The sequence below is a fragment of the Phyllostomus hastatus genome, unplaced genomic scaffold (assembly GCF_019186645.2).
Source record: "Phyllostomus hastatus isolate PE091 unplaced genomic scaffold, TTU_PhHast_1.1 phas_scaffold_255, whole genome shotgun sequence".
Lineage (NCBI taxonomy): Eukaryota > Metazoa > Chordata > Mammalia > Chiroptera > Phyllostomidae > Phyllostomus > Phyllostomus hastatus.
The window spans coordinates 705,256-927,524 of record NW_025334019.1 but is presented as its reverse complement, the minus strand read 5'-3'; the positions used below and the strand labels follow the sequence as shown (position 1 = coordinate 927,524).

At 38.4% G+C, this 222,269-nt stretch overlaps 4 protein-coding genes across 4 annotated transcripts; 2 read left to right on the top strand and 2 right to left on the bottom strand.

Annotated features, from left to right (window-relative positions):
- Window positions 1-20,784: 20,784 nt before the first annotated feature.
- Window positions 20,785-22,126, bottom strand: SMIM9 (small integral membrane protein 9). The gene is made up of 2 exons (XM_045817373.1): window positions 21,985-22,126; window positions 20,785-20,918 (listed from the first exon to the last, which is right to left on the bottom strand). The coding sequence occupies exons 1-2, from the start codon at window positions 22,124-22,126 to the stop codon at window positions 20,785-20,787; spliced, it is 276 nt and encodes a 91-aa protein (XP_045673329.1).
- Window positions 22,127-29,025: 6,899 nt separating this feature from the next.
- Window positions 29,026-220,264, bottom strand: F8 (coagulation factor VIII). Its single transcript, XM_045817369.1, has 26 exons — window positions 219,967-220,264; window positions 194,697-194,818; window positions 192,008-192,130; window positions 186,187-186,399; window positions 179,174-179,242; window positions 168,637-168,753; window positions 165,717-165,938; window positions 154,058-154,319; window positions 153,595-153,766; window positions 140,457-140,550; window positions 128,786-129,000; window positions 127,145-127,295; window positions 121,418-121,627; window positions 103,408-106,528; window positions 78,308-78,461; window positions 76,337-76,549; window positions 75,820-76,048; window positions 75,427-75,609; window positions 73,836-73,952; window positions 73,018-73,089; window positions 71,842-71,927; window positions 66,538-66,693; window positions 40,442-40,586; window positions 39,886-40,034; window positions 38,853-39,029; window positions 29,026-29,677 (listed from the first exon to the last, which is right to left on the bottom strand). The coding sequence occupies exons 1-26, from the start codon at window positions 220,110-220,112 to the stop codon at window positions 29,522-29,524; spliced, it is 7,074 nt and encodes a 2,357-aa protein (XP_045673325.1). The 5' UTR covers window positions 220,113-220,264; the 3' UTR covers window positions 29,026-29,521.
- On the top strand, window positions 47,825-48,178 carry LOC123804933 (histone H2A-Bbd type 2/3-like). The gene has a single exon (XM_045817371.1). The coding sequence runs from the start codon at window positions 47,825-47,827 to the stop codon at window positions 48,176-48,178; it is 354 nt and encodes a 117-aa protein (XP_045673327.1).
- F8A1 (coagulation factor VIII associated 1) lies at window positions 49,023-51,111 on the top strand. Its single transcript, XM_045817370.1, is given in 3 exon segments — window positions 49,023-49,395; window positions 49,397-49,930; window positions 49,932-51,111. Coding segments are annotated over 3 exon segments (1,143 nt in total). The 5' UTR covers window positions 49,023-49,059; the 3' UTR covers window positions 50,205-51,111.
- Window positions 220,265-222,269: the final 2,005 nt, after the last annotated feature.

The window sequence follows — 222,269 nt, the reverse complement described above, 5'->3', positions numbered from 1 at the left end:
CAGAGCAGGATTCCTTAGAGTCCTAATGCTTAGAGGCATTAAAAAAACTTTTTACTAGACTTAGCAGGGCTCAGGGCTGTTCACGATTAGTAGACACCTTTACCTGAAAAAAACCTGGTCCCCTTTACACCAACATAGTAACCTCACAGTATTTTTTAACCCCAAAGTATTTTATGCAGTTCATTACTCTATGTAATCTTATTTGAACGTTCCAGTAACTCAACCAAGAGGAGAAAATCCAAGGGCAAGGATTTGAAGCCAAATGACCCACTTTTGTCTGTTTAAGGGGCTGAGCTCACATGATTGACAGCTCCCTTCCCCAAGATTACCCTACAGGAACTATAGAAGGCAAGCAGAGGGAGAGGGACAGGGAGAGGTCAAAATTAAGAGTGTGATATTGGTGGAGGTATAGACTGAACAAAGGGATAGATGAGAGACCACAGAAACATACCTTTGCATGTATAGAACTGTGGTGTATAATAGAGGTGGCATTTTAGATAATTGAAGAAGCACTTTTCATTAAACAAAACTGGAAAAATTGTTTATACTGAAGGAGATGAAATTGTAACCATCCTCCATGCTGTTATACACAGACACACACACACACAAAATCTTTTCCAGGTAGATGAAGGACTTGATGTCATAAACACAACTTTAAAGTTCTTGACAAAAAACATTAGCAAACAACTTCTAGACTTTGGGATAGAAGATTTATTAAACACTGCAGACAAACTATTGACAAGAGAGAATATTGATAACTTTGACTTTGTTAACATTAAGAAATTTTACTCATCAAAAGACAAATCAAAGCCCTGACCATTGTGGTTCAGTGGGTTGGGCATCATCCCGCAAAGTGAAAGGTCTCCTGGTTCCATTCCCAGTGAGGACACATGCCAGGGTAGCAGGCCAGGTCCTTGGTTGGGGCATGTATGAAAGACAACTGATTGATGTTTCTCTTTCACATTGATGTTTCTCTCCCTCTTTCCCTTCCCTTCCTCTCTCTAATAATAAATAAATAAAATCTTTTAAAAAAGTAAAAAACAAAAAGCAAAAAAGACCTGGTATTCATTGGGAGAAAATATTTTCAGTACACATGAGTGACAAAAGATTTCTATTGTGAATATATGTGTATGAGGTGGAATATCTGTTCATATACTCATTGGACATATGTGTGAATCAAATAGTCCAATAGAGAAATGGGTAAAAAAACATTTTATAGATGGAGAAACACATATGACCAATGAGTATAAGAACAGGTATTCTACCTCTTTAGTGGTAAGGGAAATGTAAATCAAGGCTACAATAAAATACTACAGTACACCCATTCAATTATCAACAATTGAAAGGTCTAACAACATCAACTGTTGGAGAGGATGTGAATCCATATGAGTTATTGAACATTGTTGGTGGGAATAAACATTGGTACTTAACAGAAAAACAGTTCTCCATTATCTCTTAAAATTGAACATGCATCTACCTTCCAAGAAATTCTTAAATATGTACAACAGGGGACATGTATACTAAAGTTCATAAATATACTTCTGTTAATAGCAAAATCGTGTGAACAACTTAAATGACCATCAACTTTGGTGTATTAACACAATGAAATATTATTGAAAGCCCTGGCTGGCATAGCTCAGTGGATTGAGCGCGGGCTGCGAACCAAAGTGTCGCAGGTTCAATTCCTAGTCAGGGCACATGTCTGGGTTGCAGGCCATGGCTCCCAACAACCGCACATTGATGTTTCTCTCTCTCTCTCTTTCTCCCTCCTTTCCCTCTCTAAAAATAAATAAATAAAATATTAAAAAAATAAATATTATTGAAACAAGAAGAAAACAAATCAAAGATACATAGATATATAAAATTGAGAAAAATTCCTTCTTTCTTGTTTACAACTCCACATTCAATGCAACTTCATTCCTTCCCACTCTGCAGAGGAAACAACCTTCTCCAGTTTGGTTGGTAACCTCTGCAGCCTTTATGCACACACAAAATTTTAGGACCAGAGTTGCCTTGTTTGTCAAGGAAGAAAATTGGTAGTATACATGGCCTTGTTCCTCCTGAGCCAAATCATTCATCATTTCCCCCACCTCTCCATGAAGCAGACCTCCTTTGAGGACTGGTCCAAGTCAAGATTTTATAGCTGGAAGATTGGTTTCTGGGTTCATAGGGGGAAAAAGCCTAAAGCATAATGTTCATGGAAGGGAAAAGAATTGCTCTGCCAGCAGGTTTTGACCTCATCTCTCTCACTGGTCAAAGTTTACTCAAATTGGTATAAATTTCTCCAAACCCATAAGTTGTGTTACCTTGGTCCTGGCTGTCACTAGAGACAGATCCCACATGCCACAGTTCAGTGCTGAGTCCAGAAGTGGTAGGAGTCAGAGACCCCATGAATCTGTTCAGACTAAGTTTGAGGGGTATAAATTGGGTCCAATTTTCCCATTGTTATATGTTAAGTAACTATAGTAATTGACATCAATACTTAAATAGTTTCTGTCTTCTCTCTTTCCATAAAATCTATCCATTTAAAGCAAACAATTCAAGTGGTTTTTAGTATAATCACAGAGTTGTACAACCATCACCACTATCTATTTTCAGAACATTTTCAACACCCCCTAAAGGAAACCCTATACCCTTCATCAGTCATTCCCCAGTCCCCCGTCCCCAGCCCCTGGCAACCATTAACTTATTTTCTGTAGGCCTACTAATGTAATCAACCACAAAGGGCTAAAAAACTTCTCCCTTGAGATTTTATAAGGATAGATTGGCCCTTGCACTGCTTGGTAGCCAAAGTCACACTACTGTGGTGGCCTGGACAAACCTTAAGGGGATAATTTAACTTTAAGTGATTTCTTGATTGGCAGAGCCCCAAGACACCTAACAGAAACACAAGAACTTTCTGAAGAAGGCTTCATTAATATCAAGCCTTCATTTCTACACGTATTTGCCAATAAAATGTGCAATTTACATTAAAAAGTCACTACACACAAACAAGGAAACAAGGCCTCATGGGTGAGATCCAGTAGACAGAACAGATAACCAAATAGAAGCAAAAACTTCAGATATTGGAATTCAAGATTAGCTTAACATTAGAAAATGTATTAACCCAATTTACCATGTTAACATATTAATGAGAAAAATCATATCAGTATGTAAAAAATATTCAATGTAATTCAGTATCTATTCATGACAGTAAAAAAATAATTTTAACAAATGGGTCATAGAAGGAAGCATCCTTAATCTGATTTTTAAAAGCCATTTGCAAAAAATCTACAACAAATATCTTAGTAGTAACAGTCAAAGGCATTTCCTTTAAGATTTTGAACAAGACAAGAATGCCTCTATAACCACCTTTTTTTTTAAAACATGTATTGTAAGTTCTATCCAGCAAAATAAGGTAAAATAGACATATAAAGGTATAAAGATAGGGAAAAAAGAAACAAAATTTTTATTATCTGCAGATACTTATTTTCTTTGTGAATATTAAAAAACTTACAGATAAATTATTAAAATTATAAACACTATTAGTAAGGTTGCTGGCTATAGTCATTACACAGAAGTCAATTACCTTTCTGTACACCAGCAACACACAGAAAATATAATAAAAAAACCCATTCATTACATCTAAAATGATTAAATAAATGATTAAATACCTAGGAATAAATCTGTCTGAATAGATTGTATGAAAATAGTTATAGAATTCTATTAGAATCCATTAAAGGAAAGCTAAACAAATGGAGAGATAAGTCGTGTTTGTGTTTTGGAAGACTCAGTTTTATGAAGATGTCAGTTACCCCCAAATTGACCTGTATATTCAATACAACTCCAATAAAAATCTCAATAACTATGTTTTGTGAAACTTGACCACCTAATTTTAAAACATATGTGGACATGTAAACAACAAAGATAGTCAAAACCTTCCAGAAGAAGAAGGTAGGAAGACCTGCCTTCCAGATAGCAAGACTTGTAATAAAGCTATGGTAAGGAAGAGACTGTGGTATAGACACAGGAATAGATAAATAGACCAGTGGAAGAGAAGAGACACTAGAAGCAGATTTATGCACATTTAGACCCTTCGTAACATGACAGGTGGCACTGCAGAACAGTAGGGAAAAGACAGACTTTCACTAAGTGATACTGGACATATTGGGGAGCCACATTAGCAAAATGGAAACTGAGGCTGGCTAAAGGTGAAGGCAAACACTTTCTGCAAACGACTGCAGTAGGAAGAAGTTCAGAGAGGGTGACTCCTTGAGCAAAATTTAGTGAAATTTTTTATTGAGGCACAGCTCAAGGTGGAATAGTACTGGAAAGGCAAGTTGTCTGACTCAGAGGATAGTCTTTTTTCAACATTCCCATGCTTTTTTTCTGGTCATTCAGTTCTAGTTTAAGGCACTCATTGCTCAGAATCTGGTTTTGCTTTTTGGAATTTATTGCTTCTTGGAATTTATTGCAAGTATCTGCTTTTCTCAATTCCTAGAACTTCCTTTAGGCACAGAAGTTCAGTTCAAAGTTCATAAGTGAAAAGATAGCTTCTCAGAATATTATTGGGTTGGCCAAAAAGTTCATTTGTTTTTTTCCTGTACAATAGCTCTAGTAGTGCTTAGTTTCTTCAACTTCACTAAAAAACGATTTTGTTAGATTGTATTGTGACAGTTGTTATATCAGCATGCCTTAAAAAACTTATCAAAAGTGTTGAATTTTTGCATAGCCACTTTAATATTGAAGATGGGAGAAAATAAACAAAATTTTTGGCATATTATGCTTTATTATTTAAAGCAAGGTAAAAACACAACTGAAATGCAAAAAAATGATTTGTGCAGTTTATGGAGAAGGTGCTGTGACTGATCAGATGTGTCAAAACTGGTTTGCAAAGTTTCGAAGTTTTGGGCTGGAGATTTCTTGCTGGATGATGCTCCATGGTTGGGTAGACCAGTTGAAGTTGATAGCAATCAAATTGAGACAGTGACTGAGAACCATCAATATTATACCATGTGGGAGACAGCCAACATACTCAAAATATCCAGATCAATAATGTTATTGGTGAAAATGAAAAATAAGTCTTTTATTTTATGGAAAAAAACTGAACAAACTTCTTAGCCAACCCAATAAAAAAATAAAGCTGGACTCTACCTCACACCATACAAAAATTAATTCAGAGTAGCTTAAGGACCTAAATATGAAAGGCAAAACTACAAAGCTGTTAGAAGACAATACAGGAGAGGAGGTGGGAGGTGGGAACTGTTTGAAAGAAGGTGAAGGGATTAGTCAAGGAATACATATGAAGGACCCACGGACATGGAGAACGGGGTGGGGATTGACTGTGGGAGTGCAGGTGGGCTGGGCAGAGGGGGTGGAGGGGGAAATAATTGGAACAACTGTAACAGCATAAACAATAAAACATATAAACAAAGAAGACAATATAGGAGACTTCCTTTTGGACTTTGGGGTAGAAAAGGTTTTCTTAAATGGACAGCAAAAACACTAACGGAAAAATGATCGCCAAATTTGACTACATTAAATTAAGTACTACCACTAATCAAAATATATCATATCAAGAGTGAAAATATAATCCTCAAACTGGGAGAAGATATTTTCCATAGCTATAGGCCGCAAAACATTAGTATACAGAATATGTAAAGAATTCTTACTGATTAATAAGGAATAAATAAAACTATAATTCAGAAAAAGGGACAAAATTCATTAACAGGAATTCTATAAAAGAGAAAGACAAATGATCCATAAATAAAAGAAAAAAGATCTCCAATCTCATCAGTTATCAGGGAAATACAAAGTAAGAAAACAGCAAGATACAATTTCTTATCCATTAGATTGGCAAAAAATTAAAAGGCTTATGGTACTGCATTTTCTGAAGGATATGGGGTAATGGGAACATTATACTCCAAATGGTAGTAGGAATATGAATTGGTACAATCACTTTGGGAATCTCTGGCATTGTATAATGAAGTAAAACATGCACTTACTCTTGGATTCAGCAAGTTAATCACAGGGTGTATTCTTTAGAAAAATTCTTGCATATGGTATATTATAAGACCTGTAATAATATTTACAGAAGCTTTATTTAGTATAGAAAAAACCCCAGAAACAATCCAAATGTCCTTCTACAGCTGATGGTCTGATAGCTAGAGCTCTTTTCACACAATAAGATGTTACACAGAATGGCCCTGGCTGGTGTGACTCAGTGGACTGAGTGCCAGCCTGCAAACCAAAGGGTCGCTGGTTTGATTCCCAGTCAGGGCACATGCCTAGCTTGAGGCCAGGTCCCCAGTAGGGGGCACATGAGAGGCATCCACGCATTGATGTTTCCCTCCCTTTCTTTCTCATTCCCTTCCCCTCTCTCTAAAAATAAATAAATACAATAAAAAAAAGATGTTACACAGAATGGATGAAAACGGGCTAACTACTACTGCAAGCATCATCATGGATGCATCTGAAAACATAAAGCAAGTAAAAGGAGAAAATCTCAGAAGAATACATATACGTGACAGTTTTCATGAAGTTTTTTAAAAACAGTCAAGGTGCCCTGGCTGGTGTGGCTCAGTGGACTGAGTGCCAGCCTGTGAACCAAAGTGTCACCGTTTCGATTCCTAGTCAGGGCACATGCCTGGATTGTGGGCCTGGTCCCTAGTTGGGGGCACATGAGAGTAACCACACACTGATGTTCCTCTATCTCTCTTTCTCCTTCCCTTCCCCTCTCTCTAAAAAGAAATAAATAAAATCTTAAAAAAACCCCGACAAGGCTATTGTGTTGGAACACAGGTCAGAGGTTACATTAAGGGTGAGGAGGACGATGAATTTGTTTATTTTATGGTAATGCTTAGAGCTGAAGGCTAATTATAAAAAGTACAGGAAAAATTAAATATATATTGCCAAATATAATAGGCAAAAATATAAAGAAAACCAAGGAAATAACACAACATTCAGGAAAGTAGGAGGAGGGAGGGCTGTGAGCTTAAAGTTTAAACTGACACAACCATTATGTGGAACAACATAAAAAAACATAAAGTGGTCATAGCCTATAACACAACAATTCCACATTCAGCACATTAAGGAACTTGGACAAGATATAAACCTATAAAGAGGTGTGTAAGGGTGCTCATCAAATTGTTGTTTGTGTAGCAGAGTCACAAATGCTACTAACACTGAAACTTGGATGTTCAGAAAAAATGCCACTCTTCTGTTTATTGTAATTTATGACTTCCCAAGCTCCTGCCTGCTGGTTCATGGGGAAAAACTTAAGTTTGTGTCCAATCCCATTTAAAGCTCAGTGTAAGGTGATACATTAAACAGTCATTTCAGGTTTGATAAGAATGATGGTCTCCTGATATGTGGGGGTGTGGGACAAAGGATGCGTGGCTTTTATTATTCTTTGGAGTGAAATTAGTCCCCTTGTCTCAGCTTGCAAGTGTTAACTGACACCCACTGGTGTCCACAGGGATGTTGCTTATCCTCCTGTCCCTCCCATCCCTCTTGGCCTCTAGGGCAGCCTATGGTCTTTTGGTTTGAGCAATGCTCTTGCTAGCCTCTGTCAGGCCCCCTGCCTAGCTTTGGTGTAGTCTTTTTTTTTTTTAAGATTTTATTTATTTATTTTTAGAGTGAGAAGTAGGGAGGGAGAAAGATGGGGAGGGAAACAGCAATGTGAGGTTGCCTCTTGCACGCCCCCTAGTGGGAACCTGGCCTGCAACCCAGGCATGTGCCCCGACCGGGAACCGAACTGACGACTCCTTGGTTCACAGGCTGACATTCAATTCACTGAGCCACACCAGCCAGGGCTGGTGTAGTCTTAACCAAGTTCACTTTGCCACAGAACAAGCCATGTGACTGGCAGCTGGCTGGATCTGACCTCAGTATCAATTATAATATAACCTCAGTCTTTCTTTCTCTTTACATTTTCCATGTAGTAAATTCCTAATCTCCTGTAGTTTATCAGCTCAATAAATGACTACTCCACCCTGTCACTTGCTCAGGTCAAAAGCTTGAGAGGCATGCCTGGAGCCTCACTCTTCCCTATACCTCATGCATCCCATAAGCAAATTCTGCTGGCTTTCTTCACAGTATCTCCAGAATCTGACACTTCCTGTAACTCTGTTACTCCCCACCTGACACCAAACAAAATCATCTCTCACCTGGATTTTGGTAAAGCATCCCCACTGGTCTCCCTGCTTCTTTCCTCACTCCTCTACATTCTCAATGTGGCAGCTGAGATGACCCTTTAAAAACAGCTGTCAAATTATGTCCCTTCTCTGCTCTAAACCTTCTATTGGTTCTGTTATTGTCCCCAAGAAGAGCCCAGATTCTTTCAATGGCCCACAAGGCCCTATACTGCTCCTTGCTAACTCTGGTTTCTTTGCTGCTACTTGAACATACCAGGAGTGCTCTTGTCCCAGCACCTGTTCCCTGCTGCATATTCTGCCTGGAACACCTATTGTTGCTGTTCGAATAATCTGAATCCTTCCACTAGCACAGGTGCTCCACAAGAGCCAGGATTAACCTATTTCCTTACCTGTCCAGAATAGTGCCTGGCTCATGGTAGGTGTTCAATAAGTGTCCGCTGAGTGAATGACTTCAAATGCAGAACAGCAAAGGGGAAATACAAATTAACAATTTATAAAAGTATCACCTGCATTATATTTATAATAGTGAAAAAGTAGAACCACCTTGAATACAGTCACACACTGCTGAAGGATATTTTTGAGAAACATGTCTTTAGGTGGGTGCATTGTTATGCAAATGTCATACAGTACATGTACACAAACCTAGGTGGTACAGCCTATGGTACACCCAGGCTATATGGTATAGCCTATTGCCCCTAGGGTTCAAGCCAATACAGCACATTACTGTACAAAACAACACAAGATTAAATCGAGCACAAGAGAAAATGATGCAATCAAGAGACAAGGTGTATAAGGCTCCTGCTGATATAGTACAACATACTGTTTTACAGAAAACTTTTTAAAAAATATATTTTATTGATTGTGCTATTACAGTTGTCCCTTTTTTTCTCCCCTTTATTTCCCTTGGTGCTGCACCTGCCCTATCACCAGCGTCCCCCCCGCCCCCACGCTAAGTTCATGTCCATGGGTTGTACATATAAGATCTTTGGCTTCTCCATTTTCCATACATTTTTAACCTCTCCCTGTCTATTTTGTACCTACCATTTATGCTCCTTATTCCCTGTACCTTTCTCTTGATTCTCCCCTCTCCGCCTCCCTGTTGATAACTCTCCATGTGATCTCCATTTCTGTGATTCTGTTCCTGTTCTAGTTGTTTGCTTAGTTTGTTTTTGTTTTAGGTTCAGTTGTCGATAGTTGTGAGTTTATTGTCACTTTATGTTTATATTTTTGATCATCTTTTTTTCTTAGATAAGTCTTTTTAACATTTCATTTAATAAGGGCTTGGTGATGATGAACTCCTTGAACTTGACCTTGTCTGAGAAGCACTTTATCTGCCCTCCCATTCTAAATGAAAGCTTTGCCAGATAGAGCAATCTTGGATGTAGGTCCTTGCCTTTCATGACTTGGAATACTTCTTTCCAGCCCCTTCTTGCCTGTAAGATTTCTTTTGAGAAATCAGCTGATAGTCTTATGGGAACTCCTTCGTAGGTAACTGTCTCCTTTTCTCTTGCTGCTTTTACGGTTCTCTCCTTATCTTTAATCTTGGATAACTTAATTATGATGTGCCTTGGTGTGTACTTCCCTGGGTCCAACTTGTTTGGGACTCTCTGAGCTTCCTGTACTTCCTGGAAGTCTATTTCCTTTGCCAGATTGGGAAGGTTCTCCTTCATTATTTGTTCAAATAAGTTTTCCATTTCTTGCTCTTCATCTTCTCCTGGCACCGCTATGCTTTGGATGTCGGAACGTTTAAAGTTGTCGTGGAGGTTCCTAAGCCTCTCCTCATTTTTTTGTATTCTTGTTTCTTCATTCTGTTCTGGTTGAACATTTATGTCTTCCTTCTGGTCCAAATCGTTGATTTGAGACCCTGTTCCCTTCCTGTCACTGCTGGTTCCCTGTACATTTTCCTTTATTTCACTTTGCATAGCCTTCACTTCTTCCTCTATTTTGTGATCATACTCAACCATTCCTGTGAGCATCCTGATTACCAGTGTTTTGAATTCTGCATCTGATAGGTTAGCTATCTTTTCATCACTTAGTTCTATTTTTGGAGCTTTGATTTGTTCCTGCATTTGGGCCATATTTTCATGCCTCTTATGTGGTAAGGGGTGGAGCCTTAGGTATTTGCCAGGGTGGGGCAACCCAGGTTGCTGAGTTGTGGCGCTGTATGTGGGGGAGGGGTTTGACAGGGAACAATGCTGGTAGCTTGGCTCTCATCTGGCTTCAGTCACTTCCTTCACTACCCACAATCAAACTGGGCCGTTCTGGTGCTGATTCCCCTGGGTGGGTGGGTTTATGTATGTTCTAGGATCCTGTGGTTTCTCCAACGAACTCTTCTGTGAGTCTGGGACCTTCTCTGGCTACCACAACACCCACAGATTTTTTCAGTCAGAGGTTTTGAGGCTTTGTTTCCCCTTGCTAGAACATTGGGTTGTGTGGCCTATCTCACTCCCCATTTGTTTCTCCCAGTTTATCTGCATGCAAGCATGGGACTGCCTGGTCCACCACCCACCACCTCATCCACCCTGGTGCTCCAGCTGCTGCCTTGTGGTGAGTCCTCTCCACCCTGCCTGCCTATCTCTGCTCCTCCTGCCAGTATGGGTGAATGTCTCTTCTTTAACTCCTTGGCTGTCAAGACTTCCATAGAGTTTGACTTTCTTGGAATTCTTGTTATTTTTTGTTTTTTAAATTTGTTGTCCTTCTTTTGGTTGTGCGAGGAGGCAAAGTGTATCTACCTATGCCTGAATGTTGGTTGGAAGTCCCCAAAAATTTTTTATAAGTAGAAAGAGTACACTCAAAAGTAATGATATAAAGACACCTCATCCATTCAGACTGAGCTGATAAGATGGTGCCATATCTGAGACTCCATCAAACTGGCTAACACTGTTTGACTGCCTTGGAGATCCCCAGAGACTCTGCCCTACCTAAACTATGGGCCCAACCAAGCTGCTTTTCCACATGAATGGCTGGTCTTGGGTCCTGCTGCACAACTTCCTAAATCCTCTCAAACAAGTAGCAGCTGACCTCAGTGAGCCCCAGGCTCAGAACTGGCAGCCTAGATTCACAGCTTGGCTTCACCTGGGAATCTTCAAGCCCAGCCCAAGTAGAAGCCATCTCAGACGGCTTTATACCTCAATCAGGGTGGCCCTGACGAAACACAAGTGGGGGCTGACCTTGGCCTGCACCACCCAGGAAACCCCAGGGCCAGAGCACCCACTGGACAGCTATAGACCCCATTGGAGCACCACCACCCTGCCCCTGCACAGGTGATCCTCCACAGAGTGCAGAGGTGAGTAGTCAGTGGTCACAGCCAATCCTTGCAGCTGACTGGCCTGGGTAAATCCCTCCCATTGATCTGCCAACAGCAACCAAGGCTCAACTACAAGAGGAGGGTGTTCTCAGCCTACACAGAGGGCACACTTTGAGTACCCAGCTTGGGTGATAGGGGAGGCTGTGCCACTGGACCCTATAGAACACCTACTGCATTAAGCCACACTACCAAGACACGGAGCCAAAGTAGCTCTTCCTAATACATAGCAACAAACACAAGGAGGCTGCCAAAATGAGGAGACAAAGAAACATGGCCCAAATGAAAGAACAGATCAAAACTCCAGAAAAACAACTAAACAAAAGGGAGATAAACAATCTATCAGATGCAGAATTCAAAACACTGGTTATGAGGATGTTCCAGGATCTTAGTGAGGACCTCAGTAGCAAAAGATCCAGTCAGAAATGAAGGATACACTAATTGAAATAAAGAACATTTTACAGGGATACAACAATAGAGTGTATGAAGCTGAGAATCAGTAAATGATTTGGTACATAAGGAAGCAAAAAACAACCAATGAGAACAAAAAGAAGGGAAATGACTCCAAAAAAATGAGGATAGTATAAGCAGCCTCTGGAACAACTTGAAGAGGTCCAATATTCACATCACATGGGTGCCAGAAGGACAAAAGAAAAAGCAAGAAATTGAAACTATATTTGAAAAAATAATAAAAGAAAACTTCTCTAATTTGGTGAAGGAAATAGACATGCAAGTCCAGGAAGCACAGAGAGGCCCACTCCAAGACACATCGTAATTAAAATGCCAAAAGTTAAAGATAAAGAGAGAATCTTAAGCAGCAAGAGAAAAGAAGTTAGTCACCTACAGGGGAGTTCCCATAAGGCTGTCAGCTGATTTCCCCAAAGAAACTTTGCAGGCTAGAAGGGATTGGCAAGAAATATTCAAAGTCATGAAAAACAGAGACCTATGGCCAAGATTACTCTACCCAGCAAAGCTATCATTTAGAATGGAAGGGCAGATAAAAAGCTTCCCAGACAAGAAATATAACGAAAAGACTTCATCATTGCCAAATCATTATTATGTGAAATATTAAATGAATTTATTTAAGAAAAAAAAGGACAGCTCTGGCTGGTGTGGCTTAGTGGATTGAGTGCCAGCCTGTGAACCAAAGGGTCACCAGTTTGATTCCCAGACAGGGTACATGCCTGGGTTGTGGGTCAGGTCCCCAGTTGGGGGCATGTGAGAGGCAACCACACATTGATGTTTATCTCCTTCTCTTTCTCCCTCCACTCCCCTCTCCCTTAAAGAATAAATAAAATATTTTTTAAAAATAAAAAGCAGACCAAAACTATGAACAATAACATGGCAAAAATACATATCCATCAAAAATTGAATATAAAAAACAAACTAAGCAAACAAGAAGAACAGAGACAGAATCATGGATACAGAGAGTGTTTTGATGGTTGCCAGATGGGAGTGAGGTGTGGGGAAATGGGTGAGGAGGTGAGGTGATTAAGAAGTACAAATTGGTCATTACAGAATAGCCATGGGGATGCAAAGTACAGTACAGGAAATGGAGTAACCAAAGAACCTATACACATGACCCATAGATATGAACAATGGTGGGGGGTTGCCTGTGGGAGTATGAGGCAGTGGTTGAAGGGGCAAAGGGAAAAATTGGCACAACAGTAATAGCATAATCAATAAAATGTAATTTAAAAATATAATGATAAAATTTATAGTGTAGTAAATACATAATCCAGCAACATGGCTGTTTATTATTATTATCAATTATTATGTACTGTACATAATGGTATGTACTATACTTTTATACAACTGGCAGCATAGTAAGTTAATTTACACCAGCATCACCACAAACACATGAGTAATGCATTGTGCTAGGATGTTAGGACCACTACCATGTCACTAGGTGATAGGAACTTTTCAGGTCCATTATAATCTTATGGGCCCAATGTCATATATGCTGTCTGTCATTGACAGAAACATTATTATGTGGCACATTGCTGTAATTAGTATTATATGAGGAGTGGTTAAGTGACTTATGTCATGCCCACTGCAAAGAATACTATGCAACATTAAGATTATGTCGGCATATATTTACTGACATGGGAATTTGTCTATGATGTCATAGTGAAGAAAAAAGTAAGCTACAAAAGAGCATGCATTGTATGTTATTTGGTAAAAGAAGAAGCATCTGTGTGAACAAGTTTCTGCAACTGTGTGTGCTTCAGCATTTCTCAAACCCATGTTCGAATTTATTTTGGAAATTCTGCACATTATGTCCTCTCCTGGAGATTCATACTAGTTTTTAAAGGCTCTTAGAGGTCCTAGAACAAAGAAACAAACAAAATAGAAACAGACCCATAGATACAGAGAACAGACTGACAGCTGTCAGACGGGAGGGGGGTTGGAGGCTGGGTGAAAAAGATGAAGGGATTAAGGCAAAAAAAAAAAACCCCAAACAAACCTTATAGACACAGACAACAGTATGGTGATTACCAGAGGGAAAGGGGGTGGGGGAGGTAGAAGAGGATAAGAGGGATAAATGGTGATGGAAGGAGATTTGGCTTGGGGTAGTGAACCCAGACTATAATATGCAGACAATGTATTATAGAATTGTACACCTGAAACCCATATAATTTTGTTAACCAGTCACCCCAATAAATTCAATAAAAAAACCCATGCTTAAATTTGTTTAATCCAGCATTTCTCAAAACTCAATTGACCACAGAACACCTATTGTCTCATAACATTTATTAAAACAGAAGTGTTGTTTCATAGAACAGATTTTGGAAAACTGGTAATATAAGCATAGGAAAGTTTGAAAGGAGATACACCACAATGTTAACAATGTTTATTTCTGGGCTCTATGGTTATGGGTACTCTTTTTTCTTTCTGTATTTTATGAAAAAATTTTGCAACAGGTATGTATTACTTTTATAATCAACACAGTAATAAGACTATTCCCATTTTTCAATTGCATGTTTTAAAAGAGAAAATAAGGCAACAATAGTTTCAGATAAAGACAATTCAATTTTAACTAATAGATACTTTTTTATTGTAAGCACATTCTCCACTCTCTTGGAATCCATCAAACTAAACTCCATGTTAGCTCAGCTGAATATTCTAGTACTTCATTACGCTGGTTCACCTACAAGAATACTTGAAAAGAAGAGAAAATAATGAGTGCTGAACAAAATTTAAATTCCTATACACTCTCCTGGTTTACAGAGTTACTTTGTCATTACATCACCTTTTCCAAGATAGAATCTTAGACAGCTTCTTGTCTATAAACCACATGATTTTATATGAACAAAATGCTCTGATGGCTTGAGAAAACGAATAAGAATGTGTTTCTGGTACAGTTGGGATTTGCAGTAGAGGTAGAAGTATGGTCAGATAGTTTCTCTTCTTTTTTTTTTTAAACCCTCACCCTAGGACATGTTTATTGATTTTAGAGAGAAAGGAAGGGAGAAAGAGAAAGAGGAAGAGAAACATGATGTAAGAGAGAAACATCTAATGGTTGCTTCTTGGAGGCGCCCTGACCAGGGACAGAACCCACAACCCAGGCATGTGCCCTGACTGGGAATCAAACCTGCAACCTTTTGGTTTATGGTACGATGCTCCAAGCAACTGAGCCACACAGGGCAGGGCTTTGCTTTTGCTTTTAAAGAATCTTTTAAAATGTACTAATCAAACAATACAGTTTGTTGCGGGAAGATTAGAAAGTGCAGATAGACAGAAATAAACATGAAACTAAATAACAATAATAGTAATAATTAAAACCACCTATTCACTAACACAAGGAGATAACCAATGTCTAATATTTTGGTAAAGTCCTTAAAGGCTTTTCTCCCATATTAATAGTTTTTAATAACAAATTGGATTAAATTGTATATCCTCTGTTATAATCTGATTTTTTTCTACTCAACAAGGTTTCATGAGTATGATTCCATGTAATTGTCCTTCTACAACAATGTTTTGGTTACTATATAGTACTCATTGTATGAAGAATGTTCAGTGCTTTCTTTAACCAACCAATGGACATTTATTTTTTCACTATTATAAACTGTACTAAAAATTCCTTATACATATATCTTTGCATACTTGGTGGTGCCACTTAGTCCCCCTGATTGCCACTCAAATGCCAAGAAGCTTCCATGTTGATTTCCTCAGGTAATCAGCAGCTGGATTAAGCCTTCATTACAGCTATAGCTAATAGTGTATTGGTGAGTACAGAGGATGAATAAAGAGGCACAGAGCAACTATTTGCAATCCTTGCTGTAAAATGCAGTAATAAAATATCAGCAAGTATTATTGAGAGTCTATTATGTGCCCAGGGCCAAGTGCCAATTTTCGCTGTGACTTGATGAATCCGTTGTGACTATAGACTCAAATCGTCCTTTATTTCTGAAACATTTAAAATTATACCTTGAAGTATTTTTTTCTGTTATATTATTTTGCTTTTCTTCTACAAAGAAATTGTCTCCTGCATCCATCATTTTTTAAATCTTACTTTCATTAAAATCACCTCTATTTAATAGTGCTGGCTTTTTTGATCCTGTATTTCAAATCTCCTTTTATATTTTTTCATCAAGTCTTATTTTGTTTTGCTATCTCTGGTCTGCCTTCTTGCCCCCAGTGCCCTCATGTTTCTTTCACTGGGCAGTTTGTTTCCGGCTAGGACTTATTGAATTTTCTCCTCAGGTTAAGCCATCAACTTCAAAGAAGGAAGTATTTCTCTTGGCATGTTGCCTACTTTATCTTCACAGTAGCCTTTCTGGATGTCCATTTTAACCAATACTTCCAATATTTCTATTGCAGCTAGCCTGCTGGTCATAGTTTGAGTAACAATGACTTAAAAGATGCAGAATCAGATATATCTTGAGTCCTGGCTTCTTTAGTTAGGAAATGCACTCTTCCTCTGTATTTGTTAAGAAGGAACAAGATTGGTAAACATATACCCAGTCTGTCTGTTTTTCTTACTGATCCCCTGATATCTGTTCCACTCTTCCTTCCACACATGGAACACAGCCATGCTGTAGTGCACATAGAAACATGACACTTGGATGGAAGAAACATGACACCAAGATCCACCCCCACCCTGGAACTGGTCTTGCTGCTGAGACTGCTGTCAACACATAGCCTCTAGCTGTTAGCAATTTTAGGGTTTGCCTCAGCTGTCAAGAGCTGCCTGTAGTTCCCACATCCATTAATGAATCAAGGCATGGTTATAAAAGTCCAGCTATTTCAGCTGGACCTTTGTAATGTGGGGAAAGCTCTGATGGGGTCAACCAAGGCTTTGTTGAACTTGCAAGGCAGTTTAATTTCTCCCTTCCTACTCCTACCCTCCACAAGCATTGATTACTGATAATACCATGCATACCAAACTCCTATCTCACTATCTGCTTCCAGAACACCTGGCTTGTGGCAAAACATTTCCCCAAGACTCAAATCCATTCCTTACTCTGTCCAGCTCAAAATCCAGAGCATCTGGGTGATGTTTGTCTCTCAAACCTGGGTCTAGCTTTTCTTGGTTAAGTGACCTATGAACTGAAACATGCTATCTGCTCCTGATCTCCACACCCCATACATGATGGTTGGCATAGGAAGAGGATAACCACCATAAACATTCTCATATGGAAAGAGGAAGAATGGAAGACACACAGCAGTCACTGCTCTGTAATTATCCTGGAATCCTGTTGGGCAGACATTGATTAGGCCAGGATCTTGCTTTACAAGAGGAGTTCCCTGGCCCATTGTCCATCCTCTGGAAGGCCCTTTCTGTCCATTATTCTTTATGACTGCATCTGAAGCCAGTGTTGGGAGCATGCCCTCTTAGGAGCCTTCAAACCTGTGTCCAAATACTGTTTTAAGCCTGAAACAATGAATTGTTCATTTCGTTTTGGTTTATGGTTTCTTTAGCAGTAAGCTTCTCTCAGAAACTTCTGACTTCTATTTGGCTCCAGTCAGTTCTATGTACCATTAACTATACCTAAGGTTGTTTCCTAGACACAGTTGTTGATCCTGTGACCATTTTGAGGTTCTTAGGAGTCATAGGTGGAGACACCACTCCCTTCATCTAATCTTTGCTCTCAGTTTATTACATTGCAAAGTTTGAACAGTCCTTTACTACACAAAACCTTCTTTTATCCCAACACCCACTTTTATAGGTTCCCCCACTTGAACTGTCCCCCACCATAGGACTGATCACCACTGTGTAATTATTTCTCTGTCTCTCTAGCAACCAGGACAGAGACAGTCAGGTAGTTATCTCTTGGTAAGTACTGACTGAATTAATGAAATTTATGCTTTTCTAGCTATACTTAAATATATTGTCAACTATTTGAGGAATCTCTTTGACTTCATGTGATTTATGTAGATCAGCGATTTTCAACCTTTACTATCTCATTGCACACATAAACTAATTGCTAAAATTCTGCGGCACACCAAAAATATATTTTTGCCTATTTGACCAAAATTTAAGTATAATTTTGATTCATTCACACCAGATGGCTGTTGTGTTAGCTGTTGTCATATTTTATTTGACAATCTAAAGGAAAGAAGGTCAGTGCCATGACTAAATAGTCAGGTATTGCATGTTTAAAAATTTGGTTCGAGGAGTCCCAGCTCCACACCAGGACCCACAGCCCAAGGTTCCAGTGTCAGGAAGATAAGTCCCCACAACTTCTGGCTTCAAACACCAGTCAGGGTTGAGTCAGTGTAAGAAACTTGTGGAGTCCCAAGAAGATCCTCTTAAAGAAGCCACACATGGACTTACTCAGACTCAGTCCTTCTGAGCTCCAGCACCAGCATAGCAGTTTGAAAGGCACCAGTGGCATATAGGGAAAAACTGAAGTGTCTGGCATCAAGGCGAGCAGAAGCCACTGTCCCTTTTCTGAACATTTTCCACAGAGCCACAGAGCTCTGGTGCCATATCTGAGATTCCATCAACCTGGCTAACACTGTATGCCCTGCCTACCCTGAAGATCCCAGGGACTCTGTCCCACCCAACCTACTGGCTCACCCAAGCTTTTAACAGTGGATTTTCCACATGAATGGCTGGTCTTAGCTCATGCTTCACAACTTCCTAAATCCTCTCAAACAAGCAACAGCCAGCTTCAGTGAGCCCCTAGACCCTGTACTTTTTGCTAAGTGGCCCCAGGCCTGGCACTAGCAGCAGCCAGCCTAGATTCACAGCTTGACTTCACCTGGGAATCTCCAAGCCCTGCACAAGTAGCAGCCATCTCAGATTGCTTTATACCTCAGTCAGGGTGGTCCTGGGAAAAACACAGGTGGGGGCTGACCTTGGCCCGCACCACCTAGAAAACCCCAGAGCCTGCATGCCCAGTGGACAGCTACAGGCCATATCAGAGCACCACCACACTGCCCCTGCACGGATGATTCTCTCCAGAGGGCAGAGGTGAGTGGTCAGTGGTCACAGCCAGTCCTTATAGCTGAATGGCTCAGATAAATCCCTCCCATTGATGTGCCAACAGCAATCAAGGCTCAACTACAAAAGGAGAGTATACTCAGCCCACATGAAGGGTGTACCTGAAGTACCCAGCTTGGGTGATAGGGGAGGCTGTGCCACTGGACTCTATAGAACACCTACTACATTAGGCCACATTACCAAGACACAGAGCCATAGCAACTCTACCTAATACATAGAAACAAGCACAGGGAGGCTGCTAAAACAAGGGGACAAAGAACCATGGGCCAAATGAAAGAACAGATCAAAACTCCAGAAAAAAAACTAAACAAAATGAAGATAAGCAGTCTACCAGATGCAAAGTTCAAAATGCCAGTTATAAGGGTGCTCAAGGAACTTAGTGAGGACCTCAACAGCATAAAAAGTCTCAGTCAGAAATGAAGGGTACACTAATTGAAATAAAGAACAATTTATAAGGATACAACAGTAGAGTGGATGAAGTTGAGAATCAAATCATTGATTTGGAACATAAGGAAGTGAAAAACAACCAATGAGAACAGCAAGAAGAAAAAGAATCCAAAAATTGAGGATAGTGTAAGAAGCCTCTGGGAAACTTTAAGTGTTCCAACATTCACACCATAGGGGTGTCAGAAGGAGAAGAGAAATAAGAAGAAATTGAAAATCTATTTGAAAAAATAATGAAAGAAAACTTCCCTCATTTGGTGAAGGAAATAGACATGCAAGTCCAGGAAGCACAGAGACCCAAAGAAGATGGATCCAAAGAGGCCCACTCTTTGGACACACCATAATTAAAATGCCAAAGGTTAAAGATAAAGAGAGAATCTTACAAGCAGAAAAAGAAAAGAAGTTAATTACCTACAGGGGAGTTCCCATAAGACTGTCAGCTGATTTCTCCAAAGAAACTTTGCAGGCTAGAAGGGATTGGCAAGAAATATTCAAAGTCATGAAAAGCAAAGACCTACAGCCAAAATTGTTCTATGCAGCAAAGCTATCATTTAGAATTGAAAGGCAGATAAAGAGCTTCCCAGACAAGAAAAAACAAACAAACCCTGAAGCGACTTATTATATGAAATGTTAAAGGGACTTATTTAAGAAAAAGAAGACCAAAACCATGGGCAATAAAATGTTAAAAAAATTCATATCCATCAAAAATTGAATCTAAAAAACAAACTAATCAAACAAGAACAGAGACAGAATCATGAATAAGGAGAGCATTTTGATGGTTGCCAGATGGGCAGCGGAGAAAGGGAGGAAGAGGTGAGGGGGATTAAGAAGTACAAAGAGGCAGTTACATAATAGCCATGGGGATATAAAGTACAGTATAGGAATGGAGTAGCCAAAGAACCGATACACATGACCCGTGGACATGAACAGACTGAGGGGATTGCCTGAAGGGGAGAGGGGTGCTGGATGGAGGGGGGCAAAGAGGTAAAAATTGGGACAACTATAACAGCATAATCAATAAAATATAATTAAAAAATAAAAATAAAAATTCTTCTGGCACACCAGTTGAAAACAGTTGATGCAGATAAACAGTTTGATAAATTTTCAGGCAATTGATAAGACAGTTAATTATGCATTTTTTGGTTCCTAAACAAAAGAGAAGTTCGGAGTTAATGAAGTTAGTAAAAAAAAATGAGCAGTTGCAAATACTAGTTATTAAATGTCACCTGTAAGTCACTGGTAATGGACAGAGCAAGTTGGAGGAAAGAAAAAAAAAGTAGAGGAGATGTTTTAAAAGATGGTTGCATGGCTTTTCAGAGTTTTGGTCCCAGAATCACTTTCTTTAAAATTTTCCCTAATTGCTGTTGTGCAGGTTGGTGTGGAACCTGATTTTTCCTGTCTGTTCCTCAGGTTCCCTCTCTCCTCCCCTTTACCTAACCCACCACAGCTTACGTGAGGCAGCAGAGGATCCCCATTAGTGCTGTGCTGACAACAAAAGCAAAAATGGCTGCTGGAGGTATGAAACTTTTGATGAGATCCCACAAGTAATCTCTGAAGTTAGTCTGCCAGGTCCTGTGGTTTTCTGTAGAGAGAGCATAGAGTTTCATTAAGGAGAGATCGAGTAAATGGTGAGGCTGGGATTTCAATCCTGGTTCAAGTTCAAATAGTTGTCCTAGATATAATGCTCTTACAGTTGCCCAGAACCTGTATACTTATGTACTCTGCCGTGCTTCCTCTAAAATGTTCAAGGGGTACATATTAAAAAAAAAGGTATCCCCAGAAGGATATAATCTTTGCCTTGTCATGAGTCAAATAGGAACAATAAGCCCTGCCTTAGATAATTTAAGAGCTTATTTGAGGTCTTGGTGGATGAATGGGGTACTTTGTGAAAGAGGAGCATAAATTAATAATGAATGTGTTATTGCCTGGAGTATGTTTGGGAGTTCTGCAGGAGACTGAAGGTAGTGAGTGTTTCATTAAGAGAAAGGAGAAGGCCACCAGCCCCAGGAGCATCCTGAGTAGGAAGGTGCTAGGGCAACTGTCTGAAGGAACTTTAGAGGGAGTCTGCCAATTAAGGTAAGGTTCGAGATATTGGTTGTTTTCTTTAGGAAGTGGAGAAGGAAGGAGGGGGTACTGTGATTTAACCCTAAGGAAAGAGGCAGGGAAAACAAAAGTGTCTCTGGTGTGGTGTCAAGAGGGTTCACTACTCACCAGCAAGGCAGTTTCCAGAGCTGGACCTCTGGAAAGGAAATGTGCATGTTGGAAGCTAGGCTTTGGGAGCACTTAAGCCGGATCAGTGGGTCATCAGGTTTCCCTTAAATTCACTTTCTTTATCAAATGTTCCCTGACTGCTCCACCAAAACAACTTTAATTACCCTTTTGTCTTGGGGGAGTATTTGTTATATTCCATGGGAAGTTGGCATCTATGACTTCGGTTGTCCACCTGTGAACTTGTAATTCATGTCATTTAGCAAAGGGCTCAGTGCATAGTGGATGGGTTCATGCCTATTGAACTAAACTGAACCAAACCCTGATCATTTGCTCTCCTGTGAACATTATTTTTAAATACAAAATCAGTTTTTCCTGACCCAAGACATGCATGTTATCTCTTTGGAAGGTAGCAACATTTATTCTAACAGTGAACACACCCCTTGAGCGTGGTTTAAATCCTGCTTTGTCTTGTATTCCAAAGGCAGATGAAGGTAACACAGAGGAAACTACAGTTTCCAATAAGAGGCAAGTCAGAGAGCATAGCAGAAATCCAATGCTCAACAGCTTCTGGGGTTCCATGGGTTCCCCTGAGGGCCACTCAGCTGTACTGCCTCAGCCAAAGGGAGATGGATTTTTTCTTGGCTCTTTCCAAGGCAGCTTTGTCTAAAAAGTTAGAAAATGGTGAGTTAGTTTTTATAGCAAGAAGCTTCTTACCTGTCATGAACACAAGAATAATTCACTAGGTGACAATATTGAACCCTGAATACAGTCATTTTCTGAAGTAAAATGCAGCCACCCTCCCCAAAACAAAACAACACAAAACAAAAATTTACTACGCTCTATCAGTCAGACAGCTGACATTCCTTTCTAAACTATAATCCCACTTCAGACTTCCCTATCTCAGTTAATGGAAATCATTTCAGTTGTTCAATTGTCCAAAACATGTGGTGTCATTTTTGACTCTTTTTTTTTTACTCCCACATCTTACCTATCAAAAAGCCTGGCCTACTTTACCTACAACGTGTGCTCATAATGCACCATCATTTCTGTCTCTCTGCTTCCATTCTCACTTCCCTTCAGCCTTCTCCACCGAGCAGCCAAAGAGATTTTGCTTTGTTGTAAATCAGATTATGTTCTCTAAACTTCCCTGACCTCACATCTTATTACCTCTTCTTGATCACTGTAACTGAGCCTCATTTGCTCTTGAACAAGCCAGATGTGTTTCCACCTTGGGGCTTACTCATTTGCTATTCTCTCTCCAAGGAATGCTTCCCCCACCAGGTATTCTCATGACTGATTTCTCACCTCCTTGAGGTACTCAAATACCACCTTCTCAATGAATATTTTCCTGAGAACCCTTTATTAAAGTTGTGTCACTCACAAAACTTCCTAATTGCCTTTCCTGCTTTATCTTTCTCCATATGCTTAATCTCAGTTATACATAAATATATATAAAAATAAAAGTTATACATATATAACTTTTTTGTTTTATTTTATTATATGTCTTTCCTGACTAGAATGTCAGACACTTGAGGGCAGGGATTTTTGTCTGTTTTGTTCACTGCTGAACAGTACCTACCACACAGAGTGTTCAGGTGCTCAATAATGTTTTTTAAATAAATGAACTGATGGTGAATTTTGGCAGATATTATTCACTGCCTGAACCAACAGTTATCCCCACCCTTTTTTTATTTACTACATATAACTAGAAAAAAGAAAAGCTGGACCCTCCCTTTCCCAGCCATCCTCGTAGCCAGCAATGGCTATGTTGACATAGTTCTGGATGAGAGAGCATAACAGAAATCTGATGGGTAGCTTCTGGGAAGACTTTTAGCTGTATTAATCAAACAGATGGTGCTACCATTTTTCCTTTATGCTGCCTTGAACATTGTTTAAGTGTTAGCCAAAGTTGGAGCAGTCATCTTGTGACCATGAGGCAATGTTCATGAGAGAAAAGCCAAGAAAATGACATCTATTTTGGTTCTGACAATTTCAAGCCACCAAACTAACACATCTATCTGCCTACCTCCTGACTGCTTGGTATGAGAAAAATAAATTCCTATTTCAGTCATTATAATTTGGCTCAAGTCACTTAAGACATTTATAACAGATATACTCATTCACTGTTTGACAGGGTTTAAAGTGAGTTGAGTTGGCTGGGAAGCCACTTACCTGAAAATTAACTTAGCACCAGGGGTCCAAAGAAGTCAGTGAATTAGGCTGCAGTCTTCAAAGCACAGCAGGAGAAGCTGGCCAGAATCTTCGCCTCAAGTCTCTGAAGTTCTAAATAGAATTCTACCACCCCTTATGATATCATTTACTGCATTTGATCCTCCCCCAGTCTCTATCTGACAGCTAAGCATACAGACATTTTTCTTTCTTTCTTTTCTTAAAAAATATTTTATCAATTATGTATTACAGTTGTCCCATTTTTATTTTCCTCCCCTTTCTTCCCCTCTGCCCTGCACCCCCCTTCCACCCACATTCCCCCACCTTAGTTCATGTCCATGGGTCATACATATAAGTTCTTTGGCTTCTCCATTTCCCATACTATTCTTAACCTCCCCCTGTCTATTTTGTATCTACAGTAACCTTTATCTGTGAGATTAGAAAGGAAAGAGTGCTGAGTAAGCGTTTCTTTCTTGATCATGTATGGCATCTCCCAGTTCTTAGATTTTCTCTCCTACTTTCTTGAGAGAATAAGCTTCTAGGCTTCTGCTAGTGTTGCTGTGTAGAAGTGAATAGAACATCATAGTTGTAGGATTAAACCAGTTTTCAAATTGTCTAATTGAACAGTTTCTCAAGTAATTTTCCTTAGTTCAGCATGCCACTTGTACCTCCATTCCCAGAATTACTCAAAGCCACCAATTCCTGGCTGTTTTGGAAGATTCTGTAGTGTAAATCCAGTTTCTTCTTGGATTTCCCAGTTGACAGCCCAAGGTTCTGCTTAGGGTTTTCTAAGTTAGTTTTCAATTATGTTTATTTTTTCTACTTCCTAAAATTTTATTACCCTGGCTTCCTCTTCCTTAAGAATTTATGAAGCTCTCCCCCAATTTTAAACAATTTTATGATTATTTTATTGGACAGTGAAGGTTAAGGCTTTCATTCAATTTACCATCTTTAGTTGGAAGTCCTCAAGCAATTTTAAAACTATAACAGGCTGCTGGGGGAGCATTGGGAGGAGTGTCATGCAACCAATATGAGCAGGATTCATGGGACAAAAAACCTCCTTAGAGGAAATTATATTTAAGTGATATTTAAGTTGAGACCTAAAAGATGAATAGGTATTAGCTAGATTGGTGAAAAGGCAGGAAGACACTATTACAGAGGGAACAGTGTTATACAGTAAAAGATGAGGCCAAGAGGGAGCAATTGCAAAGTGGGACATGGAAGAATGGTGTGTGATGAAGCTGGATATGAATTAAGAAATATTAGAGGGAAAATGGACAGTACCTATTGAATTATAAGAAATGGTGCACTGAGGGAGAGGGAGATGTTGAGGATAAAACTTGAGTTTCTGGTTTGGTGAATAGTCATGTCAAATACTGAGTGGAGATCTGGTAGAGAGGACAATTAATATAATATATGGGACATTTGAGGCAAAGTATACAGTAGGCACTGGGATATTTAGATGTGCATAGGAGAAAGGTTGGCATGAAAATAGAAGTATGTGAATATACATACTTAGGCAGGAAAATCTTGGATTGCATTGAGGAAATGTTTTCTTCATATATCTGTAAATGTTTTCTCACTGTCTTGTTGAATTGAAGATTGCAGTTGAGAATTATGAAGTTTAGAAAGTATTGTTTGGGTTGCAATGTACAGAAACCCAACTTTTTGTTTAGGAACAAAAAGGAATCTTGGTTCACAAAACAAGTAGGACCAAGTAGGAATGTGAGAAGGGCAGTTTCTGAAATACAAGAATGCTACCTAGACAAAGAACAGGAGACCACCAATGATATCCCTCTAATTCTTTCTGTTTGTAGGTGATCAATCCTGATAGGATGTTTTGAACATATTATTCTTATAAAATATAAAAGCATGTGACTGAAAGTCTCAGTCTTGGTTAAGCAATATGGATTAAATCATACCCACAAGTTTCTGGGAGTGCTATGTCAGTCAATACTCTTGAATAGATAGCCAAAAAAGGAGGTTAAGAATAATTACAATCAGTTCATAAACATTAAAGTTAACTCTCTGCTTAATCTGTCATCATAAAGCTGGGTTTCTATATACTTTGTTTACGAAAAAGGATACAGAGCTTTTTCTATAACATTGAGAGATAGACTTGTTTTAATATGTATCTTCCAAAGAATGTTGACTTGTAATCTTGAGATTGTTTGATAAATGTTTGTGACAGAAAATTATATTGGTTCACTTAAAGTTGCAAACTATATTTGTCATAAGAGATTGCATTTGCTCACCAATCTGATAATTAACTCACTATGTTCTCAGTGATCTTATCAATAACTCAACCAGCATGATAAAAGTGGATTTTTTTGGTGTTAACAAGTGTCTGTTTTCCTACTTGGCTGGGTTGATGCCACTAAACAATACACAGTCTCCTTCTTCCTTATTATCCTTGGATCTTTAACATTGGTCCTAGGCTGTGTTCTGTTGTGGCCTTTCTTTAATTCTGCCTTGTACTGAGAGACTCTGTTTGATCTGAAGATTCAAATTTTTTAAGTTATTATCATTTTATGTCAAAGAAATGTTTTCTATTGTTTTATTTGACCACATCCCCTCTGATCTTTCCTTCAGGACTTTCAATTTTTATTGTGATAAGAACACTTAACATCAGTCTATCCTCTTAACAAATTTTGAAGTGCTCAATACCTTCTTAACTATAGAAACTATGTTTTACAGTAGCTCTCTAGTACTTATTCATCTAGCATAACTGAAACTATACCTGCTGAACAGAAACTCCTCATTGCTCTCTCAGTCTGCATCTATATAAGCTCTTCTCCTAGATCATGGTTTCATTTCTAATTTAAATTTTTATTTTGCATCTCATAAATCATATCACTTTTTACTGAGTTCAATTTACTCTAACTCAGTAATTTGTTTTTTGAAAGTGTCCATTGTGCTATTCAGTGCCTCTGTATTCTAAATATCATTGCCCACATTTTTATTTCAAGCGGAACAACACAACTCTCAAAGTCCATTTGTTTGTACGTGTCGATGTCTTATTTAACTGCTTACTGAGGAAAGTGGCAGGAAGACAAAAGAGCTGGTTCTGAGAACATTTGGGAAATAGAGATGTATATAGTCAATGGGAAAAGAATGCCAAAACAAGATTATTAAATTATACTATTTCAGATTTAATCAAAGATAATTTGTGTAGCAATTGCCTTTTATAAGTGTACTTTGTGGCAAAAGCTCCTTGAATATTCTCTAACAAAACTTACTGTGAATCAATGAAATAGTCAGCAGTGTTACCCTTTGGAACCTATAAAAAAGATTATTAAATTAGACATAAGAGTTCATAACCTTTTACAGAAAATAAAACCATATCACCTTTAGGGTTAACTTCTCTTATCAGGCTATAAAGCAAAACAACATATTGATTTCTGTAAATTAACCTCTGACCTTAAAAGAATCTCACAGGACTATAAACCATTTGCACCTTGATCAGTTGTGCTATGGGATTATATGCACTGTGATAGCTATGGTATAGTCCCCCCAAAAGATGAGATTAGGGTCAAGCAGGATTATTAGAAAATGCTCTAGCATAAAAAAACCCCCACAACTATTCTGTTGCCTTTTCTGAGATTGCAATACAATTTTCTCTTATCCTATTAACTCCTGTTTTCAAATTGCCCTGGATTGCAAACTTTGGATGTTTCTTCCACCTGCTCTAGGGCATATCCTTGCCTCTCACCCTCTTTACCATCCAAGAGATGTTTGTGTGTCATAGTGAAGGGAGCAGGCAGATATAAGAAGCAGTAAGCCCTTTAAAACTTTATGTGTTGGCTACGGAGCAAGTGGGGGCAGGTTCCTCTTGTGTGGTGGATGTGACAGACTGGAGTGTTTTCTCTCTGTTTTCATCAGCTCGGTTTTCTTCTGACTTGATATTTCAACTATCTAAATGGGTCTCTAGTTTTTAGTCCTGGTATAAAATTTCCTCCTTGTGACATTCTTGTTGTCAGTTCAGGAGTAAGTTAGCTGAGGGAAGGACTAAAATGAGTGCATTATTAAAATTACAGTGGTGTATCTCCTCTCCCAGATAGCTATGGATTTCCCTCATTTTTCTCTAGAAATACAAAAAAATATGTACTTTAGAAGCCTATTATGATTGTTATCTTTCTTGGTCACCACCATTTCAAGGGGACATAGTCATTTTATTTCAAGGTTCCCAATACCCCTGTGATTCTAACATTATATTTTTTGTTGATTAGAATTAATACCAAATGGCTTTTTAAAAAAGATTTTGTTTATTTATTTCTACAGAGAGAGGAAGGAATGGAGAAAGAGAGGGAGAGAAACGTCAAATGATTGCCTCTCACATGCCCCCAACTGGGTATCTGGCCTGCAACCCAGGCATGTGCCCTGACTGGGAATCAAACCTTTGACCTTTTGGTTTGCAAGCTGATGCTCAATCCATTGGGCCATACCAGCCAGGGCCAAATGGCTTTATTTCTACTTCTTTCTGAGATTTTTTTTAAAGCTATGCACCCCTTAAAATCTTATTAAATCTTTGCACATTCCTTTCTGAAAAAGGCACATAAGCATTCATAGATAATGTTGTATCTGATCCAGAGGATTTGGGGGAGGCTCCTGAATCCCATCTATGAGATTCAGTTTAATAACACTAGTTTTTGAGGTAAGACTATGCTACTAACAGTGCCCCAGGATGGCTAAATAAGATAATTATTTCTAAGGAGGCAAAAATAAACTTTTAGAAACCCTCACCTGAGGATATATTTATTAATTTAAGAGAGAGAGGGAGGGGGGAGAGAGAGAGAGAGAGAGAGATAAAGAAACATCAATCAGCTGGATTGAACCCGCAACCTAGGTGTGTGCCCTGACCAGGAATTGAACCTGCAACTTTTTGGTGTACAGGATGATGCTCCAACCAACTGAGCACCCAGCCAGGGCCAAAAATAGATTTTAATATAGTACTTCTTACATTAGCTCCATTTTGCAGACTGTTAAAATGTTTTGCCTTTTGGTTTCAAGGCTGTGGTGCTATAATCTCCAAATATGTTTTGTTCCATGCTTGACTAGGATAATAAAAAAGTGAGAGTTTTATTTTAAATATTCAAAGCCTAATCTGAAATGCTTACATCATGAATATCTCTGCCAAGTTTAAATACATTGTTTTTCTACAGAGGAGGAAGTGGTGGCTATGTGAGAGACCTAATTTGTCAGCAGGAGAATGCTTTCCAGATGGGTTTCCATGTATATATATATATATATATATATATATATATATATAGTCAGTGTTCAAGCAGCTGTAGAAAAGCTTAGGAGTTAAATAGGATGCAACACTCCCATAAAATGCTGGATTAATGACAACTCCTTTGGGAAGCTTCAGGGCAGTGTGTGCTTGGACTGCATACTTGAAATACGTAGAAAAATGATAGCACCAAGGCAATGTAGGGCAGGAAGTAACCCAGAGGCCAGGCTCAGGGGTAGAAGGCAAGTCTGAGAGGCATGCTGGACTGGAGTTAGGGAATGGTCTGGGCCTAGAAAAGAGGGGCAAGGGGACTGGCAAGGGCTTTGCTTAAACTGGGACAGTCCAGGCCAAACTGGGATGGTTGGTTATCCTAGTGCTACCAGGTTAATAGGGGTGGGAGGGGGCACTTAAGAAAATCCTATGATTATAATAAAATATAAACAATTATATTTTACTACATTTTATGGAGGAAATTCTACATTATAGTTGTTTTATTGGATCAGGAGAATTTATGAAGGTCTCAGAACTATTCCGTTGAAAATGCCAAAGGTCTTGTACTTTATTTCTTGTTATGCTCAGTACAGCTGCTGTGCCTCACAGCCCAGAACCTCCAGCCTCAGGGCAATCTGGTGCATCCAGCTCTTGGGGTGAATTCTAAGGTAGCGAGTCAGCAGTGGTGGGTCTAGAGAGTTCACCACAGGTCTGAAGGAGTCTTGATTTCCCTGAAAAACCTGAAAGAGTAATGATAGCATTTATTAGTTGTCCAACAAGAAAAAAAATAGCTTCCCCGACATGGAAGCTTCCCCGGCCAGGGAAAGTGGGTGTGACATCTAGAATTAAGAGCACCCTGCTTGCCTGCTGTGGAGGCCTTTGTCTTTAATTCTTGGATGATGCTAACTCTTTTTATCATGAGAGCCTTTGTATATGTGGTTCCCTGTGCTCAGAATGCTCTTATGCCTTCTGCTGCTCCATTTTCATCTTTTGGGTTTCAGTTTAAATGCCATCTCTTTAGAGAGATCCATGCCACGTAAAACAGGACTTTCATTGACTCTAAACCTCAACTTCACTTTCTTCACAGCATTCAATATTTTCTAGTTTATTCATTTACACGGTTATTGACTGTTCCCTGTTTTCATTACCAATTGTCAGTTCCATGAGAGTAGAGACCTTACTCACTGTAGAATATAAAGCATAATGTATATACATGGCAAATACACTGTAAACATTTGTTGAAGTTTGAGAAACATTAAGGTTCCTGTTCTGAGATTGTTTAAGAAATGTTTATGCTATATTTGGAGGCTTGCACATATGTTAGACTTATTTCCGGTTATTTCCCCTCAGGTTTTTATTTTGAAATATTATCAACTTCAAGAAATTGAAAGAACAATAAAATGAACACTTAAACATTCAACTAGGAACATCAATTGTTAACATATTGATATGTTTACTTTCTTTACACACACACACACACACACACACACACACACACACACATTTTCTGAACTACCTGAGAAGAAGTTGTAAAAATCATGGCATTTTACTCTCAAATACTTCAACAAACCAAACATAAAAATGTCATTTTTATACATAACCACAGGATAACGTTACTATACCTAACAAATGTGATATTGATATCACAATAATATATTTATATAGTTTTTCCAATCCAGAACTTGATGAAAGATCACACATTGCTTTACTGTATATCTCTTTGAATCCCCTTTAATCTATTGTAGAAGAGCCTCCACTCTGATCTTTTATTGTCCTTCATGATATTGGTATTTCAATCTATCTATCTATCTATCTATCTATTTATTTATTTATTTATTTGGATTTGGAAAACTTACTTTGGAAATTTTTGACACTTTTTTTTCTCTTGTAGTGTTTTTTTTTTAATTTTATTATTATATATTTTTTTTAGAGAGGGAAGGGAGAGAGAAAGAGAGATAGAGAGAAACATCAATGTGGGGTTGCTGGGGGTCATGGCCTACAACCCAGGCATGTGCCCTGACTGGGAATCAAACCTGCGACACTTTGGCTCGCAGCCCATGCTTAATCCACTGAGCTACACCAGCCAGGGCTGACACTTACTTTAAAAAAAATATTTTATTTATTTATTTTTAAAGAGAGGGGAAGGGAGGGAGAAAGAGAGGGTGAGACACATCAATGTGTGGTTGCCTCTCGGAGGTCCCCAACTGGGGACCTGGCCTGCAACCCAGGTATGTGCCCTGGCTGGGAATCGAACTGGCAACCCTTTGGTTTGCAGGCTGTCACTCAATCCACTGAGCCACACCAGCCAGGGATGGGCACTGACATTTTTAAAAGTCTAGGAATATTGTGCTGTAGAATGTCCCACATTCTAAATTTCTGTGACTGTGTTCTAATTATTACATTTTGGTTAAACATTTTTAGAGAATACTGTAGTAGGTGATGTGTCCTTCCTACCACATCACATCAGGGGACACATGATAGCAGTTTGTCCCACTATTGATACAAAGTTTGATCACTTGGTTAAGGTGGTGTCCACCAGATCTCTCTGTTACAAAGGTGGCTATTTCCCTTTCCAAACAAACAATCTGTGACACCATGTAAATAATCTGTTCCCCATTAAGCTTTTATCCAAAGGTTTTAGTATCCATTAAAGTTCCTTACAAAAATTACATAGTATATTGATAGTTTCAAACTGATTTTCTAATCTTGTCATTTCTTCCACATTTTTATCTCATAGCGGAAGGCAAAGAACAGACTGAACCAAACACACAATCACATTTAGAAATTCTTTATTTTTCCTTGTTCCAGCAATACAAGGTGCTTTTGTAAAAGGTTTGGGAGATGTATTAGATTTCTTAGTACAGGAGTACCCCCTACTGTTGATAAAATGAAACACAATTTATTTCTTTAATGGGGCAGTAAGAGGTTTGTTTCTTGTGATTTTGTGATTTGTTTTTGGTTTTACACGACACTTAATTTCCACCACTTGACTTTTTTTTGGTTCATCACCAAGCCTCCAAGATATGTATCTTCCTTCAACAGAAAAAACTGCTTTTGCAAATCCGCCACCTCCAGTTCCACACACTTTCAATCTCTTTCCTTTCAGCTCTCCACAAGCCAATGCTATGATCCAGCAGGTCTCAAATATTGGTGCTTCATCACTTGGGGTGTGACTTTCTCTTTTTAGAAGTGATTTCATCTGTGTTTTACCATTACTAGGTCTTACATTGACCTTTCCTCTTTTTTTTTTTGCAGTTTCTTCTGAACTCTCTTCAGAGTGAGTTCTGGAGCTAGGTCAGCTAGCTTTGCAGGTTTATTTCCTACTTACTTGCAAATTGAAACTTATAGTATTTTCTGTCTTCCAGTTATTCTGTAGGTGAGTTACCAATGGTTTTATTTTATCTATCTATCTATCTATCTATCTATCTATCTATCTATCTATCTATCTATCATCTATCTGAAAACTGTATGGAAAGACTTAGGCCTTGAAGAGATACCGTGTGGATAGAAACATCAAGACTTGTGAGCGAGGAAGCCATCTAGGAAGTGGATCCATCTCTCTATTCCCACTGATGTCACATGGCTCACAGACAAACCAGCCAGCCAGATTGACCTAAATCCCTGATCCATAAATTCTAAGTTTTTGGGTAGTTTCTTATGCAGCAATACATAATTTGTTCAGTGGGCATCCTTATCTTATTCTCAATCTCAAAGGGAAAGTTCTCTGTGTTTTCACCTAAAATGTATTTGTTGTAAGAGTTTTGTGAATGCCCTTTATCAGACTAAGAAACTTCCCTTCTAGCCCTGACTGGTGTGGCTCACTAGATTGAGTGCTGGCTTGCCAACTGAAAGGTGCCACACCCTCTTCTAACCATGTTTTTTGACAAGGTCTGAACATGGAAAGAGGGCATTCAAGGAATCCATCTTCCTGGAAGAGAGCGTGACATACAAAGGGGGGCAGTAACTTTTCTGGGGATTGCTTTTAATAATTTCCTTGCTAATATTAATCATGGTCTTACTTTGTACCCTGATTCCCATAAGAACAGGCCATGAGAAGAAAGAGGCTTGAAAAGAGTCAATGATTGATTTTGAGGGAAATTCTGAAGGGACAACTAGTTCTCCCTAGACTATTGAATCATGCCCAGATTGTTTTAAATAAGGTGTTTATAAACCTGAGTAAGAAATTATCCCTGATTGTTCCCATAAAAGAATTCATAAATCAGTTACAATAGGTTGAATTATTGGTGGACTTTCCCATGCCTGTTCCTTACCCATAGATACAAAGAGTCTTTCAAGAAAACGAGAAAAAACTATATAGACCCTTACCCACAGCCCAGGGATACCCCTGGGTAGCATATTAGATTATTGGCAAATTATGGTATCCCCCAAAAGGAGCTAATAGTCTCCAGAGGGTTCCAGATCTCCCATTGCCTTATACAGGAGCATATAATGAGGGTGGCATTAGAATGGTCCATTAGGATGACGTTCAAGTGTTTTATAATAGTCTAAATTTCATGGAAAGGCTAGCTCAAAGCAGACCTCCCTGGTGTTTATTAACTAAGGAACAGAAAGGGTTTACTATAGCTGAATTTCCTGTTTATCTCTCCTTACATGTTTGTTTTGGAGATTAAAAGGTGGTGGGATTGTTAGATACCTGTATCTCAGGTTTATTGATTCGCATAATTCCTATGAAGTTGTATAAAATAATTTCTTGACCAAAGAATAAAATCCCCTCTAATGAAATAGCCCCTGAATGTCTAAAAGTTGTTGGAGTAACAGCCCTGCTTTTACCTTGAATAGGAGTATATATCAAATAGAATTAGACAGGCAAAGAAATAAGAAAAGCTGGTTAACTATTATAAATTAAGCACATAGAAACAGTTACCAGGGAGTTAGAGTCCATGGTACATAGAGAAATATTTTAGACAGAAAAGGTAAATAGGTAAGTTAGACATCACAAAGGCCTTATAATAAATTTCCTATAACCTCTATTCAATTTAGCGTATCCTTTTGCCCCACGATAAATTCTGAGAACTTTAATAAACAATAAGACATTCACATTCTGTACGTACAGCTATTTCTAATTGTCTGATTTATGGCTCTCCTGGTTAAAATAATCTTTGCTTAATATAACTGAATCTATGGGAATTTTTGTACTTTTCCTGGTTACCTTTGTATCAATTTTTTTCTGCTTTACCTAATTGCAAATGTCAATCACTGCTAAAAATGAAAGTATAAAAACCTGCTTGTACTTGCAATAAACGGAACAGAGCATCACTGTCCTCTGAGGCGTGTTGTCGTCTGTCTCCCATGGCCGACGCCTTACCCACCTTTCAGGAACCCCTGGACCTAGCTGCGGCTGGACCACGGCAGAAAGGTCACTGGTTCTATTCCCAGTGTGGGGCACATGCCTGGGCTGCAGGCCAGATCCCTGGTTGGGGACTTGTGAGAGACAACTGATCAATGTTTTTCTCCCTTTCTTTCTCCCTCCTTTCCCCTCTCTCTAAAAATAAATAAATAAAATATTTTAAAAAATTTCCCTTCTGGTCTCATTTTGTTAACTTTTTCATTAAGAATAGATGTTGAATTTTATAAAATGCTTTTTTTCAGCATTTATTGCTTATGTAATCCTTCAGCCCAGTAATGTGATGGACTATATTAATTTTCTAATGTTAAAGCCAACACTGCATTCCTAGGATAAATCTAACTTGGATACATATTGCTCATATTTTATTTTGGATGTATATTCATGAATAGAATTAGCCTATTATTTTCCTTTCTAATAGAATTGTCCTTGTTGGGTTTTGTCCTCATCATAAGAAGTTGGATAATGTGCACTTTTTTCATTTTTCTAAAAGAATATTGGTATTATTTTTCCCTTCAAAATTTGATAGAGTATTGCATGTAGCCATCTGGATCTGGAGTTTTCTTTGTAAAAAGATTTTGAACACCAATGCAATTTCTTAAAGGGTTTAGGAGTTCCAAGTTTTCCTTTTCCTTTAGTAAGTTACATTTACTATCAATTAATTAATTTAATCTAATTTTCAAATTTACCGATAAATAGTAAATATCCTATTAATTTTTATGTTGGGAGGATTTTACTAGATTGTAAAATCACTCATGTATGTAGGAAAATTTCTTAGCTTTTGCTGTAATGCATTAGAGAAATTTTCACTTGACTTTTTTGTTTTGGCAGGGAGGTTTCAGATTTTTCCTTAATGTAAATATTATTAACTATCTTCTGATTTCCATTCTTGTTTAGAAATCAGCTGTCAACTCATCACCCTCATTATGGTAATGTATGTGTCCTCGTTTCTTTTTGTTGTGGTAAAATGTATATAAAATAAAATTTACCATCTTGCCCATTTTAAAGTATGTTTTCTGCCTCTAGATATATGTTTATTCTGGGTATTTCATATAAATGGAATTATACAATATGTGGCTTTTTATGTCTGGCATCTTTCACTTAGCATGTTTGAAAGTTTCATCCACGTTGTAGCATGTATCAGTACTTTTGTCTTGTTGAAGCTGCTAAATGCATTCATCTCCAAGTTTTTGTCAATTGCATATTTTCAATTCTTTTGGATATGTACCCAGTAGTGGAATTGCTGGCTCATATGGAAATGCTATGTTTACCTTATTGAGGGACCACCAAAATGTTCTCTATGGTGGCTGCCCCATCTTCCATTCCCATCAGGAATGTGGGTTCCAGTTTTTCTACATCCTTGCTAATACTTTTTATTTTCTGTATTTAAAAAAATATATAGCCATACTAATGGGTGTGAAGTGATATCTTATTTTGCTTTTGATTTGCTTTTTCCTAATGATGAGTGATGTTGATGCTCGTTCATGTGTTTGTTGGACATTTGTATATCTTCCTTGGAGAAATGCCTGTTGAAGTCTTTTGTCTATTTTTAAATTCAATTGTTGCTTTGTTATTGAAGTTAAGAGTTCTTTTATATCCTGGATACTAGATCCTTTACCAAACAGGATTGGCAAATATTTTTTTTTCCCAATGAGTGGGTTGTCTTTTCGATTTGTTGAGAGTAGCCTTCAATGCATGAAAAAATTTTAAAGAAGTCTACTATATCTATTTTTTTTGTGATCATGGTGTCACACCTAAGAAACCATTGTCAAATTCAAGGTCATCAATACTTACCCCTATAATTTTTGCTAACAGTCTCAGAGTTTTAGCTCTTATATTTAAGTATTTGATCAATTAACTATTTTTTATATGGTGTGTGGTAACAATTCTTTTGCATGTGGATATCCAGTTTTCCCAGCACTATTTGTTGAAGAGACTATTCTTTTTCTATTGAGTGGTCTTGGCATGCTTACTGAAAATTAATTTATTACCCTGGCTGGTGTGGCTCAGTGGATTGAGCAGTGGCCTGAGAACCACAGAGTCGCTGGTTTGATTCCCAGTTGGGGCACATGCTTGGGTTGTGGGCCAGGTCCTCAGTAGGGGGTGCAGGAGAGGCAACCACACACTGATGTTTTTCTCCCTCTCTTTCTCCCACCCTTCCAGTCTGCCTAAAAATAAAATAAACAAAATCTAAAAAAAGAAACCAATTTTTTAAAAAAGAAAATCAACTTATAGATGTATAGGCTGATTTCTGGACTTCAATTCTACTCCACTGATCTATCTTTATGTCAACACCACACTGTTTTGATAACTGCAGCTTTGTAGTAAGTTTTGAAATTGGGAATTGTGAGTCATCCAACTTTGTTCTTTTCAAGATTGCTTTGGCTAGTCTGGGTCCCTTGAAATTCTATATGAATTACTAGAACAGCTTGTCCATTTCTGCAAAAATGTCCACTGGGATTTTAATAGGGATTGCACTGGGATTTTGATAGGGATTGCACTGAATCTGTAGATAGCTTTGGATAGTATTGTCATCTTAACACTATTAAGCCTTCCAAGCCATGAACCTGGGATATCTTTCTATTTATTTAGATTATCTTTAATTTTTCAGCACTGTTCTGTAGTTTTCAGTGTACAAGCTTTGCAGCTCCTTGGTTAAGTTTATTCCTAAATATTTTATTCTTTTTTATGCTATTGTAAATAAAATTATTTTTCTAATTTCCTTTTTGGATTTTTCATTGCTTATGCAACTATTTTGTGTGTGGATCATGTATTCTGCAACTTTGCTGAATTCATTCATTAGCTCTAAAAGTTTTATTTTTGTAGATTCCTTAGGATTTTCTACATATAATATCATATCATTGGCAAAGGGAAATAGTTTTACTTGATTATTTCCAATTTGGATGGCTTTTATTTCTTTTTCTCACCTAATTTCTCTGGCTATAACGTCCAGTACAATGTTGAATAGAAATGACAAAAGTGGTCATCCTTGTTTGTTTGCTACTTCTCCACTATTTCTTTCCTTTCATTCTGAAATTCCAATTATGTATGTTAGGCTTTCTCTCCATGACATATTTGTCTTAATTTATTTTTTATATGCTTCATCTCCTGTGCTGTTCTGGGTAATTTCTTCAGATATATCTTCCATATATCTTCCGATTGACTCAATTCTCTTTGTGCCTAATTTGCTATTGTTTTTTTTTATTTTAAAACTTCAACAATTATGTTTTTATTTCTAAAAGTACTGTTTTCCCCCAGAAACTACCTTATAATTTTAGATAATTTATCATTTATTTTTATGATTCTATAGTTCATTGCTTTAAATATTTTATGCATAATTATTTCATAATATATATCTGATAATGTCAATTGGATGTTGTTCAGGTTCTAAATCTGTATTGATTATTTCTGCTCACAGTCTAGTAGTTTTGTTGTGTTTTATGATTGCTGATCTATGTTTATGATCTTATTGCTTTAATATGTGGGAATCCTGGAGGCCTAAACTAGGAGTGCTTTCTTCTAGAGTGGATTTGAAAATGGGTCTTCCAGATGTCAGGAGGTGTTACTTATTTGCAACTACTTTATTTTTTTTTCTTTGAAAAATTTTTTATTGTTATTCTATTACAGTTGTCCCCATTTTTTCCCCTTTGCCCTCCTCCGCCTAGCCTACCACTCCCCCCACCCCAGTCAATTCCCACACTTTTGTCCATGTCCGTGGGGTCATTCATATGTGTTCTTTGACTAGGCCCTTACCCTTCTTTTCACCATTATCTATTTTAGCTCCTTCTGGGTTCATTACCTACTCAAAGCAGAAGTCTCACATTCAGTTTTCCTTGCATTTTGCTCAAAACTTTGTGTCCTGACAACAACACTAATATAAACATTTCCCTTAGGAAAGTTTCTTTATTTTACATTGTCTCATTTTCACCTCTCTTTGCTCTGATTTAAGATCATTATTTTACAATAAAAGTTCTTAGAAAGCATTATACTAAGCGAAATAAGCTAGGCAGTGAAAGACAAATGCCATATGATCTCACCTTTAACAGGAACCTAATCAACAAAGCAAATGAACAAGCAAAATATAACCAAAGACACTGAAATTGAGAACAGGCTGACAGTGACCAGAGGGGAGAGGGGAGGGAATTTCAGGGGAAAAGGGTGAAGGGTTTGCAGGAACAATTATAAAGGACACATGGACAATAACGGGGGCAGGGAGTGGTGTGGAAACAGGAGAGTGGTGGGGAGGGCTTGGGGGTTGGGCTGGGGTGGGGAGGAAAGGCAGAAAACTGTACTTGAACAACAATAAAAAAAAGAAAAGAAAAAAGAGGTGGTTTTTTTGTTTGTTTGTTTTTTTGCTGTTGTTGGTAGGGACTATATACCCTTGCTTGGAGTCACTGTGTCCTCTCAAAATGCTTTTCATGGTGTCGCTCTATTACTATAGATACTCAGTAAAGTTTACCCTGAAAGTCTGATCATGTATCAACCCTAGCTATATCTTTAAATATCAAGCTTTAGGACAGATCTGTGCCTTTCCTATGATAGCAACATACCTTAACTTTGCCATTCTGAAGAAACGGAGTCCAGTTATGGCCATCTTGACTACTGGAGATGAGGAACTCCTTCACATACATGTTGGTAAGGAGAGATTTCGCCCCCTGGGTGGTTATTCCTGTAACTTTCATTGTCTTCCGGAAGTCCACTTGTAGCCACTCTTCTGGATTATTCACCTGAGGAAGTTAGTTAGACTAGTATCCTGTTGGTCACTAGTTGCTCCCAGAGATACCCAAAACCCTTCTTATTAACCATGTCACAGCACTTACACTCTGCATAATGATTTTAATCATTTGCTTGTCAACCTCCCTTTTTAGACTCTAAGTAACTTAAGGGCTAAAATTTTCATTATTTATTTCAGTATCCCCAGGGTCAGCTATTTAAAAGGTGCTTAGTAAATGCTTGCTGAATGAATATATGAGCCATATAGAGACTGACTACAGTATTGCAAGTTTAGCAATGTGTTCTATAACCTGTTTTGTTTAAAATAAGCCCCTGGAGGAAATACAATACAATACAATACAATACAATACAATGCAATACAATACGCAGAGACCATTAACTTCATTCATCCAAAAAAACACACACAAAACTATTCAGTGATTGAGAAATCACATACTGAGTGGTTCTGGGAAAGAACTGTGCCCAATGAAATCTACACGACTGTGACCCTTTTCTTTGAGGCACTGAGAAACCTGCAAAGAGAGCTAATTATTGATATTTCTCTCTATAAAACTAGACTTTAGCTACTACAGTTCTTTGACAGATAATAGCCTATTACCACATATAGAGATTCTGTTTACAGATGGTTGAATTAGGGATCATTTCCCCCAATAAATGCTGTGTGAAATCACATGGCGCCACTAAATATCTCTGGGTTTTTCTGTTCACAGTCAACCTTCCTTGACACTCTTCTGGAACAACTAGGTGACAGAAATACTTCTGAAGAAACAATCAAGGGCTTTCCTTATTGTTTCCCGACCACTACTTCCCATTCTGCATCAGTTAAATAGAAAATTTGTTGCCTCTTACCTGGGGTCTCCAGGCATTAGTCCTCCCCTGGAGGTGAAGTCGGGCTTGTGAAGGAGACCAGGTAGCAAACATATTGTTTAAGTAGGATGAGGCAGTAATCTGTGCATCTGATATTGCTTTACTCTCCATTCCTAGTGGAATGTTGCAACCTCAAAGAAATGAAAGCACAATGTAATCACAAGGACAAGAGGTAGCCTTGGTCCCACTAACCTGTCTCTACTGGCATTCTAGTACTACTGTCACCATGATGTCATTTATCAGGTATTAACTTTGCATTGATTCTGTCATTGTTAACATCCCCTTGTGTTTTGGTCAGCTCTGTTCAGCTTTGTTTGACTTCGATTTGCCATATTAATAGTAAAGTAGGAGGCGGCTGCCCATGAGGAATCTCATGGTTAGAATGACCAAGTCCTGGATTTGCCCAGGACTGTGCTGGTTTTAGCATTAAAGTTCTGTGTGCTGAGAAAACTCCCAGTCTCTGGAAAACTAGGACCATTAATTAATTATCCTACTCATGGTTGGGAGGTGGCAGGAGATGAGATGACTTGGTACTTACTGTTTAAATCACAGCCCATCAACTCCATGCGAAGAGTACTACGGAGGCTGTAGTGTGTTGGGTGCAAACGTATGTACCGAGCAATAATTGGAGGGTTAAAAATATTGTGTTTTATTCCAGATGAATCCACATTCCCAAAGAAAACCTGTAGAGGATTAGCACAGATACGTGTAAAGTGAAGACAGAGCAAAAAGCAATTCCTCCCAATTATATCTCCCTTCTAATTTTGCTTTGTTCATTTCTCAAAAGCAACCAACACTCAAAACCATTCTGGCTAGACAGGTGTTAGGATAGAGTTCATGAAGGAGAAAAACACGGAAGAGGAATGGAAAAAGGAAGATTAGGTATGTGCAGGTGAAGTAGTGTATTTTGGGGCCCTGTAAAATGTTCACCAACAGCTGAGGAAGCCATTTAGGGCTTTGCTAATCCAGTGTGGGCTACAGACCAGCAATATCAGCATCACTTCAGAGCAATTAGAAATATAATATCTTGGGCCCTATTCCAGATTTACTGAATCAGAACATGAAATTTGAGAAGCACTAGTTTAGGGCAGAGTCAGCTGTGAAATAAGACTGGGACTCAGTAGCTTATCATACTAGTTTCAACAATCTTCTAAGAATTTGGGCTCTGCAGTCAAGTGTTCTAACCAATGTCACCTCAATTTAAAAAAATGTGGGCTCTGTGTGTGTATGTGTGAACTGTGCAGCATTAATTAATTAATAATTCCTTATGTATGAATTCATGAAAAAATTGTTAATATCCAACATATGGAATTTAGGGCCTTGACATGTCTACATTCTAGAGAAAAGTACATAACATATTTAAGGGAAAAGGAACACAGTTTGAGAAATATGGTAGTAATGCCAATTGAAAAGACCTAGAATTAAAACATGCCTTATAGTATAAGAAAAGTTGAAAATTATATCTCATAAAATACTTGGTCCTCTGTATCTGCTTGAATACACTAATACATGAAATCAATGTAAGTTTGTTATACAGGGTGGGGAAAAGTGGGTTTATAGTTGTTCATATGGAAAATAATGCAATCATTAATAAATAATAATACAAGAATAAACTCTGTTTCATGTACTCACAACTGTAAGTCTATTTTCTGCCCCACCCTGAACCACATATCAGAGTTATAGTATTATGAGGAATTTAGAAAATTTTAAAAAATATTTCTCCTATGGGAGAAAAAATATTAATAAGTGTATAGCATTTCCCCATAAATTACAGCATTATTTTATAAGGGTATCTGCAACTGTACTTGAACAATGATTAAAATAAAAAAGAAAAAAAGAAAAAAATAAGTATGTGCTTCATTTTTTACTGAGTCCTTGTGTCTTGATTAGAAACCTTCTTAGAGAGACAATGCATTAATTCAACAAATAGTTAATGATTACACAAATTCTAAATTGTTTATATTATGTGCCAGGAATTGTCCTAGATGGTTTCACTGGTTAATTCTACTAAATGTATTTTTTTAGTATTAATTGGATCATTTATTTTCTTTTTAGTTTGTTTTCAACTTACTGATGTTAAAAAACCTTTCACAGTGATTGGGTTTCTGTTTTTTTCCCTCCTTCCCTAGATTACCTGCTAACTGAAGAAAAACTAGTGGCACATAACAGAAATGCTTACAGAAGCATCAAAAGTAACCACACAAATAAACAAGTAGAAATATTATAATCAAAGTAAGAGGTCAAGACAAATAAATCATTAATGATACAAAAATACCCTTTTACATTAAACCAGGTGGATCCCATTACTAAGATACAGTACTCACGAAACCTTATGATTTTCTAATTTGGCACTTATTTTATTTCATTTTTTTGTATTTTCAAACTATGTCTTTATGTCACTTAAAAGAAGAGGGGAATGGATAAGCTTATCTTTTGACCAAAGTAATAAAGTTTTCAGCTTTCCAGTTCCTCAACAATTGATAACATTTTTTTCATATGGGTTGCATTATTTTTCTAAAATTTTTTCTCTATTATACTTACATTCAATATTATTTTGTACTAGTTTCAGGTGTACAGCAGTGTGGTTAGACAATCATATACTTTACAAATGTTCCCCCTGATATTTTCAGTACCAAGCTGGCACCATACACAATTATTGCAATGTTACTGATTATATTTCCTATGCTGTACTTTACATCCCTGTGACTATTTTGAAACTACCAATGTGTAATTCTCTTTTTTTTTTATTGTTGTTCAAGTACAGCTGTCTCCATCCCCCCACTACTCCCTTTGGCTTTGTCCATGTGTCCTTTATACATATTCCTTGATAACTCTACTCCTTTTTCCTCCCATTATCCCCTCCCCCATCCCCAGTAGTTACTGTCAGTTTGTTCTTTATTTCAATGTTTCTGGTTATATTTTGCTTGCTTGTTTGTTTCATTTATTAGATTCCACCTATAGGTGAGATCATATGGTATTTGTCTTTCACCACCTGGCTTATTTCGCTTAGCATAATGCTCTCCAGTTCCATCCATGCTGTTGCAAAGGGCAGGAGTTCCTTCTTTCTTTCTGCTGTGTAGTACTCCACTGTATAAATGTATCATAGTTTTTTGATCCACTTATTTACTGATGGCCACCTAGGTTGCTTCCAACAGTTGGTGATTTTAAATTGTGCTTCTATGAACATTGGGGTAGCTAGTTTCTTTTGAACTGGTGTTTCAGGATTCTTAGGGTATGATCCCAGCAGTGGAATTGCTGGGTCAAAAGGTACTTTGATTTTTAGTTTTCTGAGAAAATTCCATACTACTTTCCACAGTGGCTGTACCAGTCTGCATTCCTGCCAACAGCGCACCAGGGTTTGCTTTTCTTCACAACCTAACACTTGTTTGTTGATTTGTTTTTGATGGCCATTCTGACTGGTACAATGTGTAATTCTCAATCCTTTCCACCTTTTTCATCACATGTCCCACCTTCTCATGTTTGGCAACCATCAGTATGTTCTCTGTATATGTGGATGTGTTTGTTTTTTACTGTTTTTTAGAATCCACCTATATGTGAAATCATATGGTATTTGTCTTTCTCTGACTGACTTTTCTCAGCATGATACCCTCTAAGAGCATGCATGCTTCTGGAAATGGTAAGATTTTGTTCTTTTTTTCTGGCTGAGTAATATTCCGTTGCATACCTGTACCGCAGGTTTTTATCCACTCATTTATTGATGGGAACATGGGTTTATTCCATAGCTTGGCTACTATACATAATGCTGCAATGAACATAGGGGTGTATATATTTTTTCAAATTAATATGTTGGGCTTCTTTAGATATATATCCAGATGTAGAATTGCTGAGTCATAAGGCAGTTTCATTTTTAATTTTTTGAGAAACCTCCATACTGTTTTCCATAGTGTCTGCACCAGTCTGCATTCTCACCAATAGTGCATGAGGGTGCCCTTTTGTCTAAATCTTGCCAACACTTGTTGTTTGTTATTTTATTGATGGTAGCCATGCTGACAGATGTGAGGTAATATCTCATTGTGGTTTTAATTTTCATTTCTCTGATGATTAGTGATATAGAGCATCTTTTCATATATCTATTGCCCATCTGTATGTCCTCTCTGCAGAAGTGTCTATTCAGGTCCTTTGCCCATTTTTTAATTGTATTGTTTGGGGTTTGTGTGTGTGTGTGTTTTTTTTTTAGTGTTGAGTTGTATGAGTTCTTTATAAATTTCAGATATAAGCCCCTTATCAGATGTATCATTAGCAAATATGTTCTCCCATTCAGTTGTCTTTCATTTTGTTGATGGTTTCTTTTTAGTTAAATGTAGTCCAGTTTGTCTTTTGTTTCCCTTGCCTGATGAGATATATCAGAAAAAAATATTACTATGAGAAATGTCTAAGATTTTGCTGCCTGTGCTTCTTCTAGGAATTTTATTATTTTGAGTCTTAAGTTTAAGTCTTTAATAGACTTTGAGTTTATGTGGTATAAAAAGCTGTCCTAGTTTCATTTTGTGCATGTATCTGTGCAATTTTCCCATTACCATTTCTTGAATGGACTGTCTTTACCCCATTGTATGTTCTTGCTTCCTTTGTCAAATATTAATTGACCATACAGGCATGGGTTTATTTCTGGGCTTTCTATTCTGTTCAATTTATCTATATATCTGTATTTATGCCAATACCACACTCATTTGGTTACTATGGCCTTATAGTATAGTTTGATATACATAACATGATTCCTCCAACTTTGTTCTTTCTCAGGATTGCTGAGGCTATTCAGGGTCTTTTGTGGTTCCATATAAAATTTTGGCTTGTTTGTTCTACTTCTGTGAAATAAATCATTGCTATTTTGATAGGAACTACATTGAATTTATAGGTTTCTTTGGGTAATATGGACAGTTTAAGAATGTTAATTCTTCCTATCCATGAACACAGCATGTATTTCCACTTATTGTATCTTCTTTAATTTCTTTCTTCAGTGTCTTATAATTTTCTGAGTACAAATTTTACTTCCTTGGTTAAATTTATTCCTAGGTATGTTTTTTAATCCAATTTTAAATGATACTGTTTTCTTAGTTTCCCTTTTTGATAGTTCATTATTGGTGTATTAAATGCAACCAATTTCTGGATATTTATTTTATATCCTGCTACTTTACTAAATTTATTTATCAGTTCTAGTAGTTTTTTGGTTCACTCTTTAGGGTTCTCTATATGCAGTATCATGTTATCTGCAAATAATGACAGTTTTACTCCTTTCTTTCCAGTTTGGATGCCTTTTATTTCTTTCTCTTGTCTGATTACTGTAGCTAGGACTTTCGGTACTATGTTGAATAAGGGTGTTGAAAGTGGGCATCCCTGTCTTGTTCTTGATCTGCAGGGAAATGCTTTCAGTTTTTCACCATTGGATATGATATTAGCTGTGGATTTGTCATTATGTTCAGATGTGTTCCAACTATTCCCACTTTGATGAGAGTTTTTCAGATTATAAATGGATGCTGCATTTTGTCAAAAGCTTTTTCTGCATCTATTGATATAATCATATCATTTTATCATTTGTTTATGTGATGCATCACATTTATTGATTTGTGCATATTGGACCAACCTTGCATCCTAGGAATAAAACCCAGTTGATCATGATGTATGACCCTTTGTTCAGTTATTTATTTGTTTGTTTGTTTGTTTGTTTTTCCATTGCCATTTAGTCCCCTTATATCTCCCTCCCTGCTGCAATCACCACACTTTTGTCCATGTCCACAAGTCCTTCCTATATATCACAGAACTAGAACAAGTATTTTTACAATGTATATGGAACCACACAAGGCCCTGCATAGCAACAGCAATCCCTAGAAAAAAAGAACAAAGTTGGAGGAATCACACTACCTAATATCAAACTACACTATAAGGACATGGTAGTCAAAACAGCCTGGTACGGGCATGAAATCAGACACATAGATCAATGGAACAGAATAGAGAGCCCAGAAATAAACCCACATTTTTGTAGTCAATTAATATTCAACAGAGGAAGCAAGCACATACAAAGATAGTTTATTCAATTAATGGTGTTGGGAAAATTGGACAGATAAGTGCAGAAAAATGAGACTAGACCATATTCTTACACCACATACAAGAATAAATTCAAAATGGATTAAAGACTTAAATGTTAGACCTGAAACCATAAAAATCCTAGAGGAAAAAACAGGCAGTAAAATCCAGGACATTGCTTGTAGCAATATGTATTTACTGATATATCTCCTAAGGCAAGGAAAACAACAACAACAAAAAACCCAAATGGGACTTCCTCAAACTAAAAAGATCTTGCACAACAAAGGAAACCATCAACAAAATAAAAAGACAACCCACAGAATGAGAGAACATATTTAGTGATACATCTGAAAGGAGTTAATATCCAAAATTTGTAAAGAATTTACAAAAATCACTCTGGCTGGTGTAGCTCGGTGGATTGAGTGCGGCCTGCGAACCAAAGTATCCCAGGTTCGCTTCCCAGTCAGGGTACATGCCTGGGTTGCAGGCCACGGCCCCCCGCAACCGCACATTGATGTTTCTCTCTCTCTCTCTTTCTCCCTCCCTTCCCTCTCTAAAAATAAATAAATAAATCTTACAAAAAAGAATTTACAAAAGTCAACACCAAAAAAACTCAAACTAACAAAAACCCAAACAATCTGATTTAAAAAATAGTTAAAGGACCTGAATAGACACTTCTTCAAAGAGGACATACAAATGGCCAATAGACATATGAAAAGATGCTTAATGTTACCACTCATCAGAGGGATGCAAATTAAAACCATAAAAAGTTATCACCTCACACCTGTCAAAATGGGTATCATCAATAAATCAATAAACAACAAGTACTGGTGAGGATGTGGAGAAAGTGAGACCTTCATACACTGTTGTTGGGAGTGCAAAATGGCACTGCCACTGTGGAAATCAGCTGGCCGGTTCCTCAGTACGTTAAACATAGAATTACCTTTTGGCCTGGCAATTCCACTGCTAGATATATACCCAGAAGAACTGAAAACAGGTGTTCAAACAGGAGCCTGTACAGGAATGTTCACCACAGCGCTAGTCACAACAGCCAGAAGGTGAAAATCACCCAAATGCCCGTCAACTGATGAGCGGGTGCACAGCGCGTCGTCCACCCACGCAATGGAAGACTCAGGTGCTGATGCGTGCTGGCATGTGAGTGAACCATGGCGAGAACGTTATGCTAAGTGAAAGCAGCCAGACACAAAAGGCCACCTACTCATTGTATGATGGCATCTCTGGAAGTCTCTGGAGTAGCCACACCTCTATGTACAGGAAGAAGGCTCCTATTAGCCTGGGTTCTGGGGGAGAGGAGAGGTTGTTGGCCTGGGGAGCGGGGCAGGGGGCGGGCAGCGGGGAGCGACTGCCTGATGGGTACAGGGGTTTCTTTTTGGGTGGCCCCAGTGTTGTGGAAGTAGACAGTTGTGATGGCCGTCCGACACCACGAGTGTTTACCCGGTGCCACGGGACCATACGCGTCTGTTGCTTTTTCCATACAACGTTCCTGTCCAGTGGAAAGAGAGAGCTCCGTCGAAGGGAGGGCCCGGTGGGCCGCGTGCCCGGGGCGCCGCCAGCGCCCTCTCTTGGCAGGCCCAGGCCCTCCGGGGCCAATGGGAAAGCGGTGACCTCATGGAACGCCTGTGTCACACACCGTGCGCCTCCACCAACCAGGGGGCCGGTCTGTGGTTGCTAGGATACGCAGTAGGAACCTGTGTACCAGCCATCTAGGGAGGTTGGGACCAACTGCCCAATCTCACCTTGCCGCACCTTGCCGCACCTTGCCGCACCTTGCCGCACCTTGCCGCACCTTGCCGTGCCCCGCAGCACCCCGCAGCGCACTGCAGAGCTACGCCGGTGGGACCAAGAGCGCCCAACGCCCAGCATGCCTGGTCGAAGGAGCCGTAGGGGGGTCGTCCGGTACGGTCACCGTCGCCAGAGGCGGACCCGCACCCGCACCGCCAGAGCTGAGCTGCTTTTCTCGGTCAGCCACCTGGAGCGCCTCCTGCGCGAAGGCCACTACGCCCAGCATCTGACCCCATCTGCACCCGTGTTCCTTGCGGCCATCGTGCAGTACCTGACCGCCACGGTCCTGCAGCTGGCAGGGAGCGAGGCCCAGAGAAGCGGCTGCAGGCGCATCACCCCACAGCTCGTGGACATGGCCATCCACAACAACGCTCTGCTCAGTGTCTTCTTTGGGAACACCACTATTTCCCAAGTGGCCCCGGGCTGGCACTAGCTGCCCAACAGGACATGGCTTCTCCGGGCCTCAGCCCCAGGGCGTCAGGCCTGTTCGCAGCCCAAGTAGCCCGTGCCTGCCTGGTGCCTTGGGCAAAGTCATTGAAAATAAACTGCTTACACTTGAAAGAAACCCATGTGCCTGCTTCGGTCACTGTGTCTGCGTGGTGGTTGAGGGCCTGAACTCCTTGGAGGGATGGGGGGGGGGTGGTGTCTGCTGGTGGGTGAGGGTGGAATCAGGGATGGCGAGAGGAGCGGCCTCTGGGGCTGACGGTGCAGGCCGTGGCCCTGGGTGGGAGAGGCTGCCTGAGATGGCTGTGAGGATGGGGCGAGGAAGACTCCCCCACGGCCTCTGAGCAAGTCAAAGCCCATCAAAGCCCCCCGAAGGATGGTATTCATTGGGGTGGAGTACCCAGACCGTGACTAAGGCATCGGGATAAGGTGACTGTGTCATGCCAACTCGGGTGCTGGATGGAGGAGGGGACAAAGGGGTTGGCATGGACTCCAGTGGGGGCAGTGGATGGAAGGGAAGATTGAGGAGTGGGGGGTGGAAGGCAATCAAGACAGATGCAAAATCGGAATGACGGTGACGTGGGATCACAAGTTTAGTTTGATTCTCGATCCCTTACAGAGGCTAGGAAACACCCTTAGCAACCCCCGGTAAACAAGCTGTTACCTAGCAACAGAGGTGCAGGGCCAGGCCCCGCCTCAAGAACCCGATATTTTGCATATCACTAGGGCAACGAGGGGGGCTCCGGGCTTCGGTGCCAGCGAGGTAGCAAGGCTGGCCTAAGCCAGACGCAGGGCACGTCAGGGCCAACCGCCAGCACTCGCACGTCCACGAGCTGCGTAGGCGCGCCCGGAAGCGCCGGGGCTGGGAACATGGCGGCGTCCGCGAGCGGCTTGGGCGGCGCGGCCCCGGGACCGGATGCCGGGGACTTCCTGGCCAGGTATCGCCAGGTGTCGAACAAGCTAAAAAAGCGGTTCCTGCGGAAGCCTAACGTGGCGGAGGCCGGCGAGCAGTTCGGACAACTGGGCCGAGAGCTGCGCGCCCAGGAGTGCCTGCCTTATGCGGCCTGGTGCCAGCTGGCGGTTGCGCGCTGCCATCAGGCGCTCTTCCACGGGCCCGGGGAAGCTCTGGCCCTCACCGAGGCCGCCCGCCTCTTCTTGCGGCAGGAACGCGACGCGCGCCAGCGCCTCGTCTGCCCCGCCGCCTACGAGGGAGCCACTGCAGGCAGCTGCCAGCGCCCTGGGTGCCGCTGTGCGCCTGCACCTTGAGTTGGGCCAGCCGGCCGCCGCCGCCGCCCTCTGCCTGGAGCTGGCCGCCGCCCTGCGCGACCTGGGTCAGCCGGCCGCTGCCGCTGTCCACTTCCAGCGAGCCGCCCACCTGCAGCTGCCCCAGCTGCCCTTGGCTGCGCTGCACGCGCTCGGCGACGCCGCCTCCTGCCAGCTGTTGGCGCGCGACTACAATGGCGCCTTGGCGCTCTTCACGCGCTTGCAACGCCTGGCGCAGGAGCACGGCAGCCACCCGGTGCAACCGCTGCCGCCGGTCCCGCCGCAGCCACAGCCTCAGGTACAGTCGCAGCCATTAGGCCTCCAGCAAGGACTCGGCGCATCCCCAGCCCTGCAGGCCGCGCTGCTCCCTCCGAATGCGGGCTCTGCAGCCGCGCCCTCTCCCGCAGTACTGGGAGCCTTTTCAGACATCCTGGTACGCTGCGAGGTGTCCCGCGTGTTACTGTTGCTGCTCCTGCAACCCCCCGCCCGCCAAACTCCTCCCAGAGCATGCCCACACCTTGGAGAAGTACTCCTGGGAGGCTTTCGACAGCCACGGGCAGGAGACCAGTGGCCAGCTTCCAGAGGAGCTCTTTCTGCTGCTCCAGTCCTTGGTCATGGCTACCCACGAAAAGGACACAGAAGCTATCAAATCGCTGCAGGTGGAGATGTGGCCACTGTTGAGTGCCGAGCAGAACCACCTCCTTCACCTCGTTCTGCAAGAAACCATCTCCCCCTCAGGACAGGGGATCTGATGACTCACATTAACCAGGTGACTTTTTGCCTGTTACCAGACCTCACGCATCTGCCTTTGCATTTGGGGGAAAATAAAAGACATTGATCACAGCAGTTCTACCTTGGTTTAGCTTATTCCTCTTGCCACCATAAAGACTTATTCCCACAGCAGTGGGAGAAAAAGACAATATGATAAGATCAGAATAGAACACACGCCTCGCTTCCCAAAAACTGCAATATAAATATGAGAATCCTTTTATCTATTTCCTCTTCCACTCGTTGCCCTGCCCCATTTCCCCACCCCTCAATCTTCGTTTCATTGTCAGGATTTCATTTTGCACAGTTGTCGACATATTTAAGCTATGTGATTTTTTAAAATTATGACTAATTTCTCGGTGTATTTCTATATCTGGCTATGTGATCACCCATGTCTTTGTTTTATCTGCCCCATATGTATTCCTGGGAATCATTTGATTCATACAACCATTGCTATAGCCCTAAGGCCATGATAAAGCCATTACAATACTAATTTGTGGTTTAGATGTCCTTAATCTATAAAATGGGTATAACATCTACCTGTTAAGAGTCAGAAAGCAGAAACAGTTCTTTTTTAGTTTCGAGATGTATTTACTTATTTGAAATTGACAGTGTGCCTAGTGTGTGGGCTATGCCAGACAAGGAATCTACAGAGATAATTTGTGATGTGGTCCTTATTGAGACAACACCAGTATAAATGTATCTAGGTTAAGGTCAGGTTGGGGGGTGGAATGAGGGGGTGTGGGGCCCAACCCAATTGTGTGAGGTGTGCACTGAAATTCACATTTATGTTCTATTCTGAGAGGTACCTCTAATCCACATGACCATTTTAATTGTAGTAGGGATCTTTCTGCAACTCTTGTTTATCTCAAATATGTAAAATCAGCATGGTTCTTTGGTGTTGTGTGATTATTTATATGTAAGCCAGTGTCATTCCTCAAAACCACAATGGCGTCCATTTTAAGACACCAAATTTTTAAGGCTTTTTGGTCCAAATATTACATGCAAACCCACTTAGCTGCTTTTTTAAAATTCAGTTTTCTTTACAGTTTCAAAAGTGAAAGAACTCTTCAGAGTATAATCTGGTTCTCAATCATTCAGCTTTGGGAAAATGCATTTTTTAACCTGAAGTTGTATACAGTACTAATCTTTTAGGATAAGATCCAAGGATACAGTTTGGGAGTAGGTTTTTGTTTTGCAGTTTTTTGGGGGAGTAGATATGTGGACAGTTGTCACTATGAGTTAAGTGCCCTAAAATGGGTGGGACTTTTTGGGGTATTCTTTTCTACTTCTGTTTCAACAGTGTGGATGCAATAGGTAAGGATCTACAGGACACACCTATTTGAGACAGGTTGAGCTATGCTTCCTGTGTTCTCATTTGGCTTCCACGAAAGGTCTATTGGGACCCAAAGAACCTAGTCCAGTTTACTGAAAAAGTGGTAAGGGTGCATGCTCCTTTGTGCTTTTGCTTTTTCTGGTATACTCCTCTCACCCTGGGCTGCAAGCCTGGCCTGCTGCCTTACTGTATTATGACAGGAATGCTTAAGAATTATGTAATGTGACTGGTGATAGTATTTGATTTTGGGCTTAAGAAAAGTCCTTCTTAGGCCTCCGATCTAAACTTGCATTGAGGAGGTGGATGGAGGGGATTACCAGAGAGGCAAGTATTTGGATATAATTTTAGGAAGTATAATTTTAGGAAGCACTAAAGATTGTTTTCCATTTGCCATTGCCTCATTTATTTATGTCCCTCAGAAATTTTATAGTAGGGATAGCTGGACCAAGGTTGGATTTCAGTGGTTTTGACAGAGTTCTCTTGCTACATATCATCTTAATATCAAAATTAACACTGATTTCTAACATGACCAAAAATATTTTAAAGGACATAGTCTTTTTTTTAACTTGAAAACCAGAGGGAAAGATCCGCATCATTGAAATATTCATTGACAATTCAAAATTAACATTTAAAATATAAACTTGAAAATGGTGGCAGTAGCCCTGGCTGGTGTGGCTCAGTGGACTAAGTACAGGCCTGCGAACCAAAGGGTCTCTGTTTTGATTCCCAGTCAGCACATGCCTGGGTTGTGGTCCACGTCCCCAATAGGGGGCATGTGGAGAGGCAACCAACCACACGCTGATGTTTCTCCCTCTTCTCTCTTCCCGTCCTTCTAAAAATAAATAAAATCTTTAAAAAATGGAGGCAGTAAATCACTGACCTTTAAAGGGTGTTGGGGGTTCCCCTTTCACTCCTTTATGAGGAACTTCTATGATAAAAATATTTCTTATGAAAAATATTTTGTATGTGAGTGGTGTAAAGATATAAAAACATTTGAGAAATACTACACTGGAGGAAGATTACTACGATGGAAATTTATAAATTAGGCAAGCTCTGGGTTGGAAGGGTTCTGGATAATGTTAACTGTCTGGTATCTCTACTGCTATTAGTCTAGATCACCAGTCCACAGACTTTCTGTAAAGGACCAGATGGAAATATTTTAACCTTTTCAGGCCAAAAATGGTCTCTGTCACATAGTTTTCTTTGTTTTTGCAACTTTAAACATGCAAAAAACCATTCTTAACTCGCAGTCCATACAAAAGCAGGTTGCACACAAGTCCAAATCCATGGATTCTAGTTTTCTCACCCCTTTGCTTGAACCTAGAACATACTACAGTTGGCTCTCAAATTGCACTGGTCCACTTATAGTCAGATATTTTCAATTAACCCATGCAGTTCAAACCCACATCGTTCAAAGGTCAACTGGCAATTGGGATTCCATGTATGTGGAAGGCCATCTTTAAGTTATAAGTGGATTTTCAACTGCATGGGTCATGGGCACCCCAACCCTCTGAGTTGTTCAAGTGTCAACCATACTCAATACCTTAAACTAATGACCTTTATGAGAGTAGTTAATAACTTTTATCCTTATCATTGAACAGGAAAGATTGGCAATAGAATGGCCATCATAAACAAAGCAATAAAGAACAAGTGTTGGAGAGGTTGTGAAAAAAAAAAAAGGGAACCTTAGTGCACTGTTGGTGGGATTGCAGACTGGTGCAGCCACTGTGGAAAACAGTATGGAATTTCCTCAGAAAACTAAAAATGGTACTGCCTTTTGACCCAACAATTCCATTGCTGGGATTATATCCTGAGAACCCTGAAACACCAATCCAAAAGAACCTAGGCACCCCAGTGTTCATAGCAGCACAATTTACAATAGCCAAGTGCTGGAAGCAACCTACATGCAGCAGAAAGAAAGAAGGAGCTCCTACCCTTTGCAACAGCATGGATGAAACTGGAGAGCATTGTGCTGAGTGAAATAAGCCAGGTAGTGAAAGACAAATACCATACGATCTCACCTTTAACAGGAACCTAATCAACAAAATAAATGAACAAGCAAAGACACTGAAATAGAGAACAGGCTGATAGTAACCAGAGGGGAGAGGGGAGGGAATTTCAGGGGGAAAGGGTGAAGGGTTTGCAGGAACAAGTATAAAGGACACATGGACAATAATGGGGGGAGGGTGGAAACAGGAGAGTGGTGGGGAGGGCTGGGGTGTTGGGTTGGGGTGGGGGGAAAAGGCAGAAAACTACTTGAACAATTAAAAAGATTGATAATAAATGAACTAGTCATTCAACTGCAGATTCTAGGAAACAAAAATACACCAATAGAAAGTGAAAGACAGTTTTTAAAGTTTTGAATGGAAATTAATGAATTGTAAAACAACACCTTAAAAGTCTATGTTCAATTTTTAGACCAAGAGTTGATTCTTTGAATTTCCAAAAGAATAGACAGCACTCACTAACTCTGATAAAGGGGAGAAAAGAGATATATATGTGTGTATGTAGCTAAAGCTACATAGCGTGGTAAGGGAGATAGGACTCCAATGTACACATTTATAGCAATTAATTACAGGTAACAAAATGAGAATGCCAATAATGACGTATCTACCACTAAATAAGGCACAAAACTCAAGCAGCTTTTCCATCTGACTTTCATTAAACCCATGATTACTATATTGTTTAAACTATTTTGAAGTAATAGTTTAATGGAAAAGAAAACAAGCTTTTCTACTTTATTTTCAAGTTCAGTATAACTTTCATGCCAAAACCTGATAAATAGAGCCTCTGAAAAAGGTAAACCAATTTTATTGATTCGTATAGATAGAAAAATTCTAAATAGGATGCTCACAAATTAGGCAAATTAGATCCAGATAAGTTTTAAATGATTAATACACTGTGACAGAGGGCAGTTTTCCCAGGAATGTAGCACAGTACTGTGCTGGAGCTTGCTAGTACTGGCTTGTGAGAGCCAGTTATGCTCATGTGTTCCAAATCTACATTCAGTGACATATACCAGCAGCTTGGGACCTGGTATGATGGGAATATTTACATCATAGATCAGCAAATGCTACAGATAAGGGCTTTACCCCTAATAGCCGCTCCCCTGCTTTTTGCCCCAGTCAGTTGTTAAACATTTGCCAGCACACCATTGAGTATAAGTATAATTTGAAATGTGATCATATGTATCAAAGATGCTCAAAAAGCATTTGATGAAATTCTGCAGTCATTCCAAACAAAGTAAGAATAGAAGGGAACTTTTTAAACATGATAAAAGGTATTTGTTTGAAACTAACAGTGAACATTATATTAAGCAGTGAAATATGGGATCCATCCCCATTAAAGTCAAGAACAAGATAGTCTTATTATATACATACATTATATATAGGGTCCGGCACAAATAATGCCCCTTTTTGTTACAAAATCTTTTATTACAAAATCATAAGCATGTAATTCTGTAACATAACAGTATCACACTTAAGCACACCATGTGACATGTAGGTGAAATGTTGAAATTAAAACTATAAATTACTACACCCATATTATTACTTTACCAACCACAGTCAAGCAGGCCTTACTTCTGCGGGACCCTGTATATCTGTATATGTGACTTGTGTCTGTGTGTATGTATATTAATATATTAATCATAGATACATTTAGGTTGCTTGCTATTTCCTGCTTAGCAGGTCCTATCAGCATATTGTCATTAATGTTATGGACCAGTATGGTGTTTTGTGTGGTATCAAGATGTTTGGACTAATTTCGGTCTATATTAAGAACAAGGAAGTTGACATCAACCTGAGGCATGAACAGTAAAGTTAATATTACTCTTGTTGCTGCTGTATAAATGCAAATAGTTTGGAAGGAAAAAAAAATTCCCAGTCAAAAGTTCCATATCAGTTGCCTAGTTCTGTGTTAATTTGTTCCAGAGAAAATATTACATCTGGAGTTGCAATTTTTTTTCATCACCACCTGATTAAATTTGTGATGATGTGTCATTTTCCCATGATTCTTCTGGGTTTTATAATAACCAAACAGGGTCGCTAGTCAACTCTTCCAGGTGTAGTCACTGAGACACTTTTATGCAGAGAAAGGAGGACTGCTTCAGAGACTGGGGAAAGGTTGCCTTCTTAGGTAGGGGAGGTTCAGGGAAGTATGGAGGTTTGTAATTCTCAGCCTTATCCATGCCTACCTAAGTGTACTCATACCAGGTCTCAGAGTTCTTCTCCTTTCCAGCAGTGCCCTTACCCTAGCATAATAGACCTTGTGGGGTTGAGCATTTAATTGTCTCCACAACTCTGCAATTCATATGCTCAGCCCCTAGACTTGGTCTTAAGTCCAAGTATCTGCTTATAACCACAGGATATGGAAGACTCCTCCACAGCTCCATGGATGTATCCTGATTCTCCATGTATGTTCATGGGTGTTCTTTTTTATGTATATTCACACCATTTAATTTCATTTTCCCTATGTATGCCATAAAAAGAAAAGTCATTCTACAATCAGGTGGTGCTACACTTGTTGCCACAGCGACTAAACGTCACTGTCAATTTAATCTCCCAATGTCTTCTTCACCATCTGTAACTCATCCCATAATATAACTAGTGATGCAATGGGAAATTGTGATGCCACCATATGTCATGGATTACCCAACACCCAGCTTTCTCTCTAAGCAAGGAAATTATGCCTACATTCCTTGAATATATTAGCAACATAATCCTAGAATTCCATTTTGAAAGTTTGTTTCCTAGGGCTACATCTGGCACCATTTACTGTATGAGACAGGGTTCCAACAAGAAACAGGTAACACTCAAGTTAGGATAATTTGAGGAAAGTTCAATAAAGGTCCTAGGTAGGAAGGTGGGGGCATGGTTTTACCATTTCTAGGCTTGGAGGGATGAGAGAAGGAGCAGAATCCTAAAGGAGAGAAGTAGGTAGATTCTTGTAGTGTTTTACAAAAATGACCACAAATTCTTTACATTACTCCTATTGAGAAATGGGGGTCTATGTCTTTTCCCCTTGAATCTGGGTGAATGTGTGACTTGCTTATCCAATAGAATGTCTTGGCAGTGATACCATGTGACTTAGAAGAATAGATCAGAAAAGGTAATGTATTCTCCATCTTGTTAGCTGAAACACTCACAGAGTGCCTAAGATGCCCCGTAAGAAGTCTAACTACCTTGACGATGAACATGTATAAAGAACTGATGGTAATGCACAACAGGGTGGGGACTGACTGAGGGAGAAGGCGTTGGTGGGGTAGGAGAGAACAATGGGGGAAATATTGGTACAGCTGTAACTGAACAACAATTCAAAAAAAGTCTAACTACCTTGAGACTGTCATGCTATGAGAAGCCCAGGCCTCAAGGAGAGGCCATTTAAAGTTACTTCAGTCAACAGCCTCAGATGCTATCCTAGTTAGGTTAGTCAGCGTCAACCACCAGTCATGCAAGTGAAGATACTGCCAGATGATCCAGCCTCTAGCTGTCTAATTGTCCCAGCTGAGGCCCCAAATATTGTGGAACAGAGACGGGTTATCCCTGTTGTGCCCTGTTCAAAGTCCTGACCCACAGAATCCATGAATAAAACAAGATCGTTGTTTTTATTGCACTAAGTTTTGAGGTGGTTTAGTTATTAGCAATAATAACTGAAACAAGTACAGAAAGACACTTTGAGGGGAACCGTGACCTTCAGTATAGAGATACAGCCAAGTCCTTTGCAAGGAGGGAGCCCCCGTAGAATAAATATTAGGAATGTTTTCTCAATCCATTGAGGTTTTGCTTCCTAGTCATTCTTGTCAGTTTGGCTCAAATAAGCTCAAAAATTCTCTGTGGGTTTGAATGTTTCTTACATTGACATTTACTGGCCGTAGTCAGCAGGATTCCAAAGAAGCCCATCCAGGACCACCCTGTAGACCCAGACTCATGTTATGTACCAGGAGGGGCCCATTGTGCCTCACCAGCTCCTTGTTTGCAAAGGGTGAACTTGGGTGAGTTTCAATTGGAATTCCAGACTTCCCTGTTTTAAAGGATGAGGCTCTGATCTTATTTGAGCTGTCTTTTTAAACCCTCGAGGTGAGACTAAGATTAAGCCTTGACAGAACCCAGCCTCAGGCAGGACTAGAGGAAAAAGTGAGTGGCTGGTTTTTAACTTTGGCTTTTCAATTGGAATTGCTTTCTGAGAGTCTGAAGTACAGGCTCTACAGATCCCAACATAAAACTAAAATTAACTTGAGAAATTGTGCCTCCAAGGCCAGAACTTCCAGACCCTAGCCCTCACTAATACTCCTGGTAGGAAGCCTTGACTTGCAAGTACTTTACAGAAATGGGAAGATTTAACTAGGAGTGATATCAACCTGAAATGGCCCAAATGCAGTTTTCTTTTGGTGCCTAAATTAATTTTTTTGCATGCAAAATTAGAAAATGCCAGCTCTAAAACTAAATAATGAATGAGAAGTGTATATTGATTTGGTAATTAAAAGCTTCTAGAGGACAGATATGTTTTTAAAAAGTTAATAAGAAATTGTACAGACTGTCTCTGAACCGAAGGCTTCTGAAGCTAATAAATGCCAATACCTCATTTCTCCTCTTTACAACTCTGAAACCAAAATCTGTGAGTCTGTGTTTGAAATGCAAATATACCCAGCTGGTGTGGCTCAGTGGACTGAGCACCAGTCTGTAAACCAAAGGGTCACCGGTTCAATTCCCAGTTGGGGCACATGCCTGGGTTGCAGGCCAGGTCCCCAGTAGGGAGTGCATGAGAGGCAACCACAAATGGATGTTTTTCTCCCTCTCTTTCTCCCTCCTTTCCCTCTGTCTAAAAAGAAAACAAATAAAATCTTAAAAAAAAGAAATGCAAATATAGTGTACCTGGCCTCCAAAAACACTTTCTTTAAAAAAAAATTATTGTATTTTTCCATTACCATTTAGCCTCCTTATACGCCCTCTTCAATTAACCACACTGTTGTCCATGTCCATGAGTCTTTCTTCCTTATTGCTGTATCTCTCCACCTCCTAAACTCCACCTGCCTCAGCTGTCATCCTGCTCTTCATATATAAGTCTGTGTCTATTTTGTTTGTTAGTTCAGTTTGTTTATTAGATTCCACATGTGAGTGTAATCATATGGTATTTGTCTTTCTCTGGCTGACTTATTTCACTAAGCATAATGTTCTCCAGTCCATCTGTGTTGCAAAATATCTTATCTGGACCATCTCTTAAAATGCAAATTTTTGGAAGGTTAATTCTTGTCGAAAAAAGTTGAAAAAAACCTTAACCATATCTGATCACATCAATTTTAATTTATTTAAGCTATTCCTTTCTAAATTAGTGAATTTTGATTAAAGTTATTGGATATCTATGCCCTGGCTGGTGTGGCTCAGTGGATTGAGTGCCAGCCTGAGAACTGAAAGGTTGCCTGTTCAATTCCCAGCCAGGGCACATGCCTGGGTAGCAGGCAGAGTCCCCATTTGGGGGCATGTGAGAGGCAACCAATCAATGTATCTCTCACACATTGATGTTTCTCTACCTCTCTCCCTCCCTTCCCCTCTCTCTAAAAACAAATAAATAAAATCTTTAATAAAAAATAAAATTATTGGATATCTGGATATTTTGAAATGCTAAAACATTGATTGCTAGACAAGTCTTGGGTTCCCCTGCTTTTGGCTTTTGTTGAAGAGAGACTGTGGTGTGAATTTGTAGCTGTTAATGAGTGTCTTGTTAGTAAATGTCTTTGTCAGAGGTCTGTTTCTTGAAAGTGAGTGCATTTGCCAATAGAAGAATCTATGTTTCTATTGGTTATGAAATGTATTCATAAAAGTCAATCTAGGGAATACTGGCTACTTATTTTTGGTTATCATGGGAAATTGAGGTTTCTAAAAGTTAAAATTTTAAATTAAGTCAGAAAGAAAAAAAACAAGTTAGGTTGGAAAGAAATTGCATGGTTTTGGTGATAGAAGGCATGGTATGGAAATACTTTTGAGGGAAAAAGAAGAAAGTGAATTGTTCTAAAGATGGTTATTTCTGAATGGGTGAGAAGTTTGTGAAAATATGAAAGTTATAAAAAGGTTTATAGAAAGTTGTGAAGGTTATAGAAGTTTATGGAAGTTTCAAGTTTGTAAAGAATGCCCCCCCAAGCAATCTCTCTCCTGTTGCTTAATTCCTTAGATTGAGGTTTCCTTTATTTCCACCACATAGTCACAGCCCTTGAAGCTTTTATTGAAAGTCTCAACAGGTCTTCCTGCTTGCTGTTTAGAAACTTCCCTCCCTTTTGCAATTTTCTCAAAAGTTATCAAGTAAATGAGAAAAATCTTGGGTCTTCTCTACAGAAATTAGTAATTCAGATTATGTATATGGTTTTGATGTGTTCATTTGTATATTATGTGTAGTGTGTTTCTTTTTCCTGTCTCCAAATGTCATTACTAGGGTGCAATATTTTATTGGCCTAAAGAGATTAAGCAGGATTCTGTGGTCCAGACAAAATATTTGAGCTGGTTTAAATTTGATTGATGTCCTTTCAAGTTATTACTATAAAATATGTGCTTATTTTACCCAGATTTACAAAAATGGTTTATGTTATGGTCTTTTGGTTAAGTTTGTTTGATAAATCTTCACAAAGTTTAAATTTTAAGAGAAGTTTTAAACTGAGAAATTATTTTGAGTTATTCCAAGGGGCCCTGGAATACCTCAAGGATTTATTCTCTCTCCTTATAGAGGAAAAATTTAAAACTAATTAGGCTTATTTGAGATGCTTGAACTTACATGGGAAGCTTTGCCAAATTAATAATAATAATAATAATAATAATAATAATAATAATAATGTTCTATTTGTATACTTCTTTGCTCTCACATGGGAAGATTACAAGTTTACTTGGACAGTAATGCCCCAAGTATATATGGGAGAGTCCCAACTATTGTCTTAGATACTAAAAGCTAATTTAGATGATGTTAAATATCTTAGAGATTCTACTCTAATCCAATATGTGCATAATTTAGTTTATACCATAGGAAATTACTAGATTCCCCAAAGAATACAATAGAATATCAAAGAACATGCTCTGATTCTATTTACCCCAGATAAGATATTTTGGTTATCTGATATGTAATGATGGACTACTAATTAACCCTGAGATACTCAGAGGAATCCTGTCTTTTCCTCTTCCAAAAATAAGAAAGCAGCTTAGAGGATTCCTGGGTTTGACTGGACATTGTCACAGTTGGATTACAAATTTTTATTAATGACCCAGCTTCTATATGTCTGGCTAAAATCAAATTGACCTGAACATCTTCTTGTTCCTAGGAATGGTTTTTGGGAAACTCCTTGATAATGCTGATGTAATTTGGTTACAGATAGATCTATGAAAAATAAACATGAATGTTACTGAACAGGATATGCAATAACTTCCATGGTGGACATAACAAAGTTCTTATTTACCTGAGTAAGGTCTGCTGAACAAGGCTAATTAATTTTTTAACTCAGATTTGTCAACTGGCCCAAGATCAAATAGCCAATATTTACACTGATAATAGCTATGCCTTTGGTGTTGCTCACAACTTTAGAATATTGTTGAAGCAGTGAGGTTTCTTAATTTTCTCATGGTAGCCCATAAAGAGTGGAAAGTAAATTGCAAAATTATTAAATTTCCTACAGAAATTGAAATAGTTGGCAATTATCAAAATTCCAGGGCTTTCTAAAGCTGCCACCATGGAAACAAAAGGACAGTATTTAGCCAATGCTACAGCTAGATAGGCTGCATTAAACAGCCAAATTACCTGAGAATGCCCCTTGCTTTCTATTAAATCTATAAAAAACACTCTTTTATAGTTCCAATGGGCAGCTGCAGAGGAAAAGAGAACATGGCAACAAAAGGGGGAAACTTTGTCCCAGACAAAGAGATGTGGCTTGGACCCAATCAGAAGCCAATCTTACTTCTAGGAGCTTAGTTACCTACACTGTACTTTAACATATAGATGATTTAAAATTAGAGCCCTAAAAGATAATTTCATGGAGCGAACAATATTATTGCTACTGTAGCTCATAAAGTATATAGCAGATATTCTATCTGTCCAAATATAACCCTGGACAATCATTCTATTGGTCCCAAGGACATTTCCTACTTCCTTTAGGTCCAGTTGAGGTATGGTAATTGGATTTTACCCAAATGCCACCATCTGAAGAATACAAAAAGTTATTAGTTATGATTTTGTATGGGTTGAGGCATTCCCTTGCAGGAGAGCAACACCTTCAATGGTAGGTAAATTATTTTTATTTATTATTTTTAAAAATATTTTATTTATTTATTTTTAGAGAGAGGGGAATGGAAGGAGAAAGAGAGGGAGAGAAACATCAATGTGTGGTTGCATCTCACGCACCTTCATCTGGGGCCCTGGCCTGCAACCTAGGCACGTGCCCTGACTAGGAATCGAACCAGAGACCCTTAGCCTTATAGGCCAGCACTCAATCCACTGAGCCACACAAGCCACAACAGTAAAAGTTTTTAAAATGATTTTTTCATTTATTTTTAGACAAAAGAGAAGGGAGGGAGAAAGAGAAGGAGAGAAACATCAATGTGTGATTGCCTCTCACATGTCCTCTACTGGGGGCCTGGCCTGAAACCCAGGCATGTGCCCTGACTGGGAATCAAACCAGCAACCCTTTGGTTTCCAGGCAAGTGCTCAATCCACTGAGCCACACCAGCTAGGACAGTACATAGTTTTTAAAAAAATTAATTCCCAATTGAGGAGTTCCTTCTGAATTGGTGACTGAGGGGCTCCTTTACTAGACAAATAATACAATCTATTTGCAATATTTGTCCTATTCTACAGTATTTTCATTGTGCCTATCACCCCTGGTTGTCTGGATTGGTAGAACATACAAATGGTACAATTAAAACTCAACTGGGTAAATTTTCAGAAGCTTTTAATCTCCTTTGACCAGAAGCTCTCCTTATGGTACTCCTCAACCTGAAATCTATGGTAAACATAGCCTTTCTCTTCATGAGATCATCACCAGCCACCCTATGAATCTAGATAAAGGGACATAAGAATCAACTTAGCTAAAAGGAGGCATTTTGTATTATTATCAAGGACTCATTAACCAGCTTATATGGACTAATAAATTACTCATATTTCACACTGTGCTTCCAGGAGTCAAAAACTTCAAAGACCATGACTTATAGCCAGGAGATTTTTTTCCATTGGAAAAGACATGAAAGACTCTCCAACATTGTTGGAAGGCATTTTATCAGGGGCTTAGCTGGCCCTGTTTTTGACACAAAAGGCCTACAAATTAATGTTAAACTATGTTTATTTTTACCTGCCTGCTAATCTTAATAATTATACTTGTTCTAGCCCTGGCTGGTGTGGTTCAGTGGATTGAGTGCCAGCCTGTGAACCGAAAGGTGACCAGTTTGATTCCCAGTCATGGTACTTGCCTGGGTTGTGGGTCAGGTCCCCAGATGGGGGAGTGTGAGAGGCAATGAATCAATGTATGTCCCCCTCTTTCCCCTCCCTTCCACTCCCTCCAAAAACAAATAAATAAAATCTTAAAAAATAATTATACTTGTTCTTTAGACTTTTCCCAAACCTTTTACATACAGCCCAACTGTTAATTACTGAAGGTATATAAGATAATTTTTGTATTATCAATAATACTGTTTTTATGGCTCCTGTTTTGAAATTTAGAAAAAATGCTATTGCAAAAGGAAGAAAAGAGATGTATATATTTTAGGAGAAGTTAAAAGGAGATAGTTTGTCCTGAAAGTGCTTATACCCTAACCTAACAAAGACTACTAACTATATTATTTGAGATAGAAGCTGAAGTGACTATAAAAACATGGCCGTCTATAACTGCTACTGAGCCACACAGAAACATTTATTTACAAAACTCTTTTGTTCTCCTGGCCTCTGGAATTTTTTAGATGGTAATTGTAAACTGAAGCATTGTGTTTTTACAGCTGTGGTCCTGATTAAAACTTTAGGTTACATCTTCTGATTGTACAACTATTGGAAATCAAATTAATAACAGCATCTGAGTGCTTCCAATGGGAAGTAAATGGGCCATAGTAAATAGAATCCTATCTCATGGTCAAATTATGAAAACTGAAAAGATGTATGGTGTGCACTCAAACTATACAAGATGTAAAATATAGAAAAGTGAGAAAAGCATCAAAGCCAGGATTGTGATAGCTCCTAGGCTAGAAATGATTCAGAACAAACAAGTGCTGGTGAGGATGTGGAGAAAAGGGAACACTTTTGCACTGTTGGCGGGAATGCAAACTGGTGCAGCCACTATGGAAAGCAGTATGGGGATACCTCAAAAAGTTAAAAATGGATCTGCCTTTTGACCCAGTGATCCCACTTCTGGGAATATATCTGAAGGAACTCAAAATACTAATTCGAAAGAATATAAGCACTCCTGTGTTCATTGCAGTTATTCAAGATCACCAAGATATGGAAGCAGCCCAAGTGTCTATCAGTAGATGAGTGTATAAAACAACTATTGGACATCTATACAATGGAATACTGCCTGGCTATTAAAAAAAACAAAAACAAAAACAAAAAAAAACACACATTTTTACCCTTTGCAACAGTATGGATGGACCTGGAGAACATTATGCTAATAAGCTAGTCAGAGAAAGACAAATACCATATGATTTCACTCATATGTGGAATCTAATGAACAAACTGAACTAACAAGGAAAATGAGGACAGACTCATAGATGGAAAACAGGATGACAGCTAGGGTAGAGGAGGTTAGTGGGTGGAGGGATTGAACAAAAAGAAAAAGGACTCATGGACATGGACAACAGTGTGGTGATTGCTGGGGGGAATGGCATATAAGGGGACTAAAAGGTAACGTAAAAGGTACAATAAAGATTAAATTAAAAAAGAAATGATCCAGAATGTTTTTCTTAATAAAGCCCATAAGACCTGACTACCTGCCATTTACCTATCTTTCACTTTGGAGAAAAAATTCAGCCTAGAATTCCAGCCAAGGTTAAAATCTTGCCCCACCCCCAATGGTCCATCATTCAGCAAAACAAATGCTGACTCTGAGGCTTCCTAGCACAGTGGGACCTCACTATCCAACCAAGAAGTTGGTCATCAATGCATCCTTCGGATTGATTTATGACCAAAAGGGGGAAGTGTGGATGAAAAAGAGGCCACATACTAAACCTGACAAATTCAGGGGAGGCCTGCATGACCTCTTACGAACTCAGAGACCTAAAGTAACCATAAAGGATGGTCTGAAATTAAAACTTATTAACTAAATGCAGGTCATGGTGGGCAGTCATTGTCCTAGGCGCAAATCTCCTGGGACAAAAAGTCAATCTTTACTTTAATTGAACCTGTCTGTAATCTCTTTTCATCTAGGATAACATATCTTTGGAATGTCAGGTAACTTCCTTTTCTTTCTTTTTTAAAATGATTTTATTTATTTTTAGAGAGAGGAAGGGAAGGAGAAAGAGAGGGAGAGAAACATCAATGTGTGGTTGTGTCTTGTTTGCCCCCCACTGGGACCTGCCTGAAACCCAGGCATGTGCCCTGACAGGGAATTGAACCTGTGGCCTTTTAGTCCACTGGCCAGCACTCAATCCATTCAATCGCACCAACCAAGGCAACTTAACTTCCCTTTTCTTCCAAACCCCTGAGGTACAAGCACCCCTGAGGCACAAGCATCATGCCAGAGTGGGAGACCACAAATCTCCTCACTGTTATTGTTATCATATTTATTGTTGACTGTTAACTATCCTCTACCCACCTGTGTAAAAACACTTGTCTATCATTTTACCTTTTTATCCAGTTCCAAAGGTTTCCCTGCTTTGCTTTCTCCTACCTCCCTCATATATCAGCAATGGATTTCACATAACCCCCTTCCTCTTTTGATTGTACTGTATAAAATAAGGTGGAAAATTGCCATTTTGTGAAGCATTTTCTCAATGCATTGAGGTTTTGCTTCCCAGAAACTCTTGTCAATTTGACTCAAATAAACTCACCAAAATTCTCAAAATAAAAAAAGAATAAATATCCTGATCTTAGTTTCTTTGCTTCCTATGATTTCTTTCCAGTGAAACCCAATCAAAAGTCAGAGCATAAGGTAGCCTGTTAATGTATTCACACAGATAAGGCTCACAGAACAAGGAGCAAGGTAGGGAAACAGGAAAATGGATCTAGACAGCCAAATAGAAGTTATCTTGCACAGGGCCATTTGAGGACTTTGAACTTTATTCTGAAGACAAGAGAGAGACATTGAAATGTTTTAGATAGGAGAATAAGATGATTATCCCTAAAATGACATGCAGCTTTATTAGAGAAGAGACAAGAGGAGAAGATTAGTTAGGAATGTAATGTAATAGGTCACTTGTGAGGTGGTGGGGTTCCAGGCTATGGTAACAGCAGCATAAATGAAACAGAAGAGACAAAAGAGGTATTACAAAGAAAGAATTTTCTGGATTTATGGATCAATTCATTAGGGGACATGAAAATGAAGGAGGAGTAGATGATAATGATAAGGTTTTAAGCCCTGTTTAATTAAGCGTCTTGAGCTGGGCCCTAGAGAATTCACCATTTCCCAAGATTTCACCCATCCTTTTGTGTGGAAGATGTAAATGTTCACCTTCATTCATGCTTTTGTCCTTTAAAGCCAATCCTCTCATCTACTGCTTGCTTGACATTTAACTTGATTGCCATATTGTCACCTCAGACTTAGAATATCTATAAGCAACTCACAATCTTATCAATCCACCCATTCCTGAATCACATATTTCCATCAATAGAGCATCTTTTCATTTCTATTATCTATGAGATCCTTGGTACTATCATTTTTGTCCATATATCCATAATCACTTGTAGTATGCGTATGTGGAAAACTGTTTTGGAATTAAGTTTGTAGATACTATGAGTGTTTATCCCATATATGAAATCTATCAAAAGCTCTTTAAAAGATTCATGCATTCTCTAAGAAAGGACTAATTACATACCATTAAGGTCCCAGTGGAATTCCCACGATAACTCTGCCATGTAGTCCCATCAAGACTATACATGATGATAAACTGAGAGATGTAGAGGCTGGAGAACTTCTGTCGGGCACCCTGGGTCATGATGCTGTGAATAATCATTGGTGCCAACAAATCCACCTGCCAATTAAAACAACAATTTATTTTAAGTGTATATCCCACCTTCTGAAATTAATCATTGGCTTAAGAAGAATCTGTATTGACACAGATCTGCTCAGTATTACCTTGGGTATGCAGTTGAAGCAGATACCAATGTTGAAATGAGGGTGTGTGTGAAGCCGTGGGGTATATGACAGGAAGGAGTAAGGAAGGTGCTTATTGTGTTCCCAGCCTACTTCCTATAAAATCAGAACACTTTGAAATAATTCAGTCCCCATTTCCTCTACTTACATCCTTTGTGCTGCACATATGAACTCACATAACCTAGTGCTTTGTTTGTACCTCAGCCTAGTCAAAGCCAATTTTCTCTCTTCTGTCCACACCAGCTTCCATCCTAACATTTCTATCAGTGATAAACTGCTACCTCTCCTTCAAATGTTAGTTCAGAAACCATTTCTCCTTGTTAGCCTTTCCTGACTTACCGAGACAAATTTAGTTCTGCTGCTCTACTCGTATTTTTCCACTTCATTTTGTATAATAACTTCATTACATCAAATTATTGCACCATATTATAAAAGTTTCCTTGCTTATCTGCCTTCCTTGTTAGACTGAGATCCTGAAGGCATTGAACCTGTTTGAGTCGCCTAACCTCTTTGTGTCTCAACTTCTTTATCTGTAAAGTGGAGATAATAATGATGTTTATCTCAAAGGGTTACCAGAAGGATTAAAGAGTTAATAAATGTAATATACTGAGTTCAGTGCCTGATACATACTAAGCAATAAACGTTAGCTTTTATATTCTCTCTAGTACCATCACCTAACATAGCACTTGTTATAATACTGATGCTTACTTAGCAAATATTTGAAATTAATGAGAAATGGCAGAGTAGTAGGGAATGATTGTTTTTTGTTTTAAGATTTTATTTATTTATTTTTTAGAGAAAGGGGAAGGGAGGGGAGAGAGAGGGAGAGAAATATCAATGTGTGGTTGCCCGTCATGCGCCCCCAAGTGGGGACTGGCCCGCAACCCATGCATGTGCCCTGACTGGGAATCGAACCAGCAACCCTTTGGTTTGTAGGCCAGTGCTCAATCCACTGAGCTACACCAGCCAGGGTGGAATGATTGGTTTTTAAAGAAGAGGGCATGGACCATGCAGGCATTAAAAGGGGGTATCTACTACAGGAATTTTGGCTCCAGTTACTGCCTTAACAAGCAAGTGAAACTTCTTACAGATGCCTGGCACACTCAAATTGGATTGTACATGACTGTGTTGCTTAATGACTGTGTACTTCAGTTGATTGTAAGTTCCATCCATCCATCCATCCATCCAAAGAATATATTTTTTGTACTTGTTATTTGTCAAGTACTGTTCTAGGTACTGGGAATATAGCAATGAACAAGAAAAAAGTTCTATCTTCATGGAACTTACATTTGAATTAGAGAAAAAGACTATCATATATATGTTTTTAAAAAAGATTTTATTTATTTTATTTATTTTTAGACAGAGGAGAAGGGAGGGAAAAAGAGAGAGAGAAAAACATCAATGTATGGTTGCTTTTCACATGGTCCCTACTGGGGACCTGGCCCACAACTCAGGCATGTGTCTTGACTGGGAATTGAACCAGTGATCCTTTGGTTCACAGGCTGGTGCTCAATCCATTGAGCCACACCAGCCAGGGCCATATATATGTTTTTATTTACAGCACTGTGTAGTGATAAGTGCCAGAGAAAAATGAGGCAGGGTAGCAAGACAGAGAGTAGCAAATCTTCAGAAGTTATAGTGCTGTTTTTTTCCAAATTAGGTAGTATTTCCAACTGAAGACACTTCATTTTTCCTCTTGGTCTTGTGGCATAAACAACTGAAAATGCCAGGGACAAAAATCATGGCTTTTGTTGAATTGGCTTTACTTTTTCTTCATGTAGCATATGAGAGGTCTTTTTTGGACCACTGACTATTGTACCTTCTAGTAGTTTCAATAAAGACTTGTCAGCCCTAGCTGGTCTGGCTCAGTGGATTGAGTGCCAGCCTGCCAATCAAAAAAGGTCATTGGTTTGATCCTAGTCAGGGTACATGCCTAGGTTGTGGACCAGGTCCCCAGTTGTGGACGTGTAAGAGGTAACTGATCAATGTACCTCTTGCATGTTTCTCTCCCTCTCTTTCTCACTCCCTTCTCTTCTCTCTAAAAGTAAATAAATAAAATCTTTAAAGAAATACGTGTTGAATAAAGCCTCGCCAGTCCCCTTTTCCACTTATATTCTGTAACTGATGAATTCTTGGCCAATTGCCAATCTTATCTACTTCATCTTCTTGTTGTGCCTCTTCTGCATTATAATCAGAATGTTGGAGCAATTTGGCAATTACAGATTCAATATTTTTACCTATGTATCCAGCCAAGTATTTGAATATGACAGTAAGAGACATCTCTATGAAGAAGTAAGCAAGGTGGTAATGAGTCACATAGCATACAAATACAAATATTTCAGTGGGATATCTCCATGGAGCTTGCCAACTGCCTGCTGCTGATTGCCTGGTCTTGGTCACCTGACACCCCTCAAGCCAGTCCAGTGTTCTTATGCCTGGTGGCCTGGCTTTTGTGCACCTGCCAGGCTTTCTCACTAGTATAGATGTCTACCCCAACTCCTCTTCCTGTCAGCACCCTCTTCAACACCAACTTCTTATCTGCTGGCTCTCTGGTACCATTTTTTTCTTTCTTATTTATTTATTTATTTTTTTGCTTTAAATTTTTTTATTTTTCAGTTACAGTTGACATTCAATATTATTTTATATTAGTTTCAGGTGTAAAGCATAATGGTTAGACATTTATATAATTTATTAAGTAGTCCCCTTGATAATTCTAGTACCCACCTGGCACCACACATACTAATTATATTTCTTCTTTTTTTAAGATTTCATTTTTTCTCTCCCTCAAACAGAGGGAGAGAAACATGGATGTGTGAAAGATTCAGATTGGTTGCCTCTCACATGCTCTCAGCTAGGGACTTGGCCCACAACCCAAGCATGTACCCTGACCGTGAATTGAACACGTGACTTTTCAGTTCACAGGCCAGCGCTCATGCCAGGGCTAGTTATTACATTTCTTTATTCTATAAAGTTACCAGATCAAGGAAATATGTATGTGAACTTCAGTAGGACAGGTGGCAAAAAACACCTTAAGGATCAGGTGATTTAATACAGGTTGGATGATAATGCAATAAAGTAAATTTATAACTGGTTCAATTTCCATAAGCAAACAGTGGTAGTTAATAGATGGTTATCAACCTAAATGGAGCATTCTGGAAATGGGATAGTACAATTATTATGAATTAAGTCTCTGGCTTCTCTGTGGCTGTGAAGCTGGGGAGATGCCAGCCGGGCCAAGCACATTGGATCTTGTCCTCCCAGCCCTTCAACCCTCAATAAAATGGTTTGCACCCCCCAAAAAATATATAAGGCTCTGGAGCCCAACTATCAGGGTTTGAATTTGACTCAGCCACTTGTTGGCTGTGTGACTTGGGGCAAGTTATTTAACTTTTTTGCTTCAACTTCCTTATCTGAAATGAGGATGATAATAAAATCTACCTCATAAGGTTGTGGTGAGGATTTAATAGCTTGCTTTGTTTTAAGAACATAGTAAGGAAGCCCTGGCCACTTCAATATTTTGATCATGACTGCTAAAATATAAAAGAGTTTAGTGATCAAGTCAATAAATTATTTGAAACGGGGAAGATTAGGAAGTACTTTGGGAAACAGAATCTTGAAAAGCTGGAACAATGGATCAAATCTAGTAAGCAGAATCTTAACAGAGTGTATCACTCAGGGTTCTTTGATGTGGAAAAGACAATTTACTAGTCTCATCAGATTATATTCAGTGAGGGAAATATAATTCCCCAAATGGAAATGAGGATGCTGTTACAAAAAATAAATTCATAGAATAGATGCAGGGCAGCCAAATAGATTGAAATGTCCACTACACAGGGGTGTATGCAAGGCTGAATGAGTGATAAACACAGAAATACAAGGTGAGAACATGTGTTTTGGCAGCCTCATGAACAAACAAAACTTCTTGTTTGTTAGGATTAGTGAACAGTTTTCTCAAATTGAATCATAATTAGCAGTGCCTACAAAGCAAACAAAAAAGAATGAGCTGATGTGCCTCTCCGGAAGTTGATGTGGCATTAAAAGATGTGTTCTTTGTGTCTGCTTAGTGGTAAGCCAGTTTATTTTTCCTGATTCCTATTTATTATTTTGACCTCAGGAGAAATAGAAGAGCAGGTGCCATCTCACAAAGGAAAAAAAATATGTAGGGGAATGTCCTCAGGCAACTAAGAAAAGAAGAAAGTTGCTACATTATGAGAAGTGGATAGAGCTATGGGAAGTAGGTGGTAAAATGTGTGTACATTATTCCTTCTCCAGGCTGTAAGTAGCAGAGGTGGGAGTCATGTTAGACAGATTGAGAGAAAAGCTGTAAGCAGAAAAGTTTATTCCTTTCCCTGTTTGGGCTCTAGAAGGAATCTACCCTCGTGGTTAGGCAGAGAGGTTGAGTTGGTGATTCCAAGCTGTCCTCAGCTCTCATGTGGCATGGAAGGGATCCAGAAATTCCCATATGTATGCCCTTGAAGAGACCACTTCCTGACTGATCACGTGTTGACATGATAATATTTTTGCATATGTTATATTAAATAAAACATATTATTAAAATGATTTCACATGTTTCTTTTATAATGTGTCTACTGGTAAATGTAAAATTACACATGTGGTTTGCATTTATTTCTATTGCACAGTGCTGCTCTAGAAGAAATGTTAGTTTACAAGATTGGACTAACTTTGGTAAGTGTCTTCTATTACTCGGTGGTATAGAATTTGTGAAGAAGATGAATTCAGTTCTCTAAAATAATGAAGAGATAGGAGGACCATAGGACACCTAGGCAGTTGGAGACATTGAATAATCAAATGCATGATCTTGGGAGGTGGTGAGTTCAGTGTTGTAGAAGTATTCAGATGTTCTAATCCCGGTAAAAGATTAAAAGCACATAAATAAAACACATCAACATGATCAATTCTATTCTTGAGCTCTTCCTCATTTGTTACCTGGAGTTTGATTAAAATATATAAACGAGATATAGAGTGCTATGAGCTTGCAAGAGGAATATGTGATGTATTTTCTGACCTTGATCCAGGAAAACGGATCCTTGGTGCTCCAGGCATTGATTGATCCAGAATAATGAAGTCTGGCCAGCTTTGGAGCCCACTGTCCTTTGCCCAAGAAAGAGGAGAGATTAGATTCAGTTGGGTAGGTTCTAGACAGGAATAAAATTAGTCTCTTGAGAAAGGTTAATCCTAGCTGTGAAGAAGATAAAGGCATAAAGCACAGTAGTATCAATTACTAACTACCTAAGTGTTTTGCTTGTCTTTGTCCTTTTTATTTTCTAAAATTTAATAATTTTATTGATCATTAGCATCTCTAATTAGCTGATACTGGAATGTGTTACCAGCACTACCAAATATTGTATCTTTACTACACAATGTACCTTCATTGTGGAAAAATTAGAAAATAAAAATAAAATATAAGTAAATATAAAAATAGAAAAAATATCCTTACACTCAGAGAAAAATAATGCTATTTTGGTGTATAACACTCAAGCCTCTTTTGCAAAGGAGTTTTTTTCCCTGTAAAACAGGGGTTGGCAAAATTTTTCCTATAAAGGGGTTAACTTTACAGATCATCTGGTGTCTGGTCTCTGTTATAATTTCGTAACTGCTAGTGTACAGTGAGAGCAGTCATATGATTGTAAATGAATGGGTGTGGTTGGATGCCAATATAAGACTTTATTTATAGATACTGACATTTGAATTTTATATAATTTCCACGTCATAAGGTATTAGTTTTCTTTTGTATTTTCCCAATCATTTAAAAATAGAAAAATTGTTCTTATCTTGAAGGCCATGCAAAAACCAGTGATTGGCTAGATTTGGCCTGCAGGCTGCAGTTTGCTGATCCCTGCTCTAAAACAGTGTCTGAGAACTCTCTATAGATCCTATTGAAGTTTAACTATCACTATTCATAGAAAAGAGTAGCTTCCTGTTATAGTGAAGAGAATGGACTCAAAGGGTACAACACTGAAGGCAGGCAGGACATTTAAGGATGCAGTGGTTTTACCCAGGTAAGAAGTGATAGTGGCATAAATTAGGACAGCTCACAGTGGGAAATGAAAAGAAAACAGATTTGAGAAGCACCTATAGAGTAAAATTAATAGATGGAGATGGATTGGTTATTAAATTTCTCTAACAAAAGTAAGAAAGGTATTATTAGTCCAGTTCTTAGAGAGAAAATAATAATATTTACCATATTGTCCTGAAGCTGTAATCTGAAAATCTCTAATGCGTCCAGAAGCCATTCCCAGTGGAGCCTGACACTCTGTAATCAAATGAGGGAAACACAATAGCTAGAAGTGCAGAAAACTGAGCTTCACAAGTGCAAGTCAATGAAAATGGAAGACTACCTACAAATGCTCATATTTTTTTAGTGTTTACTATGTGCCAAAAATTATATAAAATATTTTATTATATAATCTCATTTAAGTCATCCCAACAAGAAAGTGCTAGAACTATTCACACTTTTTAGCTGAGGATACTAGGGTCTGTACATAAGTAGACCAGTGGTTCTCTTACTTGTTTAGGGTTAAATCTCAAGCTCTTCCAAGCAATATTTGTAAGTTATCTTAAATAATTGAACCAAAATTAAGTTCTAAAATTTGCTCTTGGAGATCTTGGAGCTTCACAAAGTTGTGAAAAGGAAGAGATATTTTTTAGTACCCATTTGTTAAATAGAGGGTTGGGGCAAAAGTCAGTTTATAGTTGTTTGTATGGAAAATAATACAATAATCAATAAATAATAATGTAAGAATAAACTCTGTTTTATGTACTTACAACTATAAACCTACTTTTGCCCCACAGTGTATTTAGAGCATCAGGTTCAAAGTGTTCAAAGCTTCAAGCCCTCCTCTGAAGACTCTTATTATTTCTACCAGCAATATTCATTACAAATTTGATGACTTTGAACTTGTACTTATGTCTTGACAAAGGCAACCATTCTAGGAGGAAGAAAAGCTGTGTAGATGTAGGCTGGGTAGGCAGGGAGCTTCTGCCCACATTGCTACTCACGCTTGCTATACACCAGAAAAAGAGTGCTCATCCCAGCTTGTAGGTGTTCGCCAATAAGGCATTCTATTCTCCAAATTCCAACTTTGGATGGTAGCATTTCCACTGTCTCAAAAACACCTAACAAAAACAAAAGGAACAAAAAAATTTCTTTTCACTAAAGAAATGAGAACGAGACACTTAGCTTATGTAGAATATCGATGGAAATCTAAGTCATTTCCATCACTATTGGACCCTTGAAACCCAAAGTGCTTGCTGTCTGACCCACATAGTTGGAGACACTAGAGACAGTTCTGACAGCCCCCCACCCTGGGAAATAGGAGAGATGGCAATAGAATGCTTTGGTGATAGGGATAGGTGGAAGCTACTTCATTAGGCCTGTTCCCTTAGGGTTTTTCAGAGCCACAGGTTTATTTCTCATTGACCAGATTCAGGCTCCTTGGGAAAGAAAAATCAGAGAGGTCCTCCCAGATCTAGTTTACTAAGGCTGACTTGAGGGCTAAAGTAACCCTAGCAGCAGAAAGTTGGAAGTAAATGCTGAGGGTCTGAGAAATGAATGGCCAACCACTTGGAATAAAGGTGGAAACAGCCAGGTCAAAGGGATTTCATGAGAGAGGGTCCCAAAAGGGAGTCTCTGAAGAGCCCCTGAAAGTTGTCTGCAAGAAGATGAGACAGTACTTGAACAACAACAAAAATTAAAAATTAAAAAAAAGAAAAGAAAAAAATAAAAAGTAAAAAAAAAAATCTGCCAGGTGTGCAAAGCGTGAAGCTTGCTTACAACAATGGTGCTAGTTATAAGTAAATAGCATCTATCCTATCCTTTACCTTGACCCTTTGCATGCTGTAGGTCAAAGCAGCAGCCAGCAAGGAGTTGGGGGAAGCACAATAAGCACAGGTAAGAGAAACAGAGGACTCAACTGTGCCTCCCTTCTCCAATGCAGGCTTCTAGCTTTGTGCAGGCTCAAATTAGGTGAGGAGAGACTCAAGTTAAATCAAGTTCAGAAATTTTATAAATATCTTAGAGTGAACATTGTAATTTCTGATGAACTATATTTGTGATGTAAAGTGACCACAGGACTGCTTATTACTTAAGATAAGAGTGGGCAGAAAAGTCACTGGTATTAACAGAAGTTTTACACAGAAATAGGTCAAGTTTGTTCCCACTACTAAATTTGTTTTAAAGGGACAGTGGAGAACTAAAATGAAGTTGTGTTTTGATCAACATTGTAAGTAGTGCTTTAATCAATGTATTGGTAATAGTCATAAACAAATCACTCCTTGGATAATTACTGGTGCTCTGTGAGATTTGAGATGGAAAAAAAATCCCCTTTTTCCTAGGAAGTGCTATGACATTATTCATTTATTGTGTTCTATTTACTTTATAGCACATTATCTGTATCTGAAGTTTTCATGTTCATTTGCTAACTTATTTATTATTTCTCTGTAGGGTAAAGTTAGTTGAAAAAGTAAGTTGCCCAAGAACAGGACATTTGTCTGGTTTGTTCACTGATCATATCCTGGGTGCCCTAGACCATTTCAAGTAAATACTCAACAAGTAGAGTAGGTAGAAGAAAGAGCACAAAGTAGCTCATACCCGGATAGAGGTTGTAGACTGCCATTTTATACTCCTCTTTTTTCCGTACAGTGAATACATGTCCACTGAAATGAATAGAATGGATGTTTTCACTGCTGCCCATACTGAGCAGATACCATCGAATCCTTTGATCCTGAGCCATTACTAACCCAGGTAGAGTATCCATCACATAGCCATTGATTGCTGAAGAAGGAAAACATAGAAGGCTGTTAAAATCTGTTGTAGAAGTTTCTTTTCCTCCACTCCACTCAAAAATATTGATTTCTAGGAGGATTCCACTCCCATACACATACTCTCAATTCATGCAATGTCCAAGCCTCAGACTCGAGGCTCATTTGTCATAGTGCATGCTGCATTTCACAGTCAGTAATATTTGGGTGTGGGATATAGTACCATGGAAACGATAATTTTCTTTAAAAGTGGGGTCCTCCATCTGGATATTGCAGGGAGCCCTGCAGTTCCTTTCCATGTTTTCAGTGAAGTACCAGCTTTTGGTCTCATCAAAAATAGTGAAAAACAGAACAAATTCTTGCACTGTCACTTGTCTCCCATGAGCAGGGTTCAGCGTGTTAGTGCGGCAGATCAGAAGAGGTCCAATCAAGCCTGAGTGCATATCTTTTTCCTGAGAGGGAAGACATCAACCACATGAGTAGAAGCTCTCTCACCTATGAACCAGAGCAGATTTGCATCATCTTTTATGCTCCTCCAACCTACTCTTCAGTTTCTCATAGAATAATTCATCCTCCTCGGTATATTCCAGAATAGTATTTCTAAAATACAAATTTGATGCGACCTCCCCTATTCAAAGCTTCCCATTATGCTTAGGATAAATACCAAAATTCTTAGCAAATATTGCAAAAACTGTTTCTTCTAAACCAGAAAGTGGCCAGCACAATGCAGATCTGCTTACCAGATCAACATCAGAAAAATAAGCCCAAGCTTTGCAGTCAAACTCATTTTTAGTGGGTGCCATATGATGTTGCACTTTCCAAAAGTAACTTTGGGTTTCATTAGGCTTGACAAACTTTTTTCTAGGTTCTTCTCCTCGCCTCTGATCTTCCTCATAAGAAATAAGGCTAGAATAAAAGGAGTAGGGACGAGAGGCCTGGTTTTTGAAAGTTACCTGCAGAACAAAAAATATAAAAAAAAGAATGCAAGCATTTTAGTGTTTATATCCCTAATAGTAATATCTATTTTGTGCTTTATCCATATTTTAATATCCAGAGGAAGTGGTACATAGGATGGATGTTGTTAGAACCCAAACTTAAAGCTCTATAAAGGAAACTATGAAGAATTTTTGGATTAAAAAAATTTTAAGACATGCACTCAATGTTACAAAGGAGAAAATCCTAAATACTAAAATGCAATCCCAAAGTAAAAGAGAAAATATCACTTTAGGGGGTTTAAGAGACCATAATCTCAGGACTTGATATTAGGTTAAGGTTCTTCATGACAAACTCCAGAATGACCCCTGGCTGGTATGGCTCAGTGGATTGAGCACTAGAGAGACATCTCTCACACATCAATGTTTCTCCCCCTCTCTTTCTCCCTTCCTTCCCCTCTCTCTATAAGTAAATAAAATCTTTTTAAAAATTCCAAAATGAATGCATAAAATCTTTTAAAAGACTAGTTTTCAGATTTGAAAAAATGACATGTTTCATAGGCCATATGAAATGTAAAATAAAAATCAAAGCAGAAAAAATTCACTCACAATCCCATAATTTTAGATCCTTCTATATCCTTAATGTAAATCAACTGGGACAATGAATGACTATTTTTTGGGGAAAAATAAAACTACTTTGACCTTTGGCTCTTACAATGCACCAAAATAACTTCTAAGTCTACAGAAATTACTAACGGATTTAAAAGTTAAATGTTAAGAAATTAAACCATAAAAGAAAGTACAAGAATGTACAGGTGATTTTAAGAAATCAAATTTCTGTGTAGGGAAGGATTTTTATAAACATACAAGCTATGAAAGTGTCATAAAGGAAAGATTTATAGGTTACTTCCTAAAATATAAAAACCTATTTTAATTTAAAAACCATTACATATACCTGGCTGGTGTGGCTCAGTGGATTGAGCATCAGACTATGAAGAAAGGGGTCACTAGTTTGATTCCCAGTCAGGGCACATGCCTGGGTTGTGGGCCAGGTCCCCAGTAGGGGGCACGTGAGAGGCAACCACATATTGATGTTTCTCTCCCCCCCTCCCTTCCCCTCCCTCTAAAAATAAATAAATAAATCCTTTAAAAAACCCCACTACATATAAAGTTAAGAGAAACAAACATGGAAAATTACTATTCATTAAAATGATCAATGATCATTAATAAATCAATGATCTATATATGAGGTAATATAAATTAATAAGGAAAGCACTCCCTCCAAAAATGTCAAATGTGAAAAGGACATTAACAGATAATTCAGTACAAGAGTCTTAAAATGTTCATGTATTGAGTACATTGTATTTTTAGAATTTTATCCTGGGGAAAGAGTTGTGATCGCAGCATTATTTAAATAGTGAAAAAAAGTATCTATTCAAAGTAAATAGTTAAGTAGATCATCAATTCATGTAGTAAACTATTATGTCTTCACTTGAAAAGATACTTAGGCAGTGTTTTTAAATGACATAAGAAATGTTTATGACATACATTTAGTAAAAATGTAGTAGAATTATACATTGTATAATTCTGAATACACAAATAGAAGAATACTTTGGAAAAAAGATATGAACATATAGCAAAACGGTAATTGTGAGATTATTTTTCAATTTATTTATTTCTATATTAAAGATTTTCAAAAGTGAGAATACATTATTTTTATAATCAGAGACAAAAATGTACAGGGTTAATTTTTTTGTGATTCCATTGTCCTCAGCTCACCATGATATTGTCTTGTACTTCTGCTCTTATACATGGACCCAGGAGTCCCAAGTGTTGATTTAGTTCTCCACGATATAAGGGCTGAGTGAAAGAGCCATCAGTAAATTCCTGGAAAACCACCTTCTTGAACTGAGGGATATTTCCATTCTGAGCCCTGAAGAAAAACAAAAACAAAAACAGAGGAAAAGTAATATCCTCGTGGGTTAGGTATGTAGAAACACTTCACATTCTTGCTTTCTCTATATGTGAGATACAGTTAGAAGCACTGATTATAAATTGGAAGTGTAAAGAGGAAGGGAGGGGAAAAAGAGGGATTAAAGATAACTTTTAATTTTCTGATTTGGGCAAATGGGTGGATGGTGATGCGATTCGCTGAGATGAAGAACCCTAGTTGAGGACTAGGTTGGGGTTTACAGTTTTGGACAAACAGGACATCTATGTGTATTAAACTGGCAAATATACAGAGAGTGGGAATTCACAAAAGAGGTCTAGATGAAGCTCATCCATATTTAGGTGGTATCCAAATCATGTGAGTGACTTATCAAAGTGAATAGCCAATTTTGTTATGTCCTCATCTTATCTCCATCTAAGAAACATTTGAGTAGTTATTCACTTCATCCTCCTTGACACATTCTTTCTAGGCTTCACTAGTATGTAAGTTCCATCAAATCAGGGGTTTTTCTCTGTTCTGCCCACTGCCATATTCCAAGTACCTGAACCAAGTGCGTGGTATAAGGTAGGTGCTCAAAAAGTCTTGAGTATTGAATGGATGTAGCGTTTATAAACACACTCTAAATATAAGAGAGCTCTAGGGTTCTGTCTTTGGATCTACTTTCTTTACTTAAAAAATTCTGTTAAAATTGTGAACTAAAACTGCAAAAGAAGCTGCATAAAACAAATACTTTTGGTACAAAAATGCAACCATCATCTAGATTAAGAATATTGCCAGCAACCCAGAAGACTCACTCTGTGTACCTTTCCAATCACATTCTTTCCCTTCCCACTAAAGGTAACCACCATTTTAATGTTTATGATAATTATTTCTTTGCTTTTCTTCAAAATTGTACTATTTATGTATACATCCCTAAGAATATAGTTTAGTTTTGCCTGTTTTTGAAGTAAGTGAAACTATATTGTATACATCCTTTGGTTCTGGATTTTTTCATTCAGCATTGTGGTTGTGAGATTCATGTACATTGTGTGTAGCTATAGTTTGTTCATTCCCATTGTGGTATAGTATTCCATTGTGTGAATATACCACAGTCATGGACATTGGAGTTGTTTCTAATTTTTGGTGTTTACTCAAAGTCCTGCCATGAACCTTCTTATAAGTGTATTTTGCTGAACATATATATGCATTTCCACTGGGCACATATCTTGGAGTGAAATAGCTGAGTATGCTATGTTCAGCTTTTTTATAATACCACAGTTTTCCAAAGCTTTTGCACCATTTTCCATTTTTATCAGCAATGTATGAGTTCAATTTGACTCAAATCTTCACAAACACTTGGTATTAACTGTGTTTTTACATTTTGGCCATTCTGGTGGCTGCATAGCATTGTATCTGCTGTTTTATTTTGCATTTCCATGATTAATAATAAAGTTGAGCATCTTTCCTTATGAGTAGTAGCCACAGGATTTCCTCTTTTGTGGAATGTCTATCCAAGCTTGTTTGCAGGGTTTTTGTTTTTTTTTTTTTGCCAATTTTTCTATGGGATAATCTGCTTTTTTTCTTATTGATTTGAAGGAGTACTGCATGTAGTCTTTATTTTATTTTAAAAATTTTTTTACTATGCTATTGCAATTTTCCCAATTTCTCCCCCTTTATCTTCCTTCCGCCTTTCCCCACTAACCCTCCAGCGTTCTCACCTCTTAGCTCATGTCCATGGGTTGTACATATAAGTTCTTTGAGTCCTCTGTTTCCTATACAATTTTTTATTTTTCCCCATCTATTTTATGCCTACTAATTATACTTCTTCCCTGTACCTTTGTCCCCCTATTCCTCCCCTCCCCCTCCCCATTGAAATCCCTCCATGTGATGTCTATTTCTCTAATTCTGTTCCTGTTCTACTTGTTGGCTTAGTTTTTGTTTTCATTGTTTTTCTTTTCTTTTAGATTCATCTATTGATAGTTGTGAGTTTGTTGTCATTTTATTGTTGATATGAGTCTTTTGTTGGCTATTTATGCTGCAAATAACTCCTATTCTGTGACCAATTTTTAAATGCTATTTTCTTATCTTTTGATGAGCATAAGTTCATAATTTTAATGTGGTGATACTTATCAAAAATCCTTCCTGGTCACTGTTCTTTGAATCTTGATGCCAATTCTCTTTATTCCCCAATTCTGATGTTATTAAGATACTTTTTTTCATCTAAGAGACTTTTAGTTTTAAGTTTACATTTAGACTTGTAAACCAATGTGAGTGGATTTTTGTGTTTGATGTGAGTTAGACATCCAACTTAATGTTTTTTCCATGTGGGTATCAAAATTTTCCAGCAACTTTTATTGAAAGCTGCTATTCTATAACATCTTTGCTATAAATCAAGTTTCAATATGTTATACAGCAATTCCTCCCACTTTGTTCTTCTTTTTCAAGAGGGTCTTGGCAATTCTTGGCCCTTTGTGTTTTAAAATCAGCCTATTGAGTTCTATAAGAAAAATGACTTGTTGAGATTTTCATTTGGGTTGTATGGAATCTATAGATGAGTTTGGGGATAATTTACATTTTCAAAATATTGCATTTTTCAGTTCATGTACATGGCACACCTTGGCTTTTAACTCTTCTTTAAAGTTTCTTATTAAATTTTCATTTTTTTTCATAGAGGTCTTGAGAAAATTGGTTATACTTATTTCTAGGTACTTGTGACTATTTTATTCCATTGTAAATGGGATGTGCTGTTAATTTTATTTTCTACCTGTCTGTGGCTATTATATAGATATATAATTATCTTTTGTATATTGATTTTGCATTCCACAAACCTGCTAACCTTCTTAGTTAATTCTAATAATTTACATGTAGATATTTAAATTTTTTTCTATGTATACAATTCATATCATCTGTAACTTAGGACTATTTTGTTTCCTCCTTTCCAACCTTTATACCTTTTATAACTTTTTATTGCTTTAGTGTGTTGGTTAGCACCTGCAGTACAGTACTCAATAGAAGTGATGATAAAGAAGGGTTCCTAACCTCCAAAAGAGAGCTTTCAGTGGATCAGTATTAAATACGATGCTTGGTGTAGATTTTTGTAGATACTGTTTCTCAGAATAAGGGAATTCCTTTCTATTCTAATTTGCTAAAAGTTTTAAAATCATGTGTGGATACTAAATTTTAAGCACTCTTTTCATGAAATGAGAGGGTTATATGTTTTTTCTACTTTATCTTGTTAATATGACAAATTATAATTTTATTTTATTATTATTTTAATATATTTTATTGATTATGCTATTACAGTTGTCTCATTTCCCCCTTCACTCCCCTACCCCTGAATACCCCCTCCAACCCACATTCTCCCCTTGTTCATGTCCATGTGTTATAAGTTCTTTAGCTTCTACATTTCCTATACTATTCTTAACCTCCCCCCGTCTATTTTCTCCCTACCGTCTATGCTACTTATTCTCTGTACCTTTTCCCCCTCTCTCCTCCTCCCACTCCCCTGCTGCTGTCTGTCCATGTGATCTCTATTTTTGTGATTTTGTTCCTGTTCTAGTTGTTTTCTTAGTTTGCTTTTGTTTTAGATGTGGTTGTAATAACTGTGAGTTTGCTGTTTTTTTTTTTACTGTTCATAGTTTTTATCTTCTTCTTCTTAGATAAGTCCCTTTAACATTTCATATAATAAGTGCTTGGTGATGATGAACCTCTTTAACTTGACCATATCTGAGAAGCACTTGATCTGCCCTTCCATTCAAAATGAAAGCTTTGCTGAATAGAGCAATCTTGGATGGAGGTCCTTGCCTTTCATGACCTGGAATACTTCTTTCCAGCCCCTTCTTGCCTGTATGGTCTCTTTTGAGAAATCAGCTGACAGTCTGATGGGAACTCCTTTGTAGGTGACTGTCTCCTTATCTCTTGCTGCTTTTAGAATGCTCTCCTTCATTTTAATCTTGGGTAATGTAATTATGATGTACCTTGGTGTGTTCCTCCTTGGGTCCAACTTATTTGGGACTCTCTGAACTTCCTGGACCTCCTGGAAGTCTATTTCCTTTGCCAAATTGGGGAAGTTTTCCTTTATTATTTGGCCAGATAACTTTTCCACTTGTTTCTCTTCCTCTTCTCCTTCTGGTACCCCTAGAATTCAGATGTTGGAACATTTAAAGATGTCCTGGAGGTTCCTAAGCCTCTCCTCATTTTTTGAATTCTTGTTTCTTCATTTTTTTTTCTGATTGTGTGTTTTTTTCTTCCTTCTGGTCCGCTGCATTGATTTGGGACCCAGTTTTCTTTCCATCACTATTGGTTTCCTGTGCATTTTTCTCCATTTCACTTAGTGTAGTCTTCATTTTTTCATTAATTTGCAACCAAAATCAACCAATTCTGTGAGCATCCTGATCACCAGTGCTTTGAACTGTGCATCTGGCTATCTCTTGGTTGCTTAAAAGTATTGGCTCTGAGGCTTTGATTTGTTCTTCTGTTTGAGCCATTTTTTTGGGGGGGAGGGTCCTGGTTGCTCCTGTTACGTATGAGGGGCGGAGTCTTGGGTGTTCACCCAGGCAGGGTAACCCAGGTAGCTGGGTTGTGACGCTGTGTGTGGGGGCGAGATCAGAGAGGGAACAATGGCGTTTGCTCCGCTCTCTCTGTCAGATTTCAGTCCACTCTGCTGCTTCCCACAAGCTAATTGGGCCCTTCTGGTGCTGGTTTCCAGGTGGGTGGGCTTGTGTACATTCTAGGACCCTGTGGGTCTCTCCAACGAACTGTCTTGTGTGGCTGGGAGTCTCTCCCGGCACCTCAACCTCCACACGTGTTTTCAATCAGTGCTTTTAGGCTTTATTTCCCGGCGCTGGGGCCCTGGGTTGCGTGGTTTGTCTTGCTGCTGTTTTCACCTGGTTTATCTGCACGCGAATGTGTGACTGCGGACAGCCAGTTACCTTGTTCACCTCACTGGGTCTGCTCATTGCCTCCCCACACCCATGCCCAGGGTCTGCCACTGGGGTCTGCTAGCCGCTGCCTGCACCCTGCTTGCCCAAGTCTGCCAGCCACCGCTTTTTCCTGCCTCGAACCCGCTCCGCCAGCCACCGACTCTGTCCCTCTTACCTGTCTGGATAAATGGTTGTTGGGACTTCTGTACAGTTCAATTTTCTGTCTGTTCTGGTTGTGGTTGTTCTTTTATTTCTAAAATTTGTTGTCCTTAATTTTAGTTGTGCGAGGAGGCACAGTGTGTCCACCTATGCCTCCATCTTGGCTGGAAGTCTATAGGCTTCTATCTTACTGCAGGTTCAATTTTCAAATTATAATGATTTTAAAAATGTTAAATTAACCTTGCAATTCAGAGATTACATTGACATATTTGTGTATTCTTATATCAATATCACATTTTATTAATTACTATAGCTTTACAATAACTCCTGATATCTGACAATGTTGTTCTTTCCGCTTCAAGATTTCTCTCTATGCACTGCTTTAGCTACATATCACATGTTTTAATACATGATATTTACATTTTCATTTGGTTAAAAATATATCTGCTTTGACAAACACATTATTAGAAGTGTGTTGCTTAATTTCTAGTTAACATTCTAACTGATTTAATGTTTAATTTATTAGAGAATATATTTCATGTTTTCAATTCATAAAATTGCTTGTTTTGTGGCACAGCATATGGTCTACTTATTAAATGTCCCATGTGAACTTGAAAAAATGTTAAACCTGCAGTTGTTGGGTATGCTCCATTAATCATGTTCAAACCTTCTGTGTTCTTACTGATGTTTGGGTTCTTTAAATGAGTTATCTCTAAGTATGATTGTGAATTTACCTATTTCTATATTTAACTATGCCAAGTTTTGCTTTATATATGTTGAAGCTATGTTATTAGGTTAATACAAATTTTAGAATGTTATATCTGACTATTAAATTTACCTTTTTATTATTATAACATTTCCATTTTATCTCTAGAAACTTTGCTTTAAAGTTGACTTTCAATCTGAGTCCTATTTTAGATGTGTCTATTGTAGACACCACAAAGTTTTGATTTGTGGTTACCATGAGGTTCATACCTATCCATCTGTATATATATCAGTCTATTTTAAGCTGATAGTCATTTAGTTCAAATGCATTGTAAAAGCACTATATTTTTACTCCCCCTCCATGCTTTATGTTTGTGACATCATATTTTATATCTTTCTGTTTTGTGCATTCCCTATTTATTATAGTTATAGTTAACTTTGCTACTTTTGTATTTTAACTTTCATATTGGTATTTTAAGTGGCTGATTTACTGTGTTTATTACATATTTGCCTTTAAGAGTGAGGTTTTTTCCTTTCCTGTATTTTCTTATTTATAGTTATGCCCTTTCTTTCTGCCTAAATAAGACCCTTTAACATTTTTTGTAAAGTTGGCTTAGTGGTGGTGAACTCTTTTGGTTTTTGCTGGTCTGGTAAAATCTTTATCTCCCTTTCATTTCTGAATGATAACCTTGCCCGATAGAGTACTCTACATTGTAGGTTTCTTTCTTTCAGCACTTTAAATCTTTCCTACCACTCCCTTATGGTCTATAGAGTTGCTGCTGACAAATCAGCTAATAGCCTTATGGGGTTCCCCTTGTATGTTACCTGTTGTTTCATTACTGCTACCTTCAAGACTGTCTCTTTATCTTTAACTTTTGCCATTTTAATTACAAGAGGTGTGAACCTCTTTGGGTTCATCTTGTTTGGAACTCTCTGTGTTTCCTGGACCTGAACATCTGTTTGCCTCCCCAGATTAAGAAAGTTTCAGTATTACTTCTTCAAATATACTTTCTGCTCCTTTCTTTCTTCTTCTTCTAAAATTCTTATATTGTGATTGTTAGAGCATTTCATGTTGTCCCAGAGGTCCCTTATATTATCTTTATTTTTAAAAATTCCTTTTTTCATTTTTGCTCTTGTGGTTAGGTGATTGCCACTATTCTGTCTTCCAGGTCACTAATCTATTCTGTATTAACTAATCTGCTATGGATTCCTTCTAATGTATCTCATTTTCATTATTGTATTCTTCATATATGACTGGTATTTATTATATTTCCTAACTCTTGTTGAAGTTCTCTCTGATTCCTCTATTCAACTCTCAAGTTTGTTGAGCATAATTATGACTATTTTTTTGAATTCTTTATCAGGCAGATTACTTACCTCCATTTCATTAGAGCTTTTCTCTGTTTTTTGTTTTGTTTTGTTTTCATTTGGGGAATATTCTTACGTCTTCCCATTTTGTTTGACTGTCAGTGTTTGTTCCTATGAGTTAGATAACTAGCTATCTTTCCCAATCTTGAAAAGTGGCCTCTGTGTAGACTGTGTGCCAGATGGTTTTGGCAGGTTGATTGTAGTCAGAGCACGTGCATATGGTGCCTGATGGGTCTTCTGATCCAAAGGAGTGGGTTTTTTCTGGGGCAGTCTGATGTACATGTGTGCACAGTAGCTCAGTGTTGTTCTGGCTGTGGACAACTCAATTCACCTCTGGTTTATTGCTGTTTTTAAGGCATGGCCCTACCAGACTTTTGATTGAGAGTTTAGAAAGTCTGTTCTCTCAGCATTAAGAATTTTTTGCAAAGGCCACCAAGAAAGAAAACATCTAGTGTTCATCACCTCAACTAGGCAGCCCCTTCTACCTTCCCCACTTAAATTTTAGTTTGCCTCATTCCTATTGTTCCACAGCTTCCCATGATTATTTAAGATATGGATTTAAAATTCTAGTTTTTAGAGTTGTTGCAGCAGGATTGTTGGCTTTCTGTTACCTATTCTCCACCCAGAAGCAGAAGTCACACTAGCTTTCTTTTGATTAACATTTAAATGTCATGCCATTTCCCATTATCTTCATTTCAACTTTTTATACTTTTATGTTTTAGATCTGTAGCTTAGAAACAGTATCTACTTATATTTTGTTTCAATGTCAGATATACTACTCTTTTAACTGGATTATTTAGTTCATTTATAATTAATATTATTTCTAATACATATAGATTAGTACCTACCATCTTCTTTTTCCTATTCCATGGATTTTTCTCCCTCTCTTGAAATTTTTTATTAATTATTTTATATCATTTCATTTTTCCTTTACTCCAAAAAGTTTCAAACTTGATGTCTATTATTTTAGTGCTTACCTTAGAAATTGTAACATGCATCTTCATGTAATCAATATCTTTAAAAAAAGATTTCAAGCCTTATCAGGATGTAATTAAAATACAACTAACTACAAGGGTGGGAGAAAAAACATACAACTAACTGCATATATTTAAAGTGCACAATTTGATGGGATTTTTACAGATGTACACAGTTACAAACCCATCATAATAATCAATATAATGAACATATTTATCACTCCCAAACATTTTAAATCAATTTTTACTGTTCTGAACAATAAATATAAGGGCATTAGAATACTTCAATTCTATTTACCCCTACCTCACTTATAAGCTCTTTTTTGGTATAATTTTATTACATATGTCTTTCTTCCATTAAAACTTGTTTTAATGGGTCTCAAATTTCTGTTAAATTTTTAGTTGTTTCCGTAAAAAAAATACTGATTTTAGGGAGCTCCGGCCAAGATGGAGGCATAGGTACAGACACTTGGTTTCCTTGTATAAACAAAAGAAGGAAAACAACCAATTTAAAAACAATAAACAACCAGGGGGTGGAAGATGGCAGTGAGGTAGGTGGGAGCTGAACTCATTGCTTGTGAACCGAACTGGGACACCTAGCTGATCTTCCGAAGAACAGAGTTAACAGCCCACAAATCCCAGCTTATATGAAGTTTGGAAGCCAAATATTGCAGAGGACATTTAAAAACAGACAGTAAGGAGATTGGGTAGGCCCACAGGAAGGTTCCTGGGACTTATGCCAGAGAACGTGGCTGCTGCAGACCACAGTTGCAATGCCAGGGACCATGGATGCAGCAGGAGCTTTGGAGGAGAGCTGGATTAGTGATTGTAGCTTCATAGCTCCCTTCCCTCCCAGAGCAGAGAAGCCAGTCCCATACCAGGAGAGACCTGAATGCTTGGAGTCACTGGGTGAATAAAGACTTGGTGGGAGACCCACAGAGGCAGTATTTCCCAGCTGGGACTGTGGTTGCTGGCTGGGACAGTACCAGAGAAATCAGGGAGCCAGGTGACACCTGTATATGGGAGAAGAATTGGGCCACAACTGACCCTGACCCAGACAGTCTCAGGATTGGTTAGAGAATTGGGATGTGTGAAAAGCCAAGAGCTTGTTAAGAACTGTCAGCCACAACCAAGGGGAGTTTGTTAAAAAAAAAAAAAGCTCTCAGCTGCTAGGCAAGGAACTATCCCACCTTGTGATGAGGCCAGAAAAGAGGGAGGAGGAGGGGCTCAATTATTCCAAATCAGAGTGCCTCACCAACTGATCAAAGTGGGTAAGCAGAGGCTCAGAGGAGTGGCAGGCCCCAGAGAGACTTAATTTATTAGGAGAACTAAACTGCCCTGAAGGGACTTTGTGTTTGTGCAGTACCCAGGCCAGCAAAGAGGGAGGAGGGGTGCCAGTTGCTCCCACTTGGTGCACCTCATGGGCTAAACAAAGGGTGGCTCAACGAGGTGGATTAAAGGTGCTGGCCTGTCATGTATGGACAGTGGGGACCGTGCAGTGTTCTCAGGGCTTTGGCTGGAAATTGGACACCTGTGAATATTATGGCCCAGACTGAGCCCCCAACACAGAAGCACAAGAAAGGAAAAAAAAATCAGAGCCCTGCCTCCCTCTGCCTTCAGCATCCAGGAAGATCAGCAGAACCCACTTAGAAGACTTAAAGTCTGTAGGTGTTTTTTTTTTCTTCCAAGTGTAAGACAATAAGACCTGGAGCTGTGAAAGGACCAAAGACTGATCCAGAGAGAGATCAGAAGGCTAACACTAGCAACTGAGACAAAATTCACTTTGCTATCCTACAGAATTTGCATTTTATTTTTTACTTTTATTTTTGTTATTATTATTTTATATTTTAAATTTCTCTTCCTTCTGTTTAGTGTTCTTTGTTTTGTCTGATATTATTGTTTGACTGGTTTTCTTTGTTCTTCCTTTCATAATTCACTTTAATTTCTCTTCCTTCATTTCACTTGTATTCCAATAACACACTACTCTTGGTCTTTTACTTTTTATTCTTTTTATTCAGATCATATATTTCTTATCATATTATTGTTGTTTCAATTCCCACACAGTACTCTTCCCTGGTCTTGGTTCATTTCACTATCTTCCTGAGCTTTATTACTGTTTGGTTAACTTTATTCTCTTACCACTAAGTCAAATTTCTATCCCTTATTCTCACTATATCCCATCATCTAACCTTGCACTAGCACTCTGCTTTCTGGAGTCATCTCACATTCTTTTTCCCCTCTAATAAGAGTCTTGTCTTTTTTTAACCTTTTATAAAACATGGCTAGTTTGGTGAAATATCATGGTTATTGTTGTACTTCTCCAAAGGATCTCCTGTTTTCTACTTGTTGGTACGTTAAATTCCATAAAATACTCTCTTGCTGTCTTAATCCATTTCACCTTTACCTAGCCTTGATCACATACAAGATAAGGTTGGAGTTGTGAGTACTAGTAAACCCATTGGAGGAGAGAACCCATCAACAAAGGAGCCACCAACAGGTAAAACCCAACTACAAGAGAGCCTGCACAAAGAAGAAAGGGCAACCCTAGAGCATCCAGCCAAGCAGATCAAAGAGACCACACCACTGAGTCCCACAGAACTCCTACCATAGAAGTTCACTCTATGAAGACAGCTAGCAAAGCAGAGCATCAGGAATCATAGAAAACAACAACAACAACAACAACAACAACAACAACAACAAACAAAAAGACTCACCTAAAACGGGGAGACAAAGAAATAACCTGCAATTGAAAGGAATGGAAGATTCCCCACTAAAAGAGCTAAATGAAATGGAGGCAAGAAAACTATCAGATATAGAATTCAAAAGAATGGTTATAAGGATGCTCAAGGAACTCACAGACAACCACAAGGAACTGAGTGAGAATTACAACAGTATGAAAAAAGACATAGAAACTATAAACAAGAACCAGGAAGAAATGAAGAATACAATTTCTGAAATGAAAAACACACTAGAAATAATTACAAGCAGGCTGGATGAAGCAGAGGACTGAATTAGTGAGCTGGAAGACACGGTAGAAAGAAATACCAAGGTAGAGCAGACACATGAAAAAAAGACTAAAAAATATGAAAATAGCTTAAGAGAACTGCAAGACAACATGAAATGCAACAACATTCGTATCATAGTAATACCAGAAGGAGAAGAAAAGGAGCAAGGGATATAAAATTTGTTTGAAAAAATAGTGACAGAAAAGTTTCTGAATCTGGAGAGGGGAAAAACCATGCAAGTTCAGGAAGCACAGAGGAAATCAAGATTAACCCAAAGAGGCCTACTCCAAGACACATCAGAATTAAAATGCCAAGTTTTAAAGACAAAGAGAGAATTTTAAAAGCAACACAGGAGAAACAAGAAGTAACATACAAAGAAGCTCTGATAAGGCTAGCAGCTGATTTACCAACAAACACACTACAATCCAGGAGAGAATGGCAAGAAGTATTCCAAGTAATGAAAACCAAAGGCCTGCAACCAAGTCTACTCTACCCCATGAAGCTCTCAATTAAAATGGAAGGCAAAATAAGGAGTTTCCCAGACAAAAGGAGGCTGAAAGAATACACCTCCACTAAACCAGCACTGGAAGATATGTTAAAGGGACTGCTATAAGAAGAGGAAGGAAATGAATGAAAGAGAGAGGAACACAGGTACAAAGGGGGAAAAATGATTAAGTACCTATCAATAATAACCTTAAATGTTAATGGATTAAATGCTTCAATCAGTGACATAGGGGAGATGAATGGATAAGAAAACATGACCTGCACATATGCTGCCTACAAGAGACCCACCTAAGAACAAGAGACCTACACAGACTGTACGTGAAGGATTTGAAAAAAAATATTCCCAGCAAATGGATAGGACAAGAAAGCTGATGTAGCAATATGTATATCAGACAAAATAGACTTCAAAACAAAAGCCATGAAAAGGGACACTGTAGGACACTTCATAATACTCAAGTGAAGAATCGATCAAGAAGACATAAACATTGTAAGCATATATGTACCCGACATAGGAGCACCAAATAAATAAGGAAAATCTTGGAGGACTTTGAGAAAGATATAGATAGCAACACACTCATATGGGGGGATTTTAACACCCTACTGTCAAAAATGGATAGATCTTCCAAAGAAAATATCAAGGATATTTCGGCATTGAAAAATGCCCCAGATCAAATGCACTTAAAAAAGATATATGGAACCTTTCATCTCAAAGAAGCAAATACACATTCTTTTCAAATGTACATGGAACATTTTCAAAGATAAGCCACATGATAAGCCACAAAACAAGCCTCAACAAATTCAAGGAACTTGAAATCACACCAAGCATTTTCTTAGACCACAGAGGCCAGAAGCCAGAACCAAACCACAAGGGAAAAACTCAAAAGCACTCAAATTCATGGAGATTGAATAGCATTCTATTAAACAATGAATGGATTAATAATGAGAGCAAGGAAGAAATAAACAAAGTTCTGGAAACAAGTGAAAATGAAAACAAAACAGTCCAAAACTTATGGGACACAGCAAAGGCAGTCCTGAGAGGGAAGTTCACAATGATACTGGCCTACCTAAAAAAGATAGAAACATCTCAAATAAACAACCTAACCCTACATCTACAAGAATTGTAAGAACAACAAACAAAGCCCAGAGCAACTAGAAGGAAGGAAATAACCAAGATCAGAGCAAAATTAAATGACCCAGAGACTAAAAGAACAATCCACAGGATCAATAAATCCAGGAACTGGTTCTTTGAAGTAAAAGCAAAATTGACAAGCCTTTAAGTAGATTCATCAAGAAAAAGAGAGAGGACCCAAATAAACAAAATCAGAAATGAAAGAGGAGAGATTACAACTGAGACCATGGAAATACAATGAATTGTAAGAAATTACTACGAACAACTATATGACAAGAAATTTGAAAACCAGGGTAAAATGGACAAATTTTTAGAAAAATATAATCTCCCAAAACTGAATGAAGATGAAGCAGAAAGCCTAAACAGACTGATAACAGCTGATGAAATCAAAGCAGTCATAAAAAAAAACTCCCATTACACAAAAGCCCTGGATCAGATGGTTTCACAGGACAATTTTACAAAACTTTAAAGGAAGAGGTAACCCCATTCCTTCTCAGACTATTCCAAAAAATCCAAGAAGAGGGAAGACTCCCACACTCTTTTTACAAAGCCAGCATTATCCTAATTCCCAAACCAGTTAAAGACACAACAAAGAAAGAAAACTACAGGCCAGTATTGCTGATGAACATAGATGCTAAAATCCTCAACAAAATATTGGCAAACTGTATCCAACAATACATTAAAAAGATCATACACCATGATCAAGTGGGATTCATCCCAGGGATGCAAGGATGGTACAACATTCAGAAATTAATAAATGTAATACATTACATAAACAAAAGGAAAGACAAAAATTATATGATCATATCAATAGATGCAGAAAAAGTATTTAATAAGGCACAGCATCCATTTATGATAAAAACTCTCAGCAAAGTGGGTGTAGAGGGAGCATTCCTCAATATAATAAAGGCCATATATGAGAAATCTACAGCCAACATCAAACTCAATGGACAAAAACTAAAAGCTTTCCCACTAAGATCAGGAACAAGACAAGGATGTCTGCTTTCACCACATCTCTTCAGCATAGTATTGGAAGTTCTAGCCACAGCAATCAGAAAGAAGAAGAATGGGGGAGGGGCTGGAATGGGGGTAAAGGGCAGAAAACTACTTGAACAACAGTTAAATTTAAAAAAATAAAAAATTTAAAAAAGGAAAGCAGAAGAAATAAAAGGCATCCAAATGGGAAAGGAGGAAGAAAATCTGTCACTGTTTGCAGATGACATGATAGTGTATATAGAAAACGCTATAGATTCCACCAAAAAACTACTTGACCTAATAAGTGAATCTGGCAGAACCGCAGGTTTCAAAGTCAATATTCAGAAATCAAAGGCATTTTTGTACACAAACAATAAAATATAAGAATCAGATATCAGGAAAAAATACCATTTGCTATAGCAACAAAAAGAAATAAAGTACCTAGGAATAAACCATACCAAGGGGGTAAAATATCTGTACTTAGAAAAATACACAACACTGAAGAAAGAGATTAAGGAAGATACAAATAAATGGAAGTATATACTGTGCTCATGGATTGGAAGAATTAATGTCATCAAACTGTCCATATTACTCAAAGCAATTGATAGATTCAACACAATCCCTATTAAAACATGAATGACATATTTCACAGATATAGAACAAACACTCCAAAAATGTATATATAACTGTAAATGACTCCAAATAGCTGCAGCAATTTTGAGAAAGAACAAAGTAGGAGGGGTCACAATACCTGATATCAAACTATATTACAGGGCCACTGTAATAAAAAACAGCATGGTACTGGCATAAGGACAGACACATAGACCAATGAAACAGAATAGAGAGCCCAGAAATAAGCCCAAGTCTTTATGGTCAATTAATATTCAACAAAGGGGGCAGAAGCATAAAACAGAGTAAAAATAGCCTCTTCAACAAATGGTGTTGGGAAATCTGGACAGCTACATGCAAAAAAATGAAACTCTATCACCAACTTGCACCATACACAAAAATAAACTCAAGGTAGATAAAAGAGTTAAATATAAGTTGTGACACCACAAAAGTGCTAGAGGAGAATATAGGCAGGAAAATCTCAGATATCCCATGCAACAATATTTTCACTAATATGTCCCCTAGGGTAAGGGATGTAAAGGAAAGAATAAACAAATGGGATCTCTTCAAAATAAAAAGCTGCATGGGTAAAAAAAAAACAGCATTAAAATGAAAAGAGAACCAACCATATGGGAAAACATATTTGCAAATAAGAACTTGGACAAGGGTTTGATCTCTACAATTTACAAACAACTTACATGACTCCAGGTAGACAAACAACCCAATCAGGAAATGGGCAAAGGACCTCAACAGACACTTCTCCAAGGATGACATACAGAGGGCTCAGAGACATATGAAAGGATGCTCAGCATCACTAGCTGTCAGAGAGATGCAAATTAAAACTATGATGAGATACCACTTCATACCAGTGGGAATGGTCATCATAAACAAGTTAACAAACAACAAGTGCTGGTAGGGTTGTGGAGAAAAGGGTACCCTGGTACACTGTTGGTGGGCATGCAGACTGGTGCAGCCACTGTAGAAAACAGTATGGAATTTCCTCAGAAAACTAAAAATGGAACTGCCTTTTTTCCTGGCAATTCCATTGCTGGGATTATACCCTAAGAATCCTGAAACATCAATTCAAAAGAACCTATGCACCCCAATGTTCATAGTAGCACTATTTATAATAGCTAAGTGCTGGAAACAGCCTAAGTGCCCATCAGTAAATGAGTGGATCAAAAACCAGTGGTGCATTTACATGATGGACTACTATGCAGCAGAAAGAAAGAAGGAGCTCTTACCCTTTATGATAGCATGGATGTATCTGGAGAGCATTTCCTAAGTGAAATAAGACAGGCAGTGAAAGACAAATACCATATGATCTCACCTATATGTGGTAGCTAATCAACAAAACAAACAAGCAAGCAAAATATAACCAGAGACACTGAAGTAAAGAACAAACTGACAATAACCAGTGGGGTGTAGGGAGAAGGATAATGGAGGAAAATAGGGGAATGGCCATCAAGGAACATGTATAAAGGACACATGGACAGCCAAAGGGAGTAGGTTCAAGGGTAGCAGGCAGGAAAGTGTGGGAGGTGGGGGACAGGGGCTGGGGTGTGGTGGGGTGAGAATGGAGAGAACTGTACTTGAACAACAATAAAAAATAAATGAAGAAAAATAATTTATGGAAGGAATTTAGAGAAGGGGTGGGGAAAAAGAAGAAAATGAGGTTAGTAGTTAATATTAACATTGATTTTACCCTGGAGGCAATAAGTTACAGATGCAAAAGAAGAGAACAATAATTTCAATAAATATGTGAATGTAAAGGAAAACATTAGAATGAAAAATTTAAACTTTCTGAAATAGAAAAGAAACATTGCAACAAATTAAATAACTATAACATATTGACCTTATTTTAGATCTTGATTAAAATAAACTTGAAACACTTATGACACATTCGGGGGACTTTTAATGCTAAGTAATAAATATTTGGTGATAGTAAGAAATTATTGTTTGTGTTTTGTAGTGTGGCTATAGTATACTTTTTAGAGTTTAAAAAATATACTGAAATTTTAATGAATAAAATACCAGATATCTTTGGTTATCTTTGGTCACACATACACACACATAAAAACAAAAACAACAACAACCAGAACTGCCACAATAGCAAATTGCATGGAACTCTGACAACTAAGAAGTTAAAGAAACATTCATCCAGGTCAGTGAAAGAGGCTTAAGAACCTCTGGGACAACTTTAAGCTCTCCAGCATCTGAACGATAAGGCTGCCAGAAGGAGAAGAGGAAGAGCAAGAAACTGAAAACTTATTTGAACAAATAATGAAGGAAACTTTCTCTGATCTGGTGAAGGAAGTCCAGGAATCTCAGCGAGTCCCAGAGAAATTGGACTCACGGAGGAACACACCAAGGCACATCATAATTACATTACCCAAGATTAAAGATAAAGACAGAATCTTAAAAGCAGCAAGAGAAAAGGAGATAAGTTACCTACAAAGGAGCTCCCATAATACTATCAGGTGATTTCTCAAAAGAAGCCTTACAGGCAGGAAGAGGCTGGAAAGAAGTATTTGAAGTCATGAAAGGCAAGCACCTACATCCAAGTTTACTCTGTCCAGCAAAGCTATCATTAAGAATGGAAGGGCAGATAATGTGCTTCCCAGGTAAGGTCAATTTAAAGGAGTTCATCATCACCAAGCCCTTATTGTATGAAATTTTAAAGGGACTTATCTAAGTAATGGAAGAACTGTGAACAATGAAATGACAACAAACTCAAAACTATCAACAACCGAACCTAAAAACAAAACCAAAAACTAAGCAAACACCGGAACAAAAATGGAATTACAGAAATGGAAATCATATGGAGGGTTATCAGTGGGGAAGAGGAGGGGGAGTATGGGGGGAAAAGTACGGGGAATAAGAAGCATAATTCGTAGGCATAAAATAGGGAAAGATTAAGAATAGTATAAGAAATAGAGAAGCCAAAGAACTTATATGTACTACCCATGGACATGAACTAAGGGGGGTGGAATGTTGGAGGGTCGGGGGATACAGGGTGGAGGGGGTATAAATGGGAGAAAAAGTTGGGACAACTGTAATAACTTAATCAATAAAATATACTTTGAAAAGCACTGATTTTAAAAACTAATAACTTAAAACTGCAAAACACAAAACCCAAATGGTCTACAAAACATTTTTCTTTTCTTCTGAAGTTTTTTTTAATATTTTATTGATTATGATATTAAAGTCCCATTCCCCTCCCCTTTATTCCCCTCCACCCTGCACATCCACTCCCACCCCCATTCCCCCCTTTAGTTCATGTCCATGGGTTGTACATATAACTTCTTTGGCTTCTACATTTCTTACACTATTCTTAACCTCCCCCTGTCTATTTTCTAACTACCATTTATGCTACTTATTCCCTGTACCTTTTTCCCCTTTCTTCCACTTGCCCCCTCCCACTGATAATCCTCCATGAGATCTCCATTTCTGTAATTCTGTTCCTCTTCTAGTTCTGTGCTTAGTTTGTTTTTGTTTTTTGTTCTTGTTTTAGTTTCAGCTGTTGGTAGTTGTGTTTGTTGTCATTTTACTGTCATATTTGTATCATCTTTTTCTTAGATATGGCCCTTTAACATTTTGTATAATAAGGGCTTGGTGATGATGAACTTCTTTAACTTGACCTTAAAGGTCTATGACCTTATCTGGGAAGCACGTTATCTGCTCTTTTATTCTAAATGATAGCTTTTCTGGATAGAGTCATATTGGATGTAGGTGACCTTGCCTACATCTTGCCTTTCATGACTTTGACTACTTCTTTCCAGCCTCTTCTTTCCTGTAAGATTTCTTTTGAGAAATCAGCTGACAGTCTGATGTGAACTCCTTTGTAGGCAACTCTCCTTTTCTCTTGCTGCTTTTAAGATTCTGTCTTTATCTTTAATCTTGGGTAATGTAATTATGATGTGCCTTGGTGTGTTCCTCCTTGGGTCCAATTTCTTTGGGACTCTCTGGGCTTCCTGGACTTCCTGGAAGTCTATTTCCTTTGCCAGATTGGGGAAGTTCTTCTTCATTGTGTTTTCAAATAAGTTTTCAGTTTCTTGCTCTTCCTCTTCTCCTTCTGGCACCCCTATGATTTGGATGTTGGAATGTTTAAAGTTGTCCTGGAGATTCCTAAGTCTCTCATCATTTTTTTTTTGAATTCTAGTTTCTTCATTCCATTCTGGTTGAGTGTTTATTTCTTCCTTCTGGTCCAAACTGTTGATTTGAGTTCCAGTCTCCTTCCCATCACTTGGTTTCCTCTACATTTTCCTATGTCATTTTTCATAGTCTCCACTTTTTCCTCTATTTTGCAACTATACTCAACTAATTCTGTGAGCTACCTGATTACCAGTGTTTTGAACTGTGCATCTGATAGGTTGGCTATCTCTTCATTGCTTAGTTGTATTTTTTCTAGAGCTTTGATCTGTTCTTTCATTTGGGCCATTTTGTTTTTTTTGTCTCAGTGCTATGGAGCCTTAGGTATTCACCTATGGGTGGGGCAACCCAGTCACTGTGTTGTTGCACTGTATGTGGGGGAGGAGCCCAAGAGGGAACAATGCCACTTGCTCAGCTCTGGTGGGCTTTCAATCAGTCCCTTTCCCCACTCCTCACAAGCAAACTGGGCCCTTCTGCTGCTGATTCCTGGGTGAGTGGTTTTTTTGTACCTTCTAGGATGCTGTACATCTTTCCAGTGAACTCTCCTGTGAGGCTGGGAGTTTCTCCTGCTGCCTGCACCCCACAGATGTTGTCAGTCAGAGGTTTTGAGGCTTTATTTCCCCATGCTGGAACCCTTGGTTGCACAGTCTGTCTCACTCCCCAATTGTTCCTCCCAGTTAATCTGCATGCAAATGTCGGACCTCCTGCTTCACCAACCATCACCTTGCCCAGTCCACCAGCTGCTGCCTTGCTGCGAGTCCTTTCCACCTGACTGCCCATCTCCACCCCTCCTAAAGGTCTGGATGAATGTTTCTTCTTTAACTCCTTGGTGGTAGGACTTTCATATAGTGTGATTTCCTGGCACTTCTGGTTGTTTTTTGTTTTTAACTTTGTTGTTGTCCTTCTTTTGGTTGTGCGAGGAGGCACAGTGTATTTACCTGTCTCCATCTTGACTGGAAGTCCTCTTCTTAAGATTTATAGTGCCTTTTATCATTAACCAGTCTTTTACTATTAAATTTAAATGACCTATTGAGAGAGCTATTACCTCTTCAAATATTACTTCTCCTCTAATAACTCTTTCTTTTCCTTCTGAGATTTTTTAAAATTATTTATTTATTTTTAGAGAGAGGGGAAGGGAGGGAGAAAGAGGGAGAGAAACATCAATGTGTGGCTGCCTCTCGAATGCCCTCCACTGGGGACCTGGCCTGCAACCAAGGCATGTGCCTCAACCAGAATCAAACTAGCAACCCTTTGGTTTGCAGGCTAGCACTCAATCCACTGAGCCACACCAGCCAGGGCCCTTGTGAGATTTTAATTAAAAATAGGTTAGTGTTTTGTATTTTCTATTAAAAAATCTCTGTATACTGCATTTCTTACTATTTATTTTTACTTAACATACTAGCTCACCAATTCTTTCTATATGTTGCATAGGTGTTTTAATGACTATCTGATGATTTTCTGATCTTAAGTCTGTGAGTTTGTTTTGGCTCCCTATCATCTCTGTGGCTTCTTGCTTATTTATTATTTTGTTTTGTACCCAGTATCTCTGTGTTCTTGACATCATATCTGAAACATTTGTGAAAACAAGTTGAAGCCTAGGATGTTGGTTTCTTCTCTAGTAAATAGAGAAGTTTATGTTTTCTTTTGCCACATGTCTGCACATACTACCAACTCAAGAATGGCTTAAATTATGATCAAGAATAAATATTTCATGGACAACACAGGTGACAGAAAACTGGTATGTAAGTCAATGAAGTACAAGTTAACTGGTTCATCATTATCTTGAGTATGAAGCCCTTTGGGGACCTAGTTAAAGTGGGAATGGTTTATATGTACTTTTACTCCCTTGGTGATCCCACAAAATCATTTTAAATACTGTCAATATGTTTATGACTCACAAATTTATATCTTTAAAACAGACCTCTTCCTTGGATTTCAGATTCATATCCAACTTCCTACTTATCATCCCACTTTGGATATCTAATAGGCACCTCAAACTAAATATGTACAAAACAGGCCCTTGAGTGTTTCCTCAAATAAATAAGTTGTACCTTGAGCCTTTCACATTTCATTAGTTGTCACCATCATTCTCCTAGTTGTTCAAAACAAAAACTAATAACCTTCTTTGACTCCTCTCTCCACATTCTCCCCATACTCAATCTAACGGCAAGCTCTATATGTTTATCTTCACATTTTGGTCAACATCCTTCCATTTCTTTTGATTTTTACCACCACAATCCTGGTCTAAACAACTGTCTTCTTTTACCTCGATGACTGAAACTAGTCTTTCTGCCTCAATTCTTGCCTATGGAAACTGTGTTACACAACTTCATTTAAGTGGTATTCCTTGGAGTTTGGACATGTGAAATATCTGCTTTTGCCTCAGCACATCTATCATATGCTAGTTCATTTAACATATGAACTAGCATATGATAGCACATGAACTATATATTTAACATATACATTACATATATATGTTATATATGTTATATATGTTGTGTGTGTGTGTATCTATGACATACCAGGCACTGTTGAAATTTATGGGGACATATCATTGAACAATACCTTCAAATTTTGTGCTCTTAATTAGTTTACCTTATTATGGGGAAGATAAAAAACAAACATAATATTTCAGGTATTAGAAAGTTCATGAAAAAAGAGTGGTGGGAGATATATGTATACACATTGTTCAGGGAAAGCCTCATTGATAAAATGAAATTTGAGCAGCAACCTGAAGGAAGTGAGAGAACTAACATTAGGTTATGAGAGGAAGGAATTCTAAGCAGAGAACAGAAAGTACAAAGGCTTAGAGATAGCTCCATACTTGTTTGTTTTGAGGAAGAACAATGAGGTCAATGTAGTTGGAGTAGAATGAGTGAGAAACACTGGTAGAAGATGAGGACAAAGAGGTTTCATGTGGTCACATCTCATAGAAACTTGAAGGCCATCATGAGGGCTTTGGAATTTATTCAGGGTGAGATGGAAATGCACTGGGGAAGAACAACAATCACAATTAAAATTTGAAAAATTAGCTGTTATATTGGAAAAAGACTGTATGAAGGCAAGGCTAGAAGATGGAAGGCCAGTTAAGAGGCTATTACAATAATTTGGATAAGTGTTGGTTATAGTTTAGATCAGATAGTAACCACTGAGGTGGAAAGAAATAGCTGGATTTTGTGTGTGTTTGTTCATGTGTGTGTGTGTGTTTATAGAGTTGATTTTATTATTTTTAATAGATTTTTATCATAGAAGCAGTGCACATGCATTGTAAGAAATTTGAAAATATAGACACATACCTTTTTAAAATTAAAAACATTACTTTTAATCTAGAGTGGCAATTTATTATGTTTTCTCTTGTTTTGTTACCTGTTTTTTCCCAGTCAACAATCTCTAACTTTCCATTTCAGCACATTTTTATCTTATGCAGTACTTAGTTCCTAATAAAATTCTGGTTATTTTTTTGAAGTTACAGCCAACAGGGTTCTTCAATGGATTAGATGTGGTTTTGAGAAAAAAAGGAATAATTAAGAATAACTTCAAGTTCTGGAGTTTGAGTAGCTAAAAGGAAGGAATGGTCATTGACTGACTTTAAGAAGCCTGGGCAAACAGGTTTTAGGAAAGGGTATAAATTAAGAGCCTAATTTTGCACATTAAGATATAAACTTGATATTTGAATCTCAAGATAAAGAGAAAGATGTAAGATGGAGATAAACAACAGGAAATTGTCATATAACATAATACCTAAAACCATAAGTATAGATAGATCATCACAAGAGTGGGTATAAACAGAAAGAGGATAGTTTGGAGAACTAAGATCCAGAGAATTCTAACAATTAAAGGTTAAGGAGATGAAGAACCAGCAAAATTGACAGAGAAAGATTGGCTGTGAGTTTAGCAGAAAAATAAAAGTGGTGTCAGAGAGACAAAGTGAGAACATATATAAAAAGTGGAGTAATTGACTATCAAACACTAATGATAGTTCAACTAAGATGAGGACTGAGAATTAGTCAAAATCAATAATGACATTGAAAATATAGTTTTTATGGAATAATGGAGATAAAAATCTCCTTTGGAGTGGCTTAATGAAAGAATAAGAGAAAAAGAAGCAAAGGAAGCCAGTAGGGAAAATTAGTTTTAAATGTTTTCTAAAAAGACAAGGGGAGAAAAAAATATAGTATGATTGATACTGATGAGACTCAGTGGAGAAAGAGAAACTAATGATGTAAAAAACAAACAAAGAATTGCTAAAGCAACAGTTTTTTTATGAGAGGGAAAGGATGGAAAGTTTGGTTTTAGGAACACAGTCCATTTATTGTCATAAGCATGAAGACACTATATGAGTACAGATGTTAATATGGTATTGGAAATCTGTGGAGGTTCATTGCACAGCATCAGCTAAGAGTGAGAAGGGGTATTTGAGGATGGGAAAAATGTACTGGAGATTTAAGGAAACAGTAGAAAATGTAAGATAGAAGTCCAGGAGAATGGATGGTTGCTGTGCAGCGATTGGTGTACTTAAGCAGAAAGCAAAATTGGAAAGTTGCAATGAGTACTGAAGAGGGTCCCTATATTTTCTGGCCACTGCTCATCTCTACTACATCACCTCCAACAACCTGCCAACCTCCACTGGTTCTTCACTGCACTTCAGTCATGCTAGTCCATTTTCATTCCTCAAACATGCTAAATATGTTCCATTTTCAGGGCCTTTATACTTCCTGTTCCCTTTGCCTGGAATCATCTCTCAGAGCTCTGTCAGCTGGTCTCTTATCATCATTTAGGTCTTAACTCCACAAAGGTCTTAACTCCAGCTAAAATAACACCCCAATGTTACTCTACCATATTATTCAATTCTATCTTCTGAATAGCATCATCAAGACCCCCCTATTTATTTTTCTACTAATTTATTGTCTTTTGCTCTCCCCAATAGAATGAAAGCTCCTACTTTGCTGCATTCACGCCTACAAAATTGTCTGGCATAATAGAAGGTGCTCAATAAATATTTGTTGACTGATTTGTTGGGAACTGTCCTGCCTGGTTTCAGGAGCTGTACCCCCCCCCCATGGCTAAGGTTGAGTGAGTGACCTTTGGACCATAAGCCACTAAGGAGACAAAGCTTATCTCCCTGGAAGGGGTGCCACTTCTGCTCCTTTTACTTCACTCTGCCTGGCCCCCAATGCTTGATCAGTTAGCCAATGATGGGTAAGATTCCTCAAGGGAGGAATGACCTAAGACAGGCATGATCATGGGGAGCCCCCAGGGAAGGACTTGGAGGACTATAGCAAAAGAGGGTGATGGACCCTCACCCCTCAGCTTTGACATAGCCTGAGTCCTCATTCTGTCTGCGAGAAGTCTCCTAATCTCTTGGCTGCCTTACTTCCCCTGCCTGATTTAAGCTTGAAACAATGACAGAGGGTGGTGCAGCCCTGTGCTGGAAAGGGCGGGTTCCCAGGGTGATCAGGCCTAAGAAAGAATACATAAAATCCTGTGAAACCTGCTTTGCTAAGAATGCTCTCAATTAAATGATAAAGATCTGAGCAGGAAATGAGTTTGTTTCCCAAAGTTTTGTAGTCCTTTAGCTAACAGACCCTGACTCAGAATAAGACCTCGTAGTTCTTTGTATGTTATCTATTGTTTGATCCTTACTGCCTGACAATGATTAGTGAGCTTTACCTGTTATTCTTGTGCGAATTGAAATCCAATAAAAGCTTGTCAAGGGTCAGGGCTCTCTCCTCTTGAGAGAGTGGCCAGGCTGCTCCAAGGCACTCTCCCCTTGAGAGAGTAGCCGTGCCAACCCTTTTCCTCCACAGGACTTGGTAGTCTGTGTGAATTTGTCTTGTATCTCATCCATAATGCTGCGGACACTGTGGGCCAGTGTCCATGTCACTGATTGACTCTCCTTATGTTTATCTTCCAAATTTCTCTTTGCTTTCTCTCCCCTGCCCAACCTTCTTCTGCTCCCCTGACTTTGCCCTATGTACCCCTAGTACCATAGAAAACAATGTTTCCTACATCCTCAATGTTCTTACTACACATTTCTATTCTTTCCCCTGTCTCTTCAGGGATTTCTCATGTCACTATGTCTTCTACTGCAGCTCTTAAGGCTGATAGGTAAAGTTGACTTTCTTCCCACTCTCCACTGCTGCTTCTTCACTCTGACTCTTCTATACTTTTGTAAGACCTTCTCTTTCTCCTCCGTCCCACCAGAGTAAGAGTTTCATGCCATCTGGATTTACCATCCTCTAACTTTCATTGTTGGTGTCACCCTCTAACTTTCCCTTTACTCTGCAGCTTCTTCTAGATTTTGCCATCTAGTTCTCAGGGTTCTTCTGTAAAGCAATCTTTGGACTCTCACTGCTGAAGATTGGCTGTGCCTTTCCTATTGTTTCAGCACCTGGTAAAGTCAAAGGTCACAAGAGTAGGACAAAGGAATAATCAATGTACCCATACCTGTTTCTCAGTACACGCGGGGATTTACTCATTCCATAATCCCAGAGTCGCTCCACTGCAGCAATAAAATAGTGTCGTGTTCTCTTCTGAAAGCTGCGGGGGTTTTGATTTTCATCCTCACCATATATGTCAAAATCTTCTCTATTCATTTCAATTGAAAAAGCATCATAATAATCACTTTTGTCTTCTTCTGTCTGAAGAGAAAGAAGGGTTATTTCCCTTTTATGGCGTTTCAAGACTGGTGTGTTTTGAAAGAACAACTTTCCAGTCCCTTCTTGCTTTGCCCAAGTGGCTTCTTTTTGGGGCTTATCTTGTCCTTCATTTATTGCTGCTATTGAATGATTGTTTTTATAAGGGTCTAGGGGTGAAATGGTGTCTTTTGTCTTAAAAACTATGTTTGTGTGTGACTTCTCTTGGGATTTCCACTCTTCTCTTGGTGTCTGGGTAGCATATTGATTATCTGAAGCAAGAAGACCTATCAGCTTGGAGGGAGTCTTTCCAGAGCTTTTGGTTGCCCATTTCAGAAAGGGCACTTTTCCAGGTCTATTTACTTCATTAAATTTAATAGCATCCTGTGTTTTCTGTTGGAAGATCTCTTCTGTTAGATCCAGGCGTCCAGGAGATCTATTGTTAATTTTTGTAGGGAAAGGGGCTACCTGATGAACATGAACTTTAGGAAGTATTTCAACTTTTTTAGATGCTTCAGATAAACTTGGTTTCAAGAGACTAGTGTTCTCAATTTTCTTGTATATGAGTGACATTATGCCACTTTCCCCTGAGGAGCGAGTCTTTTCTTGATTTCCAATCATTTCTAACATTAGGAAAGCTAAAGAATGATTTCTTTTGGCTCCTTGTAAGAAACGACTGCTTTCTTGGACCCCAGAACTGCTCTTTCTAAAGGCATAACTACAAGCTGATGCTAGAAGATGAGAAGAATTGTCTTGGGATGGGATCTTGATCAGATCTGTAGGTCTAATTGATGGAAATTCTGATAACTTTGCCATGGGTAATGCAGATCCTTCTGTTTGAATGATGCCATGACTTCTCATAGAATGATCTGGTAAGAGGGACTGAGTAATGGCCCTTTTCTCCTTCTCATTGTACTCTATCTGTGTGATGGTGCTCTGGGTCAAATACTTCATGTTTTTGGACCACCGTGTTGAGGTGTCATTCAAAATCACTCCCCCTTCAAGTTTGATTTCTTCTTTCGGGAGTCTGAATTGTTTTAAAGCCCGCTTACCACGTTGAACAACAACGTTCTGCTGACTTGGATTAGGAGCGCTCCTTGCGGTGCTTGGATACTTCTCTACCACTTGCTTTGTTTGATTTTTCAAGCCTTCCAAATTTGCTTCCTCCCTTATTTTTGAGAAATGGGGCATGTGAATCCCTGCTCTATTTGCTGAATTGTTTAATGGCCTGGTGTCTTGAAGTGCTGGAGTATATGTCCCCTCATCTAAACCACTTACATTTTGTTTAGTGCTTAGTAAGAAAAGGTTCTTCAGGAAATTCTTAGTGTCATTCACTGTATATACATGAGACAAAGCTAAATTCTCTTGGATTAATTTTTCCTTCCTTTCTATCTCTTTCTGGGATTTTTTTTCTTGATTGTGTGTATCATTTTCTTGAATATTAGTCAAGTTATTAAGAAATATGCTCTTGCTGTTTGGAGAAATTATCTCTTTGAGGCCTGGATCCTTTGTAAATTCATTCTCTTCCACTACCACTTTATTCTTCTCTGACAAGAAATTCTGATGATCTTTCACAGATTTCTCTGATCCTGAAGATGTCAATTGCTTTAGTCCAGGCCTTGGTCCAGAGCTTAGGAAGTTCTTTCCATGAGTTCTTTTTACCCAATTTTCTGAATCTGGCAAGAACAGCATCTTGAAGTGTGCTGTATCTGGATTTTCTGCACCTACTGGAACAGGACCCTCTTTTTTTTGGTGGACCATGTCCATAATTTTTGATGAGCTACTTTTATTTGACAAATAATTTAGCCCCAAAGCTGTAGTATTTTTGTCAATAAACATTTCATCATGAATCAAAGAAGTTACTTCTTGAACCTCAGCATTACTTTTTAATATAATATCTTGCAAGACTGATGTACTATTCTCAATTAATAATGTTGGGCCATCAATGTAAGTCTTTCTATTCATGGTTGAGGTAACTGGTGCCTTGTTTGACTTCACTAAAGACACATTATATTTGAATAAAAAATTACCTTTGGTCAATGAAGTAGGTACATGAACTCTTTCCTCTTTAAATAACCTCTCACTCTCCATTGATAATCCATTTTCTCCCAATGAACTTCCTTGACTATTCATTAAAGCTGCTTCTAACAGCTTAGAATCATTATCTCCCTTACTCAAACCCAAAGGCACATCAAACACAATAAAGTGAGATGCATTTTTGTAAAATACAGTGGTGCCTGATTGATTACTAAAGTGAACTGGCATATTTGGGGGTCCTGAGGAACCTGTCTTTTCAGTACCTGCTGCCAACTCTTCTGGTGGAATTGCTGGTGAAGTCATTAGATTGCTTAATAAAGTAGCAATTTTTAAATCAAGTTTACTCAACTCTACTTTTCTAGTTGATCTTAAATTCTCATTTAGTCTTAATTGCAGGTCTGGCTTAGGAGTAAATACTCTGTTCCCACTGTTATGGATCTCTGGTCTGAGATTTGTCACTTCAGATGGGCCTTTATTTCTTTCTATTGCTCCAGGTAAATGATCATCAGCCTCATATGTGGCTTCTTGGAGATCAGGTAAGGATAATCCATGTGGAGTAGGATTCTGTCCCAAGAGCATCAACAAATCACTAGAGGATACACTTTGTACTTTATGCACCAGTGGTCTTTTTCCAGACCAGGGATCCATCTTCTCCATATCATTTTCTGGAGGTATAGTGGATTCAAATTGCTTTTGCCTAGTGCTGGGGTGCCTTGATTTCTGGGAGAAGCTTCTGGGTTCAATGACATTGTTTTCATTCAGTGGGGAAGTTAAAATGTCTTCATATGTTTCCTCAGAATAATCACCGGTGTTTCTTTCACAACTAGAAACCTTCAGTAAGGCTGTCATTCCTCTGTTCCGAAAGTCTGAGTTGTGGCACCCCAGAACCCACAGACCTGGAGATGAAGAAGAATAAGACTCTGGTTACTCATAACTCACATCCCAAGCTAGTTTTCTGTTAGAGGGTATTTCCTATTCCAAGATAAATGAAAAGAAAAAGCTAGCTGGTACCATTATATTACAGGTAATTGGGTGAAACCTATGACACATATAACAATAGTTAAGCAATGGTAGCAAAAGTGGTTTTTGCATTGCTGCTGTGGTGGTATATCTGTTTGTGACCATAAAAAAGGGCTGTGATTAAAAGTGAATAGATGTTGGAATAAAAATGGAGAAATATAATTAACATATACAATAGTAGAGAGTCTTAATCATCACATAGAACTCTGATGATGACTATGATAATGAGGAAAGTTTATATAGACTAGCTGTTATTGTTATATAACATAGTGGCACAGGTTCTAGAGTCATATTACCTGGGTTCAAATCCTGGTTCTACCATTTACCAGCTGTGTGACTTCAAGTAAGTCAATTGAGCTCTCTGAGCTGCAGTTTTCTAATTTATAAATGAGGCTAATAGTATCCAGCCCATCATATAATGCATTGTAATCACATATCACACTGCCTAGCATCCACCATCACTAATTTATAGAATAAGTAAGCACAATGGAGCAGGACTTAGGTTTAGAATACACATACAAATCCAACCACAATGTTAGAAATATTAATTTCTACTGTGGACAGGATTATCCAAGTGAAGGAATTTCATGGTAGTAAAATAGATTCATAAATATAGGCAAAAAATATATATCCATCAGGTATGTAAACAGCCTCATCATCTGACAAAATATCTGCAAACAAAATCAACTGAATACAGCTTTCCCTCAAAGGGAAAGCTTTCCCCCAAAGAGCCCTTTAAAAACTATGGAACTCCATGGAAAAGGCTTTTATGGTCAAACACATTTTGGAGTTAATGCACACTACACTCTATGTGCAGCCAGATAATCAATCACATGAGAAATGAGAATGAAGACATTTTCTAATACACAAACATTCAGAAAATCTACCTCTACTGCAACCATCCTTGAGAAGTGATTAGAGAATGTTTTCTAGGGCTGGCAAGGATGTGGGGAAAAGGATCCCTGGTGCCCTGTTGGTGGGAATGCAGACTAGTGCAGCCATGGTGGACAGAAGTATGGGATTTCCTCAAAAAACTAAAGATGGAACTGTCTTTTGATCCAGTGATCTCACTGCTGGGATTATACCCTAAGAATCCTGAAATACCAATTCAAAAGAACCTATGCACCCCAATATTCGTAGAAGTGTTATTTACAATATCCAAGTGCTGCAAACAGCCTATGTGCCCATCAGTAAATGAGTGGATCAAAAAACTATGGTATGTTTACACAATGGAATACTACACAGCAGAAAGAAAGAAGGAGCTCCTACCCTTTGAGACATCAAGGATGGATCTGAAGAGCATTATGCTAAGTGGATAAGTTAGGCAATGAAAGATAAATACCATATGATCTCACCTTTAAGTGGAACCTAATCAACAAGAAAAGAACATGAGCAAAATAGAACCAGAGACATGGAAATAAGGAACAAACTGACAGTGACAACAGGGGCGGAGGGAGAGGAATAATGGGGAAAAGAGGAGGGAGGCAAGGAACACGCATGAAGGAACATATATGGTAATAGACAATAGGATGGGGAATGACTAAGGGAGTAGGGGGTGGGGCAGTTAGGGTAGGGGGAGTGGGCAGGGTGGGGAGAGCAAAGGGGGTGGGAATTGGGACAACTATAACTGAACAACAATAAAAAAACATAGGAAGACATGAGATCTAGGAACCAGGCACCTATTCTACTGGAGGATGAACAAGTCCCAAGTTGATAACTTAGTCTCAGACCTAAAGACAACCAGCCCACACTGGAGTAGGAGGATGCATGGGTCTTGGAGGTCAGTATCTAAGCAAGAAAGAATATGTTATATAATGAAACTATTGAAAAAAAGAAGATAATTAAAGGAAAAATATTACAAGAACAGGAAAAGCAATTAGAAGTTTCAGTTAAACAAGTTATAAAAATAGGAAATGTAATCCTATTTGGTTCCACAGTGAACATTTATGTAGTTTACTGTGATTTCACTAAAAATGGGGATATAATTATTCATAAGTTTGGGAACTGAAAACAGTTTAATGGTATTTAAAGCATATTTTTGATGGTATAAAACCAGGTTGGGTCAGAGTAGGCCAGGATTGGAGCTGAGATGAGTAATTTAAATAAGGTTTTTGACCCTTAAAATTTCACTGTTATAAATTTAGGCAAAACTAATACCTTCCTTTTCCTGAGGCAGACATTAATTAAGTGAGAAAAGGGGAAATGAAATTTCATAAACAGGAGTTCTGGCCAAGATGGAGACATAGGTAGAAATGCTTCACTTCCTCGCACAACCAAGAGAAGGTAAAAACCAATGGAAAAAAACAATAAACAAGCAGAAGTGCTACAAAATCAAACTGCATGGAACTCCAACAACCAAAGTGATGATGTTCATATATTATTAAGTGAAAAAAGCATGTTACAAAACATAATCTAACTACCATTCTATCTGTTTATATGAATTCATATTTTTTATGCATCACATTTTCCTTATCTATTCATTCATAAATGGACACAGGTTATTTCCATATCTTGGTAATTGTGAATAATGCTATAGTAAACATAGGAGCACAGATATCTCTTTGAAATTCTGATTTCATTTCCTTTGAAGTGGAATTGCTGGATCATATGGCAGTTGTAATTTAAATTTTTTGAGGGAACTTTGTACTGTTTTCCATAGTGGTTGAACTAGTTTACATTACTACCATCTGTGCATGGGGATTCCCTTTTATTCACATCCTCACTGGTGCTTGGTGTTATTTTTTGTATTAAAATATATTTTATTGATTATGCTATTACTGTTGTCCCATTCCCCCCCTTTATTCCCCTCCACCCTGTACACCCTCTCCCACTGGAATTCTGCCACTTAATTCATGTCCATGCATCATACATATAAGTTCTTTGGCTTCTCTATTTCCTATACTATTCTTAACCTCCCCCGTCTATTTTGTACCTACCATTTATGCTTCTTATTCCCTGTACCTTTTCCCCCATTCTTCCCACTCCTCCTCCCCACTGATAATCCTCCATGTGATCTCCATTTTTGTGATTCTGTTCCTGTTCTAGTTGTTTGCTTAGTTTGTTTTTTTGTTTACTTTGTTTTTTCAAGTTCAGTTGTTGATAGTTGTGAGTTTATTGTCATTTTACTGTTCATATTTTTTATCTTCTTTTTTTAGATAAGTCCCTTTAACATTTCATATAATAGGGGCTTGGTGATAATGAACTCCTTTAACTTGACCTTATCTGAGAAGCACTTTATCTGCCCTTCCATTCTCAATGATAGCTTTGCTGGATAGTCACCTTGGATGTAGGTCCTTGCCTTTCATGACTTCAAATACTTCTTTCCAGCCCCTTCTTGCCTGCAAGGTTTCTTTTGATAAATCAGCTGATAGTCTTATGGGAACTCCATGTAGGTAACTCTGTCCTTTCCTCTTGCTCCTTAAAGATTCTCTCCTGTTTAATCTTGGGTAATGAAATTATGATGTGCCTTGGTGTGTGCTTCCTTTAGTCTAACTTCTTTGGGACTCTCTGAGCTTCCTGGACTTCCTGGAAGTCTGTTTCCTTTGCCAGATTAGAGAAGTTCTCCTTCATTATTTATTCATGAAATTGAAATAAGTTTTCAATTTCTTGCTCTTCCTCTTCTCCTTCTGGCACTCTTATGATTCAGATGTTGGGATGTTTAAACTTGTCCTGGAGGTTTCTAAGCCTCTCCTCATTTTTTGGAATTCTTGTTTCTTTATTCTGTTCTGGTTGCATGTTTATTTCTTCTTTCTGCTCCAAATCATTGATTTGAGTCCCTGTTTCCTTCCCTTCACTGTTGGTTCCCTATATATTTTACTTATTTCACTTTTTATAGCCTTCACTATTTCCTGTATTTTGTGACCATACTCAACCATATCTGTGAACACCCTGATTACCAGTATTTTGACTTTTGCATCTGATAGGTTGGCACATCTCTTCATCACTTAGTTCTGTTTCTGGTGTTTTGATCTGTTCTTTCATTTGGGCCATATTTTCATGCCCCTTACATTTTAAGGGGTGGAGCCTTAGGTATTCACCAAGGCAGGGAAACCCAGGTCACTTCGTTGTGGTACTGCATGTAGGGAAGGGGTTGGAGAGTGAACAATGCTGCTTGCTGGGCTCTCAGCTGGCTTTCAGTCACTTCCCCCACTACCCCCAAGCCAACTGGGCCCTTCTGGTGCTAATTCTTGGGTGGGTGGGCTTGTGTACATTCTAGGACCCTGTGGGTCTCTCCAATGAACTCTCCTATAAGGCTGGGAGTTTCTCCTGCTACCTCGAACCCCACAAGTTTTTTATATCCATAGGTTTAGAGGCTTTATTTTCCCATGCTGGGTCCCTGGGTTGCACAGTCTATCTTGTTCCCCAGTTGTTCCTCCTGGCTTATCTGCACATGAATGTTGGACCTCCTGGTCTACCAGCTGTCACCTTGCTGTGGGCCCTCTTGGCCCCGGCTGCCCATCTCTGCCTCTCCTGCCATTCTAGATGAATGTTTCTTCTTTAACTCCCTGGTTGTCGAATTTCCATAGCATTTAATTTCTGGCAGTTCTAGTTATTTTTTGTTTTTAAATTTGTTGTTGTCCTTCTTTTGGTTGTACAAGGAGGCAAAGTGTATCTACCTATGCTTCCATATTGGCTGGAAGTCCTATTTTTTGTATTTTTGATGGTAGCCATTCTAATAGGTATGAGGTGATTACTCACTGTGGTTTGATTTGCACTTCCCTGATGACTAGTAATGTTGAGAACCTTTTTATGTACCTGTTTGCCATTTGTATGTCTTTTTTTGGTAAATTTATTGGTTTCCCATAAGTTCTATAGGCTTTCTTCATTTCTTTTCTCCTCAAACTGAGTAATTTCAAAAGATTTGTCTTTGAGTTCCTTCTTCTTCTTGATCAAGTTTGTTGTTGAAACTACTGCATTTTTCATTTGATTCATCGTATTCTTTAGCTCTAGGATTTCAGTTTTTTTAAACTGTTACCTCTATTGGAATTTTTATTTTGTCATGTATTATTTTCGTACTTTTTGTTGAATTGTCTGTGTTATGTATTTTGCTGAGCTTTCTTAAAACAATGACTTTGAATTCCTTTCTAAGCAATCTGTAGGACTCCATTTCTTTGGAATCAGTTACTAGAAAATTATTGTATTTCTTTGGTAGTGTAATGTTCCACCCCCCTTTTTTGGTGTGTGTGTGTGTATGTGTTTCTTGTGGGTTTACATTGATGTCTGTACATTTGAGGGAGCAATCCCCTCTTCCACTCTTTATGGACTGACTTTGGTGGGGAAAGACTGTCACCTATGGGTGGCTTTGAGAGTGACAGCTGTGTGAGGTTCCAGTTCCAGGGATGGCACAGCAGCATAGACTCCATGCAATTATGTCAGCTAAGGTCAATGTCAGGGAAGACTGTGGAGGGTCCTTGCTGGTCAAGGCTGTGAGTGTCTGCAGTGGCAGTGGTGTTGAGGACTGTTGGATTCCTAGGTGGCAAAGGCTGCTAGGATCCTTTTGTTCTCATTTTTGTGCACAGAGGGAAGTCCTCACTGAGGGTATCCTTCTTGGTGGTGGGTTTGGCAAGTAAGCACACAAGCTTTGATGGTGGTGTCAGGTTCTTGGACAGAAGTGTGCTTGCTGTGGTAGTGCTACTGTTGGGGTACAGTGGAGTCAGGGTCAGGTCTGTGTGGGACTACTATGGTTCCTGGTCTTGGAGCATGGGTGTATCTTCAGCAGTTGTGTCAGTGCCTAAGCCACAGGCATGCACATATCATCCATGGAGCTGGGTTCCAGGTCTCTGTGACATGCCAAAGAGGGTTAGGCCCTGGTGGGCAGGATGCAATGGTGGCTTGGTGTTTGGGTGTCAAGGTACAGTAGCAGCATCTATCCTAAGCATAATGGGCACTGTGGTGCCTTAGGCCCAGGGGACTGACACACAGCAGCAACTGAAGTCCTGAGGATGGTGATGGCAAGTCCTATGGAGGCCTTGGAGGGGTTGGGGGTAGTATAGGACACAGGAGCAGCATGTTCCTTGTCCCTTCTGAGAGAAAGCAGATCCTTCTCTGGGGATAGTGCAGTGTCTTGGGCCCTGAGCAGCTCTGTCTCAGCTGGCTTCAGTATTTGTGAAAACTCTGAGGTCCTCAGGTAGTGAAGGCTGCAGGTGTCTATTCAGACCCTCTGTTCATTGTTAGAATATAATTTTTTGTTATTGAGTTGTATGAGTTTTTAAAATAGATTTTGGATTTTAACCCCTTATCAGACATATGGTTTGCAAATATTTTCTTCATCACAAGCTGCTCCAGACTTAGGGATGAAATAAAACAGGTAGAATGTTTCCTATACTTTTTTATGCAGCCATCCTCATTTATTGTGCTCCACAGTGTTTCTGATGCTTCTTCAATGTGCCCTGGGGTTGTCCCAGAGCTTTTTCATTGGCATAAAGTTGTTCATTTGTTGTTCCTGATGGTTTTGTGAGGCAGACGAATGTTAGGATCTCAAGTCCATCATCTTGTTGAGGACTACTCTGGAATGGCATTTTTAAAGTGCTTGGGGGAAAGTCCAATAAAATAAAACAAAAACAAACCTATCACCCCAAATTCTATACATACATAGTGAAAATACCACTCAAAAATTCAAGAGAAATAAAGATTTTTTAGATAAACAAAATCTGAGAGGATTAATCAGCATACTTGCAATGCAAGAAATATTTAAGAGGTGCACTGTGGGAGGCTGCTCTGTGTGGCATGGGCCCAGCTCCCACTGGGAGATGCACAGAACCCATGCCCACGGATAGGTTCTCCTGTGGAGAATCAGGCCTGCAATGTACCTAGGCAGTTATGAGTCTTGCTTTTTGATGAAGCTCCCTCACCCTGAATTGAGGACATTTATTGCAAAGCAACTTCCTAAAAACCACACTAAACCTTCCAAGGATGAGTGTAACCAGTTCAACCACTTTTGCCTTTTGATTTGCAAATATCCCTCTTCTGTGATGTGATTAGCAGCATTGGCTTCTTTGTTTTCTGTAAAAGGTAACCACCTAAAGCAAATCTGTGCATAGTAAATAAGGACCATCATGTCATGGGTGGAGAAACCCAATAAAGGCCTGTCGTGGTGGAGGCTGAGGCTTTTGTTCCCCTTGAGAGAAAAGCCATGCTGTCTTTTTTCCTCCACTAGACTCAGTAGTTCACAAGAATGTCTCATTTCATCCATAATGATGCAGACCCCATGAGCCAGGGTCTGCATCAATACACTTCAAATGTAAGGGCACAGATAGATTAAAAGCACAAGTATGGAAATATATATACCACACAAACATTAACCAAAATAAAGGTGGTTGAGGCATATAAATTTCATACCATGTAGGTGTTAAGGCAACAAGTATTGCTTCAGACAAAGAAGGATATTTCACAATGATAAAATCATTAACATGAGTACACAAAAATCTTATAATTGGTAAGCACCTAATTTTATTTTGAATCATGTATTTTGAAACTCTGTTATTAACAGATATAAAGAGAAAAATAAACTCAGAAACATAGAGTTCTTAACACAGTGCTCTCAGTAACTGTAAGAACCAGACAAATATCAGTAAACTTATAAGAATTTTAACATGAAAAATCAACTTGACATACTTGACAAATATGTAATAGTCTACCCAACAACTGCAGAAGACATTCATTTTAACTGCAAATGGGCCATTAGCCCAAAGTAAATTGTATAATGGGCAAATAGCAAATATCAACAAATTTCAAACAATTGAAATCATATGGAGTATGTTATGTGACCACAGTGAAGTAAAAATAAGAAATCAGCAACACTTACCCATATATTTAGAAATTTAGTAAAAATATGCTTAAATAACTATAGGTAAAAGAAGAAATCACAATGGACATTAGAAGATATTTCAAACTCAATGATAAAAATATGACTCATCAAAACTTGTGATACGTATTTTCCTACTCTTACCAGTTTTATTCAAAAGTGAGGCACAAAGAATGGAAATAAAAGCTATAGGGGTTGGAAAGAAAAAACTGAAACTCAATATTTGCAGACAGTTTGATTGCATGCATAGAAAACTTTGTGGAATTCTATACAAATGCTAGATATTATGAATAAATTTAGCAAGGTTGCAAGATACAAGGTCAATATGCAAAGTTTAACTGTGTTTCTTGTGTGTGTGTTACAATTTTATGTACAAAAACAGGTGACCAACCTACTAACTACAGTTGTTTTATTGAGATATCATGCACAAGTACCACTGGGTAAGTTTAAGTTGTATAACATGTTGATTTGATACACTTAAATATTGCAACACGATTACCATTGTATCATTAGCTGGCACCTCTTTCATGTTATCATTTCTTTTTTTGTGTGTGTGGAGATAAATGGGTAAAGCAGAGTGTAAAGTGATCTGTATAGTCATAAAAAGAATGAACTATTTTCACTTCCAGTCAAGATGGAGGCATAGGTAAACACAACTCACCTCCTCACACAACCACATCAAAATGACAACTAAACTATAGAACAACCATCACTCAGAACCATCAGAAATCAAGCTGAATGGAAGTGTGACATCTATAGAATTAAAGAAACCAAATCCATCCAGGCTGGTAGGAAGGGTGGAGATGCAGAATGGGCTGGTCCCACATCCACGTGTGGTGGATAAAAATTCGGGAGGGATATCTCAGGAGTGAGGAGTTCCAGCCCCATGCCAGTTTTCCTCAGCCCAGGGTTCCAGTGCCAGGAAGATAAGCCCCCATAATGTCTGCCTAAAAATTAGTAGGGTTTTAGTCAGTGAAAAAAACTAGAGTATTCCCAAGCAGTTTCTCTTAAAGGGTCAACACATAGACTTACTCAGACTCACTCAGTCTGAGCTCCAGCACTTGGTAGCAGCTTGAAAGGCATACAGGGAGTAACTAAAGTGTCTGGCATTAGGGTGAGAGCTGGAGGACAGCTTTATCCCAGACAAACAGGTGGGCAGAGGCCATTCTTCCTTTTCTGAGTCCTCCCACAACAGAGCCACAGAGCAAGCAGACAGGCGCCATACCTGAAACTCCATCAACCTGGCTCACATGTTTTGCTCTGCCTGGGTGAATCCTTGAGGCTCCACCTCACCCAACTTACAGGCCCAACCAAGCTGTTAACAGTGGCTTTTCCATATGAATGGCTGGTCTTGGCTTAGGCTTCACATTTTCCTAAATCCTATCAAACTAGCAACAGCCTGCCTCAGTGAACTACAGTCCCCATACCTCTTGTTAAGCAGCACCAGGCCTGGCACTAGCAGTAGCCAGGTTTGAATCAAAGTTTGGCTTCACCTGGGAATCTCTGGGCCCAGTGAAAGTAGCAGCCATCTCAGATTGCTTTGTTGCTCATGCTGGGTAGCCTCAGGAAGAACACAGATAGTGGCCAACCTTGGCCTGCACCACCTTGGAAACCGCAGAGCCAGTGCACCTAGTGGACAGCCACAGATCACATCAGAGCAACACCACCCTGCCCCATGCACAGCTGATCCTCCACAAAGGGTGGAGGCTGGTGGTCAGTGGTGACAGCCAGTCCTTGCAGCTGACTGGCCTGGGTAAATCCCTCCCATTGACATGCCAACAGCAATCAAGGCTCAACTATAAGAGTAGAGTGTACTTAGCCTACATGGAAGGCACACCTTGAGTACCCATCTGGGGTGATAAGGGAGGCTGTGCCACTGGACCCTACAGGACACCTACTGCACTAGGCCACTCTACCACACTTGGGAAAAAGAGAATCTCTACCTAAACCTAGAAACAAACACAGGGAGGCTGCCAAAATGAGAAGACAAAGAAAGATGGCCTAAATGAAAGGACTGATCAAAACTCCAGAAAAGGAGCTAAACAAAATGGAGATAAGCAATCTATCAGATGTAGAGTTCAAAACACTGGTTAAAAGGATACTCAAGGAACTTAGTGAGGACCTCAACAGCATAAAAAAGATCCAGGCAGAAATGAAGGATACACTAATGGAAATAAAGAACAATTTACAGGGAAACATCAGTAGAGTGGATGTAGCTGAGAATCAAATCAATGATATGGCACAAAAGGAAACAAAAAACACCAATCAGAACAAAAACAAGAAAAAAAGAATTAAAAAATTAGAATAGTATAAGCAGCTTATGGGACAACTGCAACTGTATCAACTTTTGCATCATAGGGGTGCCTGAAGAAGAGGAGAAAGAGCAATAAATTGGAAATCTATTTGAAAATATAATGAAAGAAAAATTCCTTAATTTGGTAAAGGAAATAGACGTGCAAGTCCAGGAAGCAGAGAGTCCCAAACAAGATGGATGCAAAGAGGCCCATTCCAAGACACATCATAATTAAAATGCCAGAGGTTAAAGATAAAGAGAGAATCTTAAAAGCAGCAAGAGAAAAGAAGTTAGTTACTTTCAGGGGAGTTCCCGTAAGACTGTCAGCTGATTTCTCAAAATAAACTTTGCAGGCTAGAAGGGATTGGCAAGAAATATTCAAAGTCATGAAAAGCTGGGACCTACAGCCAAGATTGCTCTACCCAGCAAGGCTATTGTCTAGAATTTAGAGGCAGATAAGGAGCTTCCCAGGTGAGAGAAAACTAAAGGAGTTCATCATCATCAAACCATTATTATATGAAATGTTAAAAGGAGTTATTTAAGAAAAAGAAGAAGATCAAGTCTAGGAACAATAAAATGGCACATACCTATCAACAACTGAATCTAAGAAACAAACTAAGCAAACAAGAAGAACAGAGACAGAGTCATGGATAAGGAGAGCATTTTGATGGTTGCTAGATGGGAGGGGAGTTGGGGGGAATTGCAAAGAATTGAAGCGATTAAGAAGTACAAATAGGTATTTGCAGAATGGCCATGGGGATGTAAAGTACACTATAGGAAATAGAATAGCTGAAGAAATTGCCCTGGCTGGTGTGACTCAGTGGACTGAGTGCTGGCCTGTGAACCAAAGGGTCACCAGTTCAATTCCCAGTCAGGGCACATGCCTGGGCTGTGGGCCACGTCCCCAGTAGGGGGTGCATGAAAGGCAACCACACACTGATGTTTCTCTACCTCTCTTTCTTTTTTCCTTCCCTTCTCTAAAAACAAATAAATAAAATATTTTTTTAAAAGAACTAATATACATGACCCATGGGCATGAACAATGGTTTGGGGATTGCCTGAGGGAGTGGGATTTCTGGGGGGAGGGAGCAAAGGGAGAAAAATTGGGACAACTATAACAGCATAATCAATGAAATATAATTTAAAAAAAAGAACAAAGTAGTGATACATAGTACAATGTGGATGAATCTTGAAAACACGCTGAGTGAAATAAACCAGACACAATGGACAAATATTATATTATTCTATTTATAGAAATTATGCATAAAAGGTAAATCCATAGAGACAGAAAGTAGATTAGTGGTTACCAGGAACTAGGGAGAAAAAGGAATGGGGAGTGAACTCTTCAGGGTGAAGTGTTTCCTTTAAAGGTGGTAAAAAATTTCTGGAATTAGATAGTGATAGATTGTGGATGTACTGGAAGCCACTGAATTATACACTTAAAGATTTTATTTATTTTTAGAGAGAGGAGAAGAAAGGGAGAAAAAGAGGGAGAGGAACATCAATGTGTGAAAGATACATCGATTGGTTGCCTCTCATGTACCCCCCACTGGGGACCTGGCCTGCAACCTAGGCATGTACCCTGATTGCAAATCAACTGGCAACCCTTTGGTTCACAGGCTGGTGCTCAATCCACTGAGCCATACCAGCCAGGGTGAATTATGTACTTTAAAATACTTTATTTATTTATTTTCAGATAGAGGGGAAGGGAAGGAGAAAGAAGGAAAGAAACATCAATGTGTGGTTGCCTCTCACGCACCCCCTACTAGGGACTTGGCCTGCAACCCAGGCATGTGCCCTGATTGGGAATTGAACCAGCAACCCTTTGGTTTGCAGGCTGGTGTTCAATCCACTGAGCCACACCAGCCAGGGAAAATTATATACTTTAAATGGTTAAAATGGTTTATTTATGTCATGTAAATTTTACCTAAATAAAATAAGGGAATAAAAGAGATCACAGAACTATATTGAACAAAGGAAATATTCTCTAGGGGTTTTATTTAGCTTAAGCATTGTAATCAATGATACAATATTAAAATGTTTTCTCTTAAAATACATAAAGCAGTTTTATTTTTTCTTTAGAATTTAAGTGATCTACTAAGAAGTTTAAAAGCTTCTCAAAATATTGATATTTTAAATATTTTTCTCTGTGTACAGATACATACACTGTCTTTGTCTTTTTGTTTTAGACAACTGAAACCATATATACATACTCTTTCATAAGATTTTACACATATTTAATTCATTCACTGAAAAAGAATTTATTAAGCAGCAATTATAGGCTAGGTACTGTTAACACCAGGAATACAGTGAGGAGCAAGATAAACAAGGTTTCTGTCCTCAGTGTGCTTGGAAAATGCATGACAAAGACATATGCATAAATAAAAGATATATTTTCAGAAGTGTTATTGGAGTTCTGTCAGGTTCTTCTTTACTCACTTCCCACAAAAACATGTCACTTGAAATTTCTGGGCATGAAGGCAAATATATGTTTCTATGCGGTGAGATTGGTTTTTATTCCCCAGAAATTTTCCCATGAGGATTTATCTCCAAAAAGCTGTAAGTGTAAGAGAAAGACTACATTTTGTAAGTAGTTTTATGTGCTTCCCTCTGCAGATGATGGAGGTGGGAGAACCAGAAGCTTGTTACCAAGCTATATGAATGCAGCAACAATTTGTGTAGGATTTAGGCTAGGTCAGTGTTCCTTCTGATGATAGGGCTAAACTCTCAAAAGCCTTTCAGTGGGTGCCAAGGGAAAAAGTGGATGAGAAGCTGTTAGCTGCATTCATCCTGAAGGCTCCACCATGGTGTGAATACATGTGTGCAAATGGAGATTACTATGCATTTCCCAAAGACTTCTAGGTGGAATTTATCCAATAATACTAATGTTCACAAGGCACACAGAAACATATTTAGCTCCCACATTTTAACTGCATGTACAAATGTATATTTGCATTTACAGTTTAGTAAACACACTTAAAACTTTGGCTCATGGCAAGTAAAGGCACTGTTTAGAGCAAAGACTTTTCAATTAAAAACTTGATGTGGTAAGTTCCAGCCAAGATGGAGGCATAGGTAGAAACTCTTTGCTTCCTTGCACAACCAAAAGGAGGATAACAACCAATCTAAAATCAGTAAACAGCCAAAAGTGCCAGAAAATCAAACTGTATAGAACTCCAACAACCAAGGATTTAAAGAAATACTCAACCAGAACAACTAGACTGGTGTGCTGAGACAAAGAATTAAGGCCCAAATGAAAGAACAGAGCAAAACTTCAGAAAGACAGCTAAGCAATGAGGAGATAGCCAACCTGTCTGATAGAGAATTTAAAGACCTGGTAATCAAAATGTTCACAGAACTGATTGAGCTTGGTTGAAAGATGAAAAAACAAATGAAAGATACCCAAAATGAAATAAAGCAAAATATTCAGTAAATCAACAGTGACTGGAAGGAAACCAGGACTCAAAGCAATGATTTGGAACAAAAGAAAGAAATAAACATCCAGGTGGAACAGAATGAAGAAACAAGAATTCAAAAACATGAAGAGAGACTTAGGAACCTCTGGGACAACATGAAATGTTCCAATATCTGAATTATAGGGGTGCCAGAAGGAGAAGGACAACAGCAAAAAATAAAAAACTTATTTGAACAAATAATGAAGGAATACTTCCAGAATCTGGTGAAGGAAATAGACTTCTAGGAAGTCCAGGAAACCCAGAGAGTCCGAAAGAAGTTGAACTGAAAGAAGAACACACCAACGCACATCATCATTAAGTTACCCAAGATTAAAGACAAAGAGAGAGTCTTAAAAGCAGCAAGAGGAAAGGACAGAGTTACTTACAATGGAGTGTCCATAAGACTATCAGCTGATTTCTCAAAAGAAACCTTGCAGGCAAGAAGAGGCTGGAAAGAAGTATTTGAAGTCATGAAAGGCAAGGACCTACATCCAAGATGACTCTATCCAGCAAAGCTATCATTGAGAATGGAAGGGCAGATAAAGTGCTTCCCAGATAAGGTCAAGTTAAAGAAGTTCATCATCACCAAGCCCTTATTAATATGAAAAGTTAAAGGGACTTATCTAAGAAAAAGAAGATAAAAATATGAACAATAAAATGACAACAAACTCAAAACTATCAACAAATGAACCTAAAATAAAAGAAAAACAATGAAAACAAAAACTAAGCCAACAACTAGAACAGGAACAGAATCAGAGAAATGGACATCACATGGTTTTCAGTGGGGAGTGGGAAGGGAGGAATGGGGGGGAAAGGTACAGGGAAGAAGAAGCATAATTGGTAGGCATAAAATAGACAGGGAGAGATCAAAAATGGCATAATAGGAAACAGAGAACTCAAAGAACTTATATGTACAACTCATGGGCATGAACTAAGGGGGGATGTTGGAGGGTTGGGAGGTACAAGGTGGAGGGGGGATTAAGGGGAAAATTGGGAAAACTAATAGCAAAATCAGTAAAATAGAATTAAAAAATAAGTTACTAATACAGACAAAAAACTCAATGTGGTGCTATCGTTAAAATACCTTGCAAGTAGCAAAAACCACTTAAACCACTTAATATCTGCCCAAATGTATGTTAGTGGGCAAAAGTGCTTATGATTGACTACTGAAGCCATCACAGCTATTAGCAAAAGAATAACATAAGTAACTAACCTGGATTTTCCATTGACATGAAGACAGTTTCTCCTGAGAATGGGAATAGAGTCAGTGTGTCTCCATAGACCATTTTGTGTTTGAAGGTATATCCAGAAAAGAAGACAGAAAGGAAGTCAGTCTGTGCTCCAACACTTAGAATGTACCAGTATGCCACCTCATGTAAACAGACTGACAGCTGCAAACTATCAAAAACATAGCCATTGATGCCTGCAAAACAAATGGAGAACAAGAAGTTTTAGCAATATCAGGATTTATTATTTTGGACTGTCATAATAGGATTAAAATGATTATATTATGTCTGAGAACAAAGAGCACTATATCATCCAGAAAAATAGATTGTTAATATTTGATCAGCTAGGTCCCAATACTAAGGTGAGGAGAGTCTTTACCATCATGGTAAAGATGGATTTGGATGCTATATGATGGGAAGGAGCAGGGCATTTGTATGGTCTCAAAGTGTCTCCCTACAAACTGCTTCTTAGTTGCAAGGGGGGAAGTAGTAACTACACAGAGGAAAAAAAACAGGAAAAACAAAACAAAACAAAACAAACCTCCATCAAGTGGTAATGTGGTAAGTATATGTTCAACTATAAAAGAAACTGTCAAACTGCCTTCCAGAATGTATCATTCATTACACATCTCCACCAGCAATGTATGAGGGTTCCTATTTCTCTGCACTCTTGCTAGCATATTTAATATTGCCTGTTTGTTTTATTTTAGCTATTAAAATAGGAGTGTAGACATATCTCATTGTGTTTTTCTTGAATTTATTGGGGTGACACTGGTTAATAAGATCATATAGGTTTCAAGTGTAGATTTCTATGATGCATACTCTGTATATTGCATTGTGTGCCCACCACCCAAAGTCAAATCTTATTCTGTCACCATATATTTGGTCCCCTTTATCCTTCACAACCCTCCAACCCTCTTCCTTCTGGTAACCACCATACTTTTGTCTTTGTCTATGAATTTCACTTTTGTATTAGCTTTTTTCTGAGTGACTTATTTCTTTTAGTATAATATCCTCAAGGTCCATCCATGTTGCTGCAAATGGCAGTATTTTATCTTTTCTTATGATTGAGTAGTATTCCATAGAATGTATGCACCACATATTCTTTATCCAATCCCAATCCTTTAATGAAAGACACTTTGGTTGTCTGCATCTCTTGGCTACCATGAATAATGCTGCAGTGAATATAAGGGTGCATATATCTTTGCAAATAAATATTTTTGAGTTTTTTGGGTAAATACCCACAAGAGGGATTGCTAGGTCAGTATGGTAACTCTATTCTTAATTTTTTGAGGAACATTCAAACTGTTTTCCATAGGGGCTATGCCAGTTTACATTTCCACTAGTATTGAATGAGGGTTCCCTTTTCTCCACAACCTCTCCAATACTTGTTATTACTTGTCTTGTTGATAACAGTCATTTTAACAGATGTGAGGTGGAATCTCATTGTAGTTTTGAATTGCATTTTCCTAGTAGCTAGTTGAGCATCTTTTCATATATCTGTTGGGCATTTGTATGTCTTTATGGGAGAAGTGCTTTTCAGGTCCTCTGCTCATTTTTAAATTGGATTGTTTGGTGTTGAGTTCAATGAGTTATTTATATATTTTGGATATTAACCCCTTGTTGGAACTGTTGTCTGCAAATATCATCTCCCATTTGATTGCTTGCCTTTTGATTTTGTTGGTGGTTTCTTTTGCTGTGCAGAAGCTTTTTAGTTTGACATAATCCCATTTATTTATTTTTGCCTTTACTTCCTTTGCCTTTGGGGTCAAATTCATAAAATTTTCTCTAAGATGAAGGTTCATAAGATTAGTGCCTATGTTTTCTTCTATGTAATTTATTGTTTCAGATCTTATATTTAGGTCTTTGATCCATTTTGAATTAATTTTTATGCATGGGGACCAATTATGATGATGGTGGTTTTAATATGCATTTCTTTAATGGCTAATGATGAGTTTTTTCATGTAACACTTTGTCTGCCATATATCTTCTTTGATGATGTGTCTGTTCAAATCTTTTGCCCATTTTTACGAGTTTGTTTGTATTCTTACTGTTGAGACTCACAGTTCAGACTTGTGATGTGCAAATATTTTCTACCAATCTGTGGCTGGTCTTTTCATTCTCTTTAACAGTATAAGAGCAAAAGTTTAAAATTTTGTTAGTTTATTTTATTCATTAGATTCCACTTATAGATGAGATCATATGGTATTTGTTTTTCACCAACTGGATTATTTCATTTAGCATCATATTCTCCAGTTTCATCCGTGCTGTCACAAAAGGTAGGAATTCCTTCTTTCTGCTGTGTAGTATTCCATTGTGCAAATGTACCATAGTTTTTTGATCCACTCATTTACTGATGGGCACTTAGACTGTTTGCAGCACTTAGCTATTGTAAATAGTGCTGCTAAGAATATAGGGGTGCATAAGTTCTTTTGAACTGGTGATTCAGGATTCTTAGGGTATATTTCCAGCAGCAAAATCACTGGGTCAAAAGACAGTTCCATTTTTAGTTTTTTAAGGAAATTCCATACTGTTTTCCACAGTGGCTGCACCAGTCTGCACTCCCACCAACAATTCACTAGGGTTCTCTTTCCTCCACAGCCTCATCAGCACTTGTTGTTTGTTGGTTTACTAATGATGGCCATTCTGATAGGTGTGAGTTGATATCTCAATATGGTTTTAATTTGCATCTCTCTGACCACTAGTGATGTTGAGCATCTTTTCATGTGTCGATAGGCCATCTGTATGTCCTTCTTGGAGAAGTGTCTGTTCAGGTCCTTTGCTCATTTTTTAATTGGATTTTTTGTTTTCCTGGTGTTGAGTCAGATGAGTTCTTTATATATTCTGGAGATCAAAGCCTTGTCAAATGTATTGTTGACAAATATATTTTCCCATATGGTCAGTTCCCTTTTCATTTTGATGATGGTTTCTTTAGCCATACTGAAGCTTTTTTTACAAAAAAAGATTTTATTTATTTTTAGAGAGGGGAAGGGAAGGAGAAATAGAGGGAGAGACACATCAATGTGTGGTTGCCTCTCACTCACCTCATACTAGGGACCTGGCCCACAACCCCGGCATGTACCCTGACTGGGAACCAAACTGGTGACCCTTTGTTTCACAGGCTGGTGCTCAATCAACTGAGCCACACCAGCCAGGGCTGAAGCTTTTTAAATTGATGTTGTCCTCTTTGTTTATTTTTCCATCATTTCCCTTGACCTAGGAGATACATTGGCAAAAATATTGCTACATGGTATATCTCAAATTTTCCTGCCTATGTTTTCCTCTAGGACTTTTACGGTGTCATGACTTACTTAAATCTTTTGTCTATTTTGAGTTTATTTTGGTCAATGGTGTACGTTGGTGATCTAGTTTCTTTCTTTCTTTCTTTCTTTTGGTTTTTTTTTTTTTTGCATGTACCAGTCCAGTTCTCCCAACATCATTTGTTGAAGAGACTATTTTTACTCAATCATATGCTTATGCCTCCTTTGTCAAATATTATTTGACTATAGAGACATGGGTTTATTTCTGGGCTCTCTACTCTGTTTTGTTAAAGATGTTTAACTAAGTCCAGTGGGATACAGAGGGTGACATGTGCTTATTCCATTTTAACCAGAACCAGAACTCTGAAAAGCACATATTTTTAATTTAATGCTTTCAATCAGATTGTTTTCTACTAACATTATATGGGAATACCCTTTCACTGACAAGCCCACTAGTAATAACTGTCTTATGATTTTGGCAATCTGTTAGGTATAAAGTGCTATCACATTGGTATTCTATTTTGTATTTCCCTGTGAGATTGAAAATTTTTATCATATTTTTTACCATTCCTATCTGTGTGTTTATATAGACACATACACATATGTATGTATGCTATAGGCTGAATTGTGCTCCTACCCAAATTCATATATTGAAGTTCTAACTCATAGTGGCTCATGTGGCTGCATTTAGAGATAGGTCTTTAAACAGGTAATTCATTAAAATGAGATGATTAGGGTGGGCTCTAAGTCTATATGACTGATGTTCTTATATGAAGAGGAAATTTGTACATAGACATGTGCATACACAAAGGAAAAGACCATGTGAGGACCCAGGGAGAAGACAGCCATCTACAGGCCAAGGAAAGAAACCGCAGAACACACCAATCCTGAGGACACCTTGATCTCTCAGACTTCTAGCTTCCAGAATTGTGAGGAAATAAATTTCTGTTGTTGAAGCCATCCAGTCTGTGGTGGCAGTCTTTGTTATGGCAGGCCTAGCAGAGTAATACAACATATATATGTGCTTACATAGGATTATATAATGATGGAGAAAATGTTTTAACACAGGCTAACTAAACCCAGAATGGTTAGTAGAAAGGTGCAATACGGAAAGAGATGGAAAGATAAAAAGAAGGGGGCAATCAAGTGATTATAAAAAGGGTCACATTATACACCTTAAATATATAAATTTTTATTTGTCCATTATATATCAATAAAGCTGGAAAAAAAGATGTTGGCTTTTTTTAATGTACAATGTCGATGAATTTGACTGTTAAATTGCTATAGCTGACAATTGTTTTATATATGTAAAATTGTTTTCCTTTGTATTTCATGTGTAATTTACCAGTTGAGTGTATTTTATATTAAGTATGAATTATGCATGTTTGGGTAAATGAAAGCTGTGTCTTATTTGATTTATCCTTTAAATATAATATTCTCTGAATATTTGATGCTTTCTAAAAGAAAAAATATGGAGATCAAACCCTTGTCTGAGATATCATTTGCAAATATATTTTCCCATGCAGTTGGATCCCTTTTCACTTTGCTGATGTTTTGTTTTGCTGTGCAGAAGCTTTTTATTTTGACAAAGTCCAATTTGTTAGTCTTTCATTTACATCCCTTGCTGTAGGGGACATATCAGTGAAAATATTGGTGCATGGAATATCTGAGATTTTCCTGCCTATGTTCTCTCTCCTCTAGGACTTTTATGGTGTTGTGGCTTATTTAAGTCTTTTATATGGAGTTTATTTTTGTGTATGGTGTAAGTTGGTGGTTGAATTTCATTTTTTTTTGCATGTAGCTGTGCAGATTTCCCAACACCATTTGTTGAAGAGGCTATTTTTACTCCATTTTAGGCTTCTGCCTCTGCAAGCAGGAGCTCGTACCATTTGCAAAAGCATGAATGGAACTGGAGAGCATTATGCTAAGTGAAATAAACCAGGCAGTGAAAGACAAATACCATATGATCTCACCTATATGTGGAACCTAATCAACAAAACAAACAAGCAAGCAAAATATAACCAGAGACATTGAAATTAAGAACAAACTGACAGTAACCAGAGGGGAGGTGGAGAGGGATTATGGGGGAATATAGGGGAAGGGTTGTCAAAGAACATGTATAAAGGACCCATGGACAAAGCCAAAGTGGGTAGGATCAAGGGTGGGAGGCGGGGCTGGGTGTGTTGGGGGAGAGTGGTCGGGTGAAAGTATAGACAACTGTATTTGAACAACAATAAAAATGTGAAAAAAATAAAGTTAACTGGATATTAAAAGAGAAAAATATGTTTCATGAACATACATTTATATACAATTACAAATGTTCATATGTAACACTTTTTAAGCAACTGTGACTCCTGCATGGCATATAAATTACTCCATTATGTGGACATCAATTTGGTGGCTTCAATTTCCGTTTATCTATTACCCATTAGACTCAGGTGCTGCTTTACTTACTGTGCATGATGTTGGAAACTTGGAACTCTGAATCCTGGGGCTGCACCCCATCTGCATTGGGGAGGAAGCGCCGCATATTCTCTGTGAGATACCAGCTTCGATTCTCATCAAATACAGAAAACAGGATGACATTTCTCTTGTCTGACATCATCTGTTAATTACATGTATTGAAAGAAGGAAATACTACTACTATTATCAGTTAAGAATTTGCAGTCTATAACAGAAGTGATGGTATACATGGTATATACCTATAATCCTTTGGTTCCATTTCTCCATAGGGTCAATATTATGGCATATACCAGGGCCTGGGAATGGGAGTAAGTAGTACACTATGAGCAGTAAGTGTATGTCTAGAGCAAATGTGTCCTTAGGGCAAGAGGGTGACTGGACCCATTAAACTTCATTTATTTTGGACCCAAAACCAAATGCTGGTTGATTTTTTGGTACAGGCTGCAGCTTCATTTTTTCTATGTTCTTTATGGAGGGGTTTTACTCTTAAAGACTCAAGTGATTATTCGGTATCTTTCTTAAAAAGTTAGTCATGCCAAATAAGATTAATGCCTTCCCTAAATGTCTCTACCAACTGCCCTTCCACAATGCTACCAATCTATTAAAAAAATTAAAAATACAAAACAGAGACCAAATAACAAAGATGAATCATAAAATGTTAATTAACATGAATACCTTAAGTTTTCTATTTAAAAAATTTAAAGTATTTTTCAGAAGAGCAGTTTGTATATGAACCAAAGTTATGAGTTAATCATTTGCTAATTGAATCTTCTAAGATTTAATGTGTAAACTTCACTAATATGTATCAATTTATCAATTTTGTTTTGTGTAACATCATTACAGAAACCAAAATGCTGGGGAAGAGAGAATAAAGAATATAGAAGTACATTTTGGTCCTTTTCCAAAAATTAGTGGAAAAAGTATAATTAGGAATATATTTTCAAGATAAGTACTTGGCCAAATTTATGCCTCTCTGGGTTTGTGTGCCACATGTTTTTCCTGCATTAAAATTCATGTGCTTTAGTCTCTGAACCAATGAAATGTTTTCAGACTTATAGGAATCCTAGATATCATAAATGTCCAAATGGACATACTGTCAAGCCTTAGCAATATGGCAATAAGTTTTTGTGAAGAAGTAAGGTTTTCTTATTCAGAGAATTTAACTTCATGAGTTAAAGTAGCAGAAGTGGTCCAATTCTACTCATATTCTGAAATATTATGTATCTTCCCTTGTATTTTGCTCAACAAATATTCATTGAACTCTAGAGAAGTCTAGGCTGTGTTATAGACTCGTGTGTCATCTAAAAATAGGTGATGATTGAACATGTTAAAATGGGCAAGATCTATTACAGGGAGTGGAATATTGGACTGGGTATGAGTATTATAGAAATAATCTAGAGCCCAGGTCTCCTATGCATCCAGCAGGCAAGATTATTATACCAAACTCAAAATCAATTAACAGCTGTGAGAGACCCAACTCATTTCTTTTATTGGTCAATATTGCAGATGACTATATTTTCTGCATGCTACTGGGAGACATACACTGAGGGAGTAGGAAATATTATGTGGAAGTTCATATATATCATCATTCAATTTTTATCTTCTAATCCAGCACTTAGGGAGAGAACTCACCTGGTTTCCCCTTTGATCTACAGATTCTTTGTAGCAGATAAGGAGAGGGCCGATGAGTCCTGAAGCTAGATCTCTCTCTAGATTAATAGAACTCAAGTAATAGCGGGTCAGGCACCGAGGATCTGATTTAGTTGGCCCATCTTCTACAGTCACTGTCCATTTATATTTGAATATCTTTCCTGGCAGAATTGGCATATCTTTCAGATGTTTCACACCTACCCACATCCAAACCACAAAATAGCTTGATTAGAGTATAACAAGCCACATATTAGTAATCATGTTGCTATTGCAAGAGCTCTACAAAACTATATGTACATATGACATTTCTCAATAAATGGAAACTAAGTTAGCACTTATTATAAATTTAAGATTTATGTACATATTTTACAATAAAAATGAGCCCAGGAAATTTTTGTTAGTATGTTAGTTTGAGTTGACAGGTCTCAACTCAAGTCTGAGCAGGTCTACCCACTATTACAAATATAGAGATATAATAGATAATAATTTATATATATATATATATTTTAAATACATAGCTGAAAATGTGTACAGAAGCAAAAAAAATCTCAAGTGCTAAAATAGAGATGTCAATGTCAGAGGGGAAGCTGCAGTTGGTAATCCAGTTGACCATGAAATTTTCAGGCCTGAATATATGCCGAAGGACTGTGCACTGAAGTTTTAACTCACATTTGGTATAAAAAGATGTGGTATATGACCCCTGTGAGAAATAGGAACAAGAATTGAGACCTGCTCTCAGGCTAATAGGTCCTCGGGATAAGAGGTACCTGATTTTAGTAATTAAAACTCACTTTAGGGTATATTTAAAATGTGAAGATCCAGTCTAAATAAAAATTTCTACTTTATATCTGTTCTAAGCCCTCCCACATTCCTTTTAGGTTAAGCCTGACTAATGGATAGGGTACTTATGGAAAAAATGATATGGTATTTCTGTATTTCTCAGCCTGTTCCCTTTCTTCTTCTACTAGTTGAGAGTGAGAGTGGACAGGTATTAGAGGAAAGGGTCAATAGACTTTTGCTTAATAGATCTTGCTGTTTGAGTATTCTCTCTTTTTATTTTTTTAAATTGTATTCTATTGATTATGCTATTACAATTGTCCCAATTTTCTCTCTTTGCCCTCCCTCCACTTAGCACTCCCTACTCCCTCAGGAAATCTCGACACCTTTGTTCATGTCCATGGGTCATGCATATAGGTTCTTTGGCTACTCCATTTCCTGTACTGTACTTTACATCCCCATGGCTATTCTGTAACTACAATTTGTACTTCTTAATCCCCTCACCTTTTCACCCATTCCACTATACCCCCTTCCCATCTGTGAACCCAAAAATTTTTTTAAAGGAAAAGAACATCTTAAAGTATTCCATTGGAATCAAGACTATTGAAACACCCATTGCTACAAGGTTCACTCTTAATCTCAATTGTCATCACTGTGGAGGCAAGTACCACCAGTTGAGCCATTAGAATTATGTCAGAGTTAGGAACCATCAAATAGTCACGCTTCTTCCATTCCTGGCAATGAATCCTGGTGGAATGACATTATGCCATCTGAGACAATGTTATGGCCATTAAAGTTGGTTTCCAAAAATGGAAACTCACAGATAACTTCCAAATCCTCATCTCTTGCCCCCACCTTTAAATATTTTTATGATATAATTTATTAATCAGGGTCCCACAGAAAGTATATACCTCTTTTGAACTGGATAATTTTAAGAGGTTTAATAAAGAGACTGTTTGTAGACACATTCTAATTAAAATGCCAAAGGTTAAAGACCAAGAGAGAATCTTAAAAGCAGCAAGAGAAAAGCAGTTAGTTATATACAAAAGATTTCCCATAAGACTGTCAGCTGATTTCTGAAAAGAATCCTTGCAGGCAAGAAGGGGCTGGAAAGAAGTATTTCAAGTCATGAAAGGCAAGGACCTACATCCAAGATTATCCTACCTAGCAAAGCTATTATTTGGAATGGGAGGGCAGATAAAGTGCTTCCCAGATAAGGTCAAGTTAAAGGAGTTCATCATCACCATGCCCTTATTATATGAAATGTTAAAGGGACTTATGTGAGAAAAAGAAGATAAAAAATATGAACAGTGAAATGACAACAAACTCACTGCTATCAACACGGAATAAAAAAAACAATAAAAACTAAGCAAACAACAAGAACAGGAACAGAATCACAGAATTGGAGATCCCATGGAGGGTTATCAGTGGGTAGAGGGGAGGGGTGAGAATGGAGGAAAAGGTACAGGGAATAAGAAGCATAATTTGTAGGTACAAAATAGACAGGAGGAAGTTAAGAACAGTATAGGAAATGGAGAAGCCAAAGAGCTTATATGTACAATCCATGAACATGAACTAAGGTGGGGGAAATGCTAGAGGGAGGTGGACGTAGGGTGGAGGGAGATAAAGGGGGGAAGAAAATTGGACAACTGTAATGGCATAATCAGTAAAATATACCTAAAAAAGAAATAAATACAATGCCTAAGAAGCTGGAAGACCTAAGGGATATGGTGAAGAGGTATACATTTCTTCTAATAAAAGAAAAGAAAATCTTTCTTCAGGAATACAAACACAAAAATTATGACATCAGCATGGCCCTAATATAAAGCAAACTAAAATGTAACATGGTTTTGAACTACCCATAGAAAATAAGGAAGGACAATACATATTACCTTAGTAGTAAACTCATTGGAACTTTAGACAAAAGAATAATCACAGCATATCACATAGTTCTGTATCAAATTCATAAACTTAGAATAAGAAACACATACTAAAATAATATAAATGCTGTTTTTTTAAAGATTTTATTTGCTTATTTTTAGAGAGGGAAGGGAGGGAGAGAGCGAGAGAAACATCAATGTGCGGTTGCTGGGGGCTGTGGCCTGTAACCCAGGCATGTGCTCTGACTGGGAATCGAATCTGCGATGCTTTGGTTCACAGCCCGTGCTCAATCTACTGAGCTATGCCAGCCAGGGCCATAAATGCTGTTTTTTTAATTGTTAAAGTTTAGAATAAATATATAGACAAAGGAGGGAGTTATTTACCAATACAGTACAAAAGTAAGTGAGTGTTATCAATTTTAGTTTAATAAAAGTAAAGGTATGGCTGGCAGCTGTTGCGAAATGGAATAATTAGAGTCAGGGAAAGGGCACTGTTGTTAATACCCTTAACTTACAAATTATAGAGCCAAGAGTTATTCAATCATGAAAATATAAAAGTGGGTGTTTAGTATATTTCTAAATGATGGCCATTAATGATGGCCATTTGAGGAACTAAAAACACTGACAAAAGTTGAAAGGAACTGGAATGGAAAGAAGCACAATGCTAAATCCTCATTTAACACAAAATAAAATAAATATATAATGTGTAAAGTTGAAAAACAAAACATTAGCATATAAGTAATTTTTTAGAGATGCCCACCAAAAATATAATGCAGAAATACTGAAAAATTAAGGCCTCTAGGGAGTGAGATTTACAGCCTTTCTGTAGTTTTAAATATTTTAAAAATAATTTTTAATTTTTCAATTACAGTTGACATACATTATTATATTAGTTTCAGGTGTATACTCCAGTGACTAGACATTACATAACTTACTGAGTGATCATCTTGATAAATCTCATACCATACATACTTATTAGAATATTGTTAACTATATTCCCTATGCTATAATTTGTATCCCTTTGGCTATTCTGTAACAACCAATTGTACTTCTTAATTTCTTCTTTTTCACCTATCCCTCCAACCCTCCTCCTATATGGGAACCATCAAAATGTTCTCTGTATCAATGTGTTTGTTTCTGTTCTGCTATTCATTTGTTTTTTAGATTCAATTGTTGATAGGTATGTATTTTTGCCATTTTATTGTTCATATTTTATCTTTCTTTTTAAAGAAGACCCATTAACAATTCATATAATACTGGTTTGGTGGTGATGAACTCCTTTAGCTTTTTCTTGTCTGGGATGCTCCTTATTTGTCCTTCAATTCTAAATGATAGCTTTGCTGGGTAAAGTAACCTTGGTTGTATGTCCTGGTTTTTTATTACTTTGAGTATTTCTTGTCAATCCCTTCCAGCCTGCAATGTTTCTGTTGACAAATCCACTGACAGTCTTATGGGAACTCCCTTGTACATAACTAACTGCTTTTGTTTTGCTGCTTTTAAGATTCTGGCTGTCTTTAACTTTGGGCATTTTGATTATGATGTGTCTCGGGATAGGCCTCTTTGAGTTCATCTTGTTTGAGACTCTGCACTTCCTGGACTTGTGTTTTTCCTTCACTAAGTTAGGAAAGTTTTCTATCATTATTTTTTCAAATAGGTTTTTAATTTCTTGATCTCTCTCTTTTCTTACTGGCACCCCCATGACGTGAATGTTGGAATACTTGAAGTTGTCTCAGAGGCTCCTTACACTATCCTCACATTTTTTGGATTGTTTTTCCTTTTTGCTATTCTGATTGGGTGTTTTTTGCTTCCTTATATTCCAAATCACTAATTCATTTCCAGCTTCATCTACTCTACTGTTGATTCTCTGTAAATTATTCTTCATTTCAGTTAGTGTATCCTACATTTCTGATTGGTCTTTTTTTAAATGCTGTTTAGTTTCTTACTAAGTTCATTGAGCATCATTATAACCAGTGTTTTGAACTCTGGCATCTAGTAGATTGCTTGTTTCCATTTTTTTTTCTTTTTCTGGAGTTTTGTTCTTTCATTTGGTACGTGTTTCTTTGTCTCCCCATATTGCAGTTTCTCGGTGTTTTTTTTTTTTCTATGTATTAGGTAGAGTTGCTACATCTCCCAGACTTGGTAGAATAGCTTAATGTAGTAGGTGTTTCTGTGAGGTCCAATAGCACAGCCTACTTGGTCATCCAAGCTGGGCCCTCAAGACACACCATTTCTGTAAGCTTTATACAACCTCCTCTTGTAGTTGAGCCTTGATTTCTGTTGGCATGTCATTTGGTGGGGGGTAGATTACTTCTCAGGCTGATAAGCAGGAAGGAATGGCTGTAACCACCAACCTCCAACCACCATGGAGTATCAGCGGTGCAGGGGCCCACCCCACAGGGCAAGACTTATTTCTGCTGGGCTTTAATGCCCATGAGTTGTCCCCTTGAATGCGTCACTTGTGGAGGTTGTTGAGTGGTGTGTCAATGTGGTTTGAAGCTGTCTACTGGGTACGCTGGCTCTGGGGCCTCCCACTAGGTGCAGGTCAAGGCCAGCCACAGCCTGTGTTCTGTCCAGAACCACCTAGCATTAGCTACAAAGTGATCTGCAGATGGCTACTACTTGTGCTGGGCTCAGAGGTGCCCAGGTGAGGCCAAGCTGTGAACCAAGTCCAGCTGCTGCTAGTGCTTGGCCTGGAGCTACTTAGTGACAGGTATGGGGCACACCAAGGCCAGATACTCATTATTTGAGAGATTTTAGGAAAATCTGAAGCATGAGCCAAGGCAGGCTATTCATATGGAAAAGCCACTGGAAATGGCTTGAGTGGGCCTAAATGTTGGGTGGAGCAGAGTCTTAGGGAATCACTAGGGTGGGGCAAACAGTGTGAGCCAGGATGATGGAGTCTCAGATATGATGCTGGTCTGCCGTCTAATGGCTCTGTTGGGGGAGAACTCATCAAAGGAACAATGGCCTCTGCCAACACTTCTGTCATAGAGAAACTGCCCCTGCCCAGCTCATGCCCTGATGCCAGACAATTCAATTCCTTCATATATGTCTCTGGTGTCTTTTGAGCTGCTGCTCCTGCGCTGGAGCTCAGAAGGAGTGAGTCTGAGTAATTCTGTGTATTGGCCCTTTAAGAGAAACTGCCTGAGATTCCAGCAACCCTGTGGTCTCCCTAAGCCTTAATCTCATCTGATTTTTACAGGCATAAATTATGTGAACTTCTCTTTCTGGCAGTGGAAACCTGGGCTGAGGGGCTTGGTGTGGTGCTAGGACTCCTCCTCAGAGAGGACCTCCACAGCTGAACTATCCCTCCAGATTTTTATCTGCCACGCATGGGTGTGGGACCAGATTATCCAAGTCTCTTTTCTCCCCTGCCAGTCTTGATGGGGTTATCCTTTAATTCCCTAGTTGTGGGATGTCCATTTAGCCAGATTTCAAGCAGTTATGAATGATGGTGTTCTGTAGTTTAGTTGTAATTTTGACAAGGTTGTGGGAGGAGGTGAGTACCATGTTTACCTATGCTTCCATCTTGGCCAGAAGTCATTCTATTATTTTGATAAAGTAAATATTCACCCCAAAGTAAAGAATACGTATAACAGCCAATTAACTAAAAGAAAAAAATATAACAAATAAAACTTACAAAAGAAATAAAATGATGAAATAATTGTAAATAAAATACAAAATTACTGTAATAGATACAAACATATCAGTAGTAACACAAATGTGTTAAATAGGGCTAAAACCCCCTATTAAAAGATGGAGATTGGGTATAAAAACAAAACTCAGATATACTGGGGTTGGCAAAAGTAGGTTTACAGTTGTGAAAAAGTGAAATAGAGTCTATTCTTGTATTATTATTTATTAATTCTTGTATTATTTATTTGTATTACAACTGTAAAACTACTTTTTCCCACTCTTGTATGCTCTTTACATGGACCAGCTCTAACATAAATTAATAAAAATATAGAGAAATAATAGAATAGAAAAGATAAACTAGGTAAGGATGCATGTCAATACTAAAATTAGAAAAATAGAATTCAAGTTAAGGAACATAAAACAGAACCAAGAAAGACATATTTTTAAAATTTTATTTATTTTTTTATTTATGTATTTTTAATATTTTTATAGTTGTTCAAGTACAGTTGTCTCCATTTTCATCCCACCAGGCCGCTCTAACACACCTATCACTGCCTCCCCCTCTCAAACCCATACCCCTTAGCTTTGTCTGTGTCCTGCATACATGCTCCTTGATGTCCCCACCCCTATCTATTATCCCCCATCATCCCTCTCCCCCCAACCTCTTTGGCCACTGTCAGTTTGTTACTCATTTCAATGTCTCTGGCTGTATTTTGCTTGCTTATTTGTTTTGTTGACTAGTTTCCACTTATAGGTGAGATCATATGGTATTTGTCTATCACCACCTGGCTTATTTCACTTAGCATAATGCTCTCCAGTTCCATCGATGCTGTCGCAATTGTAGGAGCTCCTTCTTTCTCTCTGTTGCATAATATTCCATTGTGTAAATATAACAGATTTTTGATTCACTCATTTACTGATAGGCACCTATGTTGCCTCCAGCAATTGGCTATTGTAAATTGTGTTGCTATGAACATTGAGGTGCAAAGGTTCTTTTGAATTCATGTTTCAGGCTTCTTCGGGTATAATCCCAGCAGTGGAATTGCTGGGTCAAAACGCAGTTCCATTTTTAGTTTTATGAGGAAATTCCATACTGTTTTCCACAGTGGCTGCACCAGTCTGCATTCCCACCAACAGTGCACTAAGTTTCCCTTTTCTCCACAGCCTCTCCAACACTTGTTGTTTGTTGATTTATTTATGATGGCCAGTACCACTGGTGTGAAGTGGTATCTCATTGTGGTTTTAATTTGCATCTCTCTGATTGCTAGTGATGCTGAGCATCTTTTCAGATGTCTCTGGGCCCTCTGTATGTCCTCCTTGGAGAATTGTCTGTTCAAGTCCTTTCCCCATTTTTTAATTGGGTTGTTTGTCTTCCTGGAGGGGAGTTGTATGAGTTCTTAATATATTTTGGAGATCAAACCCTTGTCTGAGGTCTCATTTGCAAATATGTTTTCCCATATGGTTGGTTCTCTTTTCATTTTAGTGTTGTTTTCTTTAGCCATGCAGAAGCATTTTATTTTGATGAGATTCCATTTGTTTATTCTTTTATTTATGTCCCTTCCTCTAGGGGACATATTGGTGAAAATATTGCTGCATGGGATATCTGAGATTTTCCTACCTACATTCTTCTTTAGGACTTCTATGTGTCACAACTTATATTTAACTCTTTTATCTACTTTGAGTTTATTTTTGTGTATGGTGTAAGTTGGTGATCAAGTTTCATTTCTTTTGCATGTAGCTGTCCAGATCTCCCAACATCATTTGTTGAAGAGGCTATCTTTACTCCATTTTATGATTCTACCCGCTTTGTTGAATATTAATTGACCATAGAGACTTGGGTTTATTTCTGAGCTGTCTATTCTGTTTCATTGGTCTATGTGTTTGTTCTTATGCCAGTACCAGGCTGTTTTTGATTACAGTGGCCTTGTAATACAGTTTGATATCAGGTATTGTGATCCCTCCTATTTTGTTCTTCTTTCTCAAAATTGCCATGGCTTTTTGGGGTCATTTATGGTTCCATGTATATTTTTGGAATGTTTGTTCTATATCTGTGAAATATGTCATTGGTATTTTAATAGCAATTGCACTGAATCTATAAATTGTTTTGGGTAATATAGACATTTTGATGATGTTAATCTTCCAATCCATTAACATGGTATATTCTTCCATTTATTTGTGTCTTCCTTATTTTTTTCTTCAGTGTTACATAGTATTCTGAGCACAGGTCTCTCACCTCCTTGGTTAGGTTTATTCCTAGGTAGTTTATTTTTCTTGTTGGTATATCAAATGGAATTTTTTTCCTGATTTCTGATTTGATCTTATTTTGTTGTTATATAAAAATGTCTTTGCCCTGGCTGGTATAGCTCAGTAGATTGAGCATGGGCATGTGAACCAAAAGGTCACAAGTTTAATTCCCAGTTAAGACACATGCCTGGGTTGTGGGCCATGACCCCAGATGGGGTGCATGAGAGGAAACCATACATTGATGTTTCTCTCCCTCTCTTTCTCCTTTCCATTCCCCCTCTCTAAAAATAAATATATTATTTAAAAAATTAAAAATTTAAAAATTGAAAAAATAAAAATTCCTTTGATTTTTGAATATTGACTTTGAATCCTGATGTTTTGCCAAATTTGCTTATTAGGTTGAGTAGTTTTTTGGTGGTGTCTATAGGGTTTTCTATGTAAACTATCAAGTCATCTGCAAACAGTGACAGTTTTATTTCCTACTTTCCAATTTGGATGCTTTCTATTTCTCTTTCTTGTCTGATCACTGTGGCTAAGACTTCCAATACTATGTAGAATAGAAGTGTTGAAAGCAGACATCCTTGTCTTATTACCTGATCTTAGTTGGAAAGCTTTCAGCTTTTGCCTATTGAGTATGATGTTGGCTGTAGGTTTCTCATATATGGCCTTTACTCTGTTGAAATATGCTCCCTCTACTCCCACTTTGCTGATAGTTTTTATCCTAAGTGTGTGCTGTGCCTTATTAAATTTGCTTTCTGCATATATTGATATGATCATGTGATTTTTCTTTCCTTTTGTTTATGTGATGTATTACATTTATTGATTTGTGAATGTTGTATCATCCTTGCATCCCTGGGATGAATCCCACTTGGTCATGGTGTATGATCTTTTTAATGTATTGCTGGATGCAGTTTGCCAATATTTTGTTGAGTATTTTAGTGTCTATGTTCATCAGCAATATTGGCCTGTAGTTTTCTTTCTTTGTTGTGTCTTTAACTGGTTTTGAAATTAGGATAATGCTGGCTTTGTAAAAAGAGTGTGGGAGTCTTCCTTCTTGGATTTTTTGGAATAGTCCGAGAAGGACAGGGGTTAGCTCTTCCTTTAAAGTTTTGTAAAATTGTCCCATGAAACCATCTGGTCCAGGGCTTTTGTGTGCCAGAAGTTTTTTGATGACTGCTTTGATTTCATCAGCTGTTATCAGTCTGTTCAGGCTTTCTGCTTCTTCTTCATTCAGTTTTGGGAGTTTTTTTTTCTAGAAATTTGTCCATTTCACCCTCGTTTTTGAATTTCTTGTCATATAGTTGTTCATAGTAATTTCTTAAAATTCTTTGTATTTCTGTGGTTTCAGTTGTAATCTCTCCTTCTTCATTTCTGATTTTGTTTATTTGGGTCTGCTCTCCAAGAAAGGTATTGTAATTGATAAAGGCTGAAATCCATGACACAGATGTATCATGAATCTTTAAACAACAAACAACATAATGAATAAAAAAAGTTGTGAACTATTCTGAAATGAAAGGTAAAGAGAGTACTAACTATCAAAAGCATGGAATATAGTAAAAAACTGTTTTCAGAGAAAAATTATGACCTTATATACATTTACCAGGAAAAAATAATGTGTATAATTAAATAAACTAAGAAGATAAATGATAGATGATAGATACATATATACATACATAAAGGCAAATGACCCAGCAGAAAAAATAATCAAAGGAGAAATAAATAGGCAATTCATAGTAGAGGAAACCTAAATGGCCAATAAATATGTGAAAAGATGGTCAACTCTACAAGAAATTAAAGAATTCAAATTAGGGCCCTGGCTGGTGTGGCTCAGTGGACTGAGTACCAGCCTGGGAACCAAAGGGTTGCCAGTTCGATTCCCAGTCAGGGCACATGCCTGGGTTGTGGGCCAAGTCCCCAGTACGGGGTGCTTGAGAGGCAAGCACACATTGATGTTTCTCTCCCTCTCTTTCTCCCTCCCTTCCCCTCTCTAAAAATAAATAAATAACATTTTAAAAAGAATTCAAATTAAAGCAGCAATGAGACACCACTTTTCACCTACCAGATTGGCAGTATTTCAAAAAGTATTATTGTCTAGCTATCAAGGATATGGAAAATTATATTTTAATACATGACTGGCAGAAGTACAAATTATTACTTTATTTGGGAACATAGGTCTGACTATCCTTTAAAAGTAAAAATACAAATACTGTGACTCAGAAATTCCAGTTTGAGTTCAGTGAACTTGAAGATGTATGAATAGAAATTATGTAATCTACAGAAGAGAGGGAGAAAGAAAAAATATGATCAAACATTAAGGCATATGGGACAATCCCAAAAGATCAAGAATACATGTAAATGGAGGCCCAGGAAAGGAGACAGACGACAGAGCAAAAAAATATTTGAAGAAATAATGACCACAATTTTTCCAAATTTTGTGAAAAACATTAAGTTATAGATCCAAGAATATCAGTGAACCTCAAGTAGAATAAATATAAAGAAAATCACAGCCAGAGAAAAATGACATATAGGGGAATCTATGGAATGTAGACATAGCTAGAATAGGCCAGTAAAATAATATTTTGAAAGTGCTAAAAAGAAAAAAAATCCTCTCCATCCAGAATTCTATGTCCAGTGAAATTATCCTTCAAATGTGAAGATAAAAATACATTTTTTTGAAATAAAATAAAATTAAGAGAATTAATCTCTAGCATACTTGCACTGTAAGGAATGTTAAAGAGAATTCTTTAGGCTGAAGGGAAATGATCTGAATGGAAGTGATGCCAGAGAGAAATCTGGATCTCCAGGAAGGCATAAAATGCATTGACAATGGTAAATAGCTGGATAAATATCAAGGAATGCTTTTCCTCATAATTTTCTGAAGCTACATATGTATGTTTAACTTTAAAGCAAAAAACATAGCATTTTATTGTGGGTACTATAAATCACATAGATGTAATACAACTGGAAATTATAGTATAAAGGATGGTGGGTGATAAATGTGCCTATATGGTACATTACTCAGGGAAAGGGCCAGCATAATTTTAGTTATTATTGAGACTGTGACTTCATCTGTACCTACAGGTAAGTAAGAAGTATAAAATTGAGGTAAGACTTACCTTTTGGCAATCTCCCTGAGTGCAAAGGACTGACATCAGTGATTCCATGAGGGAAGATGTTATATGGTCGGCTTGCTTGATTCTTAAATATAATCTGAAAGTATAAATGAACTATAAGATCAAGTCTTGTTCATGTATCCTTTATAGTAGTTCCTGAAAATCCTTCCCCCTTCACATGGACAAAACCAAGGGAGAGGGTGGAAGCAAGGGAGGGAAGTGGGTTTGGCTGGGGTGCAGGGGAGTGGTGGGGGGAAAATGCAGACAACTGTAATTGAACAACAGTAAAGTAATTAAAAAAAAGATCAAGTCTTAACAACTAGGTTAAAGTATTAACAACTAGGATCAAGGAGAAAAGTGTAGCCTAGCCCCAGAAAACAAAGCTTCTTATTGTTCAAGTACAACAATTTAAAAATGTGGAAAAGAAAAAAAAGAAAGGAAAGGAAAGGAAAGGAAAGGAAAGGAAAGGAAAGGAAAGGAAAGGAAAGGAAAGGAAAGGAAAGGAAAGGAAAGGAAAGGAAAGGAAAGGAAAGGAAAGGGGCCTTTATTGAGAAACCTAAGTAGCAGTCTGAGCAATCTTGTGAAAAGAATAAATAAAGTGAGCTTTATCTATATTCAAACCCCTGTAATGTGGATGTAAAGAAGCTTTTGGGCTTTTTTTTTTTGAACTGTGCTCTTAATAAGAGTAAGTTTTAAATAAGAGTAAAGTATAAAATACACATAAAAAAAGAACTTCGTTTAGTCTTAGGCTCCTACTGATGTTAGTAGCATGTTCCCCTAGCTCCTAGAATATTTGTGTCAGAATACAGAAATTTTAAAATCAACCTTTTTGAAGTATAAATCACAAAATAAAATGTACTCATTGAGAACACAATTAAAATAACACAAAAGCTTCTTTGCATCCACATTACAGGGGTTTGAGTATAGACAAAGCTCACATTATTTATTCTTTTCATAAGATTGCTCAGACTGCTACTTAGGTTTCTCAGTAAAGGCCCCTTTCCTTTTTTTCCCCCTTTTTTTCAGGAAGTTTAATGTTTAGCTCTACAAAATAGGAAAAAGTAAGAGTCAACTTAAATATTAAAATGTAATAAATGATTTCAATTTCTTCAGGAAGTATTTCTTGCACCTTCACACACTAATTGAAATTTGAATACCTGCTGAGGACACTGCTTCCCCTCAGCCTTTTCTACCATTGGGCACTGAATTCCCCAACAGTGGAGAGGGAAACAATGATTCAGGTAATAAAATATTCATTGAATGAGCAAGCATGACCAGAAGAACCGTTGATTACAGCATTAAGCAAGGGTGGCAGTCACCATCATCTGATTGCATGAGGTTTAAAAGAGAGGAAGGGGGGAAAGCAATAACACAGACACAGCAGTTGAAAACCCTGAGGACATGATCCCAGACTCTAGATATAAGGATTAAAAACCAACTTCCACTTGCATTCTTGTCTTAAAACCCACTCATTTGGTAAAACCCACTCATTTGGTAAAACCCAGTAAACAGCCTATTTCTTACCTACACCTAAGCAGAACAATGGTGTAGAAGAAACATCACACAGCTCTGCAACTACCTTCTGCATTATATACACAGCTCATGGGCAGAGAACAATGTGGTGAAGTTCAGGGGGTGGGGTGGGTGGAGTGGGGCAAAAGGGGACATCTATAATAGTGTCAATAATAAAAAAATAATGATCATAAATCTCAAATGGGCACTGAACCTACCTAGCCATCCTATTATGTTTTCCTAGAAGTTCACCTTCTCACCTACTTAGTTGACTATTTGCTTCCTGATTCTCACTCTCAGTTGTTTCTTTTTTCACTGAGAAGAGAATCATTTAGAATAGACATTCTTCTTCTTCCTACCATCAAATCTACCCACCTCTACCCAGGCCATATTCCCTCCTGTTAAAATCAGCTCCTGTCTAATGCCAACATCTCTTCTTCTGTATTAGTACACAATAAGGCTGTAGCATCTTCCACTGAAAAAATTTCCTATTGGAACAGAACAGAAAGCCCAGAAATAGACACACATATGTAGTCAACTGACTTTTGATGAAGAAGTAAAAACAATAAAAAGAAGTAATAATTACGTATGGTGCCCGTTGAGTACTGCAAATATCAGGGGGAACATTTTGTAAAGTATATACTGAACACTTGAAACTAATAAAAATTATATTGGCTGTGGCCTTGGCTGGTGTGGATCAGTGGATTGAGCACTGGCCTGCAAACCAAAGTGTTGTCAGTTTGTATCCCTGTCAGGGCACATGCCTGGGTTGTGGGCCAGGTCCCCAGATGGAGGCACACAAGAGGCAACCACACATTGATGTTTCTCTCCCTCTCCTTCTCCTCACCTTTCTCTAAAAATAAATAAATAAAATCTTTAAAAAATATTGACTGTAAACTATAATTGAAAAAAAAATTTAAAAAGGAAAAAAGACAAGAAAAAATAGAAAAGAGTGTGAGAATGGGTCGAAATGGTGAAGGAAGTAAGTTACAAAATAGTCACAGGGAAGTAAAGTACAGCATAGGGAATATAGGCAATAATATTGCCATAACTATATAGTGCCACATGGGTACTAAAGTCATCAGGGAGAACACTTTGTAAAGCATATGATTGTGTAACCACTATGCTGTACACCTAAAAAAATATATTCAAAAAATTAAAAAAGAAATTAAAGCAAAAATAGTCTTTTTAAACAAATGGCTCTGGAATAACAAAACATCCACATGCAAAAAAATAATCTAGTTATAGACCTTACATCACTCATAAAAATTAACCCCAATGGATAATAGACCTACATAATTTTTTTGGAATTCTTTTGTATGTAAGATTTGTCTGTACTACCTATCTATTTATTTATTCAATCATTTATTTATATCACTACAGACTCAGGGATATTTATTTTATACTTGGGGGTATAATTTGATGCTACTTTATTTATTTTATGTTCAAATTCTTCCAGCTGAGACATTAGAAGCTCTTTAAGTTGTCTTCTCTATTCTTTTGACATTGTCCCTCAATTTTTCTCCTAAGAACACTGGCTAGGATTTCTAGTAAAATATTAAATAAAGTTAGTGTTACCTGTAAATGGTGTCTTGTCCTGATCTTAAACAGAAGAATTTCCGAGTTTCACCACTATGTATGGTGGTGAATATAGGTATTCTGCAGATCTTTATCAGGATAGACATCTTCTGCAATCCCCATTTTTTATGACTTTTTATTATGAATGGATGTTGAATTTTGATAAATGCTTTTTCTGAAACTATTGAGATTAACAAATGATATTTTGCCCTTTTATGTGTTAATATAGATTACTATATTTCATTTTCTTTTTTAAGTATATTTTATTGATTATGCTATTACAGTTTTCCCAATTTTCTCTTCTCTTTATCCTCCCTCCACTCTGTACCCTCCAACCCTCCAGCATTCCCTCACCACCTTAGTTCATGTCCATGGGTTGTACATGTAAGTTCTCTGGCTTCTCTGTTTTCTATACCATTCTTAACTTCCCCCTGTCTATTTTATGCCTACCAATTATGCTTCTTATTCCCTGTACCTTTACCCTCTAATTCTTCCCCTGCCTCTCCCCACTGAAAACCCTCCATGTGATCTCCATTTCTCTGGTTCTATTCTGTTCTAGTTGTTTGCTTAGTTTTTGTGTGTGTGTGTGTGTGTGTTTTTTAGGTTCAGTTGTTGATAGTTATGAGTCTGTTGTCATTTTACTTTTGATAGTTTTTTTTCTTTTTTTTCAAAGATTTTATTTATTTATTTTTTAGAGAGGGGAAGGGAGAGAGAAAGAGAGGGAAAGAAACATAAGTGTGGTTGCTTCTTGCGTGCCCCCTACTGGGGACCTAGACTGCAACCCAGGCATGTGACCTGACTGGGAATCAAACCAATGGCCCTTTGGTTCCCAGGCCGGCACTTAATCCATTGAGCCACACCAGCCAGGGACTGTTCATACTTTTTTATCTTCTATTTCTTAGATGAGTCCCTTTAACATTTCATATAATAAGAGCTTGGTAATGATGAGCTCCTTTAACTTGACCTTATCTGGGAAACACCTTATCTGCCCTTCCATTCTAAATGATAGCTTGCTGGATAAAATAATCTTGGTTGTAGGTCCTTGCTTTTCATCATTTTGAATACTTCTTGTCTGCACCGTTTCTTTTGAGAAATCAGCTGGTAGTCTTTTAAAAAATTTTTAGTATATTTAAATTTATTTTATTTTATTTTATTTTATTATTTTTTATTGTTGTTCAAGCACAATGGGAACTTCTTTTTGGTAACTCTCTGCTTTTCTCTTGCTACTTTTAAGATCCTTTATCTAAACTTTGGCATTTTAATTATGATATGTCTTGGTGTAGTCCTCTTTGGGTCCAACTTGTTCAGGATTCTCTGTGCTTCCTGGACTTGTATGTCTATTTCCTTTGCCAAATTAGGGAAGGTTTTTTTTTTTCATTATTTTTCCAAATAAGTTTTCAATTTCTTGTTCTTCCTCTTCTGTCGTCCCTATGATTTGGATGTTGGTACATTTAAAGTTGTCCCAGAAGTTCCTAAGCCTATCCTCACTTTTGTAAAACTTTTTTTTTCCTGCTGTTCTGATTGAATGCCTTTTTCTTTCTGTGTTTCAAATCATCAGTTTGATTCTCAACTTCCTCCTCTTCACTTTTGGTCCCTGTAGATTTTTCTTTATTTCACTTAGTGTAATCTCCACTTCTTCCCTTATGTTTTTGCTGTACTCAATGAGTTTCTTGAGCATCCTGATCACCAGTGTTTTGAACTCTGCATCTGATAGGTTGGCTATCTCTGTTTCATGTAGTTCTTTTGGGGGGGGTTTGTTCTGTTCTTTCATTTGGGCCATATATCTTTGTCTCCTCAATTTGGTAGCCTCCCTGTGTTTGTTTCCGTGTATTAGGTAGAACTTCTGCCCTATAATAGGCACCTGTAATTGTGTGGGGTGGAGCCTGAGGCAATCACCATGGTGGTTCAACCTGCTTTGTGGCTCTGTGTGCAGGGGGAGGGCTTGGAGTGGAGACAGTGCCACTGTCTGTTTTCTGGAGATTTGTCTGGCACTCATCCCATTTCCAGTCACTTTGCCCACTTCCTGTATGTGACTGGCATCCTTCCAGATGTTGCCCTGGTGGTGAATCACAGAGTGCTTGGGATTGTGTATGTTCTATGTTGGTGTGGGCCCCTTAAATAAACTCTCCTGAAAATCTGACAGTTTCTTCCACTTCACCAAACTCCACTGGTTTTTACAGCCATAATTTATGGGGATTTATCTTCCTGGTGCTGGAACCCTGGGCTGTGCAGTCTGGCCTGGGACTGGGATCACTCACTCCAAGGTATCCCTCCTGATTTTTATCCAACACATGTGAATGTGGGACTGCCTCTGCTGCTTGTGCCACCTCTCCACACCACATTGTGTCTCTCTGCATCTCTGCCCATCTCTGTGACTTCATCCCTCCTACTTGTTTTGGTGAATGTGGCTTCTTTAAATCCTTGGTTGTTGGACTTCCATATAGTTCAAGTTTCTGACAGTTCAGGTTGTTATTTATTTTTAATTTAAATTATTTTATTGTTGTTCATTTGCAGTTGTCCATATTTTCTCCCCACTTCTCCTCCTTACCCCCTCCAAACCCACCTCCCTCCCTTGCTTCCACCCTCCCCCATGGTTTTGTCCATGTGTCCTTTATAGTGGTTCCTGAAAACCCTTCTTCCCACTCCCCACCCCCTCTGGCTATTGTTTGATTGTTCTTGATTTCAATGACTCTGGTTATATTGTGTTTCCTTTTTTTCTTTTGTTGATTATGTTCCAGTTAAAGGTGAGATCATGTGGTATTTGTCTTTTACTGCATGGCTTACTTCACTTAGCATAATGCTCTCTAGTTCCACCCATGCTGTTGCAATGGTAGGAGCTCCTTCTTTCTTTCTGTTGCATAATATTCCATTGTGTAAATATAACATAGATTTTTGATCCACTCATTTACTGATGGGCACTTAGGTTGCTTCCAGCACTTGGCTATTGTAAATTGTGCTGCTATAAACATTGTGGTGCATAGGTTCTTTTGGATTGGTATTTCAGGGCTTTTAGGGTATAATCCCAGCAGTGGAATTGCTGGGTCAAAACGCAGTTCCATTTTTAGTTTTCTGAGAAAATTCCATACTGTTTTCCACAGTGGCTGCACCAGTCTGCATTCCCACCAACAGTGCACTAGGGTTCCCTTTTCTCTGCATCCTCTCCAACACTTGCTTGTTGATTTGTTTATGATGGCCATTCTGACTGGTATGAGGTGGTATCTCATTGTGGTTTTAATTTGCATCTCTCTGATTGCTAGTGATGCTGAGCATCTTTTCAGATGTCTCTGGGCCCTCTGTATGTCCTCCTTGGAGAAGTGTCTGTTCAAGTCTTTTGCCCATTTTATAATTGTGTTTTTTGTCTTTCTGCAGTGGAGTCATGTGAGTTCTTTGTATATTTTGGAGATCAAGCCCTTCTCTGAGGTGTCATTGGGAAATATGTTTTCCCACATGGTTGACTCTCTTTTCATTTTAATGCTGTTTTCTTTAGCCATGTGGAAGCTTTTTAATTTGAAGAGGTCCCATTTGTTTATTCTTTCCTTTATGTCCCTTGCTCTGGGGGACATATCTGTGAAGATGTTGCTGCATGGAATGTTTGAAGATTTTCCTGCCAATGTTTTCCTCTAGGACTTTTATGGTGTTATGACTTATATTTAAGTCTTTTATCCACCTTGAATTTATTTTTGTGTATGGTGTTTGTTGGTGACCGGGATTCATTTTTTGCATGTAGCTGTCCAGCTCTCCCAACATTATTTGTTGAAGAGGCTATTTTTGCTCCACTTTATGCTTCTTCTCCCTTTGTCAAATAGTAATTGACCATACTGACATGAGTTTATTTTTGGGCTCTCTGTTCTGTTCCATGTTATTTGTTTGAGAAATAGTTGTAATTCTCTCTGTGGTTGCATGAGAAGGCTAAGCATGTCTACCTATGCCTCCATCTTGAGAAGCCTCTATTTTATTCTTTTTGATGTTATATTAAATAAAATTGTTTTCTTGATTTCATTTGCAGAGTATTCATTGATAAGAATATACAGAAATATATAGAAATAAAACAACTTTTAATATTGATGTTGTATATCACAATTTGTTAAACTTGTTTATTCTAACAGCTTTTTAGTAGGACTTTCTACATAAAAGATCATGTTATCTGCAAATAAAGACAGTATTATTTCTTCCTGTCCAATTCAAATGCCTCTAATTTCTTTTATTTTTTGGCTCATTTCATTGGCTTTTAATACAGTATTAAATAAAAGTGATAAGAGTAGATATCTTAGCTTGTCCCCAATCTCAAAGGGAAAATTTTCAGTTTTCATCATATCATAAATTTTTCTTCAACATTCTTCATCAGTTAAAGACCTTGACTCCTGTTGCTAGTTCTCTAAGAATGTTTCTATCATGAATGGGTAGTGGATTTTGTCAAGCCCCTTTATCCACCTATTTATTATGTGATCATGTGCTGCTTGCCTTTTATTGAATTATGGTATATTTCATTAACTTTCATATGTTTAACCACCCTTGTATTCCTGGGATAAATCCCACTTGGTCATTGTATATAATCTTTTAAAAGTGTTGCTAGATTTGGTTTACTAATGTGTTGTACAGAATTTTTAATCTATATTCACAAGGGGTATTAGACTCTAGTTTCCTTTAAAATTTTTGAGTTTTTTTGTGGTGTAATGTATGGTTTATCCTTGAAAATGTTTCATGTGCACTTGAAAAGAATGTATATTCTATTGGAGTTGTGTGAACTTTGTATAGATGGCTGTTATGCTTAATTGTTTTTTTAAAATATATTTTATTGATTATGCTATTACAGTTTTCTAATTTCCCCCTGTTTATTCCCCTCCACCCTGCACACCGGTTCCCACCCTCCCCCCCCCCCGCCCTTTAGATCAAGTCCATGGGTCATACACATAAGTTCTTTGGCTTCTACATTTCCTATACTATTCTTAACCTCCCCCTATGTTCTGCCTACCATTTATGCTATTTAATCTCTGTACCTTTTCCCCCTCTCTCCCTGTCCCAATTCCCCACTGATAACCACCCTCCATGTGATCTCCATTTCTGTGATTCTGTTCCTGTTCTAGTGGTTTGCTTAGGTTTTTTTTGTTGTTGTTGTTCAGTTGTTAATAGCTGTGAGTTTGTTGTCATTTTACTGCTCATATTTTTTTGTATCTTATTTTTCTTAGATAAGTCCCTTTAACATATCATGTAATAGGGGTGGGTGATGATGAACTCCTCTAATGTGACCTTATCTGGGAAGTGCTTTATCTGCCTTTCCATTCTAAATGAAAGCTTTGCTGGATAGAGTAATCTTGGATGTAAGTCCTTGCCTTTCATGACTTCAAATACTTCTTTCCAGCTCCTTCTTGCCTGCAAGATTTCTTTTGATAAATCATCTGATAGTCTTGTGGGAACTCCTTTGTAGGTAACTGTCTCCTTTTCTCTTGCTGCTTTTAAGATTCCCTTCTTATCTTTCATCTTGGGCAATATAATTATGATGTGCCTTGGTGTGTGCTTCCTTGGGTCCAACTTCTTTGGGACTCTCTGGACTTCCTGGACTTCCTGGAAGTCTATTTCCTTTGCCAGATTGGGGAAGTTCTCCTTCATTATGTTTTCAAATAAGTTTTCAATTTCTTGCTCTTCCTCTTCTCCTTCTGGCACCCCTATGATTCAGATGTTGGAATGTTTAAAGCTGTCCTGGAGGTTCCTAAGCCTCTCCTCTCTCTTTTTTTTTTTTTTTTTAGTTCTTATTTCTTCATTCTGTTCTGGTTAATTGTTTCTTTCCTCCTTCTGATCCAAACCATTGATTTGAGTCCTGGTGTCCTTCCCGTCACTGTTGGTGTCCTGTACATTTTCCTTTATTTCACTTTTCATAGCCTTCATTTTTTCCTCTAATTTGTAACCATATTTAACCACTTCTGCGAGCTTCCTTATTACTAGTGTTTTGAACTGTGCATCTGATAGGTTGGCTATCTCTTCTTTGCTTAGTTGTATTTTTTCTGGAGTTTTGTTCTATTTCATTTGGGCCATATATATATTTTTTTTTGTCTCAGCATATCTGTTACATCTAAGGGGTGGAGCCTTAGGTTTTCACCAGGGCAGGGCAACCCACTTGGCTGCATTGTGGAACTGTATGTGGAGGAGGCGTCTGAGAGGAAAAATGCCAGTTGCTCTGCTCTCTGCTGGTTTTCAGTCACTTCCTCCACTACCCACAAGCAAATTGGGCCCTTCTGGTGCTGAGTTGCTGGTGGGTGGGTTTGTATACATTCTAGGACCCTGTGCGTCTCTTCAACAAACTCTTCTGTGAGGGTAGGAGTTTCTCCCACTGCCACAACCCTCACAGGTTTTTTCAGTCAGAGGTTTTGAGGCTTTATTTCCCTGCACTGGATTGTGTGGTCTGTCTCACGCCCCAGTTGCTTATTCTGGTTTATCTGCAGACAAATGTGGACTGCTCTGTCCACCAGCCACTGCCTTACTGCGAGTCTTCTCCACCCAGCTGCCCATCTCCACCCCTCCTACCAGTCTGGATGAATATTTCTTCTTTAGCTCCTTGGTTGTCAGACTTTCATACAGTTTGATTTTCTGTCAGTTCTTTTTTTTTTTTTTAGTTTTTAAATTTGTTGTCCTTCTTTTGGTTGTGTGAGGAGGCATAGTGTGTCTCCCTATGACTTCATCTTGGCTGGTGCTCAGCTGGTTTTTAGGTGAAATGAAATCAGCCACTTGCTGATAACTTTGGAGCTGAGTGATGGGTTCAAAGTAGTTTATTTCACTATTCTGTTTACTTCTGGATATGTTTGAAAATTTCTGCATAAAGTGTAAAGAATAATCCTCAAATTTTTACATTAAAAAAAAAGCTCAATAGGATTCAGCAAGGTGCCCAGAGCATAACTTACGTAAAGCAAACAATGAGGTAGATCTATATATCTTTATGTGAAATGATATCCAAAATATACTGTTAAATTTTTAAAAGTCAAAGTACAGAACAATTTCTATACTGCTCCTGTTTTGTGTAAAATATATACACATACACTTGTATATGTATACACTATTTCTGGGTGAGAATATATAAACTGACAGCAATGATTGCTTGTCAGACTACAGAATTGGAAGTTTGAGAGGGTGGATAACTTGATTTTCATTGTATACCCCTTTTTTTTGCCGTTTGAATTACTCTTACTGTAATTCAAAAGTAAATACAATTTATGGAGAAAAATGTATAAGAATAGCTCATTAAAATTTTGAAGAAGTAAAATGATGGAAGACTTGCCCTACAAATATGAAGACATATTACAAGTTGCTATTGTCATTAAAATAGTGTGATAATAGATAACTTAAAGAGAACAAATTTTAGCAATTTATTGTTTTATAAAGAAGGCATTTTTAAATTAGCAAAGAAAGAATTGATTGGCCAATTGGCTGTCATTTGGGGGATCCTTATATGACACTTTGCACTATACCCAAAAGAAATTTCCAGAGCAATTAAATTGCTTATTGTAAAAATAAAACTATAAAAGTAAAATAATAAAATATAGTAGACTATTTTTTAATCTCTTGGGCATGGTGAAGACATTCCTAGGCAGAAAACATAAGTAAAAAGATTGATAAAAATTGACTATATATAAAGCTGTTAACATCTTTGCACAGGTTTTGTGTAGACATAAATTTTCAACTTCTCTGCATAAATATCAAACAGCTGGATCATATGTTAACAGTATATTTAGCTTGTAAGAAACTGCTGAGTTGTCTTTCAAATTGGCTATACCATTTTACATTTCTACCAGCAATCAATGCAAGTCTTCCTTGCTCCAAAACTCACTAGCCTTTGTTGCAATCAAGATGTCCTTCAGTAGGAGAATAAATAAACTTTTGTGCATCCAAACAATGAAATATTATTCAACACTAACCATTAATAAGCTATAAAGCCATTCTGATAAGGTTATATACTGTATGATTCTAAATATGTGACCTTCTGGGAAAGGCAAAACCATGAAGTCAGTAAACAGATTAGTGGTTACTAGGGACTGGGGAGAGGGACAGATAAATACACAGAGCATAAAGGATTTTTAGGACAGTGAAACCACTCTGTCTGATACTGTAATGATGGATACATGTTATACATTTGTCCAACGTCAAGTGTGAACACTGATGTAAAATATGAAAAAAGATTGACTATATAAAAATAAAAAATCTTTGTAGGACAAAATACATCATAAAGGATTTAAAGTACAAGTGACAGATTAAGAAAAGCACTTGAAAGATAGTATGCCAATATCTATAATACATAAAGCCTTTTACAAATATATAAGCAAAGATGTCCATTCTAATAGAAAACTGGGCAAAACTTAAAAGCAGGAAACTTATGGAGGGTGTCATATAAATAGGTAACAAATATGAAACACTTGGCAATTTCACTACTAACCAAGGAAATGCAAATGAAGACAATATATAATCTTTTACTTATCAGATTAGAAAATATTATGCAGGTTTATAATATGTTATTGGCAATGATGTGGGGAAAGGGGCACTCATATAGTCTCAGTGAAGGTATAAATTGACACAGAACTGTTGAAAGGCATGTTGACAATATCTAACAAAATTCCATGTTGGGAAAGGCAGTCTCATGTGCACAGTCTTTTGGCCCTCTCTTAGCTACATAAAACTAGGCCTTGGGCCTGGAACATTTGCTTATTAGGAAATAAACAGTCCACACAGCCTGTTCCAGGCTTATCACCTTATGTGAGTATATCTTTTTTTGTTTCAGTCTCAATGAATTTTCTTTTGTTCTACATAAGCATGTGTATTCATAGGCCTGAGGCATGCCCCCAACTTTCAGTATTTTAGACTCCATGGAGAAAGGGGGAGAGGTAGTTGTTGGGATCTTACTGCTGCAGTAGGAGAAGGGTGCACATAGGCAAACTGCTCTGTGTTAGCTGCCAGGTGAGACCCGCTAGCCATGGGAACTCATGCACACTATTGGAGCTGATATCTTGCTCTAATATGTCTCTTCTGTATATGAGTAAAAGTGTTATTCCATCCAATCTTTGATTATGTTGTGTCTACATTGGCTACTCTAATACCAATATATAGTGGACAGAGGTGTCTGGACTTTTTTTCCTGATGGCTAGCATAGCAATCATATTTGCTATCCTCCATGTAGAGTCCTCCTCTGGCATAGGTAACTAGTGCATGGTGTTCTGCTGAAAACTCTATGTATAATAATCAGCATCCCTTGCAACATTCTTTTTATTTTTTGAAGATTTTATTTATTTATTCTTAGAGAGAAAGGAAGGGAGGGAGAGAAACACCAATTGGCTGCCTCTCACACATGCTCTGACCAGGGACTGGCCCACAACCCATACCTGTGCCCTGACCAGAATCAAACCAGCGAACTTTTGTTTTGTGGGATGATGCTCAACCCACTGAGCCACACTGGTCAGGGCCTTTCTGACATTCTTAAGCTGTTGAATTGATATAACCAACTATTTAGCTCCAAACTCATTGTAGAAAAATGAACCCCCTTTTTTAAAACTACTGTTCATTGAATATTTTATTCTTTGCAGCATAAACATTCTTAATAGCTTATATTAAGGTCAACAAACATTTTCTGGAAAGGACTGAATAGTAAATGCTCTAGGCTTTGTGAACTATATCTAGTCTATGTCACATATTCTTCTCATTATTATTCTTTTTTTACAACTCTTTAAGAATGTAAAATCCTTCTAAATTAATAGGCTATCCAAAAACAGACAATGAGGCAAATTTGCTGATTCTTGTACTATGTAATTGGTGGAAAAGTTTTAGAAGGATATGTATCAAAGTTTAGGCAATGAATATTTCAAGGAAGTGTGGCAGGTTTAAAGGGTGTCATTAAATTTGTATTGTATATACTCATATTTTAAAATAAATTTATAATCCACATTTGTTTGTGTAACACATAATTTTTTGAAGATGATGCCCATTAGAGATAAGGCTGAATTACAATGTTTTAAGAAACTCAAAACCTTCCAGACTTTTTCTTCTTACCCAACCTTATATCTTTTCCTCAACTTACCAACAGTGTGTCTCCAACTTCTCCATAAAGTAAAGGTCCTAGGATTCCTGATTCATACTGAATAGCTTCACGAGTTTTAAATGTTTCATCTGTGTATGCCATAAATCGGACTTTTTTGTACTTCCTGCCAATCCGCTGAGGACCATTATTCAAATATAAACTTTTATAACTTCTGTGTGAGACACAAAAAGATGAGAGGTTGGAATGGAGAATTCAAAGTAGATGACAGGTGGCTAAAATCCAACTCTAATACAGCTGATATGATTTAATCAAGGAAAAGAGTGGGAAAAACATAAGCATTCTTGATGCTTAGCTATTTTAGTTTGAAAACATTAATTCTCTGGACATCTGATTCCATACCTGCACCTATCCTAAATGTGGTTTGAGTATGTCTTGTTTTGAATAAATAGGAAGAACCTTTTGAGTATGGGGAAGAGACAGTATCGAGTCAAAAAGTACTTACTTGTCATTGGAGGTGGGGACTGAGGGAGCATAGTCCCAGTCCTCCTCTTCAGCAGCAATATAGTGAACCCAAGTTTTAGGATGCTTCTTGGCAGCTGAGCGGATTTGGAATAATGGAGGAGAGTTGTCATCATCAATCCTGACAATATCCATGTCAGAGTCATAAAATTCATCATCATAATATTCCTCTTTTTTATTGTTTTTCATCCGTAGTTGGGGTTCATCTGGGCAACTATCCACTTTGACATAAGCTTCCATACCATCTGGTGTCAGACAAACCAAAAAATGTCAGATTCCTACAAAATTTTCTTGCTTTAACTTCTATGACATTATTATCTCTCATTAGGTCTTCAAGCCTCTCTCTTAAGTGTTCTCTTCTCCACATCAATACTCTTTCTGGCCACTCTTCCATATGGATGACCTTTGCCATTTCTGGTACTTGCTGGTTTCTTCCTGTGGTCTTTGCACTTATCATTTCCCTTCTACTTGACTCTCCTTCAATACACATTTTACCACTTTTCAAGACTCACTTGTTTGCTCTTATAATACATGTCAATATTTCCTTTGTGGAACTGGCTCTGAGGAAACTTGAGGAACTACATATTTTCAACACCTAGAAGCTTAGGTCAAACCAACTCCCTCTTCCCACTGTCACCTAATGAGTTTTATTGGGTTGGCCAAAAAGTTAGTTCATTTTTTCCCCATAAAATGGTTCTAGTGGCATTTAGTTGTCTTTAACTTCACTTGAAACAATTTTGTTACACTGTAGTGTGACAGCTGTCATATCAGCATGCACTTAAAAAAACTTAATCAAAATTGGTGAATTTTTGTGAAGCCATTTTACTATTGAAGATGGAAGAAAATAAGCAACATTTTGGCATATTATGATTTATTATTTTTAAGAAAGGTAAAAATGCAACTGAAACACATACAAAAAGATTTGTGCAGTGTATGGAGGAGGTGCTGTAACTGACCAAGCATATCAAAAGTGTTTTGAGAAGTTTTGTGCTGGAGATGCCTCACTTGACTGTGCTCTACAGTCAGAGCAGTTGAAGTTGTTAACAATCAAATTGAGACATTGATTGAAAACAATCAACATTATACCATGTGGGAGACATCCTACATACTCAAAATATCCAAATTAAGCATTGAAAACATAACCAGCTTGGTTATGTTAATTGCTTTGATATTTGGGTTCCAATGTAAGTGAAAAAACTTTCTTGACCATATTTCTGCATGAAATTCTCTACTTTAATGTAACAATAACATTCTGTTTTTAAAACAAATTGTGATGAGTGATGAAAAGTGGATACTTTACAATAATGTGGAACAGAAGAGATTGTAGGGGCAAGTGAAATGTACCACCACCAACCACACAAAAGGCCAGTCTTCATCCAAAGAAGGTGATATTGTGTACATGGTGGGACTGAAAAGAATTAATTCCAACAAGTACCGCTCCCAATTAGACCAATTGAAAGCAGCATTCAGTGAAATGTTTCCAGAATTAGTCAACAGAAAATGCATAATCTTCCATCAGGATAACACAAGACTGCATGTTTCTTTGATGACCAGGCAAAAACTGTTACAGCTTGGCTGGGAAGTTCTGGTTCATCAGCTGTATTCACCAGACATTGCACCTGCAATTTCCATTTATTTCAGTCTTTCCAAAATTCTCTTAATGGAAAAAAATTTCAATTCTCTGGAAGACAGCAAAAAGCACCTGGAACATTTCTTTGCTCAAAAAGATAAAAAATTTTGGGAAGATGAAATTATGAAGTTGACTGAAGGATGGCAGAAGGTAGTGGAACAAAATGGTGAATATATTGTTCAATAAAATTATTAGTGAAAGTACAAAATATACCTTTTATTTTTACTTAATACCAAACAAAACTTTTGGACAGAATATATTTACTCCATTGAAGTATGACACAAAACATTAATTTAATAACAGCTTATCTGGAAAAATGTTATGGTAGATATAAATTTCAAGATACATTCCAAGTTCATAAAAACATGAAAAGGTAGAACATAAAATAAAAGAAATTTGTCATATATTTTAAGAGCAAATCTGCCTGTGACCAGTTGGAAGCCCTATCAATCTCATCTTTATGCTTTATACAATGTAGATAATAATCCATACCCTATCTATACTATAGGGCTATTTTGAAGATCAATACTAACAAGGGAAAATTATTTGCTGGATGAAGTGGAACAGGGCAGACTTCAGAAGCAGCAAAACACTAGTCTGGGGTTCATATAGCTTTAAATATTGTAAACTAAATTTTACAATTTAGTTTGTTGTAAATATAAAAGTGAAGGGTTTTATTTGAGGTTCAATAAGGCAAAACTTTTTTTTCCCTGAAAAACAAGGATTAAAATCAGTGAAAACAAGTTATCAAAGAATAAAATAAAACAAAACATAAAACAAATTCCTCTTAAATTGAATCTGGCTCAGACTAGACAATGACCAAACTGCATACAAATAAAAGACTTATTCTTCTGTGCCTATATGATCAACTTCCTGTCACTCACCCACTAAGACACACTTGTCCCCTGTGTTTTGTCAGGAATTCCATAAGTATTATATAACAGATGAAGAAAAGGTATCCTTATTCTTTATCACTATATTGTGTCACTCACAAACATAAGGGCAAAATAGTGGATGCATAGCAAGATCAAATCTTTTATCCAAGAACCATGGAACCTGAAAAGTGGTTTAATTTGAGTGATAGGACAGATCCAAGATGGTGGCAGAGTAGCTGGCAGCTCTGTTCTTCTGTTCTCAGACATGGGTCAGATTTGAAGTGATAACAAAGAGGGGAGAGTGAATGAAAGCATCTGTGAGAGAGAGGATATGTGGAGGACAGCATGGGGAAGGTGTGGGAGAACACAGGAACTGATACCTGCTGGGTGCACGGGGTGGGGGCTGATGGCCCAGGCTTTCTAGATGGGCTGCCACTGCTGCCCAGCCTGGCACTGCTGGCTGCACAGAGTCAGGGTGGCTGTAGATCCGGTCAGGAACCATGAGCTACCAGGGCAGCGAGAGAAGCCCTGGAGGTGTGGGCTCCATAAATAGCATGGTGGGAACAGGCAGGCCTGAGAAGACTTTCAGAGGGAGCAGGGACAGCAGGCCGTCATCACTTTGTTCTATAGTAGAGCTGAGGGGATCTTCCCAATGCCATCTGGGAAGTATTCAGAGAGAAACTTTACCTAAAATTGTTGGAGGCCCTGTAAGGAGGTGACCAGCCTTGACCAAGAAAGACTGTGATTTTTGGAGAGAGGGAGCACAAGGAGAACAGGACCCCCAGGGACCTGTGCTACAGCATAAGGGCCATAGAGAAACTCTTAAAAGGGCCACTGAAACATACTCGAGGCTTGGTAGGGACCTGGGTGTGCAGGCCTGTGCATGCCAGTGGCACACAGCAGATTGCTAACCAAAAATCTCAGAGGCGTTGAATACACTAAAGGAATGGGAGGACCCAACCCAACACGGCTCGCAAGCAGAGGGCACAGCAAAGTGGAGAATTCAGGCCAAACCCTTTGTGAGAGATTAGCAGGCTGGTCTCCAAGGTAGGAGCTGAGTGCCTGAGATTTGCTACTGTCAGCCAGAGCCTTTCACAGACAAGTGAACCCAACCCCCACCTGTGGGATTACAGGTTCCGCAGAGCAGCAAGGTCAGGCCCAGGAGTTTCCTGTGGCATGCATTTCCTCAGGGTAAAGAAGAAAAAGGCCCTTCACTAGACACTACATGCTACACAGCTCCTCAGCCCTGATTTACTAAACCCATCAGAGCAGAGAAAATAGACACAGGTGCAACAAGACACTATCTTTGCTCCTGCATAGCTGTTTAACGTTCATTTCATATCCTTCAACTCTGGGCATAATGTGGCACCAGGTTTTATAATACTTTATTTCAAATCTCATATATTGCTCTTCCCTTCTCTTACTCCACACTACCTACTTCATATACTTGTTTTAAATTCTATTTTCTCTTTTGCTATGACTTGTTTCTATTCTGCACTATTACTATTGCTCCCTCCTCCAGCCTCTCAAAACCATTTGTGATTGTCATTAGTCATCTCACACTCCTTTACCTGTTCTTATATGCTTATTCTCTCTCTACACTTCTCAATCTTTGCTCATAGGTAGTGGATAAGGTGGTTGTTGTTACAGTTCCTCAATCTTATTTCTAGATAGTGACTATCTCTGTATTTCAAATCTCTCATTTCCACTTGCCTTCCTCTTGCCTTTCCCTTTTTTCATTTTAAATGTTAATTTTTTTCCTCTTAGCTGGGTTTTCATCCCACACTGTTAATATTCCTTCTCCCTCTATCATCTCAAAATAACTTCTCTTTCCTCTAGACATCTCTTAAACTCTTCTTTCTGTCCTTGTGCCCTATGATTCCCATTCCACCTATATAAATCTTAGCTCATTGATTGTTGATATCTCTGTGGTGCAGATTTTTCTGCAATTATATATTTTGTTGTGGTTGTCTGTTTTTTCTCTCACTAGGTATTTACAAATATATATTATTTCTTTAAATTTTGGTTTTAACCTAATGATACACACTTCTCCTTTCTTACTTCATTCCACCTTCCTTCCTCCCTTTTTCAGTTATGAAGTAAATTTTATTTTATATTCCACTTTGCTTTGTCTCTATTCCCTACTCTTATTATTGACTCTCCCTCTACCATCACAAAATGTCTGTTCTTTCAGTTAGTCATCTCATATCTGTTTTCCCTTTCTTATAGCAGTCTTAATCTCTTTGCACCTTTATTAATACTGACACATTGGCTGTTGATAGTCTAATGGTGGGTAGGGGATATCTTTGTGGGTGTTGGTCTGTTTTCTTAGCTGTTTAGTTTTTATTCTGGCAGAACCTGTATGACAGCATGCAAGATTTGGAGGGTAGAGTGACTTTCAGTCAGTCAGTCAGAGGGAAGAACCCACCAAAGAATGACCCAACAACCCAAACCCAATTACAACCACATAAAAGTCATTAAGGGCAGTGCAAGAATATCAAGTGCAGGTGGTCAAAGAGATTGCACCATTGAGTCCCACAGGTCTCCTACTACAGAAGATCACACCACAAAGACAGGGAGTCAAAGCAGATAAATCTAGTAAGCAGAAATGAACAGGAAGAGTCACCTAAAATGGAAGGATAAAGAAACAACCCCCAATCGAAAGGAAAGGAGGAATTTCCAGAAAGACTGCTAAATAAAATGGAGACAACCTAACTATCAGACATTGAGTTCAAAATAATGTTTATAAGAATACTCAAGGAGATCAGTGAGAACCTCAAATGACTCCAGGACAGCTTCAAGGAACTTACTATGAACTACACCAGCATGAAAAAGTACATAGAAACTATCAATAAGAGACAGGAGGAAATGAAAAATACAATATCTGAAATGAAGAACACAGTAGAAGGAATTAAAAGCAGGTTAGATGAAGTAAAGTATCAAATCAATGAGAAAAGGCTCAAGAAGAACAAAGAGGGGTTAAGGGAACTGCAGGACAATGTGAAACATAATAATATCCAGATAATAGGGATACCAGAAGGGGAAGGAAAGGAACAAGGGATAGAAAACCTGTTTGAAAAAGTAATGACAGGAAACTTCCCTAATTTGATGAGAGAAAAAGTCCCACAAGTCCAGGAAGCACAGAGCATTCCAATCAAAATGAACCCAAAGAGGCCCACTCCAAGACACATCATAATTAAAATGGCAAAATTTAAAGACAAAGAGAGAATCTCAAAGTCAGCAAGGGAGAAACAGATAGTAACATACAAGGGAGCTCCAATAAGGTTAGCAGCAGATTTCTCAACAGAGACACTACAAGCCAGAAGGTAATGGTAAGAAATGTTCCAAGTAATGAAAAGCAAAGGCCTGCAATCAAGACTACTTTACCCAGCAAGGCTCTCATTTAAAATGTAAAGCAAAATAAGAAGTTTCCCAGACAAAAGAAGGCTGAAAGAGTACACCTCCACCAAACCACCATTGCAAGACATGCTAAAGGGACTGCTTTAAGAAGATGAACAGAATGAGTGAGAGACAGAAGAACACACACACAAAGGGGGGAAATAGCAATGAATAAGTACCTATCAATAATAACCTTAAATGTAAATGGATTAAATGCCCCAGTCAAAGGACACAGAATAGCTTAATGGATAAGAATACATTACCCACACATATGCTACCTATAATAGACCCACCTCAGAACAAAAGACCTACACAGACTGAAAATGAAGAGTAAGAAAAAAATATTCCAAGACAGACAGAAAAAAAAAGGCTGGCATAGCAATACTTCTATCAGACAAAATAGATTTCCAAACAAAGGCATAAAAAGAGACAGAGAGGTCCATTTCATAATACTGAAGGTAAGAATTCATCAAGAAGACATAAACACCCCAGCTGGTGTGCCTCAGTGGATAGAGTGCCAGTTTGTGAACCGAAATGTTGCCAGTTCAATTCCCAGTGAGGGCACATGCCTGGGTTGTGGGCCAGGTTCCCAGTTGGGGACAGGTGAGAAGCAACAGATTAATGTAGCTCTCACATATCAATGTTTCTTTCCCTACTTTTCCCTCCCTTCCCCCTCTCTAAAAGTAAATAAGCAAAATCTTTTTAAAAATGAATTTAAAAAAGAAAGATATAAACATTGTAAACATATATGCACCCAAGATAGGAGCACCCAAATATATAAGGAAAATCTTGGAGGACTTAAAGAAAGATAGACAGCAACATACTTATAGTAGGGAACTTTAACACCCCACTGTCAACAATGGACAGATCTTCTGAACAAAGATTCAACAAGGATATTATGACACTGAATGACACCCTATATCAAATGGATTTAACTGATATATACAGAATCTTTCACCCCAAAGAAGTAAAATACACATTCTTTTCAAATGCACATGGAACATTCTCAAAGATAGACCACACAATAGGACACAAAACAAGCCTCAACAAATTCAAGAAAATTGAAATCATATCAAGCATTTTTTTTTTGGATCACAATGGCATGAAACTGGAAACCAACCTAAAAAAAAACACAAAAACTTAAAAACAGTCACATTCATGGAGACTGAATAAGATGATATTAAGCAATGAATGGGTTAACAATGACATCAAGGAGGAAGTCAAAAAGTTTCTGGAAACAAGTGAAAATTAACACAAAACAGCCCAATTCTGGGCACAATATTGGGCCAATATTGGGCACAATGAAGGCAGTCCTGAGAGGGAAGTTCATAGAAATACAGGCCTGCCTGAAAAAGATGGAAACATTTCAGATAAACAACCTAACCCTACAACTACAAGAACTGGAAGAACAAAATAAACAAAGCCAAGAGCAACTAGAAGGAAGGAAATAATCAAGATCAGAGAAGAATTATATGACATAGAGATGAAAAGAATAATTCAAAAGCCCAATGAGTCCAGGAGCTGCTTCTTTGAAAAGATAAACATAATTGGCAAGCCTTTAACCAGACTCATTAAGAAGAAAAGATAGAGGAACCAAACAAAGAAAATCAGAAATAAAAGAGGAGAAATTACAACTGACATTGCAGAAATACAAAGGATTGTAAGAAATTACTGTGAATAACTATATGCCAAGAAATTTGAAAACCTGGGCAAAGTGGACAAATTTCTAGAAACATACAATCTTCCAAAACTGAAGTAGAAAAAAGCAGAAAGCCTGAACAGACCAAGAACAGTTGGTGAAATTGAAGCAGTAACCAAAAAACTCCTAGCATACAAAAGCCCTGGACCGGACAGCTTCCCAGGAGAATTTTACAACACATTCAGGGAAGAGCTAACCCCTATACTGCTTAAACTATTCCAAAAAAATCCAAGAGGAGGGAAGACTCCCAAATTCATTTTATGAGGTCACCATCATCCTAATTCCAAAACCACATAAAGACATGACAAAGAAAGAAAACTATGGGCCAATATCACTGATGAACATAGATGCTAAAATCCTTGACAAAATATTGCCAATCTGGATCTAGCAATATATTAAAAAAGAACATACCCCATGATCAAGTGAGAGTCATCCTAGGGATGCAAGGATGGTACAATATTCACAAATCAATAAACATAATATATCACATAAACAAAATGAAAAACAAAGATCACATGGTCATATAAATAGGTGCTGGAAAAGCACTTGATAAAGTATAGCACCCATTTATGATAAAAGCACTCAGCAAAGTGGGTGTAGAGGGAGCATGAATCAACATAATAAAGGTCATATATGAGAAATCTATAGCTAACATCATACTCAATGGGCAAAAACTAAAAGTTTTCTTCCTAAGATCAGGCACAAGACAAGGGTGCCTTCTTTCACCACTTCTCTTCGACATAGTATTGGAAGTCCTAGCCACAGCAATCAGACAACAAAGAGAATTAAAAGGCATCCAAATTAGAAAGCAGGGCATAAAACTGTCATTGTTTGCAGATGACATGATAGTGTACATAGAAAAACCCTACAGACTCCACCAATAAAACTACTCCACCTAATAAGTGAATTTGGCAAAGCAGCAGAATACAAAGTCAATATTCAGAAATAGAAGGCATTTTTTACACTAACAATGAAATGTCAGAAACAGAAATTAGGAAAAAAATCCCGTTTACTATAGTAATATGAAAAATAATGTACCTACAAATAAACCTAACCAAAGAGGTGAAAGACCTATACTGAGGGAACTACAGAACACTGAAGAAAAAAAATAGGGTAGACACAAATAAATGGAAGCATATGTCACGGATTGGAAGAATTAACATCATCAAAATGTTCGTACTACCCAAAGCAATTGATAGATTAAATGCAATTCCTATCAAAATACCATGACATATTTCATAGCTATAGAACAAACATTTCAGAAATTTACATGGACCAATAAACAATTCTGTATAGGCTCAGCAATTTTGAGAAAGAAAAACAAAGTAGGAGGGATCACAATACCTGGTATCAAACTATATTACAAGGCCACTGTAATCAAAACAGTCTGGTACTGGCATAAGAACAGACACATAGATCAATGGAAGAGAATAGAGAGCCCAGAAAAAAACCCAAGTCTCTATAGTCAATTAGTAATTGACAAAGGGTCAGGAGCATAAAATAGAGTAAAAAAGAGCCTCTTCAATAAATGGTGTTGGGAGATCAGGGCAGGTACATGCAAAAAAGTGAAACTAGACCACCAACTTACACCATACACCAGAATATACTCCAAATAGATAAAAGACTTAAATATAAGTTGCAATACCATAAAAGTGCTAGACGTGAATATAGGCAGGAAAATTTCAGATATCCCATGCAGCAACATTTTTACCGATATGTACCCTAGAGCAAGGGATGTAAAGGAAAGAATAAACAAATGGGATTACATCAAATTAAAAAGCTTCTGCACGGCTACAGAAAACATCAGCAAAATAAAAAGCGAACCAACCATATGGGAAAACATATTTACAAATGATACCTCAGACAAGGGTTTGATCTCCAAAGTATATAAAGAACTCACATGACTCCACTCCAGGAAGACTAACAATCCAGTTTAAAAAATGGGGAAAGGACTTGAACAGACACTTCTTCAAGAAGGATATACAGAGGTCCCAGAGATGTATGAAAGGATGCTCAGCCCTGGCTGGTGTAGCTCAGTGGACTGAGCATGGGCTGCGAACCAATGTGTGGCAGGTTCAATTCCCAGTCAGGGTACATGCCTGGGTTGCAGGCCATGACCCCCAGCAGCCGCACATTGATGTTTCTCTCTAAAAATAAATAAATAAATAAAATCTTTGAAAAAAGGACATGGTAAAAATATTCAAAACATATTAAGGAGCATATAATGAAAAGAAAGTCACCTTTTCAAAAAAAAAGGATGCTCAGCATCACTAACCATCAGAGAGATGCAAATTAAAACCACAATGAGATACCACTTAACATCAGTGAGAATGGCCATCATTAACAAATCAACAAACAAGTGCTAGTGAGGTTGTGGAGAAAAGGGAACCCTAGTACACTGTTGGTGGGAATGCAGACTGGTGCAGCCACTGTGGAAAACAGTATGGAATTTCCTCAGAAAACTAAAAATGGAACTGCCTTTTGATCCAGTGATTCCACTGCTGGGAGTATACCCTAAGAATCCTGAAACACCAATTCAGAAGAACCTATGCACCCCAATGTTCATAGCAGCATTACTTACATTAGCCAAGTTCTGCAAATAGACTAAGTGCCCATCAGTAAATGAGTGGATCCCAAAACTGTGGTACATTTGCACAATGGAATACTATGCAGCAGAAAGAAGGAGCTCCTACCCTTTGTGTGAGCATGGATGGATCTGGAGAGTATTATGCTAAGTGAAATAAACCAGACAGTGGAAGGCAAAGACCATATGATCTCCCCTGTAAGTGGAACCTAATCTACAAAAGAAATAAATGGGCAAAAAAGAACCAGAGACATGGAAATAAAGAACAAACTGACAGTGACCAGAGGGAAGGGGGGAGGGTGATAATGGGGTAAAGAAGTGTCAAGTCAAGGAACATGTAAAGGACCCATGGGCAAGGACAATGGGGTGGGGGTTGTCTTTGGGAGCAGGGGTTGGGTGGGCCAAAGGAGAGCAACAGGGGAATATGGTAACAACTGTAACTGAACAACAATAAAAGAAGAAAAAAGGAAAAGAAAAGAACAGAGAATAATAAGGAAATGAAAAGAGTGATAGGACAAACAAGTGCTATTGAACATGGAAATTAGGCCTCCTCCACCTTCTCCTCCAATAGCCCTCAATAGTCACAACAGAGGATTAGGCAAAGAGTCTTGATTGATTGATTCAAAATTAAGAGTTAGCAGAATGAATACATAAGGAAAATGGGCATGAGGTGATCATGTAATGTGAATTTTTACAGCCTGTATCTACAAATGAGGTCATATTAACAATAATTTGAAACTCTAGGTACCATTGCTCAAAAGTAATTTCACAGGAACTTTGACCCTTTGCAAAGTCCCTTTCATGTAGTCCTTAAAAGCTTCATGTTGTACTTCAAGTATACTAACCAAATCCATTCCCATGTTGCTTCTTCCAGTATCCACTATCCCCTGACATGATCTGAGATTAGCTGTGTCTCACCTCCAGCAGGTATCTGCAGAGTGCTTCCATGTGCACTAGTTGTCTGGTGTCTCATATTGAGCATTGTAGTATCCTCTTACATTTGCTAGTTATTGTCCTGAGTATTTCTAATGATATCCTGGAGCTCTTGTGTTTATAACCTGAACAGTGCTGTTTTTCCCGTTTCTCTAAATTTCTCATAAAACATCTCTTCAGCTATGTATGGCCTGCCTTTCTCTCTACACAGGATAAAAGTGTAGTTAATGGGATTAAGCTGGAAAACTGATAATATGCTGTCCTCCTCACTTTTCCCACTTCATTTATCCATAAACCATCTGCCCTACCTCTATCACAGGGATTTAACTAAAACCTCACCAATGCTACAAGTATTCAAGCCCTCTTATACTCAAGGCAAAATCTTTACTCTGAAAACTGGTAACCAGGGAATCTCAGTTGAGGTCTAACTAACATAATCCTATAGTGGACAGTGGACAGTAAATTCTAATAAATAAAGGTTGGAGACTTATAATATTAGTTTTTAAGATCCACAAATATTACCGTGTTGGTGGGAAGAGATATGGCAATAGAGTAGAAACTGGCCAAGTTCCATTAGAAGTGTCTGAGCAGTAAGGAAAGTTATTGGTGAGATCTCCAAGGAGGCCTGTCGATGGTTCCTCACAAGAAATGTGTGACCTTCAAGGAAAATTGAGTGCACTTCGGGGGTGGTGCCTATTCCAATCACATGCCAATATATCGATTTCTTGTGACACCCAATTAGACCTGTAAAATGGGAATAAGATAGCTATGATCATGAGAGAATTTGAAATGGGAAACATTTCCTAAGGTAGGATGAACAAATTGACCTTATACATTTTATTATCTTGACTTGGAACCAAAGTTTCTAAGGACACAGGGGTGAAAGCAACAGCTCTTGCCAAAGTCACCAATGACTATCATGCTGCTAAATCCAATGGATATATTTTAGTTTTCATTTGCACTCGTTGACCATTCATTCCTTCTTGAAATTCTCTCCTCCCTTGGCCTCTATACCAACACCTTTCTGGGTTTTGTTTCCCTGTTGGTTAGACTACTCCTTCTGTCTCCTTCCCTGATCCTTCCTTCTCTACTCACCCATTAGATGACAGATCACCTCAGTGCTCAGCTTTGGCTTTATTTTCTTGTTAACCAATATTTTCTCCCTAAACAATATCATCCACTCTCATGGTGTTAATGATCATCTATATTCTAATAACTCTCCTGTTTCAGACATCTCCTATAACTCCAGACTCATACAATAACATTTCAATATCTTCACCTAGTTATTTCATAAAACCCACACATCCAAAAACCACATTTGAATCTTCATTACCTCATCTTTTTCTAGAGTTCCTTATTTCAGTGAATGGCACCATCCTATTTTCAATTATTCAAGTGAGAGTCATTCTTGTCTCCAATCTCACTTCTCACAACCAATCCGACCCCAATTATGACAATATAATTAATAACACTAATATTTACTTGTTTTCTTTTAAGCACTAAGATTTTATAAGTTTTAACTCACTCACTCCTCACAATAATCCTATTAATGTAGAAATTATTATCATCATCCTTCTCTTAGAGGAGAGGAAACTCATGCCCAGGGAAGTTAAGTAACTTGCTCAAATTTGAACCCAAGAAGCTGTATGTTTACATTTCACACTGTTAAAAACTTCCATGGTACAGCTGTTTTCTATTTTGGTTCCTGCAGCTTTCGTGTGTGTGTGTGTGTGATTACTGTCAGTAATTATAGTAAAAAATGACATTTTACTGTTATGACTATCCCTACCATCTGTAGCCAAGCTAGTGAGCTACCATTAACTCTTATCTGAACCACTTGAATAGCTTCTTTACAGGTCTTTCTACATCTTGTCATACTCCCTTCTAAACTTTTCACCCACGAGGAAATTAGTGTGATATATTTGCATTTCAGATCGGATTATGGTATCCTTTAGCCCCAAACTCTTCAGTGACTGCCATTCCATATAGAATCAAGTCCAAACATTTTAGAAAGGTCTAGAAAGCCCTGAATAGCTTGATCCCTAGTACCTCTCCAGTCTCATCTCATATCACCTCATTTCCCTATTAACTAATCTTGTTTCAAAGCTCAACTTAAATGGCACTTCCTTAGGGAAGCCTTCTCTGATTCCCCAGTCTAGATCAGTCTCCTTTATTATATGTTCACATATAATTATGTAATTTTCCTTCAAAGAAATTCTTTTGTAATTTTGAATTTATTATTATAATTATTTGATTACTACATCTGCCTATTATGCTATAAGCTAATGTGAGATCAGGGTTTTGCATGATTTGAAGGTTAATTTATTTTAGAATTCTAAAATCATGCATGTTCATTGTAGAATTATTGGAAATACAGAAAAGAGTTACAAAAATATCCATCCTTGTCCTTTATTATTTTCTTGTGTTTCTAAATTTTTCAACTTCCTCTTTTGTGGTTTACACTCCAGTTATACTGTAGTACATCTCCAGTGACTTCTAAGGACTACCATTTCTAAAAATGTCTCTATTCTTTCCACAATGCTGATTCATAATTTGGCTCAGAATTGTAGGTTGAAAATGATTTTTGCCTTAGAACTTTAAAGGTATTGCTTCATTATATTACCAGTCTAATTCTCATGTGTTTGTATGTGACCTGTTTTTCCCAGGGGAAGCTTAAATATTTTATATGTGTTCTCTGAAATTCCACAATCATTATTTTGTATTGAGATTTTTTTAAAATTATCTTTTTGGGAAGTTTTAATATAAAGGCTCAAACCTTTTCATTCTTAACACATTCCTTTAATTTTCAAAATCTGTTTTTAAATATATTATCAATGTCTTTTTGTTTTACTTTCTGGGAGCCTTTCTCTATTCTACCTATCTTCTATTGAGTTTGTATTTTGACCATTGTATTCCTAATTTTTCTGAGCATATTTTTGTTTTGATTGTTTTTTCATAGAACCCTATTATTACTTTATTGATGCAGTATTTTGTTTTTTAATCTTTAATGTATTTTTTCCATTACCATTTAGTTTTTTTATATACCTCTCCCTGATACACTATTTTGTTGAATCTATACAAATACAAATTAGAGCTTTTGAAAAGTTCTCTTCTGTTCCAAGCATTATCTCTTTTTCTTCTGGGATTATTATTTTCTTTATCTTTGAATATCCTTTTTATGTTTCAGACTTTTTAAAAATATCTCTTCATCTTTGGCTGCCCACATATTCAAGCAAAAGGAAAGAGAAATCTGTGAGCTCTGTGTACATGTGCAGGCCTTCAGTTTTAGGAATCTGGAAGAGGAATCAGCCACTGTACTTTAAGACTCTCCACCAAAGGCCTGGATTCAGTGTGCTTTCCTCTGGGTGTAGAGAACTGGATTAAAGAGCTCTGGTAGTGAATGCTGAAGCCCCTGAGGATTCTTGAGCAAGTGTGTACATACCTGGGAGAGACCGGTTTACATAGCCATTGATTGTGTGCATTTCAGGCCGGGCCCAAGCAGATACTGTTTCCATAGCTTGTGCAGAGGACTCATATGTTTCTGAATGCCAACTTTTCCCTGATGAGAGAGGATGGAAATGCAGGGCTAGCTAAGTGTCTGTATCATAACTGGCCCTCCCTTTCTCCTTCCCTCTCCCACACAGGGCAAAGACTGCTCACACCTTAAGCATTTCTGTCAGCACAGTGAGAATGGATGGCATGCCTTCAAAGTCAGTGAGAGAGGAAATAGACAATTACCAAAAGGCAGACATTTCTGGCTCAAACTGATGATCTCCCTATTTGCCCATGACAGGGAAGGGATAATGACAAATGATAACTAGGAGAAGGGAGAATATTTTCCCCATAAGGATTTCATTCTATTCATTAGCTTATTTAAAAGGAAAGGAGGTAAAATCATCCTAGGAAAAGTCTGTCAGTTCCTGTCCCTGCTCTAATTGTTTCATCAAGCTCATAGTAACAAAAGCCCAAGAACCCGAAACTTCCCAACCTATTCCATGAAATTAATAAGAGTGAAAGCACTGTAAATCTCATTACTGGACAATAGCTTCTTAAAGTTACCCTTTTGTGCGAAGGACTGGCAGCCAATGCTGAAACTTCCTGAAGCACCCCGTCTTTGGAGGAAATTCTCGTAAGGTCATTTATCTGTTTATCCACTAATTTGTTCATTCATGCAAATATATTTACTGACTGCTACTGAGTGCTAGGCACTGATAACAGGGAAGGCAGCCTCTGCCTGCAAGGTACTTACAATTTAGCCTGAATAGACAGAGAAGCTGACAATTATAATAAAAAGTGAAGAGTGATGTGATAGAGATGAGAACAGGATACTATGGGAGCAGAGAGGATAAGAAACTTCACTTTGCTTAAAGGGAAAGGGACATAAGGTCAAAAAGATAAAAAATGTATTTTTCTTTTTTTATTGTTGTTCAAATACAGTTGTGTCCAATTTCACCCCACTACTCTCCCCCACCCCAGCCATCCCCACCTCCCACCCTCAATCCTACCCCCCTTTGGTTTTGTCCATGTGTCCTTTATACATGTTCCTGAAAACCCCTCTCCCTTTTCCCCCCATTATCCCCTTCTACCTCCCCTCTAGTTACTATCAGTTTATTCTTAATTTCCATGTCTCTGGTTATATTTTGCTTGCTTTTTTTGTTGATTAGTTTCCACTTATAGGTGGGATCATATGCTATTTGTCTTTCATTGTCTAGATTATTTCACTTAGTGTAATACTCTCCAGATCCATCCAAGCTGTCACAAAGGATAGGAGCTCCTTCTTTCTTTCTGATGCATAGTATTCCATCGTATAAATGTACCACAGTTTTTTAAAAATTATTTTATTGTTGTTCAAGTACAGTTGTCCCCATTTAACCCTCACCACTCCCCCCAACCCCAGCCATCCCCACCTCCCTCCACTGCTTCTACCACCCCTTGGTTTTGTCCATGTGTCCTTTATAGTTGTTCCTGAAAACCCTTCACCCTATTATCCCCTCCCACCTCCCCTTTGGTTACTATCAGATTATTCTTAATTTCAGTGTCTCTGGTTATATTTTGCTTGCTTGTCGTTTTGTTGACTAAGTTCCACTCAAAGGTGAGATCATATGGTATTTGTACCTCACCACCTGGCTTATTTCACTTAGCACAATGCTCTCCAGTTCCATCCATGCTGTTGCAAAGGATAGGAGCTCCTTCTTCCTTTCTGCTATGTAGTATTCCATTGTGTAAATGTACCACAGTTTTTGGATCCATTCATTTTTTTTTTAATTTTAATTGTTCGAGTTCAGTTTTGTGCCCTTTACTCTCATCCCACCCCCCAGCCCTCCCCACCTCCCTCCACTGCTTCCACCCCCCCTTGTTTTTGTCCATGTGTCCTTTATACTTGTTCCTGCAAACCCTTCCCCTTTTCCCCTGAAATTCCCTCCCCTCTCCCCTCTGGTCACTGTCAGCCTGTCCTCTATTTCAGTGTCTTTGGTTATCTTTTGCTTGTTTGTTTGTTTTGTTGATTAGGTTCCTGTTAAAAGTGAGATCATATGGTATTTGTCTTTTACTGCCTGGCTTATTTCGCTTAGCATAATGCTTTCCAGTTCCATCCATGCTGTCCCAAAGGGTAGGAGTTCCTTCTTTCTGCTGTGCAGTATTCCATGATGTAAATGTACCATAGTTTTTTGATCCATTCGTTTACTGATGGACACCTAGGTTGCTTCCAGCACTTGGGTATTGTAAATTGTGCTGCTATGAACATTGGGGTGTACAGGTTCTTTTGAATTCGTGTTTCAGATTCTTAGTGTATAGTCCAGCAATGGAATTATTGGGTCAAAAGGCAGTACCGTTTTTAGATTTTGGAGGAAATTCCACATTGTTTTCCACAGTGGCTGTACCAGTCTGCATTCCCACCAACAGTGTACTAGGGTTCACTTTTCTCTACAACCTCGCCAGGACTTGTTTGTTGATTTGCTTATGATGGTCATTCTGACTGGTGTGAAGTAGTATGTTGTTGTGGTTTTAATTTGCATCTCTTTGATGGCTAGTGATATTTAGCATCTTTTCATATGTCTCCAGGCCCTCTGTGTGTCTTCCTTAGAGAAGTGTCTGCTGAGGCCCTCTGCCCATTTTTTAATTGGATTGTTTGTCTTCCTGGAGTGGAGTTCTGTGAGTTCTTTATATATTTTTGGAGATCAAAACCTTGTCTGAGGTCTCATTGGTAAATATGTTTTCCCATATGGTTGGTTCCCTTTTCATTTTGCTGATGTTTTTTGTAGCCATGGAGAAGCTTTTTAATTTGATGTAATTCCATTTGTTTATTATCTATATATCTATATCTATATCTATATCTATATCTATATCTATATCTATATCTATATCTATATCTATCTCCCTTGATCTAGGGGATGTATTGGTGAAAATATTGCTGCATGGAATATCTGAGATTTTCCTGACTATGTTCTCCTCTGGGACTTTTATGGTGTTGTGACTTATATTTAAGTCCTTTATTCATCTTGAGTTTATTTTTGCAATGGTGTAAGTTGGTGGTTGAGTTCATTTTTTGCATGTAGCTGTCCAGATCTCCCAACACCATTTGTTGAAGAGGCTATTTTTACTCTGTTTTTTGCTTGTGCCACCTTTGTTAATTGACCATAGAGACTTGGGTTTATTTCTGGGCATTCTATTCTGTTCCATTGGTCTATGTGTTTGTTCTTTTGCTAGTAGCTGTCTGTTTTCATTACTGTGGCCTTATAATATAGTTTGATATCAGGTATTGTGATCTTTTCTACTTTGTCAAAGAAGATTAAATATTTTTTAAGATTTTATTTATTTATTTTTTAGAGAGGGAAGGGAGGGAGAAAGAGAGAGAGAGAAACATCAATGTGCAGTTGCTGGGGGTCATGGCCTGCAACCCAGGCATGTACCCTGACTGGGAATCGAGCCTACGGCACTTTGGTTTGCAGCCCGCACTCAATCCACTGAGCTACGCCAGCCAGGGCAGAAGATTAAATATTAAATAAAGCAATGGTGATTTAGTATGTTAAGGAAGAAATTCAAGGTATTGTGGAAATATATAAAGAGGCATAACCTACAACTAGAAGTGATGGGGGAACTCAAGAGCTGGAATATTTTAGTTTTAAATAATAGTTAATAAGCTTAGTAGTTAATGCATGTAAAAAGCCATCATTTCAAAAACTGAAGGTGTGGCCCACCCTGACTCCAGGAAATTGCAGGGAATTTGACCTTTGTCCTCCAGAGGAGACCATAAACAATCAAGATGGTATCTCAGCCATTGTGTTCCACCGCCAAGGACACAAAGAAAATAACCCAGGGTACAGGACACAGAACACAGATAGATAATCACCCAGGACAGCCCTGTCTGGTGTGGCTCAGGGGACTGAGTGCTGGCCTGCAAACCAAAGGTTCACAGGTTCAATTCCCAGATCAGGGCACATGCCTGTGTTGTGGTCCAGGTCCCCAGTAAAGGGCGTGTGAGAGGCAACCACATATTGACGTTTCCCTCTCTCTATCTCCCTCCCTTCCCCTCTGTCTAAAAATAAAAATAAAATCTTTAAAAAAAGAAAAGAAAATACCCCAGGTCTCAGATGCCCAGGACACAGATAAAGAATCAGTGGTCAACAAATGAAAGGATGCTACGAAAAGTGATGGACTGCAGCTTTTATCTGATTAATCTCTTTCCTGAATTCCAAATTCCTTACCTACACTTTTTTCTCCCTGAATCCCAAATCCCTTACTACACTTTTTCCTCCCTATAGAAAAGGCTGGCTTGAAAGGATATGGAAGATGGTCTTTTAGGGTAAATAACTCACCATCTTCTCAGATCACCAGCCATCTGAATAAAGTATCCATAAAGATTCAACTCCTGTCTGTGCTTATTGGTTCTGGTGGTGACAGGCAGCATGAATGCCGACTTTTCCAGTTTCATATTCTGGTTACTCTGTTCCAGGACAAGCTTTGGGACTTTCTGGTAAATCTGGGTATTTGGTGGGGAGTCCTGTTGGCTGCCTGGACTGGGAAGCCCTGGGGAGCAGATTTGGAGACTCCCTAATAGCTTCCAAGTGATTTCACTTGGGGACTCTCTCCAACCTTCAGCGCTCCCTGTTGTTGCCTTCACTTTTAGATTGAATCGCTGCACTTTCTGGTTCATGGTTACAGTCTGGGATCATAACTTTAGATAATGAGGAATTAAGGTGCCTTCCAGTTTGGTTTGTGAGATCTTATATACACTTGCCGGTAGAATGGGGAGGAAAGCCTCCATTCCAGAAAACAGCCCTTTGGGGCAAGTTTTGGCTGATTGGTCAACCTATGCTTATAAACCTATGACTAAAAAGAAAATAGTTTTTTATTGTAATACTGTTTGGTTTATGTATAATCTGGACTCAGGAGAGTGCTGGCTACTGAATGGGTCTTTAAATTATTGTATTATACTGCAATTAGAGTTGTTTTGTCAAAGATCAGGGAAGTGGGATCGAATGCCTTATATGGAAGCTTTTACGAGTTTACATAATAAAGATGCAGGATTAAAAGGAAATTAATTAATAGTCTAGAGAAAAGGGAATTGGTCTGTGAAAGATAGAAGAGCTCAGAGGAGAGGGACCAGGAAGATCTAGATATTATGGTTGCTGTGAGCATGGTCAGGATTCCCACAATCAATCCAGCCCTGGGGGACCTGCCTCCTTACTCAGCTGAGGGAGCTGGGGGAAGTTAGCCTTAACTGGTCTCTCTATCTCAAACCAGTCAGGGAACCAAATTCAGTGCAGGACAAGCTCCTACTGGGGCAGGGAAATACCCTTTGCTAAGACACCAGGGAGTAGGGCCAGAAGGCCAGCTCACTTGATATTATTGGGCACATACTCCATTTTCTACATCAGATCCATTAAACTGGAAAAGCTCAAATCCTTCTTATAGGGATGATCCTACTAAAATGACTGACTTAGTTGCATCAGTTTTTGCCACCCACCATCCCAATTGGACAGACTCATAAAAACCTTACTAAATATTTTGCTTAGGGGGGATGAGTGCAGGCTGGAATTGGATAAGGTAAATGAGGAGGCTCAGACTGCACCAGCCCTGGGGCTTCCAAACCTACTAAAGCACTTTCAATTATACATTCATAAAAGGCAGGGCATTGCCCTAGGAGTCCTCACCTGAATGCTTAGTGACATTCTTCAGCCCACTGCATACTTGTCAAAGAAACTAGATCACTCTGTCCAGGGGTGGCTTAGCCTGCTTGAGAGCTGTGGCAGCCACCTGTGAGCTCTTATAGGAAACTAAAACTTTTCCTTGGGACAGCCTATCACCATTTATGCACCCCACCAAGTGCTGAGCCTGCTGAAGCAAAAGGGAAAGTTGTGGCTCACTGCTGGAAGAGTGGGTATGTAACAAACAATTCTTGACAATCCCAAAATCTCCCTCAAAACTATAAGTTAAATCCTGCCTCTCTTCTCCCAGAGTCTGACAGCTTTGTTAATACATGACTGTGCTGACATAATTGAAGAAGTGTACTTGAGCAGAATTGATTTATGGGATCATCATGTGGAAAAGGCAAACTGGACTCTCCATGCAGATGGAAGCAGTTATATGGACAAAGGAAAAAGGAAGGCTGGGTATGCAGTTGTGATTCTTGAAGGAATAGTACAGGTCAAGGCCTTGCCACCGGGAACCTCTGCTCAGAAAGCTGAACTGATTACATTGACAGGGACTCGGGAATTGTCACACAAAAAGAGAGTGAATGTGTATACTGACTCAAAGTAAGCTTTCCTAATTTTGCATGCACATGGTTCCATTGGGAAGGAGAGTACTATGAGCCTTCAATAAGAAGATTAAGCATGCAGCAGAAATTTTAAAACTATTAGAAGCTGTCCAGGTACCTTTACAGGTGGCAGTTATGCACTGTCTGGGGCATTCAGAGAGAGGACACTGAAGTGGCTAGAGGAAATGATCTGGTTGATTGAGCAGCAAAAGAGGCTGGTAAAGGAATGTTTATAATGCCTTTGGTACCTGTTCTAGGCTTGTCACAATTTGACCCTGAATATTTTAATATTTGTAGGATGGTTTTCTTTTTTTTATTTATTTTTTATTGTTGTTTAAATACAGTTGTCTCAATTTTCACCTCACCATGCCCCCCACCCTCAAACCTACCCACTTTGGCTTTGTCCATATGTCCTTTATACATATTCCTTGATGATTCTTCCCATATTATCCCCCTATTATCCCTCTCTTCATTTCTCTTTGGTTATTGTCAGTTTGTTCTTAATTTCAATGTCTCTGGTTGTATTTTGCTTGCTTGTTTGTATTGCTGATTAGGTTACACTTATAGGTGAAATCATATGGAATTTGTCTTTCACAACCTGGCTTATTTCACTTAGCATAATGCTCTCCAGTTCTATTCATGTTGTTGCAAAGAGTAAGATTTCCTTCTTTCTTTCTGCTCCATAGTAGTCCACCATGTAAACGTACCACAGTTTTTTGATCCACTCATTTACTAATGGGCACTTAGGTTGCTTCCAGCACTTGGCTATTGTAAATTGTGCTGCTATGAACACTGGGGTGCATAGGTTCTTTTGAATTCATGTTTCAGGATTCTTAGGGTATAGTCCCAGCAGTGGAATTGTCAGGTCAAAATGCATTTCCATTTTTAGTTATCTGAGGAAATTCCATACTGTTTTCCACAGTGGCTATACCAGTATGCATTCCCACCAACAGTGTACTAGGGTTCTCTTTTCTCCACAACCTCTCCAACACGTGTTGTTTGTTGATTTGTTTATGATGGCAGGATGGTTTCTAATATGTGGGAGGACTTTTTGTTCCTATATTCCAGCAAACAGTTCCAGGGGACCATGCTCTCTGGGAAGATTGATGGTGTTTATACCTCAGAAGCCACACACCACCCAGGCTCAACGGTAATTCTACCTTGCACCTGATTGTAACTGTGATTTATACTTTTTAGCCCCGCTGAATATATATCCTTCACTATATTTTAATGCCAGCCATGTTACCTCTTTGAATATAGAAATAAGTAGATTAGCCTGCATTATGGCAAAAGCTTCAAATGCCACCTCTCAAGCCATTAATGCCATCAATCAAGAACTAGGTCAAATTAGAGAAGTAATCTTAGAAAATTATGCAGCTATAGACAACCTCCTTTTATGACATAATCACAGATGTGAAGAATTTAAAGAACCATGCTGATTCAACCTGACTGGTAATTTACAGCTCATGAAGCATAAAGTAAAGCAAGTAAATGAAGTAGTGTCCTATATAATACAAACAGGAATTCTTTGATACTGATTTATCTAAACTAAACTCCTGACTGCCTAGTATAGTATTCGTGGTCTTAGAGAGGCATTTTTTGTTTTTATTTTTTTCATTTTTTTCAATGTTATAGCTTGTTTTATATGGATCTGCAATTAATTATATTCTTAAACCCTCTACCAGACTATGTAATGCTAAGATACATGCTCAAAACAAAATTATTACTTCAATATGAAACTGATCTCATAGGAATAAAATAGTTTAAACTAATAGTGGGAGGATGATGGAAGAACTCAAGAGTGTATTTTTTTTTGTTTGTTTTAAGGGATAGTTAATAAGCTTAGTAGTTAACATGTAAGAAGCTATTATTTCAGGAACTGAAGGTTTGGCCCACCCTGACTCCAGGAGACTGAAAGCAATTTGACTTTTGTGCTCCAGAGGGGACTGCAAGCAATCCAGATGGTACCTGAGCCATTGTGTTCCAGGAAGAGACATCTTCCACCCAGGACACAGATAAAGAAAATCACCCAGGACACAGGACACAGATAAGAAGAATGGCCCAGGACACAGATAAAGAATCACTGGTCAACAAATGAAAGGGTGCTAAGGAAATTGCTAGACTGAAGCTTTTATCTGTTTAACCTCTTTCCTGAGTTCCAAATCCCTTACCTACACCTTTTCCTCCTTATAAAAAAGGCTGGCTTGAAAAAAAAATGGAAGATGGTCTTTTAGGGTACATAACGCCCCATCTTCTCAGATCTCCAGCCATCTGAATAAAGCACACATAAAGATTCAATCCCTGTCTCTGCTCATTGGTTCTAGTAGTGACAGGCAGCATGGACACCAACTTTTTTGGTTTTAGAAGGAGGAGAAACTAACTTGGTGTGAAGGAGAAAACAGGCTTTCTAGGCAGAGGAAACAACATAAGCAAAGGTCTGAATGAAAGAAAAAACATGGCATATCTGGGTGTAATACAAGATGTGTTCAGTGTGGCTGGAGCCTGGAGAGTGAGGCAGGAAGAGGGACACAATTTAGGCATCCTTGTGTTAACAAGTCTGCATTTTTCCTTGAGGTAAAATGGAAGGATTTTAAAGGTTGGAGTAGCAAGATCAGTTTTGCATTTCAGTAAGCTCCCCCTGGCTGCTATAGTAATAATGGAGTGTCAGGACACACAAAAAGACCAGGAGACCAGTCAGGAAAGAGATTATGAGGGTCTCAACTCATAAGATGGGCCCTGGCTGGTGTGGCTTAGTGGACTGAGTGCTGGCCTGCAAACCAAAGGGTCACTAGTTCAATTCCCAGTCAGGGCACATACCTGGGTTGAGGGCTGGGTCCCCACTGGGGGGTGCACAAGAGACAACCACACATTGATGTTTCCTTCTCTTTCTCCCTCCCTTCCCCTCTCTAAAAATAAATAAATAAAATCTTTAACAAAAAAGAAGATGGCAGTGTAGGAGGATAAGAGGGGAGAATAGATGATCATGTTGTTATTTTGGTAATAAGATGATTAGGAGGAGGAAGTGGCAGAAGTACTAACACTATTGAGGATCTATTCTGTGCCACATAGTGTTTTAAGTTACTTAATTGAAATCACTCACAAATATCCTATGAAAAAAGTATAGTTGGCCCTTGAATAACATAGGTTTTTAACTATGCAGATCTACATATACACAGATTTTTTTCTATAATATCTAGTTCGCCTTCAGTATCTGCAGGTTTCACCTCCTTGGAGTCAACCAACCATGGGTTGAAAATGGTACAGTTGGGCATTTTTGGATGTAGAGGGCCTACTATATGCATTTCTTTGCCATTTTATGTAAGGGACATGAGCATTCACAGATTTTGGTATCTGAGGGAGGCTCCTGGAACCAATTCCTTACAGATACCAAGGGATGACTATTGTTAAGTTTTGGGGAGTCAAAAGTTATATGTGGATTTTTGACTGCACAAAGAGTCAGCATAGCCCCCATGTTGTTCAAGGGTCAACTGTAATATTTAAATTTTAAATTTTGAGGAAACTGAGACACAGGGAGGTTAAGTAACTTGCCAAAGTTACTTAAAAGTTAATAAATTAAGATAAGAGAAGGCATACTCTTTGAAGCAGAGAATAGAACCGTGGCTGCCCAGAGCTGGGGTTGGGGGAAATCGGGAGATATTAGTCAAAGAATACAAACTATCAGTTTTAAAGTGAATAAGTTCTGGAGATCTAAGGTATAGCCACAATAAGTATAGTCACAAATAGTGTGCTGAACACTGGAAATAAGCTGAGAGTAGATTTCAGGTACACTGGTCACACACAAATGGTAACTGTGAGGAGATGGATGTTAATTAGCTTGATTGTAGTAACCATTTCACTACGTATATGTATATCAAATCATCATGTTGTAAACCTTAAATATACACAGTATACAATTTTTATTAAAATTTTATTAAGTTGAGTAAAAAGTCTTTGTTAGTGGATTTAATGAGGGGGATGAAGCTAACTAGTTACCCAACTCCTGTATCTTCTTACCTCATAGCTGCCAATGAAACTAAGGGTGCATTTGGGGAGGGGGCACTCATTATCATTTTCATCTCCTTCGTTCCTGAATAGTAATGTAGTTTATGATCTTTTATAATCACTTCCTCTGAACAACTGCAGCTCTCATCTCAAGTATCAGAATAAATTAATATATTTATTTTCTTTCAGGAGCCCAACATTCAGATTGCAGCTCACTAACCTTCATCAAATACAGCAAAAAGTAGTACAAATTCATTCAAGGTCTGTGTCCTTTCTCTGGCCAAACTTCCTGCAAAAGAAGTGAGAGCATTTACCTTCTATTAAAAATCCTTTTATAGCAAATTGACACTAAGAGGAGACATTATTTCATCAACAGTTTAAAAGTAAACATGAATATAGTCCTTTGTCTTCTGTTAACTTTACCATAACATCATTTGTTTGATGACAGGTCTCCTTTATCATTGCTTCTAAAACTATTTAGGGTAAAGACCTCTTTTTTAATTTCAAATTTGTTGTAGACCACTATTTTTATAAAATACAATAAAAATAATTATTAAAATATGAAATTAAAAGACACACAAAATATAAGCCATATAATCATATCTTATTTACAGGGTGGGGCAAAGGTAGGTTTACAGTTATTTATATGGAAAACAATACAATAATTAATAAGTAATAAAAGAATAAACTGTGCTTCCTGTACTTACAACCTACTTTTGCCCCACCCTGTGTATATGTATGTGTTCAGAGCAAGTATAAAAGAGGAAAAGAAAAATTATAAAAACAATACACACTATTCATGGAAAATGTACCTATAAGCAATTAATGTAGAGAATTTGTATTATGTTTTAACATTTTTTTTACTTCTGCAGTTATAAATAAACAAAAAGTTATGAGCAAAATAACAGCTGTCCATATTAAATACCGTAGTCACACTTTAAATGAACACCATGTACACCAATATTTAAAATTGTTAATGTTAAAAATGAGCTTGCTTCATGCTTTCATAGGTTGAATTTGTTGGTTGTTATTCTTAACATTCTATTTCTTCACTGTATTGAAAAGTTTTCTTTGAAAGCTTATTTCAAGTAGCAAGGTTTTTGCTTATGATAGTCCCCTTTTGTCTCTCTTGTACCCTTGATGCTTAGAAAGTAAAAGTTTTATTGGACAAAGAAAGTTACTTACTCATACAAATTTAAAATACATTCAAAGCTGTCTGAAAACATTTTAATTCTTCTTATTTTATTTTTAAATTATCATATAGTGGAATTGACTTTCACTTTTTGGTGAACTACCACCAACAGGATACAGAACAGTTCCAAAAGCTCCCCAAACTCCCTCCTTCTATCCTTTTAAGTCATATATCCAGTATGTGTATGTGTATATACTGGAGTATATGTATACACTATATAGTTGCATTTTTGAGAATGTGATATAAATGGAACCATACAATATATAAGCTTTTGAATCTGACTTTTTTACTTGGTATGTCTTTGAGATTCATCCATTTTGTTGCATGTATCAATACTATATTTATTTTATTTCTGGGTAGTAGTTTGTGGTATGGATGTACCACAATTTGGTTAACCATTCACTTACTGAAGAACATTTAGGTTGTATCCAATTTTTGGCTATTACAAATAAAGCTGCTGTGAGCATTCATATACAGATTTTGTATGAAGGCTAAGCTTTCATTTCTCTAGGGTAAATACTAAGGAATGGAAATAAAGTTTATATTTAACTTTATAAGACACTGCCTACAATTTTGATACCAATTTCAGTGTGTGTGGGTTTTTCCCCAACATTGAGTAATTCTGGGACATGAACTGGGTGTCATACAATTTAACTCAATTCTGACATATTTTCCTGGAGTTGGCATCAGACCCAACAGGTTAAGGACTCAGTCCTACAAGACAGCCCTCCCTCTATCACTTCAGATGCCAACTGCAAGTCCAGGTTGTCACCTATGCTTCTGATCAATCGGCTATAAATCAGAGGTTCCAGTGACCCCACCTTGGGTTCCATTAATTTTTTAGATTGGCTCACAGAACTCGGAGACACATATTACATACTGGACTACCAGTTTATTATAAAAGATTATAACAGAAACAGCCAGATGGGAGATATGCATAGGGAAGATATGCATAGGAAAAAGAGAGGAGACTTTCTATGTCCTCTTTAGGCGCATCACTCTCAGAGCACCTTTAGATGTTCACCAACCAAGAAGCTTGCCAACCCCGTCCTTTTAGGTTTTTATAGAGGCTTCATTACATAGGCATAATTGATTGAATTACTGGCCATTGGCAATTAGACTCAATCTCCATCCCCTCCACCCCATCATGCAAGTGGGACTGAAAGTTTCAACCCTCTAATTACATGGTTGGCTCCACTGGCAACCAACTTCCAACCTTAGGTATTTTCCAAAAAGTCACCTCATTATTGTAACAAAGGATACATTTATCACTATCATCATAGGATGTTACAAGGGTTTCAGGAACTCTGCCAGGAATGGGATGAAAGTCAAATACATATATCTTATTTTAAATCATATATCACACTACTAAATTATTTTCCAGAGTGGCATTACCACTGTGAATTCCCATGAACAATGTCATTCTGCATTCTTGCCAGCATATTTGATAATTTTAAAATTGTTATTTTAGCTATTCAAATAGGTATATAGCAGCCTTTTGCTGTGGCTTTAATATGCATTTTTCTAATGGTTAATGACATTGAGCATTTTTTCACATACTTATTTGCCACTTGTATATCTTCCTTGGTAAAGTATCTATTCAAATCTTTTGCTCATTTAAAAAAATAGGTTGTTTTTTTCTTATTGTTGAGATTTGAAAGCACATTATATATTCTGAATATAAGTCCCTTGCCAGATATGTGATTGGCAAATATTTTCTCTCAATCTGTAGTTTGTTTTTTTCATTTTTTACCAGTGTTTTTTTTACAAAACAAATTATTACTGTTGATAAAGTCAAATTTATCAATTTTTAAATAAATGGTGTTTTTAGTGTTTTCTCAGAACCCTTCTCCTAACCTCAGATTATGAATATTTTTCTGTTATATTTCCTAAAAATTTTATTGTTTTACATATTACATTTGTATCTATAATCCATTTGAGTTAATATTTGTATAAGTAGTAAGGCTTAGAATCGTTGCATATAGGTGTCCAATTTTTCTAACACCATTTGTTGAAAAGTCTATCCTTCCTCCATTGAATGGTTTTTGTACCAAATCAATTGGGCATACTTATGTGGATCTGTTTCTGGACTCTATTCTATTCCATTAATGTATGAGTCTATTCCATTAACCAATACATGTTATGATTAATGCAGTTTTGCAGTAAGTTGTAAAATTGAGTAGAATTATTCTCCTAAATTTATTCTTCTTTTTCAAAATCATTTTAGCTAATCTAGTACTTTCACCTTCCCATATAAATTTCAGAATCAGCTTTCTATAGCTACAAAAAAAACATCATTCTGGGATTTTGATTGAAATTATAGCTCAGTTGGTTAGAGCATTGTCCCAATACACCAAGGTTCAGAGTTTGATCCCCAGTCAGGGCACATACAAGAAGCAACCAATGAATGCATAAATAAATGGAACAACAAATCTCTCTCTCTTTCTCTCTCTCTCTCCCTCCCTCGCTCCCTCTGTTCCTCCTTTTCTTTCTTTAAAATCAATAAATAAAATATTTAAAAATATATAGATTGGGGAGAATTGAGGATTTCACTATGTTGCATCTTATAGTTCAAAAACAGTATTTCTATTTTTATTTTTGTACTTTGTTTTTATTTGTTATTTTTTACAGTTAATATTTGTTTAACATTTTCTTATTGTTGTTCAAGGATAGTTTTCTGCCTTCCCCCCCACCACCCCAGCCCTCCCCACCTCCCTCTCCTGTTTCCACCCCCCCTTGTTATTGTCCATGTGTCCTTTATAATTGTTCCTGAAAACCCTCAAAAACAGTATTTCTTTCTATTTAGGTCTGTTTCAGTTCTTTCACCAGTACTTCGTAGTTTTTACTACACGTGTATATGTTTTGTTACATTTACCTAAGTTTTAGATTTTTTGAGCTATTGCAAATATTATTTATTTTTAAATTTTGATTTCCAGTTATTAATTGATAGTATATAGAATACAATTTATTTTAACAGCATTATTGAGATATAATTGATATACAAAGAATTGCACATATTTAATGTGTATAATTTGATGAATTGGGACATAGGAAAGCACCCCATGATACCATCACCAAATCAAGGTAATAGGCATATCCAGTATCTCCTAGGATTTCCTTGTGCCTCTTAGAGAGAGAGAGAGAGAGACAGAGACAGAGAGAGACAGAGAGAGACAGAGACAGAAAGAGTGTGTGTGTATTAAGACCATTTAATGTGAGATCTACCCTCTTAAAACATTTTGAAGTGTACAATATCATATTGTTAACTATACAAACTGTTGTAAAGCAGATCTCTAGAACTGAAACTGAAATAACTGAAATAACTGAAATAACTGAAACACCATACCTTTTGAATACCAACTCCCATTTTTTTCTACCCCACCTTCTGGCAACCACTATTATATTTTATGCTTCAATGAGAATTTAAGACTATTAAACTTATGGGGAGGATGGAGGCATACGTAAATATGCTTTGCTACCTCAAACAACCAAAAGAAGGACAACAACAAATTTAAAAAACAAACAAACAAAAAAACCCAGAAGTGACAGAAAATCAAACTATTGGAAGTCTGACAACCAAGGAGTTAAAGAAGAAACATTCTCCAAACTGGTAGGAGGGACAGAAACAGGCAGCTGGGGCAGAGAGGATGTGGTGCAAGGCAGCAAACCAGTGGCAGTGAGGTGGTGACTGGCAGACCAGGGCAGGCAAGGCAATGGCTGGCAGACTGGGCAGTCTTACATTTGGGTGTGGGTAAACTGGGAGAAACAACTGGGGAGCGAGACAGACCACACAACTCAGAGTTCTAGCACAGGGAAATAAAGCCTCAAAAGCTTTAGCAGTAAAAACCTGTGAGGGTTGTGGTGGTGGGAGAAACTCCCAGCCTCACAGGCGAGTCTGTTGGAGAGTCCCACAGGGTCCTAAAGGTATACAAGCCCACCTACCTGGGAATCAACACCAGAAGGGCCCAATTTGTTTGTGGGTACCAGGAGAAGTGACTGAAAGCCAGGCAAGAGCTGAGCAAGTGGCATTGTTTCCTCTTGGAACCCTCCCCCACATACAGTGCCACAATGCAGCTACATGGGTTGTCTTGCCCTGGTGAATACCTAAGGCTCCATCACTTACCACATAACAGACATGCTGAGACAAAAAAAATATATGACCCAAATGAAAGAACCGGACAAAACTACAAAAATAGAACTGAGTGATGAAGAGCTAGCCAACCTATCAGGTACAGAGTTCAAAACACTGGTAATCAGGATGCTCACATAAATGGTTAAGTATAGTCACAAAATAGAGGAAGAACTTAAGGCTATGCAAAGTGAAATATAGGAAAATGTACAGAGAACCAACAGTGACAGGAAAGAAACTGGCACCCAAATCAATGATTTGGACCAGAAGGAACAAAGAAACATCCAACCAGAACAGAATGAAAAAAAACAACAACCAAGAATTCAAAACAATGAGGAGAGGCTTAGGAACCTCTGGGCCAACTTCAAATGTTCCAACATCCAAATCATAGGGGTTCCAGAAGGAGAGAAGGAAGAGCAAGGGATTGAAAACTTATTTGAAAACATAAGGAAGGAAAACTTTCCTATCCTGGCAAAGGAAATAGACTTCCAGGAAGTCCAGGAAGCCCAGAGAGTCTCAAACAAGTTGGACCCAAAGAAGCACAGAGCAAAGCACATCATAATTCCATTAGCCAAGATTAAAGATAAAGAGAGAATCTTAAAAGCAGAAAGAGAAAAGGAGACAGTTACCTACAAAGGAGTTCCCATAAAAATATTAGGTAATTTCTCAGAAGAAACCTTGCAGATAAGAAGGGGCTGGAAAGAAGTATTCCATGTCATGAAAGTCAAGGACCTACATCCAAGATCATTCTCTCCAGTAAAGCCAATATTTAGAATGGAAGGGCAGATAAAGTGCTTCCCAGGTAAGGTCAAGTTAAAGGAGTTCATCATCACCAAGCCCTTATTAAATGAAATGTTAAGGGGACTTATCTAAGAAAAAGAAGCTGATCAAAAATATGAACAGCAAAATGACTACAAACTCACAAATATCAACAACTGAACCTAAAAAAAAACAAACTAAGCAAACAGTTAGAACAGGAACAGAATCATAGAAATGGAGATCACATGGAGGGTTATCAGTGGAGAGAATGGGGGAAAACGTACAGGGAGTAAGAAGCATAAATGATAGGTAGAAAATAGACAGGGACAGATTAAGAATAGTATGGGAAATAGAAAAGCCAAAGAACTTATATGCATGACCCATGGACATGAACTAAGGTGGGGGGAATGCTGGTTGCAGGGAAGGTGCAGCATGGAGGGGAATAAAGGGGAGAAAAAATGGGACAACTGTAATAGCATAATCAATAAAATATATTTTTAAAAAGTGTAGGGATAGGTAGTACCATATCTTCCTATAACTTCCCAGATTCATAACTGGGACAAAATAAAACTGGTGAAGCTGATTTCACCATTAAAAATTTAGGATTAAAATAGATTATACAACATTTATTCTCTAATTTAGTTTATAGTATGAAACTATAAATTAAAAGAAGACAATTAAAATTAAGATTATTTTTAAAATAACAACTTATAAACATAAATAAATGCTTACTTTCTCAGATTTTTATATGCTTTTGGGTTAGAGATGACAAACTAACTTCCCAAAGTAGTCTATACACCAATGACCACACACTTGGACATGCCTACCTTCATGAAGCTTTCAAGAAACCTAACACAAAATTTACAAAAGGCACTGCTGGGACAGTCCACAGGATATTTGAAGTGGAAAGCAGCAGTGGTTTGAGAAGAGAGACATAATTCAAAAAGTTGGCTTTTATTGACCGTGAAAGTACAGTATGGCAGCATAGGATGGGCATTTGCTCCTTTAAAAAACTGGACTATTCTTTTCATGAGCATGATGCTAGAGAAAAGGAGCCTCTTTCAGATTAAAGAACACAAATGCTATCTTTTATTGATAGACCCAGATACTTCCCTCCTTATTTTCTCTCATTCCTATCCTTTCTTACACTTACCTTCTCTACAAACCAGCAGGGTTCCAATGAGGCCTGAATTCAGGTCTTTCACCAGGTCTACATGAGAAAAATAGGAGTAGGTGAGACATGGTGGGTCTGAGGCCATTGGACCATTCTCTTTCAGGACCTGCCAGACGTAGGTGTGACTTTCGCCAGGGATGACTTTATCATCTTCCTTCTCCCTTTCAATGGTCTGATCCTCATATTCAGAACCTAAAGCAAGAATGCATAAAATTGTCCTTTTTATGCCCATTGTTCACTCAGGGAAACATATCAAGTTTATCATCACCAGTAGATTCCACACAAGGAACAGACTTTCTGCAACTTAATTTAGAAGACCAACAAGCAGCAGTTATAAATGGGGAGAAGCCTCATGTACTCCAGGGGAGTTCTAGGCCACTAATACAAACATAAGTGGTGAGTGTTTCTCAATGAGACCTCCACACTCTAACCAATTATTTTCTTTTATTATTGTATATTTTAACCTAATTGACATCAGTTTAACTCAACAGACACATATTGGGTATGTACTTTGCCCCAGACTGTTTAGTAAGCACTGGGGAGGATCAGGGAAGGAGAAGATACAGAGATTTTTTTAAAAAAAGATTTTATTTCTTTTTGGTGAGAAGGGGAGGGAGGGAGGGAGAAAGAGGGAGAGAAACATTAATGTGTGGTTGCCTCTCATGTGTCCCAACTGGGGACCTGGCTGGCAACCCAGGTATGTGCCCTGGCTGGGAATAGAATCAGAGACCTTTTGATTTGCAGGCTGGTACTCAATCAATTGAGCAATATCAGCCAGGACTAGATACAGAGATTTTTAAAAATGTTTTTAACTTGGTTCTCTCTAGAGGGGCAGATCACATAAGGGGCAGATATATTCTGTCTGTCTTATCTTTAAAAATGTTAAATTTGAACCCTGGCTTAGCCTGATACTTCTATTGTAAACTGAGCACTATATGTGTTCATTGCTAATGAAGTGTCATTGCATCTAAGTCTTCTATTGCTTCTATTGAAACATTTTTCTAGTAACTAACCATAGCTTTATAATGGTCTCTGAAGTTTCACAGTAGCAAAAGCATCCAGGGTGCTCTTCATTTGTACCCCCTCTTGTCTCACAACATTTATACACCATCTCCAACATAGCAGTGCAAGCGACCTGTGTACTGCCCTTGTTCTGCCAATATTTTTACTACAAATTCTTCGCAGCCAAAGGCCACCCCCAAAGTCTAGGTGGGTGGTCCCCACTATAAAGTCAGCTTATCTGGGGTATAGGGAAAACCCCTCCAGTGGGGACTAGGGACAACTGGTTTCATCAAGAAGCAACAGCAAACCAATACCTGTGCTTGGAAAACCTTGGTGGACATTTAAAAAAACTAGTTGGCATCTGAGGATGGAGGATGTGGTTCATCTGTCTATGTGATCGTGGGTCAGTATCAAGTTCTAGATAGTGGATATGTTTGGATAGGGAGGGGGGATCATGGAGGGATACAGAAGGGGCTTCAACTATATCTATAATGTTAAATTAAGCAAAGATGGTCAAATGTTAAGTTTTGACAAAGTAAGGTGATTGGCACATGTTTGTTTGCAATATTATTTCCTATAATTTTCTTTGTTTAAAATATTTAATTAAGAAAAGAATACCATTTTTCTTAATACTAAGGTTGGGAGAGGGGTATTAAGAGTTTTGATGGGAGGCCAAGAATGTGTGAAACAGTATAGCTTTCTTGGGGAGAAGGACAGTGAACAGACTAGGAGAAATGTAGCATTAGGATGGTCAGGCAGTGCTGTGGAACAACGTGAAGTAAGATATTATGAACTTAGTGATACAACCCCATTTGACTGTGTGATTTTTATTGCAAGTATGCTATTCACTTGATGGCTAGCAGAATAGGTGATGAACAGATTTAGCCAAGGTAGAGGTTTAGCCAAGTGAACACAATTGACATCAAGGAGGTCAGGAACTTGAGACTGCATGTAAGGGAACCATGGTCATGATGAGCCAGGGCATCTAAACTGCACAAGGAGGGAAATGAAAAATTAAGGGGCAAAGTGATGGTGAAAAAAAATGTAGGATTGATGGATGGTAGGTCTAAATGAGAATGAAGAGTTGTTGAAGTGGGCAGTAAGAGAATGAGAGCTGAAAAAATAGATGATACTCAAAATGTTGAAGGCTTGAACTTGAAATTTCAGGGGCTACACAAGCTGCTAATAACAATTTGTATCCTTTAATGAAGACAAAGTTGATTGTGAAGAGCAAGTGGAGTAAGTGGTGCTTGGGAAAAAGTACTGTGCACAGCCCTTAGAGTTTACATATCTACTTATGTGCATTGTGTTTGAAAGATTTCTGCTTCCATAAGTATTTTCTGCACTTATACATCAGCCACCTGCAAATATTCTAAGTAGAATGTGTTTTGTATAATTTTCATCTTCTATTATACAAGGAAAAGTACTGTTCACACATTTGAGAGTTCAGGGAGTCTGACTGTCTGCTTCCAATGTGCCTTGTGTATGGAAGATAACCTAAGGAGTGTACTGAAAAGAAACAGAAGCCCACTTCTGAAAGGAAGTCATTTTATCCCTTGAGCCAGTAAAAGTCTTTTTAAGTGCTTTTGGGTTTGAGATACACAATGAAAAGAGAAAAGTTGAGTAGGATTTCCTGTTGGGAAAACTGAATAACCATCCTAAATGTAGTGGTGTAAACAGCCACTATTTTATTATGCTCACTGGTCTATGGGTCAAGAATTCAGACAGGACACAGGCAAAATGGTCACTCTACTCCATGATGTCCAGGGCATCACCTGGCATAACTCAAATAGCTGAAGAATGGAATCATCGGGAGGCTTTTTTCACTCACATATCTAGTACTGGGCTACAATGACTTGAAAACTGGATTCAGCTAGGACTGTCGACCAGAGCATCTACACATGGCCTTTCTATTTGCTTTAGCTTTCTCATAGTATAGGAACCTTGGGGACTAAGGCTTCCTACATGGAATCTCAGGATTCCAGGAGTTTCCACAAACAAGTTAGAAGAAGCATGTTCTTTTATGATTCAGCCTCAGAAGTCACATGGCATCACTTCTGCCATACACTATTGGTCAAAGCACTTACAAGCCCACTGAAAGACTAAAGGGGAAGAATATAGATTCCCACTTTCAATGGGAGGTATGTCAAGGTACCTGCTGCCATGTTTTAAAACCACCACACCAGGGCATTATGAAAATGAGCAACCATTGTGTTTTGAAGCTGACAGGTGTCTCAACAAGCAATGTACTCTCAGTTACCAAGATTGTTGGGTACTTTATACAAAGACCTTGTGGTTATGGGCCATGGGAATCATGTATCCACCTTCCACCCCAATCCTAATCCTTTTGTGTCCTCTGATGTCTGTCTATGGCCTTTTATCTGCATCCTCCCTCTGCCTAGCTTCTGTTGCACTGTCTGTCCTAGATAACTCTCTATTTAACCCCCTGAAGCTGGTGGGTCAGCCTTGCCCCTGGCCTAGCCTAAGCTCCTGGATGCTAGCTTGCTCAGACATCCCAAATTCCTGTGCCCAGTAGGAGTTGCAACACTTTCTGAGCCCACATGCCAGAGATTTTTGTTGGTCTCAATCCTAGAGGGCCACAGTTTAGTGACCCCTGGGAACAACTGTTCCAACACAATCCAAATGCTGTGCTTTAGGGGCTACTCCACCCTACTCTCTGGTGCCTTCAACTATTTATCCTTTGCCTAATGTCTACTCAGCAACTTTGTGTTGATACTTCTTTAGTTGTATGTCCCCATGCTATCCTTCAGATCTCCCTCAAAGTTTTTCAGCTCTGGCTCCTTTTACAGACACTTCATGTGAACTATCTTGATTAAACTATGTGCTTTTAGATTCTATTAGCCAAACCACATCATATGACTAAGCCCAACATCAATATGGTGGGTAAATGTACTCCTTTTACTCTAGGGTAGGGGATGACTATTTGCCGAACAGTAATACACTTTATCAGAGTTGGCTTGGGAGATAAAAATGACAGGCTTGCAAAACCATAGAGATACAAAGAATATCAGTGGTTTCCTGGGACTGGGAGCAGGAATAAGGCTTGAACTGCAAAGAAAGAACTTCTTGAAGTGCCAGAAGTATCATAAAGCTGGATTGTGCTAATGACTACACAACTGTCTAAATTTACTAAAAGTCATCAAACTACCTTAAATGGGTAAATTTTGTGGTATTTAATTTGTACCTCAATAAAGCTGTTTAAAAATGCTATGAGGTAGCCATAAACAAAAATTAAATTGAGATGAATCACAGACCTAAATGTGATGGGTAAAATAATAAAAACTTCTAGAGAAAAGCATAGAAGAAACTCTGCATGACTTTGGGGCGGGCAAATGCCTTAAACAGGACACAAAGCTCTAAAATAAAAGGTAAATGTGATAAATTTTTGTGTTTCATTAACTGTTGAACTTCCATGCTTCATTAAGAACTTCTGTTTACAAAAAAAAATTAAGAGTGAAAATTCAACCCCAGACTAGAAAAAGATAATCAAATACTTATAGCTGTCATTAGATTTATAGTCAGAATATATAACATACCTCTACAAATCAAGAAGAAAATGATAAACAACTCATTTGTTTTCAACAGGACAAACACTTCAACACTTGATCAAATTCTTTACCAAAAAATATTGAAAGATATCAACAAACATATAAAATGATATTCAACATCATCACAGATTTACTTAACCATCTGGAACCCCCATATTAGTATAAGAAGGCCATAACCTTGTGGATCATAATATAAAAATATAAAGGCTTATGATGGGACCATAAATCACATGGGCATAAGGCCATCACCTCACTGTGTTGTTCCTGGGAAGAAACACTGTAGATGCTCCTGTAAGAGAGCAGATGGTCTATTTTTCCAGACCTTACCTGGCTTGGGATAGAAAAGAGTCATCTCTATGCTGAGTCCCCAGTTGCAAAATTGTGAGAAACCTGGCCTCTCTAAAATGCCCCTAGATTTGTTCTAGAAACTCACAAGTGGATAAGCCTCATGGAAATAGCCAGCCAGGCTCTAGCCTGAACCTGGGATAACTTTTCCTCTATATAACCTACCCCATCCTGTCTCCTTCCCCCAATCCAGGTCGGCCCTGGCCACATGAGTGCAATCCAGAAAATTAAGGCCTTCCAATTGCAGAATGAGAAATTGGTCAATATGTAAGCACAGTTAGGCTGTGAAACAAAGGCCATGTGCTCCAATACTTTATTAATGATTTCCTGGAATCTTCTTGATCTACATATGTTAAGATCTATCTGGACAATATCATAGTTGATTGTGGCACCCTCTTCACTCCCTTCCTGCACTATGAAGTTTAAGGAGAAGATAGTTGAAGTGGGGACTTTGGCCAAACAGGTTGTTTGTTTTAACAAGGTCAGCTTGTGCTTCTGTTATTTGGCTCTCATCACATGGTGGCATCCATATTTAGAAATTGAGAGTAAGGGAAGGAGAGGAAATATCTGAAAAGTCAGAATCTAAGGAAGAAGGAGAATTCTGTTTAAACTTTATACCATGAGTCTTGACCTTTCCCTAGGAAGTTTCCTGGGCATAGGAAGGCAGATGAAGTGGGAATTTTAGAATCTGTGGCCTGGGTCCCTATGGGAAAACAGAGGACCAAGTCAAAACTTTGGGGATGAGACTAAAATGACAATATTCTTAATTTCATGAAATGGGCCTAGGTTGGAATCCTAATTCTACTATTCACTAGTTGCATGACCTTATACTCAATACTCTTCTATACCTAGATAACAATACAATAGGAGGACATTTGACTCACCTTCGGAAGCTTTCCAGTAGGATACACCGACAGCATGAAGACTGACAGCATGAGAAGCCATGTTTTTAAGTGTAATGAGTACTGTGTCATAAACCTCAGCCCGGATGGTAGGACCCAGCAGACCTGCAAGAATGAGATGGTTCCCAAAGGTCACTTGGATGGTGTCACTCCAGAAAACCTGTTGTTATGAAAGTCATGGTCAAAGTCACAGTAGAGAAGCATGCCCTTATGATTATTGATAAAAAGTAGTTAAATGAATGAATGTAGAAACTTCTATCACCAGCTCAACCTCATGGTTGTCCTGAGGACAGAGTTCTGGCAATTCATTCAATGCATTCATTCATTTAACTAATATTAGTTGAGTTCTTACTATATTCTAGAAACTGTCCTAGGGGCTGGAGATGCAGTAGTCAGTAAGACATCATGGAGATCACATTTGAGAGACATTAAGCACATAAAGAAACAAAAAAGAAAGTTCTAGGTTGTTATAAACACTAGAAAATATGGTAATGTGCTAGAAAATGATGAGGCTGGAGGTAGAAGATACTTTAAGTATAGTCATCAGGAAGGGCCTCTCTGAGGATGTAGCATTTTAGCAGAGATACAACTAATAAAAAAGGAAGATTTGCAAAGATCTGGTGGAAGAGCACTCAACACAGATAAAATAAATGCAAAAGACCTGAGACAGGAATAAGCTTCACCTAGTTGAATACATGTTGTTGAAACAAGCAGGGGAGTAACAGAAAATAAGGGTATAGAGGTAGGCAGGGAACATAACATGTAGCACTTTGTAGGCCATGGGAGTTTGGAGGAATTTAGAATTTATAAGAAGTAAGGAAAAAAAAGAAAAATGAAAGAAAAAAGAAGTAAGCAGACTTAGGACTTGTTTTGGAGGAAGAGTCAGTAAGACTTGCTGATAGATTGGATGTTGGAGATAGAAAAAAAAAAGAGACAGGATCCAGAGGTGACTGCTGTGATTCTGGTTTGTGTAACTGGTAGTCAGGCTATGATACAGAAAATTAAGAGAAAAATTAAGACTCCTGATTTATAGACATATTAAGTATAAGATACATAGAAATGATTTATTGAATGAACTGGATTCAGTGGGATGAAAATATGAAATGCTTTATTTTTCATAATTTTTCATTGCATTAGGTAGAATTTCCCTTTCTTGCAATTAGAACAATTCCAATTTTTTACAGTAATCTTTACATATCAACAGCATAATTTTTAGGTAATAAGTCCAGTCCACTCTAATATCGAACTTTTTATCTCACCCAAAATTTAAGGGTTCCTCCCTATTCCAGCTAAGCTCTGACTGGCACAGAATACTTAATGGGAAAAAGGTTGTTTGGTTGGAAGTTTCACTGGTTTTCACATTTGTCTCCTAATCCTTCTCCCCCACTCACCTTACTGACTCTTGACCCTCTAAGGTTGGAGCTAGTGGGAAAAAGAACAAGGATGAAAAAAGAGGTGTGATGACAAGATCTTTCTTAGTAGAAGCAGTGGTAAAGTGGCCTTGGTACCCCCTAGCTCTGACACATGCCAAAATTCTGGCTTTTTCTTTCTTAGGGAACTTATATGAGTTTTTTGGAGATTTTCTCCTTTCAAATATATGTGTACCCCACTGCACCACTCCCTGGCATGAGATATATCTTCTCCACCTGTCACTTGTATCTCTCCTCTCAGTTCTTCTTTCTGGCAGTAAAATCACATCATATAACTTTTTTTTTCTGTTGGGGTCATCTAGCTCTGGAAGGAAGACCTCTCAGACAAGGTCTTCTTGACACAAATCTTGCCCTGTGACCTTCCTGGCTTCACACCTAACAGTGGAAGTACAGTTAACTTCTGCTATAGACTACTTCATTGTTACAACTTCATGGGAAGTTCCCTCAAGACTCTGGCCTTAAAAGTTTTTCCAAATAAAACCAGGCACTAGTCAGTTTCTCCTAAACTCCAGAGATCCTATTTAAAATCTTCTAAGTAATTCTCCTGAAGCTTCTCTCACTATAGCTTGATATGAGGGGGAGGCCTCCCCCCCTCATGGGCAGGGGACATACAAAACATGAAAAATCTTGTCCAAAAAAATCTCAACTCTAAGCTCTTTTATAAGTTCCTAGCTTTTCTATACATAAGCTGGTGGTGTGTGATGGGGCAAAAGGTTGCAAAACCAATTTTGGACCACTGCCTGAATGAACAAGTCCTGAATAGATGGGCTGATGTCTCTCTGTAGAATTTGGAGACGCTTGTCACCTATAATTTTAAGCAATAATTCTAAGGTAGAAAATGTCTCATCTTAACATCTTGTTACATGCTTATTTGACATCTAAGTGAAGGTATCAAGCAAGCAGCCCGAACTGAAGATATAAGCTTGAGAGTTATTAGCATAGAGTTATTTTAAAGCTATGAGACTGGACAAGATCATCTATGGATTGAAAGTAGAGAGAAAAGAAAACAAACTCAGGTCCAGTACCCAGGGAACTCCAGTATATAGAGAATAAGCAGAGGAGGAGAGTACAGCAAAAAGATTGAGAAGACTCAGCCAGTGTATTTCCCTGAGACATGGTAGTAAGGAAAAACATTTGCTTTTGCAGATGTTCTCTTCAACTGCAGGCCCAAGACTGATAAATCTTCCCTTGGAAATAAGACACCTAATTTTATAATAAACAGTCAATATTGTTTTCATTACCCATCCATGGTGGCCTGGGCTTGGCAATGTTGAAAAGGTGATCTGTGAACTCTACAAAGACAGTCTTTTTGTACATGACTGAGGTGCTGAGTGGAAAAGATTTTTGCACTCCAGGAGGAAACCTGTGTGAAGAAAGGAAAAAGTCGTTCATTTTAGTGAACTTTCTTTGAACCTACTTGGAAAGGGAGCTGGAAGTAATGTTTCTACCCCACTTTCCTTGACTGTTAAAGCAAATTGGAAGTTGTATATGAATTCCTACTATAGACTGAATGTTTCGGTGCAGAGCACTCATGAATGGGATTAGTGCCTTATAAAAGAGACCATAGAAAGATCTCTCACCTATTTTACCATGTGAAGTTACAGTAAAAATATGACCATCTATGAACTAGGAAAAGGACCTTTACCAGATACCAAAGCAGTACTTTCATCTTGGACTTCAACCCTCCAGAACTGTGTGAAATAAATGACTGTTGTTTATAAGCAACCCAGTCTATGGTGTTTTGTTATAGTAGCCTGAACTGACTAATACAATCCCTAACATCTATGAAAGCAAAACCTTGTGTTTAAAAGTCATCTGATACCTTAGGTGCCATGTGATAAGATAAATCATAAAATTGATACCCATACACTGAATCAGCTAAAAACTATTTTACCAAAGCAACAACTACAGCATTCTTCAATTTCAATTTCATCTTTAAAACAGACTATAACAGAAAATTTTGGACAAGATGGGGGTATATGTAGATACACTTTCCCTTCTTGCACAACCAAAAAAAAAAAAAAAGACAACAACAAATTTAAAAACAAAAATTGACCAGAACTACCAGAAAATCAAATTGTATGGAAGTCTGACAATCAAGGAGTAAAGAAGAAACATGCATCCAGAATGGTAGGGGATGGAGGTGGGCAGCCAGGACAGAGGACTCATGGCAAGGCAATGACTGGAGGAGCAGGTGGTCCCACATTTGCATGTAGATAAACCAGGAGGAACAACTGGGGAGTGAGATAGACCATGCAACCCAGGGTTTCAGTGCAGGGAAATAAAGTCTCAAAAGCTCTGGCAGTAAAAACCTGTGAGGGTTGTGGTGGTAGGAGAAACTCCCAGCCTCACAGGTGAGGTCTTTGGAGAGACCCACAGGGTCTTACAATGTACACAAACCTACCCACCTGGGAGTCAGCACTAAAGGGGTCCAATTTGCTTGTAGGTAGTGGGGAAAGTGACTGAAAGCCAGCCAAGAGCTGAGCAAGTGGCATTGTTAACTCTTGGATTCCTCCTCCACATACAGTCTCATAATGCTACTATGTGGGTTGCCCCACCCTGGCAAATACCTAAGTCTCTGCCACTTATTACATAACAGGCACACCAAGACAAAAAAAATATGGCCCAAATGAAAGGACAGATCAAAACTACAAAAATATAATTAAGCAATGAAGAGATAGCCAAACTATCTGATGCAGAATACAAAACACTAGTAATCAAAATGCTCACAGAAATGGTTTAATATGGTCACAAAATAGAGGAAGAACTTAAGGCTATGCAAAGTGAAATATAGGAAAATGTACAGAGAACCAACAGTGACAGGAAGGAAACTGGCACCCAAATCAATGATTTGGACCAGAAGGAACAAAGAAACATCCAACCAGAACAGAGTGAAAAAACAAGAATTCAAAGCAATGAGGAGAGGCTTAGGAACCTCTGGGCCAACTTCAAATGTTCCAACATCCAAATCATAGGGGTTCCAGAAGGAGAGAAGGAAGAGCAAGGAATTGGAAACTTATTTGAAAACATAAGGAAGGAAAACTTTCCTATCCTGGCAAAGGAAATGGACTTCCAGGAAGTCCAGGAAGCCCAGAGAGTCCCAAACAAGTTGGACCCAAAGAAGCACAGAGCAAAGCACATCATAATTCCATTAGCCAAGATTAAAGATAAAGAGAGAATCTTAAAAGCAGAAAGAGAAAAGGAGACAGTTACCTACAAAGGAGTTCCCATAAAAATATTAGGTAATTTCTCAAAAGAAACCTTGCAGGTGAGAAGGGGCTGGAAAGAAGTATTCCATGTCATGAAAGGCAAGGACCTACATCCAAGATCACTCTCTCCAGTAAAGCCATCATTTAGAATGGAAGGGCAGATAAAGTTCTTCCCAGGTAAGGTCAAGTTAAAAGAGTTCATCATCACCAAGCCCTTATTAAATGAAATGTTAAGGGGACTTATCTAAGAACAACAAGATGATAAAAAATGTGAACAGTGAAATGACTACAAACTCACAACTCTCAACAATTGAACCTAAAAAATCAGACAAAAACAAACTAAGCAAACAAGTAGAACAGGAACAGAATCACAGAAATGGAGATCATATGAAGGGTTATTAATGGGGAGGGCGTGGGGGGAAAATGTACAGAAAATAAGAAGCATAAATGGTAGGTATAAAATAGACAGGGGCAGGTTAAGAATAGTATGGGAAATGGAGAGACAAAGAACTTATATGTACAACCTATGGACATAAACTAAGGTTGGGGAATGCTGGTGGGAGGGGGGTACACGGCAGAGGAGAAAAAAGGGGAGAAAAAAATGGGACAACTCTTTTAGCATAATCAATAAAATATGCTAAAATAAATATAAATAAAATGTAAAACCTTTTTAAAATTTTTAAAAGAAAATAAAATACCAGTGACAAATTTCACAGGTATAGAACATTTCAAAAATTCATATGGAACCATAAACAACACCAAAAAGCCTCAGGAATTTTGGGAAAGAAGAACAAAGTAAGAAGGATCACAATACCTGATATAAAACTGTATTACAAGGCATGGTAATCAAAACAGTCTGGTGTTGGCATAAGAACAGACACAGATGAAAGGAACACAACAGAGAGCCAAAAATAAACCCAAGTCTCTATAGTCAACTAATATTCAACAAAGAGAGAAGGAGTATAAAATGGAGTAAAAATAGCCTCTCCAACAAATGGTGTTGGGAACTACATGCAAAAATATGAAACTCGACTACCAACTTACACCATACAGGAAAATAAACTTAAAATGGATAAAAGAATTAAATATAAACTGTGACACCATAAAAGTCTTAGAGGAGAACATAGGCAGGAAAATTTCAGATATTCCACACAGCCATATTTTCACTGATATGTCCCCTAGAGCAAGGGACATAAATGAAAGAATAAGCAAATTGTACTACATCAAATTAGAAAACTTCTGCATGGCTAAAGAAAATACCAGCAAAATGAAAAAAAAACTAACTGTATGGGAAACTATATTTGCAAATGATGATTCCTCAGACAAGGCTTTGATCTCCCACAACTCCACACCAGGAAGACAAACAATCTAATGAAAAAACAGGCAATGGAGCTGAACAGGCACTTCTCCAAAGAGTACATACAGAGGGCCCAGACACACATGAAAGGATGCTCAACATCACTAGCCATGGGAGAGATGAAAATTCAAATCACAATAAGATATTACCTCACACCAAGTCAGGATGGCCATCATAAACAAATCAACAGACAGCAAGTGTTGAAGAGGATGGGGAGAAAAGGGAACCCTAGTGCATTTGGTGGAAGTGCAGACTGGTACAGCCACTATGGAAAACAGTATGGGATTCCCTCAGAAAACTAAAAACGGAACTGCCTTTTGACCTGGTAATTCACTGCTCTAAGGATCCCGAAACACCAGTTCAGAAGTACCTATTCACCCCAATGTTCATAGCAGCATAATTTATAATAGGAAAGTGGTGAAAGCAACCTAACTACCCATCAGTAAATGAGTGGGTCAAAAAACTGTGGTACATTTACACAATGGAATAGTATGGAACAGACAGAAAGAAGGAACTCCTACCCTTCACGACAGCATGAATGGAACCGAAGAGTATTATGCTAAGTGTAATAAGCCAGGTGGTGAAAGACAAATACCATCTGAGCTATAAGGGGAACCTAATCAACAAAACAAATAGGTGAGCAAAATAGAACCAAAGACATTGAAATAAAGAAAAAGTTGACAGTGACCAGAGAGGAGGGTGGATAATGGGGGACAGAAATGGAAAGGTCAAGTCAAGGAACATGTACAAAGGACCCATGGAAAAAGACAATATGGGGAGGGAGGATTGACTGTAGGAAGTGGGGGTGGGTAAGGCGGGGGAGAGTAATGGGAACAAGTGTAATTGCACAACAATAACAAATTTAAAACAAAACATCAGCAAAGTTTCTTAAAATGATCAAAGAAATGCCGAAATAGCTATCATCTTTGGAGAATTCATTGGGCTTGAAATAATTTATTGTTTTTGGTTCCTTCAAGAATCACAAGACCATAAAATAAATTTAAGTAAAACATTAAGGAGAAGAGGGACAAAGGTAGAGAAAGAAACTGTGAGCTAGAGAAAAAAAGAGAATCTCACTCAAATTAGCAAATCTAATCATGGTTTCTGGTCTTTGCTGAAATGTCAGCTCCTGAACAGAGATTTCCTTGACTACCCTCCATAAAACAGTGTCTACCACTTCTGGCCAAGATGGAGACAGAGGTAGACACACTGTGCCTCCTCACACAACCAAAATAAGGTCAGCAACAATTTAGAAACAAGATAACAACCAGATCTGACAGAAAATTGAACTGTATGGAAGTCGGATGACCAAAGAGTTAAAATATATACATTCATCCAGACTGGTAGGAGGGGTGGAGCCGGGCAGCCGGGTGGAGAGGGGTTGAGGCAAAAAAAGTGGTGGCGCCAGATGCATAACGCATCCCGGGCGCATAGGGCATCCCGAGCGCAAGACCGCAGCGGGTGGACTCTGGGGGCACAGGCAGCTGGCAGACCCAGCAAGGCAGCAACTGTGAAGTGTGGCAATGTGCACAAGGCACCTGGCTGTCTGGGCTACATTCAAGTGCAGATAAACTAGGTGAAATTGAGCAGTGAGACAGACTGCTCAACCCAGGGTCCCAGCTCCGGGAAATAGAACCTCAGGACACTGATTGAGAACACCTGTGGGGGTTGAGGCACAGGGAGAGACCTCCAGCCTCACAGGAGAGTGCATTGGAGAGACCCATGGGGTCCTAGAATGTACACAAGCCCACCCACATGGGAATTAGGACTGGAAACAACCAATTTGCTTGGGGGAAGCGGTGGAAGGGACTGAAATCTGATGGAGAGAGGAGCAAGCACCATTGTTTCCTCTTGGACCCTGTCCCCACATACAACGTCACAACCCAGCAACTAGGTTGCCCTGCCCTGGAGAACACTTAAGGCTCCGCCCCTCATATGTAACAGTCGTGAACAGACCCCCCCCGCAAAAAAAAATGGCTCAAATCAAAGGCCAGAGCCCATACTTTTAAGCGAGCAAGAGATAGCCAACTTATCAGATGCACAGTTCAAAGCACTGGTGATCAGGATGCTCACAGAATTGGTTGAATTTGGTCACAAATTAGATGAAAAAATGAAGGCTATGATAAGAGAAATTAAGGGAAATGCACAGGGAACCAATCGCGATGAAAAGGAAACTGGACTCAAAACAACAGAGTGGACCAGAAGGAAGAAAGAAACAACCAAACAGGAAAGAATGGAGAAATAAGAATCCCCCCCCCCAAAAAAGAGGAGAAGCTTAGGAACCTCCAGGACATCTTTAAACATTCCAACATCCAAATTATAGGGGTGCCAGAAGGAGAAGAGCAACAAGTGGAAAAGTTATTTGGCCAAATAATAAAGGAAAACTTCCCCAATCTGTCAAAGGAAACAGACTTCCAGGAAGCCCAGGAAGCTCAGAGAATCCCAAATAAGTTGGACCCAAGGAGGAACACACCAAGGCACATCATAATTACATTACCCAAGATTAAAATGAAGGAGAGAATTCTAGAAGCAGCAAGAGATAAGGGGACAGTCACCTACAAAGGAGTTCCCATCAGACTGTCAGCTGATTTCTCAAAAGAGATCTTGCAGGCAAGAAGGGGCTGGAAAGAAGTATTCCAAGTCATGAAAGACAAGGACCTACATCCAAGATTGCTCTATCCAGCAAAGCTTTCATTTAGAATGGAAGGGCAGATCAAGTGCTTCTCAGATAAGTTCAAATTAAAGGAGTTCATCATCACCAAGCCCTTATTAAATGAAATGTTAAAGGGACTTATCTAAGAAAAAGAAGATAAAAAACATGTATAGTAAAATGACAGCAAACTCACAACTATTAACAACCACACCTAAAACAAAAACAGACTAAGTAATCAACTAGAACAGGAACAGAACCACAGAAATGGAGATCACATAGAGGGTTAGCAACAGGGGAGTGGGAGGAGGAGAGAGGGGGAAAAGGTACAGAGAATAAGTAGCATAGATGGTAGGTAGAAAATAGACAGGGGGACAGCAAGAATAGTATGGGAAATGTAGAAGCTAAAGAGCTTATGACACATGGACATGAACTAAATGGGGGAAATGTGGGTGGGAAAGGGTGTGCAGGGTGGAGGGGAGGGGGGGAATGGGACAACTGTAATAGCATAATCAATAAAATATATTTAAAAAAACAGTGCCTACCAACAGTCTCTTTATCATCACTCTGCTTTTTCTTTACTTATTTTTATTGAAATGATAGGTTTGTTTCTTTGTATGTGTTTTGACTGTCTCCTGGCAATAGAATACAAACCTGTGTAGGGAACCCCTTCTCAAGAGGGGGAAATGTGGCCCAGCACCCACGTGGAAAACCAGCAGGGTGTGAGTCAGCACGCAGGACCACACCTGTAAAGAAGTTCTCCCATGGGAACTCAGGCCTGCAATGTGCCTAGGCCACTTTGAGTCTTGCTCTTTCTAAAAAACTCCCTCACCCTGAATTGAGGACATTTACTGCAAAGTAACTTCCTAAAATGCATGCTAAACCTTCCAAGGATGAGTGTAACCAGTTCAACCACTTTTGCCTTTTCTATTGCAAATATCCCTCTTCTCTGATGTGATTAGCAGCATTGGCTCCTTTGTTTTCTGTAAAAGATAACCACCTAAAGCAAACCTGTGCATAGTAAGTGAGGCCCATCATGTAATGTGCCGAGAAACCCATTAAAGGCTGGTCATGGCCTTTAAGGCTTTTGGGCCAAGGGCCAAGGCCAAGGCTTTTGCTCCCCTTGAGAGAAAAGTCATGCTGTCCCTTTTCCTCCACCGGACTCGGTAGTCTGTGTGAATGTCTTGTTTCATCCATAATGACTTGGACACTGTGGGCCGGTGTCTGCATCAAACCTGCATAAAGACAGGGTTTTTTTTTTCCCCATTTTGTTCACGGATGAATCTTAAGTGCTCGATACATAGTAAATAATATTTGTTGACCAAATGTGGATGCACCTTTTCATTCTCTACTCCCATTACAGATGGAAAACATGGGCTTCTGGCATAAGGTCAGTTCCCTGTCAGGGTTCTATAAATCCTACCATCTCTCTCCTGATCCAATCACTTACTCTTCAAGAAAAAAAAATATGGACAAAAAACAGTATACAAGGCACTAGGGATACAGCCATATGCAAAAACAACCTGTTCCCAGGCTTCATGACCAGAGAAGCTCTAGTCTACAGGTCTAGGGGTGGAGACATACCAAATAATCACATGAAGAAATGTAAAACCAAAGTTGTGAAAAGTACTATGACAGGGAGGTACTTGATACTCAGTATTTAAGCAGGGGAGTCTGACCAAGTCAGGGAGGTCAGAGAAGCAAGCTTTCCTGAAGTAAGTAGCAGTTAAGCTGAGAAACAAAGGACATCTCAGGGATAAAGAGGAGAGTAGGAGGGGAATGAGCACTGTAGGCCAGAGAACAACACGTGCAAAGGCCTCAGGAAGGGCATGTGGCACAGACCAAGAGTAAAGATGAACTATGTTGCTAGAGCAGAGAGGGCAAAGGGGAATGTGAGTGAGATGAAGCTGGAGAGTAGATAGGGTTTAGGCAATGCAGGATCTTAAATTAAAGGCAATGTTGGGAGTCTGGACACTATCTTAAGAATACTGGGTGACCACTGCAGGGCTTTTAGGTGAAGAGTGAAAGGATTGGATCTGTGTTGCAAGCTATCAGATAAGCATTATGATTGCATTGTGTAAAACCACCAGCAGGGGGCAGAATATGTGGAGGCAGACTGGAAAGTGAGAGGTGATAGAAGTTAGGATGATGGTGGTGTGGCAAAGAGAGACAAGAGATGGCCAATGAAATGCCAGTTGGAGGAAGGTTTAAGAAGGAATTGTTTATGGGGGCTGTGGGCAGGGCTAAGGGAAGATTCTGAGGGGAAAATGGAGGTGCTATTAATGATTACAGTGGCAGCACAGGTACCAATCAAGAAGGGCAACAAACACATGGGCCTGAAAACAGTCAGAGCAGCCTGGATACCACTCAGTGCAGAGGAGTTGCCAGAACAAGGCAGCCAAGCAGAGATGTACTCAGAGGGGGGCAAAAACGTAAGGACAAGACCCTCCCAGGGATGCACGATAACAACACATACCCCTGAGCACAGGAGCATTAGAAAAACTGTCCCTTGACAGAGCTCACAGGCCCCTCTGCAGTGGGGAGAGCAGAAAGTCTGAGGCTCAGGGTGAACCTCAAAGGTTTGAACATACAAGATGGACAGGAAGGGGCCCCCCCAAATGATCAGGGGACTGACTGCTGATGTCACCAGGGCAAACACACATTTGGCACATGGACCAAGTATTTCTGGTTCATTCCCTCACTCATTCAATAAGTATATAACAAAATAACTAACACAAAAGAAATACGATAAAATAAATATCAATATTTGAACGATATTGATTAGAAACATTCTTTTCCATGTGCTTTCAGACAATTCACTGATAGCTATAAATTTGTGCAAATGCTGCCACCCTAGGTCAGCAGATGTGACTGGCAGAACACTGTAGAATTACTGAACACGTGAAATGCACCAAGGTGCTTTGCAAGGAAAGGGCAGCTATGAGGTCATAAGACCTCTTCAGTGGAGCACACAGTTACCCTCCACCCACCCAAACCATTAAGCACTGTGGGCAGGGTGGGAAAATGCAACCAGGCACACAACAGAGTGAAACATGAATAGGTCTCCAAATTTGTGCCCCTGGAGTTTTGATGAGAGGTGTGGTCCAGAGACGTGTGTTTGAACCCTTCTAGTGAAAAATAAAAGTACATCGGATTGCAGACAGAGCAGACCCTTCTACGTGAGCCACACCCAACACGAACCGCACAGAATGGGCGAAAGGAGAGGGATGGACACAGCTGCTCCCGGGAGGAGGCTCTGTGAGCCCCAGACAATGTCAATGAAACCAAGGCAGAAAGGATTAGCTGAGGACACCAGGGAGAGTGCCTCATAAGAAAACAAAAGGGGCTTGAGTGAGCCTTAAAATGGTGGGCCTACACCTAACAGCAACGACTCACATAAAGTAAAGACTGCTGGAAGCACACGGGGAAACTGGCCAGCATACAGTCACAGAGGAAGACCTTAGCACCATTCGAGGGATGTAGCAGCAGATTGGCTGAAAATGCTCTTTGAATCTGTGCATTGTTTTTTTTATTATTTAATTTAAATTGTTGTTGCAGTATTGTGCATTGTTTTGAGTAGAGACCAGAGACCAACTGAGTGGGGCGAAGGTGAAGATAACTTAGTTCCCATCTCTCTAGGCACCCTCCCCTCCCAGAGAGGCTTGCATTTTAGTCCATTCCAGGGTTTCCAGGGCACTCGAGAAAGCACGTAGCAGGAGCAGCTTTGCCAACCCAAGGCCACAACAAATGACTTTCAGTACTGGCTGAGGGCCAGAGGCCAGAGTACTGATAAGAAAGCTCTTCCAGTAAAAGGAGTTGATTTATGGAGGGAGGAATGGGGATATACATTGACCAGGGGGCACAAGCATGTTGCAGCAGCAGGTTGTTAGAGGCACATCTTGTGCACTCCTGTTACACTGCCACCTCTACTTCAAATCACAGCCATGGTCATATGGGGGATCCCTGCTTACCAATCACTAGTGGAAGAAAAATCCTGAGCTATATCTTCATATGCAGGTACGAGCCAAAAATTGACTGTTGTAAATCCCCAAAAGGCCAAACTTTGGCAATTGCTATTGATTTTATCCACTTTGTGCAGAAAGACAAATGGCCCAAGTTTCAAATATATACAGACTAATGGACAGCAGGAAATGGCTTGGCTGTCTGGCCAGGGGCCTATGAGAAAAAAAAAGACTGGAATATCCAGGGACAAGGACATCTCTGATGAAGACTTATTAGTGAAAGGGCATAAAATAGAAAGATCTTTGTGTCATATGTTAATGCCATCACAGAGCATCTACCATGGAAGAAGCACATAACAATAATGTGGACAAAATGACTAGCAATTAACATCAGCCAGCCTCTACATGGGCCACCGCAGTGCTAGCAAGATACAAGCTAAGTGTCTATGGAGGCAGGGAGAGAATTTATGCATGGACACAAAAATATGGTTTCCTGAACTTCCAGTCAAGATGGCGGCATAGGCCTCACCTCTTTATACAACCACATCAAAATTACAACTAAAATATAGAACATGCCCTGGCTGGTGTGGCTGAGTGGAATGAGCACTGGCCTGTGAACCAAAGGGTCACTGGTTCGATTCCCAGTCTAGGGCACATGCCTGGATTGCTGGCCAGGTCCCCAGCATGGGGCATGTGACAGGCAACCATACATTGATCTTTCTCTACCTCTCTTTCTCCCTCCTTTCCCCTCTGCCTAAATAAATAAATAAAATCTTAAAATATATAACAACCATCACTCAGAACTGTCAGAAATCGAGTTGAATGGAAGTCTGACAACTATGGAATTAAAAAAAAAAAAACACATCCATCCAGGCTGGTAGGAGGGGTGGAGACATAGAACCAGCTGGTGTCATCCACTACTAGTGGATAAAAACTTGAGGGGGTGGATATCTTGGGAGTGAGGAGTCCCAGTCCCACACCAGAACTCCCAGGCCAGGGTTCCGGTGCCAGGAAGATAAGTCCCCACTTCTTCTGGCTTCAAAAACTAGTGGAGATTGAATCAGTGGAGGAAACTTCTGAAGCACCAAGCAGTTCTTTAAAAACCCACACGTGGACTCACCTACTCTTACTCACTCCCTCTGAGCTCCAGCACTGGGATATCAGCTTGAAAACCACCAACAGGGCTAACATTGTTTGGTCTACATTAAAAATCCCCAGAGATTCCACCCCACCCAATTTATGGGCCCACCCAACCTGCTTTTCAATATGAATGGCTGGTTCTTGGCATTACTGCATACTTCCTAAATCCTCTCAAACAAGCAACAGCTGGCCTCAGTGAGCCCCAGGCCCAGCACTAGCAGAAAAAAGCCTAGATTCACAGCTTGGCTTTGCTGGGAATCTCCAAGAGCAGCACAAGTAGCAGCCATCTCAGACTGCTTTATAGCTCAAGCAGGGTGGTCCCGGGCAAAACAGGTTGGGACTGACCTTGGCCTGCACCACCTGGGAAACCCCTAGGGCCAGCACACTCAGTGGACAGCTACACACCATGTTAGAGTGCCATCACCCTGCCCCTGCACTGCTGATCCTCCACAAAGGGCAGGGGTTGATGGTCAGTGGTCACAATCAATCCTTGCAGCTTACTGGCCTGGGTAAGTTCCTTCCATTGATCTGCCAATAGCAACCAAGGCTCAACTATAAGAGGAGAGTGTATTAAGCCCACATGGAGGGTGCACCTCGAGTATCCAACTTGAGTGATAGGGGAAGCTGTGCCACTAGACCCTACATGTCACCTACTACATTATAGCACACACTACCAAGACAAAGAGTCAAAGCAGCTCGGCTGAATGCATAGAAACAAACACAGGCAGGTTGCCAAAATGAGGAGACAAAGAAACATGGCCCAAATGAAAGAACTGACAAAAACTCCAGAACAGGAGCTAAACAAAATGGAAATGAGCAATCTATCAGATGCAGAGTTCAAAATACTGGTTACAAGGACGCTCAAGGAATTTAGTGAGGACCTCAGCAGCATAAAAAAGGTCTAGCCAGAAACAAAGGATACATTAATTAAAATAAAAAACAATATACAGGGAAATAACAGTACAGTGGATGAAACTCAGAATCAAAACAATGATCTGGAACATAAGGAAGCAAAAAAACAACCAATGAGAACAACTAGAAGAAAAAAGAATCAGAAAAAAAAATGAGGAGAGTATAAGCAGCTTCTGGGACAACTTCAAGAGGTCCAACATTTGCATCATAGGGGTGCCTGAAGGAGAAGAGAAAGAGGGAGAAATTAGAAATCTATTCACAAAAAGTAGTGAAAGAAAACTTCCCTAATTTGGTGAAGGAAATAGATATGCAAGTCCAGGAAGCACAGAGAGCCTGAAACAAGATGGATGCAAAGATGCCCACTCCAAGACACATCATAATTAAAATGCCAATGGTTAAAGATAAAGAGAGAATCTTAAAAGTAGCAAGAGAAAAGAAGTTAGTTATCTACAGGAGAGTTCCCATAAGACTGTCAGATGACCTCTCAAAAGAAACTTTTCAGGCTAGAAGGGATTGGCAAAAAATATTCAAAATCATGAAATTGACTTTGACCTATATAGGATCCTTGGCAGGGACCTATCACCAAGATTGCTCTACCCAGCAAAGCTATCATTTAGAATGGAAGGGCAGATAAAGAACTTCTCAGACAAGAAAAAAACTAAAGGAGTTCCTCATCACCAAACCGTTATTATATTAAATGTTGAAGGGATTTTTCTTTTAAGAAAAAGATCACAACTATGAACAGTATAACGGTAAAAAAATATATCTATCAATAATTGAATCTGAAAAATAAACTAAGCAAACAAGAACAGAGACAGAATCATGGGTACAGAGAGCATTTTGATGGTTGCCAGATGGAAGGGGGTGGGCAGAAGGGGAGGAAGAGGTGAGGGAATTAAGAAGTACAAATAGGTAGTTACAGAATAGTCACAGGAATGTAAAGCACAGTACAGGAAATGGGGTAGTCAAAGCACTTATACACATGACCCATGGACATGAACAATGGTGTGGGGTTTTCCTGAGGGAGCAGGGTTTGCTGGGTGGAGGAGGACAAAGGAGGAAAAATCAGGATGACTGTAATAGTGTAATCAATAAAATATAATTAAAAAAAGAAAAGCATGGCTTCCTACTGATGAAGGCAGATCTAGTTAGTGTTGCCCCCCAAAGTTCAACCTGTCAGCGAGAGAAACCAATGCTGAGTTCCCAATATAGCACTGTCTATCATGGAGACCAGCCAGCAAGTTGATTGCATTGGACACAACCTTTTCATCCTAGAAGGGATAGCACTTGATTCTGATTGGAGGAGACACATATCCCAGGTATATGTTAGCCTTCCCTGTCTACAAAGCCTCAGCCCACACCATTATGTAAGGGCTTACAGAGGATTTGAGTCACTGATGTGGGAACCCATATAATATCATGTCAGAGCAGGGGACCAACTGTACAGCAAAGTATGGGCTGGAGTGGGCCCTGACCATGGTGTCCATTGGCTTTATCACATGCTGCTCCATCCAGAAGCTTCCAGACAGAGCAGTGGAATGACCTCTTAAGGTATAGGTAAAGATTCAGCTTGTGCAAGGTCCTGTGAGGATGGAAGGGCAATTTCTATGTTGCTGTATATGCATTAATTCAAAGATGGTTGTGTCCCCAACACATGGGTTTAGGAACCAAAGAGTGGCAGCAAAAAAGCTCTACTTAACATCACTGCATATGGCCCACCTGGGAATCTGTGCCGCTCCTCCCTGCAGCTCTGGGCTTAGCAGGGTAGAAGATCCCCACAGCAGAAACACAAAAGTCTCTTTGAATTAGAAGCTAGGGGCGCCCCCTGGGCACCTGGGGCTACCATGCCATACTCCTTCCCAGGGTAACCAGTGCTTAATGACCAAACAGTGCAGAGATATGAAGTCCTTTCCAGGCTGGCCCAACTTGGGACAACTCAGAAGGGTCATTTCAGCTCCCTGTAGAGTCAGCTTGCACTGCAACCCAACTTCTCCCTCTGCCCACCCCTGTCCTATTCTTCTCTTCCCCAGTGATGGTCCTGAGAGCACTACAAAGAAACTTTCTGTACATTAATCTCTGTCTCACAATATGCTTCCAGGGAACATGACCAGTGATTTTAATTCATATTTAAATGTGCTCTAAATTCATCCATCTCTAAAAATTTCTATGACACTAGCTTTGACATAGACCTACATGGTTTTTAGTAATTTCATAACATTATTTGATGCCTATATCATTGTGTGCACTTCTCCCTTCAGTCCATTTGTCCTATCTCTTGAGCATTTTGAGACTTATGTCCTTCCAAACATATGAACTCATCCTTACTTTGTTCCTTTTCCTCTTTTCTTATTTTGTCTCCTAGGTTCTTCTGAGTCTACCTTAGCCAGTTTCTCCAAAGTTTCCATTGGTTTCTAACAAGACTCAGATCCATGCCCAAAGATAGGTATTTTGACATACACTATCCCAGTTCAATATTTCTGACTAAAATGAAAATATAAGACACATAGAAAATATTTACTAGAATAAGAACTTGAAAGAGCAGAGAGGGAACAGGATCAAGAGTACACAGAAACATGTTTTTCTCCTTCTGTGGGAAGAGTGAAAAAAACAAAACTAGATGAAGAAACAAGATTGTGAGACAGAGAAACAGAAGGCCTAGGACTAGGTTCAGAGTAGGATTCTATTCAAAGGGACATACTAGAATCTCCTAAGGGCATCAACACCATCCAGGTGTGAGATTCACTTCAGAGAAGCTTACAAGGACCATATAGCTCCACAACCCAAGACCTCTCCCATTAGAGTGAATATTTTTCACTGCAACAAAAACACATGATTCATGTGCCTGTCTCAGTTTCAGGATAATCTATGCAGTAAGTGACAAAATGTTCCATGGTTCACAGGTTTTACTCTTTCCTAACTTTTGTGGAGATTTTTTTGTGTATTTCCCTTAGGATTTGATATATAAATCTTGCCAAATATATTTGGCAACAATGTCCTTGACATGAACTGTTCTTTCACATTTTATCTAAAACCAATCAGAAAACCTATTATATTTCCTGACCCTTGCTGAGAAGAATTGAGCAGCTGCAGGAACAGATAATATAAAACTGAATTTTCCCAGATGTTTATTGCAAACCTTGGCAGAGGTTGTCAGGATGTGTCCAGAGTCAGCTTATCCTGTTAATCAGTATCAAAATAATCTTGACTATAAAATGGTGTCATTGAAATAAAAATTGTATCAACCTTTTCTTGGTAAATACATGTGACTACCTACACAAGAACAGAAAGCTAGATAACAAATAAATCATTTTTTTGCATTCAATTCAATTTTATACTCAGACTGTTATTCACTATGCCAGACTGCATGTTAGATGGAAGTGACAAAACAAAGCACAATGTATAAGTAGAATTATCTACTATTAATTTTTAATATATTTTATTGATTATGCTATTACAGTTGTCCCATTTTCCCCCCTTCACTCCCCTCCACCCTGCACCCCCCTTCCACCAGCATTCCCCCACCTTAGTTCATGTCCATGGGTCATACATATAAGTTCTTTGGCTTCTACATTTCCTATACTATTCTGAACCACCCCCTATCTATTTTCTACCTACCATCTATGCTACTTATTCTCTGTACCTTTTCCCTCTCTCTCCTCCTCCCACTCCCCAGTTGCTAGCCCTCCATATAATCTCCATTTCTGTGTTTCTGTTCCTGTTCCAGTTGTTTGATGAGTTTGATTTTGTTTTTGTTTTAGGTGTGGTTGTTAATAGTTGTGAGTTTGCTGTCATTTTACTATTCATATTTTTATCTTCTTTTTATTAGATAAGTCCCTTTAACATTTCATAAAATAAGGGCTTGGTGATGATGAATTCCTTTAACTTGACCTTATCTGAGAAGCACTTGATCTGCCCTTCCATTCTAAATGGAAGCTTTGCTGGATAGAGCAATCTTGGATGTAGGTCCTTGCCTTTCATGACTTGGAATACTTCTTTCCAGCCCCTTCTTGCCTGCAAGATCTCTTTTGAGAAATCAGCTGACAGTCTGATGGGAACTCCTTTGTAGGTGACTGTCCCCTTATCTCTTGCTGCTTCTAGAATTCTCTCCTTCATTTTAATCTTGGGTAATGTAATTATGATGTGCCTTGGTGTGTTCCTCCTTGGGTCCAACTTATTTGGGACTCTCTGAGCTTCCTGGACTTCCTGGAAGTCTATTTCCTTTGACAGATTGGGGAAGTTCTCCTTTATTATTTGTTCAAATAACTTTTCCACTTGTTGCTCTCCCTCTTCTTCTTCTGGCATCCCTATAATTCGGATGTTGGAACATTTAAAGATATCCTGGAAGTTTTAAGCCTCTCATTTTTTAAATTCTTGTTTCTTCATTCTTTTGTGGTTGGATGTTTCCTTCTTCCTTCTGCTTCATATAGTTGATTTGAGTCCCAGTTTCCTTCCTATCACTATTGGTTCCCTGTACATTTTCCTTTTTTTCACTTAGCATAGCCTTCATTTTTTCATCTAATTTGTAACCAAATTCAACCAATTCTGTGAGCACCCTGATTACCAGTGTTTAGAACTGTGCATCTGATAGGTTGGCTATCTCTTTATTGCTTAGTTATATTTTTTCTGGAGCTTTGATCTGTTCTTTCATTTGGGCCACTTTTTTTTTGTCTTGATGCACCTGTTACATAATGAGGGGTGGAGCCTTAGGTGGTCACCTGGGCGGGGTAACCCACATCGCTGGGTTGTGACGTTGTATATGGGGAAGGGGTCCAAGAGCGAACAATGGCACTTGCTCTGCTCTCTGCTGGATTTCAGTCACTTCCCCCACTTCCCACAAGCAAATTGGGCCCTTCTGGTGCTGATACCTGGGTGGGTGGGTTTGTGTACGTTCTAGGACCCCGTGGGTCTCTCCAACAAACTCTCCTGTGAGGCTAGGAGTTTTTCCCGCTGCAGCCTCAACTGCCACAGGTGTTTTCAATAAGTGGTTTGAGGCTTTATTTCCCCTAGCTGGGGCCCTGGGTTGCGCAGCTTCTCCCAGTTTATCTGCGAGCAAATGTGGGACCGCACAGTCCACAATCTGCTGCCTCACTGGGTCCACCAGTTGCTGCCTTGCCGCTAGTCCTCTCCACCCAGCTGCCCATCTCCACCCCTCCTACTGGTCTGGATGAATGTGTCTTCTTTAACTCCTTGGTTGTTGGACTTCCATACAGTTTGATTTTCTGTCAGTTCTGGTTGATTTTTGTTTTTAAATTATTATTGTCCTTCTTTTGGTTGTACGAGAAGGCACAGCATGTCTACCTACACCTCTATGTTGGCCAGAAGTCTCAATATTAATTTTTAACAAGACAAACATTAATAGATACATGGCTAAATGTTCAGTTAGTTACCACGTTATTGACCATCTGGACCTCTACTTCTGGATCATTAACACTGCTCAACTTTCCAGCTATAATAAACTACAGAAAGAACTTGTAAACCTCTCTCATACCATATGCATACAGTGAGATACCATTATACAGTGATTAAAATGGTGAAAATTAAATACTGGCAATATCAAATGTTGTCCAGGATTTGTCAAAACTGGCACTTTCTTGCATTGGTGGGAGTATAGAATGGAATAATGGTTCCAGAAATCTACTGGCAGTCTTGTATAAACTTAAACACACATTTACCATATGATCCAGCAATTTCACTTTTAGATATTTAACTAAAATAAAGCAGATGTCCACACATAAACTTGTACAGGAATATTCATAGTAGGTTTATTCATATTAGCACCCAAACCAGAAACATTCCAAAGGTCCATGTGAACAGTGAACAGATATGCAAATTATAATATAGTCCCATAATGGAGAAATAATTAGCAATAAAAAGGGTAGAATTATCCTGGCTCCATGGCTAAGTTGGTTGGAGCATCGTCCTGTCCACAAAAAGGTTGTGGGTTCAATCCTTAGTCAGGGAATATACCTAGGCTGCAGGTTTGATCCCTGGTCAGGGTATCTCTCTCTCTCTCCCTCTCTCTCTCTCTCCCTCCCACTCCCCCTCTCACTCTCTCTGTTCCTCATGTCCTCTCTTTCTAAAATCAATAAACATATCCTTGGGTGAGGATTTCAACAAGAAGAATAGAACTACTTCATGAAACAACCTGTATGAATTTTCAAATCATGATGCTCAATATCAAAACCCAGACATTGAAGAGTACATACTATATGATTCTACTGATATAAAAGTGTTGAAAAGTCAAGAATTGATAGAGAAACTCAAGAATTAAAGATTTTAGTTGTAGTTATAGTTTATAGGCTTAAGTGATTAATATCTGTGGAAAGCTGCTATCACAAGAACTGGAATACATGACTCCATGAGGTCAACAAGAAATTCAACCTTGGTGCTCCAGGGTGTCTGGAAGTTATGGATCTGAGCCATTGTGTTCAAGGGAGGGAAGATCCTGATGCAGATAAAGAATTGTTGATCATCAGATAAAGAAATGCTAGGAAAATTGCACCTCTTATCTAATTAACCTTTTTTAAAAACCCCTTACTTACGCTTTTCTTCTCCTTATGAAAAGGTCTCAAACTATACTATAAGGCCATGCAATGAAAACAGTATGATATTGGCATGAAAACAGACACATAGATCAATGAAACAGACTAGAGAGCCCAGAAATAAACCCATACCTACATAGTCAATTAATATTCAACATAGGAACAAGCACATACAATGGGCAAAGATAGCTTATTCAATAAATGGTGCTGGGAAAATTGGAGAGATGCATGCAGAAAATGAAACTAGACTACCTTCTTATGCCATACACAAGAACTCAACACCAAAAAAACCCCAACCCAATTAAAAAAATGGGCAGGGGACCTGAATAGACACTTCTCCAAAGAGGACATACAGATGGCAAATAGACATATGAAAAGATTCTCAATGTCACTAATCATGAGAGAAATGCAAATTAAAACCACAATGAGATATAACCTCACACCTGTCAGAATGGCTATCATCAGTGAATCAACAAACAACAAGTGCTGGTGAGGATGTGGAGAAAGGGGAATCCTTTTGCAGTGCTGGTAGGAAGGCAGACTGGTGCAGCCACTGTGGAAAGCAGTATGGAGTTACCTTGAAAAATTAAAAATGGAACTACCTTATGACCCAGTGATTCCACTTCTGGGAATTTATCCAAAGAAACCCAAAACACTAATTCGAAAGAATACAAACTACCCTGGCTGGTGTGGTTCACTGGATTGTGGCCTGTGAACCAAAAGGTGGCTGGTTGGGTTCCCAGGTAGGGCACATGTCTGGGTTGTGGGTCAGGTCCCCAGGTGGGGGCGTGCAAGAGTCAGTTGATTGTTTTTCTCTCTCACACATATATGTGTCTCACACTCCCTTCCCCTCTCTCTACAAATAAATAAAACCTTTAAAAAAAGAAAAGAAAAGAAGCACACCTATGTTCACTGCAGTATAATTTACAATAGCCAAGATTTGGAAGCAGCCCAAGTGTCCATCAGTAGATAGTGGATAAAACAACTATGGGACATTTATACAACAGGATATGACTCAACCATAAAAAAGAAAAATTTACCCTTTGCAACAGCATAGATGGATCTGGAGAAAATTATGGTAAGTGGTATAAACCAGTCAGAGAAAAACAAATACCATATAATTTCACTCATATGTGGAATCTAATGAACAAACTGAACTAACAAGCAAAATAGAGACAGTCTCATAGAGAACAGGATGACAACACTGAGTGGGGGGTTTCATGGTGGAGAGGTCCAGCAAAAAAAAAGGTCTCATGGGCATAGACAACAGGGTGGTGATTGTGGGAGGAAGAGGGGCTGGTGGAGGTGGAAGAGTGTATAAAGGGGACAAATGGTAATGGAGAAAATACAATAAAAATAAATAAAATTTAGAAAAAAGTCAGCTTGAGATCAGATGTTAAAATGGTTTTTGAGGGTACATAACACACCATCTTCTCAGGTCATTGGCATCTGAATAAAGTGCCCATAAAGATTTAATCTTTGTCTCTACTTATTAGTCCTGGTAGTGACAGGCAGCACAAATACTGACTTTTCCGGTTTCAAAATGAGTCTGTCACTCCACAAAGCATCTTGTTTCCTGGGGCCTGGGTCAGGGCAGGGAGACTCACTGTAACATTGCAGCATGGTTGATGTAAATGTTTTATATGTTGATTAGGGTGGTTGTTATGCATTTCTGAAAACTTACCAAACTACACATTTAAAATCTGTGCATTGCATTGTATGTAAATTATACCTGAGGTAGGCAAAATAATGCCCCTAATGACCTTTGTCCTTTGTTGTTATGCCCATGAATATGTTACATGGCAAAAAAAATCCAACTTTGCTGGTGAAATTATGGTTGCTAATTAGCTGACTTTGGGAGAGGAGATTATCTGGGTGGGCCCAATGTAATTACAAAGGTTCTTAAAAGTAGAAGAGGGAGGCAGAAAAGGTCAGAGAGATGGAGTCGAAAATTAAGTCAGGCAGATTGAAAGCATGAGAAAGACTTGATGCACTCTTGCTAGTTTGAAGATGGAGGGCATTACATGGAAATTGAGAGAAGGAACTGAATTCTAGATAAACCTGGAAGTGGACTCTCCCCAGAGCCTCCAGCAAGGAACACAGCTCTATCAACACCTTGATTTTGGCCTTGTAGGAACCTGAGCAGAGTATCCAGTTCTGACTCACTGAAATTGTGAGATAATAAGTGGGTTTTCTTGCAAGCTTCTAAGTGTCAGGTAATTTGTTACACAACAATAGAAAATTAAGGCGATACTCAAAATTGATTTAAATATTAAAAATGACTTGACAAGTAAATTAAAAATGCAATTAAAAATCATGCTTCTAAGTGAAATCAAAGAGGATATTACAAACTATACTGAAAACATGAAAAGAAAACTTTTTATCTATAACCTATGGGAAAAATTGTTCTCAGAGAAAAATACATAGCATGAAGTGCCTTCACCATTTTAAAAAGAGACACAAAAGAGAAAAGAACATATCATTTTTCCTAAGGTACTAGAAAAATACAGCTCAATAAACCAAAAGAAACTAAGAAGAGATCCTTGATAAAGATAAAACTTTTAAAAATGAATTAAATATGAAAAATAACTAAGAAGAACAAAGAAACCCAAAGGCTCATTTTTTCAAAAGACCACCATCAATAACAAAAGAGACAAATCCCTGGCAAACCTGTTCATTGATACAGATAAATAGCAAAGATATAGGAATCTAAGAATGAGGAAGGGCACATAACGACAGATAATGTGGGGTAAAAGAATCATGAGAGAGTGCTATAGGCCAGTGATGCTCAACATTTTTGGCACCAGGGACTGGTTCCATGGAATGTAATTTTTCTATGGACTGAGGGTGGGGGATGGTTTTCGGGGTGATTCAAGTGCATTACATTCAAGCTCACCTCCTGCTGTGCAGCTCAGTTCCTATAGCCCACGGACTGGTACCAGTCCTCAGCCCAGAGGTTGGGGATCCCTACTATAGGCAACATGGGGGCAACAAAATTGAAAAATAAAGGAAATCATTTCCTGGAAAAGTGTAAAATTATTAAAGGTGAGTCAAAAAAATTGAAACTTGGTTTGACTAATTATGATAGGAGAACCTGAAGAGATGACTAAAGATATTGCAAAGTCACTTGGACCACATGAATTTATAACTGAGTCTTACCTAACTTTTAATGTTATTTGAGCTATTCTAGGTGACATAAACAGGTGGAGCATTCATTAATTCATTTGACAAACCCAATAAACCTTTTATGTCAAAATCTAATAAAAATAACAAAAATAATGCTATAGATCAATCCCACGTAATAAAAGGGCACAGTATCTAAAGAAATATTGGGACATAGACCTCAGCAAAAATGACATTATATGAACATTAGATTGTACTCCAAAAATGTAAGGGTATTCAATATCAGGCAATCTGTTAACAATCTATTTGTTTATCAACATATTGAAGAGTAAAATTCAGGTGATGCTAGATGCTGAGAAGTCATTTCCAATAAAAAATTTATGACAAATGGGAATAGAATTAACAAAGGCTATTAAAAACAGCAAATACTATTCTAAAAAGCAACATATTAAGAATATTTCAAGTAGGAATGCTCATTTTTACTAGTATTACTTAACATTTTATTGTATTTTCTAATAAATTCAATAAGATGAGAAAAAATAATTGGCTATGAACACTGGAAAAGAGCTAAAATCTGACTCATTTTGGATATGATTCAATAGAGACTCTAGAATAAAATTACTAGAATTATTAAGAGAATTCAGTTAAGGTAGCTAGATTCAAGGTGAATATATACAAATAAAGAGTTTTTTTCTATTTTGATACTAAATATCAATAAATGGAAATAGCAGAAAACAATGTATTGACAATAGAAATACATTTATAGAATGCATAGAGCTAAATGTAATAACAAATTACTTACATTTATTATATTATTAAACTTGTGGATAAATGAAATGAAATACAAATTAGAATCACAATAGTACTTGACTCTTTTTGATTGGAAAATATTTTAACATTTTTATGTGGAAGAATAAAATTCCTAAGAAATGCTAAAAGAAAAAGTATGAAAAAAAACAGGCAATGGTTGATTTCACTTACCAGATACTAAAAGATATTATAGACCCACTGTAATCAAATCAGTATGGTATTGACATAGCATGATACAAGTATATCAGTCAAACTGCATAATGAATCCAGAAATAGGTAGTAATGTATATGAGAATTTTATATAATGAATATGTCTATTCAAATCAGTGGCAAAAGATGTATTACTTGATAAATGGTGCCATTGTAATAGTCTATTCATCTGGAAAGAAATAAGCCTAGACACATTCTACTCCCATACCATACACAAAAATAACTATCAGATTAATTGAAGCCATAAATGTAAAAAGCAAAACAGTAATTTTTTTGCAAGAAAATCTGAAAGAATACACATACAATCTTGATGTGTAGAAAACATGTTTAACCAACACTGGCAATTCTGAAGCTGTGAAAGAAAATATAGATATAGCTGTAAAAATTTAAAAGTTTTGTTCATAAAGGTTATAAACAAAGTCAAGAACAAAAAGATAACACTTGTAAAAATAAAAGTGTTCTCATAATTTAAGAAAACAAAAAAGCCCAAAGAAAAATGAACAAAACATATAAATAATAAAATCTCAAAATATAAATGCAACAGCCAACACACATTTGAAAAGATAATCAATCTCATCTGAAATAAAAGGAATGTGATTAGTGATGCAATATCATTATATACCTACTAGACTGGCAAACATTAAAAAGCAAGATAAAACTTATTGCTGATGCAAATGCAGGGAGAAGGCCATTTCCATACACTGATAGTAGAAATATTTGAAGAGTCCTGGCCTTTTTGGAAATCAAAACTAAAAAGGAAATATTACCTTCACTCCAGCAACATCACTTTTGAGAATCTCTCCCATAGGAATAAAAGCACCATGGTGTAATGAGATAGACATAATGTCAAAACAAACAAGCAAACAAACAAAAAAACCAAAACCCTGGAATAATATGGAATACTATATGGCCATTAAAAAGAATCAACTGAAGCTATGCTAAATGACTGGGAGAGAATTCTGCTAAGTGTTAATGAGCAATAAAAGTGTTGTAATATCCCATGTTTGTGAGAAAACCCCAATGACTAAGAAAATCTTTATTTGCATATATATGTATATGTGTGTGTGTGAATATATATTATTATACTTAGGTTACCTGACTGAGGATAAGCAAGAAGGGGGCTAATGTAGAAGGAGGGTGGAGAGCCAAACAGAAAGAATAAAAATTACTATAAAGTATGTATGACATGGCATTTACTACTTAAATGGTCATTACACATGTATTGAATCGAAATCTTTATAATACACATTTAAAGAAAACAAAACAAAATTTAAAATAAATGATTTCAGCAGACAACTTAATAAGCAAAAAATTGATCAACAAAATGAACCAAAGGAATTTAGGAAGAAGGAATGAAACAATAAAGGTAAAAGCAGAAAACAACAGAATGAAAATATGACTCCTGACAAGACTAGTAAGGAACTGAGAAAGTTCCTGGAAATATTATTTTTAAGAGAGGGAAAGAGAATACAAACAATATGAAAATGAAAAAAGAGCCTTGGCTGGTGTGGCTCAGTGATTGAATGCTGGCCTGTGAACCAAAGGGTCACCATTTCAGTTCCCAGTCAGGGCATATGCCTGGGTTGCAGGCCAGGTCCCCAGTTATGGGGTGTGTGAGAGGCAACCACACATTGATGTTTCCTTCCCTCTCTTTCTCCCTCCCTTTCTCTAAAAATAAATAAATAAAATCTTTAAAAATTCCTCCTTTCTTTTTTTAAAAAAATGAATAAAAATGAAAAAGGAGATATAACTACAGACACAAAGTAGTTTAACAGTATCCCAAGACTATTATGTAACTTGATACCAATACATTATCGAATGTAGGGATAATCGCTTTCCACGAAAATATATATAACCAAATTTGATTGAAGAAGAGGTATAAAATCTGAATAAATCAATGCCCATAGATAATATTGAAAAGGTTATTTAATACTATTTTCCCAAAATGCACTAGAGCCCCCAAAATATAAAAGCTTCTGAACTCATGGTTCCTACTATCCTTACACCAAAATTGAGCAAAGAAATCAAAACCATAGAACACACACACAATAAAACTAGAGACTAAACCATCTTCAATATTGATGGGATCTCATTGTTCTGCTTCCTTCTATGGAAGTGTTCTCTCTCTTATGCTCCTTGCCTCTTTGCCCTTTCTCTACTCCACTCTCCAGTTTTCAGAGTGGCAGCATGTGACAATAAAAATCAATAGACAACAGAGAAGCCAAAGAACTTACAGGTACAACCCATGGACATGAACTAAGGTTGGGAGGAGAATGCTGGAGGGTGGGGTGCTGCAGGATGGAGGGGGGATAAAGGGGAGGAAAAATGGGAAAACTGTAATAGCATAATCAATAAAATATACTTAAGAAAAATCAATAGACAAAACAGAACAAAATATCAATGAATAGGTCAGATCTTTGGAAAGGATTGGTAGTTAGCATTTGTACTAATAGCACAGATGCATACATGCCATACCTGGAAATGCTTTTCAAGGCTTAACTAGCATCACAGCCACTCTAACCTAATGTCTGCACCTTCCTTCAACTAGAGTCACATCCCCACAATCCTGGTTGGACCCTATAGAGTATGTCTTTACCTTGTATCCATGTGGAGCTCACCGAGCAGTTCACTATGCGTGTAGTCCCAGGACAGTTCAACTGCGCCCAGGTAGTATCTTCTGGTGGCACTAAAGCTGAATGGCAAAAGGCACAGAAAGAAGCAGGTGGAGAGCTCTGTTTGCATGGCTCTTAAGGCTAAGAAATGTTCAACTGGAGAAACGCAGATTAATTATTCTCTAAAATATCGTTGGCTCCCAAGACAGAAAAAGTAAATTTTCTATGATTTAATGAAAAGTTCCAAAAGCTTTATAGAGAATTTTAGGGAACTTTACTTGCTGGATGTGACAGCAGCAGCACTAAGCAGTAAGGGATAGGATTGCTTCCTTTTTGGCAGTGGGAAGCAGCCACAGGAAGAACTGAATAGGAAAAGGGAGGCTGAGCTAAAGCTTAACCCATTCACCTCTGAGAGCAGTAGGTGCACAAGAGCATTGCTTTCATCTGAACCTTTAAGGAAGGGAAGTGAGGGAGGGGGAGGTCCAGGTAAAGAGGATCTTTTTAAAAAATAGGTTTATTTATTTTTAGAGAGAGGAGAAGGGAGGGAGAAAGAAAGAGAGAAACATCAATATGTGTTTTCCTCTCATACACCCCCAACAGGGGACCTGGGCCTACAACCCAGACATGTGCCCTGACTAGGAATTGAACTGGCGACCCTTTGGTTTGCAGGCCGGCACTCAATCCACTGAGCCACACCAGCCAGGGAAAGGGTCTTTACTTTGTACTCATATTCTTAGCCTACTCCAACCCTCTTCCTTAGTTGTAGCAGCAGATTCTGGGATCCATTTGCATAAGCAAGAGTAACCAGTATCCGAATAGTCTTCTTATTTCTACCTTTGTACCTCACATAACCACCACAAAGTGACTTTTCAAAACTATAAAGCAGATCCTGTCATTCCTTTGCCTCAAAATCCTCCACCAGCTTCTGACCTCACTTGTAGTAAGATCCTATGTCTCTGCTAGGGCCTAGAGCATCTGCCATGATCTGCATGTCCCTTTCTCTGACCTCCATGGTCACATCTCACTTTGGCTACTGGCCTTTTGCACCTAGACCTTAGCACTCACTATTTCCTCTACCTGAAACATCTTTCCCCCAGACTCCACACATTTAAGTCCCACATCTCCTTTAAGTCTTGGCTCAAATCTTGCCTTCCCAACGAGCTCAAATATGGACCACATTTCCATGGCAAGTTCTCTACCCACACTGACACTGCTGATATTCCTCCTGGCTTCATTTTTCTTTCTTTTTTTAAAAAATATTTTATTAATTATGCTATTGCAGTTGTCCCATTACCCCCCCTTCATTCCCCTTCACCCTGTACACCCACTCTCATTTTTCTACATAGCACTCATAACCACACAGAGTTAATATTTTATTTATCTTTCATTGTTGTTACCTGATGCTTCTTAGGGTTGTTTACTTTGAGCCCTGGCTGGCATAGCTCAGTGGGTTGAGCGCAGGCTGCAAACCAAAGTGATGCTGGTTCGATTCCCAGTCAGGGCACATGCCTGGGTTGAAGGCCATATTTCCAGTGGGGGCCACATGAGAGGCAACCACACATTGATGTTTCTCTCTCTCTTTCTCCCTCCCTTCCCTCTCTAAAAATAAATAAATAAATAAATAAATCTTTTTTAAAAAGTTGTTTACTTTGGCCCAGGTATAGGACATTATATCTCTTTAAATGAGAATGTAGCCATGCTTAGTTCAAGCAGAGACCCTACTCAGGTTAATATATATTAGGAGGAGTAAGGGGCTCTCCAAGGGCCTCAAAGCATAGAAGATAAGAAGAAACTTGGCCAGGGTTGCATTAAGAAATGTTATCACTGAGAGTCCAGTTCTACATGAGTAAGAATGTGTTTAGGAGCAATTAGTGAGATGTCCAGCTTGGAAACAAGCTGGAAGAAGGTCCTTTGTTAAAAATTTGCTGTACCCTCTCTCTGCCAGGCACTAGGATGTAGAGGTAACAGCTGGCATATACTACATGCTAGGAACAGTTCTAAGTGCTTTCTAATGCAGCTGTTATTCTTGTCTTCATTTTACAGGTGATGAAACTGAAGCACAGAGCGGTTAGGCAACTTGGCCATGGTCATGATAGGGGAACTCTATCTTAAAGCTTTTAGCCTTAGTTATAGTTGATAGGGTTAAGTGATTAATGCATGAGGAAAGCTGTGATTCCAGGAACTGGAATGCATGACATATGTGACTCCAGCAGGTTGACAAGCAATTTTACCTTTGTGCTCTAGGGGGTCTGCAAGCTCTTGGAGATGATATCTGAGCTATTGTGTT

Bases quoted from the DNA above. Each gene is read 5' to 3' on its own strand.
- LOC123804933 (XM_045817371.1), top strand. From the start codon at position 47,825: ATGCCTGGTCGAAGGAGCCGTAGGGGGGTCGTCCGGTACGGTCACCGT.
- F8 (XM_045817369.1), bottom strand. From the start codon at position 220,112: ATGCAAACAGAGCTCTCCACCTGCTTCTTTCTGTGCCTTTTGCCATTC. The intron at 127,296-128,785 runs GTGAGTTCTCTC...TGTAATTAACAG, and splicing joins TAGATCAAAGGGGAAACCAG to ATGATGTCAGACAAGAGAAA. The intron at 71,928-73,017 runs GTAAATATTATT...TCTTGGGCAAAG, and splicing joins TACAGCTTCAGGACAATATG to GACAGTGGGCTCCAAAGCTG.
- SMIM9 (XM_045817373.1), bottom strand. From the start codon at position 22,126: ATGGAACCCCAGAAGCTGTTGAGCATTGGATTTCTGCTATGCTCTCTG. The intron at 20,919-21,984 runs GTGTGTTCACTG...CTCTCTCTACAG, and splicing joins ATTTAAACCACGCTCAAGGG to AAAACCACAGGACCTGGCAG.